This window comes from Eulemur rufifrons, chromosome 30 (assembly GCF_041146395.1).
Source record: "Eulemur rufifrons isolate Redbay chromosome 30, OSU_ERuf_1, whole genome shotgun sequence".
NCBI lineage: Eukaryota > Metazoa > Chordata > Mammalia > Primates > Lemuridae > Eulemur > Eulemur rufifrons.
In genome coordinates, this window is record NC_091012.1 from 137,649,296 (window position 1) to 137,900,373 (window position 251,078).

Consider the following 251,078-nt stretch of genomic DNA (forward strand, 5'->3'; position numbering starts at 1 on the left):
AAAGCCATGGTGAGGCGCAGGAGGGATCTCTTGCATTGGGCCAGAGGGCGGGTGGGCGGAGGGGGATGCTCCTTTGATTCTTGTAAAAGTAGTATATGAATGTTCAATAAAGGAAAGAAGAAACTGTATCAATGCATGGAGTATGAGAAAGTAAATAAAAACCACCTAGAATTTCATCACAAGTAACATTTTAGGTCATTTCCGCCCCATCTTTTTTTAGCTCACATTTTTCAAGTTGGAATCATCCTTTATATGCATTTTGATTTTCATTGTTCTTTGCTCTGCTTTTTTCCCCATTTAATTGTGAAAACTTTCAAATATTCAACAAAGTTGAAAAAAGTTTAGAGTGAACACCCAAATACTTACCACCTAGATTCTCCCAATTTACTATATTTCTTTTTTCACATATCTATCCATTATTCTTTGACGCAGACATCAGTACACATTTCCCTATGTATTTCAGCAAGCACGCCACTAATCAGAAATTCATATTTATTTACAGTGGTTTTCTTTGGATATAAACTTTACACAGAATTAAATGTACCAATCTTAACATATGCAGGTTTTAGCCACTTTTTTTCATTTGCCATTTTTCATAAGCATTTTTGCTTAGGGTTACACTAAGCCAGCAAATTAATCTAGTAAGGTGGAACAACTTTGCAAGATTTAGTCTTCCCATCTGGGACGGGGCATATCTCCAAAGCTTCTTTTTGATTCTTAGTAACTTGAGGAGTTTGCAACTACAAGGTCTTGCACATTTCATATTAAGCTCATTGCTAGATATTTGAGAGTTTGTTGCTTTTGTGAAAGTACTTTGTTTCAATTTAAATGCCTAACTGAGTAGTGGATGTATGTGGAAAGATTGATGATTTTTGTATGTTTAGTATCCAGCTATGTAAGTGAACTTTCCGGTGGAGTGCAATAGCTTTTCCCTGGATTCTCTTGCTTTTATAAGTATAGGATCAATTTAGCTGCACAAAGATTCACACACTTCTTGAGAACAATTGTACCTCTTTTCCCTGTCTTCTGACTTACAACACCCTGGCTAGAACTTCCAGCACAATCTTAGGAAACAGTGGTAATAGTGAGTTTTTGAGTCTGGTTTCTATTTTCAGGCAATTTCTCTAATGCGGTGATTCTCAAGCGGGGGAAGACCAGGGTAAGGGAGGGGATGCCTCGCTGGGGATGAGGCCTCACAGGCAATTCTGAAATGGCCTGTGCCGCACCAAGGTTAGGAAACACTGCACTAATATTTCCTTCTCAAAGATACATTTATGTGTTTGTTTAAGACAGGTATCATTGAATGAAGTAGCTTTTGTTTCTTAGTTTGCAAAGGGTGTTTATCAGGAATTGGTGCAGAGCTCTATTTACGTGTGTGTGTATATGTAAAACAGCTTTACTGAGCTATAATCCACATACGGTACAATTCACTTACTTAAAGTGTGCAATTTGATGGCTTTTAGTGTATTTGCAGGTTTGCAACCATGACCATCATCAATTTTAGAAGATTTTCATTGCTCCATAAAAGACCCCCATCCCCATCAGCAGTCACCCCCAACTCCGTCCTCCCAGCCCCTGGCAACCATGAATCTACTTTCTGTCTCTATGAGTTCACCTACTCTGGACACTTCATAGAAATGGAATTGTACAGTTTGTGGCCTTTTGGGTCTGGCTTCCTACTTCTGATTTCGTGTTTTCAAGGTTCATCCATGTAGCGGTAGGAGAAAAAGCCATTTCCTGATTTCTTCCTATTAACTTCAGCTGTTTTAATGATTCTGCGATGCACATTGTGCTGCAAAGATTGCCCTCATGGAGGTGACAGCCCTCACTCCCTGGCCTGCAGTGTCCTACTGGAGCTTCGTTCACAGCTGGGGTTTAATGACCTTACAAGATTTCTTCTGGACCTTTTCGTTTGGAATCTGTCACTACATCATCTGTAGCCTATGGCTTACTCACAGTGACCCAAGCTCCATAGCAGCCAGGAAATGGAAGGCTTGAGGCACATGGACCAGCCAAGATCTAAACACGTAGTTGCCAGCTGCCTCCAGAGTTTGAGAATGACATGACAGTGAATGCGGGTTAATCTCTCCTCCTCATCTCTCCACTCACTCTGCCACGCCCTGGGTTCGGGCCATCACCATCTCCCTGGAATCGCTGTCCCACCTGTAAGCAGCTGGCCTCCAGCTTGGCCTGGCCCAGGCCCCCATCACTCTGCACCCTCAGGGGGCCCCTCAGCCTTGTCCCGAAGCCTTGTCCCACTCCACGTACCTGTCCTCAGCTACACTCGGGGTCCATGTCACCTTTGAGAGAGCTGTTTCTCTTCTGCAAAACTTTCCATACACTTGGGCCCCCTCATCCCTTCCCTGGCTGATGGTTCCTCTTTTTTCCAGGGAGGGTTTAGGCGTCTCTCCTGCCCAGAACATTTTCTGACCTGCTGAGGCTGGGCTGGGCACTTTGTCTGAGTTCCTGTAGCAGCCTCTGTTTTCCCACATGGTGGCCCTTAATCGAGCTGAATTCCGTTGCTGATCTATACTGTCTGTCTTCCTCTGAGTGAACCAGGGACTATATCTTCCTCACCACCCTACTCCCAGATCCTAATGTGGGCACATAGTAGGTCTTCAAGAAGAATTGCTTTCATCCTGGGTTGTTCAACCCCAGCAGTAGTGACATTGGGGGCCAGATGATTCTTTGATGTGGGGGCTGTCCTGTGCAGAGTGGGAAGTTTAACAGCATTTCTGGTCTCTGCCAACCTGATGCCAGTAGCACCCCATGGTCAGAACAACCCAAAATGTCTCCAGACGTTGCCACATGTCCTCTGGGGGCCAGATCTGTGACGGGCTGAGAACTGTTGCTTTAAGACATCAGGGATGGAACGAAGGAATCCTGTTGAGATTGAATCCATTGGTGACACTGATTAAACACCTAGAGGCCACTTGTCCTTTGCTCCATCTAAATTGATCAGAGAACATGTAACGAGACCTGAGAGGAAGAAAAAAATCAGCCATTATATTTATCCTGTCCACATCCTCACATCTCTCTCCAAGCAAAATGAAACAAAACCCACAATGCAGACCTCTGACAACTTGCTTTCTTTTTCTGCCCCATGCTGCTTCCACATATCTCCTCCTTGCTCATTTATGGCTCTAGGCCAGGCACAGTGGCTCATGCCTATAATCCTAGCACCTTGGGAGGCTGAGGCAGGAAGATCACTTGAGCCTAGGAGTTTGAGGCTGCAGCGAGCTATGATGACACTAGCCTGGGCAACAGAGTGAGACCCGATCTCTAAATAAATTATGGCTCCAACAGGCTGTCTACAGTGGCACTACACACCACTGAAACCATTTCCTCAATGCCCCCAAGTCCTCCCATCCTCATCCTTCCCCGGCTTCTCAGACAGAGGCTCCCCTCCCCCTATTCTGTGCCTGTTTCCCCCCAACTCCCACCACCCCTGCCCCATGCACAGGACCCATCACACTAACCAGAGCAGGTGCCATTCCCTGAGCATTTACTGTGGGCTGGGCACTGTCCCTAACACACACCATCTCTTTTCATTCTTCTGCAACTCCAGGAAGTCCTCTTATCATCAGCGAGAGAATTGAGGCCCAGAGAGCTGTAGCAATGTGCCCAAGGTTGCACAGTGAAGAAGTGGCAGTGGCAGAATGCCTGGGCCCTCGAAGCTGAGTGGTCTGCTGAGCTTCTCACTCTGAGGCACGTTTGCCAGGAACAGCCCCGAGGGGGAGGCAGCACCCATGTGCATCTGTTCACATCGCCTTGCACTGAAGTGATCTCATTCCTTGCCACCAGAAACTTGTAACAAAAGCCCCCTTCTCAACTGTGGCCAGTCGGACTGGTGCTCCCCACCCAGCTCGAGAGCGGTACAGGAAGACCGTGGCCCCTTCCACCCCACCATAGCAGCTGCTGGACTTCTCTGAGCTGAGTGGCCCCCTCTCAGCACCAGGGATGCGTTTCAGCCCCGAGCCAGGAGGGCAGCCTCAATTTGTGACCTTCCTGCCCTCGGGTGTTTGGTGTGTCCGCCTGCTGATGGCGCAGGTAGCAGGGTGGGGAGGTGTAGGGGAGAGGTCCCAGTTTCAGGGTCTGGCAGCTACTGAGAGCCCCTGCCAGTTGGGAAGGTGTGGAGGAGCACAGGACAGCAGGGGTCTGTAAGTGCACCCCCACCCCCACCCCTGCCCCAGTAGAACTGCCATATTAGGGTTTACTGAACCTGGTGGACTCAATTTGCATAAGTACTGGTTCCCATGGCAACCAAATGCCCCTAGTACCTCAGGCTGAATTGGAGCAGCTGCTCCCATCACCATTCACTTTAATAGGGAGTTCAGCTTGATCCAACAGCTCCTTGAGCTGCCACTATTCCCCTGGTGGGAACGTCTCCCCTGTGGAGTTTTCTGGGGATAGAGAGCAGACTCTCTGGTTGAGTGGGGCCACTTCAGCCCCTCCTTGCCAGCTTAGCCCAGAGGCGGGGAACAGACCTTTAATCCCTGCACACTCCTTAGCAGCATTTGTGGAGCTGGAGGGTAGGCTCACCCAACCTACCACCACCAATATCAAGTACCGAAATTGAAGCAGTAATAAAAAACCTTCCCCAAAAATGTCCCAGATCACATGGTTTCACACCCAAATTCAACCAGAACTACAAAGAAGAACTGGTGCCTATCCCACAGAAATTATTCCACAACATCAAAAAGGAAGGAATCCTCCCCAACACATTTTATGAAGCCAACATCATCCTGATACCAAAGCCAAGAGAGGACCCAACAAAAAAAGAAAACTACAGTCCAGTATCCCTTATGAATATAGATGCAAAAATCGCAAAACTCCTAGCAAATCAAATTCAGCTGCTCATCAAAAAAATACTCCATCTCAATTAAGTGGCCTTCATCCCAGAGACGCAGGGATGGTTCAACATATGCAAATCTATAAATGTGATTTCACCACATAAATAGAAGTAAAAACAAAGACCATATGATCCTCTCAATAGATGCAGAAAAAGCATTTGACAAAATTCAGCACCGTTTTATGATAACAACACTTAACAAAATAGGTATAGACGGAACTTACCTGAAAATGCTGAAAATATCTAGCAATGAGCTTAATATGAAATGTGCAAGACCTTGTAGTTGCAAACTCCTCAAGTTACTAAGAATCAAAAAGAAGCTTTGGAGATATGCCCCGTCCCAGATGGGAAGACTAAATCTTGCAAAGTTGTTCCACCTTACTAGATTAATTTGCTGGCTTAGTGTAACCCTAAGCAAAAATGCTTATGAAAAATGGCAAATGAAAAAAAGTGGCTAAAACCTGCATATGTTAAGATTGGTACATTTAATTCTGTGTAAAGCTTATATCCAAAGAAAACCACTGTAAATAAATATGAATTTCTGATTAGTGGCGTGCTTGCTGAAATACATAGGGAAATGTGTACTGATGTCTGCGTCAAAGAATAATGGATAGATATGTGAAAAAAGAAATATAGTAAATTGGGAGAATCTAGGTGGTAAGTATTTGGGTGTTCACTCTAAACTTTTTTCAACTTTGTTGAATATTTGAAAGTTTTCACAATTAAATGGGGAAAAAAGCAGAGCAAAGAACAATGAAAATCAAAATGCATATAAAGGATGATTCCAACTTGAAAAATGTGAGCTAAAAAAAGATGGGGCGGAAATGACCTAAAATATTACTTGTGATGAAATTCTAGGTGGTTTTTATTTACTTTCTCATACTCCATACATTGATACAGTTGACTATGATAGATTTTCAGATGGACCATACCCCGTCAAGGACAGACTTCCTTTTTCAGCTGCTACGGGTGCAATCGGGTGCCAGCCGTGGGCTTTTGGCACTGCCTGACCAAGCTCACACACCACTTCCCTAGGTGGCTCGTACTGAGTGCCTGATTGTGGAGGGAGTGTAAAGACCTGGCTATTTGTGCCCAATGTGAAAGAACTCTCATGAGCCTCTTATCTTCAGAGTTCCTCATGGGATCAGAGCAGGCTTTTGTTGGCCATGCATTAGCGATGCAATTCTCCCTCTGCCCACATCTGCCTCCTTCTGTCCTTTCCTCAGCTGTTGCTCCTGAACAATTTTCCTGCACACTAAATTCCATCTCAGTGTCAGCTCCCTGCAGAACCTAACTCACAAGTAGAGATGTGACAGAAAATGAAAACGCACTGTGCTTATAGCAACAAACATCACGTTAAAGGATTTTCTCAAGAATGTCATTTAAGAAGATGGAATATGATCACAGAAGGATGGTTCGACATACAAGAAAGAATGGAAATAGAATAAAGGAACAAATAGGGGTAAATGAAAAACAATTACCGTATACAACAGTTGCAACAATGCTTATTGCTAAGGTGAAGGAGAGAAAAACAAGATAGAACTAAATACTGTCAACCTGCATCACATGGATGATGAAAACATCTCATGAGAGCAGCTCATGCCCGGGTTTTCACTGGCCCAGCCAATGCAGGACTTGCAGCCTTCTACTCCTACTTCTGATGAGTAACGATTTTTGCTTTGTGTTCTCTGTTTAGAGACGGTGATTGTGCCATTTCTCGTCTTCTAGATTCAGTGAGGGGTGATCGTAAGTGGAGGCAGGAGTTGGGCAGCCAGTTCCCGTTCCTTCCAGGAGCACTCTGCAGGCCAGGCACTCGAGTTCCTGCTCGAGTCAGGGTGACTGAGCCAGGGATAACAATAGATTCTGAGGAATGTCCCAAACGTGGCCAGAGTTCACTTCTCTGGTATGATGGACTTGGGTTCCGGAGGGCAGACTCTTAAGGAACTGAAGCTGAAATCGGTACACTTTTGGAGATTTCAGTGATGTCTTTCAAATGCTCGTGGGGTCGCATGAATCAGCTGATAAGGTCAGATGACCTTTTGCTGTGTGGGGCTTCCCTGAATCCTGCGACAGGAAGCTCCTAGGACTGCAGAAGCCCACAGTGACCGGTGGATGCGATGCCCAGCCACAGGAGGACTGTCCAATCACCTTGAGGGCAGTGAGGCTCTGTGACAGGCTCACGGCGTGCCACTGCAGCCAGTCAGATGGCGAGGTGGCCCGTGACGTAGGCAAGCGCAGCGCATAAAAATGGGTCCCCAACGGCCCAAAGCCTCCATCTTCCGTTCTCCAGAGCCCCTAACGGCTGTCTCCGGCATGGCCGAGCCTTCCTCTGAGCTGTCCACTGAGGCCTGCCCCGGCGCCACGGGGCCCGAAGAGGCTGAATCGACGACGCCCCAGAAGCACAAGCAGAAGCAGAAGCACAAGCAGAAGCAGGAGGAGAAGCAGAAGCAGCCAAGGCGTCGCGGCCGCCGCTCCAGGCGTCGCGGCCACAGCTTCGCCACCTACTTCGCCAGGATCGTGAAGCAGTTCCCCGGCGGCCTCCGCCTGTCCCAGGAGGCCGTGAACGTGATGGATTCGTTCGTTCACGACATGTTGGAGCGCATCGGCGAGGAGGCCGGCCGGCTGGCCAGCTACACCGAGCACTTGACCATCACCACCAGGGAGATCCAGACGGCCGTGCGCCTGATGATGCCCGGGCACCTCGGCCAGAACGCCGTGACCGCGGGCAACAGGGCCGTCCTCAGATACACCCGCAGCAAGTGAGCCGCCTCGGCTCCGCCTGAGCACCGAAACCCAAAGGCTCTTTTAAGAGCCACCTCAGTCGTCCCGAAAGAGCTGTAGCACGGCCCGGGGGCCCCGGTGGAGTTCCGTGGTGGGTGGCACTTGGCGCCAGGCCGCTTTGGGGGCCACGTGTCCAGTGCCGTCCTGCCCACGTTTGAGTGAGTTCTCCAGCGGTACTTCATCTGTGACAGAGCAGCTGATAGATAAAGTGCACACACAGATAGCGAAGTCCCCTATATCCTAAGCAAGTCTTTCTTCAACATATCCCACCTTGAAGTGAGCATACACACAGCACGGAAATAGCTAAGCCAAAGTTGAAAAGATAATTTGCATTTCAAGCTCCCTAGAGTCTGACATTGATGCATAATTCACTCAGTCTTTTCTTTATATTGTTTATGTGTATTTCTCTTTTGTTTTATTCAGCATATTACATGGGTACAAATGCGTAGGTTACCTATATTGCCTTTGCCCCACCCGAGGTACAGCTTCAAGCATGTCCATCCCCGAGACGGTGCCCACGGCAACCATTAGGTATGAATATACCCATCCCCTCCTCCCCTATCCCACATGTCTGAAACCCAATGAATGTTATCACTATATGTGCACTTAAGTGTTGATCAGTTAATACCAATTTGATGGTGAATACGTGTGGTGCTTGTTTTTCCATTCTTCTGATACTTCACTTTGAAGCATGCTTTCCAGCTCTATACAGGATAACACAAGAGGTGCTAGATCACCATTGCTTTTTGTGGCTGAGTATCACTCCATGGTATACATACACCACATTTTGTTCATCCACTCATGTATTGATGAGCTCCTAGGTCGTTTCCACATGTTTGCAATTGTCAATTGTGTTGCTATAAACATTCGAGTGCAAATGTCTTCATCATAGAATGTCTTTGGTTCTTTTGGGTAGATGCCCAGTAATGGGATTGCTGGATCAAACGGTAGTTCTACTTGTAGCTCTTTGAGGTATCTCCATATTACTTTCCACAGAGATTTTACCAGTTTGCCGTCCTACCAGCAGTGTAGAAGTGTTCCTATCTCTCTGCATCCATGCCAGCCTTTTTTCTTTGGGACTTTTTGATAAAAGCCATTCTCACTAGAAATAATCTCATTGTGGTTTTGGTTTGCATTTCCCTGATGCTTACAGATGTTGATCATTTTCTCATATGCTTGTTGGCCATTAGTCTATCTTCTTTGGAAAAGTTTCTGTTCATGTCCTTTGGATGACACTGTTTTGAGTACTTCCTGGAGGACAGTTCTTATCTTGAGGAATTCCCTCAGTCTTTGCTTATCTGAGAATTTCTTTATTTCTCCTTTGTATACAAAACTTAGTTTTGCAGGGTGCAAGATTGCAGGCTGGGCATTATTCTGTTTGAGTAGAGTGAGAATGGGGTCCCAGTCTCTTCTTGCTTATAAGGTCTCAGTTGAGAACTCTGCTGTTATTCTGATGAGTTTTCCTATGTAGGTTACCCACTTCTTTCCCCTTACAGCCTATAGGAGGCCGTCCTTGGTGGTTATTTTGGTCAGTCTGATGACTGTGTGTCGTGGTGTCTTCCTGTTTGCGATGAATCTCCCAGGAGGCCTTTGGGCTTCTTGTATGTGGATATCTAGGTTTTCAGCAAGGCCTGGGAAATTTTCCTCCGTTGTATCCTCAAATAGCTTATCCAACCCTTGTGTATTTTCTTTTTCACCCTCATGGATGCCTATGATTCTCCTGTTAGGCCTCTTGACATAATTCCACGTTTCTTGTAGGCTTTGCTCTTTTCTCTTATTTGTCTGCTTTGTCTCTGCAACTGATTTATTGAATTGAAAGGTGTTATCTTCAATCCCTGAGACTCTTTCTTCTGTTTCATCTACCCTGTTCTTGAAGCTTTCCACAGTGTTTTGTAATTCCTTGAGTAAATTCTTCATTTCTAGAAGTTCTCTTTGATTTTTCTGTAATCTTTCAATTTCTTTGGTGAAATTTTCCTCCACGTCCTGGATTTTTATTTTTTATTTTTTTGGTGGTTTCTTTGTGTTGGGTATCCATTTTCTCTTGCATATTACTTAGTTTTCTTATAATCCATGTTCGAATTTCTTCTGTCATGTTAGTGTTCTGAATTTGGTTGATATCCATTGCTAGAGAGCTGGTGTACCCCTTTGCGGGTGTGCTTTGCATTTGATTCTTCATATTTCCGGAGTTGTTTAGCTCATTCCTTCCCATTTGGATCAGCCGCTGCTTCTTACCTTTAGATTTTGTTTTGGATTATGACATGCCCAGTTTAGTCTCTGAGCCAGTAGGTAGTGTCTGCGGGTGAGATTCGACCTCACCCTGTATGCTGAGTCAGTAGATGCAGTAAAAGGGTGTGCCAATTGACAACCCTGTCAGTAGGTGGCGCTTGCTGGGAGGAGCAAGCTTCAGTGTTGGTGGTCCTGCAACCAGCTCTTGGTCCTCCAGAGAGGCACTCCAGTGCCTCAGGTGGTGGGTGTGGCCCCGGGACTTCCAGGTGTGTCCTTATTCTCCACCTCAGCGAGGGCAGGTGCGGGAGAGAGGTTGGGCAGAGCTGGGTTGGGTGAGCCTGCCCTCTAGCTCCACAAATGCTGTTAGCTGGGATCAAAGGTCTGTTCTCTGCTTCTGTGCAAAGCTGCCAGGGAGGGGCTGGATTGGCCCCACTCAGGCGACAAGTCTGCGTGTGGGGGTGGGGCTGTGTGAGACCTGCAGTCTGGAGCAGGCCTCCCTCCTTTCCACCCTCCCCTATTCTGTGGTGTCTCCCCGGCCTCTGCCAGCAGGCAGGACCTCAAGGCAATGGATCTCCTCTGGCTGTGATGCGGGCCGGGAGGGTCCCTGCCCAGGATCACAGCCTGAGCTGGGAGCATGGCCCTGCCGTGAGAGGAGGGTTGCCCCTCAAGCATGCTGATCTGCCCTGAAGGCACACAGACCCCAGTAGGCTCCTTCACAAATATCCCTTCTGTGCCCCTGGCGAGGCGATCGAGACCTGGCTGTACGGGAACTTGTCTGCAGGTGTGTCCTCTGGGCCCTGGAGATCAATCTCTGACCCTGCCAGGGAGAGGAGTGCTGGTCTCAAGTCACCCATAGGGTGCCCAAGCTGGATCACTGTCTCTCCGCCTCAGCATTTGCCCGACTCTGCTGGAGTCACCAGGCAAGCAGCACCTGGGAGGGCTGGCGGGTAGGGAGCTCACAGTCCAAGTACCCCTCAGTTCGCCACAGGGCCCCAAAAAGGAAAGATCCTCTTCTCTGCAGATGTCTCTGGGTGATGGCTAAATTGTCTCTCTCAGCAACTGCGGGGAGGGGGGTGGGGGGGGAGAAGGAAGCAATGTGGTGCCTGCCCTTCAGCTCGGGTCTGCGGTCGCAGGTGCCCGAGGGCACTGGGAGCCTGGTGGCCTGTCCACAAGAGGCTCCCCGCTCACTGACGGCAGCGGTCTCTGGGCTGGAGTTGGCAGGTCTCTCCAACCGCTCAGGAGCCCACCAGCAGTCCGAGAGGCAAGCGAGGGGAAATGTCGCCCCTCCACCTACCCTTGGGGCTGGCCTCCATGCCTCTCGGGGTTAGACCCTGCCGACGCCTTTCTCCTTCCAGTTCTGCTCTGCAACGTCTTCCCGTGGAGCCTCCTGCAGTTTCAGGCACCTTCCTTCCCACCCTCGTCCGACCTGCCTGTTTAGTTTTTCCACTTTCTTCTAAAATCAATCTGACTTGCAGAGCCACTCTGGATGGCGGGTTTTCCTAGTCCGCCAGCTTTCCCCAATCTCTATTGGAGGGTTATTAATTGGCTCAATTTCGATATTGTTGCGTCCAAGGCAATAGAGAGGCCCAAGGACAGGGAGAGAGAGGGGCAACAGCTCATCTGCGGAGCAGTCAGAACACACACAGCGTTTGCCCATTAAGTTTGCCATCTTCTGTGGCTGTGGTTTGTGGGGCCCAAAACAATCACGACAGTAACATCAGAGGTCACTGATCGCAGATCCACATAACATACATACTAATGACGTACACACCTGAAATTCTGTAGGAATTACCACAGTGTGACGCAGAGACAAGAAGCGAGCGTGTGCTATTGGAGAAATTGCATTGGCAGATTGACTCCATGCCCGCGTGGCTCAAACCTTCAAATTGCAACAGACACAATACCTGTGAAGCACAATAACACCAGGAGTGCGTGTGTGTCGGAGCGTGTGTGCATGTGCCTGTGTGTGTATGTTGTAAATAATGTAAGTAATATAAATTCAAAACAAGGCCTTGCTCAAGGGCTACATGCATTTATGAATGTAATATTTATTGGTCAGTTGTCCTTCAGAAAGGGTCATCACTTTATGCTGCCCTGGCAATGTGAGAGCACTCCGTTCCCAGTCCCCTGTCCTCAGACACACCAGGTACCATCCAACATTTTCATCTAATTTTTGCCGTTTTGTAACGTAAAAAGTTATACCCTATTGTTGCTTTTGTTTGCATTTCTTTCATTTCAAGGGAGGTTTAACACACTGTCCTTGCTCAGCGGTAATGTATGTTTCTCCTACCCTGTGTGCTATTTGATATTTTTTCTTTTGGGTTCACATTCCTTTTCTTTTCCTTTCATTTTTCTATTTTTTCCAGACAGGGCGTCACTCTATTGCCCAGGCAGGAGTGCAGTGGTGTCATCGTAGCTCACAGCAACCTTAAACTCCTGAACACAAGCGATCCTCCTGCCTCAGCCTCCCGAGTAGCTGGGATCAGAGGCATGTGCCTCCAAGCCGGATTAAGTTTGCTGTTTATTCTGCAGGCAGGTTCTCGCTATGTTTCCCAGGTTGGTCCTGAGCTCCTGGGCTCAAGCCTGCCCTAGGACCCCCCTTCATCCGCCCAAAGTGCTAGGACTACAGGCCACAGCGACCATGCCAGGCGGAGGTGAGATTTTACTCTCCTGCCGGCTACCTGGGCAGCCTGCCTCACTTTCAAGTACATATGCTGACACAAGACTTCACAGCCCTGTTCGGTGACACAGACTGGTCATTTTTCACAGGAAAAAAGGAGCAGCCTGAGCAATCCTTTGGGCGCATACCTGACTCCCCAATTCCCAAAGGCCTCCCCGTGATGGCCAGGTGTTCCCCTGCACCCGTGAGGGTTTCACCACAGGACACGGGCCCTGAGTTAGGACATGGAGCTTTTATCAGGGATGTGGGCGACCTGCCCGTCCTCCCCTGCACAGAGAGGACCCAGGACCTGGAATGCCACTCACCGCCTCAGGGGCTGAGGGAAGGCTGTCCAGGGCTGCAGCACTGGAAGGGGACCCAGTGCCCTCGGGGAATGGCAAGGCTTAGGGTCTGGGAATGCCTCTGGGGACGGAGAGGTGCCCTGTCTTTATCGGGTCCGCGACCCCAGCTCCCAAGGCTGGTGTCTGTCCTATCAGCTTCCCACACAGCTCCTCAGTGCCCTTTGCTCGCAACACCCACACCCTGCAGGAATGCCGAGAGTCCAGGGACAACTGTCACCCAACACTTCCCCCTTGCCACTTCAGGCCCGAGGTGCTGGGCACTGCCCACTGTTGGCAGCCTTGGGTACGGAACAGCCCTCGTTGTTTGTCCCCCACCTGCCCATGCTCGTGCAAACACAGTCGTCCACCGGTATCCAGGCGGGATGGGTCCCGGGACACCCCTCCGATACCAACATCCATGGATGCTCAAGTCCTGATATAAAACGCCTCAGTATTTGCCTATGACCTGGGCACGTCCTGTTTAAATGCCCTCTACAGTTCTCAGAGTCCCTCATGCACTGTGAATGCCATGTGAGTAGCTCCTATAGTGTACTGCTTAGGGAACAGTGACAGGAAAACCAAGTCTGTGCACGATCCGTGCAGACGTGCGGTCACCAGAGGCCTAACTACACGATGCACCTCAGCAGCAACGGAATGCTTTCTGGCATTTACACAACATTATTTTCAGTTACGGGGAACCCGCGGGGAGGGAGGGCCCGTAATCCCTTTACTAACCTCTCCCCAAATGTCCAGCTGTGGGCATGCCACGGGCTTCCCGCTCTGGATCAAGAACAGAGAAAAAAACTTACCAATCCGTAGGAAAAAGTCCAGCAGCCCGACAGACTGAGGAGCGAAGGCTCTCGAGAGGAACCCGAGCAGCAAACCTTGTGGCCAATACGCACGAGCAGGGCCTTAACCTGGAGGATGCTGAGGCCCCGTCTCCGAGCACACGGCAGCGGCCAGGACGTGAGCAAAGGGGCCTCTCGGTCACTGCTGGCTGCATTGTACATCGCAGTGGCTGGAGAGTGCAGTTGGGCAGCATCTGCTAGAAATGAGGAGGCTAGTGTTTCCGAAGCATGTGTTGGCTCTTGCAATTTCTGAAAATAACACAGCAATGAAGGTTGCCATACTGAGTGACTCTTCCTTTCACGAAAGATTTCCTTGTAGTGTGCGATGCTGTTTGATTGTACATTACCCAAACCGGACACCTTGGAGTCAGTCTTCTCCAACCCTGCCACTGCTTTATCAACTAAGTTTATGTCATATCCTAAATCCCCTGTGTCATCTCAGCAGTGTCCACGGCATCTTCACTAGCAGTAGATTCCATCTCGAAAAACCACTTTGTTTGCTCATCCATAAGGAGCAACTCCTCATCTGTTGCAGTTTTATCCTGGGATTGCAGCAGTTCAGTCACGTCTTCAGGCTCCACATCTAATTCCTGTTCTCTTGCTGTTTCCACCACATCTGCAGTGATTTCCTCCACTGAAGTGTTAAACCCCTCAAAGTCATCCAAGAGGGTTGAAATGAACTGTAAGTTTGCTGTCTTCTATGGGTGGCGTTTGTGGGGCCCCAAAACAATTGTAATAGTAACATCAAACAACACTGATCACAGGTCACCATGACACGTACATTAATGTAAATGTCTCAAAGATGGAAAGAATTGCCACAGTGTGAGTCAGAGACAGGAAGTGAGCACATGCTGTTGGAGAAATGGCATTGACAGACTTACTGGATGCGTGGTTGCCACAAACCTTCAATTTGTAAACTGCATTACCTGGGAAGCACAGTGATAAGCTCAAGAAAATGAGATTGCCTGTATGTGTGTGTGTTTGTGTGTGTGTAAATATAATGTAAATAAAGTGCAAGCAAGGCCTAGCTCAAAGGCTACCTGCATTTATAAATTCAATAAATATTGGCCGGGCGCGGTGGCTCACGCCTGTAATCCTAGCACTCTGGGAGGCCGAGGTGGGCGGATCGTTTGAGCTCAGGAGTTGGAGACCAGCCTGAGCAAGAGCGAGACCCCATCTCTACTAAAAATAGAAAGAAATTATATGGACAGCTAAAAATATATATAGAAAAAATTAGCCGGGCATGGTGGTGCATGCCTGTAGTCCCAGCTACTCGGGAGGCTGAGACAGGAGGATCGCTCGAGCTCAGGAGTTTGAGGTTGCTGTGAGCTAGGCTGATGCCACGGCACTCACTCTAGCCTGGGCAACAGAGTGAGACTCTGTCTCAAAAATAATTAAATAAATAAATAAATATTGTCCAGTTGTCCTTCAGAATGTTGCATCACTTTATAGTTTTCTGACAGTGTGTGAGTACTCATTTCCCAGTCCTCTATCCTCAGCAACACCAGGTAACAGTCAACACTTTCATCTATTTTTTGCCAGTTTGCAAGGTTGAAAATTATACCCCATTGTTGTTTTTGTTAGAATTTCTTTTTTTGCAAGTGAGGTTTAATAGATTTTCCCTGCTCTTTCATAATTCATGTCTCTTTGTACCCTTTTGGGTATTTCATGTTTTTTCTATTGGGTTCATTTTTTTTTGTTTTGTTTTCTTCATTTTTGTTTGTTTGTTTGTTTGTTTGTTTGGGGGGTTTTATGAGACACAATCTCATTCTATTGCACTAGCTGGAGTGCAGTGGCATCTTCATAACTCACTGCAGCCCCAAACTCCCGAGCTCAAGTGATCCTCCTGCCTCAGCTTCCCAAGTAGCTGGGACTACAGGCATGGGCCGCTATGCCTGGCTAATGTTTTTATTGTTTTTAGAGATGGATTCTCACTACGTTGCCCACGCTGGTATGAAGTCCCGGGCTCAAGCGATCCTTCCACCTCGCCCTCCCAAGGTGCAAGGATTACAGGCCTGACCCATGACACCTGGCCATCATTTTTCTATTAGGTGTTTCATTTGCCTTTTATTTTTCAACTTTTGATATTGAGTTCTGCATCAGTTGGGTAAATCATCCCACTGTCATGTATGCTGCAAATATATTTCTCAGTTGTCATTTTGAAATTACTCATGTTTGGTTTTGATTTGTTTGTTTGTTGTTTTGCCATGCAGGGATTTTAAATTATTACATAGTAAAATTTGTAAGTTTTCCTTTTCAGTTTCTGCACAAAGGTCACTTAAAATTTAAAAACAAAATTGTAAATAACTGGAGAATCCAGAAAGCAGCCAGAGAGTGTGGCTAAAGGCAGGGCCTGTTGTCAGGCAAAGATGGGAAGACAGGTGTGGCTGCAGTGGGAGAGGGCAGAGTGAACAAGTCCGCCCCAGCAGTTGTCCTCCTCTGCCATGCCTATGGGGACAGATGTCAGAATTGTGATGAGACGACTCTGGTGGCCTAGCAGGTGCTCAAAGCCATGGTGAGGCGCAGGAGGGATCTCTTGCATTGGGCCAGAGGGCGGGTGGGCGGAGTGGGATGCTCCTTTGATTCTTGTAAAAGTAGTATATGAATGTTCAATAAAGGAAAGAAGAAACTGTATCAATGCATGGAGTATGAGAAAGTAAATAAAAACCACCTAGAATTTCATCACAAGTAATATTTTAGGTCATTTCCGCCCCATCTTTTTTTAGCTCACATTTTTCAAGTTGGAATCATCCTTTATACGCATTTTGATTTTCATTGTTCTTTGCTCTGCTTTTTTCCCCATTTAATTGTGAAAACTTTCAAATATTCAACAAAGTTGAAAAAAGTTTAGAGTGAACACCCAAATACTTACCACCTAGATTCTCCCAATTTACTATATTTCTTTTTTCACATATCTATCCATTATTCTTTGACGCAGACATCAGTACACATTTCCCTATGTATTTCAGCAAGCACGCCACTAATCAGAAATTCATATTTATTTACAGTGGTTTTCTTTGGATATAAACTTTACACAGAATTAAATGTACCAATCTTAACATATGCAGGTTTTAGCCACTTTTTTTCATTTGCCATTTTTCATAAGCATTTTTGCTTAGGGTTACACTAAGCCAGCAAATTAATCTAGTAAGGTGGAACAACTTTGCAAGATTTAGTCTTCCCATCTGGGACGGGGCATATCTCCAAAGCTTCTTTTTGATTCTTAGTAACTTGAGGAGTTTGCAACTACAAGGTCTTGCACATTTCATATTAAGCTCATTGCTAGATATTTTCAGCATTTTCAGGTAAGTTCCGTCTATACCTATTTTGTTAAGTGTTGTTATCATAAAACGGTGCTGAATTTTGTCAAATGCTTTTTCTGCATCTATTGAGAGGATCATATGGTCTTTGTTTTTACTTCTATTTATGTGGTGAAATCACATTTATAGATTTGCATATGTTGAACCATCCCTACGTCTCTGGGATGAAGGCCACTTAATTGAGATGGAGTATTTTTTTGATGAGCAGCTGAATTTGATTTGCTAGGAGTTTTGCGATTTTTGCATCTATATTCATAAGGGATACTGGACTGTAGTTTTCTTTTTTTGTTGGGTCCTCTCTTGGCTTTGGTATCAGGATGATGTTGGCTTCGTAAAATGTGTTGGGGAGGATTCCTTCCTTTTTGATGTTGTGGAATAATTTCTGTGGGATAGGCACCAGTTCTTCTTTGTAGTTCTGGTTGAATTTGGGTGTGAAACCATGTGATCTGGGACATTTTTGGGGAAGGTTTTTTATTACTGCTTCAATTTCGGTACTTGATATTGGTGGTGGTAGGTTGGGTGAGCCTACCCTCCAGCTCCACAAATGCTGCTAAGGAGTGTGCAGGGATTAAAGGTCTGTTCCCCGCCTCTGGGCTAAGCTGGCAAGGAGGGGCTGAAGTGGCCCCACTCAACCAGAGAGTCTGCTCTCTATCCCCAGAAAACTCCACAGGGGAGACGTTCCCACCAGGGGAATAGTGGCAGCTCAAGGAGCTGTTGGATCAAGCTGAACTCCCTATTAAAGTGAATGGTGATGGGAGCAGCTGCTCCAATTCAGCCTGAGGTACTAGGGGCATTTGGTTGCCATGGGAACCAGTACTTATGCAAATTGAGTCCACCAGGTTCAGTAAACCCTAATATGGCAGTTCTACTGGGGCAGGGGTGGGGGTGGGGGTGCACTTACAGACCCCTGCTGTCCTGTGCTCCTCCACACCTTCCCAACTGGCAGGGGCTCTCAGTAGCTGCCAGACCCTGAAACTGGGACCTCTCCCCTACACCTCCCCACCCTGCTACCTGCGCCATCAGCAGGCGGACACACCAAACACCCGAGGGCAGGAAGGTCACAAATTGAGGCTGCCCTCCTGGCTCGGGGCTGAAACGCATCCCTGGTGCTGAGAGGGGGCCACTCAGCTCAGAGAAGTCCAGCAGCTGCTATGGTGGGGTGGAAGGGGCCACGGTCTTCCTGTACCGCTCTCGAGCTGGGTGGGGAGCACCAGTCCGACTGGCCACAGTTGAGAAGGGGCTTTTGTTACAAGTTTCTGGTGGCAAGGAATGAGATCACTTCAGTGCAAGGCGATGTGAACAGATGCACATGGGTGCTGCCTCCCCCTCGGGGCTGTTCCTGGCAAACGTGCCTCAGAGTGAGAAGCTCAGCAGACCACTCAGCTTCGAGGGCCCAGGCATTCTGCCACTGCCACTTCTTCACTGTGCAACCTTGGGCACATTGCTACAGCTCTCTGGGCCTCAATTCTCTCGCTGATGATAAGAGGACTTCCTGGAGTTGCAGAAGAATGAAAAGAGATGGTGTGTGTTAGGGACAGTGCCCAGCCCACAGTAAATGCTCAGGGAATGGCACCTGCTCTGGTTAGTGTGATGGGTCCTGTGCATGGGGCAGGGGTGGTGGGAGTTGGGGGGAAACAGGCACAGAATAGGGGGAGGGGAGCCTCTGTCTGAGAAGCCGGGGAAGGATGAGGATGGGAGGACTTGGGGGCATTGAGGAAATGGTTTCAGTGGAGTGTAGTGCCACTGTAGACGGCCTGTTGGAGCCATAATTTATTTAGAGATCGGGTCTCACTCTGTTGCCCAGGCTAGTGTCATCATAGCTCGCTGCAGCCTCAAACTCCTAGGCTCAAGTGATCTTCCTGCCTCAGCCTCCCAAGGTGCTAGGATTATAGGCATGAGCCACTGTGCCTGGCCTAGAGCCATAAATGAGCAAGGAGGAGATATGTGGAAGCAGCATGGGGCAGAAAAAGAAAGCAAGTTGTCAGAGGTCTGCATTGTGGGTTTTGTTTCATTTTGCTTGGAGAGAGATGTGAGGATGTGGACAGGATAAATATAATGGCTGATTTTTTTCTTCCTCTCAGGTCTCGTTACATGTTCTCTGATCAATTTAGATGGAGCAAAGGACAAGTGGCCTCTAGGTGTTTAATCAGTGTCACCAATGGATTCAATCTCAACAGGATTCCTTCGTTCCATCCCTGATGTCTTAAAGCAACAGTTCTCAGCCCGTCACAGATCTGGCCCCCAGAGGACATGTGGCAACGTCTGGAGACATTTTGGGTTGTTCTGACCATGGGGTGCTACTGGCATCAGGTTGGCAGAGACCAGAAATGCTGTTAAACTTCCCACTCTGCACAGGACAGCCCCCACATCAAAGAATCATCTGGCCCCCAATGTCACTACTGCTGGGGTTGAACAACCCAGGATGAAAGCAATTCTTCTTGAAGACCTACTATGTGCCCACATTAGGATCTGGGAGTAGGGTGGTGAGGAAGATATAGTCCCTGGTTCACTCAGAGGAAGACAGACAGTATAGATCAGCAACGGAATTCAGCTCGATTAAGGGCCACCATGTGGGAAAACAGAGGCTGCTACAGGAACTCAGACAAAGTGCCCAGCCCAGCCTCAGCAGGTCAGAAAATGTTCTGGGCAGGAGAGACGCCTAAACCCTCCCTGGAAAAAAGAGGAACCATCAGCCAGGGAAGGGATGAGGGGGCCCAAGTGTATGGAAAGTTTTGCAGAAGAGAAACAGCTCTCTCAAAGGTGACATGGACCCCGAGTGTAGCTGAGGACAGGTACGTGGAGTGGGACAAGGCTTCGGGACAAGGCTGAGGGGCCCCCTGAGGGTGCAGAGTGATGGGGGCCTGGGCCAGGCCAAGCTGGAGGCCAGCTGCTTACAGGTGGGACAGCGATTCCAGGGAGATGGTGATGGCCCGAACCCAGGGCGTGGCAGAGTGAGTGGAGAGATGAGGAGGAGAGATTAACCCGCATTCACTGTCATGTCATTCTCAAACTCTGGAGGCAGCTGGCAACTACGTGTTTAGATCTTGGCTGGTCCATGTGCCTCAAGCCTTCCATTTCCTGGCTGCTATGGAGCTTGGGTCACTGTGAGTAAGCCATAGGCTACAGATGATGTAGTGACAGATTCCAAACAAAAAGGTCCAGAAGAAATCTTGTAAGGTCATTAAACCCCAGCTGTGAACGAAGCTCCAGTAGGACACTGCAGGCCAGGGAGTGAGGGCTGTCACCTCCATGAGGGCAATCTTTGCAGCACAATGTGCATCGCAGAATCATTAAAACAGCTGAAGTTAATAGGAAGAAATCAGGAAATGGCTTTTTCTCCTACCGCTACATGGATGAACCTTGAAAACACAAAATCAGAAGTAGGAAGCCAGACCCAAAAGGCCACAAACTGTACAATTCCATTTCTATGAAGTGTCCAGAGTAGGTGAACTCATAGAGACAGAAAGTAGATTCATGGTTGCCAGGGGCTGGGAGGACGGAGTTGGGGGTGACTGCTGATGGGGATGGGGGTCTTTTATGGAGCAATGAAAATCTTCTAAAATTGATGATGGTCATGGTTGCAAACCTGCAAATACACTAAAAGCCATCAAATTGCACACTTTAAGTAAGTGAATTGTACCGTATGTGGATTATAGCTCAGTAAAGCTGTTTTACATATACACACACACATGTAAATAGAGCTCTGCACCAATTCCTGATAAACACCCTTTGCAAACTAAGAAACAAAAGCTACTTCATTCAATGATACCTGTCTTAAACAAACACATAAATGTATCTTTGAGAAGGAAATATTAGTGCAGTGTTTCCTAACCTTGGTGCGGCACAGGCCATTTCAGAATTGCCTGTGAGGCCTCATCCCCAGCGAGGCATCCCCTCCCTTACCCTGGTCTTCCCCCGCTTGAGAATCACCGCATTAGAGAAATTGCCTGAAAATAGAAACCAGACTCAAAAACTCACTATTACCACTGTTTCCTAAGATTGTGCTGGAAGTTCTAGCCAGGGTGTTGTAAGTCAGAAGACAGGGAAAAGAGGTACAATTGTTCTCAAGAAGTGTGTGAATCTTTGTGCAGCTAAATTGATCCTATACTTATAAAAGCAAGAGAATCCAGGGAAAAGCTATTGCACTCCACCGGAAAGTTCACTTACATAGCTGGATACTAAACATACAAAAATCATCAATCTTTCCACATACATCCACTACTCAGTTAGGCATTTAAATTGAAACAAAGTACTTTCACAAAAGCAACAAACTCTCAAATATCTAGCAATGAGCTTAATATGAAATGTGCAAGACCTTGTAGTTGCAAACTCCTCAAGTTACTAAGAATCAAAAAGAAGCTTTGGAGATATGCCCCGTCCCAGATGGGAAGACTAAATCTTGCAAAGTTGTTCCACCTTACTAGATTAATTTGCTGGCTTAGTGTAACCCTAAGCAAAAATGCTTATGAAAAATGGCAAATGAAAAAAAGTGGCTAAAACCTGCATATGTTAAGATTGGTACATTTAATTCTGTGTAAAGTTTATATCCAAAGAAAACCACTGTAAATAAATATGAATTTCTGATTAGTGGCGTGCTTGCTGAAATACATAGGGAAATGTGTACTGATGTCTGCGTCAAAGAATAATGGATAGATATGTGAAAAAAGAAATATAGTAAATTGGGAGAATCTAGGTGGTAAGTATTTGGGTGTTCACTCTAAACTTTTTTCAACTTTGTTGAATATTTGAAAGTTTTCACAATTAAATGGGGAAAAAAGCAGAGCAAAGAACAATGAAAATCAAAATGCATATAAAGGATGATTCCAACTTGAAAAATGTGAGCTAAAAAAAGATGGGGCGGAAATGACCTAAAATGTTACTTGTGATGAAATTCTAGGTGGTTTTTATTTACTTTCTCATACTCCATGCATTGATACAGTTTCTTCTTTCCTTTATTGAACATTCATATACTACTTTTACAAGAATCAAAGGAGCATCCCACTCCGCCCACCCGCCCTCTGGCCCAATGCAAGAGATCCCTCCTGCGCCTCACCATGGCTTTGAGCACCTGCTAGGCCACCAGAGTCGTCTCATCACAATTCTGACATCTGTCCCCATAGGCATGGCAGAGGAGGACAACTGCTGGGGCGGACTTGTTCACTCTGCCCTCTCCCACTGCAGCCACACCTGTCTTCCCATCTTTGCCTGACAACAGGCCCTGCCTTTAGCCACACTCTCTGGCTGCTTTCTGGATTCTCCAGTTATTTACAATTTTGTTTTTAAATTTTAAGTGACCTTTGTGCAGAAACTGAAAAGGAAAACTTACAAATTTTACTATGTAATAATTTAAAATCCCTGCATGGCAAAACAACAAACAAACAAATCAAAACCAAACATGAGTAATTTCAAAATGACAACTGAGAAATATATTTGCAGCATACATGACAGTGGGATGATTTACCCAACTGATGCAGAACTCAATATCAAAAGTTGAAAAATAAAAGGCAAATGAAACACCTAATAGAAAAATGATGGCCAGGTGTCATGGGTCAGGCCTGTAATCCTTGCACCTTGGGAGGGCGAGGTGGAAGGATCGCTTGAGCCCGGGACTTCATACCAGCGTGGGCAACGTAGTGAGAATCCATCTCTAAAAACAATAAAAACATTAGCCAGGCATAGCGGCCCATGCCTGTAGTCCCAGCTACTTGGGAAGCTGAGGCAGGAGGATCACTTGAGCTCGGGAGTTTGGGGCTGCAGTGAGTTATGAAGATGCCACTGCACTCCAGCTAGTGCAATAGAATGAGATTGTGTCTCATAAAACCCCCCAAACAAACAAACAAACAAACAAAAATGAAGAAAACAAAACAAAAAAAAATGAACCCAATAGAAAAAACATGAAATACCCAAAAGGGTACAAAGAGACATGAATTATGAAAGAGCAGGGAAAATCTATTAAACCTCACTTGCAAAAAAAGAAATTCTAACAAAAACAACAATGGGGTATAATTTTCAACCTTGCAAACTGGCAAAAAATAGATGAAAGTGTTGACTGTTACCTGGTGTTGCTGAGGATAGAGGACTGGGAAATGAGTACTCACACACTGTCAGAAAACTATAAAGTGATGCAACATTCTGAAGGACAACTGGACAATATTTATTTATTTATTTAATTATTTTTGAGACAGAGTCTCACTCTGTTGCCCAGGCTAGAGTGAGTGCCGTGGCATCAGCCTAGCTCACAGCAACCTCAAACTCCTGAGCTCGAGCGATCCTCCTGTCTCAGCCTCCCGAGTAGCTGGGACTACAGGCATGCACCACCATGCCCGGCTAATTTTTTCTATATATATTTTTAGCTGTCCATATAATTTCTTTCTATTTTTAGTAGAGATGGGGTCTCGCTCTTGCTCAGGCTGGTCTCCAACTCCTGAGCTCAAACGATCCGCCCACCTCGGCCTCCCAGAGTGCTAGGATTACAGGCGTGAGCCACCGCGCCCGGCCAATATTTATTGAATTTATAAATGCAGGTAGCCTTTGAGCTAGGCCTTGCTTGCACTTTATTTACATTATATTTACACACACACAAACACACACACATACAGGCAATCTCATTTTCTTGAGCTTATCACTGTGCTTCCCAGGTAATGCAGTTTACAAATTGAAGGTTTGTGGCAACCACGCATCCAGTAAGTCTGTCAATGCCATTTCTCCAACAGCATGTGCTCACTTCCTGTCTCTGACTCACACTGTGGCAATTCTTTCCATCTTTGAGACATTTACATTAATGTACGTGTCATGGTGACCTGTGATCAGTGTTGTTTGATGTTACTATTACAATTGTTTTGGGGCCCCACAAACGCCACCCATAGAAGACAGCAAACTTACAGTTCATTTCAACCCTCTTGGATGACTTTGAGGGGTTTAACACTTCAGTGGAGGAAATCACTGCAGATGTGGTGGAAACAGCAAGAGAACAGGAATTAGATGTGGAGCCTGAAGACGTGACTGAACTGCTGCAATCCCAGGATAAAACTGCAACAGATGAGGAGTTGCTCCTTATGGATGAGCAAACAAAGTGGTTTTTCGAGATGGAATCTACTGCTAGTGAAGATGCCGTGGACACTGCTGAGATGACACAGGGGATTTAGGATATGACATAAACTTAGTTGATAAAGCAGTGGCAGGGTTGGAGAAGACTGACTCCAAGGTGTCCGGTTTGGGTAATGTACAATCAAACAGCATCGCACACTACAAGGAAATCTTTCGTGAAAGGAAGAGTCACTCAGTATGGCAACCTTCATTGCTGTGTTATTTTCAGAAATTGCAAGAGCCAACACATGCTTCGGAAACATGAGCCTCCTCATTTCTAGCAGATGCTGCCCAACTGCACTCTCCAGCCACTGCGATGTACAATGCAGCCAGCAGTGACCGAGAGGCCCCTTTGCTCACGTCCTGGCCGCTGCCGTGTGCTCGGAGACGGGGCCTCAGCATCCTCCAGGTTAAGGCCCTGCTCCTGCGTATTGGCCACAAGGTTTGCTGCTCGGGTTCCTCTCGAGAGCCTTCGCTCCTCAGTCTGTCGGGCTGCTGGACTTTTTCCTACGGATTGGTAAGTTTTTTTCTCTGTTCTTGATCCAGAGCGGGAAGCCCGTGGCATGCCCACAGCTGGACATTTGGGGAGAGGTTAGTAAAGGGATTACGGGCCCTCCCTCCCCGCGGGTTCCCCGTAACTGAAAATAATGTTGTGTAAATGCCAGAAAGCATTCCGTTGCTGCTGAGGTGCATCGTGTAGTTAGGCCTCTGGTGACCGCACGTCTGCACGGATTGTGCACAGACTTGGTTTTCCTGTCACTGTTCCCTAAGCAGTACACTATAGGAGCTACTCACATGGCATTCACAGTGCATGAGGGACTCTGAGAACTGTAGAGGGCATTTAAACAGGACGTGCCCAGGTCATAGGCAAATACTGAGGCATTTTATATCAGGACTTGAGCATCCATGGATGTTGGTATCGGAGGGGTGTCCCGGGACCCATCCCGCCTGGATACCGGTGGACGACTGTGTTTGCACGAGCATGGGCAGGTGGGGGACAAACAACGAGGGCTGTTCCGTACCCAAGGCTGCCAACAGTGGGCAGTGCCCAGCACCTCGGGCCTGAAGTGGCAAGGGGGAAGTGTTGGGTGACAGTTGTCCCTGGACTCTCGGCATTCCTGCAGGGTGTGGGTGTTGCGAGCAAAGGGCACTGAGGAGCTGTGTGGGAAGCTGATAGGACAGACACCAGCCTTGGGAGCTGGGGTCGCGGACCCGATAAAGACAGGGCACCTCTCCGTCCCCAGAGGCATTCCCAGACCCTAAGCCTTGCCATTCCCCGAGGGCACTGGGTCCCCTTCCAGTGCTGCAGCCCTGGACAGCCTTCCCTCAGCCCCTGAGGCGGTGAGTGGCATTCCAGGTCCTGGGTCCTCTCTGTGCAGGGGAGGACGGGCAGGTCGCCCACATCCCTGATAAAAGCTCCATGTCCTAACTCAGGGCCCGTGTCCTGTGGTGAAACCCTCACGGGTGCAGGGGAACACCTGGCCATCACGGGGAGGCCTTTGGGAATTGGGGAGTCAGGTATGCGCCCAAAGGATTGCTCAGGCTGCTCCTTTTTTCCTGTGAAAAATGACCAGTCTGTGTCACCGAACAGGGCTGTGAAGTCTTGTGTCAGCATATGTACTTGAAAGTGAGGCAGGCTGCCCAGGTAGCCGGCAGGAGAGTAAAATCTCACCTCCGCCTGGCATGGTCGCTGTGGCCTGTAGTCCTAGCACTTTGGGCGGATGAAGGGGGGTCCTAGGGCAGGCTTGAGCCCAGGAGCTCAGGACCAACCTGGGAAACATAGCGAGAACCTGCCTGCAGAATAAACAGCAAACTTAATCCGGCTTGGAGGCACATGCCTCTGATCCCAGCTACTCGGGAGGCTGAGGCAGGAGGATCGCTTGTGTTCAGGAGTTTAAGGTTGCTGTGAGCTACGATGACACCACTGCACTCCTGCCTGGGCAATAGAGTGACGCCCTGTCTGGAAAAAATAGAAAAATGAAAGGAAAAGAAAAGGAATGTGAACCCAAAAGAAAAAATATCAAATAGCACACAGGGTAGGAGAAACATACATTACCGCTGAGCAAGGACAGTGTGTTAAACCTCCCTTGAAATGAAAGAAATGCAAACAAAAGCAACAATAGGGTATAACTTTTTACGTTACAAAACGGCAAAAATTAGATGAAAATGTTGGATGGTACCTGGTGTGTCTGAGGACAGGGGACTGGGAACGGAGTGCTCTCACATTGCCAGGGCAGCATAAAGTGATGACCCTTTCTGAAGGACAACTGACCGATAAATATTACATTCATAAATGCATGTAGCCCTTGAGCAAGGCCTTGTTTTGAATTTATATTACTTACATTATTTACAACATACACACACAGGCACATGCACACACGCTCCGACACACACGCACTCCTGGTGTTATTGTGCTTCACAGGTATTGTGTCTGTTGCAATTTGAAGGTTTGAGCCACGCGGGCATGGAGTCAATCTGCCAATGCAATTTCTCCAATAGCACACGCTCGCTTCTTGTCTCTGCGTCACACTGTGGTAATTCCTACAGAATTTCAGGTGTGTACGTCATTAGTATGTATGTTATGTGGATCTGCGATCAGTGACCTCTGATGTTACTGTCGTGATTGTTTTGGGCCCCACAAACCACAGCCACAGAAGATGGCAAACTTAATGGGCAAACGCTGTGTGTGTTCTGACTGCTCCGCAGATGAGCTGTTGCCCCTCTCTCTCCCTGTCCTTGGGCCTCTCTATTCCCTTGGACGCAACAATATCGAAATTGAGCCAATTAATAACCCTCCAATAGAGATTGGGGAAAGCTGGCGGACTAGAAAACCCGCCATCCAGAGTGGCTCTGCAAGTCAGATTGATTTTAGAAGAAAGTGGAAAAACTAAACAGGCAGGTCGGACGAGGGTGGGAAGGAAGGTGCCTGAAACTGCAGGAGGCTCCACGGGAAGACGTTGCAGAGCAGAACTGGAAGGAGAAAGGCGTCGGCAGGGTCTAACCCCGAGAGGCATGGAGGCCAGCCCCAAGGGTAGGTGGAGGGGCGACATTTCCCCTCGCTTGCCTCTCGGACTGCTGGTGGGCTCCTGAGCGGTTGGAGAGACCTGCCAACTCCAGCCCAGAGACCGCTGCCGTCAGTGAGCGGGGAGCCTCTTGTGGACAGGCCACCAGGCTCCCAGTGCCCTCGGGCACCTGCGACCGCAGACCCGAGCTGAAGGGCAGGCACCACATTGCTTCCTTCTCCCCCCCACCCCCCTCCCCGCAGTTGCTGAGAGAGACAATTTAGCCATCACCCAGAGACATCTGCAGAGAAGAGGATCTTTCCTTTTTGGGGCCCTGTGGCGAACTGAGGGGTACTTGGACTGTGAGCTCCCTACCCGCCAGCCCTCCCAGGTGCTGCTTGCCTGGTGACTCCAGCAGAGTCGGGCAAATGCTGAGGCGGAGAGACAGTGATCCAGCTTGGGCACCCTATGGGTGACTTGAGACCAGCACTCCTCTCCCTGGCAGGGTCAGAGATTGATCTCCAGGGCCCAGAGGACACACCTGCAGACAAGTTCCCGTACAGCCAGGTCTCGATTGCCTCGCCAGGGGCACAGAAGGGATATTTGTGAAGGAGCCTACTGGGGTCTGTGTGCCTTCAGGGCAGATCAGCATGCTTGAGGGGCAACCCTCCTCTCACGGCAGGGCCATGCTCCCAGCTCAGGCTGTGATCCTGGGCAGGGACCCTCCCGGCCCGCATCACAGCCAGAGGAGATCCGTTGCCTTGAGGTCCTGCCTGCTGGCAGAGGCCGGGGAGACACCACAGAATAGGGGAGGGTGGAAAGGAGGGAGGCCTGCTCCAGACTGCAGGTCTCACACAGCCCCACCCCCACACGCAGACTTGTCGCCTGAGTGGGGCCAATCCAGCCCCTCCCTGGCAGCTTTGCACAGAAGCAGAGAACAGACCTTTGATCCCAGCTAACAGCATTTGTGGAGCTAGAGGGCAGGCTCACCCAACCCAGCTCTGCCCAGCCTCTCTCCCGCACCTGCCCTCGCTGAGGTGGAGAATAAGGACACACCTGGAAGTCCCGGGGCCACACCCACCACCTGAGGCACTGGAGTGCCTCTCTGGAGGACCAAGAGCTGGTTGCAGGACCACCAACACTGAAGCTTGCTCCTCCCAGCAAGCGCCACCTACTGACAGGGTTGTCAATTGGCACACCCTTTTACTGCATCTACTGACTCAGCATACAGGGTGAGGTCGAATCTCACCCGCAGACACTACCTACTGGCTCAGAGACTAAACTGGGCATGTCATAATCCAAAACAAAATCTAAAGGTAAGAAGCAGCGGCTGATCCAAATGGGAAGGAATGAGCTAAACAACTCCGGAAATATGAAGAATCAAATGCAAAGCACACCCGCAAAGGGGTACACCAGCTCTCTAGCAATGGATATCAACCAAATTCAGAACACTAACATGACAGAAGAAATTCGAACGTGGATTATAAGAAAACTAAGTAATATGCAAGAGAAAATGGATACCCAACACAAAGAAACCACCAAAAAAATAAAAAATAAAAATCCAGGACGTGGAGGAAAATTTCACCAAAGAAATTGAAAGATTACAGAAAAATCAAAGAGAACTTCTAGAAATGAAGAATTTACTCAAGGAATTACAAAACACTGTGGAAAGCTTCAAGAACAGGGTAGATGAAACAGAAGAAAGAGTCTCAGGGATTGAAGATAACACCTTTCAATTCAATAAATCAGTTGCAGAGACAAAGCAGACAAATAAGAGAAAAGAGCAAAGCCTACAAGAAACGTGGAATTATGTCAAGAGGCCTAACAGGAGAATCATAGGCATCCATGAGGGTGAAAAAGAAAATACACAAGGGTTGGATAAGCTATTTGAGGATACAACGGAGGAAAATTTCCCAGGCCTTGCTGAAAACCTAGATATCCACATACAAGAAGCCCAAAGGCCTCCTGGGAGATTCATCGCAAACAGGAAGACACCACGACACACAGTCATCAGACTGACCAAAATAACCACCAAGGACGGCCTCCTATAGGCTGTAAGGGGAAAGAAGTGGGTAACCTACATAGGAAAACTCATCAGAATAACAGCAGAGTTCTCAACTGAGACCTTATAAGCAAGAAGAGACTGGGACCCCATTCTCACTCTACTCAAACAGAATAATGCCCAGCCTGCAATCTTGCACCCTGCAAAACTAAGTTTTGTATACAAAGGAGAAATAAAGAAATTCTCAGATAAGCAAAGACTGAGGGAATTCCTCAAGATAAGAACTGTCCTCCAGGAAGTACTCAAAACAGTGTCATCCAAAGGACATGAACAGAAACTTTTCCAAAGAAGATAGACTAATGGCCAACAAGCATATGAGAAAATGATCAACATCTGTAAGCATCAGGGAAATGCAAACCAAAACCACAATGAGATTATTTCTAGTGAGAATGGCTTTTATCAAAAAGTCCCAAAGAAAAAAGGCTGGCATGGATGCAGAGAGATAGGAACACTTCTACACTGCTGGTAGGACGGCAAACTGGTAAAATCTCTGTGGAAAGTAATATGGAGATACCTCAAAGAGCTACAAGTAGAACTACCGTTTGATCCAGCAATCCCATTACTGGGCATCTACCCAAAAGAACCAAAGACATTCTATGATGAAGACATTTGCACTCGAATGTTTATAGCAACACAATTGACAATTGCAAACATGTGGAAACGACCTAGGAGCTCATCAATACATGAGTGGATGAACAAAATGTGGTGTATGTATACCATGGAGTGATACTCAGCCACAAAAAGCAATGGTGATCTAGCACCTCTTGTGTTATCCTGTATAGAGCTGGAAAGCATGCTTCAAAGTGAAGTATCAGAAGAATGGAAAAACAAGCACCACACGTATTCACCATCAAATTGGTATTAACTGATCAACACTTAAGTGCACATATAGTGATAACATTCATTGGGTTTCAGACATGTGGGATAGGGGAGGAGGGGATGGGTATATTCATACCTAATGGTTGCCGTGGGCACCGTCTCGGGGATGGACATGCTTGAAGCTGTACCTCGGGTGGGGCAAAGGCAATATAGGTAACCTACGCATTTGTACCCATGTAATATGCTGAATAAAACAAAAGAGAAATACACATAAACAATATAAAGAAAAGACTGAGTGAATTATGCATCAATGTCAGACTCTAGGGAGCTTGAAATGCAAATTATCTTTTCAACTTTGGCTTAGCTATTTCCGTGCTGTGTGTATGCTCACTTCAAGGTGGGATATGTTGAAGAAAGACTTGCTTAGGATATAGGGGACTTCGCTATCTGTGTGTGCACTTTATCTATCAGCTGCTCTGTCACAGATGAAGTACCGCTGGAGAACTCACTCAAACGTGGGCAGGACGGCACTGGACACGTGGCCCCCAAAGCGGCCTGGCGCCAAGTGCCACCCACCACGGAACTCCACCGGGGCCCCCGGGCCGTGCTACAGCTCTTTCGGGACGACTGAGGTGGCTCTTAAAAGAGCCTTTGGGTTTCGGTGCTCAGGCGGAGCCGAGGCGGCTCACTTGCTGCGGGTGTATCTGAGGACGGCCCTGTTGCCCGCGGTCACGGCGTTCTGGCCGAGGTGCCCGGGCATCATCAGGCGCACGGCCGTCTGGATCTCCCTGGTGGTGATGGTCAAGTGCTCGGTGTAGCTGGCCAGCCGGCCGGCCTCCTCGCCGATGCGCTCCAACATGTCGTGAACGAACGAATCCATCACGTTCACGGCCTCCTGGGACAGGCGGAGGCCGCCGGGGAACTGCTTCACGATCCTGGCGAAGTAGGTGGCGAAGCTGTGGCCGCGACGCCTGGAGCGGCGGCCGCGACGCCTTGGCTGCTTCTGCTTCTCCTCCTGCTTCTGCTTGTGCTTCTGCTTCTGCTTGTGCTTCTGGGGCGTCGTCGATTCAGCCTCTTCGGGCCCCGTGGCGCCGGGGCAGGCCTCAGTGGACAGCTCAGAGGAAGGCTCGGCCATGCCGGAGACAGCCGTTAGGGGCTCTGGAGAACGGAAGATGGAGGCTTTGGGCCGTTGGGGACCCATTTTTATGCGCTGCGCTTGCCTACGTCACGGGCCACCTCGCCATCTGACTGGCTGCAGTGGCACGCCGTGAGCCTGTCACAGAGCCTCACTGCCCTCAAGGTGATTGGACAGTCCTCCTGTGGCTGGGCATCGCATCCACCGGTCACTGTGGGCTTCTGCAGTCCTAGGAGCTTCCTGTCGCAGGATTCAGGGAAGCCCCACACAGCAAAAGGTCATCTGACCTTATCAGCTGATTCATGCGACCCCACGAGCATTTGAAAGACATCACTGAAATCTCCAAAAGTGTACCGATTTCAGCTTCAGTTCCTTAAGAGTCTGCCCTCCGGAACCCAAGTCCATCATACCAGAGAAGTGAACTCTGGCCACGTTTGGGACATTCCTCAGAATCTATTGTTATCCCTGGCTCAGTCACCCTGACTCGAGCAGGAACTCGAGTGCCTGGCCTGCAGAGTGCTCCTGGAAGGAACGGGAACTGGCTGCCCAACTCCTGCCTCCACTTACGATCACCCCTCACTGAATCTAGAAGACGAGAAATGGCACAATCACCGTCTCTAAACAGAGAACACAAAGCAAAAATCGTTACTCATCAGAAGTAGGAGTAGAAGGCTGCAAGTCCTGCATTGGCTGGGCCAGTGAAAACCCGGGCATGAGCTGCTCTCATGAGATGTTTTCATCATCCATGTGATGCAGGTTGACAGTATTTAGTTCTATCTTGTTTTTCTCTCCTTCACCTTAGCAATAAGCATTGTTGCAACTGTTGTATACGGTAATTGTTTTTCATTTACCCCTATTTGTTCCTTTATTCTATTTCCATTCTTTCTTGTATGTCGAACCATCCTTCTGTGATCATATTCCATCTTCTTAAATGACATTCTTGAGAAAATCCTTTAACGTGATGTTTGTTGCTATAAGCACAGTGCGTTTTCATTTTCTGTCACATCTCTACTTGTGAGTTAGGTTCTGCAGGGAGCTGACACTGAGATGGAATTTAGTGTGCAGGAAAATTGTTCAGGAGCAACAGCTGAGGAAAGGACAGAAGGAGGCAGATGTGGGCAGAGGGAGAATTGCATCGCTAATGCATGGCCAACAAAAGCCTGCTCTGATCCCATGAGGAACTCTGAAGATAAGAGGCTCATGAGAGTTCTTTCACATTGGGCACAAATAGCCAGGTCTTTACACTCCCTCCACAATCAGGCACTCAGTACGAGCCACCTAGGGAAGTGGTGTGTGAGCTTGGTCAGGCAGTGCCAAAAGCCCACGGCTGGCACCCGATTGCACCCGTAGCAGCTGAAAAAGGAAGTCTGTCCTTGACGGGGTATGGTCCATCTGAAAATCTATCATAGTCAACTGTATCAATGTATGGAGTATGAGAAAGTAAATAAAAACCACCTAGAATTTCATCACAAGTAATATTTTAGGTCATTTCCGCCCCATCTTTTTTTAGCTCACATTTTTCAAGTTGGAATCATCCTTTATATGCATTTTGATTTTCATTGTTCTTTGCTCTGCTTTTTTCCCCATTTAATTGTGAAAACTTTCAAATATTCAACAAAGTTGAAAAAAGTTTAGAGTGAACACCCAAATACTTACCACCTAGATTCTCCCAATTTACTATATTTCTTTTTTCACATATCTATCCATTATTCTTTGACGCAGACATCAGTACACATTTCCCTATGTATTTCAGCAAGCACGCCACTAATCAGAAATTCATATTTATTTACAGTGGTTTTCTTTGGATATAAGCTTTACACAGAATTAAATGTACCAATCTTAACATATGCAGGTTTTAGCCACTTTTTTTCATTTGCCATTTTTCATAAGCATTTTTGCTTAGGGTTACACTAAGCCAGCAAATTAATCTAGTAAGGTGGAACAACTTTGCAAGATTTAGTCTTCCCATCTGGGACGGGGCATATCTCCAAAGCTTCTTTTTGATTCTTAGTAACTTGAGGAGTTTGCAACTACAAGGTCTTGCACATTTCATATTAAGCTCATTGCTAGATATTTTCAGCATTTTCAGGTAAGTTCCGTCTATACCTATTTTGTTAAGTGTTGTTATCATAAAACGGTGCTGAATTTTGTCAAATGCTTTTTCTGCATCTATTGAGAGGATCATATGGTCTTTGTTTTTACTTCTATTTATGTGGTGAAATCACATTTATAGATTTGCATATGTTGAACCATCCCTGCGTCTCTGGGATGAAGGCCACTTAATTGAGATGGAGTATTTTTTTGATGAGCAGCTGAATTTGATTTGCTAGGAGTTTTGCGATTTTTGCATCTATATTCATAAGGGATACTGGACTGTAGTTTTCTTTTTTTGTTGGGTCCTCTCTTGGCTTTGGTATCAGGATGATGTTGGCTTCATAAAATGTGTTGGGGAGGATTCCTTCCTTTTTGATGTTGTGGAATAATTTCTGTGGGATAGGCACCAGTTCTTCTTTGTAGTTCTGGTTGAATTTGGGTGTGAAACCATGTGATCTGGGACATTTTTGGGGAAGGTTTTTTATTACTGCTTCAATTTCGGTACTTGATATTGGTGGTGGTAGGTTGGGTGAGCCTACCCTCCAGCTCCACAAATGCTGCTAAGGAGTGTGCAGGGATTAAAGGTCTGTTCCCCGCCTCTGGGCTAAGCTGGCAAGGAGGGGCTGAAGTGGCCCCACTCAACCAGAGAGTCTGCTCTCTATCCCCAGAAAACTCCACAGGGGAGACGTTCCCACCAGGGGAATAGTGGCAGCTCAAGGAGCTGTTGGATCAAGCTGAACTCCCTATTAAAGTGAATGGTGATGGGAGCAGCTGCTCCAATTCAGCCTGAGGTACTAGGGGCATTTGGTTGCCATGGGAACCAGTACTTATGCAAATTGAGTCCACCAGGTTCAGTAAACCCTAATATGGCAGTTCTACTGGGGCAGGGGTGGGGGTGGGGGTGCACTTACAGACCCCTGCTGTCCTGTGCTCCTCCACACCTTCCCAACTGGCAGGGGCTCTCAGTAGCTGCCAGACCCTGAAACTGGGACCTCTCCCCTACACCTCCCCACCCTGCTACCTGCGCCATCAGCAGGCGGACACACCAAACACCCGAGGGCAGGAAGGTCACAAATTGAGGCTGCCCTCCTGGCTCGGGGCTGAAACGCATCCCTGGTGCTGAGAGGGGGCCACTCAGCTCAGAGAAGTCCAGCAGCTGCTATGGTGGGGTGGAAGGGGCCACGGTCTTCCTGTACCGCTCTCGAGCTGGGTGGGGAGCACCAGTCCGACTGGCCACAGTTGAGAAGGGGGCTTTTGTTACAAGTTTCTGGTGGCAAGGAATGAGATCACTTCAGTGCAAGGCGATGTGAACAGATGCACATGGGTGCTGCCTCCCCCTCGGGGCTGTTCCTGGCAAACGTGCCTCAGAGTGAGAAGCTCAGCAGACCACTCAGCTTCGAGGGCCCAGGCATTCTGCCACTGCCACTTCTTCACTGTGCAACCTTGGGCACATTGCTACAGCTCTCTGGGCCTCAATTCTCTCGCTGATGATAAGAGGACTTCCTGGAGTTGCAGAAGAATGAAAAGAGATGGTGTGTGTTAGGGACAGTGCCCAGCCCACAGTAAATGCTCAGGGAATGGCACCTGCTCTGGTTAGTGTGATGGGTCCTGTGCATGGGGCAGGGGTGGTGGGAGTTGGGGGGAAACAGGCACAGAATAGGGGGAGGGGAGCCTCTGTCTGAGAAGCCGGGGAAGGATGAGGATGGGAGGACTTGGGGGCATTGAGGAAATGGTTTCAGTGGTGTGTAGTGCCACTGTAGACAGCCTGTTGGAGCCATAATTTATTTAGAGATCGGGTCTCACTCTGTTGCCCAGGCTAGTGTCATCATAGCTCGCTGCAGCCTCAAACTCCTAGGCTCAAGTGATCTTCCTGCCTCAGCCTCCCAAGGTGCTAGGATTATAGGCATGAGCCACTGTGCCTGGCCTAGAGCCATAAATGAGCAAGGAGGAGATATGTGGAAGCAGCATGGGGCAGAAAAAGAAAGCAAGTTGTCAGAGGTCTGCATTGTGGGTTTTGTTTCATTTTGCTTGGAGAGAGATGTGAGGATGTGGACAGGATAAATATAATGGCTGATTTTTTTCTTCCTCTCAGGTCTCGTTACATGTTCTCTGATCAATTTAGATGGAGCAAAGGACAAGTGGCCTCTAGGTGTTTAATCAGTGTCACCAATGGATTCAATCTCAACAGGATTCCTTCGTTCCATCCCTGATGTCTTAAAGCAACAGTTCTCAGCCCGTCACAGATCTGGCCCCCAGAGGACATGTGGCAACGTCTGGAGACATTTTGGGTTGTTCTGACCATGGGGTGCTACTGGCATCAGGTTGGCAGAGACCAGAAATGCTGTTAAACTTCCCACTCTGCACAGGACAGCCCCCACATCAAAGAATCATCTGGCCCCCAATGTCACTACTGCTGGGGTTGAACAACCCAGGATGAAAGCAATTCTTCTTGAAGACCTACTATGTGCCCACATTAGGATCTGGGAGTAGGGTGGTGAGGAAGATATAGTCCCTGGTTCACTCAGAGGAAGACAGACAGTATAGATCAGCAACGGAATTCAGCTCGATTAAGGGCCACCATGTGGGAAAACAGAGGCTGCTACAGGAACTCAGACAAAGTGCCCAGCCCAGCCTCAGCAGGTCAGAAAATGTTCTGGGCAGGAGAGACGCCTAAACCCTCCCTGGAAAAAAGAGGAACCATCAGCCAGGGAAGGGATGAGGGGGCCCAAGTGTATGGAAAGTTTTGCAGAAGAGAAACAGCTCTCTCAAAGGTGACATGGACCCCGAGTGTAGCTGAGGACAGGTACGTGGAGTGGGACAAGGCTTCGGGACAAGGCTGAGGGGCCCCCTGAGGGTGCAGAGTGATGGGGGCCTGGGCCAGGCCAAGCTGGAGGCCAGCTGCTTACAGGTGGGACAGCGATTCCAGGGAGATGGTGATGGCCCGAACCCAGGGCGTGGCAGAGTGAGTGGAGAGATGAGGAGGAGAGATTAACCCGCATTCACTGTCATGTCATTCTCAAACTCTGGAGGCAGCTGGCAACTACGTGTTTAGATCTTGGCTGGTCCATGTGCCTCAAGCCTTCCATTTCCTGGCTGCTATGGAGCTTGGGTCACTGTGAGTAAGCCATAGGCTACAGATGATGTAGTGACAGATTCCAAACGAAAAGGTCCAGAAGAAATCTTGTAAGGTCATTAAACCCCAGCTGTGAACGAAGCTCCAGTAGGACACTGCAGGCCAGGGAGTGAGGGCTGTCACCTCCATGAGGGCAATCTTTGCAGCACAATGTGCATCGCAGAATCATTAAAACAGCTGAAGTTAATAGGAAGAAATCAGGAAATGGCTTTTTCTCCTACCGCTACATGGATGAACCTTGAAAACACGAAATCAGAAGTAGGAAGCCAGACCCAAAAGGCCACAAACTGTACAATTCCATTTCTATGAAGTGTCCAGAGTAGGTGAACTCATAGAGACAGAAAGTAGATTCATGGTTGCCAGGGGCTGGGAGGACGGAGTTGGGGGTGACTGCTGATGGGGATGGGGGTCTTTTATGGAGCAATGAAAATCTTCTAAAATTGATGATGGTCATGGTTGCAAACCTGCAAATACACTAAAAGCCATCAAATTGCACACTTTAAGTAAGTGAATTGTACCGTATGTGGATTATAGCTCAGTAAAGCTGTTTTACATATACACACACACGTAAATAGAGCTCTGCACCAATTCCTGATAAACACCCTTTGCAAACTAAGAAACAAAAGCTACTTCATTCAATGATACCTGTCTTAAACAAACACATAAATGTATCTTTGAGAAGGAAATATTAGTGCAGTGTTTCCTAACCTTGGTGCGGCACAGGCCATTTCAGAATTGCCTGTGAGGCCTCATCCCCAGCGAGGCATCCCCTCCCTTACCCTGGTCTTCCCCCGCTTGAGAATCACCGCATTAGAGAAATTGCCTGAAAATAGAAACCAGACTCAAAAACTCACTATTACCACTGTTTCCTAAGATTGTGCTGGAAGTTCTAGCCAGGGTGTTGTAAGTCAGAAGACAGGGAAAAGAGGTACAATTGTTCTCAAGAAGTGTGTGAATCTTTGTGCAGCTAAATTGATCCTATACTTATAAAAGCAAGAGAATCCAGGGAAAAGCTATTGCACTCCACCGGAAAGTTCACTTACATAGCTGGATACTAAACATACAAAAATCATCAATCTTTCCACATACATCCACTACTCAGTTAGGCATTTAAATTGAAACAAAGTACTTTCACAAAAGCAACAAACTCTCAAATATCTAGCAATGAGCTTAATATGAAATGTGCAAGACCTTGTAGTTGCAAACTCCTCAAGTTACTAAGAATCAAAAAGAAGCTTTGGAGATATGCCCCGTCCCAGATGGGAAGACTAAATCTTGCAAAGTTGTTCCACCTTACTAGATTAATTTGCTGGCTTAGTGTAACCCTAAGCAAAAATGCTTATGAAAAATGGCAAATGAAAAAAAGTGGCTAAAACCTGCATATGTTAAGATTGGTACATTTAATTCTGTGTAAAGTTTATATCCAAAGAAAACCACTGTAAATAAATATGAATTTCTGATTAGTGGCGTGCTTGCTGAAATACATAGGGAAATGTGTACTGATGTCTGCGTCAAAGAATAATGGATAGATATGTGAAAAAAGAAATATAGTAAATTGGGAGAATCTAGGTGGTAAGTATTTGGGTGTTCACTCTAAACTTTTTTCAACTTTGTTGAATATTTGAAAGTTTTCACAATTAAATGGGGAAAAAAGCAGAGCAAAGAACAATGAAAATCAAAATGCATATAAAGGATGATTCCAACTTGAAAAATGTGAGCTAAAAAAAGATGGGGCGGAAATGACCTAAAATGTTACTTGTGATGAAATTCTAGGTGGTTTTTATTTACTTTCTCATACTCCATGCATTGATACAGTTTCTTCTTTCCTTTATTGAACATTCATATACTACTTTTACAAGAATCAAAGGAGCATCCCCCTCCGCCCACCCGCCCTCTGGCCCAATGCAAGAGATCCCTCCTGCGCCTCACCATGGCTTTGAGCACCTGCTAGGCCACCAGAGTCGTCTCATCACAATTCTGACATCTGTCCCCATAGGCATGGCAGAGGAGGACAACTGCTGGGGCGGACTTGTTCACTCTGCCCTCTCCCACTGCAGCCACACCTGTCTTCCCATCTTTGCCTGACAACAGGCCCTGCCTTTAGCCACACTCTCTGGCTGCTTTCTGGATTCTCCAGTTATTTACAATTTTGTTTTTAAATTTTAAGTGACCTTTGTGCAGAAACTGAAAAGGAAAACTTACAAATTTTACTATGTAATAATTTAAAATCCCTGCATGGCAAAACAACAAACAAACAAATCAAAACCAAACATGAGTAATTTCAAAATGACAACTGAGAAATATATTTGCAGCATACATGACAGTGGGATGATTTACCCAACTGATGCAGAACTCAATATCAAAAGTTGAAAAATAAAAGGCAAATGAAACACCTAATAGAAAAATGATGGCCAGGTGTCATGGGTCAGGCCTGTAATCCTTGCACCTTGGGAGGGCGAGGTGGAAGGATCGCTTGAGCCCGGGACTTCATACCAGCGTGGGCAACGTAGTGAGAATCCATCTCTAAAAACAATAAAAACATTAGCCAGGCATAGCGGCCCATGCCTGTAGTCCCAGCTACTTGGGAAGCTGAGGCAGGAGGATCACTTGAGCTCGGGAGTTTGGGGCTGCAGTGAGTTATGAAGATGCCACTGCACTCCAGCTAGTGCAATAGAATGAGATTGTGTCTCATAAAACCCCCCAAACAAACAAACAAACAAACAAAAATGAAGAAAACAAAACAAAAAAAAATGAACCCAATAGAAAAAACATGAAATACCCAAAAGGGTACAAAGAGACATGAATTATGAAAGAGCAGGGAAAATCTATTAAACCTCACTTGCAAAAAAAGAAATTCTAACAAAAACAACAATGGGGTATAATTTTCAACCTTGCAAACTGGCAAAAAATAGATGAAAGTGTTGACTGTTACCTGGTGTTGCTGAGGATAGAGGACTGGGAAATGAGTACTCACACACTGTCAGAAAACTATAAAGTGATGCAACATTCTGAAGGACAACTGGACAATATTTATTTATTTATTTAATTATTTTTGAGACAGAGTCTCACTCTGTTGCCCAGGCTAGAGTGAGTGCCGTGGCATCAGCCTAGCTCACAGCAACCTCAAACTCCTGAGCTCGAGCGATCCTCCTGTCTCAGCCTCCCGAGTAGCTGGGACTACAGGCATGCACCACCATGCCCGGCTAATTTTTTCTATATATATTTTTAGCTGTCCATATAATTTCTTTCTATTTTTAGTAGAGATGGGGTCTCGCTCTTGCTCAGGCTGGTCTCCAACTCCTGAGCTCAAACGATCCGCCCACCTCGGCCTCCCAGAGTGCTAGGATTACAGGCGTGAGCCACCGCGCCCGGCCAATATTTATTGAATTTATAAATGCAGGTAGCCTTTGAGCTAGGCCTTGCTTGCACTTTATTTACATTATATTTACACACACACAAACACACACACATACAGGCAATCTCATTTTCTTGAGCTTATCACTGTGCTTCCCAGGTAATGCAGTTTACAAATTGAAGGTTTGTGGCAACCACGCATCCAGTAAGTCTGTCAATGCCATTTCTCCAACAGCATGTGCTCACTTCCTGTCTCTGACTCACACTGTGGCAATTCTTTCCATCTTTGAGACATTTACATTAATGTACGTGTCATGGTGACCTGTGATCAGTGTTGTTTGATGTTACTATTACAATTGTTTTGGGGCCCCACAAACGCCACCCATAGAAGACAGCAAACTTACAGTTCATTTCAACCCTCTTGGATGACTTTGAGGGGTTTAACACTTCAGTGGAGGAAATCACTGCAGATGTGGTGGAAACAGCAAGAGAACAGGAATTAGATGTGGAGCCTGAAGACGTGACTGAACTGCTGCAATCCCAGGATAAAACTGCAACAGATGAGGAGTTGCTCCTTATGGATGAGCAAACAAAGTGGTTTTTCGAGATGGAATCTACTGCTAGTGAAGATGCCGTGGACACTGCTGAGATGACACAGGGGATTTAGGATATGACATAAACTTAGTTGATAAAGCAGTGGCAGGGTTGGAGAAGACTGACTCCAAGGTGTCCGGTTTGGGTAATGTACAATCAAACAGCATCGCACACTACAAGGAAATCTTTCGTGAAAGGAAGAGTCACTCAGTATGGCAACCTTCATTGCTGTGTTATTTTCAGAAATTGCAAGAGCCAACACATGCTTCGGAAACACTAGCCTCCTCATTTCTAGCAGATGCTGCCCAACTGCACTCTCCAGCCACTGCGATGTACAATGCAGCCAGCAGTGACCGAGAGGCCCCTTTGCTCACGTCCTGGCCGCTGCTTTCTGCTCGGAGACGGGGCCTCAGCATCCTCCAGGTTAAGGCCCTGCTCCTGCGTATTGGCCACAAGGTTTGCTGCTCGGGTTCCTCTCGAGAGCCTTCGCTCCTCAGTCTGTCGGGCTGCTGGACTTTTTCCTACGGATTGGTAAGTTTTTTTCTCTGTTCTTGATCCAGAGCGGGAAGCCCGTGGCATGCCCACAGCTGGACATTTGGGGAGAGGTTAGTAAAGGGATTACGGGCCCTCCCTCCCCGCGGGTTCCCCGTAACTGAAAATAATGTTGTGTAAATGCCAGAAAGCATTCCGTTGCTGCTGAGGTGCATCGTGTAGTTAGGCCTCTGGTGACCGCACGTCTGCACGGATCGTGCACAGACTTGGTTTTCCTGTCACTGTTCCCTAAGCAGTACACTATAGGAGCTACTCACATGGCATTCACAGTGCATGAGGGACTCTGAGAACTGTAGAGGGCATTTAAACAGGACGTGCCCAGGTCATAGGCAAATACTGAGGCGTTTTATATCAGGACTTGAGCATCCATGGATGTTGGTATCGGAGGGGTGTCCCGGGACCCATCCCGCCTGGATACCGGTGGACGACTGTGTTTGCACGAGCATGGGCAGGTGGGGGACAAACAACGAGGGCTGTTCCGTACCCAAGGCTGCCAACAGTGGGCAGTGCCCAGCACCTCGGGCCTGAAGTGGCAAGGGGGAAGTGTTGGGTGACAGTTGTCCCTGGACTCTCGGCATTCCTGCAGGGTGTGGGTGTTGCGAGCAAAGGGCACTGAGGAGCTGTGTGGGAAGCTGATAGGACAGACACCAGCCTTGGGAGCTGGGGTCGCGGACCCGATAAAGACAGGGCACCTCTCCGTCCCCAGAGGCATTCCCAGACCCTAAGCCTTGCCATTCCCCGAGGGCACTGGGTCCCCTTCCAGTGCTGCAGCCCTGGACAGCCTTCCCTCAGCCCCTGAGGCGGTGAGTGGCATTCCAGGTCCTGGGTCCTCTCTGTGCAGGGGAGGACGGGCAGGTCGCCCACATCCCTGATAAAAGCTCCATGTCCTAACTCAGGGCCCGTGTCCTGTGGTGAAACCCTCACGGGTGCAGGGGAACACCTGGCCATCACGGGGAGGCCTTTGGGAATTGGGGAGTCAGGTATGCGCCCAAAGGATTGCTCAGGCTGCTCCTTTTTTCCTGTGAAAAATGACCAGTCTGTGTCACCGAACAGGGCTGTGAAGTCTTGTGTCAGCATATGTACTTGAAAGTGAGGCAGGCTGCCCAGGTAGCCGGCAGGAGAGTAAAATCTCACCTCCGCCTGGCATGGTCGCTGTGGCCTGTAGTCCTAGCACTTTGGGCGGATGAAGGGGGGTCCTAGGGCAGGCTTGAGCCCAGGAGCTCAGGACCAACCTGGGAAACATAGCGAGAACCTGCCTGCAGAATAAACAGCAAACTTAATCCGGCTTGGAGGCACATGCCTCTGATCCCAGCTACTCGGGAGGCTGAGGCAGGAGGATCGCTTGTGTTCAGGAGTTTAAGGTTGCTGTGAGCTACGATGACACCACTGCACTCCTGCCTGGGCAATAGAGTGACGCCCTGTCTGGAAAAAATAGAAAAATGAAAGGAAAAGAAAAGGAATGTGAACCCAAAAGAAAAAATATCAAATAGCACACAGGGTAGGAGAAACATACATTACCGCTGAGCAAGGACAGTGTGTTAAACCTCCCTTGAAATGAAAGAAATGCAAACAAAAGCAACAATAGGGTATAACTTTTTACGTTACAAAACGGCAAAAATTAGATGAAAATGTTGGATGGTACCTGGTGTGTCTGAGGACAGGGGACTGGGAACGGAGTGCTCTCACATTGCCAGGGCAGCATAAAGTGATGACCCTTTCTGAAGGACAACTGACCAATAAATATTACATTCATAAATGCATGTAGCCCTTGAGCAAGGCCTTGTTTTGAATTTATATTACTTACATTATTTACAACATACACACACAGGCACATGCACACACGCTCCGACACACACGCACTCCTGGTGTTATTGTGCTTCACAGGTATTGTGTCTGTTGCAATTTGAAGGTTTGAGCCACGCGGGCATGGAGTCAATCTGCCAATGCAATTTCTCCAATAGCACACGCTCGCTTCTTGTCTCTGCGTCACACTGTGGTAATTCCTACAGAATTTCAGGTGTGTACGTCATTAGTATGTATGTTATGTGGATCTGCGATCAGTGACCTCTGATGTTACTGTCGTGATTGTTTTGGGCCCCACAAACCACAGCCACAGAAGATGGCAAACTTAATGGGCAAACGCTGTGTGTGTTCTGACTGCTCCGCAGATGAGCTGTTGCCCCTCTCTCTCCCTGTCCTTGGGCCTCTCTATTGCCTTGGACGCAACAATATCGAAATTGAGCCAATTAATAACCCTCCAATAGAGATTGGGGAAAGCTGGCGGACTAGGAAAACCCGCCATCCAGAGTGGCTCTGCAAGTCAGATTGATTTTAGAAGAAAGTGGAAAAACTAAACAGGCAGGTCGGACGAGGGTGGGAAGGAAGGTGCCTGAAACTGCAGGAGGCTCCACGGGAAGACGTTGCAGAGCAGAACTGGAAGGAGAAAGGCGTCGGCAGGGTCTAACCCCGAGAGGCATGGAGGCCAGCCCCAAGGGTAGGTGGAGGGGCGACATTTCCCCTCGCTTGCCTCTCGGACTGCTGGTGGGCTCCTGAGCGGTTGGAGAGACCTGCCAACTCCAGCCCAGAGACCGCTGCCGTCAGTGAGCGGGGAGCCTCTTGTGGACAGGCCACCAGGCTCCCAGTGCCCTCGGGCACCTGCGACCGCAGACCCGAGCTGAAGGGCAGGCACCACATTGCTTCCTTCTCCCCCCCACCCCCCTCCCCGCAGTTGCTGAGAGAGACAATTTAGCCATCACCCAGAGACATCTGCAGAGAAGAGGATCTTTCCTTTTTGGGGCCCTGTGGCGAACTGAGGGGTACTTGGACTGTGAGCTCCCTACCCGCCAGCCCTCCCAGGTGCTGCTTGCCTGGTGACTCCAGCAGAGTCGGGCAAATGCTGAGGCGGAGAGACAGTGATCCAGCTTGGGCACCCTATGGGTGACTTGAGACCAGCACTCCTCTCCCTGGCAGGGTCAGAGATTGATCTCCAGGGCCCAGAGGACACACCTGCAGACAAGTTCCCGTACAGCCAGGTCTCGATCGCCTCGCCAGGGGCACAGAAGGGATATTTGTGAAGGAGCCTACTGGGGTCTGTGTGCCTTCAGGGCAGATCAGCATGCTTGAGGGGCAACCCTCCTCTCACAGCAGGGCCATGCTCCCAGCTCAGGCTGTGATCCTGGGCAGGGACCCTCCCGGCCCGCATCACAGCCAGAGGAGATCCATTGCCTTGAGGTCCTGCCTGCTGGCAGAGGCCGGGGAGACACCACAGAATAGGGGAGGGTGGAAAGGAGGGAGGCCTGCTCCAGACTGCAGGTCTCACACAGCCCCACCCCCACACGCAGACTTGTCGCCTGAGTGGGGCCAATCCAGCCCCTCCCTGGCAGCTTTGCACAGAAGCAGAGAACAGACCTTTGATCCCAGCTAACAGCATTTGTGGAGCTAGAGGGCAGGCTCACCCAACCCAGCTCTGCCCAGCCTCTCTCCCGCACCTGCCCTCGCTGAGGTGGAGAATAAGGACACACCTGGAAGTCCCGGGGCCACACCCACCACCTGAGGCACTGGAGTGCCTCTCTGGAGGACCAAGAGCTGGTTGCAGGACCACCAACACTGAAGCTTGCTCCTCCCAGCAAGCGCCACCTACTGACAGGGTTGTCAATTGGCACACCCTTTTACTGCATCTACTGACTCAGCATACAGGGTGAGGTCGAATCTCACCCGCAGACACTACCTACTGGCTCAGAGACTAAACTGGGCATGTCATAATCCAAAACAAAATCTAAAGGTAAGAAGCAGCGGCTGATCCAAATGGGAAGGAATGAGCTAAACAACTCCGGAAATATGAAGAATCAAATGCAAAGCACACCCGCAAAGGGGTACACCAGCTCTCTAGCAATGGATATCAACCAAATTCAGAACACTAACATGACAGAAGAAATTCGAACATGGATTATAAGAAAACTAAGTAATATGCAAGAGAAAATGGATACCCAACACAAAGAAACCACCAAAAAAATAAAAAATAAAAATCCAGGACGTGGAGGAAAATTTCACCAAAGAAATTGAAAGATTACAGAAAAATCAAAGAGAACTTCTAGAAATGAAGAATTTACTCAAGGAATTACAAAACACTGTGGAAAGCTTCAAGAACAGGGTAGATGAAACAGAAGAAAGAGTCTCAGGGATTGAAGATAACACCTTTCAATTCAATAAATCAGTTGCAGAGACAAAGCAGACAAATAAGAGAAAAGAGCAAAGCCTACAAGAAACGTGGAATTATGTCAAGAGGCCTAACAGGAGAATCATAGGCATCCATGAGGGTGAAAAAGAAAATACACAAGGGTTGGATAAGCTATTTGAGGATACAACGGAGGAAAATTTCCCAGGCCTTGCTGAAAACCTAGATATCCACATACAAGAAGCCCAAAGGCCTCCTGGGAGATTCATCGCAAACAGGAAGACACCACGACACACAGTCATCAGACTGACCAAAATAACCACCAAGGACGGCCTCCTATAGGCTGTAAGGGGAAAGAAGTGGGTAACCTACATAGGAAAACTCATCAGAATAACAGCAGAGTTCTCAACTGAGACCTTATAAGCAAGAAGAGACTGGGACCCCATTCTCACTCTACTCAAACAGAATAATGCCCAGCCTGCAATCTTGCACCCTGCAAAACTAAGTTTTGTATACAAAGGAGAAATAAAGAAATTCTCAGATAAGCAAAGACTGAGGGAATTCCTCAAGATAAGAACTGTCCTCCAGGAAGTACTCAAAACAGTGTCATCCAAAGGACATGAACAGAAACTTTTCCAAAGAAGATAGACTAATGGCCAACAAGCATATGAGAAAATGATCAACATCTGTAAGCATCAGGGAAATGCAAACCAAAACCACAATGAGATTATTTCTAGTGAGAATGGCTTTTATCAAAAAGTCCCAAAGAAAAAAGGCTGGCATGGATGCAGAGAGATAGGAACACTTCTACACTGCTGGTAGGACGGCAAACTGGTAAAATCTCTGTGGAAAGTAATATGGAGATACCTCAAAGAGCTACAAGTAGAACTACCGTTTGATCCAGCAATCCCATTACTGGGCATCTACCCAAAAGAACCAAAGACATTCTATGATGAAGACATTTGCACTCGAATGTTTATAGCAACACAATTGACAATTGCAAACATGTGGAAACGACCTAGGAGCTCATCAATACATGAGTGGATGAACAAAATGTGGTGTATGTATACCATGGAGTGATACTCAGCCACAAAAAGCAATGGTGATCTAGCACCTCTTGTGTTATCCTGTATAGAGCTGGAAAGCATGCTTCAAAGTGAAGTATCAGAAGAATGGAAAAACAAGCACCACACGTATTCACCATCAAATTGGTATTAACTGATCAACACTTAAGTGCACATATAGTGATAACATTCATTGGGTTTCAGACATGTGGGATAGGGGAGGAGGGGATGGGTATATTCATACCTAATGGTTGCCGTGGGCACCGTCTCGGGGATGGACATGCTTGAAGCTGTACCTCGGGTGGGGCAAAGGCAATATAGGTAACCTACGCATTTGTACCCATGTAATATGCTGAATAAAACAAAAGAGAAATACACATAAACAATATAAAGAAAAGACTGAGTGAATTATGCATCAATGTCAGACTCTAGGGAGCTTGAAATGCAAATTATCTTTTCAACTTTGGCTTAGCTATTTCCGTGCTGTGTGTATGCTCACTTCAAGGTGGGATATGTTGAAGAAAGACTTGCTTAGGATATAGGGGACTTCGCTATCTGTGTGTGCACTTTATCTATCAGCTGCTCTGTCACAGATGAAGTACCGCTGGAGAACTCACTCAAACGTGGGCAGGACGGCACTGGACACGTGGCCCCCAAAGCGGCCTGGCGCCAAGTGCCACCCACCACGGAACTCCACCGGGGCCCCCGGGCCGTGCTACAGCTCTTTCGGGACGACTGAGGTGGCTCTTAAAAGAGCCTTTGGGTTTCGGTGCTCAGGCGGAGCCGAGGCGGCTCACTTGCTGCGGGTGTATCTGAGGACGGCCCTGTTGCCCGCGGTCACGGCGTTCTGGCCGAGGTGCCCGGGCATCATCAGGCGCACGGCCGTCTGGATCTCCCTGGTGGTGATGGTCAAGTGCTCGGTGTAGCTGGCCAGCCGGCCGGCCTCCTCGCCGATGCGCTCCAACATGTCGTGAACGAACGAATCCATCACGTTCACGGCCTCCTGGGACAGGCGGAGGCCGCCGGGGAACTGCTTCACGATCCTGGCGAAGTAGGTGGCGAAGCTGTGGCCGCGACGCCTGGAGCGGCGGCCGCGACGCCTTGGCTGCTTCTGCTTCTCCTCCTGCTTCTGCTTGTGCTTCTGCTTCTGCTTGTGCTTCTGGGGCGTCGTCGATTCAGCCTCTTCGGGCCCCGTGGCGCCGGGGCAGGCCTCAGTGGACAGCTCAGAGGAAGGCTCGGCCATGCCGGAGACAGCCGTTAGGGGCTCTGGAGAACGGAAGATGGAGGCTTTGGGCCGTTGGGGACCCATTTTTATGCGCTGCGCTTGCCTACGTCACGGGCCACCTCGCCATCTGACTGGCTGCAGTGGCACGCCGTGAGCCTGTCACAGAGCCTCACTGCCCTCAAGGTGATTGGACAGTCCTCCTGTGGCTGGGCATCGCATCCACCGGTCACTGTGGGCTTCTGCAGTCCTAGGAGCTTCCTGTCGCAGGATTCAGGGAAGCCCCACACAGCAAAAGGTCATCTGACCTTATCAGCTGATTCATGCGACCCCACGAGCATTTGAAAGACATCACTGAAATCTCCAAAAGTGTACCGATTTCAGCTTCAGTTCCTTAAGAGTCTGCCCTCCGGAACCCAAGTCCATCATACCAGAGAAGTGAACTCTGGCCACGTTTGGGACATTCCTCAGAATCTATTGTTATCCCTGGCTCAGTCACCCTGACTCGAGCAGGAACTCGAGTGCCTGGCCTGCAGAGTGCTCCTGGAAGGAACGGGAACTGGCTGCCCAACTCCTGCCTCCACTTACGATCACCCCTCACTGAATCTAGAAGACGAGAAATGGCACAATCACCGTCTCTAAACAGAGAACACAAAGCAAAAATCGTTACTCATCAGAAGTAGGAGTAGAAGGCTGCAAGTCCTGCATTGGCTGGGCCAGTGAAAACCCGGGCATGAGCTGCTCTCATGAGATGTTTTCATCATCCATGTGATGCAGGTTGACAGTATTTAGTTCTATCTTGTTTTTCTCTCCTTCACCTTAGCAATAAGCATTGTTGCAACTGTTGTATACGGTAATTGTTTTTCATTTACCCCTATTTGTTCCTTTATTCTATTTCCATTCTTTCTTGTATGTCGAACCATCCTTCTGTGATCATATTCCATCTTCTTAAATGACATTCTTGAGAAAATCCTTTAACGTGATGTTTGTTGCTATAAGCACAGTGCGTTTTCATTTTCTGTCACATCTCTACTTGTGAGTTAGGTTCTGCAGGGAGCTGACACTGAGATGGAATTTAGTGTGCAGGAAAATTGTTCAGGAGCAACAGCTGAGGAAAGGACAGAAGGAGGCAGATGTGGGCAGAGGGAGAATTGCATCGCTAATGCATGGCCAACAAAAGCCTGCTCTGATCCCATGAGGAACTCTGAAGATAAGAGGCTCATGAGAGTTCTTTCACATTGGGCACAAATAGCCAGGTCTTTACACTCCCTCCACAATCAGGCACTCAGTACGAGCCACCTAGGGAAGTGGTGTGTGAGCTTGGTCAGGCAGTGCCAAAAGCCCACGGCTGGCACCCGATTGCACCCGTAGCAGCTGAAAAAGGAAGTCTGTCCTTGACGGGGTATGGTCCATCTGAAAATCTATCATAGTCAACTGTATCAATGTATGGAGTATGAGAAAGTAAATAAAAACCACCTAGAATTTCATCACAAGTAATATTTTAGGTCATTTCCGCCCCATCTTTTTTTAGCTCACATTTTTCAAGTTGGAATCATCCTTTATATGCATTTTGATTTTCATTGTTCTTTGCTCTGCTTTTTTCCCCATTTAATTGTGAAAACTTTCAAATATTCAACAAAGTTGAAAAAAGTTTAGAGTGAACACCCAAATACTTACCACCTAGATTCTCCCAATTTACTATATTTCTTTTTTCACATATCTATCCATTATTCTTTGACGCAGACATCAGTACACATTTCCCTATGTATTTCAGCAAGCACGCCACTAATCAGAAATTCATATTTATTTACAGTGGTTTTCTTTGGATATAAGCTTTACACAGAATTAAATGTACCAATCTTAACATATGCAGGTTTTAGCCACTTTTTTTCATTTGCCATTTTTCATAAGCATTTTTGCTTAGGGTTACACTAAGCCAGCAAATTAATCTAGTAAGGTGGAACAACTTTGCAAGATTTAGTCTTCCCATCTGGGACGGGGCATATCTCCAAAGCTTCTTTTTGATTCTTAGTAACTTGAGGAGTTTGCAACTACAAGGTCTTGCACATTTCATATTAAGCTCATTGCTAGATATTTTCAGCATTTTCAGGTAAGTTCCGTCTATACCTATTTTGTTAAGTGTTGTTATCATAAAACGGTGCTGAATTTTGTCAAATGCTTTTTCTGCATCTATTGAGAGGATCATATGGTCTTTGTTTTTACTTCTATTTATGTGGTGAAATCACATTTATAGATTTGCATATGTTGAACCATCCCTGCGTCTCTGGGATGAAGGCCACTTAATTGAGATGGAGTATTTTTTTGATGAGCAGCTGAATTTGATTTGCTAGGAGTTTTGCGATTTTTGCATCTATATTCATAAGGGATACTGGACTGTAGTTTTCTTTTTTTGTTGGGTCCTCTCTTGGCTTTGGTATCAGGATGATGTTGGCTTCATAAAATGTGTTGGGGAGGATTCCTTCCTTTTTGATGTTGTGGAATAATTTCTGTGGGATAGGCACCAGTTCTTCTTTGTAGTTCTGGTTGAATTTGGGTGTGAAACCATGTGATCTGGGACATTTTTGGGGAAGGTTTTTTATTACTGCTTCAATTTCGGTACTTGATATTGGTGGTGGTAGGTTGGGTGAGCCTACCCTCCAGCTCCACAAATGCTGCTAAGGAGTGTGCAGGGATTAAAGGTCTGTTCCCCGCCTCTGGGCTAAGCTGGCAAGGAGGGGCTGAAGTGGCCCCACTCAACCAGAGAGTCTGCTCTCTATCCCCAGAAAACTCCACAGGGGAGACGTTCCCACCAGGGGAATAGTGGCAGCTCAAGGAGCTGTTGGATCAAGCTGAACTCCCTATTAAAGTGAATGGTGATGGGAGCAGCTGCTCCAATTCAGCCTGAGGTACTAGGGGCATTTGGTTGCCATGGGAACCAGTACTTATGCAAATTGAGTCCACCAGGTTCAGTAAACCCTAATATGGCAGTTCTACTGGGGCAGGGGTGGGGGTGGGGGTGCACTTACAGACCCCTGCTGTCCTGTGCTCCTCCACACCTTCCCAACTGGCAGGGGCTCTCAGTAGCTGCCAGACCCTGAAACTGGGACCTCTCCCCTACACCTCCCCACCCTGCTACCTGCGCCATCAGCAGGCGGACACACCAAACACCCGAGGGCAGGAAGGTCACAAATTGAGGCTGCCCTCCTGGCTCGGGGCTGAAACGCATCCCTGGTGCTGAGAGGGGGCCACTCAGCTCAGAGAAGTCCAGCAGCTGCTATGGTGGGGTGGAAGGGGCCACGGTCTTCCTGTACCGCTCTCGAGCTGGGTGGGGAGCACCAGTCCGACTGGCCACAGTTGAGAAGGGGCTTTTGTTACAAGTTTCTGGTGGCAAGGAATGAGATCACTTCAGTGCAAGGCGATGTGAACAGATGCACATGGGTGCTGCCTCCCCCTCGGGGCTGTTCCTGGCAAACGTGCCTCAGAGTGAGAAGCTCAGCAGACCACTCAGCTTCGAGGGCCCAGGCATTCTGCCACTGCCACTTCTTCACTGTGCAACCTTGGGCACATTGCTACAGCTCTCTGGGCCTCAATTCTCTCGCTGATGATAAGAGGACTTCCTGGAGTTGCAGAAGAATGAAAAGAGATGGTGTGTGTTAGGGACAGTGCCCAGCCCACAGTAAATGCTCAGGGAATGGCACCTGCTCTGGTTAGTGTGATGGGTCCTGTGCATGGGGCAGGGGTGGTGGGAGTTGGGGGGAAACAGGCACAGAATAGGGGGAGGGGAGCCTCTGTCTGAGAAGCCGGGGAAGGATGAGGATGGGAGGACTTGGGGGCATTGAGGAAATGGTTTCAGTGGAGTGTAGTGCCACTGTAGACGGCCTGTTGGAGCCATAATTTATTTAGAGATCGGGTCTCACTCTGTTGCCCAGGCTAGTGTCATCATAGCTCGCTGCAGCCTCAAACTCCTAGGCTCAAGTGATCTTCCTGCCTCAGCCTCCCAAGGTGCTAGGATTATAGGCATGAGCCACTGTGCCTGGCCTAGAGCCATAAATGAGCAAGGAGGAGATATGTGGAAGCAGCATGGGGCAGAAAAAGAAAGCAAGTTGTCAGAGGTCTGCATTGTGGGTTTTGTTTCATTTTGCTTGGAGAGAGATGTGAGGATGTGGACAGGATAAATATAATGGCTGATTTTTTTCTTCCTCTCAGGTCTCGTTACATGTTCTCTGATCAATTTAGATGGAGCAAAGGACAAGTGGCCTCTAGGTGTTTAATCAGTGTCACCAATGGATTCAATCTCAACAGGATTCCTTCGTTCCATCCCTGATGTCTTAAAGCAACAGTTCTCAGCCCGTCACAGATCTGGCCCCCAAAGGACATGTGGCAACGTCTGGAGACATTTTGGGTTGTTCTGACCATGGGGTGCTACTGGCATCAGGTTGGCAGAGACCAGAAATGCTGTTAAACTTCCCACTCTGCACAGGACAGCCCCCACATCAAAGAATCATCTGGCCCCCAATGTCACTACTGCTGGGGTTGAACAACCCAGGATGAAAGCAATTCTTCTTGAAGACCTACTATGTGCCCACATTAGGATCTGGGAGTAGGGTGGTGAGGAAGATATAGTCCCTGGTTCACTCAGAGGAAGACAGACAGTATAGATCAGCAACGGAATTCAGCTCGATTAAGGGCCACCATGTGGGAAAACAGAGGCTGCTACAGGAACTCAGACAAAGTGCCCAGCCCAGCCTCAGCAGGTCAGAAAATGTTCTGGGCAGGAGAGACGCCTAAACCCTCCCTGGAAAAAAGAGGAACCATCAGCCAGGGAAGGGATGAGGGGGCCCAAGTGTATGGAAAGTTTTGCAGAAGAGAAACAGCTCTCTCAAAGGTGACATGGACCCCGAGTGTAGCTGAGGACAGGTACGTGGAGTGGGACAAGGCTTCGGGACAAGGCTGAGGGGCCCCCTGAGGGTGCAGAGTGATGGGGGCCTGGGCCAGGCCAAGCTGGAGGCCAGCTGCTTACAGGTGGGACAGCGATTCCAGGGAGATGGTGATGGCCCGAACCCAGGGCGTGGCAGAGTGAGTGGAGAGATGAGGAGGAGAGATTAACCCGCATTCACTGTCATGTCATTCTCAAACTCTGGAGGCAGCTGGCAACTACGTGTTTAGATCTTGGCTGGTCCATGTGCCTCAAGCCTTCCATTTCCTGGCTGCTATGGAGCTTGGGTCACTGTGAGTAAGCCATAGGCTACAGATGATGTAGTGACAGATTCCAAACAAAAAGGTCCAGAAGAAATCTTGTAAGGTCATTAAACCCCAGCTGTGAACGAAGCTCCAGTAGGACACTGCAGGCCAGGGAGTGAGGGCTGTCACCTCCATGAGGGCAATCTTTGCAGCACAATGTGCATCGCAGAATCATTAAAACAGCTGAAGTTAATAGGAAGAAATCAGGAAATGGCTTTTTCTCCTACCGCTACATGGATGAACCTTGAAAACACGAAATCAGAAGTAGGAAGCCAGACCCAAAAGGCCACAAACTGTACAATTCCATTTCTATGAAGTGTCCAGAGTAGGTGAACTCATAGAGACAGAAAGTAGATTCATGGTTGCCAGGGGCTGGGAGGACGGAGTTGGGGGTGACTGCTGATGGGGATGGGGGTCTTTTATGGAGCAATGAAAATCTTCTAAAATTGATGATGGTCATGGTTGCAAACCTGCAAATACACTAAAAGCCATCAAATTGCACACTTTAAGTAAGTGAATTGTACCGTATGTGGATTATAGCTCAGTAAAGCTGTTTTACATATACACACACACATGTAAATAGAGCTCTGCACCAATTCCTGATAAACACCCTTTGCAAACTAAGAAACAAAAGCTACTTCATTCAATGATACCTGTCTTAAACAAACACATAAATGTATCTTTGAGAAGGAAATATTAGTGCAGTGTTTCCTAACCTTGGTGCGGCACAGGCCATTTCAGAATTGCCTGTGAGGCCTCATCCCCAGCGAGGCATCCCCTCCCTTACCCTGGTCTTCCCCCGCTTGAGAATCACCGCATTAGAGAAATTGCCTGAAAATAGAAACCAGACTCAAAAACTCACTATTACCACTGTTTCCTAAGATTGTGCTGGAAGTTCTAGCCAGGGTGTTGTAAGTCAGAAGACAGGGAAAAGAGGTACAATTGTTCTCAAGAAGTGTGTGAATCTTTGTTCAGCTAAATTGATCCTATACTTATAAAAGCAAGAGAATCCAGGGAAAAGCTATTGCACTCCACCGGAAAGTTCACTTACATAGCTGGATACTAAACATACAAAAATCATCAATCTTTCCACATACATACACTACTCAGTTAGGCATTTAAATTGAAACAAAGTACTTTCACAAAAGCAACAAACTCTCAAATATCTAGCAATGAGCTTAATATGAAATGTGCAAGACCTTGTAGTTGCAAACTCCTCAAGTTACTAAGAATCAGAAAGAAGCTTTGGAGATATGCCCCGTCCCAGATGGGAAGACTAAATCTTGCAAAGTTGTTCCACCTTACTAGATTAATTTGCTGGCTTAGTGTAACCCTAAGCAAAAATGCTTATGAAAAATGGCAAATGAAAAAAAGTGGCTAAAACCTGCATATGTTAAGATTGGTACATTTAATTCTGTGTAAAGTTTATATCCAAAGAAAACCACTGTAAATAAATATGAATTTCTGATTAGTGGCGTGCTTGCTGAAATACATAGGGAAATGTGTAGTGATGTCTGCGTCAAAGAATAATGGATAGATATGTGAAAAAAGAAATATAGTAAATTGGGAGAATCTAGGTGGTAAGTATTTGGGTGTTCACTCTAAACTTTTTTCAACTTTGTTGAATATTTGAAAGTTTTCACAATTAAATGGGGAAAAAAGCAGAGCAAAGAACAATGAAAATCAAAATGCATATAAAGGATGATTCCAACTTGAAAAATGTGAGCTAAAAAAGATGGGGCGGAAATGACCTAAAATATTACTTGTGATGAAATTCTAGGTGGTTTTTATTTGCTTTCTGATACTCCATGCATTGATACAGTTTCTTCTTTCCTTTATTGAACATTCATATACTACTTTTACAAGAATCAAAGGAGCATCCCACTCCGCCCACCCGCCCTCTGGCCCAATGCAAGAGATCCCTCCTGCGCCTCACCATGGCTTTGAGCACCTGCTAGGCCACCAGAGTCGTCTCATCACAATTCTGACATCTGTCCCCATAGGCATGGCAGAGGAGGACAACTGCTGGGGCGGACTTGTTCACTCTGCCCTCTCCCACTGCAGCCACACCTGTCTTCCCATCTTTGCCTGACAACAGGCCCTGCCTTTAGCCACACTCTCTGGCTGCTTTCTGGATTCTCCAGTTATTTACAATTTTGTTTTTAAATTTTAAGTGACCTTTGTGCAGAAACTGAAAAGGAAAACTTACAAATTTTACTATGTAATAATTTAAAATCCCTGCATGGCAAAACAACAAACAAACAAATCAAAACCAAACATGAGTAATTTCAAAATGACAACTGAGAAATATATTTGCAGCATACATGACAGTGGGATGATTTACCCAACTGATGCAGAACTCAATATCAAAAGTTGAAAAATAAAAGGCAAATGAAAAACCTAATAGAAAAATGATGGCCAGGTGTCATGGATCAGGCCTGTAATCCTTGCACCTTGGGAGGGCGAGGTGGAAGGATCGCTTGAGCCCGGGACTTCATACCAGCGTGGGCAACGTAGTGAGAATCCATCTCTAAAAACAATAAAAACATTAGCCAGGCATAGCGGCCCATGCCTGTAGTCCCAGCTACTTGGGAAGCTGAGGCAGGAGGATCACTTGAGCTCGGGAGTTTGGGGCTGCAGTGAGTTATGAAGATGCCACTGCACTCCAGCTAGTGCAATAGAATGAGATTGTGTCTCATAAAACCCCCCAAACAAACAAACAAACAAACAAAAATGAAGAAAACAAAACAAAAAAAAAATGAACCCAATAGAAAAAACATGAAATACCCACAAGGGTACAAAGAGACATGAATTATGAAAGAGCAGGGAAAATCTATTAAACCTCACTTGCAAAAAAAGAAATTCTAACAAAAACAACAATGGGGTATAATTTTCAACCTTGCAAACTGGCAAAAAATAGATGAAAGTGTTGACTGTTACCTGGTGTTGCTGAGGATAGAGGACTGGGAAATGAGTACTCACACACTGTCAGAAAACTATAAAGTGATGCAACATTCTGAAGGACAACTGGACAATATTTATTTATTTATTTATTTATTTTTGAGACAGAGTCTCACTCTGTTGCCCAGGCTAGAGTGAGTGCCGTGGCATCAGCCTAGCTCACAGCAACCTCAAACTCCTGAGCTCGAGCGATCCTCCTGTCTCAGCCTCCCGAGTAGCTGGGACTACAGGCATGCACCACCATGCCGGGCTAATTTTTTCTATATATATATTTTTAGCTGTCCATATAATTTCTTTCTATTTTTAGTAGAGATGGGGTCTCGCTCTTGCTCAGGCTGGTCTCCAACTCCTGAGCTCAAACGATCCGCCCACCTCGGCCTCCCAGAGTGCTAGGATTACAGGCGTGAGCCACCGCGCCCGGCCAATATTTATTGAATTTATAAATGCAGGTAGCCTTTGAGCTAGGCCTTGCTTGCACTTTATTTACATTATATTTACACACACACAAACACACACACATACAGGCAATCTCATTTTCTTGAGCTTATCACTGTGCTTCCCAGGTAATGCAGTTTACAAATTGAAGGTTTGTGGCAACCACGCATCCAGTAAGTCTGTCAATGCCATTTCTCCAACAGCATGTACTCACTTCCTGTCTCTGACTCACACTGTGGCAATTCTTTCCATCTTTGAGACATTTACATTAATGTACGTGTCATGGTGACCTGTGATCAGTGTTGTTTGATGTTACTATTACAATTGTTTTGGGGCCCCACAAACGCCACCCATAGAAGACAGCAAACTTACAGTTCATTTCAACCCTCTTGGATGACTTTGAGGGGTTTAACACTTCAGTGGAGGAAATCACTGCAGATGTGGTGGAAACAGCAAGAGAACAGGAATTAGATGTGGAGCCTGAAGGCGTGACTGAACTGCTGCAATCCCAGGATAAAACTGCAACAGATGAGGAGTTGCTCCTTATGGATGAGCAAACAAAGTGGTTTTTCGAGATGGAATCTACTGCTAATGGAGATGCAGTGGACACTGCTGAGATGACACAGGGGATTTAGGATGTGACATAAACTTAGTTGATAAAGCAGTGGCAGGGTTGGAGAAGACTGACTCCAAGGTGTCCGGTTTGGGTAATGTACAATCAAACAGCATCGCACACTACAAGGAAATCTTTCGTGAAAGGAAGAGTCACTCAGTATGGCAACCTTCATTGCTGTGTTATTTTCAGAAATTGCAAGAGCCAACACATGCTTCGGAAACACTAGCCTCCTCATTTCTAGCAGATGCTGCCCAACTGCACTCTCCAGCCACTGCGATGTACAATGCAGCCAGCAGTGACCGAGAGGCCCCTTTGCTCACGTCCTGGCCGCTGCTTTCTGCTCGGAGACGGGGCCTCAGCATCCTCCAGGTTAAGGCCCTGCTCCTGCGTATTGGCCACAAGGTTTGCTGCGCGGGTTCCTCTCGAGAGCCTTCGCTCCTCAGTCTGTCGGGCTGCTGGACTTTTTCCTACGGATTGGTAAGTTTTTTTCTCTGTTCTTGATCCAGAGCGGGGAGCCCATGGCATGCCCACAGCTGGACATTTGGGGAGAGGTTAGTAAAGGGATTACGGGCCCTCCCTCCCCGCGGGTTCCCCGTAACTGAAAATAATGTTGTGTAAATGCCAGAAAGCATTCCGTTGCTGCTGAGGTGCATCGTGTAGTTAGGCCTCTGGTGACCGCACATCTGCACGGATTGTGCACAGACTTGGTTTTCCTGTCACTGTTCCCTAAGCAGTACACTATAGGAGCTACTCACATGGCATTCACAGTGCATGAGGGACTCTGAGAACTGTAGAGGGCATTTAAACAGGACGTGCCCAGGTCATAGGCAAATACTGAGGCATTTTATATCAGGACTTGAGCATCCATGGATGTTGGTATCGGAGGGGTGTCCCGGGACCCATCCCGCCTGGATACCGGTGGACGACTGTGTTTGCACGAGCATGGGCAGGTGGGGGACAAACAACGAGGGCTGTTCCGTACCCAAGGCTGCCAACAGTGGGCAGTGCCCAGCACCTCGGGCCTGAAGTGGCAAGGGGGAAGTGTTGGGTGACAGTTGTCCCTGGACTCTCGGCATTCCTGCAGGGTGTGGGTGTTGCGAGCAAAGGGCACTGAGGAGCTGTGTGGGAAGCTGATAGGACAGACACCAGCCTTGGGAGCTGGGGTAGTGGACCCGATAAAGACAGGGCACCTCTCCGTCCCCAGAGGCATTCCCAGACCCTAAGCCTTGCCATTCCCCGAGGGCACTGGGTCCCCTTCCAGTGCTGCAGCCCTGGACAGCCTTCCCTCAGCCCCTGAGGCGGTGAGTGGCATTCCAGGTCCTGGGTCCTCTCTGTGCAGGGGAGGACGGGCAGGTCGCCCACATCCCTGATAAAAGCTCCATGTCCTAACTCAGGGCCCGTGTCCTGTGGTGAAACCCTCACGGGTGCAGGGGAACACCTGGCCATCACGGGGAGGCCTTTGGGAATTGGGGAGTCGGGTATGCGCCCAAAGGATTGCTCAGGCTGCTCCTTTTTTCCTGTGAATAATGACCAGTCTGTGTCACCGAACAGGGCTGTGAAGTCTTGTGTCAGCATATGTACTTGAAAGTGAGGCAGGCTGCCCAGGTAGCCGGCAGGAGAGTAAAATCTCACCTCCGCCTGGTATGGTCGCTGTGGCCTGTAGTCCTAGCACTTTGGGCGGATGAAGGGGGGTCCTAGGGCAGGCTTGAGCCCAGGAGCTCAGGACCAACCTGGGAAACATAGCGAGAACCTGCCTGCAGAATAAACAGCAAACTTAATCCGGCTTGGAGGCACATGCCTCTGATCCCAGCTACTCGGGAGGCTGAGGCAGGAGGATCGCTTGTGTTCAGGAGTTTAAGGTTGCTGTGAGCTACGATGACACCACTGCACTCCTGCCTGGGCAATAGAGTGACACCCTGTCTGGAAAAAATAGAAAAATGAAAGGAAAAGAAAAGAAATGTGAACCCAAAAGAAAAAATATCAAAGAGCACACAGGGTAGGAGAAACATACATTACCGCTGAGCAAGAACAGTGTGTTAAACCTCCCTTGAAATGAAAGAAATGCAAACAAAAGCAACAATAGGGTATAACTTTTTACGTTACAAAACGGCAAAAATTAGATGAAAATGTTGGATGGTACCTGGTGTGTCTGAGGACAGGGGACTGGGAACGGAGTGCTCTCACATTGCCAGGGAAGCATAAAGTGATGACCCTTTCTGAAGGACAACTGACCAATAAATATTACATTCATAAATGCATGTAGCCCTTGAGCAAGGCCTTGTTTTGAATTTATATTACTTACATTATTTACAACATACACACACAGGCACATGCACACACGCTCCGACACACACGCACTCCTGGTGTTATTGTGCTTCACAGGTATTGTGTCTGTTGCAATTTGAAGGTTTGAGCCACGCGGGCATGGAGTCAATCTGCCAATGCAATTTCTCCAATAGCACACGCTCGCTTCTTGTCTCTGCGTCACACTGTGGTAATTCCTACAGAATTTCAGGTGTGTACGTCATTAGTATGTATGTTATGTGGATCTGCGATCAGTGACCTCTGATGTTACTGTCGTGATTGTTTTGGGCCCCACAAACCACAGCCACAGAAGATGGCAAACTTAATGGGCAAACGCTGTGTGTGTTCTGACTGCTCCGCAGATGAGCTGTTGCCCCTCTCTCTCCCTGTCCTTGGGCCTCCCTATTGCCTTGGACGCAACAATATCGAAATTGAGCCAATTAATAACCCTCCAATAGAGATTGGGGAAAGCTGGCGGACTAGGAAAACCCGCCATCCAGAGTGGCTCTGCAAGTCAGATTGATTTTAGAAGAAAGTGGAAAAACTAAACAGGCAGGTCGGACGAGGGTGGGAAGGAAGGTGCCTGAAACTGCAGGAGGCTCCACGGGAAGACGTTGCAGAGCAGAACTGGAAGGAGAAAGGCGTCGGCAGGGTCTAACCCCGAGAGGCATGGAGGCCAGCCCCAAGGGTAGGTGGAGGGGCGACATTTCCCCTCGCTTGCCTCTCGGACTGCTGGTGGGCTCCTGAGCGGTTGGAGAGACCTGCCAACTCCAGCCCAGAGACCGCTGCCGTCAGTGAGCGGGGAGCCTCTTGTGGACAGGCCACCAGGCTCCCAGTGCCCTCGGGCACCTGCGACCGCAGACCCGAGCTGATGGGCAGGCGCCACATTGCTGCCTTCCCCCCCCCACACCCCCCTCCCCGCAGTTGCTGAGAGAGACAATTTAGCCATCACCCAGAGACATCTGCAGAGAAGAGGATCTTTCCTTTTTGGGGCCCTGTGGCGAACTGAGGGGTACTTGGACTGTGAGCTCCCTACCCGCCAGCCCTCCCAGGTGCTGCTTGCCTGGTGACTCCAGCAGAGTCGGGCAAATGCTGAGGTGGAGAGACAGTGATCCAGCTTGGGCACCCTATGGGTGACTTGAGACCAGCACTCCTCTCCCTGGCAGGGTCAGAGATTGATCTCCAGGGCCCAGAGGACACACCTGCAGACAAGTTCCCGTACAGCCAGGTCTCGATCGCCTCGCCAGGGGCACAGAAGGGATATTTGTGAAGGAGCCTACTGGGGTCTGTGTGCCTTCAGGGCAGATCAGCGTGCTTGAGGGGCAACCCTCCTCTCACGGCAGGGCCATGCTCCCAGCTCAGGCTGTGATCCTGGGCAGGGACCCTCCCGGCCCGCATCACAGCCAGGGGAGATCCATTGCCTTGAGGTCCTGCCTGCTGGCAGAGGCCGGGGAGACACCACAGAATAGGGGAGGGTGGAAAGGAGGGAGGCCTGCTCCAGACTGCAGGTCTCACACAGCCCCACCCCCACACGCAGACTTGTCGCCTGAGTGGGGCCATTCCAGCCCCTCCCTGGCAGCTTTGCACAGAAGCAGAGAACAGACCTTTGATCCCAGCTAACAGCATTTGTGGAGCTAGAGGGCAGGCTCACCCAACCCAGCTCTGCCCAGCCTCTCTCCCGCACCTGCCCTCGCTGAGGTGGAGAATAAGGACACACCTGGAATTCCCGGGGCTACACCCACCACCTGAGGCACTGGAGTGCCTCTCTGGAGGACCAAGAGCTGGTTGCAGGACCACCAACACTGAAGCTTGCTCCTCCCAGCAAGCGCCACCTACTGACAGGGTTGTCAATTGGCACACCCTTTTACTGCATCTACTGACTCAGCATACAGGGTGAGGTCGAATCTCACCCGCAGACACTACCTACTGGCTCAGAGACTAAACTGGGCATGTCATAATCCAAAACAAAATCTAAAGGTAAGAAGCAGCGGCTGATCGAAATGGGAAGGAATGAGCTAAACAACTCCGGAAATATGAAGAATCAAATGCAAAGCACACCCGCAAAGGGGTACACCAGCTCTCTAGCAATGGATATCAACCAAATTCAGAACACTAACATGACAGAAGAAATTCGAACATGGATTATAAGAAAACTAAGTAATATGCAAGAGAAAATGGATACCCAACACAAAGAAACCACCAAAAAAATAAAAAATAAATATCCAGGTCGTGGAGGAAAATTTCACCAAAGAAATTGAAAGATTACAGAAAAATCAAAGAGAACTTCTAGAAATGAAGAATTTACTCAAGGAATTACAAAACACTGTGGAAAGCTTCAAGAACAGGGTAGATGAAACAGAAGAAAGAGTCTCAGGGATTGAAGATAACACCTTTCAATTCAATAAATCAGTTGCAGAGACAAAGCAGACAAATAAGAGAAAAGAGCAAAGCCTACAAGAAACGTGGAATTATGTCAAGAGGCCTAACAGGAGAATCATAGGCATCCATGAGGGTGAAAAAGAAAATACACAAGGGTTGGATAAGCTATTTGAGGATACAACGGAGGAAAATTTCCCAGGCCTTGCTAAAAACCTAGATATCCACATACCAGAAGCCCAAAGGCCTCCTGGGAGATTCATCGCAAACAGGAAGACACCACGACACACAGTCATCAGACTGACCAAAATAACCACCAAGGACGGCCTCCTATAGGCTGTAAGGGGAAAGAAGTGGGTAACCTACATAGGAAAACTCATCAGAATAACAGCAGAGTTCTCAACTGAGACCTTATAAGCAAGAAGAGACTGGGACCCCATTCTCACTCTACTCAAACAGAATAATGCCCAGCCTGCAATCTTGCACCCTGCAAAACTAAGTTTTGTATACAAAGGAGAAATAAAGAAATTCTCAGATAAGCAAAGACTGAGGGAATTCCTCAAGATAAGAACTGTCCTCCAGGAAGTACTCAAAACAGTGTCATCCAAAGGACATGAACAGAAACTTTTCCAAAGAAGATAGACTAATGGCCAACAAGCATATGAGAAAATGATCAACATCTGTAAGCATCAGGGAAATGCAAACCAAAACCACAATGAGATTATTTCTAGTGAGAATGGCTTTTATCAAAAAGTCCCAAAGAAAAAAGGCTGGCATGGATGCAGAGAGATAGGAACACTTCTACACTGCTGGTAGGATGGCAAACTGGTAAAATCTCTGTGGAAAGTAATATGGAGATACCTCAAAGAGCTACAAGTAGAACTACCGTTTGATCCAGCAATCCCATTACTGGGCATCTACCCAAAAGAACCAAAGACATTCTATGATGAAGACATTTGCACTCGAATGTTTATAGCAACACAATTGACAATTGCAAACATGTGGAAACGACCTAGGAGCTCATCAATACATGAGTGGATGAACAAAATGTGGTGTATGTATACCATGGAGTGATACTCAGCCACAAAAAGCAATGGTGATCTAGCACCTCTTGTGTTATCCTGTATAGAGCTGGAAAGCATGCTTCAAAGTGAAGTATCAGAAGAATGGAAAAACAAGCACCACACGTATTCACCATCAAATTGGTATTAACTGATCAACACTAAAGTGCACATATAGTAATAACATTCATTGGGTTTCAGACACGTGGGATAGGGGAGGAGGGGATGGGTATATTCATACCTAATGGTTGCCGTGGGCACCGTCTCAGGGATGGACATGCTTGAAGCTGTACCTCGGGTGGGGCAAAGGCAATATACGTAACCTACGCATTTGTACCCATGTAATATGCTGAATAAAACAAAAGAGAAATACACATAAACAATATAAAGAAAAGACTGAGTGAATTATGCATCAATGTCAGACTCTAGGGAGCTTGAAATGCAAATTATCTTTTCAACTTTGGCTTAGCTATTTCCGTGCTGTGTGTATGCTCACTTCAAGGTGGGATATGTTGAAGAAAGGCTTGCTTAGGATATAGGGGACTTCGCTATCTGTGTGTGCACTTTATCTATCAGCTGCTCTGTCACAGATGAAGTACCGCTGGAGAACTCACTCAAACGTGGGCAGGACGGCACTGGACACGTGGCCCCCAAAGCGGCCTGGCGCCAAGTGCCACCCACCACGGAACTCCACCGGGGCCCCCGGGCCGTGCTACAGCTCTTTCGGGACGACTGAGGTGGCTCTTAAAAGAGCCTTTGGGTTTCGGTGCTCAGGCGGAGCCGAGGCGGCTCACTTGCTGCGGGTGTATCTGAGGACGGCCCTGTTGCCCGCGGTCACGGCGTTCTGGCCGAGGTGCCCGGGCATCATCAGGCGCACGGCCGTCTGGATCTCCCTGGTGGTGATGGTCAAGTGCTCGGTGTAGCTGGCCAGCCGGCCGGCCTCCTCGCCGATGCGCTCCAACATGTCGTGAACGAACGAATCCATCACGTTCACGGCCTCCTGCGACAGGCGGAGGCCGCCGGGGAACTGCTTCACGATCCTGGCGAAGTAGGTGGCGAAGCTGTGGCCGCGACGCCTGGAGCGGCGGCCGCGACGCCTTGGCTGCTTCTGCTTCTCCTCCTGCTTCTGCTTGTGCTTCTGCTTCTGCTTGTGCTTCTGGGGCGTCGTCGATTCAGCCTCTTCGGGCCCCGTGGCGCCGGGGCAGGCCTCAGTGGACAGCTCAGAGGAAGGCTGGGCCATGGCGGAGACAGCCGTTAGGGACTCTGGAGAACGGAAGATGGAGGCTTTGGGCCGTTGGGGACCCATTTTTATGCGCTGCGCTTGCCTACGTCACGGGCCACCTCGCCATCTGACTGGCTGCAGTGGCACGCCGTGAGCCTGTCACAGAGCCTCACTGCCCTCAAGGTGATTGGACAGTCCTCCTGTGGCTGGGCATCGCATCCACCGGTCACTGTGGACTTCTGCAGTCCTAGGAGCTTCCTGTCGCAGGATTCAGGGAAGCCCCACACAGCAAAAGGTCATCTGACCTTATCAGCTGATTCATGCGACCCCACGAGCATTTGAAAGACATCACTGAAATCACCAAAAGTGTACCGATTTCAGCTTCAGTTCCTTAAGAGTCTGCCCTCCGGAACCCAAGTCCATCATACCAGAGAAGTGAACTCTGGCCACGTTTGGGACATTCCTCAGAATCTATTGTTATCCCTGGCTCAGTCACCCTGACTCGAGCAGGAACTCAAGTGCCTGGCCAGCAGAGTGCTCCTGGAAGGAACGGGAACTGGCTGCCCAACTCCTGCCTCCACTTACGATCACCCCTCACTGAATCTAGAAGACGAGAAATGGCACAATCACCGTCTCTAAACAGAGAACACAAAGCAAAAATCGTTACTCATCAGAAGTAGGAGTAGAAGGCTGCAAGTCCTGCATTGGCTGGGCCAGTGAAAACCCGGGCATGAGCTGCTCTCATGAGATGTTTTCATCATCCATGTGATGCAGGTTGACAGTATTTAGTTCTATCTTGTTATTTCTCTCCTTCACCTTAGCAATAAGCATTGTTGCAACTGTTGTATAGGGTAATTGTTTTTCATTTACCCCTATTTGTTCCTTTATTCTATTTCCATTCTTTCTTGTATGTCGAACCATCCTTCTGTGATCATATTCCATCTTCTTAAATGACATTCTTGAGAAAATCCTTTAACGTGATGTTTGTTGCTATAAGCACAATGCGTGTTCATTTTCTGTCACATCTCTACTTGTGAGTTAGGTTCTGCAGGGAGCTGACACTGAGATGGAATTTAGTGTGCAGGAAAATTGTTCAGGAGCAACAGCTGAGGAAAGGACAGAAGGAGGCAGATGTGGGCAGAGGGAGAATTGCATCGCTAATGCATGGTCAACAAAAGCCTCCTCTGGTCCCATGAGGAACTCTGAAGATAAGAGGCTCATTAGAGTTCTTTCACATTGGGCACAAATAGCCAGGTCTTTACACTCCCTCCACAATCAGGCACTCAGTACGAGCCACCTAGGGAAGTGGTGTGTGAGCTTGGTCAGGCAGTGCCAAAAGCCGACGGCTGGCACCCGATTGCACCCCTAGCAGCTGAAAAAGGAAGTCTGCCCTTGACGGGGTGTGGTCCATCTGAAAATCTATCATAGTCTCCTCCTTAAATGATACTTTGGCTAAGAACGCAACTCATGTGGATAGCTATTTTCTGTCAGATCTTGCTTTTGGTTTCCATTTATTGATATAATAAGGTTGACTGTCATGCTATTTGCTATTCCTTTATAGGCCATGTGTTTTTATTTATATTATTTTCAATTAACAAATCATAATTGTATTTCACTTATGGAGTACAAGTGATGTTTTCATGTATGTGTACCATGTGGACTGATTAATATAAGCTATTTAACTTATACATCACCTCAAAGTAAACAAAACTTATGGCATTTAGCAAAAGCAGTATTAAGAGGGTAGTTTATAGTAATAAATGCCTACATCAAAAAGTGGAAAGGTTTCAAGTAAATAACCTAAGATGCATTTAACCAACTAGAAAAGCAAGAACAAATGAAACCCAAAATTAAGTAGAAGGAAAGAAATAACAAATATCAGAATATTCATGTACAACCTGGGCAATGTAGTGAGACCCTATCTCTAAAAAAAAAAAAAGTCACAGAAAAAATAAACAAAATTGATGCTAAAAAGGCAATGCAAAATACTAACTAAATGAAAAGTTGGTCTTTTGAAAAGAAACAAAATTGACAAACCATTAGCTACACTAACGAAGAAGAGAAAAAGGAAAAAAGACCCAAGGAAATAATATTAGAAATGAAAAAGGAAATACTAGAACTGATACCGCAGAAATATAAGGGATCATTAGGGACTACTATGAACAACTATATACCAACAAATTAGAAAACCTAGTGGAAATGGATAAATTCCTGGACATATACAACCTACCATGATTAAACTGAGAAGAAACAGAAAACCCAAACAGACCAATTACTAGTAGCAAGATTGAATCAGTAATAAATTCCTCCCAGCAAAGAAAAGTTTCGGACCTGATGGCTTCACTGCTGAATTCCACCAAACATTTAAAGAACTAATGCTAATTATTCTCAAACTCTTCCAGAAAATTGAAGAGGAGGTATCTTCCAAACTCATTCTACAAGGCCAGCATTGTCCTGATACCAAAATTAGACAAGGACACAACAAAAAAAGAAAACTATAAGCCAATGTCCTTGATGAACATAGATGCAAAAATCCTCAATAAAATACTAGCAAACCAAATTCAACAGCATGCTAAAAAGATCACTCATGGTGATCAAGTGGGATTTATCCTAGGGATGCAAGGATGGTTCAACACTTATAGATGGTTCACAGATTGTAAATGTGATATACCACATTAACAAAGTGAAGGACAAAAACCATATGCTCATATCAATAGATTTAGAAAAAGAATTTGATAAAATTCAACATTACTTCATGATAAAAACTCTCAACAGGTTAGGTGTAGAAGGAAAGCACCTCAACACAATAAAGGCCACATATGACAAACCCATCAATAACATCGTATTAAATAGGGAAAAGTTAAAAGCTTTTCCTTTACGAGCGGCAACAAGACAACTTACAGCTTTTATTCAACATAGTACTGAAAGTCCTAGCTAGAGCAATTAGACAAGAGAAAGAAAGAAAGGACATCCAAATTGGAAAGGAGGAAGTCAAATAGTCCCCGTTTGCAGGTGACATGATCTTATACATAGAAAACCTTAAATGCTCCACCAAAAAACTCTTAGAACTAATAAATTCAGTAAATTTGCAGGATACAAAAGCAACATACAAAAACCAGTAGCATTTGTATACACCAACAGTGAACTAGCAGAAAAAGAAATCAAGAAAGCAATCCCATTTACAATAGCTACCAAAAAAAAAAAAACCTAGAAATAAATTTAACCAAGGAGTTAAAAGATCTCTACAAAGTAAACTATAAAACAGTGATGAAAGAAATTGAAGAGGACACACAAAAATGGAAAGACATCCCATGTTTATGAATTTGAAGAATTAACATTGTGAAAATGACCATACTATCCAAAGTGATCTAGTCACTCAATGAAATTCCTATCAAAATACAAATGACAATCTTCAGTGACATAGAAAACAATCCTAAAATTTATATGGAACCACAAAAGACCATGAATAGCCAAAGCAATCCTGTGCCAAATGAACAAAGCTGGAGGCATCATACTACTTGACTTCAAAATATACTGCAAAAGTATAGTAATCAAAACACCCTGGTATTGGCATGGAATCAGACACACAGACGAATGGAACAGAGTAGTGAATCCAGAAATAAACCCACACATTACATACAGCCAACTCATTTTGACAATATGTAAGTAACTCTGACAGCTCTATAGGAAATAATCAAATAATCCAACTAAAAATGGGCAAGAGATCTGAATAGACATTTCTCAAAAGACATACAAATGGACAACAGGTATATGAAAAAATGCTCAACATCACTAATCATCAGGGAAATGCAAATCAAAACTACAATGAGATATCATCTCACCCCAGTTAAAATGGCATTTATCCAAAAGGCAATAACAAATGCTGGCAAGGATGTGGAGAAAGGGGAACCCTCATACACTGTCGGTAGGAATGTAATTTAGTGCAACCACTATGGAGAACAGTATGGAGGTTCCTCAAAAAACTAAAAATAGAACTACCATGTGACCCAGCAATCCCACTGCTGGATATATGTTCCAAGGAGGGAAATTCAGTATATCGAAAAAATATCTACACTCTCATGTTTATTGCAGCACTATTCACATTAGCCACAATTTGGAATCAACCTAAGTGCCCATCAACAGATGAATGGATAAAGAAATTGTGTGGGCCGGGCGCGGTGGCTCACGCCTGTAATCCTAGCACTCTGGGAGGCCGAGGTGGGCGGATCGTTTGAGCTCAGGAGTTCGAGACCAGCCTGAGCAAGAGCGAGACCCCATCTCTACTAAAAATAGAAAGAAATTATATGGACAGCTAAAAATGTATATAGAAAAAATTAGCCGGGCATGGTGGTGCATGCCTGTAGTCCCAACTACTCGGGAGGCTGAGACAGGAGGATCCCTTGAGCTCGGGAGTTTGAGGTTGCTGTGAGCTAGGCTGACGCCACGGCACTCACTCTAGCCTGGGCAACAAAGTGAGACTCTGTCTCAAAAAAAAAAGAAATTGTGTGTGTGTGTGTGTATGTGCAATGGAATATTATAGAGCCACAAAAAATGATGAAATCCTGCCACTTGCAACAAGATGGAGAACATTATGTTAAGTGAAATAAGTCAGACACAGAAAGACAAATCTCACATGTTCTCACTTATATGTGGGAGCTAAATATTGAAAACATTTGACCTCACCGAGACAGAGAGTAGAATGATAATTACCAGAGTCTGGGAAGGGTAGCGGGGAGAGGGGATAAAGTGGGGATGGTTAATGGCACAAAAATATAGTTAGATAGATAGAATGAACAATATTTGATAGCACAGCAAACTGGCTATAATCAACAATAAGTCAGGGTGTACTGGAAGAGAAAAAGGAAGGGAAAAGGGAAGGGAGAGAGAAAGGGAAGGGGGAAGGGAAGGGAAGAGAAAGAAAAGAAAAGAGGGAAGGGAAGGAAAAGAAAAGAGGGAAGAGGCTGGGCGTGGTGGCTCACGCCTGTAATCCTAGCACTCTGGGAGGCTGAGGCGGATGGATCGTTTGAGCTCAGGAGTTTGAGACCAGCCTGAGCAACAGCAAGACCCTGTCTCTACTAGAAATAGAAAGAAATTATATGGAGAACTAAAAATATATATAGAAAAAATTAGCCAGGCATGGTGGTGCATGCCTGTAGTCCCAGCTACTTGGGAGGCTGAGGCAGGAGGATTGTTTGAGCCCAGGAGTTTGAGGTTGCTGTGAGCTAGGCTGATGCCATGGCACTCTAGCCTGGGCAACACAGTGAGACTCTGTCTCAAAAAGAAAAAGAGGGAAGGGAAGGGAAGGGAAAAGGGAAGGGAAGGGAAAAGGGAAGGGGGAAGGGAAGGGGAAGGGAAGGGAAGAGGGAAGAGAAGGGGAAAGGGAAGAGAAGGAAAAAATAAAAAGAAAACAAAACAATAAGTCAGGGTGTACTTTATAATAACTAAAAGAATGGAATTGGAACGTTCCTAACACAAAGAAATGATAAATGCCTGAGGTGATAGATACCCCAATTACCCTGATTTGATTAATTCACCTTGTATGTGTCAAAACATCACATGTACCCTACAACTATGATATACCAATCATAATTAAAAATAAAATAAATAAATTAAAATAAAGTTAAAAATAGGCAAAGGATCTGGATAGAAATTTCTCAAAAGCACATATAGAATGGCCAACAGGTATATGAAAAAATGCTCAACATCACTAATTATCAGGGAAATGCAAATCAGAACCATAATTAGATACCCTCTCACCCCAGTTAAAATGGCTATTATAAAAAAGACAAACAAATAACAAAAGGTGGTGCAGATGTGCAGAAAAAGGAACTCTTGTAAGCGTTGGTGGGAATGTAAATTAGTGCAGTCATTACTGAAAACAGTATGGAGGTTCCTCAAAAAACTGAACATAGCACTACCATATGATCCACCAATCCCACTGCTGGGTATGCAGCCAAAAGAAAGGTAATCAGTACGTCAAAGAGATACATTTACTCCCACGTTTACTGCAGCACTATTCATAATAGCCAAGATTTGGAGTCAACCTAAGTGTCCATCGACAAGTGAATGAATAAAGATAACGTGGTAGATCCATGCGGTGACGTCACACTCTCCCGGGCCTTAAGCCTCGTGCCAGGCCAGGGTCAGGCCGCTGCTGGCGAAGGGGACCGCTCTTCTCACTCCGCACGCGGGCGGATCGCAACCGACCTGGCTCCCGCCCTCTGCCTCGGGGCGTCGGCGAGGTCGGGGTCCTCTGCACGCCCCGGGCAGCCCTCGCTCGCCCCTTGTGCTTGTTGCCTTGTGGGCAGGCGGGGGACCGTTCTGCCGCAGGTGCGGGTGTTGGGTCTGCGTGGCCCTTTGTGGTGCCCCTGGAGGCCACCGGGTTGTTCCCCAGGTAAAAAATGTAAAAAAAAAAAAAAAAAGGAAAGAGAAAAGAAAGATAATGTGGTACACATACCCAATGGAATACTATCTGGCCATAAAAACGAATGAAATCCTGTCATTTGCAACAACATGAATGGAACTGGAGGACGTCATATTAAGTGAAATAAGCCAGGCACAAAAAAGTAAATATCACGTTCTCACTCGTGTGTGGGAGCTAAAAACGCTTATTTCATGGAGGTGGAGAGTAGAATGAGGATTACCAGAGTTTGGGAAGGGGGCAGATGAAGAGAGGTTCATTATTGGGTACACACACAGTTAGAGAGAAAGAATAAGTTTTAATGTTTGATGGCAGAGTAGGGTGACTACAGTTAACACCAATGTGGAGTCTATTTCAAAATAGCTAGAGAAGAAGATTTGGAATGCTCCCAACACAAGAAATGATAAATGTTGGCCCTGACGGATATCCCGGTGACCTTGATTTGGTCTTTACACGTTGTATGCAGGTATCAAAATACCACATATACCCCATAAATATGTACAGCTATTATGTATCCATAAAAGTAAATTTAAAAAACAAAAAAGCCTCCAAGTCATACATTTCTCTAATACTGGACTTTTTCATTCTACTAATTTGAAAGTGAAGAACAATTTCTAAGACAAAACAAACAAAAAACAGAAGCAAAAACAACGAGGTGTTTTCTTACCATCCCTTTAGCTGGTTCAGGCCCCTGGACTTTGGCTGCACATTCTAATCACCTGGGGGCTCCTAAGCCGACACCCACACCTCGTCACCCTAGAGATGTGCGCTTAGTTAGTCAGGCGTGGGGGCTCTGGAGCGGTACTTTTTAAAGCTCCACAGGTGATTTTCACATGCAGCTGCCGTTGACCCAGCTCATTCTCTCTTAACCATGTTTGTTTGACTTATTTCCTGTGAATGTCACCTCTCCTTCAGAGAGACAAAAGCTTCCTGTCTGTCATCTCTTAATATTATGCTTTAAGAATCAAGCAATGGACTCATTGTAATCTTGTGTCTTTTGCTCCTAATCGACTAAAAATGCCATCTTGAGTTGTCCTTTTAGGTTTTGCAAGGGTCAGATCATATGCTCCCAGCTTCTGTCGCCATAGGCCTGGCCAAGCTTTCAGATTGGTCCTTGCCTCTGGGTCCCTTACATCTTTTTGCATCTCCTTTCCTGCTCCCACCTGAGTGGCCCAGTAACATCACCTTGGTTTCCTCTGGCTTCTTCCACGTTCTATCCCGCTGCTGTCATGGATGAGAGTGGTGCGGTTCCATTTTGAGAATGTTTTGCCACATCCCTCACACAGACCCCTGCAGTGTCTTGGGCCACAGAGACACCCCCTTTCTTGCCTTGATTATTTTTGAATTTTATTTCCCTAAAGTATCGGGTATATGATTAATCCCTACCTTCTGCTATGGCAAAATTCTCAAAATCTTCCAAGATTCCAGTGAGTTTGACTTCATTGTCAAAGTCAAAATGAAGTCTAGAGAGTAGCTTGATTCCCCACCCCCAACACCCTCGCTTCTGAAAGATAAGGCAATAAAGGCAGTTAGGAATGTATCAGATACTTTGTTTTATGCTAAGTTTTAATTTATGTATTTTTTTTAAGAGACAGGGTCTCGCTTCTGTTGCTCGGGGTGGAGTGCATGGCATGATCATACCTGACTGGAACCTCAAACTCCTGCGCTCAAGTGATCCCCCCTCCACCTCAACCTCCCTAGTAGCTAGGACTACAGGTGCATGCCACTGTGCTTGGCTAATTTTTTAATATTTTTTTGTAGAGACGGGGTATCGCTATAGGCTAGCGATACCCCGTCACCCAGGCTAGCCTTGAACGCCTGGCCTCAAGCAATCCTCTGCACTTCAGCCTCCCAAAGGGCTGGGATTACAAATGTGAGCCACTGTGCCTGGCCTGTGAGTTTTAAATTATGAGACAATTGGGGGTGGAGAGGTGTGAGGGGCATCTAGTGGATAGAGACCATGAAGGACACTAACCATCCTACAGTGCACAGGACAGTCCCCACCAAGAACATCCAGCCCAAACGTCAATAGTGCTGAGGTTGAGAAAGACAGCCAAGACAAAATGGCACTAAGATGGGGCACAGACATCAGTATTTAGAGCTCCTCCCGTGACTCCAATGTCTGCATAAGTTAGGGAACCAGGGCATTCATTTTGCAATCTCATGTGTGTGAAATTTCAACTCATTATTGTTTTATGTATGTTTCTTTGATGTGAGATATTTAGCTTCTTTTCACATATTTAGCCATTCAGATTTCATCTCTGTGAGTTACTTACTCTTACACTTCTTTGGTGCCCATTTTCCTGTTGAATTTTGTTCTTTTCTTATTGATTTGTAAATGTTTTTATATTCTGGATACTAACCTTCTGTAGGGGCAATCAGTATAGTCAAATGTGTCCATTTTTCCCTTATGGTTTGTGAGTGTGTGTTTGTGTGTGTGGTTTTTTTGTTTGTTTGTTTTGTTTTTGTTTGTTTGTTTGTTTGTTTTTGAGACAGGGTCTTGCTCTGTTGCCCAGGCTAGAGTGCAATGGCGGCATTATAGCTCACTGCAAACTGAAACTCCCGGGCTCAAGCGATCCTCCTCCCTCAGCCTCCCAAGTAGCTGGGACTATAGGTGCGTGCCACCACACCTGGATAATTTTTTATTTTCTGTAGAGATGTCAGTCTCGCTATGTCACCCAGGCTGGTCTCAAACTCCTGGCCTCAAGTGATCCGCCTGCCTTGGCTCCCAAATACTGGGATTACAGGCATGAGCTACTGCACCTGGCCACGTGTGTCTTGTTTAAGAAAATCTTCTTTACCAAGATGTTGTAGAGATAGTCTTATGTATTTCATTCTAAAAGGATCATAAGGAAGGCAATTTTATTCTTTTCCATGGTTTAAGGTATGGAACTAATTTTCTCTCTTCGTTTATAGACAACTAATTGTCTCAGCACCAGCGATTCAAATGTCCTGTTCTTTCTCCACAATTTAGTGCCACGTTGGTCATATGCCGAGCTATCATGGACTGCGAGGTCTATTTCTAGGCGCTCTGTTCTATTCCACTGGCCTCTTTGTATATCCTGATACTGACACACACTATTTGAATAATGGTAGCTTTATAGAAAGTCTGATCTGATAATAAAACCCCTCTCATTTTTTACCTCAAACTGGCTTGTCTACTGGCACTACTTCATGCTTCCAAGTGAGTTAAGATCAGCTCAGCAGGCTTCATGAAATACTGTAGTGGACACTACCATGTGTTCACCATATTCCATTTTTCCTTCCTCCTGGACGCATAGCTGGACTGAATTTCCCAGCCATATGGCTGGTATCCGTCACTATTGTGTGAGCAGAAATACTGCACTCTACTTCCGGGCCAGCCCATAAAATCTCCCTAAGTGATCCTCCAAACTCCTTTTACTTCCGGGTAGATGCAGATTAGCCCAGAGTCCTTGCGACCCACCTGTGGAGGACACGTGGTACAAGATGGAAAGATCGTGAGTCACAGCTAGGAGGAACACTCATTTCGGATATAACATGAGTAGGAAAGAGACTTATAGTGTTGTCACTGCTGTTTACTTTTTGTCACAGAAACTAATGGTCCCCAAATGAACATAAAACTCTTGTGGGGTTTCAGTTGGAACTGTAGCAGATGGAGAATTGCCAAATTTACAGCATTGGGTCATCTGATCCATAAACGTAGTCTACGTCTCTATTGATTAATTTGACTTCCGTGACTTTAAATGGATTCTTTCTTTCCCCATGGGAGTCTTGCACATAATTTTTTTAGATTTATTCCTTGGACCATTAATGGTTTTCTCATTGTAAATGGCTTTTTAAAATTTTTATTTATTTTATTTTATTTTATTTTTTTGAGACAGACTCTCACTCTGTCGCCGTGGGTAGAGTGTAGTGGCATCATCTCAGCTTACTGCAAGCTCAAACTCCTGGGCTCAAGCGATCCTCCTGCCTCAGCCTCCGAAGTAGCTGGGACTACAGGCTCGCACCACCAGGCCCGGCTAATTTTTCTATTTTTAGTAGAGACGGTTCTCACTCTTGCTCAGGCTGCTCTTGAACTCCTGAGTTCAAGCGATCCTCCCACCTCGGTCTCCCAGAGTGCTAGGATTACAGGCGTGAGCCACCGGCCAGTGGCAATTTTTTTAAGTCACATTTTTTTTAAAAGTTGTCACTGTTGTATAGGAATATATAGGGTTTTATTTTTAAACATCTTTATTGAGGTATAATTTATATATTATAAAATTTAATCATTTAGACTGTATGGTTTGAAGAGTTTTAGTAAATTATATAATTGTGGGACTGTGACCACAATCCAGTTTTAGAACATACCCGTCACCCCAAAATGCTCCGTCATGCCCATTTGCAGTCTTCCCCACTCCCCCTCCTAGCACCAGGCAATCCCTGCTCTGTTTCTGTCTCTGCAGTGCTGCCTATTCTAGAAAATTCCTACAAAAGGAATCATGATGGTGTTGTCTTCTCCTGGGTTTTCTACATAGACAATCACATTGCCCTAAAGAAATACCAGTTTTGTTTCTTTCTTGTCAGTCCTCCCACCTTTAATTTCTTTTCATTCTCATTCTGATTGTTTAGTGGTCACCCTTAAATTTTTAGCATATGTACTCACTTAAAATGTAAAGTTAATCAATGACCCAGAATAAGCACAGACATCAAAAAGCTTTAACCCTAATTATCCCTCTCCTGCTTTACATATTATATGCAAACCCATAGTACAGACATTTAAAAATTATAATCAGTGCTGGTTTAGATTTACTCACACATTTACCAGTTTCTTTGTTCATCATTGCTTCTGGGTCAAACTCCATTCTGGGTCCAATTACTTTTCTTCCCACAGTGTCTTTTTTCCTAAGTTCTTCATCTGAAATTGCCTTTAGTTTGTCCTCATTCTTTTTTTCTTTTTTAACAAGGTGTCACTCTGTCACCCAGGCTGGAGTGCAGTGGCGTCATCATTAGCTACATGTACTAGCATAGTGGTTCTCAATGGGGACAGTTTTGCCCCTCAGAGGACATGTGAAAATGTCTGGACATTTTGGTTGTCACAACTGGAGGGAAAGGGAACTGCTCCTGGCATGTACTGGGCAGAAGCCACAGATGCTGCCCAACATCCTACAATTTACTGCACAGCCTCCCCACCCCCAAAAGAACCCAGCCCAAAATGGCAGCGGGGCCCAGATTCAGAAATCCTGCTCTTGCCTAACCAGTTATAATGACTTCAAGATCTCTGAGCTCTAAACGTGGTCATTTTTCTCTGTGTGTATGTGAGCTTATTGATAAACTCTCACTCAGCTTGGAGTTGGTTGTGTTCACTGGTGCCTGCTTGCCTTACGCCAGTACTTTTCCACGCCTTTCATTTTTTGGAAGTGTATTACAGAAGATGTTTGCTCTCAGACTTCAAAAAGTGAAAAGCTTCAACAAAATGAATACATGAACAGAATGGAGAAGAAGAGGAGAATAGAAGCTTCAGACACACCCTGAAGAATCCAGTAAGGATATTTAATTTTATCTGAGTAGATGATTACAACGATGTTATGTGCATATAGGAAATTTCTTCAAGAAAACTATTGGCAACCTTTCCAAAAAGTAAAAGCCCTCAGTTTAGCCCTGTTCTTCTGAAGAGCTGGCGACAGCCCTGGGATTCACTCTATTGCACCGTTTTATCAAATATGCCGGCACTGATTAACGAAAAGGCCCAGTTGAGATTCCCATTGGAAACACATAGGGGAATTGTTTCTTTGTCAGCATTTCTTTTTTAACAGGAAAGCTAAGTGGGAAGTCAAGAGTGGTTTGGCCATAAAAATCCACAGCGGAATTCCAGCTCACTATACCTGCAGTGCAGCAAGAGCTGAAGAAAAGCAAAACTGCAGAGACGCGGTAGCGCCATCAGAGGCCATCCGGGTATCTGGCTTCGTTCCAGCTGGCTAAAGTGGCCACTGAACTGAAAATCAGGACTATTGTCTTCATCTAATTTGCCAACACTATCAGGTCCTGCCCATACTCAATTTCATCTGAAATGACCCAGCTTTTGTTGAAACTGCTGTGTCTGGGCAAATCCACTGTTATATTAGAGATGTTAACTTTTTGGTAATGCAAAGCATCCCAAAGTCCAAGGAACACCATAGGAACAGTCTGGCTGTCAAATGCCCACACAAGCCAGGATGTGCTGTTCACGAGGACTATTCCTAAAGTCCAGGTCAAATAACTAAAAATGAAGCCGATGAGATAGAAAATAGAGCCCTTCATTTTGGCAGACTGAAGACAAGGCGGAGGGGCATGAAGTCGAGCCAGGAGCAACAAAGAGAAAAAAATAAACAGATTCACGAGCCATGCCGGAGAGAGCGCTAAATAGTGACGTCTTGTCCTTCTAATCTGAAAGTTGTATTTAAGTGTTCTGTATACCAATTGGCCTTCAATAAGACAGTATTACCCTTTAGAGAGTGATATTGAAGTACATGGGGAGGAAGGGACACGGTGTCTGGCGTTTGCTTTAAAATACCTAGAAAAATAGATTAAAAAGGGAAAAGAAGGGAGAGAGCTGAAATGGCAAAATCTTGATAATGGTTGAGTGTGGTAATGGGTGTGGAGATTCCTTATACCCTGTTCTCTACTTTTGCACATTTTGGAAAACTTTATATGGTAGGGAGATGTTATTACCATGACATAGGAAGTTAAGTCCATTATCATTTTTAGCAAAAGTTTAAGAGATGTGAGAGGTAAATGCACTCAGAAACTCTTATTCCCATGCACTAGGTTTATAGTATTGATTATTTACTTTAGCCAAAAATAGTTAAAGTCCCCATCCAATAAGACCAATGGGCAGGTGGGCAAGATACATTTTTAATGAAAGTTCAAGTAACCAATCAATGAACCACATTCAGACACACAAGGTAACAGAATGAAACAGTTGGCTACCTTCCATCCCAAACTACCTTTGCCATGGTCTTGAGTCCTTGGAAATATTTGCTAGATCATCCTGGTAATACTTGCCATAAACTCCTGGGAATCGTGGATTTGCAAAGCCCACACAACCAGGAAATTCATGTTTCTCTTGTCTCGGGATGCACTGGGATGCCCCGGGAAAATCGGTAAGAGAGAAAAAACCCACTTAACACCTTCAGGACGGCACCTAGACTTGCCACGACAGCGGCACTCCCGGTTTCCTGCCTATCTGGCTTGAAGGGCAGTTGGAAAGATGGCGGGAAGGCAATCCCCTGTAAAGCTGTGATAGAGTAGTAATTCCAGAGCACAGCACTGAGGATACAGAGTCCAGCAACCATGTTCAGAAGCCCAGAAATAACGAATGAACGGCAGAGTTTACACTTCTGAAGAATTCCCATGTGCACGTTCCAAAGTCCATGGATGCTGTAGCCTTTCCCTACAAGCCCTAGTATGCTGGCAAGCAGCAGGAGGTGTTGAGCAATACGAATATCGAGAGGGAGAAAGTCGTCATAGTAGGTGTACTGATGACAAAATTTGGCTGTGCTGATGTTGGTGTGATGGCGGTAGATGCAGACCCTCCACATTCCCACGCAGGCATGGCCAGTGGGGAAGAACGAGGGGTCGTCCATGTGCCACACTCGCCACTCCACGAGGCCCATGGAAGCTGAGGACAGGATGAATCCTATGGTGGCAATAGCGAAACTTGCTACTTGGCGATTGGCACTACTGATGGTCAAGGGCATGGTGGCAGCGTGCTCAGGGGAACTGCAAACAACACAGGACATGGTGAGGTTGGGACCCTTGGGTCTGGGACAGCACCCCCAGGGGTGAGCAGTAGCAGCAGGGAAGTCCTATATTTGAGAAAGGAGACAGTTGACCCTGCCGCTGTGCTGGCAGGAGTACACCCTTGCGAAAACCTTCAGCAGGGCCATTTGGCAATACTTACCGAAAGCCTTAAAATGCACAGACCTTCAGACGGGCTGTTTCGCTTCTGGGTATTGGCCCAAGGATATGATTAAGACTGGCCAGAAATAGTTAGCCACAAAGATGGTCATCACAGCACTGTTTCTAATATTGAAAAATGGGAAACAACATCAAGTCCAACAGTAGGGCTCGGTTAGATAATTTATGCTATATTCATGCAATGGAGCTATATGCCAACATTAAAAATATGTGTGGAATCATACAGTATGTAATATTTTGTGGTTGGCTCTTTTTACTTGGCATGTTTTCAAGGTTCACGCATGTTATAGCATGTATGAGAAGTTTGTCCCATTTCATTGCTGAATTGTATTCCACTGTACAGATAGATATACCACGGTTTGTTTATCCATTCATCAGTTTTTTGACATTTTGGTTGATTCCATGGTTTTGTTATTACGAATAATGCTGCAATGAACATTTGTATGTAAAACTTTGTATGGATATATGTTCTTGTTTATCTTGTGGAATACCTAGGTGTGGAGTTGGTGCTTCACATGGTAAGTGTGTATTTAACTTCTTAGAAATTGCTAAACTGTTTCCCCAGTGGCTACACCATTTTGCATGGCCATCAGCAGTGTATGAAGGTTCCAGTTTCTTCTCCAACATTTGTTATTTTTAGTCTTTTTGATAATAACCATTCTAATTAACATTATGTGTGACCAAAAGGAAGATGTTCACAATATATCAAGTATAAACAGCATGTTACAAAATAGTGTGCACAATACATCATTGATATGACTTGAATTGGAAAGGCTGTATGGTAAATTACTAAGAGACATTTTTAACTGGGTTTGAGGGATTATAACTTTTTAAAGCTATTTGTATTGTGAAGAATCACATACATATAGAAAAGCATACAACGTCTAAGTGAGCAGCTCAATGAATTATGACGGAGCAAACACCCATGTAGCCACTACTTAGTTTAAGATATGTAATAATTCACTTCCTGAAGCTAAAATGCAGGTAACAAAACCATAAGTCTATACAGTAATATGACCTGATTTTTGCTAATAACATATGCTGAGAAGATACAAAACAAGATGCATCTGAATACTGGGATTACTAATGATTTTTCTTTTCTTTTTCTGTTTTAAGGTTTAAGACTATCACTTTTTTAATTGGAAAAAAGGGTGGCACATACAGAGATACAAACAGAGAAATGTACTTGTTAGTGACTATCTATCAAGAGCAATAAAAACATGGGTGTCTTCCAACCCAATCTCCCACTTCTTGGAATCAATTCTAGGAGACAAATCAGACAGTGTGATCAAAGCTCCTGGGCAATGATGATCACAAGCGTGTTATTGATAGTAGGGGTAAGAGAAATCCGGAGACCAGTAATATGTGGATCAGTATGGATGCTTAAGTAAATTTCCTAATTCCACGTGACAGAACATAGTTTTCAACCGTTTACAGTGAATTCTTCAAAACCATTGTAATGATAGGACATCCTCACTGTATGTTCAGAGGGGAAACATGCAAAAGAATGTATAAATATGTATGTTGTTATGTATGTTCTGAAGTGTATGTGTGTGTATAATTGACCACAGTTTTGTTTTTAAAAGAAACCTAGGTACATACGCATAAAAGTTTGGAAGGCAGTACTTCAGACTGTCATCTCTGGGTGGTAAAATACTCATTTTCAGCTAGGTATGGTGGCAGGCCCAGAGACAGAATTGGCCCCAGTTCTGGCTTTCTTGAACGCCGTGCAATTGCTCATCTCTGCCTCTTCCCCTCCTCAAGTTAAAGCTTCCTTCTGGTCTCTGTCATCCTTGTTGGTACCTCTGCAGCTTGCCTTTGAGATACTCCACTCCCAATCACTGTCACCCCAAGCCAGATCAACAACGCACCAGGTGAGAAACCAAGGCCAATATGGACGTTTGTGGACTGACTGACCCAGCTGAGGAGTCCTCATAGTCCAAAGCCTTATATTCCAGGGGGCCGTAAACCCAGCAGTCCAAAGGTTCTATTTCCAGCTACATCCTATCTGCTCTCATGCCATTGAGGTTGATTTGGGTAGGCCAGCCACTTGCAAGGTTTTAACATCTCAACCTAGAATTTTCATTGGAAAGGCGGGACTAATCTTGATTTTTAACTTTTTTTTTTAAAAGAGTAATTTTAAACTTACAAAAAATTGCAAAATAATACTGAGAATTCTTCTATACCCTTCATCCAGCTACTCCTAATGTTAAGATCTTACATAACCATGGTACTATTATCAAAACCTAGAAGTTAACATTAATACAATACTATTAACTAAATTATAGCTCTTATTTGAATTTCACCATTTTTCCCATTAATACCCTTCCTTTTTCTGGTCAAGAAACCAATCCAGGATCTCACATTGTAGTTTTTGCTCTGTGGCCCAGGCTAGAGTGCAGTGGTGTGCTCATAGCTCACTGCAACCTCAAACTCATGGGCTCAAGCAATCCTCCTGCCTCAGCCTCCTGAGTAGCTGGGACTACAGGCGTGTGCCACCCCTCCCAGGTATTTTTTTCTATTTTCAGTAGAGACAGGGTCTCCTTCTTGCTCAAGCTGGTCTTGAACTCCTGACCTCAAGCGATCCTCCCGCCTTGGCTTCCCAGAGTGCTGGGATTAGAGGCATGAGCCACCTCACCCGGCCCCCACATTGTTATCAGTTGTCGTATCTCCTTAGTCTCCTACAATCTGTGACGGTTCCTCAGTATTTCATTGTCTTTCATCACCTTGACACTTATAAAGAATACTAGCCACATATTTTGTAAAACGTCCATCAATTTCGATTTGCCAGATGTTTTTTCATGATTGAAAAGAGGTTATGAATTTTGGTATGAAGATGCTAGTATGAAATGATGCCGTGTCCTTCCCAGGGCATCATATCAAGGGGCTCATGAAGTCTGTGTGTCTGATTACTGGTGATGTTGACCTCGATCGCTTGGTTAAGGGGATACCTGCTGATTTCTCCAGAGTAAAGTTATCTTTCTTTGTACTTGATCATTCTCTTGTATTTCATACACATTATGGGGGAATTACTTCCAGACTATACAAATCCTTTGTCCTCCATCTTTTGCCCACTGATTTTAGCATTCATCAGCAGAGCTTGCCTGCAACAACTCTTACTGTGGTATTCTAATTGTGATTTTGTGTCTCCTTTTTCTTCTATAGTTATTGGTTGGAATTTCTTTGTAAGGAAGAGTTGTCACTTCTCCCCCATTTACTTATTTATTCAAGTATTTAGATCAGCGTGGCTATTTATTTTGTTCTCTGGATAAAATTCAATACTACTGTTACCTATTTTGTGTCTTGAATTGTTTCAGCTTAGGATGTTGGGAGCTTCTTCACATTGGCTCTGATATTCTTTCTTTCTTTCTCTACTTTTTTTTTTGAAACAGAGCCTCGCTCTGTCATCCTGGCTAGAGTGCAGTGGTGTGATCATAGCTCACTGCAACCTGAAATTCCTGGGCTCAAGCCATCCTCCTGCCTCAGCCTCCTGAGTAGCTGGGACTATAAGTGTGTGCCATCACACTTAGCCAATTTTTGTATTTTTTGTAGGGATGGGGTCTCACTCTTGCTCAGGCTGATCTTGAACTCCTGGCCTCAAGCAGTCAATCCTCTTATCTTGGCCTCCCAAACTGAGCCACCACCCACAGCCTGGCTCTGGTATTCTTTCAACATGGCTACATTCTTTTCTGAGCACTCCTTACCTTCTGGTACCACAAGGCCCATTTTTCTATTTTTTCTGCCCTAGACCTGGAATCAACCATTTCTTCAAAGTGTCCCAGTTCCTTCTATTGAGAACAGTAGGACTAAACTGAATTTTATCACCACACTGAGAACCAAACTGTTCAGAAGGGTTGACTCTTGTTAGTTTTTTGGGATTCCAGTTGGCACATCAACCAAATGCCTTAGTTCAACCAATGCACATTGAAAAAAATTAACTGCCAGGCAGATTGGCATTTGGGGCATGGTCTGTCTGTTTCTGTAAGCTTCTTGGGGTTCTGGCCTCTACCCCAGACTTGTATACCCGACTGCCCACCTGACATCTCCACGTGGCCATCTACTAGGTATTGCAGATTTAATACATCCAGACCAAACTCTCCAGCTCTCTTCCTCTCCTTGCCTCTTTCAGCCTCTACTGAAGTATCTTCCTCCCACTGGGGCCCTTCCTCACAATCTCCCAGAAATGGCACTTCACATGCCATCGCTGCTCACTCCCTGTCTACTTACTTTCTCAACATCTGGTGGCTTGCCTTGCCTTACCCAGCATCTTCCTTGCCTTACCCGTTTCGTGCGCTGCTGTGCCGTGGCCCTTACTACATTGCTTGGCGCAGAGGAGGTGCGTGTGGGTGAGTCAGTGAGGGAACGCAGGGGATCCCTGTGTGTGGTGACGGCTCTTGAAGTCCTCTGGTCTAGAGGATTGCTTCCCGACTCCAGCTCCTTGCCTCCTTCCCGGTAACGCACAGTTGCTTTCCTCTTCCTGCCTACTTCTTTGAGGGCAGCAGACATCCAGAGTGCAGCGAGTCTCTTGCCATCACTGTCCTCTCCTTCCTGTCTACATATCTCATGAGACCTTACTTGGAAATTGGGTCTTTAAAGAGGTAATCAACTTAAAAAGAGGTCATTGAGGTGGGCTCTGATGCAAGGTGACTTGTGTCCTTATAGGAAGAGGAGAAGAGCTGTACAGAGGGAAGACATTTTTGGAGCATCTACTATGTGCGAAACACTCCCCTGGGTCCTGGAAGGGAACAGCAGAGCTCACGTGCTTCTCCTCAAGGAAGATCCACTTTGGAAGGAGAGACAGATTTTAAAGTGACAAATGAAGACTGGAGAAACAGGCATGTGAGTCAGGTACAAACACATACTACAGGAGAGCAGAAGATGGAGAGATGAAGCCACATGGGGAAAGGAGAAGTTCTTTGAGGGAAAATTGTCCTAACTAAACCTAAAGGAAGAGTCCAAGTGTTAGAAATGGGATGGTGCGTACCTGTAGTCCCAGCTACTCAGGAGGCTAAGGCAGGAGGGTTGCTTGAGCCCAGGAGCTCAAGTTCAGCCTGGGCAACAGAGACCCCATCGAAGGAAGGAAGAGAGGAACGGAGGGAAGGAAGGAAGGGAGGGACGGAGGGAGGGAGGGAGGGAGGAAAGAAAATTTATTAAAAAGAGAAATGGGAACAGAGAAGGCCACTGACAGGTGCCTGCATTGAATTGAATGCCAAGGTCACATTCCATATCCAGGCTGATATCAGAAGTCCTATTCTAATGGCCAGAACATTCCCTGCATGTGCCAAATTTATAGGATTTATTTAGTTTGGCCAGATAATCCTGGACAAATTATTTTGAAGGGACAGTTTTGCTGGCACCCAGGCAGGAACCTGAGAGTAGGGCGAGTGAGTTTAATGGAATGTATGCGGTTTGTGGGGGATAACTTTGGGAATACTCGCCGGAGGTTGGCCACTGGAACGTGCAAGGTCACAGGACTCCTTGTTGAAGAGGGAAATTCAAGCGTGTGTTACAGATGGCACGCCGCCTCAGCTGGCACCGATGTGGACGATGGCTCACTCTGCAGGCCAGGGACGTTGGGCAACGGAGCCCAGCAGTCTGTGATATGGTGCGTTCATGAGAACCATGTTGTGAAGGGAATGGAGATTCATTAATGAGTTACAGTCCTGGCTCCCTCTGGAGTCCCAGGGATGGGGAACACTGACTCTGTCTCTTGGGGTAAGAGATCTAGTGGTGCCAGCAAAGCCACAGTAGGGAAGTCGCCTTGTCCTCAACTCGAGTCGGCACATTCTGCAAAAGAGCATGCACCCAAGCCCCAGTCCTCTTGCGGGAAAACCCAACAGAATAAGCACTTCCTTCCGGGAACAGCATACTCAGTGAGGTGGTTTTCCCAGCAGCAGGGAGGAGTCGTGAGGGAGTTAAGGCAGTTTGAAAGGGGGAGCAGTTGTGATGACACCCCCAGGACGCGGGACCAGAAGGAGCGGGAAGATGAGGCTGCAGAGAAAGGGGTGCCATAAAGGATGGGGCCACAGATGTTAACAATTTTTGTTTGGATAACTGTATTTCAAAACAAATGTAATCCTGGGCATTTTGTTTTTTGCATTTGAAAATATCTCTTCTGGGAAGGGGTGTGTAGGCTTCACTAGATGTTAAAGAGATCTGTGCACAAATGAGATTAGCAGGCTCTGCTTTCCCAGGTCCCCGCCCCGCAGGGGCGGCAATGAGACAGGCCAGCCGCAGCCGGGCTGCTGTGCTGCTCCAGATCTGAGACAAGGACACACACACACACACACACACACACACCGTATACACATGCACAAACAGACAGACCCCTATACAGACACCCCACATGCACACACACCCCCATGCACACACCCCATACACTCACACCCCCGTATACACACACACACCCACACACACACAGACCCCTATACACACACCCCACATACACACACACCCCATACACACACACACCCCGTATACACACATACACACAGACAGACCCCTGTACACATACCCCACAGACACACACCCCATACACACACACACTCCAATATACACACACACACAGACAGACCCCTACACACACACACCCCATACACACACACACCCTATTCACACACACACCCCATACACACCCCACCATATACACACACCCCTATACCCACACCCCTATACACACACACACACCCCATACACACACACACGCCATATACACACACATCACCTATATACACACTCCCCTATACACACACACACAGACCCCTGTATACACACACGCCCCTCTATGCACACACTCAGACGTGCGTTGAGAGGGGCGTGTGCACGCACTGAGGAAGAAAGATCCATCACAGGTAAACGTTGCAGAGCGACGTGCATTTTATCGTCTCCTTTGTGTAAATATGTAAGGACATACGTGGCTTCTTTCCATGCAACATTCTGGAAGGACAGCACCTGAACCACCACAGGCAGTCCCCGCAAGTGGGTGTGGGGTCTGGGAGGGGAGGGCAATGCCCTGCTCACAGTATGTCTTTGGGCACAATGTGCGTACCATTCGCATGCCTGGTTTCCGTTAGTGAGGCAGAGATGAGAATGAGAGAGAGAGAGAGACATGCACACAGAGACAGAGACAGAATGAGAGAGAAAGTGGGGGAGATGTCCTTGCAAAGAAAGCTGTTCAAAATACTTTTCTAAGTAAAAACCTCAGTTGCAGAAGAGCTTGTATAGAAGTGGTCCCATTTCTGTGAAAGTTAAGGAAAATATATAATACATATTTATGTAAAATATACAAGATACAGATATATGTGTGTGTGTGTGTGTATATATATATATATGATGCTCATGATAGAGTTTCTGGGTGCAGGAAATGGGTAACAGTGGTCACCTCTGGGAAGTGGGGCTGGGCTTGGGGGCTGCAGAGAAGCTGTTTACTCCTTCAGAGAAGTGCAGGCGTAGGGACAGCTCTGAGCAGCTGCCCTGGTGTGGGACGGTCTGCATCTGGAGGGGGCGCTGCATTAGTGAAGTCAGCAGCACAGGCAAACAGGCTTCTCCGGGACACCCTCATCTGCGCTGTCAGGACGTAGGCAAGACTAACGCTCAGCAAAGGGAGTTCTGACAGAGAAACTGTCTCCAGGCTACTGTCCATTCTCTCTGCACTGTCACCTGAGAGACTTCATGTGCACAGCAAGGCAGCCACGTGTCTCCTCCCCTCTCCCTTCCGTGACCTGGTACCTCCTCCCCTCAAGGAGCCCCACGCCCCTCCCCGTTCTGTGTGGTATAAACACTTCAGTCGTCTGGCCCTTCTTACAGTCTCGTATTTTGTGTGGCTCCCGTGCACATGTGCACGTTAACACATTTGCATGCTTTTTCTCCTCTTAATCTATTGTGTGTTTTATAGACTCAAATTATCAAAACTTCGGGTGGGGGTAGGAAAATTCCCTTCCCCCCTACCGAGAAGTGCACTGCGTTTAGTATTCTGCAAATCGCTTTTATGCTGGGCTCAGTAGAAGGTACCAGGAGTCACAGCTACTTCTGCATTCAATCTTTTGACATCAAATGACAAGGAGCCTCTAGAAAGCTCCATTGTACACTCATGAGAGGAGGAGGGTGAAAAAGGCACAAAACGTAGTATTGTGAAAATAATTTTGACCTTGCGGACCCCACCCACACACTGCACACTCCAAAAGAGTCTTGCAGACATTTGGGGCCTCCAGATCACACTTTGAGACCCACTCTTCTATGGGCTTCATGTTCATCTACACCATTTAATGCCCCAAACAACCCTTCCAAGTGGGCAGTACTCTTATCCCCATCTTAGAGTTGAAAGGACTAAGGACAGAGAGGTTAAGTAACTTGTCTCAAGTCACACAGGAAGCCGGTGGTGGAGCCAGATAGCCGACCACAGACTCCATCCTCTTACCACAGCATTTGTGGGTGAGGTGGGAGCAGGTTCGATGAAGGCCTGAGGTAGGAGTCATCCGGGAAAGGAAGGGCCCGCCGTCCTCTGAGCTGAGGGAGGAGGCGAAGGCTAGGGTACGGCTTCCGGACTCCCGCACACTGGGCACCTTTCCCAAACCACTGAGTCACACGCGGCACAGATACTACAACAGCTCCCTCGCTGGTGCCCACGTGCAACTAGGCGGACAAGCCACTGAGGCAGAGCAAAGAGATTCTGAGAGGTGGGGGATGGGAAGACCATCAGCCCAGGCGGCCTCTGTTGGATTGAGGGGCGCACCCCACTGCAGCAGGGAACAGACTAGAACAAAAAGCTGTCAGAGACTGGGCAATGAATGCAGTCAGGAAACTAAATGATATCTTAAATGTATAACCTCAAAGCCATTAGGGTGGCTACTATTTAACAAACAACCCAGAAAGTAACGAGTGTTGGTGAGGATGTGGGGACACTGGAACCCCTATACATTGCTGGTGGGAACGCAAACTGGTGCAGCCGATATGGAAAACAATACGGCAGTTCCCCAAAAAACTAAAAATAAAACTACCACCTGATCCGGCAACTCAACGTCTGGGTATACACCCACAAGAAGCGACAGCGGGGACTCAAAGAGATATTCACAGCACCATCATTCACAACGGCCAAAGGGTGGACGCTGACCCCAATGGCCATAGGCGGATGAACTGATAAACGCAATGTGCTCTAGCCATACAATGGGATATTATTCAGCCTTAAAAAGGAAGGAAAATCTGACACATGCTGCAACATAATGAACCTTGAGGACATTGTTTCCTGACGTAAGCCAGTGACAAAGGGACAAACACTGTATAATTCCACTCATATGAGGTACCCAGGGGAGTCAGATTCGTGGAGTCAGAAAGTAGACTGGCGGCTGCAGGGAGTGGGGGGCTGCTGTTGGCTGGGTAGCGTCCCGTTTTGTGAGACGACAAGCGTTCTGGAGGCTGGTTGCACAACAAGGAGAATGTACTTAACACTATAAAATATACACCTAAAAATAGGTGTGATGTATGTTACCTGCATTTTACCACACCATAAAAAAATATACAAAAGATGGGCTGAGCCTCTACTGACCTGTGATAGGGTGTCCAAGTGACTCGTCAAGTGGGGAGCCTGGGCCCGCGGGGCTGGCGTGGACGTGGCTCCTCGGAAGCGCTGCCTGGCTCTGCGTCCCCGCAGCCTGTCTAGGCTGCCTGAGACCTGGGCCACACTGTGGCCCTTCTCCCAGGCCCTTCCCTCGGCCTTGCACTCCGCGCCCCCTTCCGTTGCCTAGTGCCCTCACCTTCTAGATTCCCTGTGGCTGGGTCACAAAGGCCATGGCAGCGCCCACTCTCTTGTGGCCACCGCACGGTCCTGCTTTCCTTTCTTCATCATGTTTAGCCTTTAAGGGTGGGGCGTGTTTACTAACGGACCTTCAGGGTCCACTTGCAAGATGCATCTGAGTTAGCCCTGGCTCCTAATCAGGTCCTCTCTGCTCCCCCTGAAATGGTATCTCCCAATACCACCTGGAGGCGATGACATTTTTTAAAGCAACAGCAAAATCTAAGTGCAGGTGTTTAGTAGAAGTGGCACCACCTCTTTGGTTGTCAAAGCCACTGACAAGCAACACATTAGGAGAGACACTGTAATTCATGGCAAGCGGCCTCCTTCTAGTTGAGTCTCAGATTAGAGGCTTGTCAGGACGTGGTACACGTGGGTAAGACAAGTAGGATGTGTAAGGTGATTCCTAATTTGTGAGAAATGGGCTTGCTAAGATTGGGGATAGCTTCAAAAGGAGCTCCTGGAAGAAATGAGGCTGCCAAAAAGGCAAATGATGTCAGCTAGCCAGCACTGAGGACTAAATGTTATATAGAAGCCAAAATTCCACTGCAATCTTTTGCTTAAAGTGTTTTCCACGATAAGGAATTTATCCCAAGCAAATGAGCAGAAATGTGTACAAAGATTTAAGTGCAAGGGAGGCAGCTTGGTGGAGGCAATGAGATGACGGAAGCAGAGTCAGAGAGAGGTTAGAGGACGCTAAACTGCCGGCCTTGCAGATGCAGGACCGGCCCTGGCACCAGGAGTGGCAAGGCACCAACTGTTCCTCAGAGCCTCCAGAAGGGGGCGCCACCCTGCCGACGCCTTGCCTTTAGCCCGGTGTGGCGGGTCTCAGACTTCTGACCTTGAGAGCAGTGACAGAATAAACCATGCCATTTTAAACCACAAGCGTGCGGTCGTTTGTCAGAGCAGCAACGGGAAACTAGCACATTGCCTGTGTGTGGCTGTGGACTCATAAACGACTTTATTTGGTTTTTGTTGTCCTAGAACGTGTTTATCTGCTTTTCCGTATTGATGATTGGTTATCTTTTAAAATAGAAAACCACCACGGACACACGAGTTTACCTCCACCTTCCCCACCCAAGGCCCGCTAAAGTGATGGGAAAGGCGGCCAGGAGGCGTTGGGCGTCAGAGCGCGGGCCGCTGACCTAGCGGAGCCCTGGTGGCTGGAGAGGTGGCAGCGAAGCCCGCCCTGCAGACCAGAAGCCGAGGTGCGGACCCGCAGGCAGCGGGCTCTTCAGAGGCAGCAGGTGCTGGGGTGGAGGGGCTGCCGGGCACAGGGCCTGGGGGTCTGCGTGCCACGCCCCTCCCTTCCTTCACCCCTCCCAGTCCCCACACTGCCAGTCTTCTCCCCCCGGCAGAAGGCAGGAGGGTCAATCTGAACAAAGGGCCTGAATCCTAAGGACTCGATCTGGGGCCGTCAGCTACATCTGGGGAGTTATAGTGACAATGGAGACAGGGGAACGTCTATGTCATCAACTCTCGCTCCCGCTCGGCCCCAAGTGTTGGGTGATTCACAGTTCTGTCAAAAAACAGAAGATTTTCACATGGAGAGCAAAAATAGCCACTTTTTCCCTTTTCCCCGTGTTTGGATTATTTCTTTCTTAGATGGGAATGTTAGAGCCCAGCAGCCTGTTCCCTCTCGTGCTCCACCCCTAGTGCTGTCAGCACAGAGAGACAGCGACACCAGGAGGGTGAGGACAGGCCCCAGGGTGCTTGGAGCTGAAGAGACACGCCCGTGTCCTGTAGACCGCCAGGGAGCCACTCTGTGTCGGCCACAGCTATACTTTCCCAGGGTTAGAAGTGACAGGAACCTTCCTCAGCAGAGAAACGGAAGGGGCGAGAGGACAAGCAGAAGCTGAGAAAGTCAAGCGCCCAGCGGGGTCACACTCACAAGCACGGATCTCTGTCACTTCTTTTCCCATCCTTTCACTTTGAACCTACATACATCACCATATGGCAAAGTGAATTTCTCTTGGACAGCATTGGTTTAGTTCACTTTACAAATTCACTCGGGCATCCTTTGTCTTCTATTTGGTGTATTGAGAGCTGCACACTGTGACCGGTGGGCCACATCTGGCCCGCCACCTGTTTTCCTATGGCTTGTGAGCTCTGATAACACAAACTTTTATGAAAATTAAAATTAAATGATTTGACCAGGTGCGGTGGCTCACGCCTGTAATCCTAGCACTCTGGAAGGCCAAGGTGGGAGGATGGCTTGACCTCAGGAGTTCCAGACCAGCCTGAGCAAGAGTGAGACCCCATCTCCACTAAAAATAGAAAAAATTAGCCGGGCATGGTGGTGCATGCCTGTAGTCTCAGCTACGTGGGAGGCTGAGGCAGGAGGATCACTTGAGTCCAGGAGTATGAGGTTGCAGTGAGCTAGGCTGACACCACTGCACTCCAGCCTGGGCAACAGAGGGAGATTCTGTCTAAAAAAAAAAAAAAAAAAAAGAATTGAAAAATAAAGGAATCCCTCACACTGCAATGTCGATAACAAAGCTTTGCTGATACATAGCCGTGTGCATTCATTTACGTACGTCGGCAGCTGCTTTCATGCCACAGCGGCAGAGCTGAGCAGTGGGACCGAGACCACAGGGCCCTCAAAGCCCGAAATATGTGCTATTTGACTCTTTACAGAAAAAAGGTTGCCAACCCCTGGCCTAGAGCAGTTATATTTAATGTCATCATTGATATAGTTTGGTTTAGGTCTGCTATTTTAATATTTATTTTTTCTTTGGTTTCCCTTTCCCTCTATTTCCCTTTTCCTGCCTTCTTCTGTGTTATTTAAACTTTTTTAGTTTCCATTTTATCTATTGAGTTGTCTGTGTCTCTTTGCAGTCTTTTAGTGGGTGTTCTAGGGATGATTCTACACAAACGTTTCACGGCCTATTCAGATTAGCATGTATTTTTGAGACAGGGTCTCGCTCTGGAGACCAGAGTGCAGTGCAGTGGCCAGGGTAGAGTGCAGTGGTGTCACCACAGCTCACTGTAACCTCCAACTCCTGCTCAAGCCATCCTCCTGCCTCAGCCTCCTGGGTAGCTGGGACCACAGGCACACCACCACGCCTAGTTTCCTTTTATGTAGAGATGAGGTCTCGCTATGTTACCCAGACTGGTCTCAAACTCCTGGTCTCAAGCGACCCTCCTGCCTCAGTCTCCCAAAGTGCTGGGATGATAGGCGTGCACCACCACACGCAGCCACACTGTTTTGACAAATACATGCAACCCACAGGCCTATCAATTTGCAGAACATGAACATCACCCCAGAAACTGCCCCATGCCCCTTCCCAATCAATCCCCAACCCACCCTTGGAAATTACTATTACTTTGGTATTTTCTACCATAGATGATTTGACCTATTCTAGAATGTCACATAAATGGCACCACGAAGCAGGTACTCATCTGTGTCAGCCTTCTTTCATTTCACACAATGTCTGTGAGATGCATTCATAATTTTGTGCACTTCCCTATCTGTGCCTTTAATTTTTTTTAGCAGTATTCCACTGTATAAACCAGCCCACCATTTATTTATTCTCTTATCGATGAACATCTGGGCTGTTGCCCCTTTTTGACTATTATGATTAGAACAAATCATAGAACCTGCCTTTGTAGCCCAAAGTTTAATGTGAGGCTAAACATACATATGAAGATCTGACCATCATAGACTGAAAGGGAGAAACAAAGGGAGTCGAAACTGAGATAGGAAACACCTGTATAACCCTAACCCTGTGGACAAAACCACAGGAGACACACTTGAAAATCTATCACCAGGAATCATTTTCAACAGAATGCCCCAAAGGTTGGTATTGCTTTCTTCCTAAAAATGTGTTTGTTAAAACAAAGCAAAAACCTCACATCGTGGCCTAACACTTTGGTCCCCAACCCCCCGGCCGTAGATCACTACCCCGGCCTGTTAGGGACCAGGCTGCAGAGCTCCACTGCCCCCCACCCTATCTCCCCATCTGTGGAAAAACTGTCTTCCATGGAACCGGTCCCTGGTGCCAAAAAGTTTGGGGACCACTGGTCTAGCATACCTTGGTGCACAATTCTTCAGTGAACATGGGTGATTTCCCCTATATGTGTGCTCGTGCGTACCCGTCAGACAGGTGAAGGCAGAGGACATTCCCAGGTCTCCTACAATTCCCCCGTGGCCCTCCCCAACCACACTTCTCCCCTCTGCACACGTAACCAATCTTCTCACTTCCGTCATTATTGCCTCTTCGTGAACTTAATATAAATGCACCACACAGTCTGAACTGTGTCATGCCCAGCTTTCACTCAGCCTAATTCTTCCAAGATTCATCCACGTAATCGCACGTGCCGGGAATTTGCTCTTGCTTACCGCTGTGCATATACTTAAGTGAAAGACACATTTCATTTTCTGCTTAGCAGGGCTACCAAGTTCCCCTCAAGTGGAGCGTCGTTTACTGTAAAAACCTCCTCCCCCAGAGACTCCTGTAGCTTCCCCTGGGGAAAAGGAACTGTAAAAGACCAGATTTTGCTGTCTGGCAGATCTGGGTCTGATTTCCAGCTGTCACTCCCTGGCTGTGTGACACTGGACACGTTACCTAAGTCAGCCTTGGCGTCCTTACCTGTATAAGAAGGACAATGACCACTGAAGGGATGAAACGGGATAGTGCCTATTATGGGCCTGGAAGATTTTCATTCCTTCCTGAGTAATTCCTAGAGATGTTGCCACAGGCAGCTGGCACGCCAGAGGGTGGGGACAGCACAGGAGGGTGGGCTGTAGGATGGGAGTAATGGACGTGGGGCAGAGGGGGTTGTGCCAGGAGACCTACGACCCAAAGCTGGCTGTCACTGGCAGGCGGGTGGCTCTTCCTAAGGAGTGTAAGATGCCAAATGTGTACTTGGCTCACGAGTATCTGTGAAACATATAGTTAGCTATGGATATGCACACAAGCATGTGTCCACACACATATGTATGTATGTATGTTTTTCATCATTTCTCCATGCCCAATGCTTATTAGGATAAAAAATTATACAAAATGAAATGGCCACAGTCTTATATGGAGACAGATACAGGGTCCCCCCATCATCTTACAGGGTAACTCTAATATGTATCACTCAAGAGTCCCATGTTGCCACCAGCAGAACTGTCTCTCTCAAGGTTTCTTGGCATTTTGATTGGTATTAAATCTTTAAACACTAATCGGGATGGAGGCACTCCAAGCTCACATATTTGGGAAACCCAGGGTGAAAAGTTTAAGCAGGATGTAGGATTCTTTGCTGCAGACTATTCCGAGGGCCATCCAGCACTTGGGTTCCACGCACCACTCTGGACCTGAACCTTTAAAAGCCAGCGTCTCTCATGGGTCACAGCCCTGGCTTCTTTGAGCACTCCCTTTCCCGCCTCGGGGTGGAGAATGACACCACTGGGCATGCTCCTGGAGAAACCTGCAGTTGCGTTAGGGTTTCCCGGCGACTCGCTCTCTGGGCCTCACCTGGCTGTGACAACTCTGGACACCCAGACGGAAGAGGCTGAGGGGTGGCGGGGTGCTGGGGGCGGGGGAGATCGGGAGGGTAGAGGTCGAGGAAGCAACACTGAGAGCATGGCCCCGGTGGAGTTAAAGCGCCTCGCAACGTCTTCCTCAGCAGCGTCAGCTTCTTGAGCCAGCCTGCTGTGCATGACGTTAGCAGCACTTACCCTGCTGTTGCTGCGCCTGCCGGGACGTGGAGGGTCTTCACGCGCCGCACACAGGGCGAAAGCTCGTGCCGCAGCGGCTGCAGCGCATGCGCTGCTTCATGTATGCCTGCATTTAATAACCACGTATCAATTATTCACCTACTTTGTACCAGGCAGACAAACACGCACAAGCAGGGCTCCCACCCTTGAGGGCTTAACGTTCAGTGGGCAAGTCTTTTATGTAAACTCATAAACTCAATAAACTGGTGCAGGCACCGGGCTTAGAAATACAAGCATGATCCACGTTACACAACACCGGTGGTATTACACGGGACCCTTTGTGTATGACAACATGTTGCTACTCCACTTTAAAGCTCTTGGGCACTAGATTAACGTGCCCCAGGGTTACAAGATACGAGAAAGGGATCTTTGGGTGAGGACAAAGAACACTCCCCCTTAAAATTAAAAAAAAAAAAGTACTTTTCATTTTGAAATGATTTTAGACTTAACAAAAAAAGTTGCAAACAGCACAAATATTCTTCACCCAGATTTTCGAAACGGAAACCACTCACAGAACTGCAGGACAATGACCTAAATCAAGACGTGAACACGGACATGATGCCATGACCTACAGATCTGACTCAGACTTCACCAGAGGGCCAGCCAGCGTCCTTTTCCTGCTCCAAGAGCCCGTCTGGGACCATTGGTCAGGTCATCTTTGCCCCTAACGTTAAACTATCTTTTATCACCTTGACAGTGTTTGAGACAACTGGTTGTATGCTCTTTGAAAAAGAATTTCCCTCACTTTGGATTTGTCTGACATATTTCTGGCAAGAATACCTCAGAAGGGAGGCTGCGCCCTTCTTGGAGCAGCACCCCATGTACAAGGCCTCGTTCCCGGTGTAGGTGGCGCTGGAACTGCCACAGGCGTTCTTGGGATCTAGCTGGGAGCTGGGATAATAAGCTTGGGTTTAGTGGGATATGTTCCTGTGGGTTGCCGTGACTCCAGACACAGCATATGCAAGAATAAACACCATGCACGTGCTCTCTTTCGACGGAAAGCGCAGAACACAGAAACACTCAGAACTCCTGTACTTGCAGGCACGAACCTGTGGCGGGCCAGCAAACAGGTCTGAAAGTGGATCAAACGTTTGCCGTGTCCCCACGACTCAGACTGCGCATCAGTGTGCCTGATGCATCTTGTTGTGATGGAGTCCCACGGGTCCACACAAAAGAGCAGACAAGACTGTCGCCAAGGTAGCACACCAGCTCGACGCACGAGTGCCAGCCGTGAGTCACGGCACCTGGCACACGGACCATTGGATTATACAATTGCTCATTCCGACACCACAGCAGCAACTTAGACTACATTTGAATTGCTCCTGTGTGTGAATTTCTTGGTCATTTCAAACCTCAGGACAGGCTGAAGCAGCCTTGTAGAAGCCAAAACCAAAAACAGAACTGAAATAGGAGTATTTGTCTGCTTTTTAAGTGTCTGTAATGTGTGAATTTTTACCCCACTCAAAATATTCACCCTTCAATCTAATTTTGAATCGTTTTCATTAGAAAGTGTCTTCCCACAACTCCAGTTGCCTGACCTTCGGGTGTCACAACTCTGCTCCGTCACAGAAGCATTTCTCATCCCACCAACCAAAAGAAGCCCACTGCCTCTGTCTGGCGGTTCTGGCAGGGCTGCTCCGAGGCACGGACGGCCATTCCTCCAGCTTGAGGATAGCATGATGAGAATGGCGTTCATCTGCGGGTGGGGGACCTGCGGCCTTAAGGCTACATGTGGCCTTCCTGCTCTTAAGTGCGGCCTTTTGACTGAATCCAAATTGTACAGAACAAATCCTTTTATTCAAAGGGGTGCAGCAGAGATAGATGAAGCTTTTCTTGCCTCCTTCGGTGCTTAAGAAAGAACAATGTTGAAATCAGAAGGCTGCAGGTTCCCCACCCCTGCGCGGGGCAGTGACGCCTGCTCGGAGCCAGGCAGGGGCTTTAAGCGCATGAACACGTGTCAACCCCTGCGAGGAAACTGGGCTCAGGGAAGCTAGGTCACGTGCTCACCACCTCACAGTGCAGAAGTGACAGAGGTGGCTTTGCTCCAGGCAACCTGGCTCTGTGTCCTGGGTGCTTTGGTGCCACCCCGTATGAGCAGACACTGTTGCAGGAAACCCTCAATGGCGCCCACTCTTCTTCACACCTCCCTGTAGGCACCCTCTGCCGGGTGACTTTACGGTTCTCTCCACTGAAGAGGTGGATCCTGTTCCACACCCTGGGGTGCTGGATTTGGCCACGTGATGCGCTTTGCCAACAGAAGGTCAGCAGGTGAGATAGGATCAAAGCTGTGACCAGCGCCCTTGTCACTGGGCTCGTTCTCTTGTGCACCTGTTATGGAAACACCCAGGCCAGACCGCTGGTCCCAGGAGGAAGAAGAGGGCGCACGGCAAAGAGCCCTGCCTGGCTCAGCCGCAGACAGACAAGTCCATGGGCTGAGTACTTCGTCACACTGAGCGCTGCTGAGATTTTACAGCCATTTATTCCACAGCACTATTGGGGCAACAGCTAACTGGTATGACCTGTGTCCCTGACCTTTTCCTGACTACAAACTCACTGGCCTTAGACTGGCACAAATAAATTACACACATATAACCAATGCCACAGTTTACTCAAATGGTTGAAGATGAGAATCTGACATATGGCGAGGATACTTGGATTCTTTTTTTCAAAAACCTGTAACACAGGTAAATCAAAGGCACGCTCCATTCACTTGAAGAGACTATTTATTTTGTTAAAGTGAAGCAGGCTGATCTGGCGATAGGTACGTGGTAAGCGTCGAGCACGAAATCTGTACACATTTGCCACGGTGGGCTGACGGGCGCAGGCTGCGGGCAAGAGCCCGCTCGGCAGGGCGTCTACAGCTGTGCCACAATGGAGGGCGAGTGGGGGCGGCCACCACCTAAGAATGCCAAGAGCTGACCATTAGCACCAGATTGTTCTCATGTGCAAGTATATACAGAGTTATGTACACGGACTCACTAGAATCTTTGGGTCCCTGCCAACCAGACACTCAAGAGGCAAACAGGGGGGACGCACAAGACAGCTGTCATTACATGTGCTTTGCTAAAAGGGTACTCGAGCACTATATATTGCTACGTAGAAGAGGAAGTCCTAAAAAGACATCAAAAGCCTGGGTACAAACACACAAATTTGATTATTCACATTTTACACGTGTATCATCAAAACGACCACAATACTGTATTTGAGGGGGGAGAATGACAGGTGAAAGCTTTGTCAAATGAAGTACTCTGCTATGACTCGGGCTGTCTCTCTGAGGACAAAGTGGAGGCTGATGGACAGCCAGCTTCGCCTCTGACCAACGTTCACAGCAAGTGACCGTCACGTGGGGAGGAGGACGCTTCATCGGCAGAATAGGGATGTTTCAAGGTAGCGAGAGCTTAATTTAAGAGGAGTAAACACTGCCGGAAAGACATTTATCCTTTCAGCACTGGCAGGCTGCCAGAAAGGCGGTGTACTCGCCGCCTGCGTTGCCGGAGCCTGCTGGCATGGACGCGGCCCCGCAGAGGCGTGGACGCCGACGCAGCGCCTCTGCGGTCCGGCTCGGCAACGCCGGCTCGGCAAGTGCGGACTTCAGGCCTTTAAGACATCTGTGTGTGTGCGTGTGTGTGTGCGCTTTGGTAAGGCTGTGGTCACCGCTGACAAAGGGAACTCTACCCCTGCTGGACAACTTTCGTGGGAATAAGGGGAAATGAGGACTTCAATGACCCCCTGACTGAACAAATGCCCTAATATCACCTACACATGAAGGCATCGATCGGAGAGTCACTCACCACTGACCATGCATTTAATTAGAGGAACAGTTTTCGAAGAAATACACCAAATCTACAATTATTAGATAAAAATACATACGTTACGACCAAGCCATCAGCGGATGAACATCTTTTCATGTGCTTATTTGCCATGCATACATCCTCTTTGGTGAAGTGTCTATTCAAGTCTTTTGCCCACTTTTTAATTAGGCTGTTTGTTTCCTGACTATTGCGTTTTGAGAGTTCTTTATAAATCTTGGATACAAATCCTTTGGCAGATACAGGATTTGCAAACATTTCCTCCCAATCTGTGACCTGTCAATTGGAAGACAGTGCTTTTTTTTAAAAAAAGAATAAGGCTCTCTTTAGAATCTTGCCATTTCAACCAATAAAAAGGGCACAGAACCTTTAAACCCTGTGGCAGAAAAAGGTCAACTTTAGTTGTACAGTCCACGGGACCTCTGAAAAACTGGAGGAAGGGGTCTTACAGTACACGGAATGTGGCCCTCATGGTAACTGACTGAAGGAGGCAAAAAGAGCAAAGTAGCCAATTATCATTCACGACCACACTCATACGACAAAATGCTCTGGGCGGGGGTGGGGGGCAGTCACCTAAAAATATTCTGGGTCTTGGGAAACAGATAACAACCACATGATCACTGGACATACTTTTAACCAAGTAATTTGCTTTGCAGGAAAACATCATCCAAACTGTGATGTAGAGTGAGAATTCTGGACTAAAGCCACTTTGTTGGCTTTTTGCGTGTGTGTTTTAAAGCATGCACGTTATTTCTTTAAGTGGCGATTTTAATCTTAGAATGAGGGAACCCAAGACGTAGGTTGTTCATTTCACAGTTGGTTTTTAACCACTAGAAAACTATTCATCCTTCTAAATGGTAATAAGTTATCATCATCATTTTTGCTGGGTCAGAGAACATCATACGTGACAGACGACGAATGCTCACACCATTAACAAGCAGGGACAAAACATGGCAGTCCATGCCCTGACGAATCCGAGGAGAAGACGCGTGCCAGGGCCTCCCCTCTCATGCACCTGATGACGCACTGGTGGCTTCCCAGGTGGCTGGTTCAGCATCTGAAGACGGGGGCGCGGCGGCTTTACCATGGAAAAGGACCGCTCGCATGCACCACAAGCCCAGCCCACGCCAGCACGGCGGGAGCTCCCCGGTCAACGGCGCCTGGCGGCGGGTGTGCTGATGTTTAAAGGAACACGGCTGACAGTGAGCCACTCTGCTCAGCGTTCAAAGCGAAACTAAAAAATTAAATAAATCATCCCAAACAAACACAGAGTTATTGCTTTTCTAATAGCCCCTTTGCTAAAGGAGGAGTCTCTCTCCAGGATATAAACACAGGTTGGGTTTTCACTTGCATCCTTGGGGACGGGGCTCGGCAGCCCCACGTTTGGCCTCTGCTGGGGACGGACCTCTTATTTGCCTCTTTCCGGCTGAAGGCTGTCAAACAAGCACTTCAGCTGCTCTTCCCCGAGGTGTATTTTGTCTTCCAGCTCCCGCTGCTCGATGATGAGCGCTGACTTCATCTTCACAAAGTGCTCGTAGTCCGCCAGGCTCTCCTCGCTGAGATAGCTGGCCAGGATGTCCAGGACGACACGCTCCCTGCGGTCCAGGTTCTCCTTGAGTTCCTTGGCGTCCTCGTGCTGCTGGACGAGCACTCTCTGCTTCTCGAGCAGGGATTGCTGTCGAGAGAGAGAAACAAGCCCATGAGCAACGGCACAAAAGCAGGGGCTCTGGCCAACCTTGAAAACGCCGGCGCCTTTGGGGGCTGGCCCCGTGGCTGCCCATCAGATTGTCAGCGGAAACCCTGATGCCACCAGAGACCCAAAGGGATCTACACAGAAATCTTCGGGAAGCAGGTGGCATGAGCCTGGTGGCTGTGGCAGGCTCCAGTCCAGCCCTCCCGAAAGCCGCCCCCAGGCTTTTCTGGGTTTCCTTCCATCGTCTGCACCTCAATCTCTTCCCACTTACCTGGACGGCTAACGGAAACAGTGGTGAGCAGAAGCGTCACCAAGGGAGTAAAACGACAGAACTCGGAGATGCTCAAAAGGAGCCATGGACTCAGGGACCCTACTGGCACCAATGCCCTTTCCACGCCAACACTGTGAGCAAACAGGCAAAGGGGAAACTCTAAAGAAATCCCGGGGCAGGATTTCTCAATCCTCCGGGTAGAAGGCGAAGAAGCCCGCGAGTGTATCTGCAGACCAGGACACTCGAGGCAGGACACAGGGGCAGGACCGCGGACGGGCAGCAGCCATCGCTTCCCTCGCTCCACACGAGAGTCCTGCTCTGGGGAACGCTGACAACCCCTTCCCCAAACACCACCCTCACAGATGTTCTCTCTGCTGGAAGAACACGCACCTCATTTCCCTACAGACCCCGACTTGAATGAAAACTAGGAGAGGACGAGAGGAATGTAGGCTGGAGGAGGGAGGTGTGAGTCCCTGACTCTTATCCGGGCACCGGGACAGCCACTCTGTTGCTGTGCCACTTTGCAATGCTGCAGCGACGCTCACCAGTGGCCACAGGTGGGCATCGGAGGATGCTGGGGCCCTTTGCCAAACGCCAGACACACAGAGAGGGTTCAGCAGAGAGAGGCTGTTGCCACTATCATGACACAGGGCTGCAGACGGAGCCTGCCCTTGGTGTGCTGCTTCCGCGACGTGCTGTGACCACACCATCTTTCAGAGTATCCTGCCCGCTCGTGTGGAACACCTTGCTTCTCGGGCGTGTGTGACACAGAGTCAAGAGGCAAGGCAAAGCAAATCAATTCCAAACAAAGGGGGCACACATTGAAGATTCTAGAAATGTGGTTCAGGGTGCTAAAGTCAGCCAGGCTCATGGGAACCTAGAAGCCGCTGGCATGGGAGGCGTGGGGAGGAGGCCCCACGTCTATGTCAGACCATGTGTCCATGTTCTAGTCAAAAAGACAAAGGAAGCCTTCTGCAACCTGCCTCCACATCTTTTAACTCATCAGCACCTGTCTCTGCAAACCTTAGCCTCTTCATGCCCTGGCTGCCTGACACAGATGCGAGTACAGTGCTAGCTGCACTGGACACCCAGGCCACTGCACTGCGCCTGGACGTGGCCACCGAGGGTGCCCTTCAGGTCAGGAAGGTGAAGCTGCATCGACTGTGCACAGCTACGAGGAAGAGCAGCCCACCGTGGAGCGCCCCAAGGGTATACCTTCTCAGCACCACGGGCTCTGCACTCTGTCACTGGCCCCTGGGGATGGAGTGTGGGCTCCAGTACCTAGGGGACCACGAGCATGTTCCCTAAGAGGGGGATTCCTTTCCTCTCCCCTCAATTCCAAAGAATCCTTTGTCAGTTCCACAAAGAGGGAGGACGAGAGGGATGGAAGGTGAGCCCAGCCAGCAGTTGCCAAGATGACTCTATTTTTTCAATTAAATCCATGCCTGGGAATTTAACTTTCCAATAATGTGCAAATCAGTCCCTCTTTCTTGTTCATGTTATTTTCCTAAATTCTTTCAGATAAATTTGGCCAAGATGGCAAAAAGAGCAACACAGAATACCGACATAGCCCCAAGAGAAAGTGGGTGCAAACTGTGGTCACTGTCCTACACCTTCTATAGTGGGCTCAGTGACAGAGTTACTGGGGACTCGGCAAGAGCAGACGGCCGTGCCTCAAAGCCAAGCACAAGGAGGTCCCTCTGTGCAGCCACAAACCACCTTCACCCAGGGCAAGGGGAAGGGCACTTTGCACCCCTTGAGAGAAGTTAAGATGTTTTATGGATGATAAAGATGATCATTTCGAAGGTGTATTATGTGCAAAGGAGGAAACCTGATGTTTTACTGATATTTGACCTATGAGGTAGATATTATTTCCCTTATTTCGTATGCAAAAAAACTGAAAGACCTACTGAGCAATGTCTCAAAAGTCACACACCTTAGAAAGGGGGGAAAGTGGCCCGAGCCCTCTGATTCTTTCTAGAGCGCTTTGCTACATCACAGCAACAGCAGCAGTGAACACCACCTGTCATCCAGGACTTACGATCTGTCAGGGGGCGGGCAAGCCCTGCCAGGGACTTACACGTGGTTTAAGTTAAAAAAGAAAAGAAAAAAGACTATTTTCCAGGAAGGGACCATTGTTAGTAATGACCAGTAGGAATATCTGAAAAGACATCAAGAGGCAGCCAGAGCTCTGCCGGAGACCCGACGAGCACCTTTCCCCCCATCAGAAGGAAGCACAGGGAGTGGCACGCACACAGGACGTTTCGATAGCACCTTGCACTAGGCGGCGGACAGGCCGCGTGGACACTGCAGAGCTGACTTCTGCAACACCCCAGGACAGCCTTCCCGTGGCCCCCCACCCCGCCGTGTCCAGGTCAGACGTGTTTGCATATACCCGATCGCCAGGAGAAGCGCTGTCGTCCAAATTATTGAGGGCATTTTCCACCCGGGCCAGGCGGCCTGACAGCGACAGCAGCAGGTTCACCACTTTGTCCAGGTCCCCGATGAACATTCGGAACTTGTCAAACTCGCTGGGCTTGCAGACACCCTTAACGATGGCCTCCACCTCGGCCCCCAGCGCGGTGTTGGCCTGAACATCCTCCAGCAGGCTCTCCCGGGCCTCCCGGAGCACTTGCAGCTTGCGGCTGATGCTCTCGATGAGCTCCTGCTGTTGGGCACAGGACAGCACGGAAACACGGTCAGGTGGTCAGGTCTGCCCCGCCCCTCAGCGCACACGCTCTGGGTGGGATTCAGCCCACCTGGGGGAAAGCTTGCTTCTGCATCGTCAAATAATAGAGGATTTATGGGACTAGGGGAAGGAGAATGACTTCTGGTTAAATTATTGGCATTTAAAAATGAAACAAAAGAAACCTATTCTCGTTTTGCTGATGTCCTACTAGACGACCCCAGAGTTGGGGCTGCTGATGCCACGTCAACCCCTACCTTTGGAAGGACTCCCAGGACTATGTGATGCTCTGGACTCCATCCTTTGGAAGTTTCCAGTTTAAAGACTTACACAGAGAGAAATGACTGAGTCTTACATCCCATACTGAGTCCCACAATTACAAAGTGACCTCTGCATATAAATAGCAATTAAAAATTAAAATAAATAGAAGGATTCCAATGAACTTAATAAAACAGTCGTTTACTATAACCTACCGACTTCAAGTTGACCAAAATGCAAATAAATGACTATTTTTTTTTACTATGGCAAAATACACATGAAACTCACCATCTTAACTGTTTTCAGCATACATTTCTGTGACACGAAGGGCATTCACACTGCTGTGCCACCATCACCACCACCCGTCTCCAGAACTTTCATCCTCCTAAACTGAAACTGTGTAACTATTAAACACTAACTCTCCACGCACCCTCCCACCAGCCCTTTAAAAGATTAATTTTATTTTATTTATTTATTTTTTTTGGTACAGAGTCTTGCTCTGTCACCCCAGCTAGAATGCAGTGGCATCATCATAGTTCACTACAACCTCAAGCTCCTGGGCTCACGCAATCTTCCTGCCTCAGCCTCTCGAGTGGCTGTGACTACAGGCGCTCACCACCACCACACCCAGCTAATTTTTAAATTTTTTTGAGAGATGGGGTCTCACTATGTTGCCCAGGGTGGTCTTTAATTCCTGGCCCCAAGTGATCCTCCCACCTTGGCCTCCCGCAGTGTTGGAATTACAGGCGTGAGCCACTGAGCCCAGCCTAAAAGATTAAATTTAAAAGAGCAAACATAAAAATGAAAAGTATGAACCCTTTAAATCGGCCACCATCCTGAAGAGAAGTCACACCATATGGTCTGATTTGAAAGTTGATCCTCCCTCCTCCTCCTCCATCACCACATATTTGAGAAAGATTACAAGGGTGCTTCCAAAGGAGCACAGCAAGTAAGCTGTGCCCTGGAAAATCCCCCTGCTTGTGGCCATGGCTGTCTTTCTGCCATTGAAGCCACCCACCACAGCACGCATGCGTCCCGGGTGCTGGCCCGCACGGGGTGAGGCATGAAGCAGCAACAGCTCAGAGGAGAGTGACGTGCTGCCTTCCGAGAACTCCCACTGCCACCGCCCTGCGTGAGACACGCTCGGCTGAACCAGGCTTACATCCACCACCACAGCTCCCCTGGGTCCCCTGGTAGCATCAGGTGAGTGCACTGAAAGCCACGGAGGTGCACAGGTGCATGACCAAAACGAAGAACAGACAGTTCACGTGCACAGGAAAGTTCAAGTGGGATTTTAACGCTCACTTTGTCATAACGAGCAACACTACGCAAAGAGCATACTTGGAAATCATCAGTGCTGTCACCCCTTCGCCGGGGTCGTTTTCAAACTGACCCCATGGGGAGTCCGCTGAGCTCAGCAGAGCGGAGGCACACCCCGGGACAGGACAGGCAGGACGTGAACGTCTCACTGCAGCTCTCCAGGACACGGTGTCCCAGAGCCAAACGGGCAGCAGCAGCCACAGCTCTGGGACTGGATGAAGAAGAGGGAGACGACAGCGTGGAAAGAGCTCAGCCCAGTGTGTGAATCTAGTAAGTGCCCGTGAGTACCAGTCAGCACCAACAGTGGGGTGTGGGATGAGAAGTGGCTGCCCTGACGCCATAAACCGCAGTCCAGTAAGAGTGACTATCTCGCTGCGTGTTAGGGCAAGTCAACCCACAGCCGCAGAAACACCTGAGCTGCTGGCGCCGGGAACCACGCTTCCTGTTACAGGCCTCCGTGTCACGCTGATGCTCCTACAGGGAGCCTCCACCCAGCATTCGTGTCTGCAACACAAGCCCATGGCCAGGAAGTGTGCGCCCTCAGCAGGGTGCCTGCTCCCGGTCCCAGCTGCTTTCAGGTTTATCAGCACTCCCGGCCCCCGGCCCATTAACACGGTGAGAGTTTCACAGGACACCCTTCCCACCACCGGCTAATCGGCACGGCTCTTCTCCTAAGACGGACCACGTGGAATTCATAAACTGCTCTGCTCTTTCAGCTCAGGATGTCAAGACATACTCTTTTCTTATGATTTAAAAAAATGTATATGTCTAGATTTTGTAAATGTTTTCTCTCAGTGTGTGTCTGTTTACCTACCTGTGATATGATGTGTACATACTGGTTCTCATCCAGGGTTCCTGGCTTGTAACTCCCACACCCTTGTTATAATGTTGGGTGCTGTAGGCCTCAGAAAACAGTCTCTGTCTCTTTCTCCTTCTCCTGCCCCTCCTTTCCCCTCCCCCAGGCAGGACTCTAATCTTCCCCTGCCCTTCTGAATTTGAGTCAAAAGACCCTGAGTTTGGAGAGGGTCCTGCCCTGCGCCTGGGAGGAAGGATGCTGCACACAGGCCAGGAAGAACCTGAAAAGACAGGCCTCGCTGGGTTTCCCACTCAGTCTGTCAAGTGCTGGATCATAGCCCTTCTGTCCAGTCCCATTTCCGTATGGCTGTCAATCAAGCCTATCCGATGAAGTCTCCATAAAGGGTTCAGGGAGCTTCCAGAGAGCTGAAATCATGGAGGTTTTTGGAGGTGGTGTGCTTGGGGAGAGCATGGAAGCTCCGTGTCCCTTTCCCTGTTTTTGTTAAAGGGCCATTATACAAAGTGCACACTTTGGCTTTCAAAGATTTTGAGAGGAGACCTGGCCCCGGGCAGCACACACCAGTGGCTACCGGCACCACCCAGGGTGCTGAAGGCATCACCACTGCTCTGTCCGCTGCCCGGCAAGCCCACCTGCTATCTGCTGCAGCACGTGGCATTCCGGGAGGCTCAGGCAGGAGCTGGTTGTAGCGCAGGCCAGGTGCACTGCCACTTCTCACCTCTCCATTGGGGTGGGCTGAGGCTCGGGGTAGCGGGGATCGAACCCTGGGCCATTCCCTTCCTCCACCTGGTACCTTCCCAGGCACCTACCTCTGTTCCATTCTGTGGGGGAAACAAAGTCTTTCCTCCCTTTGCACCTACCTCTTGGTTCCAGGGAAAAGGCTGGATTGGAAAAGACTGCAAACTTGGTTTCTCCTGAAGAATTCTCACAACTCAATCTGGGCCTCGCCTGCCTGAGCTGCCCCAGGCATAAAAACATATTTAGCCCTCCTAGACTGTGGCTGCTGGGAAGAAGGGAGAAAAGCGTGCAGTGGTGGCCTGTCTGTCAAATAAATCAAGCAGAAAAGTAGGACCACTGAGTCCCAAGCCCCACAGAGAACTGTGATTTACAGCATTTGCAGCTAGGGTGCAACTGCCCAACTCATCTCCCTGGCCGAGGAGGTTCAGTCTGCCTCACACTCACGGTGACCCATTCAGTCCCAAAGCCGTCACTGCTGGGAAGGCAGCATCCCAGGGTCTTGAGCCCCCAAAGCAGAGGGACAGAGGGCCAGGCGAATGAAGGCAGCAGGATCAAGGCACGCTGCTTCTAAAATTCACAATGGCAAGAAAAACAAAGGCACCCTTGTGATGAATGTAGTCCTCTATAGCTAGGGTGTGGCCTAAGTTAAAATGGTCTAAACAGTACAATTTTTCTGGTTTTATGAGAAAAAACTGAAAATGTTTTGGATTCTGTTTTTGTTTTTTTTAAAAAAGGAACACAAAACCAGAATAAAGCAAATGATACCCTGTGCCAGCCAGAGCGTCTCTAAAAGTCCCAAGACCCAAACCCTTACTTTTCATTTCCCTTTTTAATCCCTTGCACCAAAAAGTTGTTTGCTAAATTAAAAATAATTTTCCTTTATGTGTGTCATAATATTTCCTACAGAATGTGTCTATCATAATTAAAATCAATCAGTGGTATATTTTAAATCGCTAATACAAGGAGACTTTCAACATAATTGTTTGCAAAGGTCATGTCAAAAATAAAAAAAAAGAAAACTCAGGCCAGATGTGGTGGCTCATGCCTATAATCCTGGCACTTTGGGAGGCCAAGGTGGGAGGATTACTTGAGGCCAGGAGTTTGAGGTTGCAGTGAGCTATGATGACATCACTATACTCCAGCCTGGGCAACAGAGCAAGACCCTGTCTCAAAAAAAAAAAAATCATTTTTTATGAAAACTCTTTTCAAAATGCTAGGTCCATAGCAAACACTCACCGAATGCTGGATCCCTCCTTTTCTTTCCCCAGTGCTGACTATTTAAGGCAAACTCAAGGCCCTGGGATAAACAACACATGCCATCCTCTGACCCTGACTTTCTTTGGCAATACCTTCGTCCTTTTATGCTATGTCCTTTTTGTATAAGGCTGGCAATTGCCCAGATGTCACGGGTCTGGCTTGCTGATGCGCCATGAAGATTTAAAGCTAACAGAGGAGTGATGACATCAGCACTGATAGGAATAGCCCTACTGTGACCACCATGGCCACCCATAACCTGTGCCTGAGTCCTGCTCTAACCTCATCTCAACTCCCTCCCTGTCCACACAGCTCCAGCCACTGGCCTCTGCTACTTCTCATACACGCCAGCAGCATCCCAGCCCAGGTCCTCTGCACTTGCCGGCCTCCCCCCGCCCCCCACCCGGCACACCGTTCACGGGGCCTGCCCCTCACAGCACTCCGGATCTCTGCTTAGTCACCACCTCCCGAGAGCCCCTCCACCATCACATGCCTTTGTCTCTCTCTATCCATTCACGCTGTTTTAATGTTCTTATTGCCCCATCATATTATATCAAGGGTTGGTCAATGCTTTCTATCAGGGGCCAGAGAGTAAATATCTTAGACTCTGCAGACCAGACAGTCACTGCTGCAACTGCTCAACTCAGCTGCTGTAGTGCAAAAGCCACCACAGACCATATGTAAATGAATGGATGTAGCTGTGTTTCAATAAACCTTTATTTACAAAGCAAGGAGTGGGCCGGAGCCCACAGGCTGCAGTTTCCTGACCCTGCGTTGTATATTTGCTTTTGTGGCTGCACTCCACCACTCCTGTAAGAACGGAGGCTCCCTCAGAAAAGGGCTCTATTCTGTTGTCCACTGCTAGATACTCCAAGGCCTGGGGCAAGTTTATGGGAGCTGAATGAATAATGCCTTTTGTTTGACAAGGAACTTTCAGATCCGCTGCTGGATTTATGATCATCTGGTTATAAAGATTTGAACTTGCCATTCAAAGAGGACAGGTGACTTGTTGACAGTCACACAATTAAGTCCCCTAAATTTTAGTTGGGGTAGAGGGGAAATATCAGTTCAACTTAAAATGAAAGAGAATGGTTGGTGCCCGTTTAAACTAATCTGGCATCGGATCTTAGTAGCAGAAAAAGACAGCAAAGAGACCCTGTGGACAGGCCGAAGATTAGAACACAAAATCAACCAGCAACGGCCTAGTAATACTTCTGTAAACTTCACTGTCTTGCGTGCAAGCCAAACACCAATGCCCTCAGACTCGGGGTGCAGGGTCGGTGCTGGGGCAGACTGTGTGGTCCCAGCACCACGCGCCCGCCTACCTTCTTCACGGATAGGTCGTGGTCCACATCGCTTCCCGAGTCCTCCTCCGGCTCCTGCTGCTCCTGTAGGTCCTTCATCTTGATGAGCAGTTCCGCCTTGGGCGCCGACGTGCTGTAGTAGGTAGAATTGGTGGCCAGGGACACAGCCGCAGGCGCACGTGGCTCCTCTTTCCTGGGTAAAGACGGTGGCACTTCAGTTAGCTGCGACCGTACGCGCAGACCAAGCTCCAGTCCCGCTCCCTGGGTGGTGACAAGTCAATGTGGGCGCTAGTGGAAGGCCACCAGCCAGGGACACGAGATAGCCAAACGGACACAAACGAGTAGGTGATGAACTTAAAACTTTAAAAACCACCTCACCAAATAGATATTCATTAAGCCTGTGGAATGTAGTTTTTAAAAAGGGCAAAAAACTTGAGTAAGCGGGAATGTCTAAAAATTCCCACCGGGAGCCTGGGGTGGATGGGGACACAGAGGAGTGACGGTATCTACAAATGGCGTCCCCTCGCACCTTTCCACCAGCAGCCACGTGGGCTCCTCTCACCAGGGTCCTATCTCCCGTTTCTCCTTCCCTGTCGAGTGTCACAGCCTCCACCCTATGTCCTCGAGCGACATTTGTGCAACAGAGCACGCATAACCACATGAAATGTGTCACCATGCACACCTTTGGGGTCAAATGACTAAAGGACGGGGCTGAATGTGCTATTCACAAAAATAAGTAATGCCGATATTTTTGTTCAGATATAAAGAAACTATACATAAATTTTTAGAAAATCAGCTCGTGAAGAAACACATGCTCAATCCAAGCCTTCACTCCTGTTAGGACACGGTTGTCACGTCAGCTCTGTGGGGAGGCCATTCCACGCAGTGTGTTCAGCAGCGTCCCTGGGTCCCACCCACCAGGTGCCAGGAGCACCTTCCCCCGGGGTGACATTGCCAACTGTCCCCTGGGACAGACAATGCCCCCCACTGAGAACCAAGGAGACTTGTGGGCATCGTCATAAATAGCACAGTCTACCACAAAAGCTTGGTGGGCTGCAGCGTGTATTTTCATGCCTTTGCTGGTCCCCAAAGTCATCATCCCCAGGGATGGGGCCGTCAGCTTCTCTTTTAGGAGGCAAAAAAAACCAAACAAACAAACAAAAAAAAACCCCAATAAATGCTAAGCACCAGAGAGCCCATATAAAAATCTGTCTCCCATAAAAGCAATTATGAAAACAGACAGACATGCCTCCTCCCTTTATTAGCCTGTGAGAGGCTGGGCAGCGTTGCGCAGTTGGGAAGGCAGCCTCTACTTACCGCTCCTCTGTGGTTCTTGGGGATGGAATTTTGGGGAGCAGCTTCCTCCGCTGCTGAGCTTCTTCTAGGAGGTGCTCGTCTTTGGGGAAGATTCCTTCCATCAGGTCCATGGTGGTTTTTATTTTCACGCTGGGATCCAGGATATCGGCCAGGGACTTATCCTTCCCCACGATCTCCCTGGCCAGCTCCTCCGACTTCAGGTCCTCCACAGTCTTCTCTTTGGCCTTAACGTAGCTGAGCCCAGGCGGGGAGGCACAGCCGCCTTTCTCGGGGGGTGCCCGGGCGCCGGGGGGCTCAGGCTCGGCACCCTGCCGTGTGTACACGCAGAAGCGGGAGTAGAACTGCTCAGATGTGCTCAGCGTCTTGATCTGGTCTTTCTCCAGCCCGCTGGGCAGGGCGGGCAGCTCGGCGGGGCACGCCAGGCTCTGGCGGCTCTCCCTCTCGGGCTGGCTCTCCGAATGCACGATCTTGATGGGCACCATCTTCACCGTGGTGTTGTTGTCCATCACCCGCTCGATTCTGGAGGAAGGAGAGGAGCCGTCTGCTGCGATCACAAAGTGCACCCAGGCACAGACTCCCACCCGGGACTCAGACTGGCAGGTCCCCGCCCTCCCCGTGTGGATGGGGAACCCGACCCAAGCAGAAGGACCTCCACAGTCATACGTCCCGGACGAGGTAGAGGAGGTTGAGAGCTTCCCTCCGACCCCTAACTCGGCCTCTGACTTCAGCGTCTGACTCCTTCCATTCTCAAACCGTCAACCACACGCCTACAGAGCCTTATGGAGGGACATGAGAATTGTTTACCATTCATCTGTGGTTATTCCAATGATAATGCAAATTTGAGCAAGCCCAACTCGGTTAAATTTTCTTTTGTAGGGGAAACCTGCAGCGTATGGGCATTCCTCACAGCGTGGCTGTTAGTGCTTAGCTCGGTGCAGGCCTGCGAGTCCCCATGTGTTCTCAGGGCCAGAGCAGAACTCCCCTTCAGGCCAGCTGTGCTGGACTCAGTGCCACCTGCCCGCAGCCTACCCCCACCTGGCGCCGCCCTCCCGCAGACTGTCACAGCAGTGAGACCAGGATCCAGTGGCAGACAGGGGCTCGCAGCTTCTGTGTTACCCTAAGTGACTCCCAAAGGGCACACGTTTCCTTCTTTACGTACAGTTTCTGGGTGAAAGGAGGCGGGAGGCACCTACAGCACCCCGAGGAGGAGAGAGAGGATGGGAAGAGGCGGCCGGCAAGGCCACAGTGCTGCCGTGTCTGGGACACCCCAGCCGGCCACTCTGCTGCACCATGCCAGACCACCAAGGAATTTTGGAGAAGGAGAGCCACCTGCTGGCGCCCAGGAGGGAAGGAAAAAAGAAAACAAGCCAAACTGCCTGGATCCAAACTCGGGGTGTGTTTCTAACACAATAAACTGCAAATCACTTCTTCAATGTTACACAAACGGACCCAATTTTCTGGAACACGAGGGAAGCCTCAATGCTGTAAATTAAATGCTGTTGTTTTCCTCTTTTACTGGTGACTAGGAACACAGACGGTTCCTTCCCTATTCATAAGGGTGTGGTGCACAGCCCAACATGAAATGGTCTTGTACTTTCCTCCCTCCCTCTAATAGACACCAATAAGAGCTGATGTGTTTTATCCAGGCGCTCAAAGACAGTTCTCACAACTACTTCTTCATGAGGAAATTTTAAAGAGCCTAACTGTGGAAACTGCCAGTTAGATATGTTAAACTTGAGACGGAAAACCCTGCTGCCTTATCCAAGGGACAGCATGCAAAAACACGCAGATTCACTTTGTTCCACACTTAGAAACCCCGATCCCCTGCTCCTGACTTCTAAGTCAGCCGGTCCTTGTATCTCCCCCATCTGCAGAGAAACTGGGTTTCCAGGGAAGGAAAGCACAACAGCAGAAATTCAACAAAAACAAATCTTCTACAGGTTCGAGTATACTTTCTAACAAAGCACTGATTGCTGGGCACATCTAAACAGAAATAGTGTCTCTTCTGGAAAACGATCAAGACTTCCATGTGAAAAAAAGTTTGACCAACTCTGACTTCAAAATAAGGGCAGAACACGGTGGGTTAGACCTCACAGCGACCAGCCCTCATCCATTCCTGACTGAAAGGCAGGACCAGGAGGGACAGAGAGGTGGGTGCAGGGTGCGCCAAGCCCTGGGGTCCTGCCAGGTGACGGCCCGCTGCCCGCAAGGCCAGGCCCCAGCGTCATGCAGGCTGAAGCTCTGCCCATACCAACGGCAGCAGGAGCCCTTCAGCCCTGCATGTCATTCATTCTGGGCTGACAAACCACCTGACCCGCTCGAAGAGTTGCAGACACGGACGCTCCTCAGCCGTAGGGACACTGTCCGGGGCCCTGGAAACAGCCCAGCTGGCTCTCGCTGACACACTCCCAACGCAGAAACAGGCTTCCCGGAGAACTCTCCTGAAAACACTGCTGGGGGCAATCAAGTCACTGCCACTGACGGGGATGGCAGATCCTGCTGGCCACTCTCACCATCTTACAGTGTAAAAATCAAACAAGATCAAAAACCTTAAAGAATTTTAAAAGGCATGAGAGTAAGCTTCTTAGTTACAGGACAGGCATCGAGAATGTTTATCTGGCAAGAGTGATTACTCTGTGCTGTTCCTGAGAGGGCGGGACGTTCTACTTCCTCTTGCTCTGCGTGCCTACTGCAGAGCTCGACACCTGGTGCCTGGGCAGAGGCAGTCCCCGGCAGGCTGCCGGCACGTGCACACGCGTGATAAATAGAGACAAGGCGGGTGGCCCACGCTCAGAGAGTCCAAGGAAGTCACCAGCAGCCAGGACGAAGAGCGCGGCTCTGAGCTGCAGCAGTTAGGAGCTCCTTCATAGCAATGTCATTTGCTGACCATTAAGTCCTTTGTCCTCGGCACAGAGCAGGGCCAGGACCCTTGCTGAGCACCAGCCTCTTATGAGTCTTACAAGTAACTCCACGTTTGCATACCAGAACTGACCAACAACACACGTCCTGGGGGCAGTGACATTAAAGTCAGTGCATTAGGAGGGACTTCCATGGTAGCAACTTCCGTAGGGGGCACAACCGCCATTTGCCAGACCGTATCCCTAGAGCAGGGCAGAGAGAACACAGACGGGACTGCTCCAAAGCCCTCGAACAGAATGTGGCCCTCCACGAGCACATGTGCAGAAATGGACACTGCTTCAATGACAACAGGAGAGCCTTCGGTGTACAATAAAACCACCTCTGTGGTCCCGAATGACAAACGACATGCTGGACGGGAACACTCAATTATGCAGATGCCCAAAGATACCTCCTTAGCATCTTCAGTAAGCACTGCCACTGCTTGTGGGAATCCCTCTCAACTAATGAAAGGGAGCGAGAAAACTAACACTCACTGGGAACGAGAAACAACGAACACTACTCCCCACCTGCTAAGGCCCACACGGAAGGCCGTGTTCCCGCACAGGGCCTGCCTGCGCAGCAGCTCCCGCCACCACAGCCAGGCGGCCCGACCTGCTTGTGAAAACACCACGCATTTTACCCACCACACAGACCACCTGATTGCTTTTCCTTCTGCTATGTTCTGAATGTTTGTGTCCCCTGAGGAACAGTATGTTGAAACCTCACCACCAAGGTGACGGTATGAGGACGCGAGGCCTTTAGGAGGTGATGAGGTCATGAGGGTGGAGCCTCATGGATGGGATCAGTGTCCTTATAAAAGGGACTCCAGAGAGCTCCCTCGCCCCTTCCACCACGTGAGGACACAGCTTGAGAAGGCGCCATCTATGAACCAGGAAGTGAGTCCTGACCAGACACAGACTCTGCCACGCCGGGATCTTGGACTTCCAGCCTCCAGGACTGTGGGAAATAAATGTCTGTTGTTTATGAGTTGCCCAGTCTGTGGGATTTTATTACGACAGCCCGGACAGACTAAGACACTTTCCTTTCGGAACCTAATGATGTTACCCATCAAAAGTCTATTTAAGTGATGTTTAACTACATTTTAAACGATACAACGCACAGTGTTGGCCCACAGATAAATCTGTGCTTGAGATGCTACAGCTGAAGGTACAGTATTAGTAACAGTAATGCCCTTTCTCTGCTGAGTTATTTGGAAGCTTTAAAAAAATGGTTAGAGACTCTAGAGCAGGGAGGTCCAATAGAGCTTTCTGTGGTGATGGAAATGCCTGTTACCTGTGCTGTCCAGTATGGCAGCCATTAGCTAGACTTGGTGCAACTAGGAACTGAATTTCTTTGATTTGATTTTCATTAACTTACATATACACAAGTGACTGGTGGCTGCTACACTGGGCAGTGCCTCTCCAGGGCAGGTTTCTCAGCCTTGGCACTACTGATGTGGGGGTCCAATTAACCCCCCGCAGTGGGGCTGTCCTGTGCACTGTAGGATATCTCGCAGCATCCCTGGGCGCTACCCACCAGATGCCAGGACACCCCCTCCCTACTCAGGACAACAAAAACTGTCTCCAGACATTGCCAACGTCCTGCCCAGGTTGAGAACCACGCTCTAGAGAACGAGATCAAAGTTCTCCCCTTCTTCTTTTTCTCAGTTCTTTAAATACACTCAAGTAGGTGGGGTTTTGCGTCAAGAAAGCTAAATAGTTAGTGCTCTTCATGGTCGGTCCCCGCCTGATGACATGTATCAATGGATGGAACAATTCTATGCCTAACATTCTGACAACGGCACCATGAAGTGGGACTGAGTTTTCTTCTGCATTAATAAAAGGTACACAGCAGCTTAGCTTTTGTTTTTTTGGTAGAGATGGGATCTTGCTATGTTGCCCAGGCTGGTCTCGAACTCCTGGCCTCTAGTGTTCCTCCTGCCTCAGCCTCCCAAAGTGCTGGGATTACAGGTGTGAGCCACTGCACCAGGCCTGGCTTAGCATTTTAACATAAAAAAAAAAAAAATCTGGAAAAAAGGGAGCATGAAAATACCAGACATCATGAAAAACACCAATTTCAGCATGCAGCCCTGAGTCTGCTGGGGTGCTCATGCTTAGGTTAAGCCCGAATCTGATCACAAATATTAAATGTGCAAAACAACAACAAACCGCCCCCCTAGTGTGCATATCCGTGAGGCAGGTAGAAACATGTGGTACCTGGGAAGGGGAGGGGCCATGCACCACCTACCTCACATGCACCACGCTCCCTGCAGGAGAGGGCAGCCCCTAACAGCTAAAAACCCAACCCTCACTGGGGCTGCCTTGTCCTCTACACGGTCGCCCTCTAGGACCACTTCAAGCCAGTGCCCTGAGCTGAAGCAGGGCACCCGCGTAACCCCGAAAGACCCGCTGGAATCCCGCGTCCCTGGCAGCACACTCGCAAAGGGGAGGAGGCCGGCGCCCACCACCACAGGACCATACCTTGTTGACTCCTCATCCTGCATGAGCAGGGGAGGCTTGTCCGTCAGCTTCTGGGGGGCGAACTGAGGCGAGGGGGAGCGCGAGGTCTCCATGGCCGTGCGCAGGGAGAGGGCCTGGCCCGAGGGGGGCGGCGGAGCTTGCGGCTCTGGGCAGGTGGCACCCTGGCTCACATGCTGGCAGGCGGCAGCCTCCGGGGCGTCCTGGGGCTGGGCGCTGCGGGACACGGAGGGGCCGTGGGGGAGGGACAGGCGGGCCGCGCACGTGTCCTCTGGGGGCACAGAGAGGGCCCTGCCCGGGGCCACCAGGTGCGCGGGGGCAGGTGGGCCCTCGAGGCCACGGCACTTCCTGGGCACACGCGGGGCCGCGCTCAGTGGCCGAGAGTCCTGTCCCCGAGTGTGCTGCCCCGAGTCTGCTGGAGTGCTCTCCTCCGGGTATCTGTAGTCGCGAGGTAGCGTCCCCGCTCGGCCACGGCCCTCCCCGGGCGGTGCTGGGGCTTTCCACGTGTGCGACGATTCAGAGGACGTGGGTGGCTTCTGTGGGTTCTGATTGGGTGGGTGCCGCCCTGTGCCTGCACTGCCTTCCTGACACTGGGCATCTGCTTGTCTAGAGGAAGGACAAACAAAGGTTAGCCAGCGATCCCAGTTTACACCTTCCCCCACTAGTGACTGGACCCGAATCGTGTCAATCCCCTGAAACCACAAGGAGTTAAATCCATATACATTTCCCCATGGCAATTCCTAAAGCAAGGTGGCCAGTCCTGACACACGTTAGACAACATGGAGCTACTAACTGGCGTGTCATATGACAGAACACCGGGCATTCACACACACACACAAACTGTATTTTTTTGCAAAAAAAATTGAACAAAAATTTTAGAAACTAATATGAAAGTCAAAATTCCCACATATGGTTCTACTCAGAAATAGTTACTTCAAGTTACAGTATTTTATGTGGCTTATGGGAAATTGCCATAGATTAATACAAAGGGGTAAACCTTTCTAAGATGGGCTGCAAATCAATTTTTTAATAAAACCTTGAAAATAAGTAGTGTATTATGAAAAATAAGAAAAACAAGGGCTATTTCTTTTGGGAGTGGCCATGATTCACAGATCTCTCCACTACTGTACCACATACACGTGTTTAGATGCACATACATGCACAAGCATGCCTGCAACACACACAGGCAGGCTCCACATGCGTGTTTATCCATGCTGTAGCTACAGCTCATGGGCTAGCTACTGTCAAACTCGCCACAAGCCAGCCTGCCATGCCTTTGCTGACATATTGCTTCTTCCGATCCAAAAGAGTAATAAAATGAGCCTCTGATTCCAGGAAGGAGCTATTTTCAGTTAGAAGATGAGCCTTGAGTTGTTAAAGGGGCTCGAACAAGGGCAGCCAATGGTCAGCAGGAGTGGAACAGCAGGCGTCCCCCAGCACCCAGTGCCCACACAGGAGCCTCGTGCCAGGGCCGGCCCCGAGGCCCAGGAGCTGTGCTGCCTCTCAATGTACATCTTGGAGCAATCTGGACGTGATACCTGGTGGCCTGGGCATTTTAGATGTCCCAGCCCATCCAGTCCACTGCACTGTGAACTGAGTGCCCTGTGCGTGTCAGCCTTGCTGTGTCCTCAGGGGAATGGTCCCTTCAGGTTTAATGGGTGACTGATACCCTCCCCACCTCCTCTGCAAGGTGGCTGCGGCCATGGGCTCCACTCTGCACTACTGTCTGCAGTGACAGGGCTGGGCGCTCCCACCCCACAGCCAGGAGCTTACGTCCTCAAGGTCTGGGAGAGGACAGAGCTCAAGTCCCGCTGGGACCCCGAAGAGGGCACATCTGTTTCCTGCTTAGAAGAGGCTGAAGACACAGCACAGGTTTAGAAAATGAGCCGTAACAAAACAGCCCAACCTAAGTGCTCCAGACAACAGCAACCCAACAGGAAGAAGTCAGATTTCTTACGTGTACTAGGTAGGCACTAACAGAAACTTCCAGTCTGAAGTTTTATCCAAGTAACTTGAACACAACTACGATGGTTTAGAGAACATTCCCAACGCAGCAGCGGTCTGGTTACAGAACACAGAATGCCATTAAGATGCTGTCAAATAGACAATGATTCTGAGACGTGCTTTCGTAGGTCAGCATTGACATTTCACTTAAATATTCAATATTTCATTTCATTTCAAAGACCTCAGGTACACTTGAACTTTTTTCCCCTATCAAGACTCCTGAAATCTAGCATCCATAGACCTACCTGAAAATACCTGGTACCTGTTATTTAATAAGTAACCACCACATCATATAAACAAATGGAGAATTAAATGAGCTATAATTTATTGCCAAAATCTAAACACCTTTGGTCACCTGCTAATTAAAAAAGAACTCTATTTGCAAAGTGCCTTGGGCAGAAGTGAGCTGAGATCTACCCAGAAACGGAAGAGAACTCACCTGCCAGGAGCAAAGCCCCTCTGAGAAGTGAATAGTGACTGAAAGCAAATGACTCTCCGAGAAACCAAGCAGCAGGCCGGTTCCTGGCTCTTCTTCCGGTCCACAGGCTCCTTCCGCCTCACTAAAGGGCCACCCCATGTAAGATCTGATGGCATGTTGTCAGGAGGGCAGCCCAGCGTCACTTCTCATTCCTTCTCCTGGCCCCCAGCGCCCCACCCCCACAATTCACTGCATGTAGATTCGCACCAGCACAGCAGCCTCTGCACCACATCTGCCCCAACCCACCTTGCAAAGTCAAGGCTATAAAATCACTAACTGGTTTTTATTGTCCCCATTGATAAGAATCCAGGAAATTGGGGTCACAGATAAAAATGAAAAAGAGGACCAAAAATAGGAATTTGGGGCTCTGCTTTGGTCATATTCCAATCCGTGTTTCTAATAGGTTCCAAGAGACCGCTTTGTAGATTGTATGTGATATGTCTGGGTTGCGTGTGGACATGTATATCTGTGCGTAGATGTACATTGTGCATGCCTGGGTTGTGTCTGTGTGTAGATGTATGTAGTATCCGTGTAGCTGTGTGTGCATGTGTCTGTCTGTGTTGTATATGTGTATAGACACGTGCCTCTGTATATATGCATGTATATCCCTTTTTCATACTTTTAAGGATAAAATAAATGGTGACAGAGAGATCCAGAGACACAAATGCAAGACACTAAGATGAATTAAGGACTTTGTGTCTCTCTGCACAAGCTCCCAGGAACACACGGGAGCAGGAAGGGAAGCCATACAAAGGAAAATTAAAAGGGCGGCTGCACTCCAGGATCCGACTGGTATTCAGACCGGGCTGGTGTTCATCCTCATGCACAACATGCCGATGACATGCTACCTGGGAGAGGGCAGCTTGCACAGACCGGGAGGGGGAGGGCTTGCAGGCTCCGAGCAGCAGAGGCTCTGGAGACCACAAGGTGGAGCCCCGAGCCAGGCTGTCCTCCCTGGCCTGGCGGCAGCTGAAGTACAAGCAGGGGCGAATGGCCTGGCACAGGACGACAAAGCCAAACACAGCCAGCCTGAAGAGGGCAAACTCCCAGGCAGGGCCGTCTTACACGTGCTCTGTGGTTCAACATACTATGATGGGACAGAAACCACTGCTAGGAAAAAACAAAGAACAAACGTTCTCGAGACCCCATGACCACTGCTGTTACTCACATCTAAGTGTTTGATTCTGCTTCGGAGACAGTCAGCCTCATGTTTGAATGCAAGGGTGCCACGGACACGCCGTGGCGGTCTTATTTCCACGTTCCGTCTGTGCGTGCCAAGCTCCCTGCAGACGCTGGACCCGTCCCTCTGCATCTCCCGTGTCCACTCCCTGTCCCACACCTTCTGCACAGTTGGCTCCCTGTCACACAGCCTTCAGCTTGGCCAGCCCTGCCCTGCCACCTGTCCCCTTTTAGATCACACCCCAGCACAGGGCTCTGTCAAATTATTATACTGCCCACCTGCCTCCACGCTCCTGCCTGGGCTGTAAGGGCCTCTACAGACAGCAGGCAGTGGGGCTATTTTCTTCAGAGCCTCGCAGAAAAACAGGACATGCATTGTGTTACGCCTTCACGGGAACACACGTGAGACACGTAAGTACACCTGTTGCTTTCAATGACTTTAAATCTCTGTGCAGAATGTGAAGGAGAGAAGCTGCACTTCTTCCAAGACTCACACAGTTCTCAGTGAAATGAACTTTTGTACAAACGTTCCAACACAACTAAACATTCCTGGACTGCTCTGTAATCCTGCTTAATTCACCACCGCTTTATGAATAGGGTTAACAGTTACCTTCACCAAGAAGGATGGGAAAATTTCTGAATCTTTCAGATGACTTGAGGAACACATCCCACAGAGTCGTCCTTTCCTGGCTACTTTGGGTGTCAGTGATCGGTTGGGGTGCAGGGCCCATTCTGATTTGTGGACAGACCCATTGCTCAAATGCCCCGGCAATGTGCTCCGGTGTCTGAGACCTTTCCGATGTACAGGTTGAGCATCCCTTATCCAAAATGCTTGGGACCAGAAGTGTTTCTGATTTGGGAATTTTTCTAATTTTGGAATATCTCCATATACATCATGAGATATGTTGGGGATGGGACCCAAGTCTAAACATGAAATCCATTTATGTTTCATATGTGCCTTATACACATAGCCTACAAGTATTTTTTCAATATTTTTAATAATTTTGTGCATGAAACAAAGTTTGTGCACATCGAACCATCGGAAAACAAAGGTGTCACTCTCTCAGCCACCTGGTGGACAGTCTGTGGTTGTGTGGCATCACTACCACTCCTGATGCCGAATCTCTACGCTACTGATAAGCAATCCTTCCCTTACGCTTACTCACGCTTCAGTACTTCACAGTAGAAAGTATCACAGACCATGAACACAGTGACAATACGACGTGTTCAGGGTGCCCAAGCAGCACAGTGGCCTCACCAGAACACCCGCCCCGGCCGTGAGGCCACAGCAACAGCGGACAGCGGCAGGCCGCCCATCCCCACCGGCGTCTGTGACCCCTCATGCGAGCACAGATGTGGAAATTCCTGCTTGTGGTGTCATGTCGGTACTCAGAAAGTTTTGAATTTTGGAGCACTTCGGATTTGGGATTTTCTGATTAGGCAGGCTCAACCTGTGCTACCCACATCTGCTTTGCGGTTTCACTGGGCACACAGTTCCAGTCAGGATCTGTCGTGTGACATCCGGCAAGCAGCTGTGCCCCCGGAAGCTTCATCTCCTCACCTATATGGGCCGTCACAGGCCACTCCTCTTGGGTGGCTGTGGGTTACAGGCAGATAAAGCCCACGACGTGGTAGAGGATTTTCGAGGGGTTCCTGGGAGCCAGGTGCCTGCTGAGCACCCAAGATGAAGGGCCAGTCTGTGGTGCGGCAGACCAGGGCACGGGCCTCCGTGACACCGGCACCCACACTCCCTCTTCCCAAAGCACACCACGACACAGCCCCGGCCTCCACAATGGCAAGGGCATGCCCCAGGCGGGCCCAGCCAGTGCTGAGGGGTCAAAGGGGCACCAAAAGAACTGTGGGCAACGCAATGGCCTCATCTTCACAATGCAGGGAGAGGGAGACAGTCAACAAGCTTCCGCCGGGCAACAGCATTGAGATGTGTCCTCCTTTCATTTACACATGATGCAAAACACCAACTCACACTGTACACAAATGTATTACACGTCAGCATGGCAAGAAGAGCAACAGGTAGGGAGTTTGTGAGTCTGTGGGGGCCCAGGAATCCCCCCTGAGGGCTCGTGCTACAAAGCCAGGATCCGGGGCTGCAGTTGTTTGTGCAGAGCACGATTATCTCTTGGGAGAACTGGGATACGACCCAGAGTTGCTGCCTTCCAAACAGCCACACTTCCATGAGCACGGAGCGAGGAATGTTCCACAACTCAAACATCAACTCAGGCCGGGCGCCACGGTGGCTCACGCCTGTAATCCTAGCACTCTGGGAGGCCGAGGCGGGTGGATCGCTCAAGGTCAGGAGTTCGAGACCAGCCTGGGCAAGAGCGAGACCCCGTCTCTACTAAAAATAGAAAGAAATTATCTGGCCAACTAAAATACATATAGAAAAAATTAGCCAGGCATGGTGGCGCATGCCTGTAGTCCCAGCTACTCGGGAGGCTGAGGCAGTAGGATCGCTTAAGCCCAGGAGTTTGAGGTTGCTGTGAGCTAGGCTGACGCCACGGCACTCACTCTAGCCAGGGCAACAAAGCGACACTCTGTCTCAAAAAAAAAAAAAAAAAAAAAAAAAAAACATCAACTCAAATGCTCAACATTTACAGTTTGAGGTTAGCATCTGGAAAACACACCTCTGTTGGCTGTGGATGTGAAGAAAAGTGATTCTGCAAAGTGCAGAGCTGTTTATCAAAAATCACAGAGAGCTATCTGCCATACGGCCTGGCCACTGGATCAGACATCCCCAGGCAGGTGGCCTACGGCTGAAGAACAACCGTCACCAGGCCGCGGCACGGGGGCGGGCAGGCGAGGAGACGAGACATCCATGTCACTGGAGGCACAGTCTCCACTCTCCTTCCTGTACCCCAAGCAGTTCTTCACGGACACACGTCCCTGGTGAAGTCACAGCACCCCCAAAGGCCACACGAGGTGGGGAAGGCCCTGAAGCCCAAGAGAGGTAAGCACCTGACTGACGCCCAACCAAGCAGCACCTGCGCAGAGACACACAGGAAACATTTCAAACGGCAGGAATGCCCGGAGCATGGCACCGATCGCTCTCTCCTTGCAAATACCAACTCACCACAGTTTTTCCTGGGCCAAGAGCACCTGCAGGGAGGGGGCCGGCAGGTTGTCCTTCGTGAGCTCAGCTTTCGGGCATAGAAACGATATTTACTGAATGAACAGATGAGCTCCTGACTGTTCTCATAAGCTCTGCTCCAACTATAGAGCAGGAAGGAAAACAGGAGTAACTCCATGACAGACTGGACCTCCTAGGATAGGCCTAAGTTTCGGTTTCCCCGACGCAGGCCCTCCCCCTCCCCAAAATGCCTAGTAACAACCGAAAGCCCCGGCTTAGAAACCGGCCAATCAGGAGCCAAGGCCCCGGCTTAGAAACTGGCCAATCAGGAGCCAAGGCCCCGGCTTGGAAACCGGCCAATCAGGAGCCAAGGCCCCGGCTTGGAAACCGGCCAATCAGGAGCCAAGGCCCCGGCTTAGAAACCGGCCAATCAGGAGCCAAGGCCCCGGCTTGAAAACCGGCCAATCAGGAGCCAAGGCCCCGGCTTGGAAACCGGCCAATCAGGAGCCAAGGCCCCGGCTTGGAAACCGGCCAATCAGGAGCCAAGGCCCCGGCTTGGAAACCGGCCAATCAGGAGCCAAGGCCCCGGCTTGGAAACCGGCCAATCAGGAGCCAAGGCCCCGGCTTGGAAACCGGCCAATCAGGAGCCAAGGCCCCGGCTTGGAAACCGGCCAATCAGGAGCCAAGGCCCCGGCTTGGAAACCGGCCAATCAGGAGCCAAGGCCCCGGCTTGGAAACCGGCCAATCAGGAGCCAAAGCCCCGGCTTGGAAACCGGCCAATCAGGAGCCAAAGCCCCGGCTTGGAAACCGGCCAATCAGGAGCCAAGGCCCCGGCTTGAAAACTGGCAAATCAGGAGCCAAAGCCCCAGCTTGGAAACTGGCTAATCAGGAGCCAAAGCCCCGGCTTAGAAACTGGCCAATCAAGAGCCAACACTATCAGCCACTTTTAAAAGAGCAAATGAACTAAAAGGGGGTGGAGGGTGGTGTGCCCGATACATGTAACCTACTGATGAGTATATAAGCTTGGTGCTCACCCAAGGGCGGGGTCCTGGCTCGTGGAGAGACCACTACGTTGGTGCTCTGAGCCTTGGACCCTAGCTCGAGCTAGAGAATAAACTCCTTTGTCTGTTGCAGCCTTGGTGACTCTGCCTATCTGTTCCTGGGGCTGAGGGAAACCGGTTCTAACACAACTTGTGTGCCTTGCGGAACTGCCTCTGGGGAGGACGAGCCCCAAGCCACCCTGAACTCAGTGCTCTCTTCCCTGCAGCGTCTCCACTAACGCTGTTCCCACGCCGGGACAAACAGGCTCCCTCTGCCAGGGTTCGAATGCCACGTGGCGAAAGTGATTATTGCAGAAAACCAGATGAATTTTATTTCTTCAGCGTCTTCAAGACTGATAAAAAGGTTTGCTGCTTCCTTGGAGTTTTATTTTTGCTGGCAGGGGCTCGAAGGGTGAAGAGTAATGAAGTTGAATGAGTGAGACCAAGAGATCATTTGTGGTTAAGAGGGGGAGGAGAGAGTAGATTAAAAGAGAAATGCCACTCACAGATGATCCAAAACCAAATTTACAGGCACTGATTTCTTGGGGAGTTAGTGTCCAATACCAGAATATGCCTAGATTTGTCGTGTATAACACGTGATGGCCCCTCAAGTATCTGACTCTGTGTTTTCAGAAGAACCTCCTTTTTGGTCACAAGATTTGACCCCTGGGAGCCGGGCTCTCCTCAAACTCACTGCACCAGAAGGCCAGGCCTGGGCAGAGGTAGGGAACACCGAGGGATGGGAGGGGTGGCATATCTGTCTGCAAATCCGCATTTCAGGGACCGCTTTCCAGACAATTTGCATGTCAGGCCAACATCTGGAATCTCTGCTTCATGGGACCTTCCCTCCCAAATTCCTTACCCCTACTTTTCTACCCACTTCACTGGAAATTAAAATCTATTCCTGAAGTTTTAATTGTTGGTTTGGTACATCTCTCCTGAACTAAATTATCCTCGTCTGCAGAGGTGGTGAGCTCGAGGGCCCCTGGTACAGACCTGAGGGGACCAGTCCATACTCCTCCAACCAGAAAGGCTTCTTGAACTCTGGGCCAAGCTGTCTTTTCTAACTGTAAGGACTTCAAAAGGCTGTTTGTGGAGCTCCACTCTGGTTCACATGCAGACCATTGCTCCCAGGAGCAACTAAAAAGAGGCCAGAAAAGAGCTTTTGAAAACTCTCCAGACCGTCCTCTCACCCCATATAAGTGGTCTCTCCCACCCCCCTCCCCTTAGCACTCTCTTCATATCCTTCATGGCGCTTATCAGAACAAGCAATACTCGTGTGGGTTTAAAAAATTAATACCTGTCTTGCCTTCTAGATGAGGAGTCCACAAACTAGAGTCCCAGGGCCAAATCCCCACTGCTGCCCGGTTTTATGAGTAAAGTTTTGTTGGCACACACCCTCTCCTGCCTGCCAATCAGAAAGCTAAGGACACGAAGAGACCTAAATGAACTAAACTCCAGAAAGTCTCAAGCCCTTCACAGGAGAGAAAAGCCCACAGCCACTTTGCTTCCTAGGGAAACCGCTCGAAGAAGGTGACTGCCCACACAGCACACAGCTGCCCTGGGGCCAGCTAGTCCACCACTCCCGGGCACTCACCCCAGAGAAACAACACAGGTCCTCACTCATGCTGGCCGGAATTACCCACCCTCTGGTGGACGGATAAGCCAGTTATGGTACATCACAGAGGGAACACTCCCCGGGTGACAGATGAGATACTAATATGCCCCTGAGAACGTCTGCAGGTTGGATTTGTACGTAACTTGGATCCCTGATGAACAATGCATATACGATAATAATAATAGTGATGATATTATAATGGCTCATATGTGGTAATAATAATTCAGTGTAATACTGCAGTGATGATAATAATACCCCAGTACTGTAATAATAAATTACAGAAACTGCTGTGCTCTTTCTTTTAATTCCTAGGCTAGTAAGAATGTTACACTTATTCTGATCTTCTAAGAAAATCAATAATAAACTTTCCATTTCAGCAATTAATCCACTACACAGCTTAGTAATAACTGATGCTATCATTGGAGCACTGCCTGTCACGTTTCATTATTCTCACTTTATCCTTTAGAATTGTCCCAATAGTCAAGTGCCTGAAGCCTAATGCTTTCCAAATGAATGATGGCCTTTCTCTGAACACTTAATTATTTCTACCTTCGTTTCCACTGTAACCACCTTTCTCTTTGCTGCAGGTTCAGCTGGACTTGCAGTGGACTTTCGCTTTGGAGGCATGGTCATCAGGGCAAACACAGACTCACAAAATCAAATTAAAAAGTTAAGACAAGTGATGCCATGCACAAGCGACTGTATAAACAATGAGACCAGCCACTTGTGTACGATGCTGCACCAACGGCGCGCTTATGCCATATGGGTTTGTTTACATGTGCGGGAGAAACTAGTTCCTGAATTATTATTTAATTATAAATTATCCCTGTGGGGAGCCTTGGAAGCCCATTGGTAAGTGCAGAACACCTTAAAGTCGCGTCATCCCTAACCCAGGGACTGCCTGTCATTAAAGGAACTACTGAAACACAGAAATGTGAATGGGTCCCATGCTTTTGGGACGCTGCTTGAAGCAGCCAGCTGAAGAATACACACACAGAATCCAATTCAGATGAAGCTCAAGAACAGACAACACTAACAAGAAGTCACAAGCCAGAGAGTGACTGCTATGGGGGAAGGGTTTGATTGGAAAGAATAAGAACGAACTTTCTGGAACCTATTCTGCTTTGATTGCAAAGTGTATAAAATTAACAAAACTCATAGAACTGAAGACCTAAGATCTGTACGTTTTACTGAATGTTCATTATGCCCTAATATAAAAAAAAGAAAGGGAATGGGAAAGCAGATGTCTTCCTGCCACCTTAAGTAACAAAGAGAAGGCAAAGGTAAGCACTCAGTACACTTGTGCGGCAGTTTTAAAATACGTCCCCACAAATCCTCTGAAACTCCCTCCTTCAAAAAACCGATTCCCCTCCCCTTAATGTAGGCTGGGCTTTGCAACTCACTGGTAGCAAACAATGTACGGCAGGATGGCCATGTTCACTGCAGCACTATCCACAAGTTGTGGAGGCGATCTGAGTGTCCATCACCAGAGGAACGGATAAAGAAAGTGTGGCATACGCATATGATGGGGTAAAAACGCATTTAAAAGAAGGAAATCCTGCCATTAAAAGGAAGGAAATTCTGCCATCTGTGATAACATGGATGAGACTGGAGGACATTATGCTAAGTGAAATAAGCCACATGCAGAAGGACAAATACCACACAATCCCACTTATATGAGGACTTCAAAACAGTTAAACTCATAGAAGCTGAGAGTAGAATGGTGGTTGCTGGGGGCTGGAGGAGGGGGAACCAGGGAGGTATTAGTCAGAGGATAAAGTTTCAGTTATACAAGATGAGTAAGTTCCAGAGATCTATAGCCTAGTGCCTATAGTTAACAATTCTGTATTATATACTTAAAAATTTGCTAAGAGGACAGATTTTATATTAAGTATTCTTATCATACCCCCCCCCAAAAGAAGTAGAAGAAAACTTTTGGAGGTGATGGATATGTTTATGGCATGGATTGTGGTGATGGTTTCACAGGTGTATGTATACTTATCTCCAAACTTATCAAGTTGTATACATTAAATATGTACAGCCTTTTATATGTCAACCATACCTCAACAAAGGAGTTAAAAAATGTATGGCAGAAGTGACAATGTGTGACTTCTGAGATGAGATCACACAGGCATTGCAACTTGCTCCTTGCTCTCTCTTGTGGATCACTCATGGAGGGGAAACTAGCCGCCATGTTGTGAGGACACTCAAGCAGCCCCAGAGCAATCCCCACAGTCGGGGGCGGGGGGACTGAGGCTTCATGCCAACAGCCATGTCTGTGGCCTCTTGGAAGTGGATCTTTCTGCTCCAGGCAAGCCTTCAGAAGACAGCTTTCCTGGCCAGCGTGCTGGCTGCAAGCTCATGAGATGCAGAGCTCTCCCACCCAGCTAAACGCCTCCCTAACTCCTGACCCTCAGAGGCCATGGGAGAGAATAAATGTTTAGTGGTGTTTCAAGCCACTAAATTGGAGCCCAATTCATTATGCAGCAGGTAACTAACACAATTTGTCATTCCACCCTGCATGCTGTAATGATCAAAGTGATCTTATTGATTCTATGGAGGGCTTTTCTGTTTTCAACGTACATACAGGGAACTTGCGGTGCTGGGGATGGCAGGCAGGAAATAAACCTCACAAACACATTAGGACATCTGCTTCTAAAAGTTGGTATGTACAAAATTGGTACCCTAACTGGATTTTATGCCAAGATTCCCAACAATGGTTTATAGCCCATTAGCTGATTTTTGTTTCATTACTATACTCCTTTAGATTAAAGGAGGAAAAATCAAATCTGAATCCCTGTGATAAATATTATTTTGTCATGGCAGACATTTTCATTTACCCCAAAACCGTTTTAGGAGCATCTAGCTTGTGTACTTTTTAATCAGAGATGATCTATTATTGACAAATGTTCATGTGCAGGTTATAAGCTATGCATGAGTTTGGGTTCACCTTATCCTCATTCCCTACATCTACATGCTCTTCTGAGTCACTAATGTGTGTCTGAATTCCTAGAAATCTAGCAATGGATCTAGAAGGTTTTCACATTACAGTTTCACCTTTCTTCTCCCCTCCCCCAACTCTACCAGGCTATCAGTCACATACCATAAAATTCAGTGATTAGAGGTCTCATGAGTTTGAGTAGATGTATAGAGCTGTGCATTCACCACCACGATCGAGTCTAAATATAATTTCATCACCCCAGAAAGTTCCCTCTTGCTCTCCAGCAGCTGCTGCAGCCCTGATGAAACCCTTGTACATGAGTCTGTGTCCTAGTCTGCAAGGACGCCCAATTCCATGCAGCAGATGTAAAGGATTAAAATCCTTTAGCACTACATATCAAACCATACTGAAATGACAGCTGGGAAATACCCCATTCCAACAAATTAGAGGGTGAATCTATTTACAGCTTTCCCGAGTGAGATTTTCTGAGAACAAAGGCCGCCGGCAGGAGCTGCCCCACAGTGGTTCTGCTGCTCGGGAGGGAGGTCTTCTGAGGGTCGTTTCCCGCCTTGCTCTCTCCTCCAGCCATTCTGCTGTGTGCGCGTGCAAACACACACACACACACACACACACACACAGTCCTGGACCTGGGGACTATGATGTCAGGGAAAGTACAGTGAAGCCTAAACCTCTCCCCTGTCTTCTGGTCCAATGCCATCCTCCTGGCACCAGACTGCCGCTCTGCCCCTCCACGCTCCCCTGGTCCTCCCCAAACTGCCCACCACTCCCTGGGCCCCCACTCCTGTACCACACACTTTGGATAAAGGCTGTGATCTGCATGCCCTGGAGCCCTCCCCACGGACACCACTCCAGTTCTGAAGATCCCAAGGAAACACCACCTTTCCCAGGAAGCAACGCCTGGATCTGCTGACACATACTCGCCTTTTGTCTTCTGAGCTCACATAGTATTTAATCTCTACCTGTTTATCCCCAAACAGTTCTTAATTAATCTATGTTACTGTTGTTTACTATCTCTCCTCCTGGCTGGAAAAACTGTGCCCACTTCTGCCTCAGGTATCCCTGTATCCCAGGGCCCAACACAATGCCTGGCACAGAGCAGCTTTCGGCAAATGCTCGCTGAGTCAGCAGGAAGGGAGGAAGGAGGAGAGGAGGGAGGGAGGAAGGCAAGGCAGGCTGATGTGCTTGGGGCCCTCTGCACCCCCGCACCACACGCGTTCATGCTAGGGTCTGGATGTTTGTGTCCTCTCAAATTCACGTGTTGAAAGGCTCACCCCCGAGAAGGTGGGGCCTTTGGAGGTGATGAGGTCTTGAGCGTAGAGCTTCATGAACGGATTGGTGCCCTTATAAGAAGAGACACGAAAGACAGAGCTTGCTTCCTCTGTCTGCTCTCTGCCATGTGAGGACACAGAGAGAAGGCACCATCTGGGAACCAGGAAGAGAGCCTTCGCCGGACACCTGATAGGCCGGCACCTTGATCTCGGACTTCCCAGCCTCCAGAACTGTGAGAAATAAATGTCTGCTGTTTCACATTAACCAGGAAGGTAACATACTGATGGCATCTGAAGACCTGTCCCTGAGATTACAGTTCTTCTGATCCTAGAGGTCATTAAAACACAGGGGCAAACCAACCAACCAACCAACCCCCTTAGACTTCCAGTGTGCCAGAGCTTAAAGGCCTAAAAGATTCCATCTTACACAAGAGGCAGACAGCCAGGTGAACTCCAGAGCTGTCTCCTAACTCCCTTCTTCCATGTAATGTAACATTTCCATGATCACTGCAGAAACAGATCCAACTGACAGCTTCTGTTAGGTTCACTTGCCCATTATGACTATAATAAAAATATTAACTGGTCGTTGAGAAGCCCCTTACTCTTTAAAATGTGTTTACATCTATGGTTGTGTGGCCCCTGTTTGTTTTGACATAGGTGTACCCTAAATGATTCCATGTTTACAGGTAGCTTACCCAAGGAAAGCAAATACACAACATGAGCATTAACATGAACATAAAAACATCACAGCGAGAGCAAATGTAAACAAAAAGCAGAAAGGCACAAGCATGGGAAAGTGCTCACATGAGCAGAGCAGACCCCAGAATGGGGCGGTGGGGGGGGAGTCCTACAGCTGGGCCTCAAATGGGACCCTCGGTCTCCTGCCAACCAGAGAAAAAAGGCAGCTAAGAGGAGTTGGGGTTCTGGGAAGGCTGAGTACTTCTTAACTCTTCCAAGGAGACAATTCTCTTCCCAGCCTCCCTCTGCAGAGTGCAAGCACGGCACAGGAAGCACTCCCGTCCCACACGTGAGCACACCCAAGCCCGTGAGCGGAAGGACTTGCCCCACACTCTGAGCTAGCTAGGATCCAGACGCTCATCTGCTAGCCTCTGCTTTTCCTTCCACAAGACCACATGACCTGTTCGTCTGAAACCCCTGGCTGCTTTTCTTCCTCAGCAGACTCGTCTTCTCTGCAAGACACTGTAGCTTTTAGATGGAGGTCTACACTTTTTAGGGACCTCATGCTGACGGAGCCACCGGTGGTTACCCTTTCTGGTTGCAAATGGTAATGAGAGACAAGTAACTAACACAGAATCGACAGAGAGGCAGAACTGGCCGCACAAAGCCACCAGGGGAAAGGGCAACACAACACAACAATTCAACATATGTGTTTGTCAAAAAAGTCCACATTTAACCAACCATTAACTTTCGAAAAGTGGGCGCATACACACACACACACACACACACACACACACACGCATGGCAGGGATACATTTGCAACCTAAATGACAATGATCAAGAAAGGCTCCACCTTCGACAGAAACATGAACATGAACGTAAAGCATAATGCACAAAAGAAAAAATACGAATGGCTAATAAATACACAAAAAGTCTGACTTTGCTAGTCCCCCAAGAAATGCAAGTTAAAAAAGAACTTTTTTTCCTATCAAGCCACAGAGTTTTAAAAATGTCTAATACTGGTCAAGTTTGGGGAGAGGCAGAACTGTCCTAGGCTGTGAGCAGTAAGCACACTTTACGGAGGGCAACGTGGTGGTATCTCCTAAATGCCTGCCTACCAATTCCACGTCTAGAATTCTATCCTAAGCAAATCGGCATGGAAGAGCACCAACATTTCACTACCAGCTGTTCACTACAGTGCCATTTATAATTGTGAAAGCCTGGAAGTAGCCCTAAATGTTCACAGGTCACTCACTACAAGGTGGCCGTATCTTAGCATGCCACGCACCATACATCTACAGGTTTACAAACCAGGGCAGCTTACGGACAGCATGTGTGGCATGACTACACGTGTGAAAACATATTTGCAAGGACTTCTAAGCAGACACACTTCCACGTTCCACAGCAAAAGTGGGTGGCAGGACTGAGGGTGATTTATGGTGTCTTTCTTCTGCTCCCCAGAATTGCCATATAGTCTAATAAGAAGGTTCTAATTAGTAAAACAGATTTAAAAAAAATGTTATTAAAAACTGTACACCACAGCCTAGGAAGCTGTAGCCCCAGATTAGTATAAATCCTACTTCTCAAAAACATACAGCAAGCTTACGAAATAAGGGCCAATTTTGAATTTTGGGCAGTCCTGTGGTAAAACATATTAAAACCTAGTCAATGTAGCATATCAGCTCCATAAATCAAGAGAAATTCTCAATCTTCCTTCTATCACAATTGTATGTGACCGAAAATTCTGAAAATTCCACATCTCAGATTATTGCCTACTTACTATTTACTCAGCTGCATCAGATTCAGAAATGGATTATTCACCCATTAGACTTCAGATATTTGTTCAACAGAAATTTACTTTATATATGTAACTACTATAGTACACACATGTAATATAGGTGTGAATATATGTGTACACACACATGCATGTACACAAATGTGAAATGTCTTCCTAGAATTTCTAGTTATTTCACTTCTAATGCCCTGCAAGTACATTTAAGGGTCCAATAGCCAGATATTTTAACAAAATCATTAAAAACAAATTTCACACGACTTATACCTGAGAGACCTCACGTGGCAGCAGCTGACTTTATGGGGCTTCACCACGGATCACCTAAGCAGGTTTAACTATCAAGGGCACTGCCATCCACAAAGCCCTGTTGGCAGAGCACTGAGTCTGCTAACAGAGCTAATTTGATTTGTAAATGTGTACAAAAGACATACATATATCTGTGTCTCCTCTACATGTTTTTGTTCACAGAAAAAATGATGATGGCAAATGAGCAAACCAACACAACCACAAATTAGCCCATACGGCTAGATATATGATTTGAAGGGTGATTCAAGTTCCTGGCTTCTGTCCCTGAGAATCAAAAATCACTAGGGCTGAAAGGGACCTTAGAAATAATTTAATCCATGCTCCTTATTTTGTGGATAAAGAAACACAGGTTCAGAAAGGTTAGGCAGCTCGCAAGCCATGCCAATGCAGGCTTGGGAGCACACGCTCCTGTCTCTTCTAAGTGGCTGGAAAACCTCTGCTTTACTAAAGGAAGCTGTGTGTGTGCACGTGTGTGTGTGTGCACGTGTGTGTGTGCACATGTGTGTGCGTGCACACACGGACACAGGGTTCAGAAGCCCAAACTGAAATTCCTTCCAACTGCACCATCAGTGCACTAGATGTGGGATGTGAAAGTTAGCAAGAGAACAGCTTTGGCATTTTGTACCTGTTCTACACTCAGGCTGTGCTTACCCGTAGGACCTTTTCAGATGAGTTAGCAGGAGCCCACCAGATTGAAAGTCAGTCATCTTGTGTGCAAGGGCACTCCATTAACAAGATGTGAGAATCCAGACACTTAACCCCCAGTCTGCTTAACTGTGAAATGAATACGGTACCCACATTGTGAGACCCAAGATACAGATGGAGAAAGGTACTGTGAACTTTCAGGAATTTTTTAAAAGGGTTCTGAAAATATGTTTTAAAGGTGAATAATTAAATAACTCTAGGATCTCCTCGGACATCCACACAGATGTCTACAAGCCTTCCAGAAATGACCCAGATAACCTGCTCTAGCTAGGAAAAGCCAGCTAGAAAGCACGATTGTCCAAGGACGGGGGAAGGTGCGTGGACACAAACTGCCAGCTTATTTCTACTGCTCCCCCACCCTGATCTTATTAAATTTTAATGCATAATGAGTAAAGAATTAAAGGTAGTGAGGAATAAAGCAAATGTATTCCAAAGGCTACATAGAACACTTCCTTCCCCAACCTCCAAAATCCAAAGGCAGACTGCAGGAGCAGCCAGCCCGTGCGAAACAAGCAGCAGGCAGCGTACATTTACTAGGGTCATTTGTCCCTCCAGCTGGGCAGCAGAAGCCTTCTGCAACCTATCTGGCTAACCAACATGCATGGTTATTGCTAGTACTCTTTGTAAAAAATTGCTTTTGTGTGTGCTCTGTTCATGCCTCTATGAATGAGAATTCCCCTGCAGATTTTTCCCTTAAGGGATGTGTGTGTGTGAGCATGAGAGAGACAGAGAAAGCATAAAATGTTTTTTTCATTATGCATGACAACAGAAAGCATAGCTATGTCCCTCTACCACTCATGCAACAAAATCATCAAAAATACTTGCAGACTATGCCCTTAAAGGCTCCACTTTGCAAAGAAGAGAAATATGCCAACCATTCACCAACTCTATATCAAATCTTTCAGGTTTTTTATATGACATGTTAAAATATTATTTTCCATTAATTTTATAAATCTTAAGACAGTATACAGGCAGTAGGATGTTTATTATAAATGCTGCCAGGTAGGTTTCTGAAAACCTTTCTTCAAACACCTCCTTTTTACCTTTCAAGTAGGACAACCACTAAAACATGTGTTTCAAAATGATACCTACTCATGTGAGTCAGTAAATACAGACCTAAATAGACAACGTGTATGTGTTCATACATATCTATGCAGCAATTTCCATGTGAAAATGGCATCGACCCTCCACACACACACAAAGCTTCCTTTAGTAAAGCAAAGACATGCCAACCACTTAGAAATATGACCAAAAATAATAATCTGTTCCTTTTATTATAACATAAAAGAAAAAAAAGCACATGTACAGTAAAATCCTTAAACTGTCAAAATCACACCAAAGAGAGCAAAATAAAAGAACCGGAAAATGTTAAGAACCACAGTGATTCCATTTTCTCCACTTAAATTTTTTCACTGCAATCAGCAGGCTGTGTGTGACTCTATCCACGGAGCATTTCTCATGACTAAACATGCACACCTGATTTCGCCGCTTTTTCCCTTCATTTGGATGTGGCTGACTCACCATTTTCTTTCAGTGTCCGCACTCAGTGCCTGAGTAGTGGGGATGCCTGTTTCTTACTGCTATTGGAAAAGAAGAGGCAGCACTAGGCAGACAGGTCTTCATGTGCTGCTGGCGTCCTCCAGCCAGCTCCCTCGGGGAACCCATCTGCAGAACTCACACGCCAAGGGCTGCCAGTGCCACCGATGCATATGACAGCGCGTCGGCTTCCAGCCTAGAACATGATGTTAAGAGGCACTGCCTTCCAGTTCCAATGTGCTTTTTAGCTCGCTGCGAAAACCAAAGCTGCAAAAAATTGCATGCATCCACATGCACACATGCAGCACAGGCGTACATATGTGCATGCCTGCAGAGCTCGAGCTGCAATCTGCACCCTGATTTGCATTATTTTGCAACTTCAGGCAGAACAACAAACAATGCGAACATCTGCAGATCTCGCCAGCTCTTCCCCCAGCATCGTGAGCTGACAAGCAACCAGCCCTTCCAGACAGCAGAACAAAAGAGGCACTGGGAACTACAACCCCCAAACAAACAGCACGGGTGTTATCAAACCAGTCCCACTGGGGATGAGATGCCCTGAGAACGAACACGGGGGCTCTTACCTGGCTCTCTGTTTGCTGCAGTGGACCCCAGCTCACACCGCCTGCCAAGGCAGCGATGTGCTTCAGGGACCCCGCCGCCCGTGTCTGCCGCTGCAGCCCTCACACCTCGCTGCCTACAGCACTGAGGAGTCTCGAAGCCAAGCTCGCAACAGCTGGCCTGTCTGTGCCTGCTGCCGTGTGACGGACAAGTTCACGCAGCCTCTGTCAACTTTAACCTCCACGGCTGAAGGCAGGTTTCACTGGCAACTCCTGACCTCGGGGGGAACGTTCCAAATACTTCATTGCTCAAACTCTAAAAGGCTTCTCCTTTTAAACCCCCCAAAACTTGAAGGTCTCCCTTTTCATATTTTTACAGGGTGAAATATAGAAAAGCCTGCTGCGCCGATGTTACACAGCTTTTTTTAACTATGCTAGATGATCGTATAATGTGTGCGATGCACGGTTCAACCCCACAACCAGAACGAAGTGAAAGAGGACATTCAATAGCCTATTTTATGTCCATTTAGATTCCTGAGTGGATTACACACTCATTAGGAATGCAATCCATCAACCTACTAACCAAGTGTTTCCGGAAGTTTTACTGCTTGCGAGGCACTTGGGGAAGAAGGCAAAGCAGCCGCAGGCTGACCTTGACTTACCCAATTCACCCCTTCACAATGCTCTGTGTTTACAGCCCCTGCGCCCCCGCCAGACCTCAGCGCCCCTGGCCTGCCGGTGCAGGAAGCAGCCTCCCCCAGTGCTGGGCCTAACAGCCCCTACCCCCCAACAAAGGCCCGGACTGAGCCACCAGGATGCATTTTCTTTCCAACTTGCTTCTACCGACCTCTTGTAAATTCACAACAGTTACTTCCAACTCTTGCACGTTACCCCAAATAACACATGCTACTTTGTACCCTCTACTGTATTGCTTCAATTTAGTGACAGTGACGCTTCAATTCTTTTGCACATCTACTTGATCTTAAGCACTGGTATGTTAATGTAATAGCCCTTGAGCAGTTACATAAGTCTGCAAGAAAGGGGGTGTGGATGTGCTCATCCTCCAGGCGTGTGAGGTCAGCAAGCGTGGGTGGCCTGACACAACAGTGCTGAGAAGCAGAGTGAGGACTTGAGCCTGTGTCTTTGACTCCAAAGCCAACATTTCTTCCGGTAATTTTTATTTTCACGTATTATTTCGCCAAGTACATGTTCCCATTTGCCCCCAGCCGCCTCCATATCCCAAATACTCAACAGACACTGGGAGGCCACACAGGAACAGGAATCTAGCAAGTAGCTGGGGGCTGATCAAATATTTCGTTACACTTCTCCCCAAAAGGTGTGTTCCTAATACTTACAAATGGAGTAACTCAAAACGTACACTACACTTTTAAATACACATCATCTGACAATGGTTTTAGATTTACAGAAAAGTTGCTACCACAGTGGAGAGAGTTGCCATATACCCTACATCCAGTTTCCTCTACTACTAACATCTGATTATTATGGTATGTTTGTCACAACCAATGAACCAATCAGTACTGGTACAGTAATATTAACTAAAGCCCATACTTTATTCAGATTTTGACTTAATGTCCTTTTTTCTGCCCAAGAATCCCATCCAGGTAGCACATCACATTTATTCACGCCTCCTTAGGCTCCTTTTGCCTAGACAGTGCTTTAGACTGAAAGTTTGTGTACCCTCCCCCAAATTCACACTTCGAAGCCCTAAGCCCCAAGGTAATGGTATTAGGAAGTGACGCCTCTGGGAGGGTCATGAGGGTGGAGCCTCAGGGATAGGATCAGGGTCCTTATAAAAGGGGCCCCAGAGAGCTCCCTCACCCCTTCCACCATGTGAGGACACAGCGAGAAGGTGCCATCTATGAACCAGGAAGTGAGTCCTCACCAGACACAGACTCTGCCATGCCGGGATCTTGGACTTCCAGACTCTAAAACTGTGAGAAATAAATTTCTGCGGTTTATAAGCCACCCAACTCTATTTTGTTATAGCAGCCTGATGGACTAAGACAGGCAGCTTCTCATACTTCCCTTGTTTTTGATGCCCTTGACAGTTTTGAGGACTGTTCAGGCATTTTGCAGCATGTCCCTCAACTGGGAACTGCCTGACGTGTCTTTATGACTGGGGATGATGGACGTTCGGGAGACAGACCACGGAGGTGAAGTGCCATCATCACATGATGTCGAGGGTACTGCTGTCAGCATGTGTCAGGTGATCAAGGTCTGCCGACGCTGACCCTGACCACCTGGCGGGGTCAGTGTCTGCCGGGCTTCTCCACTGGAACATTCCTCTGTACCTGCACCGTTGCATACTGCACTCTTTGGAAGGCGCTTACTACACGCAGCCCACACTGAAGGTATGGGGAGTCATGCTCCCCCTCCTTGAGGGCAGAGTAGCTGCACAAATTATTTGCAACTTTTCTGCATGCAGATTTGTCTATTCTTCATTGACTAATTGATTCAATTATTTCTGTATATCCATATGGGCTTGTGGATTTATTTTATATATTGCGTTATAATCCCCTACTATATATATTTTGTTGTGTAAATTGTTCCAGCTTTGGTCGTTGCTGGCTCCTGTGCCCCTTGTACATACCCTCATGGTTACTGCTGTTGGGTCTGCGTACAGGTGTGTTTGAGCCCTTCCTTACTTTCTAGCCCTACGACTGCTCGACGGGCTCATCTCATACATTCCCTGCCCCAGCCATTCCTCCGAGGAGCCCCACTTCCTTCCAGTGGAGAAGGGTACTAGAAACCAAGATCTGGGTGCTGGCTATGCTCTAGGAATCCATTCTTAAAGGAGAATCCCCACGAATTATTTCTAAGGAGAAAACACCTTTTTAATGTTAAGGTTTATAATTTGGCTTTCCATATATCCGTATTTCTTAGAGCAAGGCATAATTATCAGGGCTTACAAGATGACCAAATCTTTTCATCGACTCTGCAGTATCAATACTATTTAGACTTTTAAATTATAAATCATTGTTATAAATTGCATACAAATCTGCTTTTAATTGACACAAACATTTGTGCCCTCAAAAAGTTCCACAGATAAAAAAGGATCAGAGCAAAACAACCACCCTAGCACGCTTACGTCCAAAGGACTTCTTCCTTCTCACCTCTCTGACAGTCTTGTGGAAACCTCGAATATTTTCCAAGTCATTTCCCATAAACTGAGTGGCATGCCCACCCGCTGTGGTCTAAGGACAAGCTGCCCTAACCCACGCTGTCACTGGGAAGTGAGAAGAGCTGGTGTTCACAGCAGCCTACGTTCTCTTGCAGTTAAACCACCATACCAGAGACTAGGAAAATAAAAGCGACAGAAAACTGGGTACCATGTTGGAAGAGGATCATAAAATACTACAAAGAAGCCTCTTTGAAACATCCAGACAGACTGCCATTCAGTTTCATGTTCCCTGTCCGGGAAGCACGCTTGTTCAAGGCCACCCCTTTTATCTTTCTACTAAATCCAACGTGGTTAGTAAACCTTTGCATAAAAGGCCAGAGAATAGGTATTTTCAGCTCTAGGAGCCATTTGATCTGTTGCAATGACTCAAGTCTCTGCCATTATAGAGAGGAAGCAGCCACTGGTGATCTGTGAACAAAGAGGTGGGGCTTTGTGGCCCTAAAACTTTATTTACAAAACCGGGCAGGGGGCCAGAGTTGGCCTGTGGGCCGCAGTGTGTCAGACCCCCCGACTAAACCAATGCTTACACAATCCTCTGCTGAGTCATCTGGACATCCGCTTCCTGGAACTCGAAACCGGTGAGGTGCAGTGATGCTCTATCAGGCTCTTCCAAACAGAACAAAAGCTGCTCTGCTCTAGCATGAACCTCTGTTTCCAAGTGCATCTCACACAGACCCCCAGCCTTCCTGGTTCTACCCCATCCTACACACCGATTTGGGTGAGCCCCTCTGAGAGTGTGTATCACAAACCCTGAGACCCAAACTTCACAGATGACTCCAGAAGTAGCCCGAGGAAGGCTGTGAGATGCAGCCTGAGGGGTATGTGGGTTTGCTAAGGAGGAGGAGGAGCACCAGGAGGGAACTCTGGTGCCTACACACCAGGCGAAGACAGGGAGCACCGAGCGGAGAGGAGCCCGCCAGGGAACTGGCACATAGAATCGCACGGCAGCAGGGAGAATTTTTCTGCAGAGGTGCGATCTGTGGGGGACCACCTGTGGTTCTACTCAGCTGAGAGGTCACCTGACAACCAACGATAATGTGTGCCTGATAAACAGGAGGCAGGGCTGACACACAAAAGACACAGATGGCCTTGCAGGAAGGCGGCCAGGCTGTTCTGCCAGCTCACACCCACATGCTCGACACCCCCAGAGCATAAGGATTTTGCTCATCTTGGTTGCTGCTTTAGGGAGGGGCAGGAAAGAACGTGAAGAAGGAAGGGCCCCCATGGCTGCCAGATATGGGGGGACAGTGTGGATGCTGCCCCTCGCTGAGGGGACAAATGGGGGCTCAGGTCCAGCCGGGCTCCCCTCAGCAGGCCTGATCGGGAGGGCGGCCAAGTCACACAATGGCTGCTGTTGTGCTGCAACGGCAAGAGCTGAGAGGTCACTACAGGGACACTACGGACCACAGAGCCAAGAATACTGACCATCCAATCTTCTACAAAGTCTGCCGACTTCTGAGCTACACCCATTTTAGTGGACAGATCCATTTTAAATGAAAACAAAAACATTTTCTTGTGGATTTCCAGTGTTGACTGAGGTTTTTTTTTTGAGATAAAATTCATATACTGTAAAATTTTCCCTTTGAAAAGGTACAGTTCAGTAGTTTTTAGGATATTCAGAGTTGTGCAACCATCACGACTATCTGATTCCAGAACACCTTTATTGCTTCAAAAAGAAACCCCGTGCCCGTGAGCAGTCTCTCCCTCCCCGCAGCCCCTGGCAGCCACTAATCTGCTTCCTCACTCTATGCATTTGCCTCTTCCGGACATTTCACAGAACTGGAATCATACAATATACAAGCTTTGATTTTTTTATTATATTGTTGAATATGTCTAAATATGTAATCTGTTTCAGTTTCCTTATTTTTATAGCTCTTAGCCTATAAAACACAAAACAAATTTGCAAGTTATATGCAAGCAAAACTCTAAAGGCGATGTTAGTCATCGGGGCTTTGCTGAGAACGAACTGCAGAGCTTGTGGCCCCAGGCACTGTGGTGCCGCTTCTGGGTTCAGCTGCCGCTTCTGGGTCCAGCTACTGGGTCCAGCTACCGTGGCTTCCCAGGTTAACTCATTCAACCATCACTTTTCTTTGGCCTAATAGGACACAGAGCTCAAGCACCCTGGTATCTTGTCTGTTGTACTGAGGGAGAGCGTTGCTTCCTTCCACAGGGGCCCTGGACTTACTCTTTCCTCCTGACCAGGGTCAATTATGTTGTCACCATGCACAATGAGATTATCACACAGACACACACACACACACACACACACAGTCGTGGCCGTGTACACCATCCAGAATATACTGATAGGAATTTTAAGATTTACAATGGAGGCCAGGTAAGGTGGTTCACACCTGTAATCCCAGCACTTTGAGAGGCTGAGGCAGGAGGATCACCTGAGGCCAGGAGTTCAAGATTAGCTCGGGCAACAGAGTGAGACTCTATCTCTACAAAAAATTAGCCGGGCATGGTGATGTGCGCCTATAGTCCTAGCTACTCGGGAGGCTGAGCCAGGAAGGTTGCTTAAGCCTGGGAGTTTGAAGTTGCAGTGAGCTAAGAAGATGCCACTGTACTCTAGCCTGAGCGACAGAGTGAGACCCTGTCTCAAAAAAAAAGATTTAGCATGGAAATGAAGACACAGAAATTTAAAAGAAGACAGGCATGTTCCCAAGGATGTGCTCCAAGTGCTACGTGTGAGAAAGCTTGAAGTAGATATATTCCTCAGGCCCCGCTGTGTCCCACCCACGTGCCAGTCCTCCTCCTCACCTTCCTTCCTTCTGCATTCTCACGGTGGCGGAGCTGGTGCTGTGTCCCATGGTACAAATGGGAGAGAAGCAGGTGCCCGGTGGGGCCTCAGTGAGATACAGTCTTAACACGTGCTCCTGGCTCTTGACCTCCTCCTCTAGGAATTCTTGGGTTTGTGTAGGTTTAAAAAACACAAAACACTTGGGAGGATTTCAGGGCATTTTCTATTTATACTGAGAATGAGGTGACTCACAGACAAAAGTGTTTTCCTTTTTTATTTCAAATGTGTGGGCCTTCAGAAAATGGATGAGTTATGTCAATTTCTGAGACTAACTGCACGTATTGAACAACCACTTAAGACGCTGAGGCTGTGGGACGCTTTTAAGTCAGACATTAAAAATGAATGTATTTTGCTGGCGCATGCCTATAGTCCCAGCTGCTTGAAAGGCTGAGGATCACCTGAGCCCAGGAGTTCGAGGCTGCAACAAGCCCTGAACGTGCCTGTGAACAAGCACTGCACTCCAGCCATGGGAACACAGCAAGACCCCGTCTCTTTGAAACACAAAACAAAATGAAACAAAGCAACAACATATTTCAGGAGCGACTGCGATATGGGTACAGGGTTTCCATTTGGGGATGATGAAAATGTTCTGCACCTAGATAATGGTGATGGCTGCACAATCTTGTAAATGCACTGTCTCTGAACTGTACAGGTTGAAATAGCAAATTGTATGTTATATGGAGCTTTACCATTTAAAGATAAATAAATAAGTTGACAACACCATTTTTAAAAAAGCAAGTGATTCAGAGTAACTCACAAATCCTCTAATCCTCAAACTACCACCTTAAAATTCTTCCTTCTAAATAACATGGAGTCACAAGACCACACCAACAACAAACCAACCTGTGGCTGCCTGTCCTGCCCAAGGTTTCCTAAATCCACGTGCACTTAAGAGGAAAACGTAGTTGCAAATTAAGACATCAAAACAAACCCACTAGACCCATGCTGCAGTCTCTTTCCCCCGGCTGCTGCTGAGTGTGGGATGGGTGTCACATCTGCACATACTCCTGCACACAAAGCACCCTGCCGCGCAGCGCACTGCGCCACACTCGCACACGGCTGTGCTGGATGCCGGGCTCTGCCCTACAAAATTCCAAGCTTGAGTCTCGCCATGTTACCCCGACCGATCCAGCACCAGCACGGGCTTCGTAATTACCCAGCAGAGCAGTTCAGAATGGAAAGCTGCAATTGCCCCTCAGCTAATTGAGGGCCAGGAAAGGCAAATGTCAGCCCTAATGCAACAAATGAGGGGGAAAGCCCGGATGACAAATCTCTGTGACTTATATCCTGAAATCTCATCAGAAGCTTGTCTTCTAAATGTCACCTTAACCTCCGTACACCCAGTCACCTCTCAGGGAAAACATCCAGCAAGCCGATCCTCAGCTTCATTTAGCGTGTTTATAATTTTATGTTAAAACAAATTTTTCTGTAAAGAGCTCTATGCCACATGCATTCAATTTTGCGGCTGGTACTGTATTTAGGATGTACTCACCCCCACCCCTTTGCCCCATCAAAACACCAGCCCAAGGCCAGTGCCAGCCCGTTGGCGCTTGGCAGCAGCTCCAGCAGGCGGGGGCGGAAATGGCTAGAAGGAGGCAGAGAAGGGGGACGCTGCCAGCACCCGCAGCCGCAGAGGGCCGCCCCCAGATCTCATTTCAGCTCCAGCCTCCGGAGCTGCCCAGAACACAATCCTCAGTGAGGCCTCTCAAACTTGAAGAGCAACAATCAGATGCAGTCCATCTTCGCTTCCTCACAAGGCTTACATCCAACACTGAAAAACAAGTCCATGCCACAAAATTTACTTTGAGACATTTATGTCTTCTTGATTCTAAATGCTATGCCAGTGCAGAAAGAGAAGTAAAGCCCATTTCACTTACTACTGGGTAAGCTAAAATTTCAAATAAGATTTCAGCACGCAGAATTGTACCAACATGCAGTGATTTCTCTTTTTTAAAGGCCAACCAAGTGAAGCTGTGGGAGTAGAGAAGGAACAAAGGAATCTGTAACTGGTTGTGATCAATTACTTGTAAACATCACTGAACTCAGACCAGCCCAATATGGAATGATTATCCACCATGATCAAGAAGGACTGACTCAAAGAAAGTTAGGCTGGTACCCATGTATTTTGCCACCAATCCCTCCATTTATGCGTCCCCCCACCCATCCTTCCAGCCATATGCCCATTCATTCACCCACCAACCTTCCCACCCTTCCTTCTAACCAACCATCCATCCATCCACATACCCATGCAACCAACCACATACCCTTCCAACCATCTATCCATGCACCCATGCAACTATCCACATACCCTTCCATCCAACCACCCATACATCCACACACCCATGCAACTCTCCATCCATCCACGTACTCTTCCCATCCCTCCAGCTGTGCAACTATCCTTGTATCCCTCTATCCATCCATCCACATACCCATGCAACTGTGTACCCTTCCATCCATCCATCCATCCATGCACACACGTAACCATCCACATATTCATCCACACACCCATGCAACCAACCACATACTCTTCCAACCATCCATCCATGCACCCATGCAACTATCTACATACCCTTCCATCCAACCATCCATCCATCCATCCATCCACACACCCATGCAACTCTCCATCCATCCACATACCCTTCCATCCCTCCATCCATGCAACTATCCATGTAACCCTCTATCCATCCATCCATACACCCATGCAGCCATCCATGTACCCTTCCATCCATCCATCCAACCATCCATTCATCCATCCACACACACGTGTAACCATCCACATATCCATCCATCCATCCATGCACACATGTAACCATCCACATACCCATCCATTCAGTCACCTACTCACCCATCTCTCCATCCATCCACCTGTCCACTCATCCACTTATCTGTCCATTCATCAGTCCATCCATCCAACCAACCACTTACTGAGCACCTAATTTGCATACAAATTATGCCAGGTACAGGGAGAAATGAAAAGTAAAATCCTGGTCTTCCAGGAACCATCAGTCTGATCCAGCAGGCAGTGAGGACAGGTGAAAGGTGTGGCAAATACATCCATGATGTGAGTACACCACCACTGTCCCAGTCTGCAGAGCATGCCACTATTCATGGGGTAGTGAGCATCCACTTGGAAGTTAAACTCTTAAAAGTCCAATTACTGAACAAGGTATGTGCAATTATATGGCTTCAGTTACACCCTGCCAAAAAGCCCCCCCAGACAGGTTTTGCCAAATGCCCCTCTTCTGTGCTGCCCACATGGCGGCAACTGCTCTCTTCCCTTCATTTTAAGGGTTTCCATATCAGTTGTGAATCTCAAACCTCATCAGCTCAAAGATGGCATGACACTTCTTGACAGAGCTGACACAGCAGATAGAATTAGCGTAAAGAGAGAAGGGAGAAGCAGGGACATTTCCCCCATTGTTATGAACCGAACTGTGCCCCTACAAAATTAGTATGTTGAAGCCCTAACCCCCAGTATCTTGAAATGTGATTCTGCTTGGAGACGGGGCCTTTAAAGAATTAAGGTAAAATGAGGCTGTTGGAGAAGGCCCTAATCCAACAGGACTGGAGTCCTCATAAGAAGAGGTGACTAGGACACAGACACGCACAAAGGGACGACCAGGTGAGGACACAGGGAGAAGACGGAGTCTACATGCCAAGGAGAGAGGCCCCAGGAGGAACTAGCCCTGAGAAACCTTGATCTTAGACTTCCAGCCACCAGAATTGTGAGAAATACATTTCTGTTGTCTGAGCTGCCAGTCTGTGGTAGTTTCTTATGGCAGCCCTAGGACACTGATTCACCCATTCGAGGGACCCCACGTCAGTGGGTGAGAGCATTTGTAAGAGGCAGACTCCTGCTGGTTATGAGTGAGTCAGGGGACCTGGTGCAGGCCTCCGAAGGCTGCGGGGACAAAGGGTGAGGCACCTGGCACAGGGCAGGTGGGCTGCTCAGGATGGGAAACACTGGAGAGAAGCGAACACTGCCGGATCTGCTCCCTCGGGTCCAGGCTGACTTTAGCTCAAACACCATCCGTTTTGCCTGTGACCCAGCCAGAGGTCACCTGGCTTTCTCTCCTCTGACCTTCTGAAACACCACATAACTTTTTAAAAAAATTATAAATCCTTGTCATCACTTCAATCCTAAGTATTTGTGTCTTTCTTTTCTTCCTACACTGTGAGGTCCTTTGGGGGCAGAACCTCTGCCCTACTTGCCTTTATACATAACACAAGATTTTGAACTTCACAAAAAATTTTCTCTCTATTTGATCTCCATGAACAATGAACAAATGAAAATCAACTCCTATCCCAACATTCTTCTGCTATCCAAACAGAATACAACAGCAAACACTTTTCATTATCATGTGTTGATTAGCACATCAGTAATTTATATTATTTGCACAGACGTGTTTACATTGCATTAAACTTATGCAAAACACTGGGTATTGTTAAACTTCTGCATTACAGATTTTGGTTTTGGTGGGCAAAGGATAATCCTTTGCCAGAATTTTCATTTCTACTACTCTCAAATTTAATTTTTCAAGTGTATTCTTTCTTGCTGATCCTTCAGAAACTAAACTGTCTCTGGAAAAAGTTGAAAACCACTTTCCAACATTTGAATTCTACAATTTCCCTGAGCCTCCCCACTCTTAAAAACACACAAACAATTCTGAAAATTGCCGGGTTTGGAGCTCAAAAGCGGAGAGCTTCTGGAACCAATTTCTTCAGCATGGTTATGCAGTCTGCTAGAAGACACAGCCGTGATAAATGAGCACCGGCCCCACCCCCTTCCTCTTGTCCTTTCAGTACTGACAGTGCCATTCACTCGGGCACGGGCACACACACACACACACACACACTTGGCATGCACGCGAGAGCTATTCATGGCAACCCCTCCCTACCCACAGAAGAGGAGCTACACTCTGGCCCCCATGGGTGCCCTCTGCACAGTCTAAAGGCTCGCGGCACCAGGCAGAGTGCCAGAGGAGAGCAAGGTCCCGCATGGCAGAGCCCAGAGAGAGCCAGGCCCACAACACACTGCACAACTGGGCTCATGATGGCAGCAGAGCCTGGAAGCCGGCTTTGAAGACAGACCACAGCTGGTGCTCGGCACGTGACTGACTCGGAATCCATAGTAATAAAGCTATAATTGTGCTTCTCAGACACGGCTAAATTCTGTGGGTGGATTATGCATCGGCCTTTCTTACCCATGGGTTCTTTGTTTTAGCCGTGCAGACTGTTAAGTAATTGCAGGGACTTCCTACACAAGCACACACAGAATATCAATCCTGTCGCCTCAGTGCCACATAAATATTTGATAGTCTTGTATGAGGCTAACAGCACTCAGCTTAAAGCCAAGTGAAATCAAACCCCATTACATCAGGCTGTTGAAAGCAAATGTTTAAACTGGTTACTTCTGCAAAAGAAGCTTGAGTTTGAGGTCACTGTTTAATTTGAATGGCATGCCACTCACACAAGATTCTCAAGGCAATAGAACAATCTGCACCCAGCAATCCTGTCCTGTGCACTTAATCCCACCCCTGCACCAGCCCCTGCACCAGCCCTTTCAAAATAAGATCACACATCTTCTGCAGAGACACAGACTTTCTTCTCCTGCCCACCTTGCATTTAATCCAAATCCCATCCGCACCATAACGAAACAGCTAGAGCGCACATTTGGGACTTGCGGCACGCAGCACCGCAGGCCCCTGCTGCTGCAGTGCTTGCAGATGCTCACAGCCTCTCGCTGGGAGTTGACCGAGTTCATATCTATTTTAAACCTCAAAATAAACTCATTAACTAAGTCCAATTTAGGAAGGCTTGCCTTGTTCTTTTCTGACTGACAATCCTCGGAGGCAACTCTAGTTTCAAGACCGTGCGCCAAGCACACAACTGCGCACTAGGTGGCTAAAGCTTCCCTTCAGCCAGGTGCCCGTACAAAGACTCAGTTCAAGTAGGTTAAACTGAACTTCTCATTTTTCTCCATAAACAGTCTCACTGTGGGGAAGACACAGCAGCATTTTAAGAACCAAAAATGCCACTATGGTGTTAGAAGGTGTCTCCGCCCTTGGCGTGCTTCTCCAGGCAGGGCTGCGGGTGCACCGGCTCTGCTCAAAACCCCAGGGCACTGGAGACTCTGGAAATCACGCCTGGTCGGCAGCTGCTTGGGCTTGGCAAACACCAGCTGTCTGGCCATATTAACCAAGCATCCACCCACCCTACAGAAGCCCGCCCCCAGGACACCTTTTGAGTAACCCCAAATCCAAATTGTACCCACCTCGGAGTGGATCGCCCCTCCTCGGCCTGCACTGAGGAGGGCAGTGCTCGATGCTCCCTGGCGCCCTCCGCCTGCCTTCGAGGTTCGACAGAAGGCTCCTGCGAGGGGCAACACAACGAGACACCAAGTCACCAAGCTGCCTTTCTCAAGACGTCTGTTATTATGAAAGCCCTCATTTGTGGGTTCGCCTTGCACGCCTATACCACGACATCAGTGACGCCACCTGCTGTCTCGTACCAGGACCCGGCTGAGATCTTTGCCGGTTCAGCTCCACAAAGCATTTCATTGAAACAACTGAACTAAGACCCTGCCGCCATCCACTTCTCCTCTGGGCAGGAAACAGAACTCCCACGTAAAGCCTGTAAAACTGTGTGGCACAACTGGCCAAAAGAAATAAAGCACAGCTGGTCACAAATCACCGCGGGGAAGCCTCGAGTCCTAGAACTTGTCAGAGTGTGGGATTCTTTGCTCCTGATGCAGCAAGCGTGGAATTCTTGGAGGTCACGCTGGATCATCCACAAGCCAGGGCAGACCAGCAGCAGAAACAAATGCTCGCAGTGTCTGCGTGAGGTTTCAGGGCCAGGATGCCACGGAGCAAAGTGGCAGCTTTCTTCCCATGCACACATTAGGCATCTTACGTCAAATCTACCACTGGTTCTTTCAAAAACAAATCGCATCTGTTACTGCAGACATTTTTTCTTTGAACTATACAAACTCAGATGTAATAAGCAAAAAGAAGCTGAAAGGGGGGAGAGACTGACTGTCGACTCTGAAGTATGGCTGAGAATATGGAGTTTTCTAGAAAGCTTGATATTAACTCTCACCAAAAAAAGTGCAACAGTTTAAGGCATTTGAAATGTATTTTGCCCGAGAGCAATTCTTAAAAATACTTGCAAATAAAAAACAGAATACCAAAAAAAGCCCAATGCTACAAATATTAAATGGCATCAGTATTTGAAAAGGGGCCATCAAGTTTTATCTTAAGCCTGTAAATGAAGCACCCATTTTCATTTCAGAGGGATTGTCATTGTTCTCTATAGTCCCCTCCAAGTTCTCTGCTCAGCAGGAAGGTCGGGGCGGGCTAGCTGCGGGAAAGACAGGAGCCGGAGATTATGACCACAAGGCTGGGAATGAAAGGTGCAGGTTTTGGGGAATATGACATTTAATGCACCGTGAATGTATCACGTCTTCCCCAAGTACCTCTCACACAAATCCTTACTAGAAAAACTGGTGAGCACAAATGCTCCAACAGGCGGACTGGAGGAGCACCCCCCACTGGGCCACCTGATTTTGGGGGTCCTGTGCCTCTGTGCCTGAAGATGGCAGTCAGGGGCAGCTAGCCCCTTGCTGCGGCGCCACGCTCACCTGTTTGTAGTGGTCCGTGGATGGTGACGACCGGGACCTTTCGTGAATGTACCTTGGCCTCTCGTGCTGGTCCAGACCCGCGTCCAGAATGTCATCTGCCGAGTGATACCGCCCGGAACTCCTGGCTTCCAGAGGTTTCCTCTGTTCTTTCCAAGAGGCCTGATACTCTGCGAAGGTTCCGAGTCTCTGTGGCGGTTCCAGTTTCCCTGCCTTCTCTGCTTTTCTGTGACCACCGCGGCTCTCCCCGAACGAGCTGGTGCGCGACCGGGGCTCCGCGCCCTCACACCCGCGGCCCGCTGTCCGCGGCTTCTCCCTGGGGAACGCATGAAGCGCTGGTCTCTGCCCCGGCCTCTGGGGAAGCGGTTTGCTTGTTTCCTCAAAAAACTTCCACCTGTCGGCAAAAGTGCCCACGGTGTCCTCGGGTGTCCTGGGGAGCTGGCGAGGACCGCAGCCCCCTGAGAGGCCGACCTCATTGATTTTCTCTGGCTCCGAGTACGACTTCAGCTTCTGCTCAGCCGTGAACCGTTTCCGGCCTCCGATGCGGGGAATGTGGGGCACACCGCCTCCAGGCGAGGCTGGCTTCGCCGGGCCCGTTTCCCAGAAGGGGGGGACAGTGTCCGGATCCCCAGGGAAGGAGGGTGAGGCCCCATGGTGCCCTGTCCTGTGTTCTGGTGACCTCGGGTACTGGTTAACCGGGTTGGGGTCCAAGTCACGGCGCTTGAAAGACGTGGCCCTCAGGACCCGGGCTTGGGCTTCCTTCAGGTGGTCCTTGTAGGTGCCAGTGAAGGGTCCTTCTGGGGGGGTGCTGGCGGCCCCTCCCAACTCGGCCCTCCAGCCACCCTCGGCGTCCTCCGCGTCACCGGCTCCAGTCAGAGTGGCCGTGCTCTTGCTCTTCTGCAGCTTGGCCCTGCGCATCTGTATCTCGTTCCGCAGCGTGGTGGCAAACCGGTCGCTTCTCCGCGTGGGTCTGCCCACCTGGGCGTCAAACGGTGGCGGCTTTGCTAAGCCATCACCCTGGCCGTTCTCCGGCTGGCACGTCCCCTCCCGGGTCAACGAGTGCAGTAGGGGTGTCTTCTGGGGAGAGATCCTGCTGCTCTCTCCGTCCTCCCACTTGAAGCCATCTGCCGCTGTCTGCTGGCCGGCTTTGTTAGCGTGGCTGGTCCCGGGAGGCTCCTGGGTCGCTGTGGAGCAGCCCTCGGCCCCTGCGTCTGGTGGGTAACACCGTCCTGTCTCACGGGCATCCGGAACGCCCTCATGCTGAGGTAGGTGACGACGTGGGCTCTGGCCCACCAGCTGAGAGGGAGGACGCTGGAGGGCCCCCAGGCCCGCGTCGGAAGGCCAGCATCCCCCTCGGGGCTGTGCTGCCTTGGCGCCCGCCTGCAGGGGCTGCCTGGTGGGCACGCAGTGACGGGGGCCCTGCCCGCTGCCATCTGCCTTCTGGTCAGCAGCACTGAGCCACCTCACCTGAGGGGGGCTGTCATCCTGGAAGTGGGCGGTGGGAGGCTCCAGCCCGAGGCCCACGGCCGGCAGCTCCCTTGGTGACACGGGAGCCCCGGGGCTCTCGTCACTGTACTGGCGCGGGTGCTGGCCCCCGTGGGGAGGCTGCAGGAAGCGCACATCCGTGCTGGACAGAGAGGCCTGGAGCCTGCCGGGAGCCCTGTCTTCAGAGGAGGGCCAGCCAAAGTCCGGGCGGGCCTCCTGCAGGTAGCCTGGGCCTCCGGCTCCCTTCCCGCTGCTGGGGCGCACCAGCCTCCGGGGCCGGTCGGTGGGGTCTGCTCTCCAATCGCTCTGGGGCTGAGCCCGGGCCAGGGCCGTAAAGTGCTTCGTGGTGGCCGCCTCTGAGAGCAGGGGGCCCTGGGCCTTCTCGTGGCTCTTAATGGCAGCGAAGCTATCACTGCGGAGAGGGGGTGGGGGCGGTGGCGGGGAGGAAGGTGCTTTTCTCTTGTCAGGAACATACCAGACAGGCCCAAAATTGGCCCTCCCAGAAGAAGCCGGTTTGGGCTCAGCACTGTCCTCTGGCCTGGGGCTTTTACTGCTGTCACCGGGGGCCCTGGGGGGGAAGCCCCCAAGCCTCTCCTCCAGGCCCTGAGGGTCACTGGCAGCTTGGCCTTGCCGGCTGCCACCCTGCCTGGAGGCGTCCCAGAGGCCCACGCTGTAGAGGATGTTCTCGACAGAGGAGGTGTCGGACTTGGACAAGGTGTGGTCGGGAGTGCTGGAGCTGGTGGAGAAGGAGCCGTAGGCCGAGTCGCGCTGGCCGTGGCCACCCAGATGGTCGATGCTGCTGTTGGACTTGGCTGTGGAGAGACAGCCAGAGGGGTAGGGGTGGGAGGGGTGGTCCAGGCTGTCCACACTCCCCAGGGAGCTGAAGTGGCCAGAGGTGCGCTGCAGGCTCGTCTGCTCCCATGAACTGGACAGGTCATGGGAGGAAGAACTACAAAAACAAGAAGGACAAGGCACACTTTAGCAAAAGGACAGGACTGCAGGACAACAGCATCTGAACACAGCTGGCCCTTGTGGAAGTGTCAAGATTCCGAATGATAACCCCCGGGGGTAAGATCCCTGGGTCTGACATTTCACCTCAGCACATCTAAACTATGGCAGAGAGGGAGAAACTTTCTGAGCACAGGCTGAAAAGACTGTGTTCTCCCCGCTGATGCCTTTTAACCAAACAGATACCTTTCAAGGCTAAATCCCATACCGTCAGAAGGCAGTGCCTATATTAACACTTCTATCTTCAGTTGACAGTTAAGTGCAGGAGTCAGCAAACTACGACCAGGAGCTGAGTATGGTTTCTATATTTTTAAATAGTCAGGGGAAAAGAACTCAGAGGAGTAATATTCCTCTGATTTGACCTGTTAAAGTTATACGAAATTCAAGTTTAAGTTCATAAATAAAGTTTTACGGGAACACTGTGACCATCTGTTTATGTTTGGTCTGTGGCTGCTTCCGAGCAGAGCTGTGAAGGAGCTCAGGAAATTTCACCCCAAAATATGACTCCTTGGTATTTTGAATTAAGACCCTTGGAGATTAACAGGCCCTTGAAAAAGAACAACGGACTTCCCTTCCCTTCCTGCCCCTATTATCTCAGTATATTGCAGGGGGAAAAAAATGATCAACAATGCAACCAGACCTGGTCCAAATTATTTAAATATAACACCTGTCCCCCAGAATGATTTAATTTACAAAGAGAATCATTTACAAGTTGATCTGTCTCCCCATCCATTTGTCCTCCCTAGCCCCATGTCACCCCTGAACAGAACTACCTGTACTCCTCATTTTCCCTTCCCTCCAAAAAGACAGGTATAAAAACATTTGAACTTAATTGGGATATTCAGTGATTCTCCCCATGTGCAAGGTAAATAAACCTTTCTCTTATTAATTTGCCTTAATTGTGAGTTGATCTTTCATCGAACTTTTGGGGGAAAGGGCAAGTTTCCCCTCAACCCTACTGTCGGGTCTGACAGAGGGTAAACAGGTGTCAAGGATGTGGCTAAGGGCAGAGAACAGGAACCAAATTGTAGCTAGGAACCAAACTGCAGCTAGGAACTGTTCCCTAGTGGGAACGTACACAATAAAAAGCTCCTAGTAACCTTTAACTGACCCATAGAGCTCATTACCATCTGATTAGCATAACATGGGTGGAGCCTTGTGAAGAATTCTGGGGAAGAGGCATGTGCAGAAAGGGAAACTGTAGCATAACCAACCTCTTGTCAATATGTGACTACAATCTGTCAGTCACCCCAAAGGCAGGAAATGACAACCAATCCTGCCAGGAGAAAGGCCAGATGAGCTAGTGAGCTTATAAAAGGCACCTGTGCTCAGCCTTTGGCGTCCTTCTCCACTCCTGGAGACTGCCCCGTTCCACTCTCTCTGGGAAGTATTTTCACTTTGTAGCTTCCTTCCTTCCTTTCATTCTTTCTTTTACGTGATAAACCATTCGCATAAAATTGCTCTGTGTCTGTGATCACTCCGTGATTGGCTCTCAACTCAGTACCCATACTCGTTCTTGACACTGGGACCCGGGAGAGACCAGGGAATATCCGCACAGACAAACCTAACACTACAGCTGGGTAACTGCAGCAGAGTCTGTCTGGCCCACAAAGCCAAAAATGTTTCCTATCTAGCCCAGGGGGTAACATTTCCTTTCCAAACCAAAATAGTGAAGTATAAGAGCATAAGTGACAGGCTTTATGTATTAGCAAGAGCATATGCTGCCGTGTTCAGGTGACTAGTTACACCATACACAGTCGCGGGAGCTATACACGAACACCAAACAACACAGGCTCCTAACCAAGATGGTGTCTAAGAGGGAGGAATAAATGATTAGCTGAGAAATTAATTCTTCTGCTGTGAGGTGTAATGGTATGTGTGACTGATAGCTCTCAACAGTGACACTACTTATCCAAGGCGTTAAGTGCTTTCCTTAATGCTCAACAAGCTGGGACATTCACACTTCAAGGGGAACAAAGGCTGTGGCACAATCAAAATGAGAGAGAGAAAGAGAGAGAGAGAGAGAGAACAAACATGAACTGAGCACCCAGGAGAAAGGACTGGCTGAGTCCTCTTTTACACCATTTTCCATGAGGACAGACCAGGTGTCGGCAAACATGGGGCATGTTCCCAGCCACCCTCCCCACAACATTCCTGAGGTGACTCTTCCACGAAATCCTACGTCTGAGCAGATATAAATAACAGTAAGTGCTGTTTCCACGCAGATGTGGGCAGGATGGGTGTGTCTTTAATCAAGAGACTGCCAAATGGGCTTAAGGGAGAGCCTACTACACTAAGTCACTTCAGCAATGAAACAAAAGGCCCACTTCTCACTTAAGCTTCACTACTCACTTGAGATCTTGGTTTTTCAAAAATACTCTGGGCTCTAGAGTACTCTACTCATCTCTTGTCACTCCAAACAGGTAATACTGTATTTGAGAAGTATTTCCTCCACGTCACGGAAGTACTTTCCTTTGCAATTCTGCAGCAGGCCCGTATTTATTAACAGCCAGAAAATTAATTTTGAGAGGTTATGTTAGCTCCAAACACACACATACATATATACATAAACACATGCACACTCATACTTGCACACTCACATACATATTCCAGCACACACACACAGATATGCACGTGACATACAGGCACACTCACATATACACATACAAGCAAACACGAAGATACACATGCACATATACAGGTAGGCACACACACGTATACTCACACACACGCAAGTACAGAGAAAAATACACACAGATACACATGCACACCCATACACACACACATGTATACCCACACATGCACATATAGGTACATATACATAGATACAGACACACATTCGCACACAGTGACACACGTGTGTGCTCATATATGTGGGGACATACACATGCACGCACACACTGCAAAACCACACTATCTGCTGTTACCACCATCCTTCTAGCAGGAGACCAGTGAGGGGAGGACAGGGTGTAGACACTTATGAGAAGCACCCAAGGAGCTTGCATGAAACACGCCTGCTGCCCAGTAAGTATCTTCTGCCTTCCAATCCACACATAAAACTGTCAAAAGAAGGGTAGTGGTGGTGGCTGTGGGCATGTGGGTGCCGCAAATGGCAGCCCCACTGGCTCAGACCCCCACTGCCTGGCGTCCACTCAGCCGCCCAAGGGCACAGCCCCGAAACCTAAGTCAGAGGCTCTCCTCACTTCAGCACCACACAGCAGAGGGCACACCTGCTCGTCCCGTCTTGCCGTTTTATTTTTCGTTTTCTAGCGTCACACACTTGCCTGCTCAGAGAAAAATTTAGAGAGTTCTAACTATAATTGTGTGCCCATGGCCCTGTCTCATCAGAAACATGAAAATCATCCTGACGTCAAGACATGTGCTCTCCTGACAGGGCCGCAAGGCCCGGGTGTCGGCAGAATGCTGACCATACCTGGGGTCCTCGAGGGGAACGAGTGCCTACCTCGCGTGGTGCCGGCCGTGCCAGGAAGCGCAGCCGCTGGCAGAGGGGAACAGGGAGGCCGGCTCGACGTGGCTGTCAGAGAACTTGGTGGCGTGCCAGGAGTGAGGCCTCCAGCTCAGCTCATTCTTCCTGGAAAAGAACGCAGGCGATTCAGGGACAGCACACACTGGACGTTCTCCTGCCAAGACAGGAGCGCAGGGACGGATGGCCACGGCCACGCGGGCAGGTGTGCAGCTTCGCACTCGGGGGATGCCCGCTGAAACTGCGCACACACGTTCTTTTTAGGTTTTTGTTCAGCGCCAGTTTGCCCTAATGCAGAGCGGGAATCACAGGCTCCAAGTGTGAAGCAGCAATCTTTAAAATTTACTGCTCCACAAACAGGTACAATTATCATTTAGAAACTTAAAAGTTTACAAGTGTAAATATAGATAAAACTGATTCTAAATAAGTAAATAAGTGAGCAGAAGGGACTTGGCTGGAGAAATGGTCAATGAGTCCCGGGTCACCCGGGGTTCAGGCTGCTTATCTATTTACCTAGGTAACCAGGTAACCACAGCTGGCTGGTAGTTCCCTGAGACCAGGAGACGCATCCTCCCCTGAGCCTCTCAGTGTGCACCTGTGGAGTCAACCAGGGGCCCCCGCCGAGAATCACGATGCCCCAGAGCAGCAGGCTCAACTCCCTGCAAGACAGGACTTCTAAACGTGAGATGTGGCTTCCGGGCTCCCGAGCCACAGCAGCCCACCCCCCACGTGGGGCTTATTAGTGTTCTGGCCACACCTGCCCAGGTGTAACAGGTGTGTCCAGTTGGAATCCCTCCAGATGTCAGTGAGGTAACAGAGCCTCCAAGAGAACGCCGCCAAGCGTGCAGACCCACTCCTCTCCCCGCTTTACAGTAGGAAGTGAGCTGTACTCGTCTCTTCTCTAATTTGGGACGGAAATGACCTCACTTTGGAAAGTTGACAGCGCAGTTGAGAACGGAGAAAGAGCTCCACTGAGTCTCTTTAGGTACTTTATGGAAATCAAACATTTTTCCCAACAGGCAAAATGTTAAAGACCAATAATAAAGAATATCTTTACAAAACAAAACAAAAAAGCATTCGTAACACAAACCTTTTGATGAGTCAGATCATTTCAACAAGGAAAAGTATATGGGTGGCAAAATGTGGAAGGTGTTGACTTTATAATAATAGTTTCCCATGAACCAAAGACAAAGCATAAAACAGACAAATGCATCACACCACAGAAGGACAGGAATTGTAAAGCCCAGACTGTACCTCATAGAATTTCTCAAAATCCTCGAAAGGAAGATTCTGGCAGCGTGAATTTCATTTTCAGCTGGCTTTTTCTGTGCTATGATGTCCACGACTTCTTTCATATTCCTTTATAGTTAATTAATGAAGGAAATAAACTAGACTGACTGAAACGGGAGGCAAAGGGGTTGGGAGAGAAGGCTGGGAAAAGAAGATGCCTGACACTCGTGGCCACGCTATTTCAAACCCGCCACTAGAAAACTGGGCTGGTAGCTAGGATGAGTGGGACAGCAGTTCTCCGTGGGTAGAATAAAAGTTCTCCCAGAAAAACTACCATTAGCAAGCATATATAAAAACATTAGGAACAGATCTTGTTCTCACAAAGTATGTGTGGTAGAGTATGAAGAGACCAACAACCCTGAGACGCCATGTTGTGAGGGAGCCCAAGCAACCCCGGTGGTGGCGGCATCTCAGCCCACGCGCCAGACACAGGAGGGAGAGAAGCCATTTGTACACTGTGTCCCCTGCAGAGGGGACATGACAAGACACTGAGGTTCCAGCCAACAGCCAGAACCAAGGATGAAACCTCTGGATATCTCCAGCAGTTCAAGACACCCCTGCAGAGGCCCCTGTCATTGTCCCTGCTGTGCCCAGCCTGGATTCATGGCTTTGGCCCCAGACAGATGTGCTTCAACCCTAGGTGTGGCCCCTCCTGAGTCACGGGTTAGGTTAGGAGCCAAGTTACTCATCCCCTTAGAGCTCTGCTGTTCCATCTGGTAATCACTAGCCACAGCGGTTAAACTGGTCAACATGAAATCCAGAGTTCAGTTCCTCAGTCATGCTAGCCACATGACAAGCCACATGTGGCCAGTGGCTGCGTGCTGGACGACGTAGATACAGACCATTCCTGGCACTGCGGGAAGTTCCCCAGGCAGTGCTGCCCTTAGAGGTGTGTTGAGCCAACCTGCACGGAGAGAACACTGCTGCCTGCCTGAGTGCCTGCTAGCAAGTAACTGTCTACACCGCCTCCCTCCCCACCCTCCCCTAAAGTGCAGATGACCACCTTTTGGAGAGCTTCTGTGGCAGCTTCTTCATGTGAAAATAACCACAGCATGCTTCTGGGTATCTCCACTGGGGGCCAAGTGCTTTGTGCTAATACAATTTTACCACTGGAAATTCTATTTTATGCCAAGAATTCTGGGGCAACTTTTCATGAAGCAGAGATCATCAGAATAGAGGGTACCAATCTTGATCTGCTTCTGAAGATACCCAGGAAGCACTTCCCTCCCTGAAGACACAAAGTTTCAGTTTACAGAACTATTGCAAAGCAAATGAATCATCCCCTGGGACCTATTCCTCAAATGGAGCCTGAAAAGGACCTGCACCTTTAGCTTAGTCAGTTACTATTAGAGGGGAGAGCAGCTCCGTGGTAACATTAACCTATTAGCCAAAAAAAAAAAAATCCCTAAAACTAGAAAACAAGTCTCCTCCTTCCACTGACCTCCTCGAAAATAACGATTAAACTCAGTGTTGTAAATAAATCAGACTGTGACCACAGAAGCAACCCAGCAGCTGAGGGCTAAATAATCCTGTTCCTACACCAAAACGCCATCTGTTAAAACCTGAATACTATGTTTTAAAATAAAATTGTAATAGTAATTAGTGATATTAATTAATGGTTCATGTTACCATTTCAGATTTATTCTTTTAGCTTAGAAGTTTATTCTATAATGATGACATTCAGATTACATCCAATATTGACTTGAAGGGCTGGCCATTTGGCCAAAATGTATACCATTCCATGGATGGAAGGCTGGATGAACAAAATGTGGTCTATCTCTATGGTCCCCAACCCCTGGGCCATGGCCCAGTACCAGTCTGTGGCCTGTTAGGAACCTGGCCACGCATCATTGCCTGAACTCCACCCACACCCACACCCACCCCCTCCCCCCGTCGGTAGAAAATTTGTCTTCGGGTGAGCAAGTGAAGCTTCATCTGTATTTACAGCCGCTCCCCATTGCTCATCTGAGCTCTGTACCACCCCCCGCCCCCGCCATCCAATTGTCTTCCATGAAGCCAGTCCCTGGCGCCAAAAAGGTTGGGGACCACTGGTCTATCTATACAATGGAATACTTCTCAAACACAAAAAGGAATGAAGCTCTGATACATGCTACAACATGGATGACCCTTGGGGACACTGTGTTAAGAGACATTCGCCAGTTACGAAAGGGCAAATACTATATGACTGAACTTATATGCAGTGCCTGAGTCATCAAAAATCATAGACACAGAAAGCAGAACGTTGGTTGTCAGGGGCTGGGGGAGGGGAGAACGGGACATTATTGTTTAAAGTATGCCCAGTTTCAGTTTCGCAAGAGTAAAAGAGTTCTAGAGACTGGATGCATAATGGGACTATACTTAACACTACAGAACACTTGATAATGGTTAGTATGGTAAATTTTATGTATATTTTACCACAATTACAAAAAAACAAAAATGTATTCTGTGTATTTCCAATAGCTATGGGACAACCCTGTGGATGTGTCCATCAGGGGGACACCAACGCACATAGAGAGGTCAAAATGCAGGCCAGAGGAGGAGGAAAGAAAGACAGGAGAGCCTGTCAGAACTGGGGGCTCCAAAGCCACGGAGGCTGGTGGCTCAACAGGGGAAGGCGTGAGGGCAGCTGCGGCGGGGGTCATCACAGGCAGGACGGGAACCACGCTGGGGAAGGTGAGACGTCCGCACGTTCACAACACGCATGTCACCTGGCTCACGTCTGTGAGAACTGTCTGTAGATAATGGGCAATGCTCTAGCAGGCAAGGAATAAAGGAAAACAAACCCGGAAGCTCCTTTTTATACAGACAATACACAGATCCATGTGTCAATTTCAAGAAGGCAATGTCAGCAGTTATGATACTAAGGAGGGCCGTTTTTGAAAAGAAACAAAGGAAGACACACAGTGAAAAGGATTATGCTCCCGCTATAAAGATAACGCTGGTTACTGGGGACAGTGAAACTTTCCTAAAATATGTGTGCTTTTTTCAAGTTCTCTGAATTTCCTGGTACCTAATGAACATGTCTGGGAATCAAGCCAGGGTCGGGCTGTTTTCTGTGTGTCAGCGCCTCTGGGACAGCTGGGTTTGTGCGGATGAGGAGGGAGATCCTGCCCGGCAGCCACTCGCTCGATCTCAGTCCCAGGGAGCTGGGCACAGAGCACTCTGGCGCCACCTGGAGCCCACCCATAGTTATGGTCCCTCTGCTCAGCTGCAACCACCGCCAAGTGGACAGGAAGTGATTGAAGATCCTCCTTTCAGTAAGGTTGCAGTATTTCCTCCCGCACAAGATATACATACACGCACGCACGCACACACGCACACACGTGGCTTTAAACCACCTGGTCCCTAGCACTGTGTGGGTGCTATGAGCAGGACAATAGATATGATTCTGTGCATTTCCTTCCATCCTGCAGGCTTGGCGGGCACCCTTCTTCTCTTTCCTGGTACATCTGTTTGTGACCATTCTCCCACGCCATTATCATTCTCCCAAAACATCATCTTTAATTAGATTACATTTAATATTCCTTTCATACCACAACCAAAACGACATGGTATTGATTGACAATATTAACCAAGGGTCTTCCGGTACTCCAGATGAAAATATTCATTCTAATGGAGGGGTCCCCTGACACCCTTTCCCACAAATCACGCACCAAACTTAACTGAAATTTACTTCAACTTTTTAGAATAATTTTATGTGCTAGGTAGTCTTTTTTTTTTTTTTTTTGGAAAGGACAGGGTTTAGATCACAACTATTAAAAAAATGCTAGGATATCCTTCAATATTAAGAATCACAGATCTAGAGATCAAATATTCTGTTTCATCTTTAAAAGAAATTATTAGAAGAACTGCTCCAGTGAAATCTTTGTTATTCACAAAGGAGAGAATTCCTTTCCTCACCTCAAAAAAATAAATAAATAAATCAACATCAGTGTTGGGTTACCTTCCTAACCTTTTATAAGAAAGCAAAAAAGCACCACCTCCCAAGACAAATACACAGTGTGCATTTTGCCCCCCGCCCAGCTGAGGTGGGGCCGGGAGGGAGGGGCCCTGGCCAGCTGGGAGCCCACGTCATGATGGGGAGGGTTGCACAGGTGTGGGGCTGGAGGGCTTCGAGCCCGGTTGCAGGAAGTAGAAAAATAAAGAATGGTGTCTTGGGGCATCTTAGGGTGAAGAAGAGTCGGGGTTTGAAAGAGCCAGAGGTGGGAAAGGCCTTGCGGATAAGGGGCCAGGCTGGGAAGTCCCAAACACACCCTGAGCTTCCTGACTCAGCCCTCAGAGTCTGGGAGGGGCACGGAGGGCACAGGCTCCAGGAGCACCTGGGGTAGAGGAAAGAGGAATTTGCCTGGCCACTGCCCACACTCTTCTGACTCCTTAAAACAAAAAGCACCTCCTTCCAGACATCAAATGACCCTGCAATTCCTTCCGTTTCCTGCCAGTCCTCGCAACACAGCTCTGACCAGATCTCCCCCCTCACTCCAGAACCATCAGCTGCTCCCAGTCTCCACAGAAGGAAGTGGTGGCTCCTAGGCTCTCCACTGGCTAGCCCAGGGGTTTCTCAGGTCACAATGCCTGGGGCAGCAGCACCTGTATCACTTGGGGACTTGGTACATACAGCAACCTCTGGGCCGCCCCAGACCTGTGTGCGCCAAGTGTGTGTGCACAACCTGAGCAGCTCTGCGCAGCCCTACCCCACCTCTCCCCCACCCTCTCCCAAGCCTCCCTTTTGGCTGCAGCCCCTCCCCTCTGCCACCGTCTATAGGACTTCCAGCTCTAGTTCCCGGTACAGCCGACATAGGTTTACGTCTCCATCTCAAGTGTGGCTCGGCTTCAAAGGACAGCTCCACTGCCCTGTCCTCAGGAAAGACCTTCCTGGGGTTGGCTTCCAGCCCTGCTTGCCTCTCTCTGAGTCACCACCTGTCAGAGCCCAGCTGCGCGCTCCAGAAAGGCAGGTCCTACTGGGATGACCTTAACCACCTGGCTGGAATGCCTCTAACATACATTAACTGCGTGTATAAAAGACACGTCAGAGCACTCTGTAAATGATAACTGTGTGTGTCTACTATAAGAAGAAACTCGACTCCCTAACGGAAATGTGGCAAGACTACAGAGCATTCTTTTCCCGGGTGGCGGCGTGGACAATGCCGCACCGTGGATGGTGACATCATGCCTGATAAAATCTATAGTCCTAGAAGATAAGAGTCAAGTAGTTCCTGCCTTTATACATGAAGTGAATTAAGGCAAGATAAAAATTCCCAAGTGACCTAAGTAGCTGAAACTGATACAAGACATCAAAGCCAAATTTTAAGCAAATGCCAGGGCCAAGAAGCGGCATTCGTGTCAGATGGAGGCACGAGAGCTGCCGGCCACCAGGCCCAGTTTCCCATCTGTCCCCGAACAAAGCAAGCATGGCCCGGCTTCCGGCGTCAGCCCCTGGCGTTCCTCCTGGCTACTTCGGCAGAGTCGGCAGAGGAATGTCGCCAAACAGACACGGGCAAGAACAAAGAATGGGAGCAGACCCAAATGACTTGGTCTTTTTCTGTTAACGTTTATAATCCTCATTTCTATAAACCTATTACTGTTGGAAAGAATAAAAAGACCTCTCCCAGCGTCCAAACCACCTGTGCTCAACAACACACATCCCCCGACTGTCTAGTGCCTCGTTTCGTTCACGTTTTAAAGGCACCAGCACAACTCCTGGCGACACTGCAACAGAATGGATGTGATAGCAAAGAAACTCAGGATGTTCAAATGGGCAGTCATTCACACAACTAATTATAGTGTACACCCCTAAGGACTAACAACAGGGCTGAGGAGTCTTATCTAAGAATGAAGACAAAAAATTTCACTGACACACTGAGTTAACGTCTCTGCATAAACAAGGCAAAAGCCTTACCAAAAGAAAGCAACAAGAGACTGAGACTGCTGTCATCTAAATGCTATGTAGAAAGAGTTCCATCCATGTAGACAGACGTGAAGGAAAAGGAATGAGATCTCCAGAAACAATCTCACCCACCTAGCCCTTTCTGGAATTCCGCCCACTACAGAGCCCATAATTAACTGCATTTCCACTGAATTTGTCCTCAAGTTCCCCTCCTGGAGCCCATGGTTGCTCACAGTGTCCTCAAGTTAAACGGTACTAAAAGTTGAGAGGGTATTTCACCTGGAAAACGGAATGAGGAACAGGGATATACACAGAAGATATGAACTTTAGGGAAAGTAACCAAAGAAAGGGACTTCGGAGTCCCGGCAAGAAACATCGAACCCTCCCCATGAAAAGCGACGGAAGTCTGCAGCAAAATCAGGACAAGCCCAGGTCCATGAAATTTAGTAAGAAAACCAAGATATTCCTCTGAATGCAAACCATGGGCACTACCACTGTCGGTTAACTGAATGTGGCAATAGTCAAATGCTATTTCCATTAAATAACATTTCTCCAAAGGAAACCTGTAATTTTACCGCAAACATCTTACAGATCCTTTAAACATTTAGAGAACTATGGTACAGCACCACACATATGTGGTCAGTGGTCGCTATGGCCAACCACCACCCCACTCATTCGTGATCATCAGCACATGCTAAGTGGCTGAGCTGCTATCTCTAAGATAGAGGCATTCTTTTCTTTGCAAGAACATCGAGCCAGAGAATAGTCCTCTATATCCTTAAATTTAATAAACCACCACATCATTGTTGAAAAATTAAAGTAGGAAAGTTGCTCGAGAAAGATCTGATTCCTCCCCATATGTTACTTTTGCCATTTTACTACAGCTGCTGCAGACAGACACCCTTGCTGTCCTTGTTATCTCATCACATGCACGCATACTCACCATAAATAAAGGGCACAACCACCCTCCACGGTGCAGAGAACTGTTGCCACCTACTGTCCACCCACCTCTGACGCTGGCCACCCCACCTGAACAGGAGCAGTCCGTTGCCAGGATCACCCAACTTGGCTAATCGGCACACTTCACAGCTGTCCCCCAATGCTGTCGTGACTACCCTTCAGCAACTACCTCCTGACTACTTGCCGTAATAATGCCACTTCATTCAATTAAAAGGCCTTTGGGCTCTAGCCGCCATGAACAGGCTTTCTTTATAATAAAATCAAGTTATGAGACCCCTACTCTGAATGGTGGCAAGTAGCTTGTCGTCAGGGGTGGGAGGGAGGCAGGCATGGGATGAGGCTGTTCTCACTATTGAGCGTTTTCTTTGTGGGAATAACAAGTGCTGCTAAAATAAACCAAAAAGAAAAACAGGCTCTCTTTAATGGTAAGGTATGCCCTTCACTTTCTAGAAAAGGCCAGGCCCATCTCGGGCACTTGTTTTCTTCCCCAGGAACGCCCCGCTTGGAACCAAGGGGTGTTAGTGGCAAGCCGGGCTCTCGGGGCCAGTTCTAAGGAGAGGTGGCATTTACTCCTTTATGACCCACTGCACAGCCATCTGCTCACAGCTCTGCCAACCTCACCTCTTCCTACCCCTTGGCAACAAACAAAAAGTGCCTTCGTTTTGTCTAGACGAAGCAGCCAGCACAGAGCGTCCGGCTGCCTGCGGGTACACGGCTACAGCCACGGCAAGACAGGCAGAGAGGGGACCCCCTCGGTGTGCTCAGTGTGGGCACACAGAGCCCCTAGGAGCCTCTCAACCCAAAAAGGCTTCATCCGCCTGCCCCTTATGAGTGATTACGAGGACGAGAGGAACACTGGATAGAGCCAGACGTGGACCACCCGCCCTGCCAAGCCCCTGGGTGTCCACTGAGCTGCTTCCTCTGGCAGCCACCTCATCCTGGTGACAAACACTGAGGTGTGCCCCAAAGAGGACACTCCCGGGATCTACTCTCCAGGGCCTCACCCAACACTGCTCCTTCCAATCCAGTAGCAAACCGCCCAGCAGGAATAAACCTTTTCTCCTAAAGCTGAGGGCTTTCAATTTGGTGCACCACATTAAAGCTGCTCCTTTTGAAAAAATAAATAAATAAGGAAAAGTCATTTTAACCTCATCATTAATGTCATTATTAATTTCTCAATAATTTTCTAATACTCCAAATGAACTTAATGTGTCCAGTGTGAACCCCACTAGGCAGTATTCACAGTGCCTCTTGAAACCTCAAGCACAAAAATAGGTGAAACATTCTCTGTATGTCTTAATATATTAGAAACCATCAATGCTTTCAAACTAAATTCTGTAGACATCACTTGCGCGCCTCAGTTTTCAGTGTGCATTACATGCTTTATACAGGTCTAGTTCCTTCACTGCAATCAGTAACGGAAGAAATGAAAAGCAACATCTTAACTTTTTACCATTCTCTACTTAGGATACGAAACGTCTCACGTAATTAGAGATTCATCTGATTAAATTGCTTATGTCACACACTAAGTCTAAACCTGAACAGAATGAACTTTGCTCGAAATAAAACAATTATGATCTATGTAGCTGTCTTTTATTTCCCGATTTTAATAAAAACTATAAGCCGGGCGCAGTGGCACGAGCCTGTAGTCCCAGCTACTCAGTAGGCTGAGGCAGAAGGTTCACTTGAACCCGGAGTTCCAGGCCAGCCTGGAGAGACCACACACTTCATTCATTCATTCACTCATTAATACATAAACACAGAAGTAAATACAAATAATGGAAAACATCCCAAACAAGTTAGGGTCTTCTTTGTCTTAACAAGAAAACAAGCACAGTAGCAAACAGCCCTAGGCCCCCAAACCCTGACAGAATAGAAAAACCCACTCTGGAACCACAGACAAACAACATCAGACACCCTCCAAAAATCAGGTTTCCTCTGGTGTTTTCCAGGGTCCCCACTAAGGAGCACAACCCCCCATCTACACACACAGTTTCTGCCCCAGGAAGAGCTCTCTGGGGGGTGGAGGGATGGGGCGGGGGGGCAACCTGCTGACGTCTGAGCCGGCCCCTTACTCCTGTCACAGTGTCACCGCTGAGCAGCAGCTCCCTGAACGTCTGTGCTAATCAATGTTGGGGCCGCAGAGCCACCTGCTCAGGGACAGCTCCAAGGAGCCAGCACCAGAGGGGAGTGCTGCACAATGCTGGAAGGGAACAGAAGTCACCACAACTCAGTAACAGCTGAGAAGGGATGCATACTGTAAGGAACTCGCTCCCAGAAAGCAAGAATGCCGTCCCTGGATGAGAAGCCTCCTTTCTGCAAATGTGTAACCACACCACTCAGTCTCACAAACCCTTGCAGCCTGCTGCAAAAAGACCCTCCCTTCTGCTGCTAATCTGCTCCTGAATGCAAGCTTAGCGGATGTAATTAGATTCACAAGAGGGTTTAAGGCTGCCAGCAAAGAGGCAGGAAATAAGATGAAGCAACCCTATGATGATTTGGCCCCAGCAAAACTACTTGCAACCCATGGTAGCAGGTTCGGGGGACACCACCCAGAACTGGGATCAGCGAGGTGGCAGGCGTACTTCACTGCAAACAAAGCTAACATTACCATGCAAATTTGGAAAAAGGGCCAAAAGGGTAATTACAAGCTTTCAAAAATAATTTATGATGTGATATTTATTATAAATTTTCCCTAGGGCGTTTGAAATTATACTTTTTAAAAGCTGAACTTTCAGTGATTTGCCTTTGAAGTGGGAAAGATGGGTGACTCTGCCCCCAGAGCTGTTAATGCGTATTTTAGAGCACTGAGTGGGTAGGACAGTCCCAGCCAAGCAAGGTAGGTGCTACTGCACCTTCTCGGTCCTTCCCCGCCCAGTTCCCCAACTCCAGCAGAGTTTGAGGGCATCGGGCAGACCTCCCCTTCGCACATCGTCACAGCGAAGGACTTACCTACTGGGCTAAGTTAATCATGAAAATGCCAAAGTGCCCCCCAGTTTGTGGCCTTAACCTTATCCAAGCACATTTGCTTACGCCACCAAGTGGCGGAACTGCCTTGGCTGCCCAGCAAAATAGCCTGTGGCCCTCTGTGAAAATCCCAGAGCCCAGATCCACTCTAGACCTGCTTGTCAGGATCCCCAGGGGCGGGCCTGGGCACCTAGAAAAACAGCGCAGATGCAAACCGGATAGAGAGACACACACGATACTGGCTACGCGTCCGGCCTGAACTTTCCTGCGAGGGCCACTTCCTTGGTGAAGCAAAGACGGAACAACAGGCTGCCCGGGAGCAAAGGGCAAGTCAAAAACAGCCTCTCCCCAGGACTGGACTGGTGGATCCAACTGGTGGATCCAACTCCTGGGCAATCACACCCTCTTTTCTGGCCCCATCCCCCATCTCAGGTCCAAGGACACTGCCCAAGCATCACAAAGGAGAGCACACATGTGAGGGTGACTGTCAGGAGCTCTTTGTTTCCCCGCTAACCCTGCCCTGGGAGAGAGGAAGTGCCGGCCCTGGCCTGTCTGGGGAGATAGCGATCACGCTTCACTTTCCCAGCACCAGCTTCTCCATGACAACAAGATCCGTGTTGCCCATGAAACAAGATGCCACCACTTTGTGAAACTGGCCCGCTGCAATCCTATCTTGGCCGTGTGGTCCCCTGGCCACTACATACGCTAAGACAAAACGAGCATACAAATAAAAGACGCGCAGCAGCTGTCGGGAGGGGGAGAGGATTTTGTATGTGAACAGCTATTCAAGCAATGTTTAGAAAAGCACGGGTACAGGTGCTTTGTACTGAGGTGTACCGACCTCCTCCCCCCACCGCTTCCTGGGCGCCCCAAGGTGGGCAGGCGGCTGCTTCAAGTTGAACAAGGGCTGAGCAACCTAACCTACCATTTGGTCACACTTTTAGGAAGGGCAATAAGGAACACTTACACATCTTGTGGCCCCATGAACGGCCTGCAGAGTGCCTTTGTATGAATGAACCAGCCACTATTTTGTTAAGAGTATACTCCCCATTGTGGAACGCAACATAAAAGGCTAGGAAATGCTAACCAATCCACTGGGAGAGAAGGCAGGTGAGCAGCTCCCGGGGAATAGAGAAGAGGAGGGTAGGGAGACTTAAAGAGATTTAAATTTAGATAGAGAAGAATCCATGTTCCGGCTTTCAGACAAACAATTTTTTTTTTTTTTTTTTGAGACAGATTCTTGCTCTGTCGCCCTGGGTAGAGTCCAGTGGTGTCATCAAAGCTCACTGCAAACTCAAACTCCTAGGATCAAGCAATCCTCCTGCTTCAGTCTCCTAAGTAGCTAGGACTATAGGTGCATGCCATGACACCCAGCTAATTTTTCTATTTTAGTAGAGATGGGGTCTTGCTCTTGCTCAGGGCTCAGGCTGGTCTCAAATTCCTGAGCTCAAGTGATCCTCCCACCTCGGCCTCCCAGGATTACAGGCGTGAGCTACCATGCCTGGCCAAAAGAATAATTTTAAAAGCACTTTTTGGTGTGTCTGCGATAAGGAAAACCATACAAAGTTAGCTGGGGTTTTAGGAGTCCTGACTATGTCCACATTTGGTCATAGAAGTCTCCTGTGTTGATTATTGTGGTGTAAGAGCAGAGGAAAACTAGTTTGTGGGGTTTTTTCCCTAACACAGTTCTTAAAAGTGTGTTTGAAAATAAAAGTGTTTGGCCAGGTGTAGTGGCTCACGCCTGTAATCCTAGCACTCTGGGAGGCCAAGGTAGGAGGATCACTTGAGGTCAGGAGTTCGAGATAAGCTTGAGCAAGACTGAGACCCCGTCTCCACTAAAAACAGAAAAATTAGCCGGGCATGTTGGCATGCACCTGTAATCCTAGCTACTAGGGAGGCTAAGGCAGGAGGATCGCTTAAGCCCAGGAGTTTGAGGTTGCTGTGAGCTAGGGTGATGTCACAGGGCTCTAGCCTGGCCAACAGAACAAGACTCTGTCTCAAAAAAAAAAAAAAAAAAAAAAAGAGGGAGAGAAAAGAAAAGTGTTTAAATAAACTGCTTTGCTTCTTTTTATATCTAGTTATGCATATTACTTAAAATATTAAATTCTATCGAAATCACCCTTCTGTGTACCCTTCATTTAAAGGAAACCACGAACACACTTGCTTTATTCAGGACACAAAATGGACATGCCATACAGCGGCTCCCGTCAATAACCCACGGCAGACGTTTAATCCTCCTTCCCAATAGTCTGTAAGTACCCTCTCAGCTAAGTCAGCTAGCAGGTGCCCTAAGGCCTCTTCTCTTTCCTCCTACCAACCAGTTCTCATGTGGCACGGAGGCTTTCCTTTGAATAAATTTCAAATTATCTATGTCCTTAAATACGTACTTCTAGTTCAAGAAAGAATTATATCCCCAGCCACAAAAAACAATTGTAATCTAGCACCTCTTGTATTATCCTAGATGGGGCCGAAGCCCATTCTACTAAGTGAAGTATCCCAAGAATGGAAAAACAAGCACCACATGTAGTCACCATCAAATTGGTATTAACTGATCAACACTGAAGTGCACATATAGTAATAACATTCATCGGGTGTCAGGCAGGTGGGAGGGGGAGGAGGGGATGGGTATATTCACACCTAATGGGTGCGGTGTGCACCGTCTGGGTGTGGACACACTTGAAGCTCTGACTCGGGTGGGGCAAAGGCAACATACGTAACCTAAACATTTGTATCCCCGTAATATGCTGAAATTAAGAAAATTTAAAAAAAGAAAATTATATGTATCATACTTCCAAACATATGGAATGATGCCTGACCTCATAGTTACAGAAATGTAAATTTAAATAATAAAGCCATATTTCACCTATCACATTCACAGAAAAGAACAAAAAAACAAAAATACCCTATGCTAGAATGATGGGGAGAAACAAGTGGTCTCAGAAATTAGGGAATGTCTATCAACGTCCACAATGCACTATCTTCTGACTCAAAAACAGCCATGCTAGGAATTCATATGCCCAGACAGGCCCTGCTGATACAAACTTTGCCCGCTGTGTTGACTAAGCAGCCATCCCCCCTTAGAAAAGACAGACAAACAACAAGCATAGCTGGCTCAGTGCTCTGGGGGCTGTGGCAGCCCAGAACCCAGATGGTACAAGAGACAGAAGAAAAGGGAAACCCCAGACAGCCTGGGGCTGGTCGGTGATTCCCAGAGACGGTTTGTAACTCCCTGTCTTCGCTCTGTAGCTTCCCTCACCAGCACCATCCCGAGAGAACTGAATCCTGTGAGAACAAAGGAACTGCCTCAGGAGGGCTCCAGAAGTGACCACAGTGTCATGGTGCACGCCCACCCTCCCCAAACGGCTCAGACCTGCCATTCTGAGATTGGACTGTCAGACTTCGGAGAAGTTGTGGCAAGGAAAGCGCATACCACTGAGAAATTAGATTGCTAAATTCATGCGACAAAAAATGTTTTTCTTTCCTCATTTCCTTTTTTCTTGAAAGTTTATTTCTTTATTTTTATTCGTATCTATTGGTGGGGTACAAGTGCAATTTTGCTACATTGCTTTGCTGCACTGTGGCGAAGTCCAGGCCTTCATCCTTCCTCATTTCTTTCCTCCTGCGTGCTCTTTTGCACCGCCTCCCCCCACCCCCAAAAAAAAGTCCTTTGGGAAGATGTCTTCAAGTCTGCACTAAAAGTTAAAATAAATGTTTGAGTCTATTTATTTATTAAAATCCACAGTCAACCTTTGGAAAAATGCACTAATTTTGCCAAAAAGGGCATGCAAATGCTTTGCCACTAATTAGCCAACTATAAAACCAGGTGGAGAATTATTTCTATTTGAAAACAACAAATCACAAACACTTTCGTGCTACCCAGGAGTAATGTTTTAGTTTCTGGATATAAAAGCATCGTGTCCCTAAGTCCATTTTCTAACCTCTTAAAACCATCCAAGCTCCTATCAACAACCTGATGTATGGAAACAGGCAGGCTGCTCCCCTCAGACTCTAAACACAGTACTGTAAGCACCTGGGCACTGTGCTAAAGCCTGCGTGGCAGTCACACTCTCTTTCTAGCATCAACACGGAGAGCTCAGAAGCCTGCCACCTTGTGTAAGAAACAGGCAACGACATACCGAGTCACTGGAACAGTTTTCTCTCTGCCAAGAGAATATTAAATCTACCTGTTGCCAAGGGAAAGATATGAGTATGCAAATTCACTTAATGCATCAAAAATTTGTGGCCAGGCGTGGTGGCTTGCGTCTGTAATCTTAGCACTCTGGGAGGCCGAGGCGGGAGGATCGCTTGAGGTCAGGAGTTCGAGATCAACCTCAGCAAGAGGAAGACCCCCATCTCTACTAGAAATAGAAAAGAAATTAGCTAGACAACTAAAAATAAAAAAAAATTAGCCAGGCATGGTGGCACAGCCCTGTATTCCCAGCTACTCGGGAGGCTGAGGCAAGAGGATCAATTGAGCCCTGGAGTTTGAGGTTGCTGTGAGCTAGGCTGACACCATGGCACTCTAGCCCGGGCAACAAAGACTGTCTCAAAAAAAAAAAAAAAAAAAAAAAAAATTTTTTTTTTTTTTACATCAGTAGTAATAAAATACGGAGCCTTTTAAACTTTCATACTGGGTTCATCCTTGGCCAAAAGATATAATCCTAAGTGTGCACACACAAAGTCCAAGTCAGGGTCTCTGCAGTGACACAGGCTGGCCATTCAGGCTTCCCATCCCGATATTCTACTCACTGTGTTTGTCTTAGTAACGTGGCAGGTGGCACAGATCTTACCTTTTGACCACCAGCTTCAGGGTCTTGTGGGACCCCTTCACCAGGCAAATCGCTTCCTGTCTAAACCCCGAGAGACCGATGTCATTGATGCCAACGATCTCGTCTCCGGCCAGTAACTTGTCGACTGCTGCGGCTTTACTTCCTTCCTCAATCTGAAACAGAAAAGCATGTTCCATGAGCCGCCTGCGTGAGCGGGCCATTCCCGATAAAGGAACACCACGTGCGTGCAGTGAACAGGCCCCAGGGCTGACCCTGTTCCCACTCGGGGCACCAGGGCTGCATTAACACACGGCTTCTTTCACTGACCCCTTGTGCTGGTAGCCTTTCCCAAGGACATGGGTGCTGTTCACCAGAACGGGAATCTTGGAAGCACACACAACCGAAAATATGGGACCCCAAGATATCGATTCATTTTCTGGATAATTTTGGACCATGTTTATCATTTACTAATTATTTCTCATGCATTAACCCTGGACTCAGTTAGATCACTTTTGCAAGAGCTTTACTGAGATATAATTCAAATACCATATATTCACTCATAAAGTATACAATTATACGGCTTTTATAATAGTATATTCACAGAGCTGTACAACCCTCACCACCATCCGTGTTAAAACATTTCCCTAATCCTAAAAGAAACCTTGTGCCCATTAGAAGTCACTTTCCAATCCCCGCCCCAGCTCTTGGCAACCACTAATATACTTTCTGTGTCTACGTATTTGTTCTGGACAGTTCACATAAATGCAATCGTACAATAACTCGGCCTCATGCACGTGGCTACTTTCACTGAGCATGATGCTTTCAAGGTTCATCCACCTTGTGGCATGCATCAGCGTTTCATGTCTTTTTATGGCTGAATAATATTCCACTGTATGGAGGGACGACACTTTGTTTATTCATTCATCAGCTGATGGGCATGTGAGTTGCTTCTACTTCTGGCTACTGTGAATGATGCCGGAATGAACATGGGTGTGCAAGTTTTTGCGTGGACATATGCCTTCATTTCTCTTGGGTATATACTTAGAAGTACAAGTGGGAATTGCTGGGTCCCCTGGTAACTGTGTTTAACACTCTGAGGAACTACCAGACTGTTTTCCAAGCAGCTGTACCACTGTCCATGCCCATCAGCAGTGTTTGGAGGTTCCAAGCCCTCCACATCCTGGCTAACACATCTGTTTTCTATTACAGTCCTCATTGGTTACTACACCATGCTGTGTGTATTAAAATACTCCCTACTCAGTGCTAAACAGTCTGCTCTCAACACATACCCCTGACTCCTTAAAAAGCTTGACTGTCACTCATTTTATGGTAACTTTTATCCTGAGAAACACTGGTCTTTAATTCCTAGATGGTAATAATCCAATTTAGCTGCAATTAACCCCAGTTGACACACCTATTTTCTGAACTAACAGTGGTCAGTCAAACCCAGCCAGCAGCCTTTTTTTATATATAAAATGTTACTGCAATACAGCCATACCTATTCATTTACATATTGCTACAGGGCAGAATTGAATAGTTTGGCCACAAAGCCAAAAATATTTACTACTTGGCTTGTTCCAAAAAAGGTTTGCCAAACCCCGTTTTACACCAAAAAGCTTTACAAACTGCAAGGAAAACCAGTGAAATAAAATCACTGCTTATGAGCACATCAGTGTACAGTTTGCAAGTTTGCTGCCGTTTGACTCTACACCATGGCTAACGCAAGAATAGTTTCCAAAAGTCAGCACAAAGCGCTAACTCAGTACATTCCCCTGGGAGTTAAAAAAAAAACTAGGTGGTAAGCAACTTAGGTTGCCTCAGTTCTGAAGTTGCATTTTCCTAAAATCTCCACCTAGATTCGAGGACAACCGAACTCTTGTGAATAAAGCAATTATTCATTGCACGTTAACACCATAAACAAAATTAAAAGACCACTCCTAACAAAAATATGAAGCAATTCAGTCAACAACTGGCTTCAAAAGTCCAGACGATTATATCCAAATGTCATGACAGATTGTAAATAAGTTTCCACCAGCCCAAGACTGCACACTCAGGCACGGATAGCAAAGTGCAGGCAATACTTGGTGGAGAGATTCTGACATGCCCTGAACGAGAGACCAAGGGGCCGTCTGGGTGGATGTCCAGGGGCTGGGGGATCTGGAGTACCCCCCTATGTTCTGCACACAGGAAGGGTCCTTGTTCCAGGCTGCACCAGGAGGATGGTTCAAAGACGGAGGGGAGCATTTGTATGGCCACATCACTGCTAAGTGCTGTAGCTGGAATGATCCACGCACATCTGTATGTCAGCGACAGAAAGCCTAAGTGTTGACGTGGCTGACTCTGCTCATTGCTATTCCCCCTCTGAGCCAAGTAAGGTGGGAAAGATAGTGAAACTAAGGGTGTGGACAAGGAGGCAAGTTACCCAGGGATTCCAAGGCAGTTCCCGGCATCCTGGAGCCAGTCCTTCCTTCCGGAGAACTCTGGTCGTTAGTAACTTTCCTTGACTGTAAGAAATTCCACCTTGTTCAAAGGCCACATTTCATGGCTGCAAACTCCAGCCCCTAAGAATTCTGGTTTGTTTTTCCTGGTATCCTGGTATTTACAGTGGATAACACAGCTTACCTGCAATATTGATGCTATTAATTACTAATGTAGGCCGAGCGCAGTGGCTCATGCCTGTAATCCTGGCACTCTGGGAGGCTGAGGTGGGAGGATCACTTGAGGTCAGGAGTTTGAGACCAGCCTCAGTAAGAGTAAGACTCCGTCTCTACTAAAAATAGAAAGAAATTAGCCAGGCAACTAAAAATAGAAACAAAAAATTAGCTGGGCGTGGTGGTGCACACCCGTAATCCCAGCTACTCAGGAGGCTGAAACAGGAGGATTGTTTGAGCCCAGGAGTTTGAGGTTGCTGTGAGCTAGGCTGACGCCACAGCACTCACTCTAGCCTGGGCAACACAGCGAGACTCTGTCTCAAAAAAAAAAAAAAAAAAAAATTACCAATGTACAAAAAAAAGGTCTAATATAAGGAAATTGCAATTCAAAGCTTAAGTTAGATATAACAAATCATTTCCTAACAATTCTTAGCTTAAACTGTCTACAACTGACCTCATTCAGAATAAATAATAACTCCTTTCTCCCACTGAGATACCCTCATGACTAAATGTAAACATACAACTTATTTACCACAAATAGGTACAAAAATTGGCCTGTTTAAGTACATTTTGGTAGTGATATTTCTCCCCTGAAACTGTACTTCATGTCATTGTTTTGTAAAATTTGCTCCAGAGTAAAGCAACAAAAAGAAACAATTCATATACATTTATATACATTTATCTCATTTAAGATTTAAACACTCAACACGGCACTCACTCTAGCCTGGGCAACAGAGTGAGACTCTGTCAAAAAAAAAAAAAAAAAAAAAAGATTTAAACACTGACCTCTATGAGTATAGATGATTTCTCCCAATTCTAATTCTACTGTGAAAGGAAACATGGTATAAACTGAGAATTCGATTTATACATTTAATGAGTTAGAATGATGGCAGGGAAAGGTACTAACGGGAAGAATCCAGCGTTTTAGGTAGAAGAGTAAAACATAAAAACATTGCTCAAAATAACAAAATTGTGAGACTAATAACACCAGTCACATGCTAATGAGGTATCTGCTTACAAAACTAATTTAGCCTTTATTTTGAAGAGTACCCCAAAATGCACATTTACAAAGTATACTTCTATCACCACAAATTTCTAAGGACAGAACTTTATGATTATTATTTGCCTTTAAACAATTACGAATTCTAGGTGGAAACAACCCAAATGTCAATCAACAAATGAATGTTTAAATAAAATGTGGTCTATACATATAAAGGAATAGTATTCAGCCCTAAAAAAGAAGGAAATTCTATCAGATGCTACAAGATGGACGAACTTTGCGGACACTGTGCTCAGTGAAATAAAGCAGTCAAAAAAGGACAAATACCTTATGGTTGAACTTCAGAGGTACCTGAGTTGTCAAACTCACAGACACAGAAAGTAGAATGGTAGGGGCTGGGGACGGGAGGGAATGGGAGTTAGTGTTTAAAGGGCAGAGGTTCAGTTTGGGAAGATGAAAAGTTCTGAAAACAGATAGTGGTGATGGTTGCAAAACAGTGTGAATGTGCTCAATGCTGCTGAACTTACACTTAAAATAGTAAATTTTATGTATATTTTACCAGAATAAAAAGTTATGTATTCCTTGACATCTAAAAACAATGAAACTATTTTGGCCCAGTATAAGAGTGATATATGCTAAATTTGTTTTTTTGGATTTTTTTTTTTTTTTTTTGAGACAGTGTCTCACTATGTCACCCAGGCTAGAGTACAGTAGCATCATCATAGCTCACTGCAACCTCAAACTCCTGGGCTCAAGCGATCCTCCCACCTCGGCCTCCCGGAGTACTAGGATTACAGGTGTGAGCCACCGCACCCAGCCAAGCTGAACTTTCAAACTGTGTCCTTTTCCCTATACTAATACCTTTGAATTCAATTATTATAAGAAAACCTTTAGGCAAAACCATGATGACTAAGGCTTGTGGGGTTTTGGGACAGTTTTTGAACCAGCACTTCCTCAGGGTGACACATTACCTGTGTCTGATTCAGCCGGGACCAGGTGGGTTTTCAGCCTCATCCCCACAAACACTTATATAAACAAGTCCTGTGCAAAGTGCTGCCATTTACTCTCTGACCTCACTAGGAGGATGACAGGGTGTTATTTCTTCTTGTCTATAAAGATCCCTAAAGCTCATCCTCCAGAAACAAAGACCACATTCCACAACACCCACCCATCGGCCTCCCCTAACCACACTCCACCTACATTTCCCAGCAAAAATGTGTTTTGGTTTGGGAGATAAAGTAATTTTTTTCCCCTCCTTTTGCTTCCTCGCCAAGAAAGAGTATCTCTACATGTTTCTTTTGCTCATGGGGAAAGCTGTCAAAAAAGAAAAAGCAGCTTTGAAAACTTGCATTCTATATTCTTTACCCCATGAAGCTTCTCAAGTTCGGGAGAATTAATTAGGCTCAAACTTGGCGGAGAACAAACCTAAAGCTGGCGCTGGTGCTCACAGGATAGTGACTGGGACTGGCGGCCTCCCTGAAGTGCACCACACATGGCAGCACTACAAACGGAGGCTCATTTTGTCTTAGCCTCCTGTTCGCAAGGTAAAGACGGCACTTGGCGCTGTGACTGTTCGTGGCAATTGCCTCACGTCTGCAGAAGGCCAGAGCCACAAACAGGGAAGTTCTGTCCTGCAGTAGCTAGGAAAAATCTCCAGTCTCACTTGCTCTAACTCCAAAGGTCCCTCTGCAAAAAGCGGAGAAGTAAATCGTTCCATGCCCACGACAACACTGGTCCCGTGTGCCACGCTGGGGGCGCTCACAGAATGAAAGCACCAAGTCCACACAGCAGGCCACACACTTCCGTCTCAGCTATTAAATGGTAGTATTCTTATGCAAACTCATTCCCACTCCCTGATAGCAAGAGTTAAACATCCCACAAGGAGCAGAATACCTCATGGTTCTTACGGAAATGTTTTCTCTAGAAACAGCAGGGAAAAAACCAACAGCTAATGAAAGTCTTCCCTGGAGCAAAGTTTTTCATACTTCATTGAACAGATGATCAAGGATGAAGACCCATGAAGGTGAAAGCATCTTGATTGCAACAGGGGACCAGGCTCACACCAGAGGACCCGTGTCCCGAGCAGTGGCAGTGTGAAGGGCCATCGATGTCCCCCTCTGCCTCGGGGCGGAGAGGAGAACTTGAAAAGGCGGGGAGGACATTCCACAGAGGTCCTACGTGAAGCAGGGTGTGTGGGCAGGAAGCCTGAGGGAGCGCCTGGGGAAGGAGTCTGGCAGGGCGTGTGCAGGGGAGTGTCTGAGATAAGGGCCTCCGTGGGGAAGACAGAGACCCGAATCTGGCGTTGGAATCTGGATACTGTCCTGCAGGCTGTGGGGGCCCAGTGACGGCAGGCAGGGAAGTGGGGAGGGAACTTATGATTGAAGCCACTGCTTCTGCAAGATCAATCTCACAGTTACACACAAATGAACGTCCCCGGCAGTAAGAACAAAATAGCACGGAGGCTGACCCTGAAGGGTATCCACCCATCCAAGTCTGCAGTACTTTCGGGGAAAGAGGGGTCCCAGAGGAAACAACAGCAGGCGTTCCACTCGAGGCTGTCAGGAAGAGATCTAGCCACGTTGTCACCTGCCGCGAGACTGAGCTTGAGGGATTTGGAAAAATCATAATGGCCGCGAGACTGAGCTTGAGGGATTTGGAAAAATCATAATGACCAGAGACCAAAATGAAAGGGAAAAGAACAACTTTTTAAAGTCCGATATCATATTGCAAGCGCCATGAGTCACACCTGCAATGGATCAGTCCCGACCATCTCAAGAAAGCTTGACTTTCCAGAGAATAAAATATCTCGATGACGAGGCAACATCTTTTGTTAGACAGGACCGGCACCGAAGCCACCTCCTCAGTCTGTTTAATTTAATTCTCTTACTCATTCTAATCGAGCTCAGTCTCTGGGGAAAGGAAACCTGACTCACCCAGGAAAAGGAGAGAATGGCGAAATAACCTGAGAACACCTTGTCCCTGCCGAAGGCTCGCCATGAGGCACACGGCACTCTGATGGCAGTGGAGCTCCTTGAAAATGGAAACCACCGCCCTAATGTGCTGAGACTTTTAAAAATAATAATTCCCGTTCCCACTGCAGTGCCAGCAGCTGGGGCGGCGGGAGGAGAGGCAGCGGCCAGCAGCCCAGATCCATGAAGGCGCTCGGCCCGCGTCACCAGGTGCCACCACGAAAATGTCCGAGAGGAAGGTCGGCCAAACTCAAGGGCAGTGGAGGAAGAGCCCAGAGGAGATGAGCAAAGTCAGCTCACCCTGCTCCTGGAAAAGCGGAAATGAAGCCCAAAGAGGCAGCAGGACTGGATAAATCTTCAGACAAAAAACTGCAAAACAAAAAGAAAAAGCAGAACAAAGGGCAAACTGGCCACGTGGCTAACCAAGCAACCAAGGTTTACCTGGGGGGAAGGGAGAGACCTCAGCCTCTGGCGAGGCCTCCGGAGGGAGAGAGCTGACTGCTATCACACACCTTGTCCTACCAGGGCTCCCTGTCCACCTTCTTGCACAAGCCAGAGGAATATTTTTATCAACTATTTTGTAAATGCAAGTTTTCCAATAGCTCTAAAAACATTTTTAAGGAGAGATCCCCACCTCATTCCATTTTTTAAGTGTAAATGCTTTTTTATAAAAAGAGGTGAAATCACTTGCTGGTTGTTTATTTTTTGGTATATATTTCATGTAAAGCTTTGACTGTTTTGGGTGTCAGGTTAACATTCCATAGGTGGGGGCTGGGAGAGCACTTTTATATCCTATAATACAAAGCATACTCAATGGCAATTTGGAGTCACAGTTGTACATTTAATAGTACATCTTGAACAGTTTAAAGACTTCTTACTCCCAGGTTGTTTCTCAGTAGAATTGTTTCCTAAAGAAAGCTGCCTTTTTTTTTTTTGAGACAGAGTCTCACTCTGTTGCTGCGGCTGAAGTGCAGTGGCGTCAGCCTCGCTCACAGCAACCTCAAACTCCTGGGCTCAAGCAATCCTCCTGCCTCAGCTTCCTGACTAGCTGAGACTACAGCCATGCGCCACCACGCCTGGCTAATTTTTTCTATATATTTTTAGTTGTCCAGCTAATTTCTTTGTATTTTTAGTAGAGATGGGGGTCTCACTCTTGCTCAGGCTGGTCTCGAACTCCTGAGCTCAAATGATCCTCTTGCCTCGGCCTCCCAGAGGGCTAGGATTACAGGCGTGAGCCACCGCGCCTGGCCAGAAAACTGCTCCTTGATCCTGGCTCTCCCTGCCATCTGTAACATTTTTGGTCCCTACAGTCAGTTTTCCTAATGACTTTGTTAATGTGCTATGAAAGATTGAAAATTTGACTTTGTCATTTTTAAGATAATAAATTGTGAATGACTAGGACTGATGATGTAACAGCTTAACAACACCTGAAGATAAAGGTACTTGATATCTACACAACTCTTCAGATTTTCTGTAAGTAATTTAAGAATTGAATACAAATTGAAATGTCTGTCTTGATTGATCTTCAAAACATTCAATAAAATCTCAATTATGAAAAAAAATTATTTTCTTCATAGTTGACCAAAAAAACAAAAGGGGAAAAAAAAAACTGATAAAACAATATCTTCCTCCCCCCAAGAAAACCCTAACAAGATAAACTAAAAACCGCACCTCATGTGTTTTGGAACTAGATGATCAAAGAGGTATTTGGTCCTGTGCTTAAGAACATAAAGGTCTAATGCTCCTTTAGTCCTTTCCTAAAATGAGAGCTGGGTGACTCGAGGCCCCAGTACCCCAGGACGGGAGCGGGGATATCACCTGCACAGGGGACACATCTGGGCTAATGGACAGACAGGCCAATGAGCTGGTGCCTTGAGGATCAGCTCAGGTGCTAAGGGGTGTGTGGCCACCAAAAATGTTGGGGAGGACTCCATGAGAGTGTCGCCATCAGAAGATGAGGACAGTATTTGGAGGCTTTGGCGCCTGAGGTTAACAAACAGCAGCTCCACACAGAAACACGGAAGGAGCCGACTGCTCCGAGTGACTGGGAGAGCCGAGGGGGGTGTGGCATGTGCCTCAGGCAGCGGGGAGTGGCAGCCTCAGAGGCCACGCCAGCTGGACAGGGAGGCAGAGGAGCGGTGTGTGCTCTGTGGCAAGGACTGACCACCTTCGTGGCAGACAGGATGAAGCCCAGAGATGTGTGCCTCCCTTCTAGACAGGGCAAAGTTCCCAGGGACCCGGCAGAGTCCCAATCATCACATCAGCCCTGTACCCCAGAGAACACAGGCCAAGATCCGCCAAAGAGACAGTTAATGGACAGCATCGCTCAGGGAAGGTTTTTTGAACACTGTTGGGTGTCGGAGGAATTTACAATCCAGAAGAGAAAGAATATTTGCAAACAACCTATTCCAACCCTGCCAGGCAGCACCACGTTGCCTCTCAAGCCCAAATCCCCCCCTTGCCCGCGTTGTGATCCTGCAGCTGGACCCTGTGGACATTTCTCCAGTTGGCTGGCACCTGGTGGGCACTGCCAGCAGAGGGCGCTGGAGGCACACTGGCGGCGGAAAGGGCCTCCCTTCATCACGCCAGTGTGCTTTCCTCTCTGCCCACTCCTGCTCCTGAGGGTGGTGTCCTAACAAGTCCCACTGCTGCTCCACTGGGCAGCTTCCCAGAGAGTTTTAGTAATACAATCCCTCGGGAGGCTCTCCAGTGAGTCCCACAGACACCCGGCCAGCTTCCCAGTGAGCTCCATGGGCAGGCCACAGGGCACCCTGCTCTCCCGCTGGCCACGGCCCCAGAGAGCTTCTCCGCCATCCAATGGAGCTCAGTCACGCACACCCCAGGGAGGTCTGCTTCTCAGCTCTGGAGGGGTCGGGGAATGTTGTTCCAAACTTCTTCCTTCCTCAGGTACTCAGCCTCTGCCCTCTCCCTAAAGGGAGTCCCTGCTCCCTGCCTCTGCTATTCCCGTATTCTGTAGAGTTCTCTTTACCTGTAGTAGTAACTAGTTAATAACTAGTCAATAATAAGTAATGGCCTGTCACTAGTTAATAATTCGTTATATTTGGGGCGAGCAAACTTTTTCATAAAGAGCACAGAGATGTTTCCGGCTTGCGGGCTACACGATGTCTACGGCAACTGCTCAACCTTGCTCTCGCAGACGGACAAGGCACAAGGAAACAGCACGGCGGGATCTGGCCGATTCGTGGAATCCCGCTTTATATTAAGCATTCCTGTTCCGGGTACCGTGTGGCGTCTGTCTCCTCCGCGGCTCCTGGCTGATAGGAGCACCGTGAGACCAGGGCAGGAACAGACATGCAAGGAGAGCCTGGCTGCACAGAGCAAGGCATAACCCCTCGTGGGTGGGGGACTGGGGGCCACGGAAGGTCTCAGAAGACGGGGAGTGACCTGGCACTTAGGCTTGCCTCTACCACTTCCTTAACGGCATGATTTAGAGACAGTTACTTAATGTTTCTTAGTCTCAGTTTTATCACCTGAAAAATGGTGGTAAGAGTTGGCTGTCTTACACCCTAGGACAAGTAGGAGGATAAAAGGGAGGCAATTAAGAAACTATGTGACAAAGGCTAAAGCACTGTACAAGCAGATTTGCAGATCATCGTGTCTTTACCGCTATCATTTGCTCATGTCCAGATCGTGACTGGAACCTAGGCTAGTCTTCTGCACCCTCGGGTTCAGTGACATATGAGAAACTAGAAGCGTAAGGGGTAAAGAGAAACCTCTTCATCTACAATACTTTGAGCGGTTTAGGTAGAGTGGTTCCTAAGCCCTTTTATACAAGATTGTTTGAAATAAAAAATCTAAAAGCTCTGTTATCCTAGATGTTCTTATCGTTTACTTTAAACCTAATTTAAAGTTTCCTTTTTCTCTTGTCTAGCTACGACAGCATTACAGAAAACTGTAAACACAGAAAGTTGCAATTTGTAAATGGAGTGTTTTTTAAAAGTTTAGCCTAAGTGGATTATGTGCAAAGCAGGCCACATTTCCTCCATTTAAAAAAACATGATTTAAATGGTAGCTAAGCCACAAATGCTGCTTTAAAATGTGTCATGATTTAATTACTGTGTATTTGCAATCAAGCAAGGATTAAAAAAGGAACCATGCACATGTCCCCAGCTGGCCCCTTTGAACATACAAAACATATGCATGGGTCAGGTGTTGATAATCCAGGTACAGTACTGAACCAGCCTGGTTAAAATGGGAACTACATTTTCCAGAATCTCTGGCCCTGTACGGCTCTTTGTTAGCCTGGGTCAAAAGAGGAAGCTGCCCAAGGTGCAAGGGGAGAGGTAACACAGCAGGCACTGTTCTGTGCATCACAGTCACATGGGGCAAGGGACAGGCACAGAGGTGCCCATCGAGCTCTAGCATGTCTTCACACCCCACTGCCTCACATCCCCTTCTTCTTCCCCACTGGGGGTGCTGTGATTCATCAACGTGGCCTCAGCCCCCTGGGAGATGCCTGGCCCAGACCCACAGAGGGCCAGCCTCCCCCTCAGCTCCCCAGAGCGTCCCCTCCCCAGGCTGGAGGGGCAGGCTTCTCGGAGGATTGGTTGGCGACTCCTGTCATCCAGGACCCTACAACTCTCCCTGTGGACCTTTTCCCATAGTCACCTAACTCCTAATGCTTTTAGTAACCTCCTTACACATGGAAAGAAGGGTCTGTCCACGTGCAATTAGCTGCCCGGGCCCAGCCCGTGCAGCCACAAGTCAGAACGGGGCTCGAGCAGCACCAGCCACAAACTCCAGAATAGCTAAGGAATGAGATGCCCACATGGACAGGTACACCCGCAACTCTTTCGTTTTTTAATTGGGATTTTTAAAAAAAACATAAAATTTACCCTCTCACCATTTTTTAACTGAACAGTTCAGTAGCCTTAACTATAATCACATTGCTGTGTGACAGATCTCTAGAACTTGCAAAACTGACGCTGTACCCAATGAACAACCCCACATTGTCCCCGACAACCTTCATTCTATGTCTGTCTCTACACATTTGGCCGCTCTAGACATCTCACATACGAGGAATCACATGGTATTTGCCCTTCTGTGACTGGTTTATTTCACATAGCATAATGTCCTCAAAGTTCATTCATGTTGTGGCATGTGACAGGATTTCCTTCCTTTTTAAGGCCGGGTAATATTCCACTGTACGTGCACATACATTTTCTCTACCCATTCATCTGTTAGACACCTTAGGCTACTTCCTACACCTGCAACTCTCGTGTACTGGGTGGATGCAAAAACTGATATGAGCACTTGGGAAAATAGCCTGAATAACACACAAGGCAGCTATGTGCACATATGTTAACCAAAAGACCCGCAGAAAAATGTTCATACCAGCACATGTGTAATAGATAAAAACTGGCAATTTTATCCAAATGTCTGATAACTAAAACACAGATAGCCAAATGATGGAATACTCCAGAGAGACTTCTCCTCTTCGGCACTAATGACATCTGGGCCACATCATTCTTTGCTGGGGGGGGGGGGGGGGGCGGCTATCCTGTGCTTTGCAGGGCTTTCAGCAGCATCCCTGGTCTCCATCCACCAGAAGCCAGTAGCGCCCTCCACCCTGAGTTGTGACAACCATAAATGTCTCCAGACGCTGCCACATTTCCCCTGGCAGACAAAATCACCCCCAAGTGAGAACCACTACTCCAGAGCAAGAATCACGTATTAGAGATGGCCATTATAGCTCGTGTGGAACAAAAAAACAAAACCAAGCCACCTTTAAAGTCACATTTAAACCTCCTGCCCTGTAAAACCATTACTACAGCAGGAAACACACAGCCACCTGCCTTACACAAATCGTCTTCTCCCTGGCTCTAGCAGCAATGCAAAAGACCAGTTTGATCAGACCAGCGGGGGGCCGCGGTGTTCAATGAAGTCCTACCATCACCATGCAAAACAAGCCTCGTGGGCTGTGGACAACATCTGCCCTGCCCAAACATCACACACCCACACAATGGACCCTTTGTCCTTCCTCCCTAGAGAAAGTTGTCTTTCTTGCCTGCAGAGCTTTGTTTACAGGGTCCCCTCTGGTCCATCCCCCATAGCTCCTGTGCACGCACTCCGCCTGCCTTGCCCACCTTCAGCCCTTAGGACACCACTCCGGACCCCAGGCCTCCACTATGGGACCAGACACCCTTCTCCCGGCCTCTTTGATGCTTCGGGCACATCACCATTTGCCGTCCCTAACCCTCTGGTGACCTGCTCGTGCTTCCTGCCCCACTACAAGACTAGCATCTCCCTGAGGTCAAAACCCAAATCCTATCTGTTTCTTCCCCTCCTGTACAAAGGTCTGGCGCAATGCAACAGCTGACGTTTCTGGAAGGGATGAACAGAGAGGAAAAGGATCAGTGAAGGTAAGTGAAAGTGAAGTTCCTGTCCGTACCCCTGCTTTCTTGTGACTATGGGAGGGTGAAAAAAACAAATCGCACCACAGCCCTGATCTCTCAAGTCAGCTGTAGAAGTACTGAGAACTGTCGGGGCCAATCTAGGAACACAGACCTGCACGGATCCTCACCTCTTTCTCACAGAGCTGTTGAAAACAGTAGCCAGATCACTGAATCGGCTGCTTAAGCGGAAGCGACTGGGATGACTTAATGTTGCAGTTTTCAAAGTGAAAAGGCCATCTGAAAGGACTGGTATGCAGTCAAGAAACAGGAAAAGGAACTGCTGCACGGGACAACAAAGTGTCCCCGCTTCTCAGAACACAGGGCTGTTTATTTTCAACGACTTTCCCATCCTGCCGCTATTCAAAGACACAGCACTTGTCCCGTTAGATAATCTATCGCTGCCACTGTGCGGCAAAAGGGGAGGTCGGGAGAGGGGGAACTGGGCCAGGGCTATCCCACCTGTCTTTGAAGTGAACGCCAGGCCAAGCCTTCGTCTTGTGATTGGGTAAAATAGGGGTGATCTCACACTCATCACAAGCGCTATCTTTCTTTTTGGAAAACTCTTTTCAGTTATGTCTTTTGTCAGAGGTCTGCCCGGCAGAGCCTAACAAAACAATTTGGGGAGAACCTGAAGCCCGGGTTGCACAGGCAAGTGCCACAGGGTCAAGAGGGGCTCACAGCAGTGGGGGGTACACAGAACACACCCTTGAGACGCGTCTGCAGCCCCTTGGGCAGTGCACCTGGTGCAGAAGTGGCAGGGTCCTCCCTTCCGAAGGAGCAGTCACCACCCAGCACCAGCTGCTCACAGCCACGTGGAAACAAGCGTCCGGGTCAGGCAGACTGTGCCATCTGTTTAAAGCAGCTGAAAATCTGGATTTGGGGCCGGGGGGGGGGGGCGGGGGGGGAATCACCCTATGTCCTCAAATGTTGGCAATCCTTTTGCTTCTAAAACTAGGTGAGACCCCTCCCCCTGCCCCCCGAAATCATGTCCAAGGCTCACATCCAACTGGCATCCTCTGGTTTGGGTAATCCACACCCCACTCTCTGATGCAAACATCAACCTGTTCTTTAATATTTCTGTGTTAGAATCCACAGTGCTGTGCAGGAACCCCACACACCGAGGCAGCTTCTTTATGCTCCCTTGCTGTTTCCTTTTCGTCCTGGACTTCACTAACTTGCCCACCTTTGTGTCCTCTTTCACCCTTTCCAAAGTTGACCATTCTTTAAGGGCTTCACTCAAGTGCCCAGTTCTCCAGGATCCTTGACTGCATCTTTCAGAAGTGAATTCCCCCTTCCTCCCCCGTTACTAATAACAGACAACCTGCGGCGGCCAACAGCCCTGCGGTGCCCAGTGTCTGAAGCCATCACAGAGACCGGAGGAGCTGCGTCCCGCCTTGCAGCGAGGGCAGTGTGTGGCGTCCTGGCAGAGGGCAGGCCGCAGCAGAAGTCAGCTGGAGGCTTGAGGAGAGCCTTTGTCTCTGCAACGGAAGAGGCAGAAACGTCTGGTACCGCCCTTTCCCTTTTTTTCTGGCCTAGAACAAAGACAGGATGCCTGGGGATGCAGCGGCTACCATGCAACCAAGACAGACAGACCTGAAGAGTCACGGAGCCCGGGAACGGCAGAGCCCTCTGCCTGGAAGCAGCGGTGGCCAGGAGCAGAGGTGTCTGGGAGCAGAGAGGTGTCCGGGAGCAGAGAGGTGCCCGGGAGCTGGGCACTCAGGCCGGATGCTGTGCCACAGGCCACACTCCCCAGTCCAGACACCCACGTGAGGGGCCTGGGGCGAGGTAGTTAGGAAAACTGAGCAACTCATCCCAGGAAACACAGATATTTCAGAGTGACTCACAGTTTTATATAAGTGCAAATTATTTTTCCTTTAATTTTAAAAACGTTTAAAAGTCAACACCAAATGGAATAGTTCTAAAAACAGCAACATTTTGCTTCTGTAATTAAATAAAAAACTATGGTGGGGTACAATTAATTATTGTGTCTGAGAAATAATCAAAGAAAAGCTTTAATGTCTGGCTGTTTTTATGTTTTTCCTTAAGAGTGAGACGTGTTCCATCTGCCTGAAAAATCCACCAGCTACAGGGAGTCAGGGCATTTCCTCTCATCTAATGCCTACGCTCCTCACTGAGAAAGAAATATAATGGCATAACGAACGAACGTAAACAGGTATGAAGGAGGGCAGTGAGGGCAGTACACTTAAAAATTTGAATACTTTACAGCCGGGCGCGGTGGCTCACGCCTGTAATCCTAGCACTCTGGGAGGCCAAGGAGGGAGGATCGCTTGAGGTCAGGAGTTTGAGACCAGCCTGAGCAAGAGCGAGACCCCATCTCTACTAAAAATAGAAAGAAATTATCTGGACAACTAAAAATATATATAAAAAAAATTAGCCGGGCATGGTGGCACATGCCTGTAGTCCCAGCTACTCGGGAGGCTGAGGCAGAAGGATTGCTCAAGCCCAGGAGTTTGAGGTTGCTGTGAGCTTGACACCACAGCACTCTAGCCTCGGCAACAGAGTGAGACTCTGTTTCAAAAAAAAAAAAAACGCAACTGGGCTACAAGGTGGCAGGTTTTTTTTTTATTATGCAAAACACATTCCTCTTCTCATCAGTGCTATTATTTCTCCACGCTGAATTCATGCTAGAATCCAACCAAAACAGCCAAACCCTTATCTAATGTGTAAGCTTCCTCTGTCACATCAAAAATTGCAAAGCACTTCAGATGGACACCTCTCAAATCAAGACGGGCACCGGACAAAACCCAGAAACCTTGGCTGGCTTTTCCCGCAGCCAACTCTGATACACAAAATCTAATTCCTTAAGGATATGTTTATTTCTCGTGAGTTCATTCATAGCTTTGCAAGAGAGAATGGAAACGTTAAGTCTTTTTTAAAAAAATGCCTCCCATTAAAATTACTCAATTCTTTTGACATGGTAGCACCTCAGCCCCAGCTGAGCCCAGCAACGTAGGACGCTTTCTAGCTGTGCTCTGCGGGGTGTGCAAACTTCCACCAGGAGAGCAGAATTCGATTAGGTGCCTACCTCTAGTTTTTCCCGAGTTAAAAAATGAATCATCCTTCAGTCAGCCATAAACACCGAGTTAAGTATCTGCCTAGTGTGCGACGGGCAAGAGTTTGCAGAGCAAAGCAAAGATGTGACCCGAAACCCCCCACGGTCACTTGGGCCGAGGATGAGCTGGTGGCTTCTTCCTGGAGCGAGGCGGTTCCCACAGGCCACGGCCACGGCAGAGCAAAGCCGTGTTTGAAACTGGCAGCATCCTCGTTTCATTCATTCCACTGTCCTGTCCCGTATTCAGTCCTTTTAGGGACAAAATGTGATGCCAAAAAAATATACATTATCTGTTAGGATTGACGTGGGAATATTTGGGATTTTTATCATCATGTTCAAAAAATGGGGGTGGCACATCAACTATTTTCCATGACAGGCTATTAAAAAATTTCTGTCCAAGGATTCTAAAAACAAAATACGTCTAGGGAACAGTGACAGATTCTGAACGTAGCTAAAACGCCAAACACAACTGGCAAAGGTCCTTGCTGCTATATTTTGACATCAAGGGCACAATTATAAGATGGCATGCCATTTGGGTGGGAGGGAAGTGGACTGTTTATACATGATTTTTAAAATAACAAAATTTCAAACAAATTAAAAAGGGAAAGGGAAATGTTAATTTTTTTGTTCTCCATTAAAAAGATGTCCCAGAACATCTCCCCCAGTATCACTCATGGCATTGACAAGGTTTTGACATGGAGCATGGTAAAATTACACATGCTATGTACTCTGAATCAAAATCACGGAGGAGAATTTTGCAATAAAGCCTGACTCCCGTACTTCTATTCATTCTGACTCTTACCAATTTAGTACGATGTAACTTTCCACAGTACAATCCCAATCTAAAAGCCATCCTGTGTCGCTCAAACTTCATGTCTCTCTCATTTCCTGCTTGGTTTCTGCAGAACCTGCTACAGCAAAGGTTCTAAACTCCCCATCTGCCAGCTTTGATTCCCCCCTTTTTTTTTCCTTTTGAGAAGGTCTTGCTCTATTGCCCAGGCTGGAGTGTAGTGGTGTGATCATAGCTCACTATAACCTCAAACTCCTGGGCTCAAGCCTCAGCCTCCTGAATAGCTCGGACTACAGGTGCACACCACCACGCCTGGCTAATTTTTATCTTTTGTAGAGACAGCGTCTCGCTATGTTGCCCAGGCTGGTCTCCAACTCTTGAAATCAAGTGATCCTCCCACCTGAGCCTCCCAAAGTGCTGGGATTACAGGCATGAGCCACGGCACCTGGCCTGATTCCCACTCCTAAAAACAACCACAGCATGAGAGCTCAGTCAAGTAGTTCTTTCTCAGCTGTACAGGGAAGCAAACTAGGGATCATGAAAATCTTCAAGTTGCTGTTAATGGTTACTACGTATGTGTGACTTCCACAAGAACAGTGGAGCTGGAATCAGTGAGCAACATGGCTTTAAAATGGGAGAAAATGTAGACTTAAGGGACAGCAACCATGAACCCCATCCAGGTGTCTTCAGCACACCAGGCTCAGCTGGGCTCAGCTCTCTCAACCTGGGTGACAAGAGCCTGGGACTGGCCTGGACTGCAGTCCCCTCCCACTACCCAAGGAAGAAAACCGTCTAGATTACACTTCCAATTCCACTTTATAGACAAGACACCCAAGATGTAAACATGGATGGCCTGAGAGCCCAGGGTTCTCCTAAACTGGCAATGACAAATTAGAGTGGCATCGCTGCTTTCATCAGGTAACAGATCATATCTGAGATTTATTTGATAAAGGAACCTTTGATAGAATCTCTAAATTAAACCTCATTATTACTACTCAAAATGCAATTTGTCTTATAGCAATATGCTTTACAACAGAGTTCTCAGGAAGCCACAGGGTTAAACTGAACTTGTCAATCAAGATTTGCAATACAATGCTCCCATCCTTGAGTATTTTATCTCAAAGTACTTGGTCTAACATGTCAATAATGTGCCAGATTTAATCCTAAAAGCCCAAACCAGGCTAAAAGAGCCTTGGGAAAATCCCTTCCAACAGAGGCTTTCCTTATAAAGCATGAGATTTGGAGTTTGCTTTTTAAGACTATCTCTTATATTCCTTCATCTAGGTGGAGGTTACAAGTGTGGTTTGCTATGTGAAAATTCAGCAATGTCTACACTTACAATTTGAGCACTTTTCTGTACATAGATCATACCTCAAATTTTTTTTTACCGTTTCTTATGGTCTGAATTGTGTCTCCCAAAAGATATGTTGAAGTCCTAACCTCCAGAACCTGTGCACGTGGCCTTATTAGGAAATAAGATCGTTGCAGATGTAATTACTTAAGAAGAGTTTTCCTGTATCCAGGTGGACCCTAACCCAGTGGCTGGCGTCCACATAAGGAGAGGGAAATCTGGACACGGATGCACAGGGCAGAACTATGTGAAGACAGAAGCAGAGACAGAAGTGATGCACGTACAAGTCAAGGAATACATGCAGCCACAAGAAGCTGGAAAGGGCAGGGAAGGCTCCTCTTCTAGAGCCTCCAGAAGGAGCTTCAGACTTCCGGACATCTTTACTGTGTGTCTTTACTATGACACAGTAAATTTCTGTTGTTTTAGGCTGCTTGGTTTGTGGTACTTTATTTTGACAGCCCTAGGAAACTAACGTACCCTCCTTTGGTTGCAAGGAAAAGGCTCCCAACCAGAGCGCAAAGAACTGCTGGTGTGGCCACTAGAGGTTCCAGAACAGGACGAGGCTGTCTCCAACCCCATAGCAGGGCCCAGCTGGGAGCTCATCATGCCCCCCACTCCCGGAGTCCTGGCAGGCAGATGTGGTGTGCCCTGCCCCTCCACAGGACGCCTCTGGATCCTGCACCCAGCAGGAAACACTGAGGCTCCTTTTGAGCTGGTGGTGCTGGGTCTGTGAGCATGCAAGTAATGTATCTGTATAAAAAGCCTTTTCTATGAGAATCTGCAATCCCACTGATAAGTACTCTCAAAGCAGTAAAGAAGGGCAGACTTTCTAGACTGTTTGAATTGCATGCCGGGGAATGCATGGTGAGGCAGACAGTAGGTCTACACCATCCATTATCCAAAACTTGTGTAGGCTGGGTGCCCCTGAATGAAGAAAGAGTAAATTTCCAGCTTTCCTCAGAGATACAAACACACCTTAGGGGCAAACCAGGGGCCCTTTCTGGGCCTCAGTTTCCTTATCTATAAAATAACCAGCTCAATCCTATTTTTAAGATCTTTTTTAGCTTTGAAATTTTGCCATTACAATTCTACAATCATCATACTTATTGCGGGTCTTTAAAATTGCAGTTCATGGATGGGCAAAATCACACCTAACAGGTACAATGCACACTATCTGTGCGACGGGCATGGTACAAAAGCAGTTTATGTAACCAAATCATTTGTACCCCTGTAATATTCTGAAATAAAGATAAATAAATAACATCAACAATAGCAATAAAAAAGAGAAGGAGGGAAGGGAGGGAGGGAGAAGGCAATTTATCCAAATTTTTGCACTAATAAGGTGTGAGGGGTGTCCAGGGAGAAACTGGGCGTAACAGAAAAATAAAGCCTTCGGCAGAGCCAGCTCAGGCAGAACTTCAAGGTGGTGGCAGTAAGAATTAGGGCTCAAATGCTATGAAAAACCAGCAAGGGGCTAGAGCGATCCTAGCTGGAAAACTCCTACAGGTGGTTCAGGAATCAGGAGGCAAATCCCTCGGTACCCACCGCCTTGCCAAAGCAGAAAGTAGGGTGGAGGGCCCTTCCCCTAAGCAAAGCATGGGGAAAAAAATCTCGTCAATCAACTAACTGTTCAATTAATCAGGGCTTTAGCCGAACGTGCTGCCAGGAGGTCACCCCGAGATTTTTCAGACTACCGCACAGACCTTTTCATGGGCACTAACCTCCTCCCAAGCGTCTGAATCGCGCAGCAGTGCCTAGGCGCGCTCCGCATGCCGGCACATCCCGGGCAGCTTCACGAGAGACCGCTTTGAAGGAGCACACCCTTCCCACCGACCGCGACGCTTCAGAGGAGCACAGTGGGGCAGTGACAGGCCTCTCTCCTCTCACAGTGAACTCCTGTTAATCCAAAACTAGGAGCCGAAGGGATAAAACAGACTTCAGCCACCTGGGGAACATCCTCGGCTCTAAGTTAAATTCCTGCCTAAAGGGTCAATAACTGATTAACAGAGTTTTACTACATAATAAAGTTTTGAACTTTGTATCTTTACGATAGCCAGAGAAGGTGGTGTCACAAAGCCGAAGCTAAAAACGGGCAACATGAGGGCTCCTTGTGGCATGGGAAGGTCGTGTGTCTTCAGAGTGTCTAGGACAATGTCCTGGTGGTGACAGTGTTACCATAGCGCTGCAAAGCGCTGCCATCGCAGGAAACTGGGTACAGGGCCCAAGGCATCTCCCTGTAGTCTCACAACTACACGAGTCTATAACGATCTCAAAATAAAAGGTTGAATAAAGAAAGAAAGATGACAAGACTGGCAAGCAGGGTATCATGAGGTGCCCCTGACTCTACCAGGGACAGATGCATCCCTCGGGCCCTTAGACGGCCTCGATAAGAGGCAGGGGCCCTGCCGCCAAGACTGACGACACAGGGGAACAGCTCATTCTCAGAAGGAAATGGGGGGCCACGGGGAAGGGGCACGTGAGCCAGGAAGCCAGCCTCCTACAATACTGGCCCACCGTGAGACTGCAAGGAGAGGGCGAACCCTCCTAGAGCAGGCCGGCAGGCCACTAACTCACTTCATAACCTGAAGCCACTTTTTTTTTTTAATAAAGACTAGAAAAACAACCATACCAAAGTTCCAGCAATCGGCCAGTCATTTATTGCCACAGACACTCAGGAGACTGTTAGCAAATGAGCCCATAGGAAAAATGAATAGAAAGTTACAGTGAGCAAAAGAAACAGAGTGTCCTAGAGCACATCGAAGGCAGCACCCTTCTCTCTGCTGCCTGTTCTAGGCCAATAGAGGGTTTGGTTTTAAATCAATGCCATTCAAAAGTGCCTCGTTTTTATAGTAAGCAAGCATATTTTCCATCTCGACTGACAGCGAAGACACTAATATCAATCACATGTCATTGATGTAAATTTATCTATTTCAGTTGAACACAAAACCCTGGGAAACAGACATGATGTCTTTTTAGGAAGAGATTTTTAACCATCCACTCATTTGAGTACATAATTTAATGGGGAATTTTTGAATGCATAATCTTTTGTGGTTGTAAAATTAAAGTTTGCTTGCCTTACTTTGGGTTGACTCCTGGAAAAAAAAACACGACAACTATATATGTAAACTCTAAAATAATGTCAGGACACAATCATGGAGTTTGCTCTGTGATATATCCAAACCAGAGCAAACTCCTCTTTCTGGACACCTTCCTAAATGGCCTACTACAGAGCCTGGCTTGTATGGTAAGCACTCAAATATTTTCTGAATAAACAAGTGCATGAACAAATAACCCAAAACTTGTATAACTGAGCCATACCTTGTCATTTCCCCCACCATACTCAAAACCAATGAGCAATACCTGTGTGAAGCATTTTAATAAACATGTTGAAAATCCTTTTAAATTCAAGAACCATTTTTAAAAATTTAAGCAGTTATGGCAGAAGAGAAAGATCATATGACTCCAAGCGATCTGGAGTTGAGCATTCACAGGTGTGTTAGGAGTCTGGCTCTATGGGAGCTTCAATCATGCAGCATCATGAGGCTGAGGGAATCACTCCAGCACTTGCACTGATGGCCAGCACCTGATGGCCTACCCGCACCCCCCCCCCCAAAGTGACAGTAACACACAAAGTAACCAAAACAACAAAAAATATATGTATAAAAAGTTGAAAATACTTATTGAAAGAGCATTCTATGGACGTGACAATAATGAAGCAGAACAACGAAGACCAAGACATATGTTAGTAACATTACTAGACATAAAAGAAAAAGAAAAAATTATTTGGGCATCCAGGCAAAAAGGTCCAATGATTTATAAGGGAAAGAAAATTAAATCATCATATTCTTTGACAGCAACGTTTATGCCAGAAGAAAATGGAGGAATATGTTTATGATACTCAAGGAAATGAAATGTGAGCTAAGGATTTTATATCCAAACTGACTTTGAATTACGAAGGGCACACAGTTATCAACATGCAAAACTTCAGGGAAGAGTGCTGCCATGGCCCCTTCTTGCGGAACCCACTGCGGAATGAATTTCACACAACCACACTATAGGAGAGACCTTGACATAGGACTGGTGCTGAGCATTAATCATATAGTTACCTGGAGAACTAAAATTCAGTGAAGAGTCAAAGGCATATGCTATGTACTGACTGTATGCTCGGGCAATGGAGATACAGCCTATTTTTAAAAATTAAAGAAAATGAAGGATACGTATGAAAAAAATTTAAAACTATTCTCAGTAATTATAATGGTGATGGGTATTATCAGTATTGTTATTCAGAGACTGTTCTGTATGTAATGTGGAATAAAGTCAGTGAGTAATTATGGGATTAAAAAAAAAAAAAGCATTTCTTCCTGAAGACACCCTCCCGGCCCTGTGGCAGACCCAAAGGCTAAGGGGGGCAGGGGAAGAACACGATGGCTCCTAGCAGAGATGCGGGTGCGGGAGGAGATCAGAGCGGGGCACCAGACCCCGCGGGGGCTTCGGTCCACGCAATGAACCACCCTGCCAAGAGCTGTCTACCAGCCCAGCCTGGACCTGGGCTGCCCACCAAGTGAGAGGGACAATGAACACCCGAGGTCTGGGGTGCTGTCCTCACAAACGTCAGCCTCTGCTCAAGCACAGCAGTGTCACTGTTGCTGTCAGCTGTCCCCAGCGTGAGAGCAGATCACTGCCCCCAATCCTCCCCCACCAAAATAGGTACAGTGTACGTGAAGCACTTGTTCTGTGTCAACCTGTTAAGGTGAAAAAATAAACAGGAACACACACTCTTTTTTAATACAATCTAATGTATGCATTCCTTGCTAACCTGCATGTGACTCCTCTGATTCCTTTCAAACTCAAGAGAAAGCTATCTATTTTGTCTGTTGGTGTAATCTTCATTGTTATCTAAAGGCTAGCAAACAGGTTGGCAAAGTTCCTTGACATTAACCGGCTGGGATGTCTTAATGTGACGGTGGAAGCTTGCTAGCACTTCCACCCCTGAGTGAGATATTTTGGGGGGAGAGGGAGACTCAGCCCTACATTGACTGCAGAAGGCTCCCAATGCAGTGGCCGATAGAGACATGCTCTCAGCAGTGGGTAAAACCTACTGCCACCATCCCAGAGTGGCTGATGCGTGAGACCTCAACAGGAGAAACTCTGGTTACCGCCTGAAACCCCCAGGCACACCTGCCCAGCTTAGGGAGTGCCACAAGGCCCCAGCACTCCCACGGGGAGCCGCAGCTGGCGCCACAAGGGCAGTCTCTGAAGTCAGTCCAGGGAAAAGCACGTTTGACCATGGCGAGCGGGGAGGGAGCGTGGGAAGGAAAGGACAGTGTGCTGCAGAGGGACACAAGACCAGCAAGAGGAAAAACAGAGATGGGAGTGCACAGACACCTCCACGGGGCGCTCCTGCCAGCCGGCACCTGCTGCCTCTCCTTGTGGCACTGCACTTAGGTAAGTGATGAATGCCCCATCCTCCTGGGCCCTTGGGTGCACTGGGTTTGCAGCACTCCCACACCGTCTACCAAAGGACGCCACCCTGGGATGGCTCAGGGCTCCAGAGAGGAAGGACAGACAGCCACACAGGGCTCCCATGAGCTCCAATTCACCTACACTATCTTCCAGGAGATGCGAGGGCCGGTCCGGCTATGCCATTCGCTCCTGGAGCAAGGAAACAGTATCCCTTTGGGGTGGGAACATCTACCTGAGTGGATGCTCCTTTGCTCTGGCCCTTCAGGTGAACAACGTGGATGACTGGAAAGGAATCCAGGTGTTCTAGGAGTAACAACACATAGCCTTCCCCAAACACCTCACTCATGCAGGGCCAGGTTCTCAGCACTATCTAACCCTTCTCCTAATGCTGGGAGATATACCAGAATGTCCCCATCTTGTACATGAATAGATTCAGGAACCTAAAAAATTGGCCAAAGGACAGGCAGCTTATTCGTCCCAGAGATATGAAGTAACTTTGCTCAAGGTCACACAGCTAATTAGTGGTAGAGCATAAATCAGTGTAAGATAAAGCCTCCTATTTCCACTCCTGATATCCTTGTAGCAAAGGGATTTTATCTAGAACATATCAATATGCACAAGGCATACACAAATTGAGGCTCTTCCATGACCTAGCCATGTGCTGGAGAATCTGTAAATGTGGGTTTGTAAATGTATGCAACACACTCCCTCCTCTAATCCACATAGCATTCGCCCTAGTGCATGCTCTAACACCCTTACGAGCTTTCCAGGGTATTGGTAAACAGCCCCCAGAATGCCAAATCCATAATATATTCCTGCTTCCACCCCTTTCCTAGGCATTGCAGGAGAAACACAGTGACAGAAGCAAGGATTAATGCAAAGAGAAAACGATCAGAAAATGATAATTTTGTTAGGACATGAGTAAATCAAATGGAAGAAATCTTTAGAAAAGGAGTAGCCAACACTGTAAATGCCAAAGAGCCTGGGGACTGTTGTGTACAGCAGTTTACTCATGTAAGTTAGCACCAGCATTTAGGCATTGTCAGAATGCAGACTCCAAAGTTGCTATGAAGGACAACAGCACTAAATAAAATAAATCACAGATATCATTCGTATTTTAGGACTGGCAAAGGCTTGCCCTAAAGACTTCTTAGGACAGAATACTTTCTAAACTGGATGTTTAGACAGTTACTCTCCAGGCAAAAACCTTTCCTCTAGCCCCCTCTCCCCACTTTTATTGGGGTTCAACTTACCCAGTCACCCCTATAACACTGCATGTCTTACGTTCATCTGTGTTGACTACCTCAAAGCTATGTTGATATTTTCTGACCGTATCTGGATTCACAAAGCTATTGTGACAACCACAAAAAAAAAAAAATCCGACCTTCCTTTGGTGTGCGCTGAATTCCAACACAGCATGGTCTCTCGCTGCAAAAGACTGTTTATGAAACAGCGTTCTCATCCTGCAGCCCAGGCTTTGTGCCTGAAAGTTCCCAAAGTGAATGGCCCCTACGCACAGTAATATAGTCACCCCTCTTGTAATTAAAGCCCCAGCCCATAAAGGGCCAAGAGAGTGTGGTGTACAGCAATTTTGAGGTCTACTTCCTTCTCACTGGGGTGGAACATTATAAGGCTGGTTTGCCAGGCTTATTCTACAAGGAGATTTGTCTGGTTTCATGGATACTGCACTGAAGCCAAGACAAGCACAGAACAATAAAAACGGTCGACAGCCTTAAGAAACCAAAATGAGAAAAACCTACAGATCAAAGATGATATTCTGGCGGTCGGACTGCCCTCTCACGAGTAGGAAGTCCATGTGTCCTAGAGCCCAGATTCCATCTATGAGGCCAACCCTCTCCCACCTCTACAGCCGTCAAGCGTGCCAGACGTTAGGTGAACTGAAACGCAGAAGCAGCTAGCATGAGTTCCAATGCTCCACTGAAACAGTCGCACAGGGACTGTGGGAAAACAAGGAATCTTCTGGAAGCCAGATGCCAACCACAGGGCAGCGGAGCACGGGCTCTAAGGCAACACAGATGCCAAATCTGTGTTCAACACAGCTAATCTCCAGGGAAGGATGAACAGGGACCACAGGAAGGTTAAGGCCACTAAGCATTTTTCAAACACACCCTTTAAAAACAACAAACTGAAGTTCACAGCAATAAAAATGAATACACTCTGACGGCCGTCAGCAAGGATATGAATCAATCTCACAAAAACAATACTGACCGAAAAAAGCTAGAATCGAAAGATTCTCTGCTGGAGGTCAAATAGAGGCTGACCTAATCCATGCTATGAAAATTCGAGAAGATAGCCGTATCTTTGGGGGGGCGGGCATTCCTAGAAGATAAATAAGAATGCCCTATTTCTTGATCTGGTTAGTGTGTTACATAGCTGTGCTCATGCCATAAACCGTGGAGGAAGGGGCTGCTACGCCAGAGCGCCAGGAATGATGCTTCCCGGCTCACGAAGAGTGACCGCAGCAGAGAGGGTGGAGACCAGGACTCGAGAGGAGCGGAGAGGGGCAGAAAGGACAGTGACGGGGGCAGGAGGGCTGGTGTGCCCAGAGGCAAGGGCCAGGTGCTCCCCCACAACCCATTCCTTTGATTCTGGAAGCTACCGCCCCCATCTTCCTAACAACTCCAGACAATAAAAGCTTGCTTTATTTGTTTGTTTGTTTATTTATTTCAGAAAAAAATAAAAAGGAGGGGGTGGGGGGACAGTGGGATGCTAGCTTGAAATAACTGCCCTGCCATTTCAAAAGCTAGTCATTCCTGCAGGAATCAGGGGTAGAAGATTACAGAGAACTGAGACCCCATCTAATTGCTCAGGCTTGCTCCTTTGTCAGGTTTACTGGGTGGGTTTAAATCTTACCAAAACATTCGTTAGCAGCACAGCACTGTGAAAGCAAGGGTCAGAAAACTGCAGCCCTGGGCCAAACCTGCTCACCACCTGTCTGTGTAAATTAAGATTTATAGGAACACAGCCACGCCCTTTACTTACACATCAGCTGAGGCTGCTTTCTCCCCCTATGACAGCCTGGAGTAGTTGCCACAGCGTGGCCAACCAAACCTAGAACATTCACTATCTGGCTTTTAACAGAAGACGCTTGCCAACTCCTAGCCTAGAGAAGTATGTTAACTCGTAAGCCCAGCCTCGCGAGAGTGGAGGTGATGGTGGACAGGTGTGCGAGAGTAGGGGTGAAGGCGGACACAGGAGATCGCCTTACTAAGCAGTTTCAAACACTAATTTGAAACCTACAATATTTATTTTTAGGGTACAGAATGGCACAGGACACGATAAATAACATATCCACAGGACATACTTAGCGGACCTTCCTGTCTAGGACAATTATCTCTATGAACCTGCTATACTCAGCAGCTCTCACCACCAATATTCCAGGAACAAAGTTCGTTCGCCAAAACACTTTCAGAAGAAATTTAATTCTTTTCCTGTTTAGAAATTTCATCATCAAAGGCAATTTTCCAAAGCATAGGGATTGTGAAAAATCTTCACTGATTCCTAGAGTTAAGAAAATTTGGAAACTCAAAGTAAAAAAAAAAAAACCCAAAAACATCGTGTGTGATGAGAATGGTCTGTTGTCTTCTTTCCAAAAAACCATAACCTCATTCTCCCGTGCAAAAATCATCAGGCAAATCCCAAGAGAGGGCCACGGTCTGCAACATACCTGGCCAGCACTCCTCAAAAGGTCACCAAAACACAAGGACAGTCTGAAAAGCTGCCACAGCCAAGAGGAGCCCAAGGCAACAGGAAGACCCAGTGTCATGGGGCATCCTGGATGGAATCCCAGGACGGAAAAGGACATTAATGGAAGATCGAGGAAATCTGAATACAGTATGGCCTTTAGTCAACAATAAACAATGAATCAATATTCGCTCATTGCTTGCACAAATGTACCACAGTAAGGGAAAATGTCAGCAACAGGGGAAACCCAGTGCAGGGTGCATGAGAACTCTGCACTGTCTCTGCAACTTCTCCAGATCGAAAACCCTTCTAAAAATGAGATTTAAAAACAACAACGTATTACGTTTGCATAGGACATGTAAAACTCAGTCCCAGGCGTGACCAGCACTCTCCCCTGAGCCCATGTTCCTAACAAGTGATGCCAGTAACCACCACACACTAGGTCAGGCGCCCCTGCCAGCCGGGAGCACCTGACCTTTCTGATGGGCAGGACAGTGTCAGGAAAGGGCTCACGGAGGCTCTAGACAGCTCAGGGGACAGATGCCAGCTTTCTCTCCCGCCCCACCCTCCTTCCCTCCTCCTAAGACAGACCCCACCCCCCACCCCACCCTCTTGCCAGGGATAGGGAAGGGGGAGGAAGAGTGGGAGGGAGGAAGAGAGGGAAGGGCAGACAGCCAGAGACTACAGACAGGTCCTGGGCTCCTGCCCTCACCTGGCCAGGAGCCAGGGCACTAGGTCTGCTTTCTTGTGGAAACCAAAGGACCAGACAACCTGGCAGGAAACCTACCCCACCCTTAGCCTTTCTTCTGGTGGGAGGGGAAGAGGGGGGATGAATTATTAATATCTCCAGTATGAATTATCTCACAAGGACCCAGGGCAGGCATTGACCCACCATAGTTAAAAGGAAAAATATGAGAATATCTCAGAGAAATCTCTCAGAATCCCACATGGGTCTTCAGGAATTCCTTTAAATAAAAATGTGTCAATCATGCAGTAGAACAATAAGTGGAGAGGGAAAGAGTGCAAACTCTCTAAATTTATGCTGCTTTAACAAGAATTAAAAGAAAGGAATCTCAAGAGGTCATAAATGAAAACCTCACAACCCAGAATATTAAGTACAAATGACCACGGCGTGCAGACACTACACAACACAGCATCAACACACATCAAAGGACTCAATTCTATGGCCCATTTGCGTTGAACTCTCTGTGATCATTCTGCACATAACTCATTTGGAATCACTGTGCTAAAGAGTGCCCAGCAATGGCAGAAAGGCTCAGACCACGGCCAGTGTAGACTCCAACTGTAACTGCCTGGCTGTGCCGCTGGGCCTTGGGCAACTACCGCTAACCTTCAGGAGTGGTCAGGGTGCAGGGCCAGGCACGGGGCGCATCAACAAAAGCTCCTGCTATCCCACCACCTCCTCCAGCATCTTCCCTCCTCTTTCCCTTCCTAGGAAGGCCAGATGGCCCTGTCAAACTCCGCAGGGTTTTCATCATTTATTATGTCATTCAAGGGGGAAGGAAAGTAAAACAATTCAAAGACTGTGTGTACCATCATTCATATGACATTTTATGCATTATAAAAATCCCTGCGTACATATTATTTTACTGTGTTCAGTGTCTGGAGGATATGAAGAAATTTTAAAACTAAGGAAAACAAAAATCTTTCAGTCTTCAAGTAACCCTACTGGGAAAAGCAAAGTTTTGCAAAGTAAGTTGAATACAACATTTCTCTGCTTTCTTACAAATAAATATGCACTACAGAAGAGTTTTACATCATATAAAACTATGAAGAAGTAGGGGGAAAAACTCACCCATATTCCACAACCTAAAGACAAATATTTGCCATCTTGGTGTACTCTCAATTCTTCTTCCCTTTCTATGCTACATATGCACTTTTACGTTAGATTATAGGCAACTACCCTACTATCAACTCCTCACTAACAGCAGCTGGAATTGCTACAAAATATTCCACAGTGTGGGTGATTTTAATAGAATTCTGAACATTTTCACTTAGCAACTGTGAAAATAGCATCAGCAAAAGATCTTAACCCTGAGGTTAAAATTTTTGTGTTCTAACATATATTCCCAAGAATTTAAAATAGGAACCAACTGTGAGTTCAATTCAGAGTATTTTCTGTGTAACAAGACTTCTTCTAAGTGTACAGACAGACATTCTTTCAATTTTTAAAAGATACTGGTATAAAAGGGGGCTTAGAAATGTTATATACTAAAAGAAAGCATGTGGTCCTGTATTCTCCTTTCAAATTAACAATGCACCCCTTGATCACCTGAAAACTTTCATAATAAAGTGAAGGTCTCCAATGACCTCAAACGCGGTAGAAAATAACCCTTATCTGAACTTGGAAAGTGGCATCAAAGTTGAAGTTAGGGTTCACTGGCCCCGGAAACGGACTTGCGAATCAGCAAGGGCACAAGCAGCCTTCTCTCCCTCAGCCGGGGGCGGCGTCCTTCAGGGGACATCCTTCACAGGCAAGAGAAATGTCTCTCTTCTCCCTGATGACTCTCCTTGCAACTATTTTCTAAAAGCTCGCCTCTACTATTAAAAAAAAAAAAAAAAAAAAGGTTCCACCAGCATATAAGTCACTACCGGACAATGCCATACCACTCAGCAATAAAAGGAATGAGCTGTCGATACACCGAACAACACAGGTGCATCTCAAAATAATCATTCCGAGTGAAAGCAGCCAGACGAGAGAGGACCTGCTGTAGGACTCCATCTGCATAAAATTCCAGAAGATACACACCAACCTACAGCAACAGGAAGCAGATGTGTGCTGGGCTTGGGGGAACAGGCGGGACAGAGATCACAAAGGGTGCGCCTTCAGGGGTGACATCTAGTGTCCGTCCTCTTGACTGTGGTGAGGGTTGCACGGGAGCAGGAACGTTCTCTGACCTCAGGACATGCCACACTGACAAACAAGGTTTCCTTTCTGGTCACATTCCAGACCCAGTGAGGAAATGTGGGTGACAAAAGAAGGTGAGCGATCCCTCAGACGCACGGCACCCAAGCCACAGAAGGTGACCCGCAGGAAACCACAGCCCTCCCCCACGCTGCCTCGTTACTATGGAAACCTGACATCCACTCAGGTATGACCACAGGACACTCACACGATGACTGTCAGAGTCAAGCACACCAATTAGAAAGTGACAGGAATAATTAATACTCGGTGGGACCTGATATGGCTCAGTGACGTCTGTCTGAACACCCAGAGCCACCTGGTGAAATTTCAGTCAAGAAAATGACGCACTCTTTTCACGCACCTGGCGATCTTACTTGGTTTCTGATTTCCTTCCAGCCTAGACTAGAAGGAAGCCTAGAAGTCCTATCTGAGCAGACTGTTTCTCTCGCACATCAGTGAAATATCTGAAGCTGCTTCTAGAGAATGTGCTGGCTGTATATGACTATCATAGGCAAATATGTTTTGAACTAAAGTGAGGTATGGGCCAGGCACGGTGGCTCACACCTATAATCCCAGTGCTTTGTGAGGCCAAGGCAGGAGGACTGTGTGAGGACAGGAGTTTGAGATCAACCTGGGCAACAGAGCCAGACCCCATCTTTAAGAAAAATTCTTTTAAAAAAATTAGCCCAGTGTGATGGCACATGCCTACAGTCCCACCTACTCTAGAGACTGAGGCAGGAGGATCACTTGACCCCAGGAATTCCAGGTTGCGGTGAGGTATGATCATGCCACTGCACTCCAGCCTGGGCGACAGAGCAAGACCCTATCTCTAAAACATAAAATAAAATAAATAAAATAAAATAATTGAGATATGAAGAGGAGGTTGTGTAAATTCTCTTATTTAAGGTTTTATGTTTGTTTTGCTTGCTTGTTTTTCCTCGGGTTGCTGGAGGGCTTAGGTTTGCACTGGACTTGCTGCAAAGTGCTGAGAAGAAACAAAGGCTATAGTATGATGAATTTTTCCCTGTCTAGATACTTTCCTGCAATTACTGTAACTCCTTCCTCCACAGGAGTCAAGACTTGATCCACATGGTGGGGTTAGTGAATCTCCAGGCTCCCTGCAAGCCATACACACCAGAATAACAAAATACGCTAACAGCAGCATTTTGTAAGTTTTCAGCTGTCACGGGCGCCAGCCATAACCCAGTCCCAGCCAACTCCCGGCCTTACCACTGCTGACCTAAATCCCGACCTTCCTCAGCACACCTGCCCTTCACAGGCAGTGTCCAGGCCTACTCACATCCAGCTGTCCCATTCGCTGTGACCCCCGATGCCCACTGGACTGATCCATACACAGGACAGGCGTCACCCATCGTCCTGGCTGCAGTACCCTGGAGGAGGTACCTCGCCTGGCCCAAGGAGGACATACAGGGCCTGCCACACAGGACCCCAGCCAGACACACAGATGCCAGCCAGCGAGGACGAGGCTGAGGGAGGCCTGCGCTGCAGAGCTGGGCACAGGGGCACAGGCTGCGGCCCCCATACAGCAGACCACGCACACGTCTGACCCCCTGGTGCCATCTCCACCTGTCCAGAGAACAGAGCAAACAAGGCAAGGAGCTGTGTCTCAGGGCGCAGCCCAAGCCCCACTCCACTGTGACACTCACGGCCACTGAAGCAGCGCTTGTCCCCTAATTCCCTTCCACACTGCGCACCCATGGCAGGGCAGGACAGGACACGTGCGCACCACATGTCTTCTCTTCAGAAAAGTGACACGGGGAATGTGCCTTCAGAAGCCTCTGTCCACCAAGTCGTCAGTTTAATGAAGTTGGGGGTTTTTCTCCACAGGACAAGAACCGAGAGTTACTTCCCGAGGTCAGAGAGACAACGTGAAACACATTTTTCAAATATTTGGTTTATTAGATTTTTCTAACAATCCTATGATATATAAAAAAACTTGCCCCTGCTCAAAAGTGATGGAGTTGATGTTCCAAGGACCTACGTGAGCAGCCCCTGCAAGCCACAGAACCAGGGACTCACAGAGCTGGGCCACGTCCTGTGCGCCCACAGCGGGGCACGGGGACCACCCCTGTGAGCGGCTAGTTCAGGGCAGTGTGGAAAAGCCACCAGTGTCCATCAGCTGACACACCGGTAACAGGATGTAGTCTGTCCACAGCTAGGAACAGCACCCGGCAACAGAAAGGAACGGGGCATTCACGCCTCCTGCAACCCAGGTGACCCCCAAAACATCACGCAGGGAGTACAAGAGGCTGGTCCCGAGAGAACACGGTATGAATCCAGGTACAGGGAACAACCCAAATGGGCAGATCTACAGACAAAGAGTCGATTCATGGATGCCTGGGGGTGGAGTGGGAACAGGCAGTGACCACTTAATGGGTACAAAGGATCTCTTGGGGTGACGGTGATGTTCTAAAATTGGATATGGTGAGGGATGCACAACTCTGAATTGACTTTAAGTCACTGAATTGTACACTTAAAATTAAATGGGAGAATAGTGTCAAAATCACACACCTCCATAAAACTGTAAAAGAACGAAAATGAGGGGGAGGGGAAGAGGTGGGGGGAGAAGGAAAGAGACGGAGAAGCCAGGGTGAAGGGAGAGCAGCGAGGGAAGCCGACATCGCAAAGAAGACAAGCCAGGCCCAGAAACGTTCTCAGCAATCTCCAGCTCCGATCTGTTGGGCACCGGCTACGTGTCCTGCAACCCATGAGGCCCCGCAGACTGCAGACTTATGCTGCTGGGGCTTTGCCCCCTTTCTCAGAGGGAGACACTCAGTCTCGGCATGGTTCACATTCTATCTGAGGTCACCTGTCTAGAAAGAGAGGAGCCGGGAGGAAGGACGCTGGCCTCCCAGCTCTGCCGACCTCCCCTCTCCACCACCAAGCGGGCTGCATGGCTCCTGGCCAGGTCGACTGCACCCTGCCCTCCCCTGCTCTCCAGACCTGCAGGTGTCTGCGGGAGGGCTGCACGGGGCTGCGGGAAGGCTCCCAAGGGTGCAAAGATGCTCCCGGGCTCAGCTCCTCAGCAGGGCTCTCCACCTTTGATAGTGAGAGGCTTTAGAACTCCAGCTCCAGCCAGCTGTCCTGGGTGAACCCGTGTCTACCTGCAAACAAGCCCCGTAGCCCCGTGAGAGCCAGTGAGAGCCTGGTGAGGAGGTGGGTGGGTGAGGAGGTGGGGTAGGTGGGGAGGTGGGGTGGGTGGGGAGGTGGGGTGGGTGAGGAGGGGCAGGAGCCTCCAGGCTTCTCCATCCGGCCCCCAGGGCAGGCTCACACTTTTCCACAGCCTTGGCAGAAGTTCTGTTTTCTAAAGTGAAAACTCTTGCAGCATAGGCTTGTGCTGGAAGCCACAACCTTCTTCTGGGTGTTTAAACGGACTATACCAGCCCTGCTTTTCTTTTTCATTTTGCCCTTTACATCCTCAGGACAGCAGGAGCGCACAGTGCCGTTTCCCTAAAACCTAGTGTGGCCACGTGCTTTCTCCTGGTTATAGATTAGAGTCTGCATTTCTAGTGTGTCCCACGGGGCTGAAGCTGCTGCTGGTCCTGCTCCTCTAGGACAGCAAAGCTCCAAACCCTAGAAGGGCTGCAGATGGAGGGAGGGAGGGAGAGATTCCCAGAAAGTACGCGGCATGTGCACATCTGGACACGCACAGACTCACTGGCCGCTTCCCCCTGTGAACGTCTGGCAACTCCGAGCAGCGGCAAAGTACAGGTCCTCTGGCGCTGCAGGTCAAATTTCCTGACTCCCAGTGTTGAAAGGAAAATATTAGGTCACTATATTTACAGTAAATACTGTCAATGTGGGTTTTTTCCCATCAGTGCGTTGTTTTCAGGGTTAACCACGATAAAACCTACTGTAAATAAAGAAAAAAATCCTCTGTAAGATCCTGGACATGGGAATCAATAGGATTAACAGGGACTGACCCTGCCTGGCACCTTGAGTGGGACATAACAGCCGCCTGCCCCCGACAGAGCCACCCGTCTGCACGGTGGCAGGTGCTGGATGAGGTCTCAGAGCCAACCCAGGGCAAAGCTAAAACGTGAGCTCTGCACCAGGCATCAGACACCGCCAGGCACAGACAGGGCACCTGGCACACATCCCCTTCCTCCCCCGGCTCAGCCCTCTGACAAAGAAAACCCAAGGACAGTCTGTGCCGCACCCTCAGCTGCACGTTCGCCATGCGTCTGCTGGTGGGACCTGGCATTGGAGCCTGTTTATAAGAAAATCCCCACCACCCCGCCCCTCCTTCCTGGGCCCCCTTTTCTTCCTGATGGCTCTCGTCCTAACTCCTCCCTACGAGGCAGGATCTGGTGCTATGCCTCCAGACGCAAAGCCAGCGTGCTGTCACTGAGCCCTCAGCATCCTCCCCCTCTGGTCAGCTCTTTCTGGGCAGTGAAGACTGTTCATCTTTGGCCACCTGCTGCCATCTTTGGCCACCTGCTGCCTTCTTTGCTCACATCCTCCCATGCCCTCTCCACTTGCCCCCAGGGTGACATTCTCGAATCTGTGCCTTCAAGCAGCAACTTTCCCCACCAAAGTGAAACCTCCAGCCCTTGTGGCTCATCCTGAATGTGGGTATTTCCAGCTACTCGTTGGAACGTCTTCAGTTACAAACATGAAAAGACAAAACAGATCTTAGAGGCTGCATCGTCCACCATGTGGGATTCATGCAAAGCGCCCAAGTCCACTACCCCAGTGGGGGAGAAAACAGGAGTGGAAACCACAGGAATCGCAGGGAAAAGGTCACGCTGAGGGATGGGGGTGCCTGTCGCACACTGTGAAAACCAGGCTGAAAGCAGTGGCAGAGGTTCCCCAAGGGACCGAAGGTAAGGACAGAATAAGGGACCAGAGACCGACTGGTGGGGACGAGAGAGGATAAACTCATAGAAGAAGTGGAGACAGAGGCGTCCGAGAACCAAGGGCACAGCTGCTGTTTTTAAGACAAGAGAATAAAGGAGGAAATGTTAGTGAACAACACTCAAACAAAAACTCGCCACATGACTTAAAGGACAGAACAGGCCTTTGTATCTCAGCCAGAAAAATAAATTCATTAGAGAAGCCTGTAACCCAATATAAGAGACAGTATTTTCTGAAGTGACTGTTTGGTACCATCCCAATAGCAACGATGAACACTTCTTTAAAGTGATACCACTGGGGGGGGGGGGTCCCAGAGCATCTGCCGCCCCCACGCCCTCTTTAGAATGCCACGGTGACAACAAGTACCAGCTGTCAGAGACGCAGAGGATCACAGTGCACAGGGTTTGGAAGGAGAGGGCCCGGCTTTGGACCCCTCCCTTACTACCTCACTAATGAGCAGCATTGAGCCTGTCATTTTAACACGTTCGAGCCCCCGCTCCCCCGCTCCCCGTGTACAAAGAGGAACAATAATCCCTAACCAAAAGAGTCCTTGTAGGGTTAAATGGCATCACGCATGTCCTGCACTTAGCAGAGAATCTACTACATAAAAGTGATATTTAGGTGACAACATCTCTAGGGACATTGCAGAGAACCAACCAGAGATAGGAGAGAAGCATCTCCACAGTCGTGGGGGAGGGCGGAGGAGGATACAAGAAGGAGAGGATGAAAAACTGTTGAATTTTACTTAAAAAGAAAATCAAAATTTCACTCCGTAAGTAGTAACACAATTTTCTGCTCTGCAGGAAATTTCAAAACTAAAATTTACCCCTATAATTCCACACTGTCAGCCCACAAATTTCTAATTGGAAAAAGTGCCATGTTAAAAAAGAGACACCAGGGAGCCCCGTGTGCATTTAATTTTCATGCATCTCGGAAAGCCCAGGCTGGAATGATTGCTGATTTCTATCAATACCAACTGCGGCTGTCTTGCTGACTCTCTTTAGAAGTAATTATATAATTTCTTACCATTTGTAGGAATTTTTTAAGAAATGGCCCAACATAAGCCCTCTTTTAGGCACCCTTATTGTCCAGTTAGCCATCGTCCTGCCATCAGCCAGCTGTGAGACCTTGGGGACGTGTCTTTCACCTCCCTGGACTGCAGGACCCTCTCCCTCCCACAGGGGAGGGTGTGTAAGTGAAAGTCCCCTCTGGCCCTAAGACATTATCAGGGTCTGCAGATGACATCTGAAGCAATACAGGGGTGTGACTTCACAAAATGAGCCCTGCCAGGTGGGGGAAAAGAACTGGAGTTAAAACAGCTAACAGAGGAAGTGTCAAGGTTTGTACAAACAAAAATAAGGTAGAGAAAGGAGACTGGGGAGGAATGCCCAAGGGCACTGAGGAGCAAAGCTCACTAATTACCCTTGATCTTTTCTAGGTGGAGTCCCCGGAACTGCACCTGGCCAAAGCAAGAAATGCTGAGCTATACCTCCCTGTTTTTAAGCACTCTCTGTGCCTCGCCAGCTTGGTTCAGCAAGCGTCCCTGTAGAGCGCTCCCCTGTGGTGCATTCGTCTACAGAGCATTCCTGTGCGCACACACCAGCACCCGGAGTGCCGGGCGCACACACTCTCCTGTGCCGGGCACCAGCACGCACACACTCTCCTTTTGTCTGCCAGCATTCTTTCCTCTTGTGGAAACCACCTCTCCCCTACAGGCTTCCCCGGCACTCTCCTGGGGCACATGACGGAACCCACACTAGCGCCCACATCCCAGGAGAAGACAATGGGTGCAGGGCCGCAGCCCACAACTCAGCACTATCGCCACACTGTGGCACTACTGCCACGCTGCGATGGGCGCCTGTGTGCTGTGGGGCTGTCTGTGCACCCACCGCAGGAGGCTGAGCAGCATCCCCGGTCTCCACACACAAATGCCACTAGCCCTCCCCCAACCCTCTCATGACTCCCAAAAATACCTCCTGGCTTTGCCAAACGGCCAGAGGGCAAAGTACCCTCCCGTTGTGAACCACCAGTCCAGATGAGAACTTCTGCAAGACCTGACAGGGAGGAAAGTTCCCTTCCTTTGAGACTGCAGGTCTGTAGAACATGAGCCCAGAGCCAACTGTTCACACGCCAGGGAAAAGGTGCTTGCAAATTAAGTCAGCAGGAGGAAGACAATCGGATCTGGATCTGGTGGGGGTGGGACAGGGAGCCACACGCATGTGTATGAGCCCCTCTGCCATCAGCCTGAAGCACCTCTGAGACTTCACAGCTGGTGGGGGAGTCAACGAGGTCCTTTTTTCCACTGAAGTTGATAGTCTAGGTTGCGTTTCTGTCACTTGCAATCAAAATAGCTCTAGCTCTCGCAAGTTCTATATTCTGATAATCAGACACACAGGAGTCTGTCTATGTGTCCCTTCACTGGGAGTGTTCCTCACTGCGCAATGTCTTAGCAACTAGGCACTTAGTTACGAGGTCCTGAATAAGGTTTGCGGGGGGAGAGGGAAGCTGAAAATGTACACAGAGATTCACACTATAGTTGTAAACAAAATCAATTTGCAGATCAAACATCACCCAATATGTTGAACCATTTTGTCCATCATGACCCAGGAGAGGGGGATTTCAGAAACGTTAAGAGAATATGTGACTCTCCATCTTGGAGAGGAGAGACTAGGTCATCACCTTAACTCAAGAGACAGAAAAACTGGAAAGTAGTGCATTGATTTTAACATATGGCATCAAGAAGTCTCTGGTGACAAACGCCCACTGGCCAATGAGGTGGACTCCTGTTGGGAAGTGAGAACTAAACTGCTCACACGCGCACACAGTGAAGGAAGCTCAGGGGTGCTCTCTACAAGATTAAAGTGTGTCACTTCCTAGTCAACGAAGTGTAAGGGTTGCCTGTAGTTTTCCTTCTCCGGAAGGGTGTGCGAAAACATTTGTTAATGAGCAGAAGGAAAGCACCCCCTGTCGCACTGGCATCTCCCTCCTCCCTTCTCTTTGCCCCTGTGCAATCACGTGGTCACAGGAAAGCTTTTGCACTTGGCCACACTTTCCTTTAGAAACCGAGACAAATCCATTCTCACCCTTCCTTTGAGCCATTACCAAGTGTATTTCTACTACTTCCTAGACACAAAACAAGAGACATCAAATATTTGACATTCTGACCTTGGCCAGGGAAACACCTGACAGACCGGCAGGCCAGGTGGCATCAGAGAAGCCGGCTCAGAGCGGGTGAGCCCGGCCGGCCCCTCTACGCTGCACACACTTGAATGTCAACAAGAAGCGAGCCCGGTGACTCATGGCCCTGTGACACGCTGATCCACGGGGGATCCAGCCACACAGTCGGTCCACACACAGTCTCCTGCTGGCTTTCCCACGGTGTTTAGGCGGTTCCCAATCACCCTAGCTGTGCCCACGGCCCATCCATCTGCCCCCTTCAGTGTAAATGGTTTCCTAACTACTAAGCCTGCGTGTGCCACCTGGTCACACGCACTCTAGTTAGAGGGAAGTGGCACACGACCGTCCAAGGCATCCTGGATCCCACAGGGCTTGGCTTAGTCCTTCCGCTGCTGCCCACGCTCCCTGATGAACGCCAAGTGCAGAACGAGGAGGGAGTGCTGTGCGGCAGAGGGCAGTGCCGCCTCCCCCCCATGCCAGAACCAAGTCCTGACGGCCCCTGGCCACCCGCTCTGGGGGCCTGGGCGGGCTCCCTGCATCTGCACAGGTGCCCTGGGCCCCTCTGGGTCTGAGGGTCTTACCAAGGCCATCCTGCCTCCTCAAGGACCAAGCCCTTGTAAACTGGGAGTGGCAAAAGCAAACTTCAGCGCAAAGAGGCACACTCACCAGAGACAGTGCAGGGACCTTAACCAAGCCACAGGGACATGGTGCGGGGACCTTAACCAAGCTTCTCCCAGGCTCCCAGCCCGGAGGCCAAGGGAAGGATGACCCACTGGAGAATCTGACTGTGCACAGCAGTGGTTCCTAACTGTGTGTGCTACAGACAGAATGTGCATGTCCCCCCAAAATCCTTATGCTGAAATCCTCACCCCCAAGGTGATGCCATCAGGAGGTGCAGCCTGTGGCAGGTGATGAGGTCATGAGGGTGGAGTCTCATGAGTAGGATTTGTGCCCTCATTAAAGGGACTCCAGAGAGCTCCGTCGCCCCTTCCACCATGTGAGGACACAGCAAGAGGGACCTGTCTACGAACCAAGAAGTGAGCCCTCACCAGACCCTGATTCTGCTGGGCCTTGGTCTGGGCCTTCCAGCCTCGTGTGAAAGAACTGCGAGAAATGCATATCTGCTGTCTGTAAGCCACCCAGTTTATGGTATTTTGTTACAGAAGCCTGAACACGCTAAGAGTGGCTGTGGTCCCCACCCCCTACCCCTGGGACACTTGGCAATGTCTGGGGACATTTTGGGTTTGTCCCCACCTAGGGCTAGATGCCAGGGATGTTGCTAAACATCCTACAATCCACAGGACAGCCCCCACAGGGCAAAGAACAAACCAGCCCTGAATGTCAATAATGCTGTGGTTGAGAAAGAGGAGGGGGAGGGGGAGAGGATGGGGGGAGGGGCAGGGGGAAGACAAAGAGGGGCTCACAGACATGCCACTGTGAATGTGAAACTAATGTATTTTCTGAAGCCATTAACTAATGATCCTAAAAAAAAATAAAAATAAAAAATAAGACCCTGGGTCAAAACGTTCTGAAAGCATCAACTGAACCTGAAACCTGAATAATACTGTATTAGATCTGAGTCCTTGGTTTTCTCATCCTGAAAACATGCATGATAAATGATGTTTGTACGCACCCTGGCTAGAATGTCGTAATGGGCATATTCAGGTAACTCTGCCGCAACAAGCAGGTGTGCTCTTTTTCTAATCTGAATCAGACTTTCTGACTTAGAAATACCCTCACTTGTGATTCACCTTCAGACAACCGCAGTTTCTCAACCTTGAGGTTCTCTGTCCCTGTTTTCACGTGTTAATGTCTTGTACCAGGCCTGGCTCCCAGTGCCTTGGCCCTAGACTCTCAACGTGCCCTGTCCCTCAGCACGGAAAGGGACTCAGGGTGTGTAAGGACAGAGGGCAGCCCTGGGATTCCATCTCAAGAGGGTGGCCATCTCTGGTCACTGCCATCACTGACTGCCAGGGTCAGCTCTCAGCCAAACAGACCCATCACACCTACCGCAAGGACGTGTGAGAAGTGGGGACTCTGCCCAGCGCTGCTGGCACCACCACCGGCAGCTGCATGTGTACACTGCAGCCACCGCTACCCAAACCACCCCAGGAAGGATCATTTCTCAGCTCTAGATGTGGGAAAACTGTGCTCAAAGATTTTAAGTGCAAGGTCACTCAAGAGAAAGGATTAGTGTCTGGTTTTCTACCTCACACATGATGTTGTGGTCTTTATACTATACCCTGCTAAGGTGTTTTGTTTGCCTGTTCAAAATGGAAATAACCATAGCTTTGCCATTTGTAAAACTGTATGTGTGGACGAATAGATAAGACAGATGACAGACAGAAAGACACAGATACACACATATGATTTTGTTTAAAACACCCAAGCACCATAGTCATGCAAAAAATATAAAGGGAAAGTAACCCCTTATAAAGCCTAGATAAATAGTTAAAAAAAAAAAAAAAACTAAACATCTATTAACACCAATTCCTGGCCACACACATTTACATATCTTACTTCATTTAATTCTGTCAACTCCGAAAACAGACCTAGCGAACAGAAGCAACTTGGGATTCAGAGGCTTTCGATTGAGTAGCCCCAAGTCCTGGAGCCACCTTCCGTGGCCTGGGGGCACCCACTGGACCCCAGGCCAGCTCTGCCATTCGCCAGCTGCGAAACTCTGGGCCAATGTATCCCTGAGCCTCAGTTCCCAATGTCAACTGTAACAACAAAAAATAACACATGCTTCCCCAGAGCAGACGTGAGGAGCAGAGGAGAGGAAAGTCTGCAAGGGCCAGGGCTCCCAAACTCCAGCCCACAATCAGAACGCCCCAGAGGGCCCTTAAGGGGCAGCCATCGCAGGTCTGGAGCAGGACTCCAGACTCTGCATTTCCGACCAGCTCCCAGCTGCGGCTGCCGCTGTAGGGACCACCCTGATAAACTCCCCACTGCAAAGCCTTTAGCCCGGCACCTGCCAGGCCGACAGCTGGTACCCAGTACAACTCATCACCCACCTGCGGAGGACCCCATTCTCTCAGCAGGATGAAGGCCTCCGCAGTCCTCCACCTCCGGGCCGGCGCCCCACACACTTTCTAAGAAGCTCTCTGATCTACTGGTCTCTCCTTTTCTTCCCCTGTTGCTCCCCAAGGCGGCAGAGTGCGTTCTGTGCTCCTTGGAATTCCTTGTTTTAAAACCCCGCAGCACAGACTGATCCTTGGACACCACAACCTGGCCAAAGTTGACCTGCTCGCTTACCCCTGGCCCAGAGGGAACTAACGTGGCCTCCTCTGGCTCAGAAAACAGCCTGTTCGGGGCACCCAGGAGGGCCCCTGGCCAGAGAGACTCATTTTCTCCTTGAGCACAGCACATCATGCTTGGTGCCTGCCAGCAAGAGTGGGTTAAATTAACACTGTGATGCTTCACTGGGCGGCATGCTGGAGTCTTCTGGTGAGCTTGAAAGTCACTGGTACTGCTGCTCCCCCAAGTGACCTGATGACCTGAACTCACAGCCAGGGTTCCCACCTGCTGAGCTGGAGGAATGGACTCAGCCCTTCCTCTACAGAACAGGCACCCACAGTGACACTTCCAGAGGTCAGTTTGGGCACCCACAGTAACAAACACTTCCAGGGGTCAGTTTTCACACAGGCTTTAAAAGCTGACCAGAGGCCTGAGGCTCAGCATTCTTTACCACTGCCTACATTTCAGAAGCATTTGGGCCTTTTTGGTAAGTTTTCCCAAATCTTCATGCTGTGCAAGGTGACAATGCATGCAGTGATCTCTTCTTTTGTTACTGTTTTTAAACGATCAATAAGAGATGAAGATAAAGTTCTCCTTAGGAATAGACTTTTTTTAAAAAAAAAAAAAAAGGAAAAGGCTAGCTATGGAAGAAAGGTTATTTAGAATAGAATTTGTATGTCCCAATAACCTTGCATTATTCAAAAGTCTATTCCACCTGGGTCATCTGAGCCCAGCAGTGATGCATGAAGGTCAGGTTATTCATGCAGAGCACAGCTTTGCATGACCACAGACTTGCTTGCAAAACCCAACAGGCAAAAATAAGGCAAAGAGGCCAGGCGAGGTGGCTCACGCCTGTAATCCTAACATTTTGGGCAGCCGAGGCGGGAGGATCGCTTGAGGCCAGGAGTTCAAGATCAACCTGAACAAGAGTGAGACCTCATCTCTACAAAAAATAGAAAAATTAGCCAGGTGTCATGGCATGAGCCTGTAGTCCCAGCTACTGGGGAGGCTAAAGCAGGAGGATCGCTTGAGCCCAGGAGTCTGAGGTTGCAGTAAGCTACGATGGCACCACCGTACTCTAGCCTGGGCAACAAAGCAAGATCCTGTCTCAAGAAAAAACAAAAAAAGCAAAGGGAAGAAAGGTACCCCTTGAATTAGACAAAGGGCACCTCACAACACATTCCCTGAGGACCTGAACTGTGGCAGACGCTGGGCAGTGTTACTGGGGATGCTGACCCAGCGGAAGCGTGGCCCATCAAGTCAAGCTGTGAAGCTGCTACCTTGGAAGCACAGGCTTCCACCCTGGGAGACGGCTGGTGCAGCTGCAGGAGGCTGAAGTCCAAGGCAGGCCTGCCCCAGCCTGTGCCATCAGCGGATCACAGGGAGGGCATGAGACACGCCCAGAGGTTCTGATGGAACTGCTGCCCGACCACCACCCCCCTTTTTCTTATGTGCATCCAGGGTCTTAAGTGCTGAGTGAGAGGGAAGTAGCTACTATCTTCCTCACAGAAACACAAACACACACTCTGCTTACGGAACCATAAAAAATGCTAGAGAATGCCTATTTCCCAAGGGTTGTACAGATTGTCCTTGACACTCGAGTTCCTGGAGAATGAGCTGTACAAGGTTGCATTTTTATCAGTGTGGACATAAACATAGGAAGAAGCAGGACATTATAGCTGAATGTTCTTAAAATGCCAGCCCATTGATTTTCCCATCCCCAACTGAGTTTATGGGAACAAAATACCAGAAGATTCTCACCATGTTGTGAGAACCCAAAAAGCATTAAGAGTGAAAATTAAAATTTCATGCTGTCATGGGATTACTGGTTCAAATACTGTTTTCTTGAAGCAAAAACTAAGCAACACAATAAACAGGGTCTCTACTAGGGGACAGAGTCCTGGGGCAATAAGAACCCCAGTGAAGGAAGCTGGTTTAAGATATATTCTTCAAGTCTTTCATTTTTTTTCAAGAGCAACCTATATAAATAGTAATATATATATTTTGTGTGTGTGTGTCTGAGATAGAGTCTCACTCTGTCACCCAGGCTAGAGTGCAGTGGTGTGATCATAGCTCACTGCAGTCTCGAACTCCTGGGCTCAAGGGATCCTCCTGCCTCAGCCTCCCAAAGTGTTTGTATTACAGGCCTGAGCCTCCACGTCAGGCGTATGTTTTTTAATATAGAGCTACAAAGAGAATTTTTTAGCAACTTGAATTTTCCTAGATAGAGACCTTAAAAGCTATTCTAAACACATATTATTTCATAACTTTTGTATTTTCATATTTAGGAAGACTTTTCCAAAGCTCCCAATGTAATAGCGAACTTTGATCCAAGAGAAATCTTTCCTACCTTACTCCACGACATCCCCCAGAGGACACCTGAAACCACAGAGAGGACTGAACCTGACTGCCACCCACTGGAACACGTGTCTGTTCGTGCCTTCCACCCACTAAATCTGAACTAAGCACTTATCACACAGTGGCTGCAACTTTTGCACTCTGAAGTGCAACAGCAAAACTAGCATGAATTTCTTTTTCCTTCTTCACAATTTTACAAATAGATTTGTTCTTACCATAGATCTTAGCAACCTCTGCATTTGATTAGAAATACTTCAGAGAAGAGAAACTGCTTTACTCCTTTCATGAAATCAAACCCGCCACGCCCTCCTCAGTTCTGAGACTATTTGGAGACTGGAGTCCCAGGCAGCAGGCAGCCCAAATGCTGCCTGGCAGGAAACTGCAGGAATGTTGGTCTTGGAGCATCCCGCCCTACACTGCCAGGTACTGAACCGTAACTGAACGTCCTAATAAGAGAAAATAACCACATGGACTGGCCCAGCCCAGCACAGACCCCGCAAGGTTCAAAAGGGCAGAATTCTTGTGTGCTGGGATCACAGAAGCACAGCGGGGCCACCGATCCACTTGCTCACATTCCAATACCCCAGATGCTTCTCCAGGTCTCACCATTGTTCCTCCAGGGACACTCTGAGGCCCGCTAGGAGCACAATTCACGCAATTACCTTTGTCTAAAGGAGTTATTTCTTGGGGGCTAGAGGGAAGAAGGGAGGAAAAATCCATGGAAGACTTCTAGGTTTATGTGTCCCAACTCACATGTTCCTCCCTTCTCTTACTAGAAATCAATAATCTTTTAATTCTTAAACTGTTGTTTACACTCATAAGATCTGGGGCAAAACCAAGAATGTAAGTGAACCTCCTTCACTTAATACCTAAATGTTTCTCCATGTAAGCCTAGAACATAATGTCATGATTACTACGAAAAACAAAGAAAAAAGAAAAAAATAAAAATGACTTTGTATGGATCCTGTCTCTTCCTGGGAAGACTGAACTATCCAATTACATCTTCACAGCACATTACAGGATTTTATGTGAACTGAAGGCATAACTACACAAATGAGACCTCATTACTTATGGTGACAATTCAAACACAGTATTATGATTAAGAATAACTTGAAATTAATGAAAACAAGACACTGAAAAGCTTTATTTTATCACATATTATTCTAGAGTGCAATTAATTTGGCAGCAGTCACGTAATCAGAATAGTTATTAATCTGCAAAATTAAGCAATTCATCGGATGAATTACAGTTTCTTCTACTGGGCTACAGCTTGGGGCAGAATTTCAAGGACAAGTCCAGCCTTAAATGCTACTACTGGCATTGGGTCCCCAAAATCCTGGCAGCTCAACACAGAGCTGTTTAATATTCACTGTTTCTCCCAATTAGGCTGAACTTTTAAATTACCTTCTTCTCTATTAAGCACAGAAGGCTTCTCCATCCATGGTCTGTAATCCCCTCTTCTACATAAAGGCACTGTGCATAACTGTTTGTTAATGACAGGGACAAATGATGCTTCAGCTATCTCGTCACTTCTTCAGCTACTGAAATCATAATTATGACATTCAATCCCCACCAGGAATTGCTGGCTACAGCTTATTTTGAAAAAGAAAAGAAAAAAGGCTCTAATCTTCTCTTTCAGAGAAGCTCAACCAAAACATCTCTCCTGTATTTATTTGTGACATCCTTATTCTGACTCATAATGTTTCGTGAAAAGGAGAAAAGTCAAAGTGACTCAAATGTGCTAGCTAGAAAATTATTCTTTATTAATGCTCATTCTCAAAATGGAGTTTTTCCCCAACAAATTGCTTCTTTCCCTTTAGAAGCAGTTAAACGCAGGCTGACAGAAACAGTCCGGAGCCCTCAGGGAAGGGAGGGAACCTGGGGAGACCCGGCCCCTGCCCCCAGGGCACCTGTGCACCTCTGCTCCTGCAGCCCCACCCAGGTGCCACACCCGGGCCTGTGGCCGAGGGAAGATCTGGGTCTGCACCAGATGCGCCCATTCCCTCCACGGAGCTTTCCAGAGCTGCCGCATGTCTGGCACTGGGACTCCCAGAACTGATCCCTGCTCATCCCTGGCTCCTCCAGGCAGAGGGGACGGAGGGAGGGAGGGAGAGGCAAGCAGCCCCTGCAGCCACACCCCTATGTTCAGGTGCCATCACCCCGCACCCTCCATCCGAGTGCCAGGTGCACCTACCATGCCTCAGACTGCTGGAAGTTTCTCCATGACCACCTACAGCACAAGGCTTCCCGTGTCCTCCCTGTAACTCCTGCACCCATTTGCCCTTCTGCTGCCAGAGTGATCCCTGCCACCACACCCTGCTTAAAAACCCTCCGTGGCTCCCGCTGACCCTGGAGCAAGGCCCGGGCTCCCGCCAGCCTTTCTCCCCTTCCGCTAACCTGCAGACTCCCCCGACCCAGGGGCCTTCCAGCTGCACACCCCCGCGGAACACCCTGCAATTTCCTTCCTCAGTCACAGATTGCCCGGTCAGGGGTGAGGCTCCTTAAGAACACCCAGCTCTTTCCCAGGCCTGTCCGCCCGTGGGTCAGATCCAGCATCAACACAGACAGCTTAGCGGTGATCCCTGTGAAAACAGGATCTACGGGGGCCTCCTCTCAGTGAGGTCTTTGCTATTCAAGAATAAGGCTGAACTCCCTGACCCGTTTCATTTTTTCAAATAATGGCTTTCTTGAGATGTAACTCACATACCATAAAACCCACCCATCACTGCCAAAGAACCGCCATGCTCACCGCAGTCCCTCCCGCCCTGCCTCTGGCAACCGCCAATCTGCTCTCTCCGCATTGGCCTGTTCGGGATACAGGGTATCGATGGGATCATACAGTATTTCTCGACCCATTTCCACTTCAAATACTAAACACAAGTTAGCAAATGTGGTGGGGTGCAATGTTTATTATAACCAACAGGCTTAATTAAAATTCCAGAAATTCCTGGGCTTCAGGATACACATCAGATGTTAGAAGAAAAGATATAAACCCACCTTCCCGGGCCAGGGGCTCTGGGCGGGGTTCATAATAAGGTAATAAAAGCCACACAAACCCCAATTTTCCACATGTACCCCCCTCTCACAAAACATCCCACCCAAGTCCAGGCTGGAGTTTGAAAAAGTTCCCTGATACCTCCCCTATCTGCTCTGCTGGCACAGACAGGCACTGCCATAGAAGTTGGTTCTTATTTCAGTGCATATAAAATCATCTGAGCCACTTGTTAAAATCTAGGTCCCTGGGCCCCTGCGACCACGATTCTGTGGGTTTGCACATGTTAACTCTGAGGCAAATGGCAGACGGGCCACGTCTCTTCAGAACAGTGGTTCTCAAACGGAGCCAGCACCGCATTCGCCAGGATGACTCCCAGCCAAACCCTCAGCAGGCGTGGAGTGGGGTCTGAGGATTTTCACCCTCCCAAGTGCCCAGGGGATACTGACGCTGCTGGTGCGGGGATCACACTTCAAAAACCAGGCCTCCTGGGGGGCGGCGACCCCCAGCCAAGGTGTCATATCCTGCCTGCTGCCTGCTTCTGGACATAAAGTTTTCTTGGCACACAACCCTTCACTTACACATTATCTATAGCTGCTTTCATGCTACAGAGGGAGTAGTCTGGCCCACAAAGCCAACAATGTTTACTCTCTGGCCCTTCACAGAAAAAGTTTGCCGACCTCTAGTTTACAGAAGATCACTGAAATATTAAAAATATCATGAGCATGTCTGTTGTTAAGTTGAGCCTTCTGGTACTTCATACTGATTTCAGAGAATGGGGAGGAATGTGTCATTTTATAAAATCCTAAGGATTTTTACACTTTGAAAATTTATCTTAAGAAAGACTTTTTCTAGGTCACACGGAAGGACAAGCTATGTGCTTCTGCACTCAAAGGCCCAGGCTGGAGCCCTCGTTCTCTTGAGCAGCTAACAGGACCTTCAGCAGGACCGGGTTCCAGGCTCAGGGAAACATAAATGGCCTCGGCCAAACCTCTGGGCAGGCTTGTTGCAAGATCAGGGTCCAAAGAAACGTGAAATATACAACAGAAAACCTTATAAACTCTACAATGCTATAATGAAGACACTGTCACTGTCCCCTGAATCTAGAAAGTGTAAGTTAATTTAGGGATTCCCCTCTAGTGTGTGAGTTCACCGAACATAACCAGAAATGGTTATGAAGTAAAAGGCGAGGCTGGGGGAGGAGGCTCACGCACATAATCCCAGAACTTTGGGAGGCTGAGGTGGGAGGATCCCTTGAGGCCAGGAGTTTAAGACCAGCCTAGGCAACAGTGAGACCCTGTCTCTACAAAAAATACAAACATTAGCCAGGTGCAGTGGCACACCCCTGTCGTCCCACCTACTCAGGAGGCTGAGGCAGGAGGATCATTTGAGCCCAAGAGTTTGAGGCTACAGTGAGCTATGATGATGCCACTGCACTCCAGCCTGGGTGACAGAGCAAGACTCTATCTCTAAAAAAAAAGGAAGGAAAAAAAAGAAAGAAAAAGAAATAGTGAAGGTTTTCATTTTCATTTAAAGCTGTGCTGCAGCTAGGAAGAAGAAAAAGCAGGGAGAAGAGAACAGCTCACCTCCCCAGCGGGGATGCCTCTCTGAGCTGCCATTAACTACCCCTGCGCCACGGAGGGACCCTGCACTGTGTCCGAACCCCAGAATAACCTGCAGTGGGGCACAAGGCATCCTCCTGCAATGCCAATGGAAGAACAGAGGTCAACACGAAGCATCAGGGAGGGATAATGTCCTCCTGCAAGAAGGTATGTCTAAGTCTCTGGGCATTGCGCATGCAGACACGTGGCCGCTTCCTCTTCCCTCTCTCCAGCAACGCCCTGCGGGGTGGGGCAGAGCCAACAGTGGCCCAGAGCACCGCTGCCCGGGACGAAGTGCAGTGTCCCCCATCGGCAAATCTCTACCCTCAGGGGCAAAACAGAAAATGACCGTGTCCACGCTTCACAGGGCTGCTGAAAGATTTCCCACGCTCTTGCTCAGAACGCAGCCGCTGCAGACAGTGAGGCTGTGCTCACCATCAGCGGCCACCCTAAGGGCCACGAGGATACTGGTTGGCCAACGCACAACCCATCTAGGGGTTCTGAGGGCCAAGGGAAGGAATGGGGAGGGACTGCTAACCAATACAGGATTTCTTTGGGGTGACGAAAATGCTCTGGAATTAAAGTGACAATTTGCACAAATCAGTGAAAATATGAAAAAAAAAAAAAAACCACTGAACTGTATACACTTTAACAGGGAGAATTTTGTGATATGTGAGTTATATCTGTTTTTAATAATTTAATACTCAAGGAAAAAGAAACATGGGCAGGGCTCCCGCATCGTACCCCTACCAAGTAAAGGGGCTCACACAGCGAGCGGCACACGTTTCATCTGAGAGGGGCAGCGCTACCGCAAACACTCCACATCAGCATGCTCCCGGGCGGCAAGACCTGGGAGGAAGTCAGGCCGTCACCGGCCAATCCCGCCAGCAGCGCCAGGCCTGGGCTTGTCCAGACCCACAGCTCGGGGCTGCACATGCAGGTGAGCTCTCCAGTTCCTCTGTACTCGCTGGGCCACACCCCTCCCGACCTCCCCATGGCATTGAACTCCGGTTCAAAAGGGATTGCAGAGGAGTTAAGATAGGGAAGTGCCCTCACCAGCAAGAACCAGACAGCCCAGGGGCTGCAGGGGAGAGGACACTCAGGACAGCCCCAGAACCGTCTCCCCTGGGGAACTGGAGCAGGGCTTCCTTTACACGGGCCTATCTATTCATGCCTTTTCAAAGCATCATCGACTTTACAAGCAATTTGGAAGGGAAAGCAAGTCGCTTTAATCTCTGGAGTCCAATTTCTCTGCTTTACTTCTTTTTCGGTGGGGTAGGGGTACATTTTTTTTACAGTTTAGACCACAGGCTGCACCCAGTTCTACATGCTGGTTTCACTACTGCCACACAGCACATGCTATGTGATATGCCCGGCTGCGGTGAGGCCCCAGAAGCTTGATTCTGTGATGCCTTTACACTATGTTCAAGGCCTTGCTCCTTGGAAACACTGGCTGATGCAAACAAGTGCCCTGCATGACCTGCTTGGTCCTGGGGACACTCCGACCTTTGCCCCCACAGTCCCAGACCCTGGCCCTCATACCAGGCTGGCTTTCTTGCACCTACCAAACATCTGCTGAGTGTCTGCTATGTGCTAGGCATGGCTGAAGGAGAAGCTGGCCCTGCTACAACCTTGGGCAAGCTTCTTAACCTCTCTAAGCCAAACTCTCCTCACCAGTTGTCTTAGTCCATTTGGGCAGCTAGATCAAAACACCGCAGACTGGGCGACTCAAACAGCAGAAATGTATTTCTCACGGGTCTGGAGGCTGGAAGTCCAAGAGCATGGTGTGGCAGAGTCCGTGTCCGGTGACAGCCCACTTCCTGGTTCACAGACGACGCCTTCTCGCTGTGTCCTCACATGGTAGAAGAGGTAAGAGAGCTCTCCGCTTTAATAAAGGCACTCATCCCATTACTGAGGCTCCACCCTCATGATCTCATCAGTTCCCGAAGACACCACCACCTCATACTATCCCTCTGGGAGTTCGGCTTGAACATGGGAATCTGGGGAGACAGAAACATTCCAACCATCGCAGCAGTAGAAACTCATAAACCTACCCCACAGAACCGCTATGAAGTTCATGGAAAATTGAACAGTGCCAGGAACACTGCAGAGAGCCAGCAGGCACCGTGTGGATTCTGGCTGCACCACTTCGACACGTTGTGACGTGGGGGGATGACGGCAGTTCCAAGCACCCAGGAGTCGCGGCACGGTGCACAGCCACTGGCATACAGCCCGTGCTCAGTGGAGCCAAGGTGTCACCACCTACAGTGTTCTACCAGGACTCCAGCCCAGCCAGTGCTGCTAAGGGTAAAAGGAAACCTGCACCCTCCCAATTCTCAGAGGTCTGGGGGTGGCCACCCGGGAAGAAGGTCAGTGTGTAAGAGGGGGCCACACCTGGTACCGCTACTCAGAGCCTCTGGAGCAGCGACTTCCCTACAGGGGGTTGGGCACCACTTTTGTAGTGGGTAACAAATGACAAAGTGATAAGGTACCAACACCTGCACACTTCTTACTAGGTGTTTTCAGGCCTTGGTTTTCTTGGTTGCAAGCCCAACTCCTACCTCTAAGCTAAAAGGTGATTTATTAACATGCCACCAGGAACACCAGGGCTGGTGGAAGTCTTGAGAAAAGGGTCAAAAATGAGCCAGAACCAAGGAGCCCGAGGAAGGACAGTCTGGCAGATCACCGCGGCCAAGCTCTCATCTCCGAGCACTGGCCCGTCAGCCACAGCAGGCCGCAGGGCTGGACTTCCGCAGCTCCTAGTCCTCAAGCATCTGCTCAAGGCTCAGCGTCCCAGGAAGGAGCGTGAAGTCACACATCCACTTCCTGCAGCACCATAAGCCTATGCCCCCTTGGCCTCATCTCCCCATGGACCCCGTTCGGTGGGGAGCTGCCAAAGGAAGACAGGGAGCGAACAGGTGGGACCGTGCTCCCCACCAGCGCAGTGTCTAGTTAACCCAGAGAAACCCCCTCAGCCCACCCTGCCCATCTTCCCAACGCCAGACACATGGCGGAAGACCTTCAAGAGCTGTAGCAACAGCAAACTACCAGATGCTGCGCATTGTGATTTTAGAAACACTTCTAGGTTCCTCTTAATTTTACCCACGCATCAATGTTGAACAGAAAAAAAATGCCAACAGGAGAAGAAAGGTTGAGTGTGCACCGTATCCACATTGCACGTAAGAAAAACACTGCTCCAAACGGCACTGTATACACCACGGTCATAATTACCAAATGAAGTCAAAGGGAGAGGACAACAGCAGCTTGGAACTCTACACAGCATGCAGCAACAGGCCCGTGAGGACACGCAGGGCATCGCAACTCCTGTAACCAGGTTTACCTTTGCTTATCCACGGTATGTATCCTCTCTCATCTTCCCTAGACTTTGATCAATCGGATTAACCATGTGTACTTACTTTTCCTTGTATAATTAAAATAATGTCTGTAGATGTTTAAATGCCTAGATTCATTAACAAGATTGGTTAGCTGTTCTTACATTCAACACACGCACACATCAAATGACATGTATCGTGAACCCACGCTGCTGAAACTTTTTCCTTGGCTGCAGAATTTTTTAGCATTCTGCCGAAAGCCAGGTATGCCCGTGGAGCATCCTGCATACATGAACATCACCTGCTGTGTGTCACTGTCAAAGAAAAAAGGCTAAAACCCTGATTTCTGTGTACTGAGGTGGTCTGTGGTGGCGGCCCTGCTAATAGCGGGCTATGTGTGATGTAACGATTAATGATTTATGCACACTTAGTAAAGCCAGACCTGCATTCGCTGGTACCGCATCAAAATCACCTTCCCAGGAGGGCAGGAGAAGCTCCCAAATGCCCCTGCTTTCTCCCCGACAGGAGGCCTGCAGCAGGAGCGGTGGACAAGCAGTGGGCACCCTGCTCTGGAGGCCTGGGAGCAGGCGCCACAGAAACACTGCTGCAGCCTGCCTGACGCCCACCCTCTGGCACCCGAGCAGGTGCCAACCCCCACGGGACCACGGCTTACCCCAAAGCAAGGCTGGTGTGTGCATTTGTATCGTAGAAGAAAATCTTGTAATATCTTTTGAGCCCATGTTTTTAAAAATGTTTAGGAAGGCTTGGTAAGGCTCCCTCCAGTGGTTACTCAGTAAGACAGGCTGAGCATCTCATTTAGCAAGGAGGCAAAGAGGAGAAAGCGCTGTGATATCACCCAGGTGCAAATCTCAGATCCCGACTCGCCACATGTGATCTGCAGGCCTGGGGCAGGTCCCCGTCAGCCCAAGTCACTCCATCTCAGAGGGTCCTTATAAAAACAAAAGTAATGAGATGAAGGGCCTAACGGCACACAAACCAGTGTAAGCCCTCAACACGTCTGCAGTCTTTTGTCCCTTCCCAAGGTTACATGTTAACTGTGTTTAAAGGAGTTTAATGTTTGAGGACCTACTACGTGCCAGGCAGTAAGCCTGCGATGCCGAGAATGAACGAGAGTCAGTCTCCATTGTCAGGGACCTCCCAGTCAATCGGCTCGAGGATGCTGCGAGACCAGTGATCAGAGAGGCCCACTTAGGGCACTATGGGAAAACCGCGCCTGGCCGGGAAGGGAGAGTCAGAGGCCACTTTGCCGGGGTGGTGCAATTTGAGCAAAGCCATCAACAAAGCCATGAATGTCTCAGAAAGAATCTGTGCAGAGCCTGAAATAATAGGATGCTGGGAGACCAGCAAATTGTTCCCTCCAGCAGCACCTGGCAAACTTTACCATATGAATGAGTCACTTTGTTAAAATATGGGTTCTGATTCAGCAGGTACAGGGTAGGGTCTGAGATTCTGCATTTCTAACAAGCTCCCAGGTGATGCTGATGTTGCTGCCCCAATGACCACACTTTGCCTAACAAGATTCTAAAAAGCAGAGCTGTCCAACAGAAATATGAGAGCCACACAGGTAACTTTAAATCGTTTACGAGGCACATTTTAAAAAGTAAAAACATACATACAGTTAGTTTTAATAATATATCCTTTTTAACCCAATGTAGTGAAAATATTACAATTCCAACATGTAATCAATATAAAGAAATTATTGAGATATTTTACATCCTCTTTGTTTCAAAGTCTAAAATCCAGTGTGTACTTTAACTTACAGCACAGTTCAATTTGGACTAGCCACATTTCAAGTGCTCAACAGTCACATATGACAAGTGGCCACCATTTTGGACAATGTGGAACTAAAGGATCAAGGTGGGTGACAGCAGAAGATGAGGCTGGGAAAAAGGCAGGTGTTAAAACATAAAGAAATTTTTATACCCAGCTGAAGTGTTATATGAGTGACCAGCAGATGAGGGTAGAAAAGAGGCAGGAGCTAAACCATAAAAGGTCTTCTATACCTAGCGAAGGGGTTACATGAGGAGAGACTGGGCCCCTTCTAGCAAGAGCATGAGAAGCAGAGGAGTGTTTGGCACATCCGCTGTTGGAGGTCTGGAAGAGTGTGCCATACGCGCATACTCAGAGGCAGTGTGCAAGTTAGACACTGCTGGGATTGCCAGGAAAGGAATAATGAGGGCAGTGACACTGGGAATGGGAAAAAAGCGACATGCATAAGACATTAGGCTCGAAATCAACTGGGTGTGGCAGCTTAACAGGAGGGAAGCACAGAGGATGACTTCTAGGTTTGGGGATAAACCTATGGTTGAGATCAGAGGTTCAGAATTAGAGAAGGTAAAGGAAGAAGGTAAAGGAAGATGAATGATTTCAGTTTGGATGGTGCTGAGTTTGAAGGGCCTCAGCAATCCCCAAGAGCCCTTCCAGGGTTCAGAAGAGAAGTGGAGGCCGCACATGTAGATTTGAGAGTTGTCTACAGACACACATTATTTCAAGGAAGCACACGAGACCACCTAGATGAGAAAGGAGAGATAAAAGGATCTTTGAGAAAAACCAACATCCTAGCAGAGGGCAAAGGAAAACAGCCAGTAGAAGCCACTGCAAAAATAGAAAGGAAGAGAAATAAAGAGTTTTCATGTCCATTAAACATCTTTTTCAGAACAGCAATCACAGCGTGGTTAAATGAAGAATTAAACTCTCTGTAAAAGCAAAGCAAGTTCCTGCCTCAAGCTGCTAGAAGGGGCATCCTTAGGAGCCAGCAGAGAACGTAAAACTTACCTTTGTGTTAAAATCTCCCAACTATGCTGAGTGGTATGAGGTTTGAATTACTTTTCCCCAAAACACCAACCACTAAAAATGGGAACGGGGAGTGTAAATAGCCTCCCCAAACCCTAATGGCATCAGCTGTGTAAGATCTCTGTTTGTTAAATCAGCACAAAACAAGTATGATTCCAGCAGCAGCAGGTCTATCTTTTTAAGTCCAGGTGTTTTCTTTCCAAACTTTAATTAAAGATTCAGGGCATCTAAACACAATGAAAATGTTAAGAAAAGTTGCACATACAAAAAAGCACACAGTTGTTTTAAAGACTGACATATTTAACCAACACAGTACTGGCTTTTCCAGAAGTTAGGGAGTTTTTTATATGCCTGCTTAGAAAAGCTAAATTATAAAACTCAATATAATCCATAATAACAAAACATGCCATTTCTTAAAATTTCAAGTGGCATACCCAAAACTAAATTTCTTTTAATCTGATTCCAAAGATTGTTGACAATGTAATTCTAAAGAGAATTACCTTGAAGCAATTAATACTTAGGTCTACTTGGTTCAAAGCAAAGATTTCCACAGAGAGAGGGTGAAAAAAATCAATATAGCTGTACTTCCATAAATAAGACTATTATATATGCAGGGCTACTGACCAATCTTTTCCTTTATTTTCAGGTTTTTCATTTAATGTTTGTGCAACAAGAAAAAACAATACCGCTGCACTTACAACTTTACAAGCACATGTACAATTAGCATAGATTAATATCACCCCCTTTACAAATTTACAAACATATGCACAATTAACAGACAGATGCAGAATTTAATCAGCTTCGGAATCTGCAAGCCATGGGCAAAAATCACCTTTGCCTCTTTTGCAAGTCCAGGGAGGGCTTTCAGCTCCAAAGATCTGGGCACTGGTCTCCTTAAGGCCACACCTTCCCAAGGTTTGCTAACTCCTCTCTGCAGGGGGCCGGTACCTGAACAGCCAAAGTCCTCCTCCCCTTCTGCGGCAGTCTCCTCCCCCCACCTTCCTCCCGAAGCCAGTTTCACTTGGCTTTCATCTTTATCTCCCTTCTCACTGTTGGTCTAACTCATGTGTCTGTGTGCTATTCCCCAGGGCCAGGGGGAAAGTCTGCCATACAGGCTAATTAATTAATCTGATAAAGGCAGCTCTGTTAATGATGTTTTAATGTGTAGCCCTCCCAGGCAACATGTGCACTTTAACCAAGGCAGTTAAAGCAAAAGACAACGCAACCAGGAGGAAGGTCCAATCCCTGAAACCATGCCAACAGCTGGCCACCCGCCCCCCCCACCTCTGCCTCTGGCCAGCCCCACCTGAGGGCTACAGACTGGGCATTCCCCCAGTCTCCCCACCTCTCCAGCACTCCCAGGCAATCAGCTGCAGGGAGGGTCAGGCAAAGTAAGACAGGGGGAAAATTAAATTACCAGCTGAGAGAAAAGGCTAAGTAAGATGGAAAGAAGCTGATGGGCACGGAGGCCTCATTTTATATAGTAAGTGTGCCGGGAATAAGCTATGTGCTAATTGGACACCCAGGGCGCTTTCCTTCCACAAAGTAAATAAATAATCACTCCCTCCTGTATGGGTGTGAATGAAACACTGCATATTCCATCTCTTACAGCTGGGTGTATTTGTTAAAAGGAAAACAACTATTTCTTTCAGGATCTCAGTTGTTAGAAAATAGTCTGTTATAACAAGTAATCCAAGAAGCATACACTGGCACCACAGGCTTATTTCTTGCTCATGTAATGGTACTGCTGACAGGGTGGCCATGGCACAGCAGCCACCTCCTAACTCATTCAGGGACTCATGCTGATGAGGTCTGCCCAGGGGCCAACCTCATTCTAGCCAGGGAACAGTATGGTGGGGCTGTAAAATGGCAGACATCCCCTCTGCCTGCTCTCCCCTGGGTAGAACTGTCACATGGCCACACCCAGCAGCAAGGGAGACTGGGAAATGTAGTCCAACCCTATGTCAGAGAGGAGGAGGAGCCATGAACTCAGCCACCCCTGTGGGTCCAACTCTAGACCCAGAAAGATTTTCTACTGCCAAAGAGTGAAGGAGTGAAGAAATGGAGTCTTACTGCAGGTATAGTTAACCTTCATCTTTTCCCCACTATTTTCACTTCCCCAAAGCACTTTTTAAAAACTCTATTCTTCTGAATATCACATTCATCTGAAAGAGCTACTCCATTAATGTTATAAAAAGAAGAAAAGCTACAACAAAAAATTAAATTTTTTGGTGTAGAAAAGAATCATTTCCAGTGGGCTAAATATAGCCCAGGCAATGCCTTGGTGCTGGGCATTAGCAGTGTCTTTTAATTAAATGCTTTCCTGCAAATCCCATACTAAACAATCAAAATCAGTAACAAAATCTCTTGGAGAGACATTAAACCTCTGCCATACAAAGTCCAGCTTAAAGTTTTTCCACAGTAAATTGGTTCAATACATTATTTTTTATAGTTTTCCAAATTCTTAATGAATCAGGATTAAGTAGGGAATGGGGAGGGGAGAAGGAATTTAAATTTACTAGAGCTAGCTTTACACATTGCCTCATTTAATTCCCATGATACTACAATAAAATAGGAATGACTCTAGTTTGACAGACTGAAGATTAAGAGTTAGAAAAAGTGAAGAAGGCCCAGCTCGGTGGCTCACGCCTGTAATCCTAGCACTCTGGGAGGCCGAGGTGGGCGGATCGTTTGAGCTCAGGAGTTCGAGACCAGCCTGAGCAAGAGCGAGACCCCATCTCTACTAAAAATAGAAAGAAATTATATGGACAGCTAAAAATATATATAGAAAAAATTAGCCGGGCATGGTGGTGCATGCCTGTAGTCCCAGCTACTCGGGAGGCTGAGACAGGAGGATCCCTTGAGCTCAGGAGTTTGAGGTTGCTGTGAGCTAGGCTGACGCCACGGCACTCTAGCCCGGGCAACAGAGTGAGACTCTGTCTCAAAAAAAAAAAAAAAAAAAAAAAAGAAGTGAAGAACTGAGTGCAAGATCCAACTCCAAGCACTGACATTTCTTCCCAGTGGTGACCTTCCCTCCAAACTGGAACCACGATAGCCAGAGTTGGGAGCAGAGATGACCAACCTCACCCAAGCTGAGCAAAGCAGGGATCCCCTCAACCGGCAGACTTCCCATCATTTTTCAATCTGCTCTACACCAGAAATGTATTAAGTAGAGAAAAGTTACTATCAAACAAGGACATGGCCGGCCTAAAAAGAAACAATCTGAAGCGGTGGCCTTAGAGGAATCCCCAGGGAAGCAGCCATGTCAGATCACTCACCCACATGCACAGAGCCAGGTCACTATATGGTGATAAAGGGGTTGATTCAGCAAGAGGATATGGCACATGCACAAAGCCTTCAAAAGGTATTTTTTTTTTTTTTTTGAGACAGAGTCTCACTCTGTTGCCCAGGCTAGAGTGAGTGCCGTGGCGTTAGCCTAGCTCACAGCAACCTCAAACTCCTGAGCTCAAGGGATCCTCCTGTCTCAGCCTCCCGAGTAGCTGGGACTACAGGCATGCGCCACCATGCCCGGCTAAGTTTTTCTATATATATTTTTAGCTGTCCATATAATTTCTTTCTATTTTTAGTAGAGATGGGGGTCTCGCTCTTGCTCAGGCTGGTCTCGAACTCCTGAGCTCAAACGATCCGCCCACCTCGGCCTCCCAGAGTGCTAGGATTACAGGCGTGAGCCACCGCGCCCGGCCTCAAAAGGTATTTACGTAACCCACTCTTCAATCCCAGCAGATGGCCAAGGAGCACTAGACATTTGAAGACCTTTAATAGGAAAGAAAGAAGCCAAAACAAACAATAAAAGCAGAGCTCTGAAAGAGAAACTGTGCAGAAAGATAACATTTTTAGAAACCAGCTTAATGTCATCAGAGATATGAGAGAAGAACCATAAAACAAGATCAGTATGGTATGAAAAAGGAACATATCAGAAACAAACAAAAACCTTGGAATTTGAAAAAAATGAGTGCATAAATTTAAAACTCATTGGAAGGATTGGAAGAGGAGGCTGAATAAAATCTCCCAAGAACAAAAATACAAAGAAATGAAAACTGAGAGAGACAGTGTGCTGTTGCACACCTGTAATCCCAATTACTCATGAGGCTGACAGAGGATCCCTTGAGCCCAGGAGTTGAGGCTGCAGCGTGCTATGATCAAACCTGTGAATAGCCACTGCACTCCAGCCTGGGCAACACAGTGAGACCCTGTCTCAAAAAAAGAAAGGAGAGAGAGAGAGAGGGAGAAAGAGAGAAAGAAAGAAGAGAAAAAATTAGAGCCACCCCAAAATATCAAGACACAGAAAGGTCTGATCTCCCTCCAGCAATACCGTGCACCAGCAGAGAAAGGACACCACCTTCAAAGTGCCGAGGCAGAACCGTCTCCAACTGAGACTGCGCCCAAATAACCAATTCATTGTTGAGATAGAAACCATGACATTTTCTGACACAGAAGGTCTCCAAAGATGACCCCCTGTGTATTTAAATATATTAAAAGATGTTTCATCATCGGGGAGGAATTGAGGGATGAACCAATGATAAGTGCATAGAAAATTAAGCAAAGAAACAGAACTATCCTTAACCCCAGTGACTGCAAAGACTTGTGCAGGAACAATAATCATAGTATGTACCCCCTCAGGTGTAGCAGTGATAGCATTTGCAATTGAAATAATGTAAACAATGAATATTCACTGCCCTTCTCAGAGGGGGCAATGTTGTTCCCCTCCCCAGAGGACATCTGGCAATGTCTGGAGATAGGTCTGGCTGTCACACTGGGGGAGGGGGTGAAACTGACATCAGTGGGAAGAGGCCAGGGAGGCTGCTAAACATTTAACAATTCAAAGGATGGCCCCACAACAAAGAATTAGGTGGCCCACGATGTCAATAATGCCAAGAGTAAAAAGCCCTCTTCTAGCCAAAATTATGATGTGATTGCATTAGGAGTGTAGGGGCCAAGAAATGTGCCTGAGTGGCCAGGGGGAGGCGGGTGGGCAGCGAGGAGTGTGGAGGTAAGGCGACATCCTAATCTCCTATGGCGGGAAGAACAAGCCAACAAACAAAAGTAGGAGCACTACACAAAGTAAACCACAGTTCAAGGATATAGGTGGAAATGCCAGAAGAATCGCTAGGAAGTTTCAACAGTCTTCTCTAGGGAGGAGAAATGACAGCGTGGAGAGCTATTCCTATATAACAACCTCTGAAGAACTACTTGATAATTCATACCGTGCAAGAGCCACTTTGATAAAATAAAAACAAAACGCATAAAAGATACACTAACACTTTGCCCTTTTCCTTCTGTAAGTAAGTAAAAGTGTTGCCTTTTCAAGGGCACAGATCTACCCCGCCTGGGTTCTTGTTGACCTTCACAATTTGCCTTTGATCTGAAAGTCTTAAAGTCACCTTTTTGCCAAAAGGAAGATAATCCCAGCCCTTCCCAGTCAATCCAGAAAACAGCTTTTCCTCCTCCTCCATTCAACAAAAGCAGCCCTAGCTGCCTGCAACTTGACACCCTGGAGATAAAAAAAAAAAAAAAAAAAAAAAGCTCAGGGTCACCTCATCCAGAAAAAAATGTTACCTTTGCAGTTCAGATTCTAGTTTTGAAGTTCATCCAAATAAGGTTGGTCCAACTTTTTTTTAATGATACACTATTGTCCTTCTACTAAGGCATGTTCCCCCAAAGAGAAGCCTGAACATTCACACCCAGAGTCAGAACAGGCTCAGTCTACTACAGGACAATGCAAATATTGGATCAAACAAGGTAAAGGAAAACAATTCTCCCCTGTATCGGAGCCTGGTAATGTTTTTAAAAGGCCTAAAAGAGCAACATGCCACCCAGAGCTCTTTCAAAATCCTTCATGTGGGTTAAAGTTTGCAGCTTGCACATGTAGGAAGAGCCGTGGCTTGCAGAAACCTGCAGAATTTCTCCTCAAAGTGTTGCCCCATTCCTGACTACAGTGTTTGAAAGTAAAAGAAGACCTGAATAAAAAGTCTATTCAGCCTTTACACCCCAAAATTATCCTGGAGAAAGTTTCCACTGTGCCCGGTGTGCAACAAGAAAAGTTCCACAAAGCCTCAGCTTTCCTCCCCTGCCCCTAAGAACTTGGCCACAGATCCAGGTTTATTTGCATGCTGACACAAAACAATTCTGGCAAGCGGACAACTCCAAAAGGCTTTCCAAAGAGAAAAACCAGCCCTTCTCAAGGAGCCTAGTTTCTTCGGCCATGAAGTATAAAGGTGGGTTAAGAAACTCCAGCTCATTATGTCAAGGTGAAAACTACCATTTGTTAAGAGCCTTTTATTATCGTACTATTCTACATTTAGCTCTTGGGCACACTTCTTTTTTTTTTTTTTTTTCAAAAGATAAATGTTAGGACATGTTAAGAAATACTCATAACTGAGCTACGAAGACCGCATTCATCGTGGTACAGGAGTGTGATACACAGCTTATGTTTATAGCTTTTCATAATCGTAGAGGCCTCTGGATTTATAGGTGTGAGTCAAACTACTGTCTAAAAGAGGAAGAATACTCCAGGAGTTGAACCCAAAGCCTCCAGCTACCAGACCTTGGAACAGGACTTCAGGCACTTGGCCTGACTCCCCACCCTCAAGCCGAAAACATCTCTGGAGGAACAAGGATTAGAATTCAGCAGGGCCAAGTTAATTTGCAGGCTGGGAAAAGGTAATAAAGATATATTTGAAAGCCAGTTGGCAAGGCAGGTCTACCAACTGAAAGGGTCTTTCAGCACAGGAAAGAAAACTTGCCTCTTGTTTTTTAACCATAGTATTATTAATAATTCTTAAATTCAAATGAGTCTTTAGAATTACACTCATCCTAATAATTCGTGAAAACACTGTAGGTGTCATCAGAAAATGACCAGGATTTTACAACTCGGAGGAGTCACTGCGGCCACAGCACCCGGCCACAGCACCCGGGGCTGGCAGAGGCAGGGGGCCCCTGAGCTCTCTTCCCAGACACCTGGGAAGGCAGCAGCATTCTCTGTGCAGACACTGACTGAGCACCGTGTTTAAACACAGACATCGACCAGCATCCACGAAGTTTATATCCACCAGTTCCTGATGCACTGCTGAACTCAAGGGATCCCTCTTTTTTTCAAAAACTTTACTGATATTTAACAAAGAACTTGACTGGCTCTTGGGGGCAAATATTATATAAGGACATAAATTACAACTTACCCTGACCAGGGTTGTCACTGGGCCCTCCCAATCCCCAAGTCACCAATGACCATGACTTGGCACAATGGCCACATCTGATGGAGCCACCTTTTCAAACCACTCAGGAAGGTGCAATAGGTGTGCACCCCCCCCCCCATCACCAACCTCTGGTCTTTGCCCTGAGCTCTCTGCTACCACTGACTCCAGCTAAAGCTTTACATAGGACATCTGTGACCTGGCCATGTAGCTCCCAAAATGTGCCCTGATTCCACCTTTGGCATTCACACTAGAAAGAACGTCTCCAGGCTCTGTCTCGTATCAACTAAGTGCTCTAATACTCTGAAGCCACCCAGGAATGGCAAGTCATGTGTGGGACCCCTAAGCATCCCAGGTCACAGCAATCCTGACCCCCTACAGGATGGCTCTGTTCCCTAAAGGAAACCTTGGGGCTAGGCCTGGTTCAAATTAATGTCTCCTGGCCGGGCGTGGTGGCTCACGCCTGTAATCCTAGCACTCTGGGAGGCCGAGGTGGGCAGATCCTTTGAGCTCAGGAGTTCGAGACCAGCCTGAGCAAGAGCGAGACCCCACCTCTACTAAAAATAGAAAGAAATTATATGGACAGCTAAAAATATATATAGAAAAAATTAGCCGGGCATGGTGGTGCATGCCTGTAGTCCCAGCTACTCGGGAGGCTGAGACAGGAGGATCGCTTGAGCTCAGGAGTTTGAGGTTGCTGTGAGCTAGGCTGACGCCACGGCACTCACTCTAGCCTGGGCAACAGAGTGAGACTCTGTCTCAAAAAAAAAAAAAAAAAGAAAAAACAAATTAATGTCTCCTTTGGAGCTTCTGGCTAAGGCTTCTGGCATTCTTTGTGTGTGTGTGTGTGTGTGTGTGTGTGTGTGTGTGTGTTGGGGGGGAGGTCTAAAACATGGTGTAGCGGGGAGCTAGGGCTTCATTCCTTCCCTCCCTTAACAGACATTCCTGAGGCTGCAGGGGGCCTGCTGACACCCAGCTGGTGGATTTAATGCTTCCTAATGAATCCCCCAAACAGCTTTGTGGCATTCCAGCCACTTTGGTGACATTCTAGAAATCAGCCCCTTCCCCAACCCCCCACTGAAGTTTTCCACAGGTTGACTTGATGGGGGTGGAAGCGTGCAAAAACCGGCAGGATCCCATATATCCACCGTATCGACTCACACGGGTCCTGAGAGGTCCCACGTCAACCACCATGCAGCCTGGGAAACACAGTCAGTTTCCTACAACATGGACATGATTCCTGCTCCCTTTCTAATAGCAGCAGGGAAAAATGGCTTTGTATTTTTTCACTAACTACAGCAAAGTTTCAAGCTACAAATCAGCAGAAATGTACTGAGTAGGTACGAATCCTGTTGCTATCCTTCAGCGGAGATCTCACCGGGCTTCATGCGTGCACCTCGAATTCCAAGAATGCTACTCCCCTGAAGTTAGCCGTCTCTTTAACTTCAAACTGGACCCAGGGAAAAGTTAGTCCTGACCCAACAGCCACTCTGAACACCCTTAAAGCACAGCACTGGGAGTTCCTACTTCGATTTCCTTTCTCCAGCAACAAAAATGCAGATGAAGCAAGTATTTGTTTGAGTTTTACTATGTAAATAAAGCCTATTCTCAGGGCCAATGCTCGGGAAGAAAACAGGCCTCCAAGCAAACACTGGCAATGCCAGGGGCCTCCAAACACACATCACCCTAAAGGCCAGTGTCTTCAAAAAGAATTAAACATGACCTCTAAAAGCAAAAATCTTTAAGAGCAAAGGTGATACACAGTTAATCTAACAAAAGCGATGCCCAACCAGGGTGATTTTGCCCACAGGGAACATTTGGCAATGTCTGGAGACGTTCTTTGGTCGTCACACCTGGACAGAGGTGCCAGTGGCACGAAGTAGGCAGAGGCCAGGGAAGCGCTGAACATCCCACAAAGCACAGCACAGCCCCCACAACAAAGAATGGTTCGGCCCAGAATGTCAACAGTGCTAAGGCTGACAAACCCTCACCCAACAGATGTGCCAAAGTTATCCAATGTGGCACGGCAGAGATCGCAGACCCGAGCAGATGGCAATGACGGGGAGTGGGAATGGACATTTGGGACCAGGATCTGATTCTCAGTGCCCCTTCCAGGACCGGACAGGCTTGTGACCTCAGGGCACACCATTTAACCTCCCTGGGCCATAGCCGGTTCATCTACAAAATGAGCTAATAAAACCTTTCTATCCGAAGATCGGGACTGAACCAGACTTGTTCTTGACACCCTTCGCAGCTTTGAGAGGTGCACTCCTGTGAGGCTTTCTAATGATACTCTCGGTGCCACAAAGAGAATGTGCCCTCGTCCTCTTCCATTGGCTCAAACTACCCCCAAATCAGAATCTGCTAAACAGAAAGTGAGTTGTAATATGTAACTATTAGAAGGCTTTTTAAGTGTAAAAAAACAAACAAAAAAAACCTATTAGAAGAATTACCATGTAATGAGCCCCAGTGACTTTTCAGTAGCTACTGGAAGAGAAAGATTCAAAGCTTCCATCGATCCAAATTCTGGTGGTGGGATAATATCCCCTAGTCTAGTTCCACTCTTTAAGTGGTTATAAATGGACATGTTTTCCTTCATCTTTTTCTAATAATGTGACAATTACCACCTGTCAGATTGTAGGTAAGCACCCCCAATGATCTTAATCCAGAAGAAAAGACAGGTGTGTGAAATACTGCTCATGCCACACAGTAAGACATGGTTAAGGGCATGTGTGCACATACACATATGTATGCTTGGAAATTTAGTACAAAAGTCCAAAGTTGTCCTGAATCCCCTCCATCCTAAGCAGCAAAACCACAATCTTCCAGTCATATTGGAGCATATATAAAAATTAAGCATCAGTTTAAGGGAGGGATTTATCAGTATCTCAGATAGGAATTAAAAGCATTGTTATTTCTGCAAAATCCCAAGGCACAATCTGGAAAGGCTACTACATACACTGCTCCTAGCGTAGCCACAAAAACTTCCCCAAAACACCTTAGCAACTGCCCTGAGCGCAAACCAAAGGGTGGAATCCAAATCAGGAGAAATCGGCCCAGCTGCTCTGAAAGGCCCTGGCTGTGTCCGATGGGGGTTACAGCCTACCCCCTTCCATTTCTGGAACTCCAGGCTTTCAGACAGGGGCAACAAGGAGGCCACTAAGAATACACCAGAGTTTTTAGAACTTGGGGTACCTGGAGAAAGGAAGAGGGGCTCTGGGGTCCCTCCTTCCAGCTTCTGGTGTGACAACAAGGCCAAAAAGCAAGACTTCACCTTAAATAATGTTTTACAGCTTCTTCCAGTTGCTATAAAGTTGAGTCTGAGGAAGAGGTGTGGAATCATGTGTATATCTTTTGATTTTTTTTAAGAAATCCATGAAATGGTGACAATCTGAGTGATTTACCCGAAATCTTATTATCTGTTACCATCAGAAATGGCCCCTAAAATCTTTATTAAAAAGGCACACGCTAATATGTTTTAAGAAATATGCAGAAGAGTGCCCTGGCTGGGCAAGATGTACACACTTTATGACTGCCCACTGTCTTTTCAAAGAATCCAATTAGATAAAGGACTGCACATTGGTTAAATTCATAATAATACAATTTGTTTCTCAAGTTCAACATAAACTTAGCGCACAGCTGAACAGGCCTCAGGTTTTGTAAACATAAAACGAGAGAAAATACAGAATAGAAAAGTTTGCTGTGTCATGTGCTATTTGAACAAAGCCTTCCCACTTCCCAAATTGATTAGCAGTGGGGCGGGCTGGTCACTTAATTTCTTCCTGCTGTGGCGAGGCAGGAAAGCAGAGAAAACCAGTAAGTCACCTTCAAACGCTTCTAGTTGCCAAGACTTTTTACATTTTAGAGGGAACTTTGTCCCTAGGAATGGCCCGACTCAACCCTTCCCAAAGAAACTGACCACTAGACACTTTTAACCAGAAGAAAACAGCATGATTGGATCGCTGTTTCTGTGTTTGTGTTTACAGATTTATACAGGTTCAGCTGGTAAGTTTCAAGACGAATTTTGAGACAACTAGAGAATTCAATGTTCTAAAGCAAACCCCACACATACACACACACGCCCCCCATTCCTGATGAGACACACCAAGAATTTCCTACTATTGGAATTCCAGTGTAACTTTTTCAAAGTACGCTTTACGGTTCCTGTAAATTTCTGCAAGTATCAGTGCGCGGTGTATCCAGGGCTGGAAGCCGAAAGTCAGTAAATATTGATGGGCTGATGGGAATCGAGAGCCGGGCTGGCAGCAGCTGCTAGTCTGGGTTTCGCAGTGATAAGGGATGCAGGTCCAAGGGGTGCAGAACCAGGGGGAGCACCAGGAGGGCAAACATAGGTAGGGACGGCTCCATTCACCCCCTGGCTCGTGGAAATATGCCACCCTTAACCTCTGGGCAGCCCCGCAGGTGCAGGCCGCCGCTGGCGAGCCCGGGAGTGACAGAGGACCCTGCCAGGCCCCTTGCCGGAGGGGGAGGGGAAAGGGACCCGGAACAAGAGCCATTTAAACTCTGTTAGGCTCTGGGAGCCGCCGCAAGGCGGCCGGAGTGACGCCAGGACCACACACCTACGCGTGTCCCGGCGACCAGGTCCCCGCAGGTGACCCCAGCAGACGCGCGCCGCCCCCTCTGGCGCCCCAGCCCCGCGGCCGCCTTACCTTGGTGATGACCAGGGGCTCGCCGTGCTCGCGTCCGCCCTTCAGGGTGAAGCCCCACGGGGCGCCGCCGCTCAGCTGCACCTCCACCAGGCGCCCGCCGTCGGCCGCCCGCGCCTCGGCCTCGGCTGGACGCTCGAGCCGCGCGCGGGGCTCGGCCCCCTCCATGGCGGGGGAGCGGGGTGGCGCGGCCGCTCAGCCGCCCGGGCCCGCACCCATGCACTGCGGGGAGCCCCGGCCGTCCGAAGGCGAGGGCAGCTCGAGGCGCTCGCACCGCCGCCGCCGGCTACTGGCGAACTTGCGCTGCAACTTGGGAGGAAAGTGCCGGCCCGGGCCAAGGAGGGAGCGGGGAGCGCCAGCGGCGCGGCGCGGGGGCGGGGCCGGCGGGGAGGGGAGGGGCGGCCGGGGGCGGGGCCGGCGCGCCCCGGAGCTCGCTCCGCTCGGACCCGGGAGCCGGGAGCGCGCGCTCGGGGGCTCCAGCCCGTGGCCCCGAGGCCGTGGGGCGGGGTCAGGCGCGCGCTCGGAGGCCTGCGCGGGCCGCCTGGGCTGGAGGGGCGGGGAAAGGCACGCGGGGCCGAGGCGCGCGCTCCGGGGCTGCAGCCCTTCGTCCGGAGGGGGGAGCAGACGGGGAGGGGCGTTTGGGAGCTCGCGCCGCTCGACAGGGACTGGATGACCGGCGGGGGCGGGAGCGGGGGCTGGGGCCGCGGCTTGAGGTCGGGTCCTTTCTCCCGCGCGAGCGCCTGGCGGCGTTCGAGGCTCGCCTTGCGTCCGCCCGCCGCCGGGAGGCCTGGCCGCAGCAGGTGAGGCGGCGGGCGCGGGAGGCGAGCCGGCGGGGGCGCCCGCGCCGCGCTGTGCACGGTAGCGGTGGTTGGAGCCCCCGGCGCCCTCCATCTTGGAGCGCGCGGCCGGTCCGGGGCCCCCCGCCTTTGTTCCCGCCGACCGAGGGCTGCGGGTGGCCGCACAGGTGTGGGCGGAAGCGCCGCGAGAGGCCCCCGCGTGCCGGTCCAAGGCGCCAGCCCTGGGGCCCTGGGACGGCCTGTGCCGAGAGCCCTGTGCGCACACCCACGGTGACCCGACCCGGGCGCTCAGCCCGGCAGACGGGAAGGGCGCCCCCAGCAGCACGGGCGGGGCGCGGGGCCCCGCGGTGCTGGCCTCCGGGGGGTGCTCGGAAAGCCGGCCTGGAGCCAGGGCGCTGGACCTGCTCACGGGAGGGCCTCCCCCGAAGTACCTCCTGCAGCGCCCAGCGGCTAGATGAATGCGTCTAGTTGGCTCTCCTGTGAGAGTAGCTCAGAAACCCTTTCCGTTCAAACCCTGTTCTTACCTACTTAGGATTGTGCCACAAGGTCCCAATGTCTGTCCCACGTTGTATTCCTTACAAAGAGGAGTCGGTGGTCTGGGACCGATGAGAGTTTTCGGACAGAGGTGTGCCACTTCTGCTTGCTCCTTTTCACTTTCCGTAAAACCCTGGTCTAAAAAAATACTCGCATTGATAGGTATCGGAATTCTTTGCAAAAAAAAAAAAAAAGTTTTTTTCATTGCTGTTTATATATGTAGCTAGACACTGGTGAACACCTGTTTCCTCAAAGCGGCTCCATCCAGGCACTTGTAGGAGGTGATGACGGTGGGAGTAGGCTGCAAGGACAAGCCGGAAGAGCATTGGACCCAGAGAGCCAGGGGTCCCTCGGTCTTTGGGCTCTGCCGCAGTCAAGCTGGGACGGGGAAATCTCATCTCTGGTCTCAGTTTCCTCAGGTGTCAAGTGAGAGATTTTTATTCTGTGAGTGATCACTTTGTATCTCATCCAGGGAATGGAATTAGGAGTCCAGGCTCCACTGGGCACCTGTCCTGGCACTGGGGCACACGGTTCCTGCCCCATAAATTAACTTCCAAGCTACAGTTGTCGGAGTGCCTCTAGTTAGAAGAATGAGGCCTTTTTTTTAAATTCAAAAGAGACTTAAGGAGTGTTCCTCAGAATCAATCTCAAGTGTATCATGACTGGTGGTCACAGACGTCTTCGCAGATTGATTAAATTTCGCAGAACTAAATACACAAATGAGTGCACCTGGAACTTGGGAAATCTGAACAAACTTGGTGGATTGTATCAGTGTCAATATCCAGGTTGTGATATTGTGCTGTAGCTTTATAAGGTGTTGCCATTGGACAAGGCCGGTGAATGGTGAATAGTGCACGAGACCTCCCTGTATTATTTGTTACAACTACACGTGAATCCACAGTTAACAAGTTTAAGAAATGGATGGATAATGGTAAACCAAAAGATAAACGACCATATAAATGTACTGCGTGTGCTCACTAGAGTTTGCAGAAGTCTCCTTGTCCCAAAACTAGCCCTCTCCGCACCACCCAAGCTGGTATAGACTCAAGTCTGATCTCCTACCAGGGGCTGAAATTCAGACCATTAGATTCCCTATAAAGCAGAGACAATGATTTCATTGTCTCCATAAGTCCATGGTTATTGTATGCAGACCCAAAGTCATCTTTCACATTCTATGTTCATTGTACAATCATTGGCAGATTACCCATCTGCCACTTGAAAGGGTTATACTTTTAAAACTCACCTGTTCTTAAATTTAGGTGCAAATTTACATTCCTCCTTACTAAACATCATTTTGCTGAGGTTTTTTCAATCTTCACATTAGGCATCCATCCCAGCTTAGCATCTTTGGAATATGTATAAGGCTGCTGTCTACAGTGAATTAACATGCTTGAAAGAGATTGGCCCAAGACTGGCGTGGCCTGCTATGAGACAGATGCACGCTCAGACTCATAATCCTTTCATCAGAATTCTAGGGGTTACCATATAGTTGAACATGTCTTATCTGTGGTGTCATCTAGACTTCTATATTCTGTTTGTTCTTTCATCACAAGACACCAGATGTTTTGTGAAAATATCAGTGTCTGTGACTGAAAGGCATCACCCCAGTTTATCAACTTTGTACCCCCTTTGGGAGAGTGCAGTATGACATTGAACTAGTGTGTAGACTCCTAGTGGTGACGGCTTTCTTTTCTGAGAGGTCACTACTTGGCCAGAATTTCCAAAGGTAGAATATATTTATGGGCATTTGTCTTTTGTCCTTTTGGAAAGCCTGGGGCACCACATTTGTTCTGTGTGACTTCTCACTGAACATTCAGCTTCTTTGCTGAGAGAACTCGAGGGTGAGCATATACTTTCTTCTGGGCCTGCAGAGAGCATTGCAAAATGCTATGAGCACCTACATCTAGGGATTCAGTAGCTTTAAGTAGTCATTGCACTTTTCCCAAATCTGAGGTTTATTTCCTGTGAGAGGGAAGAGACAGGTGACATTGCAGGTAGTTCTGCTTTCACTTTGTCAATGAATTAATGAATGAATAAAAGGCAAATTAACCAACTTTGAGAAACTAATCTTGTTTATGAAATAGAGGCTCAAATTATTTTAGGTTTTGCTCTAACAAAAAAAGAGATTTACACTCATGGTAAATGTGGCAGAGGATGGAATTCCAAAATTTTACTTTTATCTTTCAACTTAGTGGCTCAGGAGGGTGATGGTTGGTCTTTTTTAAAGGCGATGTTAGCCATTTCCTGCTTGCCCCACATGCACCCGAGTTCGGGGCCCTGTGAACTCAGACTGGCAGAGGATCAGTCAAGATCAGAGAGCACATGAGTGATGCAGTTAAAGGAAAACTTTGACACAACAAGTTTGCGCTTTGTCCGCAAGGGTTGCCATCTTATCCTTGATTTCTACAGGTGATTACTATGAACATTGGGATTTAACTTAGGCGCACACCTTGTACCAGTGATAAAAAGCTGAATGCTGAACCCTGCCCCCCCACCGCCACCCATTACCCCTTCTGACCTCATAAGGATTTTATTTCACATAGATCTTTTTGTCGTTGAAATATTTACAGACCTCCAGGGGAGAGATTTCCCCTTTCTGTGCGGGGGGAGAGGGTTGGGGAGACCACCTGTTCTCTACCTATACCCGGCATCATTATCCTATTTACAGATTCCACATTTGGAGTTTGCATTCTAGGACCCGATACTTTCCACTGATAAAGAAAGTAGCCACAGCAACTAAAAAATAGTAGCTGTCACTCACAGAGTATCTTCTGTGTGCCAGCCACTTTCTATAAATTGACTCAGGTCCTCTCTGCAAACTTGCTTGGTCTATGTATGCATCACCCCATTTTACAGTGAAAGGAACTGAGACCCAGAGGGGTTAAATAACTTGCCCAAGGTCACTGAGCCCAGGTCCCCATGAGGGACTCCTGTTCTTCCTCTCACAGGCACCAAACCTCTGCTGGAGCCAGTGATGAGCAGCAGAGGGTAGTTCTCACTGAGTGGGTGTGTTGACTTTCCTCTGCCGGATATAATGTTTGGGACACTTGGCCACCTTAGAGATTCCCTTGATCTGCAGACACCAATTTCCAAACAGGAAAGAGGCTGAAGCCTGCCAGTGAGACAGCTGTGCTCATCTTAGCAAGCTGGATGCTCACTGAGGTCTGCCCAAGTACTGACTCTTTTACGTGTAGGATGTGCTCTTTAAAATGTTATATGTGTGATATATGAATTATATGTCAATGAAGCTGTTTTTAAAGATATGTTACATAAAGGCCAAGTTTCCGTATGTATATATATATATATATATAAAATTATGTAACATCTATATTATATAATTATACATTTAGATACATATCAATAAGTAACTTTCAAATCAGGAGTACTTAATAAGAGAGAATACTTAGCTGCAGCTACTGTAACAAAGTTTTTGTATTTTAGAATGTAGCTTTAGGAAGCCATTGGCTATTTTCTGCATTGTAATAAAGTAGCCAGTGAACCTGTGTTTCCAGAGCCCTTTTTGCTCCCCCAGCACTGGGGGCGGGGTGCCCAGGAATGTTAAGGTCGCAGGAAATATGAAACATTAACTCTACGAGGAAAAAGAAATGAAATTTCATGAAGAAAATCACAGAGCGATTAAGTGCTAAGCCACTTTTAGCTACAAAAGTTTCAACAGGAGAAAAATTAGAAGAAAAGAAAAAGAATTAATAAAATCGTAAGTGAAATCTTTTATTTTTCACTTTTCATTGTGGAAATTTCAAAAGGACACACAAGTAGAATTCTTGTTTGAGCCATCGCCCACTTTTTTCCTGAAGTATTTCAAAGCACATCCAAGCCAAGAATGAGCTGTCTCTTGGGGGTGGAGAGGAAGTGAGGGGTGCGGGCTCATCGGGTGGTCCCTTAAAGACTGGAAGGTCTATCAGGAGCCTCAGGCCTGGAGGTAGAAATCTCTCAGTGAGTACAGTTCTCATTAAACTTCTCAGAAGAATAATGTCAAATGCAGGTTTGGAAAGGCTGTTCCCACGTCCAAAGTAACGCCCCACTGGTGCCTGGTGGCCAGCAGAGGTCATTCCTTCCACAAACCTGCCAGGCCCCTGCACGGTGCACCAGGCTGTGTCTCAGAGCTGGAGACAGGCAGCAAGGAAACAGGCAGGACCTGTGCCCATGTGGCGTTGGACGTGTGGGAAGGACGCCCAGAGACGGTGGAGGGACTGTTGCTGCCGCCAGTAATGTTGAGGACCAAGGTGTGGCTTCGGCATGGTGACTGAGCTCAAGGAGGACAAGATCACCGGTCCAGGCACTGAGAGGCCACGGAACTAGGCGGTGCATCCACACGGACACTGAAACGGGAGCGGTGGAAGAGGGCCGCAGTCGGCCAGGGACTACTTCCAAGGAATGAAGGGGGTGACTCTGGTCTGCAAACAACGTCAGCCTGAGCGGGGACTGGGGGAGGCTGAGTACTTGAAGAGCCAGGTGTCCCTCTGTGCACTGGCAAAGGGGGATTTCTGGTGATGGAGGGTTTGGAGTGGAGGAGGGCAGGAGATGGGGTGCATAGGGAAGAGGTTGGCTGGCTCGCACAAGCAGAGATCAAGGGTGTGAAAATGGCAGATGCTGTTGGGAAGACAGTGGATGGTGGAGGCTGGGGTGGGTGTGGAGGGCTAGAAGACGGATTCAGTGGGGTGCATGTGTGTTGGGAGTGGTTTCAGAAGGAGCTCCTGGGGTCTGGCTTCAGTAACTGAGCAGAGACACTGATAGCTGGAAGATTGGAAGCAGGGTGGTGGTGGCGGAGCGGGGAGAAGGCAAGGAGGTCCATTTGGGCAGGTTGCGTGTAAGATGCCTTTTGTGTTAGTTTCCTAGGGCTGTGTGTGCAAATTACCAGAAATATGGTAGCTTAGAACAAGAGAAAAGTTTTCTCTCCAGTTCTGGTCTGACATACAGGTGTCAGCAGGGCCGTGCTCCCTCTGGGATCTCCAGGGAAGAATCTTTGTCCCTTCGGGCTGCTGATGGCAGCTGCCATTCCTTGGTTTGTTGTCACATCACTCCAGTCTTTGCCTCTGTGGTCACACAGCCTTCTCCTCTTCTTGATTTCGGACCTCTGGCCTGCAGAACTGTGAGAGAAGAAACTCTTGTTTTAAGCCACCAGTTTGTGGTCATCTGCTGCAGCAGCCCCAGGAAATGAATGCAGAACAGTTTCAGATTTGCAGAAAAATGGAGCAGACAGTAGGGTTTCCAGACACGCCCTACCCACTTGCACCTATTAACGTCTTACGTTGTGAAGGCACATTTGTCACAATTAATAAACCAACCTGGGCACATTATTATTCACTGACGTCCACCTATTCAGAGTCCCTTAGTTTTTCCCTAATGTCCTTTCTCTGTCCCAGGATCCCATCCAGGAAACCCCATTGCATTCAGTCGTCTTGGCTTCTTGAGCACCTTGAAGAGGTGCTTTTTATTTTTACTGCAAGATGTCTCTCCGTGAGGCTTGAGTACCAGCCGAAGGCGGCTGAGCCACTGCAGAGTCTCAGAGCTCTCCGGCTCTCTCTTCCTGGGCTCTGAGGTGCTGACGTTGAATGTGGCCAGCCAACCTGACTGGATCGTCATGAGTCACGCCCGGGAGGCTGTCCGTTGCACACCCAGGTGTCCATCCCTGCCCTTCTGGACATGCCCAGGTGTGTCTCAGGCACTGTGGTGACCCTGCCTCCCACCCCGTATCCCACCTCCCCACTACACACACACACACACACACACACACGCACTCACACATGCGTGCATCCACGGAGACATCCTCGGAGTTGACATAATTCTGCTAGGGAAGGAGGGGGTCTGGAAACTGAAACCACTGCATCCTCGGTGTTGGAGGAGTGCTGATTCGGATTCAGGAATTTCTTCGCTGGCCGCTGGCCAAAATACTTGCTTCAATCAAACCTATTTTACTAAACTTCAAGGAATGTGGAAACATTCGACTAACAGTAAAAAATAACAGGAAGCAAGTAATGGAACACAACTGTGCGAAAGGTGGCACAGCAGACTTAGGAAGTTTCTAAAAAATTAATTGGTCATCATAATTCTTTACTTTTGTGTAATTATCTGCACGGAAGTCCCAAAGGAAATATTTACCTTTTCAAAAATAAATTTTTATTTTGGAATAATTTTAGATGTATAGAAACGTCGTCAAGATTACAGTACATAGTATACGCTTTACCCCGCGTGTAAACGATGGTACCTTCATAGCTATGGTACTTTTGTCACAACTAAGAAATTACCATTGGTATGTTACTGTTAACCAAACTCCTGGCTTTATTTGGATTCCCCAGTTTGATGGCTAATGTCCTCTTTCTGTCCCAGGATCCCATCCAGGGGCCCACGCTGCATTTGATTGTCATGTCTCTGCTCTGTGACAGTGTCTCTGTCTTCCCTTGTTTGTCATGACCTTGAGAGTTTGAAGAACTGGTCAGGTATTTTGTAGAACGTTCCCCATTTTGTTTGTCTGACCTCTTTCTCTCTGTTTTTTTTTTTTTTTTTTTTTTGGAGACAGAGTCTCACTCTGTTGCCCGGGCTAGAGTGCCTTGGTGTCAGCCTCGCTCACAGCAACCTCAAACTCCTGGGCTCAAGCAATCCTCCTGCCTCAGCCTCCTGAGTATCTGGGACTACAGGCATGTGCCACCATGCCCAGCTAATTTTTTCTATATATATATTTTTTAGCTGTCCAAATCATTTCTTCCTTTTTTTTTTTTTTTTTTTTTTTAGACAGAGTCTCGCTCTGTTGCCCGGGCTAGAGTGAGTGCCGTGGCGTCAGCCTAGCTCACAGCAACCTCAGACTCCTGGGCTTAAGCGATCCTACTGCCTCAGCCTCCCGAGTAGCTGGGACTACAGGCATGCGCCACCATGCCCGGCTAATTTTTTGTATATATATATTTTAGTTGGCCAGATAATTTCTTTCTATTTTTAGTAGAGACGGGGTCTCACTCTTGCTCAGGCTGGTCTCGAACTCCTGACCTCGAGCGATCCACCCGCCTCGGCCTCCCAGAGTGCTAGGATTACAGGCGTGAGCCACCGCGCCCGGCCCATTTCTTCCTATTTTTAGTAGAAACAGGGTCTTGCTCTTGCTCAGGCTGGTCTCAAACTCCTGACCTCAAGCGATCCTCCGGCCTCGGCCTCCCTGAGTGCTAGGATTACAGGCGTGAGCCACCGTGCCCGGCCATGAGCTCTTTCTCTTGATAAGCCTGGTGTTATGGGATTTGAGGATGATTTCTACAGATGTGGAGTGTCCTTTTCATCACATCAGGGGTCCTTGACGTCACACAACTTATCACTGGTGGTGGCAAATCGTGTGGGTAAGGTGGTGATTCTCAGGTGACTAGATTTCTTCACTATAATGTCACAGTGAAAATTTCTCCTTTCCTGGTTGACTTTTTAAAAAATTTTTTATTTTTAACTATTCTGGGTACATAATAGTTGTTTACCTGGCTGACATTTTTAGCATAGTAGTTTTTACCATTCAAAGGTGTTCTATGGGAAGTCACTTTGATTCAGTGGTGGCCACTCAGTATGTCACTGGGCAGGCTGTCCCTGAGACCTCGGGTCACGTTGCTGATTAAATCAATTGAAAAGCTACAGCGAGAAAGGAGGAAAGGCCGGGTGGTGGCTGCGTGTCGGGCAGGTTGCCAGCTGGGGAGACGCAGCACTGAGTTAATGTGGACGATGTGCGTGTATCTTCTCTCACTCTCGCTGCCCATCCTGCCCTGCTGGCTTTGCGGTTGGGAGGACCTCAGCTGAGGCTGAGCCGGGAGGTCAGCACACAGAGGGGGCGTGGAGTGAGCACCGCTGCTCTCCCAGAGAGGTGCCGGGGCTGGCGCCTGGCCACCGCTGTGGCTTGCTAGTTAGCCTGCTAGCAGCCATGGTGTGGGCTGCCTTTCTCAGGAAGGGGACGCAAGTGGCCAGACTGGGCAGCCCAGGGCAAAGCAGTGAGACCCAAAGACGTAGGGGGAGAGGGCCACCACATTTAAACCATCAGGCTCTGCTCAGGGGAGCAGCTTATCCACATCGTGGACATCAGCACCGTTAGGTTCCCCTGATGCTGAGATGTGTGCCGTAGCGAGCGTCTCAGACGGCGTTTGTGCAGCATGCACGAGAGGGCTGGGGGAAGGCTGTGCCCTCCGCCAACACACCAGCCTTAACCGCAAGCCAAGTCCCTGAGGTTAATGTGGATTTCCTATTCCCTGCTCACGGCCACTTGAGTGCCAGCGAAACAGTCATTTCAAAATCAGCCACAGTCTATGGTTAATGAGCAGATTTAGTCCTTTTTTTGTTAAATAGGTGAGATTTGAAAGTCTTGTGTGAATGAGGACTCCCAAGCATATAGTCATCCTAGAAAAAATCGCCGTCTCGTTTTAGTATATTCATAGAATATGCTTCAAAAGGAAACATTAGGTAAAATTGCATTTCAAAACTGTGACATGTATATATGCGTGTCCATCCTAATCATCCCACCCCATGACACACACACACACACACAGCCTTGGAAGCACAGTTGCAACGAGCATGGCATCACGATTTGCCATCTGTGACCTGCTTCCCACTTCTAAAAAGTGCACTCTGTGTTGCTTCAATAGGGTGGGGTGAGGAGGTACGTTTCCGGGGTCTGATCAGCTCACGTGCACTCGTGGTGACTGGGCGTGCATCTCCGGGGCCCCTCCTGAGGAAGTGCTCATGGCCTAATCTGCTCCGGTTTGATTCTCAACTCCCTGCCTCTGTGTCCCTGGACACATTCCTTCACCTCCTCTGGCGTCTGATACATAAAAAAGGGACAAAACAAATGAGCCACAGGGGGCGGGGGGGGGGGGGTGGGGAGAGTCATGCAAGACACTGCACATGGAGCACCTGATGTTCCAGCCCACAAAGGGCAGTCAGGTAATGTTAACACCCTTTCTTGGCCGGGCGCTGTGGCTCATGCCTGTAATCCTAGCACTCTGGGAGGCCGAGGCAGGCGGATGGTTCGAGCTCAGGAGTTCGAGACTAGCCTGAGCAAGAGTGAGACCCTGTCTCTACTAAAAATAGAAAGAAATTATATGGACATCTAAAAATATATATAGAAAAAATTAGCCGGGCATGGTGGCACATGCCTGTAGTCCCAGCTACTCGGGAGGCTGAGGCAGGAGGATTGCTCAAGCCCAGGAGTTTGAGGTTGCTGTGAGCTAGGCTGACACCACGGCACTCTAGCTCAGGCAACAGAGTGAGACTCTGTCTCAAAAAAAAAAAAAAGAAAAGAAACGAAGCAGCCCACAGCCCACCAGGAACTGCATCCTGCCAATAAACACTGCATCCTACCCTGCTGATGGTGTTCATGTCTTTTGACTTTAGCAGGAGGCAGAATATTCAAGAACATCTGTGCATTAAGGACGTTTCAAGGTGGAATGGATTTATTGACGTTTGAACAAATCATTTCCATCATTCATATCTTAAAAGCACAAATAAAACTTTTTTTCTAAGTTCAATTTGGCTGTCAATGAAGGGTATATGATTTTTCTACAATTCTATTAAGAGTTAATTTTGTATATACATTCAAACAAAAGGGGTGTGTGTGTGTGTGTGTGTGTGTGTTTGTGTGTGTGTGGGTACTTTCAAAGCCACTCCAAAGAGAGCAGATTTATGTGAGAGTTTGCCTTCGATGGGCCTTCAGTGTTCATCAACAGAGCTCAAATACATAGCTGAGCATCATCAGGTCTCAAAATCATTACATTCCTTTTTGGGTGTTGGAAATTTCCATTAAAAACTTCTCTCCTTTTGAGCTGAAAAGTCCAAATGCCAGCCTATAGAATAAGGTGAACTGAACTGAAACTCTGACATTCCTTGTCTTAGAGAATGGTAGGGAAATGTCTTTAGGTATGCAAATGTGAGGATTGTTTCCTACCATGAAGGAATGTAGAATTATTTATGCTTTCATGCACATCCGGAAAAAGCACAACATGTGAATTTACACGTAAAATACTTCACTTGGCAGTAACTTAAGTAAACACTGAACTGTCTTTAATAGTTTCTGCTTGTCTGTTTATTTGTGGCACTATTCTCTTAGTTGTTAAACATTTTAAATAATAGCATTTGCTACTCATATCACAATCAACTTTTAATATATTTTGTTTCCTTTTCTTTCTACTTGGTGTTTATTCCATCACTAATGCCAGTTTCAGCTCTGAGCTATACAAAAACTGTTACTCTTGGTACATTTACTTCATCTGACTGTTACCACTCATTCATTCCTATGGAAGGGATGGAATGTGTTCCAGGAACTTTGGCTGTGAGTTGAAAATTGAATCGCTGAGAGACAACGCCTGTCTTGCCTTTCATTTGAGCTTTATTCTCACAGTTGACAACTGGCCGGCTGACATTCACTGAGAAAGCATTTAAACTGGTGTGTGAGGAGTTGGGATGGTGAGTGATGGGCTTGGTCCACGGAGGGCAGGGAACTGCTCCCCAGAGCAGGAAGAGCTTCTCCAGGAGCTCACACAATGCCGGCTTCCTGTTTTATCTAGACCAGGATGGAAGTTCTCCCATAAGTTTCAACCTGAGAAAATTGTCAGGACATCCTCTGTTTCTGACACAAGTCACTTGTGTTTGTCGCTCCCAGCCCTTATCTGTCATCCTCCTCTTCCCTTTGCTCCCTTTTCCTGCCAGCATCCTGACTCTGTCTTGGGTTAGTCCCAAGCATTTCTCACTCAGACCCCAAGAGGAAGGCGGCTGCTTGTCATTCGCAGACCGCCACCTCTCTCGCTGACTCATCCTTTGCTTTGGGAATGTGCCTTGGCTTGGTTGGGTGCTAATCAATTTTTCTGCATCAGTTTTGAACCAAGCCCTCCCCAAATTCAAATCTGACCTGGGAGTGCCCTTTGTGCTTCAGGGCGAGATACAAGCCCTAGGGCCTTGCTAGTCCAAGTAGGAGCCACAGGCCGACAGCCACCAGGTCTCCTGGGAGGCGGTGAGAAATGCAGAGCCTTGGGCCCCACCCCAGACATCCTGCATCAGACCCACGTTTTCACAAGATCTGCAAGTGAATGCACAAGAAAGCTTGACAAGTACTGTTCTCAGGCCTGATGTCATTTCAGGTGTCTCCCTATTTTTAAAAAGTATAATACAATTTAATTTTAAACCATACTCATTCCCTATCTTTTTCCACCCTGTCCACTTTTCTCATAATTATGACTGGTTAGTTTATTTGGGGTTGGCAATGCCTTTGCTCTTTTGGTGTTCTTCTTCATTAAGGTCTGGTAACACTCCCTTTATTGATCACAGATTATCTCTTAATTGTTGCTCAATCAGCTTGCATATGGTACCCAATACATTTCTGTTGAATTGAACTGAATTGAAAAGCAAAGATGCTGCTGGTCCTCGGATGGACAGGAAGGAGGTTGTGGCCCAAGCAGCTGAAATTCTTTATCAGGAAGGCAGCTGTCTGAGCCTGGGCTGCTTAGTGCACAGAGCTTAAGGCACATTGTGCCAAAGCTTTATTGGGGTCAGGTCCCAGGACTACAGGACTGAAGACAAAGGGAAGTGAGTCAGGGAAGGAGGAAAGCACATGGGAGCAGTGTATTTATGAACTGGCCACAAGATTCCCAAGAAGCTGAGCTGGTGGTCACGAACCACTCCTCGCACACGTCCATAAAGAGGAAGGAAGGACGGGCAATTTATCTGCCAGCGACTTCCCACTTCCACTCTCTCACTGGATTCTGTTTGCCTGCCCCATTAGGTGTTAACCCGCTGCAATTCCCAGTTAGCTGCCTAACCCTTTGGAGCAGCTGCTAGGTAAGCCAGAGCCTCAGTTGGTAGGCTTCTAGGAGCTACAACCTACCCTACGGCCCTTTGCCTATTTTGTAAATAAATTTTTATTGGAACACAGCCATACCCATTCACTTATGTATTGTCTACATCAGTTTAAGTATCAGTAAAACCCACCTGTATGGCTCCTTCCAAATACAAAATGTAAACTTCAGAGCATAGTGCCTGCCCACGCTCCATAAATTATTTTATTATTTAAATTCAGATTATTGTGAATAACAGTCTCCTCACTTAGGCTGTGGCAACCCTTGTCTGTCCCAGTCATTTCATCTATGGGACTCTGTAGGATAACTGAGATTTTCACCATGAACTCAGTCCTTTCGGCTGAGACATGTGGATGTTGGGGACTCGCTGTGAAAAATAAGCTGCCTGGGAGAGAAACCCACTGAGCACCTCCCAGCAGCTGGTGCATCTGCTCAGGCGAGAGTGGTGGGCAAACGGATGCACGTTCATGGACTTGGAGACTGACTATCACTGCACAAATACGCTCAGCAGCACCATCTTTGTATAATGTTTCCCCCTCCTAACTGTGTGTGTATGCATGTGTGCCTGTGTGTGTTTGCTGTAACTCATCTACTTTTCTTGTATTTATAGCTGTCCTGTTTCATGAAAAGTTTCTGTCACCACCTCCATTTTATTTCTCATGCTAATTTCAAGTTCCTTCTTACTTTGATGACAGATTTTTAAAAATTTAGTCTTATATCCATGCTTCTGCACGTTTGCTCGGGGGCCCACCTTTAGCATAGTCAACTTCCAACGTGGGCCTAGGAATCTGCATTTGCAGCAATTTCCTCCCCAAGGAGATTCTGACTACTTACCCCTGTGGGAGGCAGGTCCTTGAACACTCGCACTGGAGCCAGCCAGAGCCCCCGGCAAGCACCCCCAGGTTTGCAGGTGGGAAGCAGAGAGGTGGACATAAAACTGAGTTGGAATGCACCACCTGTTTGAGTGCATTGGCCACACAAGCCCCTGGCATTTGGGCAAGCGTACAGACACTCCTTTTCCATTTTTATCTTGTAAAGCACATTCCATTACAGTAACCTCCAGAAGCAACCTCTGCTTACCAAGAGCGATCAACTGTCCAAATTAGATATCAGGATTCATGCTTTACAATATCAACATTTGGGAAGTAGTTCTATGGTGCTTTCTGCTGTTTTGACAACTGAATGTGTAATGCAGAAGAGCTGTTAAGGTTTTTGAAAATGTTGGTCTGTTCTGACTTCTGTCAGGGCAGACGCAGTGTGAACAGGCTGCATTTATAGACGTGCCAGGTCTCCATTCCTTTGAAGTGGTGGCATTTGCAGCCCATTGTTAAAGACAGCTCTGCTTCCTGTCTGGCACTGGAGCCTCCAGTCTGCCCTCCACGGGGTCCCAACGGAAGCCCAGTCCTGGGGTCCCCAGAGGAAGACGGCATAGTGCTGAGCACACACTTTGCCTTCCTTAAAACTGCAGGACTGCTGGTGGAAGTTTAGCTGAGCCGCCCTGGTGGGAGGGCAGGGAGAAGAGCCCATGGAAACAATGGGGACACCTTAGCTTTGGCTGATTGAAAAAAACCTGGAGAGGGGCCCATTTTACCGGGGTAGAGGAGGAGGAAAGGTGTCTCATTTGTGGTCAAAAATGAGCCTATTAGGTTTATGGATGATGATAATATGATAGATGTGAAATTTTTTTTATAAAAATTTTTTATATAAAAAATAAATGCCATAATCTAGAGGGGCATTTGTATTTTCATTGAAGAACTTTTTTTAAACATCACTCAGTATGCTTATTGTTATCATTAATACTGATATTGTTTTGAAACTCATGTGTATAGAATAAAGCAAGATTTTCAATGTGTAAGAAAACAAAAATTAACACAATTATGAAAAATCTGAATAAACTCGAATAGCTTTTTTTTTTTTTTCACAGAGGATTGCTTCTGAAAGCTAATTTAGAGTGTCAGAAACTTTACTGTGTTGCAGCTGAGTAAAAATGGAACAGAACTGAAAGTTAAGGTGCAAAATGTGTGTGTGTGTGTGTGTGTGTGTGTGTTAAGTAGTTTTTCCTTTCTTTCAGATTGATCTTGCTGGGCGCAGTGGCTCACGCCTGTAATTCTAGCACTTTGGGAGGCTGAGGCAGGAGGAATTTGAGGCTGCAGTGAGTTATGATGACACCACTGCACTCCAGCTTGGGCAACAGAGCAAGAACCTGTCTCCAAAAAATTAATTAATTGATTGATTAAATTTAAAAATTAAAAAAATTGATTTTAGTGGTTCTTTTGTTAACTGTAAAGGAAAATCCTACCTCTGTGGAGTTGTTTCCACCAATGAGAGGGGCTATAAACAAGCACTGCGCTATTTTAACAACAGTCGCTACTTACAGGCATTTATAGGCATCCGACACAGTGTGTGAACATGTTCT

At 47.9% G+C, this 251,078-nt stretch overlaps 1 protein-coding gene across 3 annotated transcripts; it reads right to left on the minus strand.

Annotated features, from left to right (window-relative positions):
* Positions 1 to 98,273: 98,273 nt before the first annotated feature.
* On the minus strand, positions 98,274 to 235,787 carry SHROOM2 (shroom family member 2). Of its 3 annotated transcripts, XM_069464519.1 has the most exons (10): positions 235,519 to 235,787; positions 168,923 to 169,074; positions 153,011 to 153,139; positions 147,058 to 149,488; positions 145,693 to 145,790; positions 114,206 to 114,808; positions 108,828 to 109,346; positions 107,532 to 107,703; positions 101,532 to 101,804; positions 98,274 to 98,847 (listed from the first exon to the last, which is right to left on the minus strand). In XM_069464519.1, the coding sequence occupies exons 1-10, from the start codon at positions 235,681 to 235,683 to the stop codon at positions 98,581 to 98,583; spliced, it is 4,809 nt and encodes a 1,602-aa protein (XP_069320620.1). In that variant the 5' UTR covers positions 235,684 to 235,787; the 3' UTR covers positions 98,274 to 98,580. The 3 variants fall into 3 exon arrangements, with proteins under 3 accessions (XP_069320620.1, XP_069320621.1, XP_069320622.1); XM_069464520.1 differs by lacking the exon at positions 114,206 to 114,808; XM_069464521.1 differs by lacking the exons at positions 145,693 to 145,790; positions 147,058 to 149,488; positions 153,011 to 153,139; positions 168,923 to 169,074; positions 235,519 to 235,787 and adding an exon at positions 122,985 to 123,048.
* Positions 235,788 to 251,078: the final 15,291 nt, after the last annotated feature.

Bases quoted from the DNA above. Each gene is read 5' to 3' on its own strand.
- SHROOM2 (XM_069464519.1), bottom strand. From the start codon at position 235,683: ATGGAGGGGGCCGAGCCCCGCGCGCGGCTCGAGCGTCCAGCCGAGGCC. The intron at 107,704-108,827 runs GTAAGTAGAGGC...GTCTTTACCCAG, and splicing joins CCAAGAACCACAGAGGAGCG to GAAAGAGGAGCCACGTGCGC. The intron at 101,805-107,531 runs GTAGGCGGGCGC...TGTGCCCAACAG, and splicing joins ACGACCTATCCGTGAAGAAG to CAGGAGCTCATCGAGAGCAT.